Consider the following 288,358-nt stretch of genomic DNA (forward strand, 5'->3'; position numbering starts at 1 on the left):
TAGAATATTTAGCCAAGTTTTGAAACAAAAATTATAACAAAAGATATAATTTGCCAATTCTTTGAAACTTTTAAAAATAATTTATGAAAAATTTTGCTAGTATATTATAATACTATGTTTCTATACCTTCGATAAAAACATCCCTGGTCTCTATCACTGTAGACAATGACAAACACCATAACACCGCCCTTGGAGAAGGATTTGCCATCACACGACGTGCGAGATCATGAAGATTTGTGAAAGAAATTCCATTTGAGTGGTTTTCTGCAAAAGTATTAAGTCAAAATTCCCTCCTTTTTAAAAATAAATATAAACAGAGAGAGGCAAAAGCAAAATCGGAAGACACTTGAACCAAGAGGGTGATTGGGACCACAAATCACCGAGCAATTGGAGATCGTCGAGCACATAAATGACTACAAGCGACATCATTGGTCACATATCTCCCACTCTAGTCCTTTCTACCTCTGATCAAAGAGCGACATAAGTGATTTCTTTTGCTTTATATTTCATACACTTAGTATCTTCCACCATCCATTTCTTACCATATGCACTTTTTCATCCGTTTAATTCTCATACACTTAGTATCTTTATTTTTCTCCGCTCTGCTTTATTTGTATTTATCGCATTATCATGGCACATCAGCCATAACCACCCATGCTCCAAGAGCAGTTAGATGGACTTCAGGCACAGTTGGCCGATGAGCATGAGCATAGGGAGAGATTGGAAAAGAAAATCAATGGTAAGAAAAGGAAGAGACATTCATCTGATGATGATTTCGATAATGATACTATTATCAGGACTGTTAAAGCCACAGTGAGAGCACAAAATTTAAGGAAGAAGAGTAAGATAATTAGTAAAGCTTTCTTGTTTCAAAATTTTGATGGAAAGAAAGAAGCATGCACTGTAAGAAAATAATACAACGTTTGTGCTCAACAGATAATAGGATCTCGTACACAAGAGAGAAAACAAGATAGTATGGAGAATCAAAAATTTGATTACTGTAGAACTGATACAATAGATGGCACTGCCTCCCAACCGTGCGCTCCTATGAAAGAAGCTTCGATGGCATGCTGGAAACAATAGAAGACAGAGGCTGGATGCTAAGGAATCAGGGTTGCTATAGCCAGTGATGAAATGGGCTTCATGAACTTGCTCTTATATACACCAGTCGTAGTCGGTTAGGCTCAATTAGGTGACCGACCCAGTCTGCCTAAAATGGTCGACTAGGGGTCCGGCCAATGACCATATGATAGAATCGGTGCGCAAAACAAAGCAACTAACCTACGGTCACCATTTTGCCCAGAGCCATCTGGGATCATTTGAGGCTCCAAACGGGCCTCCCAACCCGAGAGTGGGCTGCCTCAAGAAATGCTCCATCTACCCTCAGTGCGGTCAGTCAAGGGATGCCTTCCCACACTTGCATGTAGCCTACTTGGTAGTGTGCCAACTCTATCTGAAGCCGTCCAGCCATCAGGCCACACATGGCTCCATCTGGTGTCCAAACCAAGACTTATCGGATAACTGAGCTACTCAAATGCCTTCTGCTCATATGGGGGGCTTACAAGTAGAGTTAGCTGGTTCCCGTGTAGTTACATGAGAGTGGAGCATTGATATCTAGCACCCCCCCTCAATGTCCACCCACAAGTGAACTTACTTTTTCCGCCCAATGCGAAGTCGATGAAGATGCCTCTCCAGCAAGTCTCTTCCAAGAGCCTTCGTGAAGATGTGTGCAGCATTCTCTGTAGTCGGACAGTATAGCAAGTCGACCTCTCCATCCATGATGAGCTCACATACAAAGTGATATTGAATCTCAATGTGTTTTGTGCAAGCGTGGAAGATCGGGTTCTTTGCAATCGCCATGCAACTCTGATTGTCACATGATAACTGCATAGGCTTGTTCTGCACTACACCCATGTCCCCCAAAATCCTCCTCAACCACACTACCTCGCAAGAAGCAAAGCATGTAGATTTGTACTCGGCCTCGGTAGAAGAAAGAGAAACTGTGGGTTGCTTCTTGCTGACCCATGACACAACTCCATATCCAAGTGAGAAACAGTACCCTGTCACTGATCTCCTGCTATCCACGTCTCCTACCCAATCCGAGTCACAGAATCCAATCAAGATGTTGCCCTTGGTATAGGTGATGCCATAATCAAGTGTGCCTTTGATGTATTTCAGCATCTGCATCCCTACCCTCCAATGGTTCTCCCAGGGCTTATTGGAAAACCTACTTAGTACACCAGTCACAAAACTGATGTCCGACTGTGTGTTGCACAGGTAAATCGAGCTGCCCATAAGCCTTCTGTACTTTGCTTCGTCCACTAGTGGTGATGAATCCTCGTTTGAGAGCTTCACGTCAACCTCCATAGGGGTACCAACTGTCTTACACTTAGCCATGCCAAAGGCCTTCAGTATCTCTCTAGCATACTTCAGCTGTGAAATGAAGATCTATTTCCGCTCCTGCCAAACTTCAATCCCCCAAAAGAAATGCATCAGTTCGAGGTCTGTCATTTCAAACTCTCTTCCTAGCAAATGCTTCGTTTGCGAGATCTTCTCTTCATGGTTCCCTATTATGACAAGTTCGTCCACATAAAGGACCACGATCATACACTTGCCTCCTTCTCTGAAGATATACAAATTTGCATCAGATGGGCTCCTCCTGAACCCGTTTTATAGAAAGTAGGCATCAATTCAATGGTACCATGCTCATGGGGCCTGTTTTAGCTCATAAAGTGCCTTCTTCAGTTTGCAGACTTTACCTTCTGTACCATGGATCTCAAAACTTGGTGGTTGTTCCACGTATACCTCCTCCTTGAGATCTCCATTCAAAAAGGTGGATTTCACATCCATCTAAAACACGAGCCAACTTCCCTGGGCAGCTAAAGCCAAAACATTGTGAATTGTGATTAGTCGAGCTGTGGGAGCAAAAGTATCTTGATAATCAAAACCATGTACCTATGCAAATCCTTTTGCCATGAGCCGAGCCTTGTACTTATCCAACGTGCTATTGGAATTGTACTTGGTCTTGTACACCCACTTGGTTCCAATTACCTTGCATTTTGGTGGTCAGTCCACAAGGTCCCAAGTGTTGTTCTTCATTATGGAGCCATACTCCGGCTGCATAGCCTCCATCCACCTATCATCACCCTGTGCCTCTTCAAGGCACTTGGGTTCATCAGCACAGATCACTTTTGTCATCAAAGCATAGTTGACCAAGTGTTCCTGTACCCTTCTTTGTTCCTCTAATCTCTTGGACTGGCGGTGTTCGGATGGTTCCTCCTCAATGGCTGGAGGTTCTCTACCATCCAAAATCTGCTTTACCCACTTCAGGAATGGCCGTTGCCATTGTGGTTCTACAGGCTCTTCTTCATCTTCTTTGTCTTGAATCCTCCCAAGCACCGTTGGGGGAGTTCGGTCTACTACTGAAGGCGGTACTGGATGGATATCCTGGTCCTGGTTGGTGGGGAAGGAAGCATCCTCCTCCAATTGATGCGGCTGTTTTGAGAAGACCACATCGTGACTTACAATTACCTTCTTGGTAATAGGGTTATAGAGACGGTAACCCTTCGTCTCTTCACTATAGCCCAAGAAAACACACTTTCGGTTCTTCAGTTCCCATTTGGTCCTGGTAGCATCAAGGACATGCACAAAACAGTCACATCCAAAAACTCTAAAATGTGCAGCTAAAGGTTTCTTACTAGAAAAGGCTTGTAGTGGAGTCATCCCATTCACAGTCTTCGTGTAGATGTTGTTGCACTGTGTACCTTTACCAATGACCTTCCCTTGAAGATCTAGATTCTGTGCACCATTCTTATCGAATTGAACTTTGAGGTCCCGATCCATGATCACAAAAATGGACAACAAGTTCCTCTTGATATCTGGCACATAAAGAACATCGGACAACTGTTTTACAACTCCATCTGACTTGAGAGCAATCATACCTTTTCCTTTGCCTGGACATTTTGCATCATTGTCGACTGCTACCAGGATGTCATTCCCTACCAGCTATAGAGAGGTATACCAATCCTTCCGACTGGTCATGTGGCATGATGCACCACTGTCAATGATCCATGGTTCATCTGCAGGTACATGAATTGCCTCCGTGCAAATCTCCTTAATTGCGATGAACAGCTCTATTGGTACTGCCTGCGTGCTATTGCTGGACTCTTTCTTTACTCCGTTCTTCTCATCTGCAATCTTCTTTTGGCACTCATTCTACTTGTGCCCTGCCTTGTTGCAATAGAAGCACTTGATCTTCTTCTTTCTATTTTTATCATCAGAAGAAGATGGGTTACCAGAGTCCTTACCCTTACCTTTCTTTGATCCAGTCCAAAAAGCCGAATCTTCTCTAGTCCTCATCTTTTGATGCATCTCCTCCTCCAGAAGCATCGCATTGAAATCCTCAAAGTTGAGGGGCGGATTTCTATTCTGCGTATTCAGCACCGTAACAAGACCATCGTACTTTGGTGGGAGAATCCGTATGCACCTTCATGCTAGATTCTCGCTGGTGATGGTGATGCCAATCGCAGTCATCTCATCGTGCAGATTCTTCACCCTGGTGATGAACTTCTCTGCCACTTCAGACTCAGAAAACTTCTCGTTCGCGAGTTGAGTCTCCAGATTTTGAACCCGCATCTGATTCGTGACCTCGTACTGATTTTTCAAGACCGTCCATGCCTCCTCTGCTGTGGTGACATGTTGAATTAATGCCATGATGGAATCACTAACACTGCAGAAAATAGAACACAACGCATCTGCATTTCTTCTTGTCCATGCGAGAATCTCATTTGCAGTTGGTACTATTTGTTAACCTGCATTGGCTGGATCCGATCTCGCAACCGGCCTCACGTCCACCCTAGTAGCAGTGTCCCAAAGCTCATATGCACTTAGGATGGTCTTCATCTTGAACTTCCAGAGTGGATAGTTAGAGCTGTCCAACTTTTCGCTTTTGCCGAATGGTGGGATTCACAGAATTGCGGGCTGGGCCATCTCTCACAATCTGCTCACAAACAGAAAACTCACTACCAAATCTTCTTGCTAGAGTCCAGGCTCTGATACCATGTAAGAAAATAATACAACGTCTGTGCTTAACAGATAACAGGATCTCGTATGCAAGAGAGAAAACAAGATAGTATGGAGAATCAAAAATTTGATTACTATAGAACTGATACAATAGATGGCGCTGCCTCCCAACCATGTGCTTCTGTGAAAGAAGCTTTGATGGCGTGCTGGAACTAGTAGAAGACGGAGGCCGGATGCTAAGGAATTAGGGTTGCTATAGCCAGTGATGAAATGGGCTTCAGGGGCTTGCTCTTATGTAGCCACCAGTCATAGTCAATTAGGCTCAATTAGGTGATCGACCTAGTCCGCCCAAAACGGTCGACTGGGGTCAGTCTCAAAATAGGCCATCGACCATACGATAGAACCGGTGCGCAAAACAGCTGACCTATGGTCACCGTTCAGCCCAGAGCCATCCAGGATCATCTGAGGCTCCAAACAGGCCCTGCAACTCGAGAGTGGGCTGTCCCGAGAAATGCTCCATCTACCCTCAGTGCGGTTAATCAAGGGACGCCTTCCCGCACTTGCATGTAGCCTAGTTGGCGGTGTGCCAACTCTATCTAAGCCGATTAGCCATCAGGCCACACATGGCCCCCATCTGGTGTCCAAACCTGGACCTACCAGATAACTGAGCTACTCAAATGCCTTCTCCTCATATGGGGGCCTTACAAGTAGACTTAGCTAGTTCCCACGTAGTTACATGAGAGTGGAGCATTGATATCTAACATGCACTGTCTTGTCTTGGATCAATCAGCTAGATGATTATTTTTTAGGGGAGAAATTCTTTGAAAAAGATAAGATTAAATGTGCTAGACATCCAATAGCATATGAGAGCCGAAAATTAAAACCAACAGAATGAAATTATAGCACATATGATAAAGAATTAATCGTTGTTGTGCATGCCTTACAAATGTGGAAACATTATTTGATGGGATCTGACTTTCTTATCAAAACCGATCAGCAAAGTATCAAGCATTTGTTGACTCGCCACTTATATCTGATAGGCACATCAAGTGGGCATCATTTATACAGAGTTTTCAGCCCATGATTCAGTATCAACCTAGAAAGGAGAATGTAGTTGCTGATGCTCTTAGTAGAAAGCCAAGTATTAATCACATCACTACTGTAGAGACCCAACCTTTTGAAGGTATGAAGAATTCTTATCAAGGGGATCCAGACTTCTCCGATATATAGAACAAATTAAAAAATAATAGTTGGAATCCTATGTTGGACTATTCATGCACTGATGGATACCTCTTTTATAAAAAGAAATTATGCATCACTTGACCCTTTAGACAAATTGTACTGGAGGAAATGCACCAACCACCATATATGGGACATAGGGGAGTGACTGCCACTTTACAAGTGATAGCAAGAGAATTTCATTGGCCTACTATGAGAAAAGATGTGGCTAAGTTTGTAGCCAAATGCATCACTTGTCAGAAAATCAAAAGTTACAAAGGCAAGACCCCAGGATTGCTAATGCCTTTGCCTATTCCTATGCAACCTTGGGAACAAATATCTATGGATTTCATAACAGGTTTTCCCACTACAACGAATCAAAATGATATGATTTGGATGATAGTAGATCGCTTTAGTAAGCAAGCTTATTTCATCCCATGCAGGTAGACTTTAACAGCTCAGCAAGCTGCACATTTATTCATCAAGCATATCTTTGTTCATCATGGCTTGCCAAAGATTATAGTGTCTGATCGAGATTCAAAGTTTTGCAGTAATTTCTAGACTGCATTATTTCATAATCTAGGCACTAAGTTAGATTTCTCATCATCTTTTCATCTAGAATCAAATGGTCAAAATGAAGTTACAAACAGTACTATTTTGGATATGATAAGAGCTTATGCAGGAAATCAACCAAAGACTTGGGACAAATACATTCATCTCTTACAGTTTGCTTATAATAATACTCCTCATTCTGCAACTAGAAGAGCACCCTTTGAGATTATCTATGGGAAGGTTTTACCTATTCCTATCACACGATTGACCTATAGAGTGGAAGCAACAGATGCATTTACCCATGATTATCAAAATATTCTCAAAGAAGTTCGAGAAGCGATTGCAATAGGTCATTAGAAGTACACAAAACAAGCTAATAAGAAATGGAAAAACATGCTTTTTAAAGAAGGCGTTTATGTACTTCTTCGGATTGAGAAAAGAAGATTGAAGAGTGTTGAGAAATGGCCAGTAATCAAGATGTCACCACGTTTTTATGGACCATTCAAGGTGATTCAGAAAATCAATGATCTAGCTTATAGGCTTGAATTACCTGATAATTGAAAAATACATAATTCTTTCCATATCAGCCTTTTAAAGCCCTTTAAAGGACCTTTACCTATTCATCCTATCTATGAAGAGGCCCCATTGATTGTTGATGAAGAAGAAATTCTAGAACCCGAATGCATTGTTGATCATCAATAGACCTCGACCCAAAAAGGAAATGTCTATACTAAATACTTGCCCAAATTTAAGAACCATCCCAGAGACGATGCTCAGTGGATGCCTGAGCAGTTCTTTCGAACTTTCTAGACCTCCTTAGTTCCTATAATCAAACACGCAACTAAGGTCAATTGCAATCCAAGCAAGAGGGATGTTGCGGAAATTATATTTATGATATATCTTGCTTTGGACATTATTATTTTTAGTCGAGTGTGACTATGGCAAAGTACTCCATAGGAGCACACCGGACGTGGCAGGGGTCCTAGTGGATACTTTGTGTGGTTAGTTGGGGATGCCTGAGTAGCTTGTGTTTTGCCATGCTAGATGATCAGTATTGTGGGTGATTCCATGTTAATACTGATGTCGCTAGTATCATTGGTGTTGTGCTTGATTATTGTCCTTTGAGCACAGTTATGTTGGGATCGGTTGATTTAGTGATTCGTTCAATCGATTGTTAATAACTAATGTAATTGGCAGCTTGAGTATAGGTGATGGGACTCATAGCGAGGATTGGAGTTAGTGCAAGGGTACCGATCGAGGTGTCACACAGCGCATTATATATGGCCATGGGCCAATTTTGTATTTGTTTTATTATTGCAAGTTTGAGCAATATATTTTGTTGAGGACATAATTCATTTTGGGATTTAAGATGGCTATGTAAAGCAAATCCCCATTTTTAAATGAGAGGGTTAATTGTTTCGAGTCTAAGGATTGCAGTAGAGGACATGCTTCTTTCGTAGGACTCTATGGTGTTTTGGTTGGATGTTCTAGATCAGTTGGATGATATGTGGCTGGAGAGCTATTATATCACCTTGGAGATTCAAGCACGGTGCAAGCGAAGGGTGGATTTGGCCTCAAAGAAAAAATCCTTTGAGCGTGGGCAACTGGTTCTTCTATTAAACACTTGCCTTGGAAGGATGCCAGGGAAGTTGAAATTGCAATGGTTTGGTCCATTCTGGATTTTTCATGATTGCTCATTTTATCTTGTGGATTTGCAAGGGCACATACTTCCACATCAAGTTAATGGTTTTTAGTTTCGTCCATACTATCATGACTGCAGTCTTCAGTGCCCAATTCCAATCTCTAATGAGGCATAGATTTCTTGGGTTGAGGTGGAAGTGGTAGATCTATCGCATGAGGACATGTGGCAGAAGGATTCATGGCATGATGACAACAATCTTTTGTGAGGTCCTATCCCAGCCGCCATGCAACTACCTGTCGTAAGGGCTAGGTATTAGCAATCTAGATTGCAGTTCTTGAGCATTTGTTTGCATGTACCAATTGCTCGCTTGTTTTTTCTCATTGCACTTACAGTTCCCTTGAGCTCTTTCGCCTTCCAGCTTTCCTTTGCATTCAGTGTGCTTTCCTTCTACTTTGCATAGCTATGGGGATGGCTCATGCACAATTTCTTTCTATTTCCATTGGTTTACATTGATTCCCAATCAATTGATGCTCATCTTTAACTATTACGCATTCGAAGTTTTAGCAGCATTGATTGGAAAAGGGTGCCTATTCATCCAGTAACATCAGTGCTTTGCTAGCAATTGGCGATGGGTTCTGCTATGGAATTATTGGAGGAGCATTGGGAGCTTATAGTTTAATTGATTTATCAACGACTATTCTTACCCATGGATGGAGGAGTGATCATGCAGCCAATGAGTTCAATGGAGGTGATGGCGGCTGAGAGTTTAGGGCTCATGCTAGAGGAGAATACAAGTTGAGTGGGTGCCAGGATGCGCAGATGCGGGATCTATATCGGTGGATACTTGAGTCTGTGTTTTTGCAGGCCAAAACATATACAATCATTCCTCAGACTCAAGGGATGATCACGATTGCTAAGCAACGGGTTGTGCCATGGGCTCGAATTCTGAAGGATCATATTCATGCAGAAGCTCAAAGGGTGGCGAGAGCAGTGGAGAAGAAGCATCTAGTGAATTCAAAGATTGGGCAAATTTTGGAGGTACTGTTTCCCTTGCATCTGGAGTCTATGGTGCCTTGAAGGGCTATGACTTTGGTGCTAACTCTTGAGACTGAGGGACCTACACAGGGAGAGGCTGAGGGGTCTGCTAGAAGAGTGGCCAAGAAGCAGAGAAGACAAGGGCCTCGTCTCAATCAGGGGGTGGTCTCTACCCTTGTACCCATGACTCCTTCTCATGTAGGTGGAACAGGGAGTGTATTCACTAGTGGGGAGGCATCCACACAGATCAATGTCTTACCTCCACTAGCACGATCGATCATGGCAAAGAGGGTGACAGTGATGGTGATGGTGACGGTGATTCTAGCAAACACTATGACGGGGATTTTCAGAGGTAATCCACTGGTAGGAGGATCACTTACTCAAAGGTGGCTAGAGCAGCTTCAGCATTCAGCAATGACTACTACGGTGACTCCTCCAATAGTGGTGGCAATGTCCAAGGTAGTGTGGGTGTCTGCATCGGAGGCATTGATAGTGATCTCCAAGTCTGTGGTTGCTTCTACGGTGTCCTCAGTCGGGTTTTCTTTTTAGACACAACCTCTTAATGTTCAACTACAGTTTTGTTCCCAGTTGCTCACTCGGCTTGCCACACAATATGGTGTGGGGGGTGATTCGACGAGGGTGACCAATCTGGAAGCAGAAGTCACTTAGTTGTTGTGGATGGAGAATGAGTCCTTGCAGAGTCACCACGCAAGGGTTCAACAACTAGAGGACAAGGTGGCTATTCTCGAAGCACAAGTGCAAGTGGCAGAAGCTCACTCGGAGGCCACTCAGCAGTTGCATTCGGAGTATGTTTTGGGCATTTAAGAGGAATTATTATGCCGATGTACTACCGATGCACTGGTCGAGTACTTTGAAAAGTGCATACTCACTAGGCTTGAGCCTCAACCTTGCTAAATGTGTATCTTTTATCAAAAGAGGAGTCCTTTTAGGACATATCATATCTGAACAAGGAATGTAGATTGATCCCAAGAAGGTATCAGTGATACAAAAGGCAAACCCTCCAAAGACTGTTAAACAATTACAACCATTCATTGGTCAAATCAAATGGCATTGTAGATTTTTACGATACTTATCTGAAATATCCTATCCACTAACCAAGTTAAGAGAATCAGAACCATACGTATGGGGGAACATCAAGAAGCCTTTGATATCTTAAAGAAGATGTTAGTCATAGCACCCATACTCCAGCCACCTGATTGGACATTACCCTTTTATGTTTTTGTGGATGCATCAGATGTGGCTGTTGGTGCAGTCTTAATGCAACAAAAGAGAGAAAAGTGGCTCATGTCAGTATACTATGCCAATAGAATTTTGACAAAGTATGAGAAGAATTATGCAGTCACTGAGAGAGAAGCACTTGGAATGTTATATGCATTGCACAAGTTTAGGCACTACCTACTTGGGAACAAGGTCATTTTTCATGTAGATCATCAAGCACTCATCTACTTGCTGAATAAACCCCAATTGACTAGCAGACTTGCAAGATGGATGCTTTTGCTATAGGAATTTGATTATTCAATTATACATAGGCCTGGCAAACATCGTGCTATTGTAGATTACTTGAGCAGGTTGACATCATGAGAAGATCCAATAGGAATACCAAATGAGCTGCCTGATGAAGAAACATTCATGCTCCGAATAGATAATCTTCTAGATTGGTGTGATAAAATGTTATTCTTTCTTACTGATGGTCTAATCCCTAACTCTTTAACCAGAGATCAAAGGGAATATCTTGTCTTGTAAAGCAAGCCTTATTTGGTCATTGCAAGAGTTCTCTATAGGAGAGGATTAGATCAGGTCATAAGGAGATGTGTACAAAGTCATGAGCAAAAGGTTGTCTTGGCAGAAGCTCATGGAGGATCAACTTCTCAAGGGAAATCACAGGTAGAAAAATCATGCAAGTAGGTTTCTCGTAGGTTTATGGTGGCCAAAAGTACTTAAAGATGCTCTTAATTATGCAAAATCTTGTTTACCATTCCAAAGAGATGACATACCACTTGATCATGATAGAATGCCACATCAGCCCATCCTTGCATTGGGCCCATTTTAAAAATGGGGTCTAGATTTTGTAGGTCCCATCAAACCAGCAGTAGCAAAATACACAAGAAACCAATACATCCTAGGTGCAACAAATTATTGCACAAAGTGGGTGGAGGTTGTATCCCTCAAAGACAACAAAGAAAAATATGTTGCACGGTTTCTATACCACAATATCATCACAAGATTTGATGTCCCTATTGAGATTGTATCAGATAGGGGACACACTTCATTAACAAGACAATCAAAAAAGCTACAAAACTACATATGGTCCTTCACAAGAAATCAGCACCTTATTACCCACAAGAGGGAATGGTCAGGCTAAAAGACAAACAAAAGCATGAAGAAAATCTCCAGGAGGAGAGTGGCTAACAACCCTACAAATTGGGATCAAAAGTTAGATTTAGTCTTATGGGCAACTAAGAACAGCCTACAAGGTGGCTACACATCTAACACCATTCCGACTCATATATGGATGTAAAACTATAGCTCCAATGGAATTTGTGGCAGGAAGCCTAAGAGTGGTTGTGGAACACAAACTTTCTCCAGAAGCATCACTCCATTTCAAGCTTCAACAGCTATTACAATTGGATGAGGATAGGCTTCAGAGTTTATGCATTGCTGACATTCTTCAAAAAAAAAGAGCTACCTAGATCAACAGAAACATAAAGTTCAAACTATTCAGGAGAGGTGATCTTGTATTGATGTTCAACTCAAATTTTGGAAAGAGGCCAGGGAAATTCAAAACTCTGGTATGATGGCCCATACGGAGTAATAAAGGTGTTGGAACAAGGCACTTTCCAGTTAGCTGACCTTCATGGCAACGTCTTTGACAAACTAGTAAATGGCTTTCATCTCAAGCCCTATATTAGTCCTGATCCTTCACCACCCAAGGTGCATCTAGTGAGTACAACCACTTCTAATGACATTCCTCAACATGAAATTTCCATTTATGTCATAAAGGTACTAGCAAGAAGGGATCTCTAAATCTGATCATTGGCCTACTTTGCCGAACAACTGATCTTCCAACACCCAAGGTGATCTGCGAGGAGTCTGTTGGTGGCAGAGTACACTAACAGGTTTAGGGAATGTGTCATGAAAATAACAGACCCTCTCCCTATGTCGGTTCAGTTAAAAGACTATATCTATGGACTGAACGACAAGATCAAAATGGAAGTTTGGGCTAAATATGTGACTACATTAGATGAATCTATTATAGTAGCTCTGAACTATGAGGATGCCAAAGGTAGATCTAGTGGATTTGTGCAGGCAGGGACTCAGTATGAGTACCCGAGAAAAGGGGGATTTCAGAGGAAATGGACTTCAAAGACAAGTGTCTCACAGCCAAGTGGCCAAACCAAGCAGGTGAAGCCGGTTGAGGGACCAACAAAAACAACTACCACCATGGGGTGAAAAGGAAAATAACTCCAATGGTAGCCCAGGCTTGGCCAAAGTCCTCGTTGACCCCTGAACAAAAAGAGAAAGCTAGAAAAGAAGGATTGTGCTTCGGCTGCCTTCAGCGACATCAGTGGAAAGATTGTTCATTGAATAAAGACCGTCGCATGGCCAATATGATATTATCTGTATGCGACGCAGAAATGCAGGAGAGTCCCAATGCGGAACATATGCAGATGCAATTGGCGGGACCTTCTCAGAGGTTAGTACCTGTGTTGTTAAGTGTGTCTGTTACTAAGTTAGTAAGCGGTGCACCTGATAACATCCTTTCCAAGCCCGCAACAATGGGGTATACGGTTTTCGATGAGCTCGAGTTGATTAAAATGAAAGGGCAAGTAGCCAGTCATGATGTGATTATGTTGTTTGACTCAGCGTCAACACACAATGTAATCAACTCAAAGCTTATTAAAAGGCTCAAGTTGAAAACTAGTCCATCTGACTATGCTTATACAGTCAGGATGGCGGACGGAAGTTCAACTGAAGTATGGGACCAAAGGGTTACCCAGTTGGAACTTCGAATTCAAGACTATGTTGAGAAGCTAGACTTTGAATTGACCAGACTTGCTCATGTAGATATAGCCCTAGGCATGGCTTGGCATTTTTGGAAAAATCCAGCCATTGATTGGAAGAAGCATATTTACTAGTTCAAGATGAACGGGGTAGAATATGTTTTGCGAGGTGAGAAGGATTTACCTCGAGGACCACTGATTTCAGCCATGGAAATTCGGAGGACTCCGAAAGAGTTTTTGTTTCTATCTATAGCATCAGTAGAGTCGATTGATAATGCATCAACCAGCACTGAGGCTACCCAAGATGGGAAGATGGCCGAGTTGGCTAAAGAGATATCAGAGAAGTTCTTTGAATGTTTTAGGATGAACTACCTTATGGGTTACCTCCAGAGCGAAAAGTTCAGCATAAGATTGAACTGATCCCAAGGGCAGAACCTATAAATAGACCTTCCTATAGAATGATCTTTACTGAAGAGGCGGAGGTGCGTAGACAGCTGGAAGAATACCTCAAGTTGGGGTGGATTCAACCAAGTTTCTCACCTTTTGCTTCGCCAGTGATATTAAAGAAGAAAAAGGATGATACGTTTTGCCTCTATATAGATTATAGAGCATTGAATAATATCACTGTTAAGCACAGGTATCCGATGGCTCGGATTGATGATTTGCTAGATGCATTACATGGAGCCGTGATTTTCAGCAAGATAGATCTTAAGTGTGGCTACCAACAGATTCGGATTAGAGACAAGGATGTGCATAAAACCGCTTTCAAAAGCCGGTTTGGACATTATGAGTTTTTGGTAATGCCCTTTGGACTTACCAATGCTCCAGCGACATTCGTCATGCTTATGAACGATTTGCTACATCCGTATATCGAAAAGTTCATAGTACATTTTATTAACGATATCCTGATATTCACTAAAAGTATTACTGAGCATCGTGAACACTTAAGAGTAGTGTTCAATACTTTGAGGAAAGCCAGCCTTTATGTAAATAGAAAGAAAACTATACTGTATATGGTTAGGCTTAAATATTTAGGGTTCATAATTACTCCACAGGGGTTAGAAATGGATCTGAAGAAAGTGGCTGCGATACTAACTTGGCCAATCCCTCAGAGTCTGACCACGTTGCGATCATTCTTGGGATTTGTCCAGTTTTATAGAAGGCATATCAAAGGATATTCCGGAATAGTATCGCCATTGACTGATCTGACCTCAGATAAAGTACCTTTTATTTGGGGACAGAATCAACAAGAAAGTTTTAACACCATAAAACAAGCTGTGGTCTCAGGACTGGTGTTAAAAATAGTTGATCCCTAGAAACCGTTGTTCCTAGAAACTGATGCAAGTGGCATTGCGGTAGGAGCAGTTCTCCTTCAAGAGGGAAGGCCAGTAGCCTTTGAAAGCAAGAAGCTTTCTCCCTCTCAAAGGAATTGGCCAACTCATGAATTGGAGTTGTATGATGTTATCCATGCTTTGAAAACATGAAGGCATTATTTGTATGGTTCAAAGTTTTATGTGGATGTGGATCATAATACTCTGAAACATTTTTGTAAACAGCTTGACTTGAGGGGCCGCCAAGCTAGGTGGGCAGAGCTCATGCAGGAGTTTAATTTGATGATTTGGTACCGAAGAGGGAAAGATAATAAGGTGGCTAATGCGTTGTCTTGCATTATGCACAACCTGAGTTTCACGGTATTAGAGAGTGCTCTAATGACTAAGATCAGAGAAACTCAAAAGGTGGACGAGTTTGCCTAGAGCTTATGGCCTAAGGCTCATGTGTTTAAACCTGGGGAAAATGAAAAGGATGACCTGGCATCCAGAAAAGGCCAAACTTATGCAAGATATACCATAAGGGATGGTATGCTAGTAAGAAATGGCAAGGTTGTAGTACCTAGTCAGAATGATCTCAGGCAGACAGTCATTCGACAGTGCCATGATAGCCCGTGTGCGGGACATCCAGGAGTCGAGAAGACATATGATCTCGTGAAGCGAGATTTCTTTTGGCCAAAGATGAAAAAGCATATTCATGAATATGAGACACGGTGTTTCTCGTGTCAGGTAAGTAAGGCTGAGGGGGTGAAGCCACCCAGACTTTTACAGCCCTTGGAAGTACCACTAAGTAAGTGGGCGAGCATTTCCATGGATTTTATTGTAGGGCTGCCTATGACACAAGGAGGGTATGATTCTATCCTTGTGGTGGTTGATCGTCTAACCAAAATGGCTCACTTCATTCCGACTAGGGAGTCTGTTAGTGCCCCGCTAGTGGCGGATTTGTTTATTAGACATATATTTCGTCTGCATGGATTGCCTAGATCCATAGTGTCAGACAGAGATGTCAAATTTACCGGTCATTTTTGGACAGCGGTATTTGAGACACTAAGGACTGAGTTGGGAATGAGTAGTGGGGATCATCCTGAGACGGATGTTCAGACAAAGAGAGTCAACCAGACTTTAGAGGATATGCTGAGGGCATATGTGTCATTGAGGCAACATACATGCGACAAGTGGTTGCCATTGTTGGAGTTTGCCTACAATGATAGGAAACATTCCTCTACAGGGTTCAGTCCATTTGAGCTGAACTATGGTTATAGACCAGCAAATCCAACTATAGTTGGAGTACCTCAGAAAGTGCCTAGTGCCGCAAACTTTGTAGTTCAGATGTGGGAGATGCTAGCACTTGCAAGAGCTAATATCCGCCAAGCTATGGATAGAGCCAAGGTGTATGTGGATGAAAATCGGTCGATAAGAGTATTTAAGAAAGGAGAAAAAGTTTTTCTCAAAGTTCCTTCGCACTCGAAGTCGTTGACTTCAGGAGAGTGTGCTAAGTTATCACCTCGATACTATGGGCTGTGGTTAATTCTAAAAAGAATAGGCAAGGTAGCCTATAAATTAGGGTTGCCACCAGGGTGTAAGGTGCACCTAGTGTTTCATGTTTATCGTTTAAAGAAATTTTTGCATATTGGTGACTGACTAATCGAAGGTGTGGTTTTGTTTCAGGAGGTAGAGGATAATGCAAGACGCAAACCAACAAGAATCCTGGACCGAGGAACAATGTAAATACGAAATCGAAAGATACCCACGGTGTTGGTTGCATGGCATGGTCAGCCTCTATCAAAAGCTACCTGGGAATCCATATACCAGTTACGGAGAGTGTTCCCAGATTTCATCATCGAGGATGCTGATGCTTGAAGAGGGAAGGAATGTTATGCTCTAGCCGAGATAGCATGACCTCAGAAAGATCGGTGGGCATTTTCTCTTAGATGACCGACTTCTGTAATATTTAATGTGCGTAATTAAAATGGTCAAGAGAAGTAACTGCCAAGGTCCTAGGTGAGGGTGAAATGGCATTGACTAGGTGGTTCTGAGTGCTAAGGCCTAGGTGCACCTAAATGTGTAATAATGCCAAGGGGCAAAAGGTTTAAATGTGCCCTAAGAGAGGGGTAAATGGTGCACCAAGTGATATAGGCTAAAATGATGACATGTGGCAAGGGGGAACCATCTAGGGAGATGTGGGTCTTGTGGATATGCATGAGGAAAACTAAAAAGACGTATCTACTGAAAAATGTGATCCATGAGAGTATGGTGGGGTGGAACAATTGAGATGCCATTGCCCGTGATCTGAGTGAGAGTTAGAATATAGATTGTGTCAACAACACATTGCAAGGCATGAGAGAAAGCAATGGCATAAAATGTAGCCAGACAATCAACTTCGAATATAATAATGAATATTTTCAGTAAGGGTTCATGTCCTCAGATTTTTGGAAATCCTCTCCATCGGGAGTGCCAGGTGTTGAGGGGTGTTTTACCACCCAGTTACCACCCTGATAAGTCATCATACCTAATACATTATCTATTGGGTGAAAAGGTAGTTATAATAGTTTTGGCAAGACCACTACATTGGGATTTGTCTCTGCAATGATGTCATCAATCTAACAGTTACCGGATTGTGGGTGGACCATTGTAATGGCTATTGCAAGCCTCAAGATAGATCTTGTTGTTGTTTCCAAGATAGAAATGAAATAGAAAGTTTTGCATGCAGCAGTGATTGCAATTTTTGCCTCTGAAAATCTATGTACAGTGATCTTTCATAGTCTCTTTCTATTCTGACTCAAATCCTACCTATATAGGTAATTCTGAAGTTTTAACAATGTTCTATGCATGAAAGTATAGAAGTGTTCTATGTTGTGTTCACCAACAACAAAGACCCTTTGCATGAAGGGGTGCACAATGACAATTAGAAATGATGAAGTAGCATGAGTTCTCAAGCTATGATGACATGCCAGACTCTTCAGGTAGTAGCTATGATGCATGGCTTCAAGGGTAGGGCTACATGAATTGGTGAAATATATGAACACAAATACATTCCTTTTATTTTTATGGGAACGAAGTCAATTTGAAGACACTTGACAAATTTGTATTGTGGATGCTAGTACAGGAAGTCTTGATGGCAAAAAGAGACATGCAAGTGAATTTGGCAAAGCTTATAGCTTTGTAGAGACAAAATGGTGAAGGCCAGTGAGTAATGGGTCATGGCCATCCACCATAAGGTTGATGACACAAAGAGAGAGTGTGTGTGCTACATGAGGAGGTCAAGAAGATGGAGCATCAAAACATGTGCAAATAGATGCAAGCGAAGGATGCCTGGACGCATAGTGATTGGGTGGATGAAATAAACATTGAGCTGAAAACCCAAGTCAACATCTTGGAGATGCAATGCAAGAAGGCCGAGGAGCATGTCCTTGTATAAAAAGAAAAAATGGTGGAGGTCCAAGTGGAAAAGTTCCTTGTATCAAAAGCAAAAATGGTGGAGGTCTAATCTAGACTTACAAAGGCTAGCAAAAATGGTGGAGGTCCAAGATAGACTTATGTAGGAGGACTCAGATGTGTATGAGGGGATTTGATGGCATTAGGATGAGCTGCACCACCAAGTCAAGGAGATCCTACAACTACTTACCCAATCAGAGGACCCAAAAATCCAAAACCAAAGAAATACAATGAGAATGAAGGTAAGGGAAGTGTAGGAGCAAAAAGCATGTCAGCCTCCAAGGACCTAGAAACCTTTATGGAAGCCCCAAAGGAAAAATGCCAAATGTAAAAGAGAAGGAAAGGGGGGCAAAGGGGGGGTTGGGGGTTTTGAGACAAAAAGAGGCCAAATTTTACAGAAACCAAGTAGCAAAGGAGGAGAAACGAAGGACTAAAGAGAGCTGAGCTATCAAGGAATAGAATAACCGATGAGCAGTCAAGGAAATCAAGAAGCAAGCAACCAATGAAGAGACAAATTGAGCAACCGGAGGAGGCAAAGAAGCAAGCAGCCAATGTGCTAAGAACCCAAAGGACAAGAAAGTGGAGGAGAAAGTTGCCCACAAAGTAGAAAATGGTAGTAGAAGTAGCAAGAAAGCAAGCCAAAGAAGAGCCCAAGCATAGGCAACCAAAGAGGAAAAGGAACAAGCAGCAAAGGAGTCATAACAAGAGGCCTAGGAAGCTATATATATATATATATATATATACATATATACATATATATATATATACACATACACACACACACACACACACACACACACACACACACACACACACACACACATACACACACACACACACACACACACACACACATATATATATATACATACATATATATATATATATATATATATACACACACATATATATATCTACATATATGTATATGTATATGTATATGTGTGTGTGTGTGTGTGTGTGTATATATATATGTATACACACACACACACACACATATATATGTATACATATACATATACATATACCTATACATATACATATTCATATACGTACGTATATGCATAAGCATAAGCATATGCATATGCATATATATATACATATACATATACATATACATATACATATATATATATATATATATAAACTTCAAGAAATATGTGAGGCTAAGAAAAATCAAATTATAGAGTTCTAAGAGCAAGAAAGGGCATGAGTATCCCCCAAGGAGGAGCCGGTTGAGCTGGATTTTGATGGTTGACTAACATCGATGACCCCACCAAGGGCCCACGACCTACCGCGGTCCCACAAATCGATAAAGTGCAAAGCACATCAGGCAAGTGTGGAGCACAAACACTCAAAGTCATCTCCTTGTCAATCCCATTAACAGAGAGCAAGCATAGAGGTGCACTATCAAGCTAAGGCTTGATAAGGAAAAGAAGATTCAAGAGGGGGTGGAAAATCATAGGACTTCATTGCTAGAGACCTTGGCCACCCTAGAATCACTCCATGACCCAAAGAGCAAGAATGATTTGATCGTGGGCCTATTATGGGAAAAAACATCTACTATCAGATGATAGTCATTTTGGTGCAGGAGCCCACATGGATCTACAAACTACTTTGTGAATGTTGGACCCTACAAATTCCCCCATGGCTAAGCAGCACACTAGTCCCACATGCACTACCAAGAAATCCAAGCCTTAAGGGCTTCTCTTGAAGTAGATTTGGGATCAACCTTGAACCTCAAGTTTGATGTTTTAGGGATTCAACTGTGACCGAATGGTGAGCAATCTAGCTGGAGGGCAAAGCGAAGGTCTTGGTCAAAGACTTGGAAAAATAAGGAGCAACTCATGCCCACCTATTACTGTCATCCCCCCAACACTACACTTTTTCTTCATGATGTTTTATGTTCACTTAGTGAGGGTAACGCCCGCTAGTCATCTAGAAAAGGTAATTTCCCGCCGACACACCTAGATGAGTGGACATGAGGGATGAGTTGAGGAACTACCATGCACCGCCATGTTTTGGCATTAGCAATATTGTGGAGGCAATCATGCCACTCAATAGCATGTTCTTGAACAAGACCTTTAAAATTGGCTTGACAACAGACCTTGATCCCATTTAAGGATTCTTGAGTTTCATTGTGCTTTGCTGCTTTCATTGCCTAAATCATCCCATTTAACTTTTACATGATGCAAAATCTATTATTGTAAGGAGATTTTCATAAGGTAAGGAGATTAGCCTCACAATTTTTCATAAGTGTATAGGGTTTAGGGTTTTAGGGGCCCTATTTGAGATAAGGCACATATATAAACAAATTTTCATACTATATATTATGTACACATTGAAATGCACATTGGTACATGAGTAGCATATATCATAGTGATTTAACCCATGGTGGGGCATAGATACTTGGTCATGTTTGACCGTGCATTATGCATGTGCCAATAAATTATGAATTGGTATGCTTATACCATATGCATATGTGTTATATGGTCAAGGAACCTTAAATGAGCTTTTTTATAGTAAGGCCTATATACTCAAAAAGGATTGGACATCTTGTGTATGGTGTGGCATGTACATTTTCTCATTTTAACCATGCATGGTGCACTAGTGTTAAGAAATTTGGCATCGATATGCTTATATGTTTAGGGTTTAGGGCATGGCCTCCAAAGGTCTTCTCCAAAGGAACAATTCACACACAATTTAAGTGTGAATTATAAAGTCCTCCAATGAATCCCAATGCCCATGTAAGAGAATGCATGAACTCAAACACATGAAACCAAGAAGGTTTACATAGAATGAAGTTGTGTATGGTGGGACATGTACATTTTCTCATTTTAAACCATGCATGGTGCACTAGTGTCAATAAATTCCTTGCTGGTAGCCCTTCTTTGGTATAGGCCCTTCTTCATGCATAAAAATCCCCTTGAATAGAGCTATGAGCTATGAGAATTGCACCCTCAAAGTTTAGGTCTCTGTTTTGGACAGTTTTGACAATGTTGTGAGTTTGATGCTACATTAGATGCTACTTTAGCATTTCTGATGTTTTAAAGTATTGAATAGCTTTAGTACAACTATGGCTATAGGTCTTTTTTAAGTTGCTACACCTGGATTTGCTTGGAATGCTTTCATTTAGCCACCTCTATGAAGCATGCAAGTGAAAGCATCATTTCCATTATGTTTTGTAGTATGGAATTTGGTTACAAGTCTTTGCTACTCTAAATGCTTGTATTTTTAAGCTCTTCAACTCTTCCTAGCCTTGTAAGAGAGTAGACACTGCCCATTTTGGGTTAAACCCTCTCATGGCTACCATCTTGAATATGGATAAGTTCAATGGTAAAGGCTTTCACACATGGTAGATGAAGATTAGGTTTGGATTGATGAGGGAAAACCTCTGGGGGCTTGTCAAACCTACTTCAACTACTTCTTCAACAGCCTCTAATGCTGGAGAATCCTCAGCTCCGACACGTCCGCAAGAGATCCTGCTAGAGAGGAGAAAGCCTATGGCATCATTGCCCTTGGCTTAGGAGATGACTATATTCATCACATTTCTGATTTAGAGTCTCCTTCTGAAGCTTGGCAGAAGCTTGACATTATTTTTGGTGCTAGCTCTCACTGAGAGTGCTCTCAACGGAAGCAAGAACGGAAGAAGGAGAGAGAGAGACAGAGAGCCACACAAGTTTTGGTGGGTGCAGAACCACCCTAATCTTCTTTTTCATTTATTTATATATGTGTTTGAGTATTGTACATAACTGGGGTGAAGGCACAGTGACCTTTAACCCCACAACCTCCCACTTAAAGGACAATGTGCCTTTAAGGGAGAACAACCAGTGAGCATACTATCCAATGCCCATCAATACATGACAATACTCAAACCGCTGACTAGGTAGACTCTTCGTCAGCATATCTGCAAGGTTATCATCTGTATGAACCTTGACAAGCTCTATGCGCTTGTCCTCAAGTACCTCCCTGATGAAATGGTACCTGACCTCAATGTGTTTGGTCTTTGCATGAAAGACCGGATTCCATGCTAGCTGAATAGCACTCATGGAATCACTATGCAATGTCGGTACACCTATATGAATCCCCGAATCTCCCACTAGCCGATCAAGCCATATAGCCTCCTTGCAACCCTCTGTGGCAGCAACATACTTAGCCTCTGTGGTAGACAAAGCCACGCACTTCTATGCACGAGACATCCACGACACTGCACCACCTGCAAAGGTGAACACATAACCAGAAGTGGATCTCCTACTATCCACATGCCCTGCATAGTCTGAATCTGTGTACCCAAGTACACGCATGTCTCCTTTACCAAAGCAGATGCACATCTCCTTGGTACCCTTCATGTACCTCATGATGCACTTAACTGCCTCCCAATGCCTCTTTCCTGGATTAGCCATATACTGGCTAACAACTCCCACTGCAAATGCAATGTCTGGTCTAGTAGCTATCATAGCATACATAAGACTCCCAACTGCTGATGCATAAGGAACCTTGGCCATCATGGCCCTTTCCTCATCTGATTGGGACTATCTGTATGACTCAGTTTCACATATGGAGGCAATGGAGTACTCACTGCCTTCCCCCCCTCCATATTGAAACGCTGTAATACTTTTGTAACATACTCTTTTTGTGAAAGCCAAAGGAGTTTCCTACTCCGATCACGTGTGATGTGCATACAAAGAATATGACCTGCAAGTCCCAAATCCTTCATATCAAAGGCCTCATGCAACTTGGCCTTTAATGCATCTAGCTCATAAGTATTCTTGCTAGCCAATAGCATATCATCCACATATAGTGCCAAGATTATCAGGCTATTATCCTTAGCCCTTTTAGTGTAGAGGCAGTGATCAATTTCACTCCTTCTAAAACCCTGGGACCGAATGAAAGCATTAAACTTCTGATACCATTCTCTAGGCGCTTGCTTAAGACCATAGAGACTCTTCTTCAGCTTGCAAACTAAATGCTCTTTTCCCTTTTCTTCAAAGCCTTCCGGCTGCACCATGTAAATTTCCTCATGCAAATCCCCATGCAAGAAAGCTGTCTTGACATCCATCTGCATAAGCTCCATATCCTCTGATGCCACTAGTCCAAGCATGCATCTAAGTGTGGTCATCTTCACAACCGGAGAGAATATCTCATCAAAGTCCACACCCTTCTCTTGCTTGAACCCTTTAGCAACCAAACGAGCCTTGTACCTAGGCACATCATCACCTGTGACCTTCATTTTGTAGACCCATTTACATGGCAATGCTTTCTTTCCATGTGGTAAAGAAACCAAGTCCCAAGTCTTATTCTTCATAAGTGAACTCATCTCTGATTGCATAGCATACTCCCACTTGCATTGATCCTCACGCATCATAGCCTCTCTATAGCAAGAAGGCTCCCCGCAATCAGTAAGCATCACATAGTCTACGCCTGGAACAAACCTATCAGGCGGTCTAGACACTCTAGATGATCTTCTCAAGGGCATTTCAGCTTGCTGTCCCACTTGCATATCAGCCACATTTGGCTCATCATTTCCACCAATAAATGATCTATCATCTACCCTTGATTGTATACCTGTGGGAGTACTTGGTGGTACCATTTCTTGCACATTTGGTGCATGGACAGCTTGCTATCTATCAACATAGGCAGGTGGATTCACATCCTGGAAAGTGATTCTCCTCATTTCCACATCCCTCATGGGTGCCTTATGCATCTTCTTCTCATTGAAGACCACATCATGGCTGCGTATGATCTTGTTTGCTTCTGGATCCCAGAGACGATAGCCCATCTCTCCACTTTCACCATAACCCAGAAAGATGCATTTCCTAGACTTAGGATCTAGCTTCTTTCGAAGCTCTTTTGGCACATGTGCATATGCCTCACACCCAAATATACGCAAATGAGAGTAAGAGGGCTTCTTGCCACTCCATGCCTCTTCAGGAATACCACCATCCAAACTCTTACTAGGTGATCTATTGATCACATGCACTGCAGTCTTCATTGCCTCAGCCCAAAAACCACCAGAAAGACTTGCATTGGAAAGCATGCATTGCAACCTTTCTTGAATGGTACGGTTCATCTTTTCTGCAACTGGATTTTGCTCTGGAGTACGAGGGGATGTGAGCTCCCTCTTAATCCCACGTGTATCACAGAAATGCTAAAAGTCATGAGAGAGATACTCTCCACCATTGTCAGTCCGTAGGCATTTAAGCATTCTACCTGACTGATTCTCAACCAAGGCCAGCCATTTCTGAAATACCTGGAGCACATCACTCTTTTGAGCTATAGCATAAGCCCACACTTTCCTAGTTGCATCATCAATGAATGTCACATAGTAATCAGCCCCACCTAATGACCGTGTAGGCATGGGACCGCATACATCTGAATGCACTAAATCAAGCTTTTCAAACTCTTTCTTTCCCCTTCTTTTATGGGCTGATTTAGTCTGCTTCCCATAGAGACAATGCTCACAAAATTCAAAATTAGAGAAACTCAAATGCGGTACATAACCCAAACGGCATAAGAGTTTCATTCCATTCTGGCTCATGTGCCCCAACCTGCAATGCCACAAAGAAGTGCTTGGCTGCTCGGTTATCGCAACAACATGATCAAATACCCCTGATACATGTAAGGGATACAAAGTCCCACACTTGGCACCCCTAGCCAAAAGCATAGAGCCCTTCTGAATTTTCCAACTTTGAAAGCCAAAAGTGGTGTGAAAACCAGCATCATCTAGCTGACCCACTGAAATAAGACTCTTGGTCAGCTTAGGCACATGTCTCACATGTTTCAAAACAAATGTAGACCCATTTGCAAAAGAAAACTTTATGTCACCTGCTCCCACTATGTCACATGCATAGTCATTTCCAAGATGCACACAACCTTCTTTCCACTATCATAAGTGGAGAACCATTCCCTATGGGGAGTAACATGGAATGAAGCACCAGAATCCAAAATCCAATCCTGGGAATATGCATCATCTGAAGTGGTAAGCAACTCTGCAGATAAAGTAGACATGAAGAGAACATCATTGTCACTATCATGTGTGACTGCATTGATCTCCTCGATCTTCACTTTTCCTTTGTCCTCCCTTGGACTCTCTTCCTTTTGATTTGCACCCCAATTTGCATTCTTTTTCTTATCCTTTTGCTCTCTTTTCAGCTTGTAGCAATCCTTTTTCATATGGCCCTTCTTGCCACAGTGGTAACACTCAATGTTCCGTGCCCTGGATTTGCTACGAGACTTCCCTCTTTCTTGGGACTTCCCCCTGAACTGTGATCTGCCCCTTTGCACATTTAAGGCTGCATCCTGCTTGTTGCCATCCATAGACTTCCTTCTAATCTCCTAGGCCAACAAGCTACCCACAACATCATCAAATTTCAGTACTCCACCAGGTGCAGAGTTACTGACAGCTGTACGGAAGGCATCCCATGAGGATGGCAATGAACATAAGAGAAATATTGCCTTAGTCTCTGCATCAAAATTCATTTTCTGAGCCTGAAGCTGGTTGAAAATAAAATTGAATTCATTCAAATGAGAAGCAATGGAGACCCCTTCCTTCATCTACAGCTCAAACAACCTCTTCATGAGGTAAACTTTATTAGAGGCAGTTTCCTTCTCATAAGTGGCACATAGTTTCTTCCACAAATCTTTCGTAGTCTGCTCATTTACTACTGTGAAATAAACTGACTCTGCAAGATGAAGTCTAATAGTAGACTTTGCTAATGCATCCAACTCATTCCAATCATCCTCAGACATATTTGCAAGCTTAGCTTCAATCCCTGCCAAGGGTTTAATCTGCTTCTTTTGAATAAGCACATCCCTTATTTGTTCTTTCCACAAAGAAAAGTTTGTCCCATCAAACTTTTTAATGCTGAAAAACTCCTTTTCAGACATGGAAGAGGATGCCATGATACAAATGAAACAAAATCCCAAATGCTAGTGCCTGCAAGAGAGAATCACACCAAATACCAGGTGCACCCAAATGTGTATGTCACAATAGAGTGAAATATCACCAAAACTCAAAGCTCAAAGCATCAAAAGATGCATCTGACTCATGTGCATATACTATGCATCCATATGAGCAAATCTGGCCCAAAAGGAAATGCCAATAAGTGCCAAATGACTCAAGCATAAACACCGTCCACTGGCATATGCATCAATAATATCTCATCCAAGAGAGCATAGCACTATCAGTGCATCACTTGCAATGTGTCAAAGCTGTCCCTTAGCATAAAATAGCATCCATGTGCAAAGCGTCCATAAAAATAGCATCCCACAAGGCAATTTGGGCCTATCAGCGCATCCAATAAGGACCGCAATGCATCCAAATGGCCTATAAATCATCCACTGCAACCAAATGCACACCACGAATGAGAGCACACTACTCAAACTGCAACCAGAGTGATCTGCATAAGGTATGCTCAGGAAATCATGGTCCCACGGTAATGACCACTACTGAAAATAGAACCTGAGATGCCTCAAAACATGGGCGCCATTGCATAATCGGACTCGGCAAGAAAATCTGCAAATATCTCTCTTCTGCCAGAACTCCAAAATCCTAACCGATGAGTGAGAAATGGGAGTCAACACTTATCCAGTGCCATGTGGCATAAATCTAAGGTTTCAAAACCTTAGAATGAAAAATGCATAACAGAGAGACGAAATCGAATACACAGAGATCTATAACTCTGAAAATCCTCCACCGAATCGCGCAAGAACTGACAGGTAGGGGTTTTTGGGCATCCGGAACGCAATGGGACAGACGGTTTTGGAAACCGTGGTCTCAATCACTGGGTCCAACACACGAACTGAAAAACGTTTTTGGAAACAGAGCTATCTGTAAACTCCACCGGAGTGCGAATGATGAGCAACATAGAAGTTTTAGGACCTCCTGAGTCCACCGGAACTGACAAATCTGTAAATGGTTGCTCCAAACTTGAGTTCCAACACCCGGGCAAAAAACGCAGGAACTGACACAGTGACTCATCCAATGAAATGATCCCAGATTCAGGAATGAAGGTGTTTCCAGGCTCCTAAAGTAATGTGGATACCAAAAGCAAGCAATAGTTGCCTCTACAAGTCAATACGGAGTCTCTGTCATTGAACAGAACAGGGAAAAGCTCAAAAAACGACTTTTTCTTTGAAAGCTCTTAACAGGCTCTCAAAACCACTTCGCAAAGCCAAAGTGACTTTTCCAAATGTTCCTCCAAGGTCTCTGCACACTCGGATGCAAGTAAAGTCGCCCACAAAGCTTCTCCTTCCTCTCACAGAGCTGCTGAGCTTCCAAGCATTCACGCATGCTCAACTAAATCACCCGGGCTTTGATACCAGTTGAGAGTGCTCTCAACGGAAGCAAGAACAGAAGAAGGAGAGAGAGAGACAGAGAGCCACACAAGTTTTGGTGGGTGCAGAACCACCCTAATCTTCTTTTTCATTCATTTATATATGTGTTTGAGTATTGTACATAACTGGGGTGAAGGCACAGTGACCTTTAACCCCCACACTCACATCTCAAAATTGTCACTTAAGATTGCTTTCTTTGAATTGAAGATGGCTAGTGGGACTCCTTTGGCTGCCCATGTCAATTATATGCGGAGTCTCATGACTCAACTTGCTTCTATCAACTCTCCAATCACTACAGATGGTGCAATGGCAATATTGCTTAAAAGTATGCCTGAAGATTATGATCATGTTGTTACCACTTTGAAAAATCTTCCTAATCCTAATCTTGAAGGTCTTATTTCTGCTCTTCAAGAAGAAGAAAGGCACATGGAACTCCAGAGAGGCAATGACACAGCATACCAGAGAGGCAATGACACAGCCTATGCCATAAATTTTCAAAAGGGCAAGTTTTCACCTTGCAAACATTGTGGGAAGACTAATCACCTCTCAAAAGATTGCTTCAAGATCAATCCATGCAAACATTGTGGCAAAAACAATCACCATGAAAAGTATTGTAAAGCCAAAAAGGAAGAAACTACAAAGTCAAAAACTGCCAATCTACTTTCACTTGATGAGTCTCCACATGATGAAGACTATGCTTTTTAGGCACTTTGTTTTTTTGTTTATCGTCACTTGGTCAAATTTTGAGGTTCTCTGCCTGGAGTAGTACTCCAAAAAGAATATGTAAATCACCTCTGGTCACCATGTGATATGTGTTTTGACTATCCCATTTCTATAAACCTCACACCCTTGGGAACCCTTGCTAGCATGAGATCCTAGACATAGATTAATCCTTGACCACCATGAGATGGCATGAGAAACTATGAGGCTAGATGTATCCTTGACACTGCAAGAGGCAATCCCTTGAGGGGGGTTTTTTGGGATAAGTATGATCAAGGGCTTGCTCTATGGTGCATGTGTGCATCTAGGGGAGTCACATGTGTGTTTGTGTGTGTTGTAAAGGCACATCAAGTGCTATGATGTGTCTAGTGTGTGACCTAAGTGATGATGTAAGACAAAGGCAATCCCACTGATGTAGGGATTGATTTCCACTGATGCAAGGGCTGATTGCCACTATGTAGGGAAGGTATTACCTTCTCCCCTTTTCTATAAGAAAGAGTCCTCTCTCTCACAATCAAATAGAGATCTACCATCATTCTTTCATTGTGCTCTCACACCTCTTGCAAGATGCATCTATTCTATCCTACGGGATCCTACATGCTCTTCATCTTGCTGGTCTCCTTTCTTATGGGTTCCATTTTTTCTTGTACGTGCATGCAAGGGGTTGTCAAGTGGATGCATTCGACAGCATGCAGGAACACGCAAGTGCCTTGGACCAACAAAGAACGAAGATGGCACTTGCATCTTCAACAAAACAAGAGAGCATCCATTAGGACGAGAGGTAAAGACATCGGCAGGAAGGGTGAAGTAGAAAATAGGAGTGAGAAATGAATCGAAAGTTTCTTTTAGCTCCCCAATCGAGATGCACTATGAGCCCCTTATGGGTTTATATACTATTTGGATTACACCTCCCTCACTGGGAATACTTAAGGCCCACAAACAAGATGGCCACTTACAAAAATATCGTGTTTCCCTACTATCCATTTGCAACCCACCTTATCATCTGGTTCCATGCCACCGCATTCATCCTTGTACAAATGTCTTTAGTAGTTGTCATCATCCTTCTTATTCTTCTATCTTTGTACAAATATCTTTATGTTGGAGAGTAGCCTGCATAAGGGAATGCCAACGTAGCAAGTGACCATAGGCTGAGCTTATGTTGCCAAACCATTTGTTGTGGTTACCTTCAATCATGGCATAATCATAGAGAAGTTAAGGTGGTTCCTACCTTGGTGCACGTAGAGTTTATTAAATCGATAGAGAAGTAAGCCGGTTCCTATCAGATTTAGGTAGTTTTTATTAAATCGACACCATGTGTGGGGTTCTCTCAAAAGAAGGCTACACTTTTGTAATGGTTAATTGTGCCTTTTGGAGACCCTCTTCTTCTCATGTTGATTGATTTCCTTCTAAAGAGTAGTATGTGTCTGAGAATAGAGATGACAACTTCTCTTATGACAACTTTTCTCTGAGTCTTGATGGTGGTAGCTTTTGTTTCTAGTAGAAGATTCTTTATTATGAGCGTAGAATTGATATTCCATGTAGCTTAGTTTTGCCATTTTGTATGTCGCTCTTGTTTTGGAAGTTGCACGTATATGATTCTAGTTGATAGACGATTCTCTCTCGATATTTGAATGTAACAAAGAAACAAGCCCTATAGGGATGAGCTCTTGCTATCTCAATTGAATCATATGTTTTGGCTTTGGCTCTACTTCATCTAGAGGTCGATTTTGGTGCATATCTTTCGAGCTATCATTTTACAGCTTTTGGTATAAGTCGATTGTAATCTTCAACCAATTTCCAACATTAAGGAGTAAAAATTAATGGTATTACCACATGTAAAGTGTACATAGATTTGGGACTTCATTGGAAGCATGGCGATATATAGTGTATTGCACCCAACAATGCCTCAAAGAGATGCACCAGTTTTGGGCGCACAAAATAATGCACCATGTAAACCAACAATCAAACGTGATGCATGAGGGTACATATATGAAACAAATCATTCTCAAGGAACTTATTTGCAAAAGAATATCAATGTTGCTGACCAAGGTCACATGTTCGACCAACCCATCGGTAGGTACTCTCAATCTCCTCAAGTTACTATCCCTCCCAAGGCCAAGTCCCCAACACCTCAAGAGGTTAACCCTATTAGCAACATCATAGCATAGGATTCTCTGATAAGCAAGTTTCTTATGTACCACAGTACATCTTCATCCATCCTCACGTACCAATGTCCCGAGATCAAGTATTGGTAGCGGTAGTGTTAAGCATCCATGCAAAGATCCATTTAGTGCTCTCTTTGGACTTCTCACAACCTTTCTTGTCATTTGTTTCTTAGCAACCATACATTTCAAAGGCAATTAGATTCATGCTATCATCAGACTATAATTAGACCGATGAAAAGAATCATCATCAGCATTACCCATTTACTAATCCTCCTTTGAAAGAAACAATAATCTCGGAGTCCTATAATGCAAACATTCTAACCATAAAGCCATAAATGAAAAGAAAAAATGTCACAATAACTATTTATCTGATCTTCCCCATTATGTTTAGACATGTCACCATTTGTTGTTTTGGAACTAGGTATGTTACATCCCCACAACAACACTTTCTGTTTTTAAAACATGAAAGCGTTTAGCATCCCAGACAAGAACAGTTCACTGCTCTACTTTGTATATACGTGCTGTAGCCAAATGGCAGTCTTTACAAACCTGAAGAATTTTTTACAAAATGTATGGGTACCCCCTTGGGTATATTAATCAAAGCACTACAGGATTGCCGACTTCTTGCTATGCATCTTTAGATCATCAGATATGTCCTGGGACAGCCAAAGCAAATCCAGTTCATATCCTTCTTCCCTCATTTTGAAAGAGAGATCTTCTAGCTTTGCATATATGAAATTGCTTTGGTGATGTCCCGTATCCACTACCAAAAAATGAATGCACAATTCCACCACCATCATTCCACCAACTATGTCCTGGCTTCTTCCATGCTTGTTCTTGTAGTCTCATTACCTCAACCTGCTTAGCATCCTGCTGCATGTGAGCATCTGCGTAGATGTTAGACATCAAGATATAAGCTGAAGCATCCTTTTTATCCAAATCCACTGCATGTTCAAAGGCCCACCTTCCAAGCTCCACATTCGCCCACTTTCGACAGCCACTCAATACAGTAAGCCACAACACAAGATCAGGATTGAACGGCATACTCTTTATCATCACTACTGCCTTGTCTAATTGTCCTGCACGGCCAAGGAGATCAACCATACAAGTGTAGTGCTCAATAGTTGGAGTGATACCATAGTCTTTGCTCATGGCCTCAAAATATGTATGGCCCTTCTCCACCAGACCTGCGTGACAGCATACACTAAGAATGCTGACGAATGTGAGCCCATCTGGTTTTATGTCTTCTGCTCTCATTCTGTCAAGCATAAGAAAAACGCTTTCGCTCTCTCCTAGATACACATACCCTGCAATTAGAGCATTCCAGGAGACAACAACTCGAATTGGAAGTTTGTCAAACACTTCCTGAGCTTTCGAAAGCAAGCCACACTTGGCATAAAGATCAACCAAGGTGCTTCCAACGAGAGGATCTCTTTCCAACAACCCTTTTCTCGCAATCTGCGCATGTAATTCTCGGCCCTTGTCTATGGCTCCTATGCTGCCACAAGCTTTCAAGGTGCAAACAAATGTGACAGCATCTGGAGAGATGCCCTCCAATTGCATCTGCTCAAAACAGTTCAGTGCATCCTGACCATGGCCATGTTCAACATACCCTCCAATTAGTGCATTCCAGGACACTGCATCTCGAACTGGAAGTTTGTCAAACACTTCCTGTGCTTTTGCAAGCAAGCCACACTTGGCATACCTTGCAATTAATGCATTACAGGTCACTGCATTTCGAACTGGAAGTATGTCAAACACTTCCTGTGCTTTTGCAAGCAAGCCACATTTGGCATACATATCAACCAAGGCGCTGCCAATGAAAGAATTTCTTTCCAACAAACCCTTTGTGGCAATCTGGGCATGTATTTCTCGGCCCTTGTCTATGGCTCCTATGCTGCCACAAGCTTTTAAGCTACAAACAAATGTGAGCGCGTCTGGAGAAACGCCTTCCAATTGCATCTGTTCAAAACAGTTCAGTGCTTCCTGAGCAGGGCCAGCTTCAGCATACCCTGCAATGAGTGCAGTCCACGAGACTGCATCTCGAACTGGAAGTTTGTCGAACACTTCCTGGGCTTTTGCAAGCGAGCCACACTTGGCATACATATCAACCAAGGTGTTACCAACAAAACGATCTCTTTCCAACAACCCCTTTCTCGCAATCTCAGCATGTAATTCTCGGCCTTTTTCTGTATCGTTCAGCATAGCACAAGCCTTCAGTAGGGCCACAAAGGTAAACCCACTAGGATGTACGGAATCCTCCTGCATTTTCTGGTACAGTATGAAGGCTTGCTCTACCTGCCCACATTCAATATAACCTGTGATGAGAGAAGTACAGGAATACTCATTCCGATCAACCAACCTATCAAAAACCTGTTGGGCATCACATATACTTCCAACATCCACCAACATTGGGACGAGGTAGTTACCGAGTGACTTCTGAGCTTCCAGCCCACTTTTGCGGAGGTAGGAATGTAAGCGCAGGGCATACGCTGGATTTTTGTATTTTCTGCACTTGTGCAAGATACATGTTAAGTTTTCAACCGAAGGCGGATGGGGCATGCGTTCCAAAGAAGTGAGTGCCTCCTCTAAGCTAAGCTCTCGCAGTTGTTGTTCTACGGGGCTGTGCATGCCCTTATTTGCAGTCTCCATTTTCTGGAGCGTGTCTTTAAGCCAACTTGGATTGTACAAGCCGTCTATCCATAGCGACTCCTTGGTGAGTTTATGCTTGAAATCTGGGACTCTTGGTTGTGTCTATTACAATTGACAACAAACTCGTTAGAATTCAATCTAGGGCTAAAAAATGATTGAGTTAAGCTCGTCGTACACGTACTTTGCTGTTTCGGTTGTCAAACCACTGGGACGGATCGGCGAAGTACTCCTTCCATAAGCGCTCGGTACTCGAGGTTCCTGCTGTGGCAGAAGTTTGTCGCTTGTGTCGGACAGCCTCACGCTCGAAAGCGGAGGATTGGGCAGCGGGGCTTGGCTCCCATTGAAATGCGCGTGTCTGCATGCTTGCTTACTTCATATGGGCATTGTGATTATTCATCTCAAGGCACTTTCTCCTCCATCGAGCAAGCAAGCGCGCTGAGGGTTTGTGATTATCTTCAATGTGCCATGCTGCTACCCACACACTATCCATGATCACACATGCTCCCACCCTCCAAAATCCTGAACCCTTGCCACTCTCAAAACGGAAAATTCTTGCCACCGGGTAGTAACTTCCGGCTCTGCTCGCTTCACATTTCATTGACGCGTCCTGACTTTCGAGCCATTGGGACCCTGATCGAGCTGGCAGTGGCGGTTATTGGCACGGGCACCTGTGCAATTCATTTCTGTTTGGAGATAGCTCTCTGTCTTTTCCCAAAGTTCGACTTTGCACTGGAGGATGCTGCTGCCACTCGGCGTGAAATTTATGCGAGAGGAAGCATAGATGGGGCTACGCTAATGAGGCTGAAGGATGAGTAACGAAGGCCAAGACCTTGCAAGCTTTAAACTATTAACCACGGACACGAGGAGAAAAATAAAAGCGAGAGGACACGAGGAGAAAAATAAAAGCGAGAGGACACTCGCACCTTAGAGGAGAGCCTGCCAGGTGTCACAAAGATGGAGGTGGAAAGACGAGAGGCAGGCTTTGAGTGGGGAGGAGGTGGAAAGACAAGAGGCAGCTTTAGGGGGCAAAAGGTCAATGGAATGGAGGAGATGGAAGTTCAACTTTGGGAGTAAGGAGGAGATGGAAGGTTAATGGAATGAAAGGAGGAGATAGAAGGTCTACAAGACATGGGTTAAGACTTAGCCAAAATTTCAAAGCCAATCCAAGTATGCAAGGTGAATTGATTAGCAATTCAAGAATCGATCATTCACTCTCATATTGAGTACCTTGGGTACTTATGGGTCACCCTACTTCAAAAATTCATAGCGAGCTATCTGCTAGGGATTCTCCACCCGAATCAAGTCCAAAGAATTCCTAATTTTGTGTAGAAAATTCCCAACCAGTTGAGAGGAGTGGGTTGAGCAAGGGAGAGAGGGGGAGGATCGGGTGAGCCTAAGAGGCTGCCTATTGCGTGCAATCGTGAGCAATCACCATGCTCCGCCTCATCCACCACCATATCCTCCTCTAAGCCCCGCCCCCTTCCTCCATCTCCCTTCATGCCCCCTCCCTTCGTTCACTCCCCCTCTCCCTCCTCTGCATGTTCTCTCTCCCCTCAGTCTCTATCTCACTCGCTAGCCTGCGAACAAGCAAAGGACTCGAGTCTCAAGAATTTCTCGAAGGTAGAACCTTCGAGAATTCTAAGGGCGCCGCCTTAATTCGAAGCTTATCATTCGCAAATGGCCGTGAGACCTTACCTTAATTTTTTTCAATGCGCGCTACATCTAATACTAATGAGGAATAAACAGCATCGTGGGGGCCTACTCAGTAATCGTCGCAAGCCTGCATTCGCAGGTCCCAATCCAAGCCTATGATCGAAGGCCACGTCTCCTACTTCCCTCTCGCCATCTCGCCATCTCTCTCCTCCTTCCATCTCACTCCATCTCTCTCTATCCCCCTTGCCTCTCGCTCTTCTCTCCCTTCCCTCTCCATCCACCTCCCCTCGCAGCCCCTGGGGATTTATACTTTGCGCAAGGCGACGACGAAGAATCTAGAACGTGCTAGAATCAACTTTCATGCCATCAAGACATGTGGCAAAATATTTTGGCTTCCTTTATACCACTCCCCCCCCCCCCCCCCCCCTTGCGACTAATTAATGGAATATATTTTCAGGTATTTCATTAGGGGCCCCTATTAGTTGAAAAGGGTGTGGAATCAAGTTGTGAATGTCCTAGGCACCAATGGAGCTAGTGATAAAATGTCGGAAGGCCTGATCCACAAGGACGGTCTAGATCAGAAACTTCAAGGTGGGTGGGTGAAATGGTGATCAGAAGCTTTTATGGACGGTAGCGTTAGAGGCAACAGAAGGAGCTTGTATGTAGACAAGGCTCGTCTCATTCTTAGCATTTTGTATGATTCCAAAACCAGATGTCAAAACACGCTAGCTGGAGCAAGGAGCTCCAGAGAAAGTCATAGTTTAGTTAGTTTAGAGTTAGCTTAGGTTAGTCTAGTTGCTTTAGTTAACATTAGTTTCTTTAAATTAGTTTATTAAGCTAAGTGCACTTAGCCTAACATAAATTAATGTGGATTGGTGCAAATGTGGAAGTTGTAGATTGAATTAAGTTTGTGGCATATGAATTTTCTACATAAAAAATAAAAAATCTTGGTGTTTGAATCACGTTGAAAGCATTAGTAAAACTAAAGTTATGAATTTTAAAAGTATGTAGAGGGTTAAGAGGAGAAATAGTGAGCTAGTATGTAGAGCGGGTATGTAGAGGGTTAAGAGGAGAAATAGCGAGCTAGTGTATAGAGGGTCAAGAGGAGAAATAGTGAGCTCATGTTGCTCCTCATATCGTAGGTGAACCCCTGCCACCTTCAATCTTTCACATGGGCCTCATCATGGACAAAATTCAAACACATGGCCATCCTCCAAAAGGTGGTGTGAAGGGTCGTTGTCCTAGTTGGCTCAATAGCAAAGAAAGGCCCGGACATTAACACAAAATATTTGTGTCTGGCCTATGAACGCTAGCCACTCCATGGCCAACTCCTCCAACTGCTACATGATCGGCCCATTCCATCTCCTCCAACTACTGCACCAATCACACATTGGTGACATCAATTAACAACCTGATGACCACCGGGTGGTATGAACCACCACACCCGATAGCCATCTTCCAATTCTATTTCCTGCTCCATGGGCAAGTGGGTGGTGTGAACCCACCCATAGATATGGCACTCATGGCCACTCCATGCCTCATCATGGGCTCCAAAGCATGGGCTCGACTTGTTTCAACCCACGTGGCTCTTCATGACCCATCATGCCACAACTTGGAGAAAGAGAGGCAGTCGATAGAGCGAGCGAGGAAAAGCGAGCGGCCCCAAAAAAGCGAGCGAGCTTTTCCACAATTTCCTTATCGAGGTATTCAACATAGCTTTGTGGAAACCACTATTTGGGAAAATTGTCGAAAATAAAACTTATGTCACTATGTGTAACTATACCAATATTGCGAATTATAGTCTACCTTAACTTCCAATTGGAGCCATACTCACATTATGCAACAATAGTATGTGGTTTGAAAGAAACCGAATTTCCACTCCAAAGCGGATTCCATTACTAATACAACAATTCTTTTGCATTTGAAATGGGTCTTATCATCAAACTCCTTCAATAATCAAAACAAATGCGTTGCTTGATATGTTGAACTTAGTAACATAAACATCACTTCACCCATATGTGGGGAAAAAAAACTTTCTGTAGACTTCATAGCATGGGATTGCATCAACACTTATGACATTCAAAATGGTTCTTCTTATTAAAAGTGTTATCAACCATGAAAGAAAATGTTTAAAAATAGTTCACCCATATGTTGAAAAACCCAAGTGTCATTTATGACATTCAAAATTGTTCTTGCAACCATCCTGTAGTTCCTAGAGATTTTGCCATACTTCCAACCCCTTCCCTTCAACCACTAAGAGGTATCTAATAGTTTTATAGAACACTTGAGATATCATCACCTCCTAATACAAAACCATTATTACTATTTGTAGAACACTTGAGATATCATCACCTCTTAATACAAGACCATTCTTACTATTTGTAGAACACTTGAGATATCATCACCTTTTAATACAAAACCATTCTTACGGTTTGTATAACACTTGAGATATCATCACCTCTTAATATAAGACCATTCTTAGTATTTGTAGATCACTTTAGATATCATCGTCTCTTAATACAAGACCATTCTTACTATTTGAGAGATTAATGGATTAAAGGTTTGAAGCTCATAGGAGACGAAGGAAGAGAAAGTCAGTTTCGACATGAGGACAATAAAACTAATTGGAATATTTTGACTTATGTATTATACCTTTTTGAAGACTATGAATTTAAGTCAGTTTCAACATTAGGATGATAAAACTAATTAGAATATTTTGACTTATGTATTATATATTTTTGAAGACTATGAATTTTAATGAGGAGAGGCATGCACACTACTTAGTAAATACACTAGTACTACTACTAGTCTACAACTATTAAGCCTAGTAGCACCAGTGTGATTTTGAGCCTTGTATCAGCCTTTTGATAATTTTCTTTCATCTTTAGTGCAATAGAAATTATTCCTTCTATCAGAAGAATCTTGCCAAATTTATTCAAAGTGATGATTTTGTAGTCTACATCCACTATCCTCTGACTCTCAAAAATATATTAATGTGAGCACCCATTTATCTTGTTTGATCAACCCTAGACTATGTTGCGATAGGACATTACTAGAACAAAAAAAAAAAGAATTGATATGGCGATGTTCGGTGTGAAATAACCAAATTAAGGATTTAATAAGAAAGAAAACAATCAGAATCAATAGGCTATTCAATGGCTCAAATCTACACAGAAATTATAATGTGCCTCCCAACTCTTATGCATTCCAGCTCCTCATGTTTGACAAGAATGCAAACAATAATGAAATCACATTATCTTTAGTTTCAAAGTAAGCAAAGCACCAAAAATAAATGCAAACGTACTGGATGACGAATAAATAGGTATAGATATAGATAGACCTATATATATGCATTCATAGATATAATGATGATTAAAGTTGGACGGTATAATAATATTATGTGTACTATCATTGGGATTAGGACTACTATTGGTAATATTGTATGTAGTAGTAGGAGAACTACCATTAAGGAACACTCAAATAAAATTACTAATGGTGGTGATAAAACTACCACTAGTAGTTTGGTAATTACCCCTAACATCTACAACAAATATTTGATGGGTAGCTAGTATTAGGTCAAAAGGCCCCAATTGTGCTATAATAATGGACCAAAAAAGGGAGTGCTATAGCATCACCTAAGGGTCACTTTTTATCCATGAAAGAAACAAGTCGGTGCAACCTAGGTCATACAGATCTAGGTCATGTGGAGTGGTTCGCGTCTCTTTCCTTGACAAAAAAGTTACACTACCTTTGATAGTAACTACAAAGATTGCTGCCATAGTGCCGTAGAGTAGCCCCTAGGTTGCACCATCATCCCTTTTTGCTTTTGAGCCATTAAGTTTGATCCACTGATTTTATGTAGAATTATTCTACTATATGTTCACATGTCCTTAATAGGATCTTGATATAATCCCTTCCATTGTAAGTACTTTTACTTCAAGTTTCACATATCCTTAACAAACCACTAGGCTTCAACACAAATTCATTCTTATGTTTCAAGCCTTAAACTCAAACACTCTTGTAAAAGGGATAATGTATTAAAGCTACATTCAATCCATCAAATCTTTTGAATAACAGTTCTATTGAAAATTCATGTATCATCAATAGGATTTCATCCATTATATGTTCATTTGTCTTTAATAGTATGTCTAAAAATTCATGTATATTCAATATTATTTATCTCATGTGTTCCAATATCTTCAAAAGGATACCTTTATTTAATAATGTCCAAACTTGAGCATTGATTTGTATTTATCAAACACAATTTCACTCCACCTATTCTTTAGAATGAAATTTTTTTGCCAAAAGTGGGCCAAATGTAAGGTCTTTCCACATATTCTTAAGAATGAAAATTTTGGCCTTACGTTGGCAAGTCTATGGAATGAGGGTAAGGCCAAAGTCTCTGGTACGGTGCATTAGGTCTTGATTAATTCTTCTTTAGGCTTGAATATTTAATGCATTAACTTCACAACTATTATTTATGCTTGAACTTGTAATGTATTAATTTCATGACTTAGGATTTTTATGAAGTTATATCTAACATGTCCCAAATTTAATGGAAATTAATATCCTACATAACACAACAAAGTATCATCATATCCCTTCCCAAAATCACTGCTACCTAGCAACTCTCCTGGCATTTTCACTGCCTTGCATTTGAGTTAGCTATGATGAAGAATGTTGCCTGCCTTTGGAACCTCTTAGAGTTACCGTTAGCATGATCTAATTTCATGTACCCCAAAACTTGAGACTTGGAGATTCCCACATCACACCAGTGGTAGCTATCTTTTCCACTCTCAATGTTAGTAAGAGCTAGGCCCCATAGACCGGTAAAAGAAGTCTTTTTGGAGGTTCAATTTTTTCCCTCCGTCTTCTGTGATGAAATAGGATATATTCATCACCCTACATTTAATGCAATAATTGACACAACTTTTTTGTACCTGACTATGTAGTTTACATCCCAAAATTGGTGCTAAAATTGCAGATTGGGAGATTCCCATATCACACCAATGGTAGCTGTCTTGTCCACTCTCAACACTAGTAAGAGCCGCGGTCCCCATAGACTGGTAAAAGAAGTCTTTTTGGAGGTTCAATTTTTTGCCTCCGTCTTCTCCGGCCCCATGACGGAATAGCATATATTCACCACCCTACATTTAATGCAAGAATTTACAACTTTTTTTGGACATGATTATGCACCTTACATCCCAAAATTGGTGCTAAAATTTCATACCCGGCATCTCCATTTGCCGGGAGGTGTCCCCAGCGACCCCTTGGACTTGCTCTATTTGTCTAGTTGTGTCTCTCCACAAAAATCAGAGTAGGGCCTATTTTCCCCATCTAGTAAAACTATATGCATCAATATGTATGTATGTATGTATGTATGTATGTATGCCTGCATGCATGCATCCATGTATGTATGTACACACACACATATGTATGTATGTATGTATGTATGTGTACTAAAACTACTAAAACTATATGCATCAAATAATGTTGTTGATCAATTTTTGGCATACCCCACCAAAATCAAGACCCCCATTGCAAAGAAAGGTAAGGAACACAAGTGCTTGTTCTTATGCTCATGAGACAACAAAATGCATGACATAGGCAACCAATGGGGTCTTACTTTTGATGTTTGTATGTATATATGTATGTATGTATGTATAAATGTATGTATGTATGTATGTATGTGTGTGTGTGTGTATATGTATGTATGTATGTATGTATGTATGTATGTATGTATATATATATATATATATATATATATATATGTATATGTATATGTTGATGCATATATGTATATATTGATGTATATATTGATGCATACAATTTTGATATATGGAGAAAATGGACATGAAAACCATCTAAATTGGTTCTTGTCGTTCGATTTGATATATGACATGATCCTATTTGGATTTGTAAGTCCAAAGATATGGGGTCCTACTTTTAGGGCATGAATGCCTAAAATAGGTAGCGCGTTAACGCGCTACCTATTTCATGCATTTAGGCCTCAAAAGTAGGACCCCATTGGCAACACAATGGGGTCCTAGTTTTAAGGCCTAAATGCATGAAATAGACAGTGCATTAATGCGCTGCCTATTTTAGCCATTCAGGCCCTAAAAGTAGTACCCCGTATCTTTGGACTTGCATATCCAAATGGGGTCATGTCATAAATCAAATCGAACGGAAAGATCCACTTTAGATGGTTTTCATGTCCATTTTCTCCATCAACTAAAACTATATACATCAAATAATGTTGTTGATCAATTTTTGGCATACCCCCCCAAAATCAAGAACCCCATTGCAAAGAAAGGTAAAGAACACAAGTGCTTGTTCTTATGCTCATGAGACAACAAAATGCATGACATGGGAAACCAATGGGGTCTTACTTTTGATGTTTGTATGTATGTATGTATGTATATATATGCATGTACATACATACATATATACATATACATATATATATATATATATATATATGTATTTATGTATATGTTGATGCATATATGTATATATTTATGTATATATTGATGCATACAATTTTGATATATGGAGAAAATGGACATGAAAATCATCTGAATTGGCTTTTGCCGTTTGATTTGATATATGACATGACCCCATTTGGATTTGTAAGTCCAAAGATACGGGGTCCTACTTTTAGGGCCTAAATGCCTGAAATAGGCAGCGCGTTAACACGTTGCCTATTTCATGCATTTAGGCCTCAAAAGTAGGACCCCATTGGCAACACAATGGGGTCCTACTTTTGAGGCCTAAATGCATGAAATAGGCAGCGTGTTAATGCGCTACCTATTTTAGGCATTCAGACCCTAAAAGTAGCACCCCGTATCTTTGGACTTGCATATCCAAATGGGGTCATGTCATATATCAAATCGAACGGCAAGATCCAATTTAGATGGTTTTCATCTCCATTTTCTCCATCAACTAAAACTATATTCATCAAATAATGTTGTTGATCAATTTTTAGCATACCCCCCCAAAATCAAGACCCCCATTGCAAAGAAAGGTAAAGAACACAAGTGCTTGTTCTTATGCTCATGAGACAACAAAATGCATGACATGGGAAACCAATGGGGTTTTACTTTTAATGTTTGCATGTATGTATGTATGTATATATATGCATGTATACATACATACATACATACATACGTACATACATACATACATGTATATATATATATATATATATATATATATATATATATATATATATATATGTATGTATGTATATGTTGATGCATATATGTATATATTGATGTATATGTTGATGCATACAATTTTGATATATGGAGAAAATGGACATGAAAATCATCTAAATTGGCTCTTGCCGTTTGATTTGATATATGACATGACCCCATTTGGATTTGTAAGTCCAAAGATACGGGGTCCTACTTTTAGGGCCTGAATGCCTAAAATAGGGAGCACGTCAACGCGCTGCCTATTTCATGCATTTAGGCCTCAAAAGTAGGACCCCATTGGCAACACAATGGGGTCCTACATTTGAGGCCTAAATGCATGAAATAAATAGGCAGCGCGTCAAGCCCTGAAAGTAGCACCCCGTATCTTTGGACTTGCATATCCGAATGGGGTCATGTCATATATCAAATCGAATGGCAAGATCCAATTTAGATGGCTTTCATGTCCATTTTCTCCATCAACTAAAACTATATTCATCAAATAATGTTGTTGATCAATTTTTGGCATACCCCCCCAAAATCAAGACCCCCATTGCAAAGAAAGGTAAAGAACACAAGTGCTTGTTGTTATGCTCAAGAGACAACAAAATGCATGACATGGGAAACCAATGGGGTCTTACTTTTAATGTTTGTATGTATGTATGTATGTAATATATACATACATACATACATATATATATATTACATATATATATGTATGTATGTATGTATATATTACATACATACATACATACAAACATTAAAAGTAAGACCCCATTGGTTTCCCATGTCATGCATTTTGTTGTCTCTTGAGCATAACAACAAGCACTTGTGTTCTTTACCTTTCTTTGCAATGGGGGTCTTGATTTTGGGGGGGTATGCTATGTATGTATGTATGTATATGTTGATGCATATATGTATATATTGATGTATATGTTGATGCATACAATTTTGATATATGGAGAAAATGGACATGAAAATCATCTAAATTGGCTCTTGCCGTTTGATTTGATATATGACATGACCCCATTTGGATTTGTAAGTCCAAAGATACGGGGTCCTACTTTTAGGGCCTGAATGCCTAAAATAGGGAGCGCGTCAACGCGCTGCCTATTTCATGCATTTAGGCCTCAAAAGTAGGACCCCATTGGGTTGCCAATGGGGTCCTACTTTTGAGGCCTAAATGCATGAAATAGGCAGCGCGTTGACGCGCTCCCTATTTTAGGCATTCAGGCCCTAAAAGTAGCACCCCGTATCTTTGGACTTGCATATCCGAATGGGGTCATGTCATATATCAAATCGAATGGCAAGATCCAATTTAGATGGTTTTCATGTCCATTTTCTCCATCAACTAAAACTATATTCATCAAATAATGTTGTTTATCAATTTTTGGCATACCCCCCCCAAAATCAAGACCCCCATTGCAAAGAAAGGTAAGGAACACAAGTGCTTGTTCTTATGCTCATGAGACAACAAAATGCATGAAATAGGTAACCAACGGGGTCCTAATTTTGCTGTATGTATGTAAGTATGTATATATGTATGTATGTACATACATATATATCTATATGTGTATATATGTGTGTGTGTGTGTGTGTGTGTGTATGTATATATATATATATATATATATATATATATATATGTATGTATATGTATATGTTGATGCATATATGTATATATTGATGCATACAATTTTGATATATGGAGAAAATGGACATGAAAATCATCTGAATTGGCTCTTGGCGTTTGATTTGATATATGACATGACCCCATTTGGATTTGTAAGTCCAAAGATATGGGGTCCTACTTTTAGGGCCTGAATGCCTAAAATAGGGAGCGCGTCAACGCGCTGCCTATTTCATGCATTTAGGCCTCAAAAGTAGGACCCCATTGGCAACCCAATGGGGTCCTACTTTTGAGGCCTAAATGCATGAAATAGGCAGCGCGTTGACGCGCTCCCTATTTTAGGCATTCAGGCCCTAAAAGTAGCACCCCATATCTTTGGACTTGCATATCCGAATGGGGTCATGTCATATATCAAATCGAATGGCAAGATCCACTTTAGATGGTTTTCATGTCCATTTTCTCCATCAACTAAAACTATATACATCAAATAATGTTGTTGATCAATTTTTGGCATACCCCCCCAAAATCAAGAACCCCATTGCAAAGAAAGGTAAAGAACACAAGTGCTTGTTCTTATGCTCATGAGACAACAAAATGCATGACATGGGAAACCAATGGGGTCTTACTTTTGATGTTTGTATGTATGTATGTATGTATATATATGCATGTACATACATACATATATACATATACATATATATATATATATATATATATATGTATTTATGTATATGTTGATGCATATATGTATATATTTATGTATATATTGATGCATACAATTTTGATATATGGAGAAAATGGACATGAAAATCATCTGAATTGGCTTTTGCCGTTTGATTTGATATATGACATGACCCCATTTGGATTTGTAAGTCCAAAGATACGGGGTCCTACTTTTAGGGCCTAAATGCCTGAAATAGGCAGCGCGTTCACACGTTGCCTATTTCATGCATTTAGGCCTCAAAAGTAGGACCCCATTGGCAACACAATGGGGTCCTACTTTTGAGGCCTAAATGCATGAAATAGGCAGCGTGTTAATGCGCTGCCTATTTTAGGCATTCAGACCCTAAAAGTAGCACCCCGTATCTTTGGACTTGCATATCCAAATGGGGTCATGTCATATATCAAATCGAACGGCAAGATCCAATTTAGATGGTTTTCATCTCCATTTTCTCCATCAACTAAAACTATATTCATCAAATAATGTTGTTGATCAATTTTTAGCATACCCCCCCAAAATCAAGACCCCCATTGCAAAGAAAGGTAAAGAACACAAGTGCTTGTTCTTATGCTCATGAGACAACAAAATGCATGACATGGGAAACCAATGGGGTTTTACTTTTAATGTTTGCATGTATGTATGTATGTATATATATGCATGTATACATACATACATACATACGTACATACATACATACATGTATATATATATATATATATATATATATATATATGTATGTATGTATATGTTGATGCATATATGTATATATTGATGTATATGTTGATGCATACAATTTTGATATATGGAGAAAATGGACATGAAAATCATCTAAATTGGCTCTTGCCGTTTGATTTGATATATGACATGACCCCATTTGGATTTGTAAGTCCAAAGATACGGGGTCCTACTTTTAGGGCCTGAATGCCTAAAATAGGGAGCACGTCAACGCGCTGCCTATTTCATGCATTTAGGCCTCAAAAGTAGGACCCCATTGGCAACACAATGGGGTCCTACATTTGAGGCCTAAATGCATGAAATAAATAGGCAGCGCGTCAAGCCCTGAAAGTAGCACCCCGTATCTTTGGACTTGCATATCCGAATGGGGTCATGTCATATATCAAATCGAATGGCAAGATCCAATTTAGATGGCTTTCATGTCCATTTTCTCCATCAACTAAAACTATATTCATCAAATAATGTTGTTGATCAATTTTACCCCCCCAAAATCAAGACCCCCATTGCAAAGAAAGGTAAAGAACACAAGTGCTTGTTGTTATGCTCAAGAGACAACAAAATGCATGACATGGGAAACCAATGGGGTCTTACTTTTAATGTTTGTATGTAATATATATATATATACATATATATATATATATATATATATGTATATATATATATATTACATACAAACATTAAAAGTAAGACCCCATTGGTTTCCCATGTCATGCATTTTGTTGTCTCTTGAGCATAACAACAAGCACTTGTGTTCTTTACCTTTCTTTGCAATGGGGGTCTTGATTTTGGGGGGGTATGCTATGTATGTATGTATGTATATGTTGATGCATATATGTATATATTGATGTATATGTTGATGCATACAATTTTGATATATGGAGAAAATGGACATGAAAATCATCTAAATTGGCTCTTGCCGTTTGATTTGATATATGACATGACCCCATTTGGATTTGTAAGTCCAAAGATACGGGGTCCTACTTTTAGGGCCTGAATGCCTAAAATAGGGAGCGCGTCAACGCGCTGCCTATTTCATGCATTTAGGCCTCAAAAGTAGGACCCCATTGGGTTGCCAATGGGGTCCTACTTTTGAGGCCTAAATGCATGAAATAGGCAGCGCGTTGACGCGCTCCCTATTTTAGGCATTCAGGCCCTAAAAGTAGCACCCCGTATCTTTGGACTTGCATATCCGAATGGGGTCATGTCATATATCAAATCGAATGGCAAGATCCAATTTAGATGGTTTTCATGTCCATTTTCTCCATCAACTAAAACTATATTCATCAAATAATGTTGTTTATCAATTTTTGGCATACCCCCCCCAAAATCAAGACCCCCATTGCAAAGAAAGGTAAGGAACACAAGTGCTTGTTCTTATGCTCATGAGACAACAAAATGCATGAAATAGGTAACCAACGGGGTCCTAATTTTGCTGTATGTATGTAAGTATGTATATATGTATGTATGTACATACATATATATCTATATGTGTATATATGTGTGTGTGTGTGTGTGTGTGTGTATGTATATATATATATATATATATATATGTATGTATATGTATATGTTGATGCATATATGTATATATTGATGCATACAATTTTGATATATGGAGAAAATGGACATGAAAATCATCTAAATTGGCTCTTGGCGTTTGATTTGATATATGACATGACCCCATTTGGATTTGTAAGTCCAAAGATATGGGGTCCTACTTTTAGGGCCTGAATGCCTAAAATAGGGAGCGCGTCAACGCGCTGCCTATTTCATGCATTTAGGCCTCAAAAGTAGGACCCCATTGGGTTGAGGCATTCAGGCCCTAAAAGTAGCACCCCATATCTTTGGACTTGCATATCCGAATGGGGTCATGTCATATATCAAATCGAATGGCAAGATCCAATTTAGATGGTTTTCATGTCCATTTTCTCCATCAACTAAAACTATATTCATCAAATAATGTTGTTTATCAATTTTTGGCATACCCCCCCCAAAATGAAGACCCCCATTGCAAAGAAAGGTAAGGAACACAAGTGCTTGTTCTGATGCTCATGAGACAACAAAATGCATGAAATAGGTAACCAACGGGGTCCTAATTTTGCTGTATGTATGTAAGTATGTATATATGTATGTATGTACATACATATATATCTATATGTGTATATATGTGTGTGTGTGTGTGTGTGTGTATGTATATATATATATATATATATATATATATATGTATGTATATGTATATGTTGATGCATATATGTATATATTGATGCATACAATTTTGATATATGGAGAAAATGGACATGAAAATCATCTAAATTGGCTCTTGCCGTTTGATTTGATATATGACATGACCCCATTTGGATTTGTAAGTCCAAAGATATGGGGTCCTACTTTTAGGGCCTCAATGCCTAAAATAGGGAGCGCGTCAACGCGTTGCCTATTTCATGCATTTAGGCCTCAAAAGTAGGACCCCATTGGGTTGCCACTGGGGTCCTACTTTTGAGGCCTAAATGCATGAAATAGGCAGCGCGTTGACGCGCTCCCTATTTTAGGCATTCAGGCCCTAAAAGTAGGACCCCGTATCTTTGGACTTGCATATCCGAATGGGGTCATGTCATATATCAAATCGAATGGCAAGATCCAATTTAGATGGTTTTCATGTCCATTTTCTCCATCAACTAAAACTATATTCATCAAATAATGTTGTTTATCAATTTTTGGCATACCCCCCCCAAAATGAAGACCCCCATTGCAAAGAAAGGTAAGGAACACAAGTGCTTGTTCTTATGCTCATGAGACAACAAAATGCATGAAATAGGTAACCAACGGGGTCCTAATTTTGCTGTATGTATGTAAGTATGTATATATGTATGTATGTACATACATATATCTATATGTGTATATATGTGTGTTTGTGTGTGTGTGTGTGTGTGTGTGTATGTATATATATATATATATATATATATATATATATATATATATATATATATATATATATATATATATATATATATATATATATATATATATATATATATATGTATGTATATGTATATGTTGATGCATATATGTATATATTGATGCATACAATTTTGATATATGGAGAAAATGGACATGAAAACCATTTAAATTGGATCTTGCCGTTCGATTTGATATATGACATGACCCCATTCGGATATGCAAGTCCAAAGATACGGGGTCCTACTTTTAGGGCCTGAATGCCTAAAATAGGGAGCGCGTCAACGCGCTGCCTATTTCATGCATTTAGGCCTCAAAAGTAGGACCCCATTGGCAACCCAATGGGGTCCTACTTTTGAGGCCTAAATGCATGAAATAGGCAGCGCGTTGACGCGCTCCCTATTTTAGGCATTCAGGCCCTAAAAGTAGCACCCCGTATCTTTGGACTTGCATATCCGAATGGGGTCATGTCATATATCAAATCGAACAGCAAGATCCAATTTAGATGGTTTTCATGTCCATTTTCTCCATCAACTAAAACTATATTCATCAAATAATGTTGTTTATCAATTTTTGGCATACCCCCCCCAAAATCAAGACCCCCATTGCAAAGAAAGGTAAGGAACACAAGTGCTTGTTCTTATGCTCATGAGACAACAAAATGCATGAAATAGGTAACCAACGGGGTCCTAATTTTGCTGTATGTATGTAAGTATGTATATATGTATGTATGTACATACATATATATCTATATGTGTATATGTGTGTGTGTGTGTGTGTGTGTGTGTGTGTGTGTGTGTGTGTGTGTGTATGTATATATATATATATATATGTATGTATGTATATGTATATGTTGATGCATACAATTTTGATATATGGAGAAAATGGACATGAAAACAATCTAAATTGGTTCTTGTCATTCAATTTGATATATAACATGATCCCATTTGGTTTGTAAGTCCAAAGATACGGGGTCCTACTTTTAGGGCCTGGATGCCTAAAATAGGTAGCGTGTTAACGCACTGCCTATTTTAGGCATCCAGGCCCTAAAAGTAGCACCCCGTATCTTTGGACTTGCATATCCAAATGGGGTCATGTCATATATCAAATCAAATGGCAAGATCCAATTTAGATGGTTTTCATGTCCATTTTCTCCATCAACTAAAACTATATTCATCAAATAATGTTGTTGATCAATTTTTGGCATACCCCCCCAAAATCAAGACCCCCATTGCAAAGAAAGGTAAAGAACACAAGTGCTTGTTGTTATGCTCAAGAGACAACAAAATGCATGACATGGGAAACCAATGGGGTCTTACTTTTGATGTTTGTATGTATGTATGTATGTATATATATGCATGTACATACATACATACATACATACATATATATATATATATATATGTATGTATGTATGTATATGTTGATGCATATTTGTATATATTGATGTATATATTGATGCATTCAATTTTGATATATGGAGAAAATGGACATGAAAATCATCTAAATTGGCTCTTGCCATTTGATTTGATATATGACATGACCCCATTTTGATTTGTAAGTCCAAAGATATGGGGTCCTACTTTTAAGGCCTGAATGCCTGAAATAGGCAGCGCGTTAACGCGCTGCCTATTGCATGCATTTAGGCCTCAAAAGTAGGACCCCATTGGCAACAAACGCGCTGCCTATTTCATGCATTTAGGCCTCAAAAGTAGGACCCCATTGTATTGCCAATGGGGTCCTACTTTTGAGGCCTAAATGCATGAAATAGGCAGCGCGTTAACGCGTTGCCTATTTTAGGCATTCAGACGCTAAAAGTAGCACCCCATATCTTTGGACTTGCATATCCGAATGGGTTCATGTCATATATCAAATTGAATGGCAAGATCCAATTTAGATGGTTTTCATGTCCATTTTCTCCATCAACTAAAACTATATTCATCAAATAATGTTGTTTATCAATTTTTGGCATACCCCCCCCAAAATCAAGACCCCCATTTTGCTGTATGTATGTAAATATGTATATATGTATGTATATACATACATATATATCTATATGTGTATATATATGTGTGTGTGTGTGTGTGTGTGTGTGTGTACACACACACATGTATGTATGTATGTATGTATCTATATATATATATATATATATATATATATACATACATACATATGTATATATTGATGCATATATTGATGCATATCTTGATGTATATATTTATGCATACAGTTTTGATTGATGGAGAAATCAGGCATGAAAACCATCTAAATTGACTCTTGCCGTTCGATTTGATATAGGACATGATCCCATTGGGATTTGTAAGTCCAAAGATACGGGGTCTTACTTTTAGGACCTAAATTTCTGAAATAGGTAGCTTGTCAATGTGCTGCCTATTTCATGCATTTAGGCCTCAAAAGTAGGACCTCATTTGGTCCTACATGGGGTCCTACTTTTGAGGCCTAAATGTATGAAATAGGCAGTGCATTGGCACACTGCCTATTTTAGGCATTCAAGCCCTAAAAGTAAGACCCCATATCTTTGGAATTACAAATCCAAATGGGGTCATGTCATACATCAAATCAAATGGCAAGAGCCAATTTAGATGTTTTCATGCCCATTTTATCAATTTAATAAAACTATATGCATCAAATAATGTTGTTTATCAATTTTTGGCATACATCCCCAAAATCAAAACCCCCATTGGAAAGAAAGGTAAGGAACACAAGTGCTTGTTCTTATGTTCAGGAAACATTAAAAAAGAGGCCTAGTAGCCCAAAAATGGCAGCGCATCAATGCACTATCATTTTTGGGTTGCCAGGTCTCTTTTTTGTTGTCTCACAAGCATACATATGGAGGTTACAATATAACTAAGAAGTAGTATTGAAGTAGTTCTACAATTTGGATGCATTAAGAGCATTCATATAGCAAGGAAGAATATAATAATTGAATAGATTTTTTTTTCAATACATATTGCTAGTGAGACTACCAAAAAGAGGCTCTACCCCTCATGATGTCTGTGGATACAGAATATGAGATTGCTTGAGGCTTGGATTGCAGCTGGAAACATTGCATGGGCAAAGCCACTATATGCCTCAAGTGTTGGAAATTGATATATGGCTCAAGTGCTAGAATGTGCAAATCATGGCCAAAATCAAGACCCCTTAGAGATTCCATGAGGGCTATCCTTTTACTACTACACACGTCACCTTTAGTCGAGGGTAGAACCATTCGTCGTCATAGGCAGCAGGTTCATGGGACCCCATCCCATGATCCAAGGCATTATTCAAAGACAAAGTATTTCTGACCATTCCCAAATTGAGTTTGCCAATTTCTAATCTGATTGATTTCATTTACTGGACTTGCAATGCTTGCAAAGCCCTTGCTTAAGCTTGAATGAGCCTCTTGATTTTGGGGGTATAATGGTCAAAAATGGCTTAACATGCCCAAAATCAAGAGGCTCATTCAAGCTTAAGCAAGGGCTTTGCAGGTCTTGTTTTTGGGTGGCAAAAGCACGAAAAATGACAGCGCATTAAGGTGTTGCCATTCTTATGCTTCCCCCCTCCAAAAACAAGACCCCCAAGCTATTCATTAGAGACACCAAAATGAGGAGAAGGATGACGTGAGGAGTAGAGGAGCTGGCCAATGAGGGGAGGGACAGCCTTGGAATTGCTAGCAACAAGCATGATGCAAGGAGGTGAGAAGGCAAAGAAGCAAGGAGGTGAGGAGGTGAGGAAGCAAGGAGGCGAGGAGGCAAGAGGCAGTCTTGAAGGGCAACAAGAGGGTGGAGGTGGCTGAAAGAGTAAGCAAGAAAGGGAGGGATGGAGATTGCTTGTAGGAAATGCTTGGATTAATGCTACAAATGCCATTTTTTTTTGTGTATTTTGCAGCATGAAATGTTTATGGCATTTTTCTTTTAAAAAATACAAAATTGTTGTGATTAATTGCGCTACAAACAACTCAAGCCGTAAAGCACCATGGATTAGTACAACAATATGCATCACAAATGGATGCATACACTCATATACATCACCGATGGATGCATACACTTATACTCACATCAATTTCCAATATTGTATTAGATGGACCCTTAGCATATATGTGTGCATAGAAGACCATTTCCTACATTGATCCCTGATTTCATAGTTAAATTATTCCCTTTCTCACATTCTAACATGTGAAGATTTAATGTACATGCATTATGGGCACATTATATTGCAGTTTATGACTAACTTTTTTTATGAATGCATGATACTTGTATATGGTCAAGGAAGGTATATTATCATTTTTGAATGATAACATTACTCTATGCTCCATTTTATCCTATATTAGAAACTATGATCACTAGATATTACATAAATGTATTGCTCCATTATATCCTATACTAAAAACTATTTTGACCCAAATACATAATGCCAATTGAGGTTAGTACTGATGACAAGTGATGAAAACAATCTAATGGTATGAATGAGATCTTGTAAATTTTGGATATATAATATGGGTACTATGTTGATTGAGCTATTTTTCTAAGGGAATATTTTCAACTTAATTACTAAATACATACTTACAATGGTGACCTGATTCCCATCTATATGTATAATCAAGTTTTACTTTGTGTTTAAAAAAAAGCTTTTGCATAAGGTTAAAATTTGAATAGTATTTATATTTGTTTAAGACTACCCATTGAGCTGGCTCCTATCCTTATATTGAACATGATAATGTTCATAAAGATTTTATGAATACAAATAGATAGCATTGGCTCTCTTTTTAGTGGTTGGGAATGAACCCTAAAAGTACCCTAAAATGACTATGTATTCCCTTATTTGTAGCATGGAAGTGATCATGGTAGAGTGGCATAATCCCTATTTTGCATTTTTCATAGGTTCTTTTGCTACTCATGGTTGGCGGATACACCACGGCATAGATCCGAATAGATATTTGGTTTTTTGCTTCAACTTGCTTGACTAGACTTTCCTTTATGATTGTTTGATTGTGCATGATGAGTAGTCACTGGCTTAACTGATGCATTAAGTGAAATGTTTTCCTTAAAGTTTTTCATACTACAAGATACGAGTTTGCTTATACGGGTGGAAATAAAAGCTTGTTAATGCCTGGTGCATATTTTTCGTTAGATGCAGTAGGATACTAGTTACCGAGTGTCTTTGCCAATTATTTCACTTGAATCATGCTCCTCTTATGCTTGAGTTTGTGGTCACGTATTGACTTTAACATAATAGTCTATAGGATACTGGATGAGCACTCAACATAGTGGTTAGATGCATTCATTTCTAGTTCCGATAGAACTATCATTCAGACATTGGTCATAATAGAAATATGGAGGGCTAAAATCCTTTTTTGGCTCCCTAAGTTTTTTAAAGCATGGTATTGTCCAGATTACATAGGTATTTTCACTAAGCAAAATTAATCCTTATGATGAAAATGTGTTTTTTTTCTTTTGACATAGTTAGTTCTGTTTCCATGTTTTTAGATCGAATGTATGGATGATCTTCTGCAAGCATAGAGCAAGCATAAAAGACATGATATGTATATGTAGCACATGATCATGTTTACATATTTTCAGTAATATATTCTACATTGTGATCTATCATTATCTTGCTGTGTGGATGTTCAATCTGAGTAGTGTTTGCTTTTTTTATCGCAAATTTTATGTATTGTTGTGTCTCTACCTCTCCACAACGACTCAAATTGATAGTATGGGGATGAAAGAGAAGTTAATTGTGAGTTTCAGGCATGCCTTCATTGTTGAAATATGTTTAATTTGCTTATGATCACATCAATTGTTCCAATGATATTGAGAGGAATAAGATGCTGGATGAGGTTCTCGCTCGCTTGAAACCTATTTAATCTTGCTCGCTTATTTGGGGCTGCTCGCTTTTCTTCGCTCGCTTTTTGGTAATCCTCGGAGAAACAAGATCATCAAAATACATTCTTTTTAGGCCAACACTAGGGTATGGCTTTATTTCCAAAAGAATGTCCATTGGAACACATTGAAAGTGATACAAATCAACAATCCATGGGGACACTTGACTAATCAAAGGAAAGGAAACAAATGGCCATTATGTAGCTTGCTTCTCATGATCCTAGCTCTTTGCCTCGGATGTCCTGAAAATTGGTGCCAGCAATCATGGTTATCGACTAGTCCAAACAACTAGTAGATTCCTCGATCCATGTGTGTGTAGAAAATGTCTACATGCCAACGTCCTTGCCTCTTCATGGTCTTCCTAGACCCTTACTAACCTTGATCCATAGGGTGTCGATCATGTCGTGCCATATGCCAAGGAGAGTGGTTGCATAGCAGCAAGCTAGATCTATTGTCCTACCATCAACTAGGTTGCACCGAGCAATAAAATTTTTTCGGGTTGTGATGTGAGTGACCGTTTCCCACACCTTGTCCTCTAGAGAGAACTCCCACTATCAGGAGGAAGAAGTCACATCTTGGACATTGATGTGTACCTCATCTATCTTTTGGTTGAAATACCATCTCTATGCTATAAACGTTGCTCCCTCCATCAGCCAGGCTACCATGCCTCACCTGAAATCTCAACACATGTAATGCAACCTAGCCACCATCCATATTGATTGAACCCTGCCAAATCCTATTAGTGATTCAATATCTCCATAAGAAATAGATTATCATAGTACCCTCCTCGAGTAGAGAGACAAGCCAGAATCTACTGAAACCAGTGTCTCTCCCATGAAGGGAACCAAGCCATCAATGCCGAGTGTAAGGGTGGCTCTATGCAAGTGATGTAGGTAAAGAGAGGTACATCCATCACTTCCTCAAAATGTTCTACCCTCATTGGCTAAAACCACTCCCCTTGATCTCACTACACCTCTCGGGGCAACCCTACCATAGCAAAAGATGCTACCTAGATGTTCCTCTCCATCCTTGAATGGTGTGGGGTGACCATGTCTACTCCTATCTACTAACCACGTGGATTCTATGCCACTCCACAAAACCTAGTGTCCCATCAATGTCCGGACCCTATCCTCTTTGTCTGACTCTAAACTAAGAGCACATCCAAATTTGGCACTGTAGAAGATCAAATAGGGCATGTCATATCTGAACTATTAGATGAACATGACTCTGAAGGGAACTCTAGTTCTAAAGAACTGCCCAAACCATGGAGGGCTCTTGATGTTTCTCTAAGCTCTCATGTGGCCAAACACACCCAACCTCTCTGCTGCTTACTTTCGCAAATGCACCTAAGCCTCCAAGGAGCTCCCCGGGCCAATATCACACTAAGGCCAACTACGTGAGTGTAATAAGCTAGCATGCAACCCTCCTGAGGTCCCAAATCAAGGGCTACCTCTCAAACTTCTCCATGCTGTACATGGCCCTAATGAGGTGCCGCCAAACTTACATGAGGCTCCCCATAATTGGTGACCCCTTCCTTGTAAGGGGGGACTTAGTGAAGATACACCATTGAGACTAATGCCCTCCATTGACAACTTTAGGGCATGCTCCTTAGGAGCCGCCCCTACTTAGCAAGAACTTCTAAGGCTCATAGCCTGGCGGCAAGCCCTTGATGATAAGCTTCCCAAGCTTGCTCAAGTGTTCCATGTGTCATGGGACCGCTCCAATTGAAGCTTACCAAAAACTCCCCATGCAAATTGGCTATTTTTTGAGATGCCAAGGTGAGCCCCTCTTGGAGAAACCAAGTGACTTATCCAAATTGATTTTAACACTTGCAACCAAGTTATACATCACTAGTGAAAGCCAAACCCTCTAGAGGCTCCTCTCATATGAGCCCTCCATGAATAGGGTTGTGCCATTTGTGTCTAGTAGCTCCTCGTGTTGCTAGATCAATAGCGGCATACCTACAAAGCCATCCCTACCAAGACTGTCTTTTGTGACCCAAGGAACTGCATTGGCAACAAAGAGAAAAAGAAATGGGGCCAAGTGGTAGCACTACCAAACTAAGCATGAAAAAAGAAAAGGCCTCACCTGTATACCCCCCCAATGTGCCATGTTGCTACCCACACAATAGCAATGCACCTGCCCAATCAATAACTTCTTGCTCTCACATCATCACATGCTCCCACAATCTCTTAGCACCCTCCAAAATATTGAACCCTTGCCTCTCTCAAAACAGCGATTCTTGCCACCAAATAGTGTCATATCATAGGTGAATATCTACCACCTTAAATCTTTTGCATGTGCCTCATCATGGACAGGATTCAACACACATTTTTAGGCTCAGTTCACACAACCCATTGGCCAAAGGTGGTGTGAAGGGTTGTTGTCCTAGTTGGCCCAATAAGAGGGAAAGGCCTATACACTAACACAAAAAGGTTTGTGTCTGGCCTATGAAGACCAATCACATCTTGGTGGCCATCCTCCAATTCTATTTCCTCCTCCATGGTTGAATGGGTGTTGTGAACCCACCCTTAGATATGGAGCTCATAGCCACTCCATGCCTCATCATTGGTTCCAAATCATGGGCTCAACTTGTTTCAATCCTCTGGCTCTTCATGACCCATCATGTCACAACTTGGAGAAACAGATTATCAAAATACATTCTTTTTAGGCCAATGCTAGGGTAGAGCTTTTTTTCCAAAGAAACTAACATCTATTGGAACACATTGAAAGTGATACAAATCAAAAATCCATGGGGACACGTGATCTAATCCAAGGAAATAAAACAATTGGCCCTCACGATCCCAACTCTTTGCCTAGGGTGTCCTGAAACTTGGTGCCAGCAACCATGGTGATGGACTAGTCCAGTAACTAGTAGGTTCATTGATCCCCGTGTGTGTAAAAAATGGCTACAAGTCATCCTTACAAAAACGTCCTTGCCTCTTCATGTTCTTTCTAGATCCCTCCTAACCTTGATCCCAATTGGCTCATAGGATGTAGATCTTGTTGTGCTATATGCCAAGGAGAAAGAAAGAAAAAGAGTCTCTTAATGATCACGGGAGACCAATAGGTCTCCTGGACAACATAAAACCCATCTAGTACATCTACTTAGGGAGGGCCCATAGCAACTCCCATCTACTTAGGGAGGGCCATAGCAACTCCCAAGGAGTATGAAACTCCATTAGAGTACCTACATAATATCTGAAAACATAGTCGGTCATACATCAGTTTAAGACTGAGAGTCTTTTGGTTTTATTTAAACTAATTGGCTGAGTGCTATACCTTCGCAGTATACGGCCCATTTTCCTTCTTTACTAGTAGCCTTGACCTTCGCTAATTCTATGCCTTATTCTTCAATTGGGATCACGTGAGTTTCTTAACTATCCATACCTTGGTCCTTTCAGTGTTGCAAATTGTCAAAGAAGTTTGATCCATAAAAACTATGAGCTAAGAGTAATAATACCATGTCCTTTAAAGTGTCAGATACAAGTTGCTCCATCATCACGTTGGGATCACCCTCATCATCAACCTTCCATTCAATGTTGGGCATGGCTACATTGACATGTGCTGAAGTCTCACTGAATGAATCCTCTTCTTTGTACGAGTCTTTAGGGAGCCCATCTATTCTAATCTTCAATGCATTCTCACATCTGTCTTCATGTTTCTTGATCTCTTCTATGAATACCAAGTTTACTTACCTTTGTATCAACCTCCATGGTCACTTTGTTTGTACTTCAGTGTGAACTAGGTCACTTCCTTCTCAATTGTTTGTACTTTAGTATGAACTAGGTCTTTAACTATATTGTCTCATCAATTATTGTCTCTTTAACGGTAGGGGGAGAGGCCTTACAAGATTGCACTACCTCATCAATTATTGCCTGCTTCCTAGTGAGAGTGCTCTCAACAGAAGCAAGAACGGAAGAGGGAGAGAGAGCGAGAGAGAGAGACAGAGAGCCACACAAGTTTTGGTGGGTGCAGAACCACCCTAATCTTCTTTTTCATTCATTTATATATGTGTTTGAGTATTGTACATAACTGGGGTTAAGGCACAGTGACCTTTAACCCCCACAACCTCCCACTTAAAGGACAATGTGCCTTTAAGGGAGAACAACCCGTGAGCATACTATCCAATGCCCATCAATACACGACAATACTCAAACCGCTGACTAGGTAGACTCTTCGTCAGCATATCTGCAGGGTTATCATCTGTATGAACCTTGACAAGCTCTATGCGCTTGTCCTCAAGTACCTCCCTGATGAAATGGTACCTGACCTCAATGTGTTTGGTCTTTGCATGAAAGACCGGATTCCGTGCTAGCTGAATAGCACTCATGGAATCACTATGCAATGTCGGTACACCTATATGAATCCCCAAATCTCCCACTAGCCGATCAAGCCATATAGCCTCCTTGCAACCCTCTGTGGCTGCAACATACTCAGCCTCTGTGGTAGACAAAGCCACGCACTTCTGTGCACGAGACATCCATGACACTGCACCACCTACAAAGGTGAACACATAACCAGAAGTGGATCTCCTACTATCCACATGCCCTGCATAGTCTGAATCTGTGTACCCAAGTACACGCATGTCTCCTTTACCAAAGCAAATGCACATCTCCTTGGTACCCTTCATGTACCTCATGATGCACTTAACTGCCTCCCAATGCCTCTTTCCTGGATTAGCCATATACCGGCTAACAACTCCCACTGCAAATGCAATGTCTGGTCTAGTAGCTATCATAGCATACATAAGACTCCCAACTGCTGATGCATAAGGAACCTTGGCCATCATGGCCCTTTCCTCATCTGATTTGGGACTATCTGTATGACTCAATTTCACATATGGAGGCAATGGAGTACTCACTGCCTTCCCCCCCTCCATATTGAAACGCTGTAATACTTTTGTAACATACTCTTTTTGTGAAAGCCAAAGGAGTTTCCTACTCCGATCACGCATGATGCGCATACCAAGAATATGACCTGCAAGTCCCAAATCCTTCATATCAAAGGCCTCATGCAACTTGGCCTTTAAAGCATCTAGCTCATAAGTATTCTTGCTAGCCAATAGCATATCATCCACATATAGTGCCAAGATTATCAGGCTATTATCCTTAGCCCTTTTAGTGTAGAGGCAGTGATCAATTTCACTCCTTCTAAAACCCTGGGACCGAATGAAAGCATCAAACTTCTGATACCATTCTCTAGGTGCTTGCTTAAGACCATAGAGACTCTTTTTCAGCTTGCAAACTAAATGCTCTTTGCCCTTTTCTTCAAAGCCTTCCGGCTGCACCATGTAAATTTCCTCATGCAAATCCCCATGCAAGAAAGCTGTCTTGACATCCATTTGCATAAGCTCCATATCCTCTCATGCCACTAGTCCAAGCATCCATCTAAGTGTGGTCATCTTCACAACCGGAGAGAATATCTCATCAAAGTCCACACCCTTCTCTTGCTTGAACCCTTTAGCAACCAAACGGGCCTTGTACCTAGGCACATCATCACCTGTGACGTTCATTTTGTAGACCCATTTACATGGCAATGCTTTCTTTCCATGTGGCAAAGAAACCAAGTCCCAAGTCTTATTCTTCATAAGTGAACTCATCTCTGATTGCATAGCATACTCCCACTTGCATTGATCCTCACGCATCATAGCCTCTCTGTAGCAAGAAGGCTCCCCGCAATCAGTAAGCATCACATAGTCTACCCCTGGAACAAACCTATCAGGCGGTCTAGACACTCTAGATGATCTTCTCAAGGGCATTTCAGCTTGCTGTCCCACTTGCATATCAGCCACATTTGGCTCATCATTTCCACCAATAGATGATCCATCATCTACCCTTGATTGTATACCTGTGGGAGTACTTGGTGGTACCATTTCTTGCACATTTGGTGCATGGACAGCTTGCTGTCTATCAACATATGCAGGTGGATTCACATCCTGGAAAGTGATTCTCCTCATTTCCACATCCCTCATGGGTGCCTTATGCATCTTCTTCTCATTGAAGACCACATCATGGCTGCGTATGATCTTCTTTGCTTCTGGATCCCAGAGACGATAGCCCATCTCTCCACTTTCACCATAACCTAGAAAGATGCATTTCCTAGACTTAGGATCTAGCTTCTTTCGAAGCTCTTTTGGCACATGTGCATATGCCTCACACCCAAATATACGCAAATGAGAGTAAGAGGGCTTCTTGCCACTCCATGCCTCTTCAGGAATACCACCATCCAAACTCTTACTAGGTGATCTATTGATCACATGCACTGCAGTCTTCATTGTCTCAGCCCAAAAACCACCAGAAAGACTTGCATTGGAAAGCATGCATTGCAACCTTTCTTGAATGGTACGATTCATCTTTTCTGCAACTGGATTTTGCTCTGGAGTACGAGGGGATGTGAGCTCCCTCTTAATCCCACGTGTATCACAGAAATGCTGAAAGTCATGAGAGAGATACTCTCCACCATTGTCAGTCCGTAGGCATTTAAGCATTCTACCTGACTGATTCTCAACCAAGGCCAGCCATTTCTGAAATACCTGGAATACATCACTCTTCCGAGCTATAGCATAAGCCCACACTTTCCTAGTTGCATCATCAATGAATGTCACATAGTATTCGGCCCCGCCTAATGACCGTGTAGGCATGGGACCACATACGTCTGAATGCACCAAATCAAGCATTTCAAACTCTTTCTTTCCCCTTCTTTTATGGGCTGATTTAGTCTGCTTCCCATAGAGACAATGCTCACAAAATTCAAAATCAGAGAAACTCAAATGCGGTACATAACCCAAACGGCATAAGAGTTTCATTCCATTCTGGCTCATGTGCCCCAACCTGTAATGCCACAAAGAAGTGCTTGGCTGCTCGGTTATTGCAACAACATGATCAAATACCCCTGATACATGTAAGGGATACAAAGTCCCACACTTGGCACCCCTAGCCAAAAGCATAGAGCCCTTCTGAATTTTCCAACTCTGAAAGCCAAAAGTGGAGTGAAAACCAGCATCATCTAGTTGACCCACTGAAATAAGACTCTTGGTCAGCTTAGGCACATGTCTCACATGTTTCAAAACAAATGCAGACCCATTTGCAAAAGAAAACTTTATGTCACCTGCTCCCACTATGTCACATGCATAGTCATTTCCAAGATGCACACAACCTGTCTTTCCACTGTCATAAGTGGAGAACCATTCCCTATGGGGAGTAACATGGAATGAAGCACCAGAATCCAAAATCCAATCCTGGGAATATGCATCATCTGAAGTGGCAAGCAACTCTGCAGATAAACTAGACATGAAGAGAACGTCATTGTCACTATCATGTGTGACTGCATTGATCTCCTCGATCTTCACTTTTCCTTTGTCCTCCCTTGGACTCTCTTCCTTTTGATTTGCACCCCAATTTGCATTCTTTTTCTTATCCTTTTGCTCTCTTTTCAGCTTGTAGCAATCCTTTTTCATATGGCCCTTCTTGCCACAGTGGTAACACTCAATGTTCCGTGCCCTGGATTTGCTACGTGACTTCCCTCTTTCTTGGGACTTCCCCCTAAACTGTGATCTGCCCCTTTGCACATTTAAGGCTGCATCCTGCTTGTTGCCATCCATAGACTTCCGTCTAATCTCTTCGGCCAACAAGCTACCCACAACATCATCAAATTTTAGTACTCCACCAGGTGCAGAGTTACTGACAGCTGTACGGAAGGTATCCCATGAGGATGGCAATGAACATAAGAGAAATATTGCCTTAGCCTCTGCATCAAATTTCATTTTCTGAGCGTGAAGCTGGCTGAAAATAATATTGAATTCATTCAAGTGAGAAGCAATGGAGACCCCTTCCTTCATCTGCAACTCAAACAACCTCTTCATGAGGTAAACTTTATTAGAGGCAGTTTCCTTCTCATAAGTGGCACACAGTTTCTTCCACAAATCTTCAGTAGTCTGCTCATTTACTACTGTGAAATAAACTGACTCTGCAAGATGAAGTCTAATAGTAGACTTTGCTAATGCATCCAACTCATTCCAATCATCCTCAGACATATTTGCAGGCTTAGCTTCAATCCCTGCCAAGGGTTTAATCTGCTTCTTTTGAATAAGCACATCCCTTATCTGTTCTTTCCACAAAGAAAAGTTTGTCCCATCAAACTTTTTAATGCTGAAAAACTCCTTTTCAGGCATGGAAGAGGATGCCATGATGCAAATAAAGCAAAATCCCAAATGCTAGTGCTTGCAAGAGAGAATCACACCAAATACCAGGTGCACCCAAATGTGTATGCCACAATAGAGTGAAATATCACCAAAATTCAAAGCTCAAAGCATCGAAAGATGCATCTGACTCATGTGCATATACTATGCATCCATATGAGCAAATCTGGCCCAAAAGAAAATGCCAATAAGTGCCAAATGACTCAAGCATAAACACTGTCCACTGGCATATGCATCAATAATGTCTCATCCAAGAGAGCATAGCACTATCAGTGCATCACCTGCAATGTGTCAAAGCTGTCCCTCAGCTTAAAATAGCATCCATGTGCAAAGCGTCCATAGAAAATAGCATCCCACAAGGCCATTTGGGCCTATCAGCGCATCCAACAAGGACCGCAATGCATCCAAATGGCCTATAAATCATCCATTGCAACCCAATGCATACCACGAATGAGCGCACACTGCTAAAAACTGCAACCAGAGTGATCTGCATAAGGTATGCTCAAGAAATCATAGTCCCACGGTAATGAGCGCTACTGAAAATAGAACTTGAGATGCTTCAAAACATGGGCGCCATTGCATAATCGGACTCAGCAAGAAAATTTGCAAATATCTCCTTCTGCCAGAACTCCAAAATCCCAACCGATGAGTGAGAAATGGGAGTCAACACTTATCCACTGCCATGTGGCATAAATCTAAGGTTTCAAAACCTTAGTATGAAAAAATGCATAACAGAGAGACGAAATCGAATACACAGAGATTTATAACTCTGAAAATCCTTCACCGAATCGCACAAGAACTGATAGGTAGGGGTTTTTGGGCGTCCGGAACGCAATGGGACAGATGGTTTTGGAAACCGTGGTCTCAATCACTGGGTCCAACACACGGACTGAAAAACGTTTTTGGAAAATGAGCTATCTGTAAACTCTATCAGAGTGCAAATGATGAGCAACATAGAAGTTTTAGGACCTCCTGAGTCCACCGGAATTGACAGATCTGCAAATGGTTGCTCCAAACTTGAGTTCCAACACCCGGGCAAAAAACGCAGGAACTGATACAGTGAGTCAGAAATCCACTGAAATGATCCCAGATTCAAGAATGAAGGTATTTCCAGGCTCCTGAAGTAATGTGGACACTAAAAGCAAGCAATAGTTGCCTCTACAAGTCAATAGGGAGTCTCTGTCATCGAACGGAAATCGAACGGAACAGGGAAAAGCTCAAAAAACGACTTTTTCTTTGAAAGCTCTTAACAGGCTCTCAAAACCACTTCGCAAAGCCAAAGTGACTTTTCCAAAGGTTCCTCCAAGGTCTCTGCACACTCGGATGCAAGTAAAGTCACCCACAAAGCTTCCCACAAAGCTTCTCCTTCCTCCCACAGAGCTGCTGAGCTTCAAGCATTCACGCACGCTCAGCTAGATCACCCGGGCTCTGATACCAGTTGAGAGTGCTCTCAACGGAAGCAAGAACGGAAGAGGGAGAGAGAGCGAGAGAGAGAGACAGAGAGCCACACAAGTTTTGGTGGGTGCAGAACCACCCTAATCTTCTTTTTCATTCATTTATATATGTGTTTGAGTATTGTACATAACTGGGGTTAAGGCACAGTGACCTTTAACCCCCACACCTAGGTCCTTCAAGGACATGAAATCTAGCTATCACATCTACTAGTTGAATCATCAACTCTCTTAACCATTGCTGTAGATTAAAAATTTGCTCATGATACCTAGTAATGGGTCCAATCAAAGCCCCATAATGGCTCGAATATGCATAGGGAGAGGCATCATGGCTACCACTATAGCATATTGAGTCTTCCTGGTTGGGGTTGCTAGGGTTGAGGGGGATTCCATGATGGCCATATCTACAATTACCCCCGACTCAAAATAACCCCTAGCTAGATTAGAGGTTTAGCCTAGCTACTAGGGTTTAGGGAAGGGAAAATACCCCCCCTCTCGGGTTGTTGCAACCTTAGATCTCTTATGTCGAGTGAAAGGGCAGCAGAAACTTTGTGCTTTGAGGACCAGAGATGGGTTGTAAGGTGCGGCTGAGGCGAGAGATGGAGCTCGGCGGGTGGTGGAGCTAGGTGACTGATGACAAACGGGTTGGAGCTAGGTGACAAAAAGGGGGGGGGAGAGAGAGAGAGAGAGAGAGAGAGAGGAGAGAGAGAGAGAGAGGGGGGGGGGGGGGGGGAGGGGGAGGGAGAGGGAGGGAGAGAGAGAGAGAGAGTGTTGACTCTGTGCCAACATGAACTTATGAAGAAAGAGAAGGTGATACAACTTTGTGTTACAACTTCTAGACACAACTTTATGTTACGACTTTGTGTAACAACTTTGTGTTACGAGTTTGTCTACATGAAGAGAGAGAATGTGTTACGACTTTGCGACACAACTTTGTGTTACAACTTTGTGATACGACTTTGTGTTACAACTTTGTGATACGACTTTGTGTTACAACTTTGTGATACGACTTTGTGTTACATGCAGAGAGAGAAGCTCTCCAACTTGTATAAATACCCCATAATGGAATGAAGCCCACACTCTTGGGGCATTGTGTTGAGTCTACATTGGTATTCCAAGCATTTGTCTCAAGTGTCCATGCTTCCTTGTACTGCACGTCCAAAAGCATGTCCTAACCTTGCAACCCTTCTCCCCTCTCCTCCAACCCTGCAACCCATCCTCTCCCTCTCCTCCTCCCTTCTCCCTCCTCCTCCTCCTCCTCCTCCTCCTCCTCCTCCTCCTCCTCCTCCCCTCCTCCTCCCTCCTCCTCCTCCTCTCCTCCCTCTCCCTCCTCCTCTTCCCTCCTCCTCCTTCCTCCTCTCTCTCTTCCTTCACCCATGGTCTTACACCTTCTTCCTCTCCCACTCCTATGCTTTCCTAAACCCTTAAACTCTATGATCTACGAGGGAGACGAGTTCTCCACCATGTACTCTACTCTGAACCTTGGACCCTCCTTCTAACCCTGGACTCCTTCTAAACCTTGGAACCTCCTTCTAAACCCTGGAACTCTTTCTAACCCTGAACTCTTTCTAAACCCTGGATCCTCCTTCTGAACCCTTGAACTCTTCCTAAACCCTACAACCCCCAATGAAGGCGAAAGCCTTCATTACCCCAACAACAATGGTTTACGTGCCTTTTACACATGCTTGCATTTTGTTTACTCACCACACTTAAGCCTACGTCTCTCACCGGAACACGACTCGAGGTTCTAAGCTACACATATACTACAACGACATACCCAATATATCTGTAGGTGACAAAAAGCCTCGAAACCCTGCAACATAGAATACCCAGCTCTTCCTACGAAAGCAGTAAGAAAGAGACAACATTTGGCACCGTTGCCGGGGAGACTAGCGTCTCAAGTAGCGAGTAAACATGCGTAGGTAGGTGTAAAACAAGTCACTACTTCAAACTTTCACGCACATACCACTCAAGGGCAAGGAGAGTAAAAATTTTTCCAAATCTAGCCAAACATATCCACCCCAAACATCCACTTTGGGTTACTACCTTAAGAGATTTTCTTAATTTCTTAAATAAAAGCCACATGATGTACAATTAGGCTAGGTAGTGGACACAGTTGCGTAGAGCTTTCAATTACGATCATTTTACCTTTTTACAGAAAGGCAAACCGAGCTCTCCATAAAGAGTTATGGCTCGGGAAGAGTTTAGGGTTAAACCCTAAACCTAAACCCTAAACCTAAAATCCAAACCTATAAAAACCTACTCCACCCCCCCTCATTCTTCATCTTTCACTTTTTGCCTCCATTCTCTTCCTCCTTCCGAGCCCCACGCAAGACACTCCTCCCTCTCCATCGACCGCCCCCTTACTCCTATCCTCGCCATCATGTAAGTGACATCGAGCCCTTCTCGCAGCGATGACCTAGCCTTCCACCCACCGTCCATTGTTCCGCGACAATCCCGTTACATCGAGAAAGACTTGGAGAGCGTCAGGTAACCACTTCTCCTTGCTTTTCAATTTTCGTCTTTCAGTTTTTTTTGTTGCTCTTTTACCCCTCCCCCTCCACCACCATCTCCCCCTCTCCCCCTCCCCCTCCACTACCACCTCCCCTCTCCCCCTCCCCCTTCATCTCCACCTCCCCCTCTCCCCCTCCCCCTCCACTACCACCTCCCCTCTCCCCCTCCCCCTTCATATCCACCTCCCCCTCTCCCCCTCCCCCTCCACCACCACCTCCCCCCTCCCCCTTCATCTCCCCCTCCCCCTCCACTACCACCTCCCCCCTCCCCCTCTTCCCCCCCCCCCTCCACCACCACCTCCCCCCTCCCCCTTCATCTCCCCCTCCCCCTCCACCTCCTCCCCCCTCCCCCTCTTCCCCCCCCCTCCACCACCACCTCCCCCCTCCCCCTTCATCTCCCCCTCCCCCTCCACCTCCTCCCCCCTCCCCCTCTTCCCCCCCCCTCCACCACCACCTCCCCCCTCCCCCTTCATCTCCCCCTCCCCCTCCCCCATCCCCCTCTCTCACCTTTCTCTCTCCCACCCCCTCTCTCTCTCACTCTCTCCTCTCTCCCCCTCATTCCCGCCCCCACCCCTTCTCTCTCTCTCCCCCTTACCCCCCTCGTCCCCCCATCCCCCTCTCTCCCCCTTACCCCCCTCGCCCCCCCCTCCCCCTCTCGTTCCCCCATCCCCCTCTCTCGTCTTTACCCCCCTCGCCCCCCATCCCCCTCTCTCCCCCTTACCCCCCTCGCCCCCCCTCCCCCTCTCGTTCGCCCATCCCCCTCTCTCCTCCTTACCCCCCTCGCCCCCTTACCCCGCTCAAACCCCCCACCCCACCCCACCCCACCCCACCCCCTCCCGCGGCGGCGCTCCGCAGCGCCGCCGCTGCCGTCGCCCGCCACCCCTCTCTAACCCTCTCTCTAACCCTCCCCCGCCCCGCCCGCCGCCACGGCGGCGCACACAGCGCTGCCCCCCGACTACCCACCCCGCCAGCGGCGGTGCCCCCTCACCCGCCCGTCCCGAACCCCCTCCCCCGCGCGCCCCGCCCGCGACCCCCCACCCCCCGCTCACCGCCCCGCCCGCAGCCCACCGCCCCCCGCCCCCGCGGTGGTGCACACAGCGCCGCCCCCCCCGCGCCCCGCACTCACCCCGCCCCCTCTCACCTCTCACCCCCCGCCCCCCGCCCCCGCGGCGGCGCACACAGCGCCGCCCCCCCCCCGCCCCGCCCCGCGCCCCGCACTCACCCCGCCCCCTCTCACCTCTCACCCCCCGCTCCCCGCCCCCCGGCGGCGCACACAGCGCCGCCCCCCTTCCTCCTCCCCTGCGCACCCCCCCTTGCGAAAACCCCCCCCCCCCCCGGGCGCCGCCGTCGGCAAAGCCCCCCACCCCGGAAAAAAAAAAAAAAAAAAAAAAAAACAACAACAACGAAAAACAAAACCTAACCTAAAACTAACCTCAGGTTAGTTACTAACTACGGTTAGGTTAGTCGATTAACCCTAGGTTAGTTAGTCCTAACTACAGTTAGGTTAGGTTAGTTAGGTTAGTTAACCCTAGGTTAGTTAGTTAACCTCGGTTAGATTAGCTACATAGGTTTGGTTAGTAGTAACTGCGGTTAGGTTAGTTTAGTTAGCCCTCGGTTAGGTTAGACTAACTCTTCAGTTAGTATCTACCTACACTTAGTTAAACCTCCCAGTTACAGTAACTGGGAGGATCTAGGTTAGTTAGTCTAACTAGAGTCACTTGGTTTCAACACCGTTGGACTTAAAGTCCATTCATACCACCATTAGGACCCCCCAAACGCCAAATTTACCCCTCCTTTAACCCCTCGAAACTCATCCGTTTGGGACCCAAATTGAACCCCGTTTGAACCCAGATTTCACACACGAAAACACCACGTTACGGGGTATTTTTCCAGCCCATTGCACACCATTTCGGCATCCCTAGCACACGTTCATTCGCGCCCCCTTGTGGGTCTCATTTTGCATTAATTCACTCGTATTTTCACGCCGCGACCTCCGATTAACGATCCGTCTGCACCGGCACATTTCCCTACACACGTAGGACAATCCTAGGCACATTATTAACACGACAGTCCCTACACACACTAACATCACTCTAACTCTCCTAACGACATAACCTCCACACCCGCCCTTGGGGTAGCGATACCCTTGGCAAATCACGCACCATCTGCATGCAGTTACGTTCCGGCCAACGACTTCGACTCCAACACTCGCCCAATCCGCAACTCACTCCACTGCAACAACCTCCCCCGCCAATCCTCTACCCCGAATCCCCCCCTGAGGTTCAACAACTTCCTTTAACTCCTCCACGCCCCAACACGGCTGGACGTCGTCCTGAGCATGATGGGGACATCGAGCTCGAGGCTGACAACTTCTTCAATCGACGAAATCACAACAATCACGGCCGACGCCCCATGGGAAAACTGGAACTTCCCAAATATAATGGTAGGGGAGACCCTACTCGCTTCCTCCAACATTTTGATTTTGATGCCGCATGTCGAGCAGGTGGTGATCAATCCCATGAAACTAAGGTGGCTTGGTTTCCAATGGCCTTAACTGATGAGGCGTCAGAATGGTACCTCGACCTTCTTGTGGAAGAACGTGCTACATGGGACCTACTTCAAACCGAATTCAAACGTCGCTTTCAAACGGAGAGGCTACAAGATGATCCCGCTCTCCAACTCAGCAAGATCGAAGGCCGGAGGGAAGATGTACGCACATACCTGGGAAAGATGAAGAGATTGATCGCCAAATGTGACCCACGCCTAGATGCAAGCCCAGATGCAAAGTACCTCACGGCATGGTTCATAGCAGGTCTACGAAAGAAAATCCGCAAGGATATGAAAAAGATAAGTAGCTATGAAACATTCAGTGCTGCTCATGCGGCAGCCATTGACATCGAAGATGGCATGACAGATTCAGACACTAGCAGTGATGATGCCAGATCAAATACACGAGATAAGCGTTCGAAAAAAGGTAAATCAAAGGACACTGCCGAAACATCCAATGAAGACCGCCTCGAGGCCATGACCTTGAAGCTGAAAGAAGATATGATGCAGGCCATGGATCAAAAACTTCACTTGTCTCAGCCGCCAACTCAAACATATCCACGGCGAGAAAATGTCTGGTGCCCACACTGCTTGGCAAATCATACAGCAAATGAATGCCCAGTCCTAAGAGCAAGAATCACTGCACAAGCAAATCCACCGCCACGGTTGTGGTGCCATATCTATGTCGTCGGCGGCCATGATGAGACCAGTTGCATCTTCAACATGTGCAACAATCTGCCTCAACCACCACAATACCAAGCGGCCCCCATGCCAGTATACAGGCAACCGGCACTTGCACAAGCGCCCCCAGCTCCGAGACTAAATCCTGTTCCCGTTCGGACACAAGTCCCACAACTACTCAGGAATCCGAATCCACGACCGTATCCAAGAGCACCAAATCCAGCTCCTCAGGCAGTCCCCATACATCAATTACAAGCCGAAGAAGTAGACTCACTATTTGAGTATGAAGCAGAGTACCCAGTGTACTATGTAGAAGGTGCAGAGGGTCTAATACCAGTCTATGCAAATCAAGTGTGACCCAACACATTTCGCGCACCAATCAAGTGTTACGGTTGTGGAGAAAATCATAGAATCGCAGAGTGCCCTCATCGCGGTAGCCCAGCCACTTTCCAACCACTCTGCAGAGATTGTGGCATAGGACATGCCTGTATGGATTATCCCATGAAAAATAAGGTCCCAGAACAAACAGAGGTTAAGCCTGACGTTCCCATTGGCATCATTGGGGTGGACCATCAAAGTCTGGGTCCGGCAAGTCTAAGGTCACAACCTATCAATGTAATTACACGCCAACAGAAAGCGGCTACGAAGGACCCTATCATTCCGATCCAATCGAAGCGACTTCTGAGAAAGAAAGCACAAGTGCCTCCACCTCCGCCAAGCAATGAGCAGCCGAGTTCATCTACATCAACTCCCGAGCCTCGAATAAAAGAAGCTCCACCATTCCCGAATGCAGAGGTGGAGAAGGCTCGTTTTCAGGCACTTCAGCAATGGGTCCAAAATGAACAAGCTCAATTTGAGACTCAGAAACAAGCTCAAGACCCACTCCATGACTTGGCCCCACAAAGTATTGATACTATACTCGAGCCTTTGTTCCAACAACAGACTCCACAACAGAATGTACCGCCACGTCAACTTGAAGAAGCTGCACTCTCTAGCATCCTGAGTTGCCCTGTGTCCATTCCCATCGGAATCCTCTTACGAAATTGTCCCAATCTCTGGGAGAGTTTCAAAGGATGGATTGAACTCGCAACTCCCCCTCCACCTATGAATGACATTGATGATATCCCTGTGCGGATGGGTGAGAAAGATGACATACGCAACATCACTGTGCCTTTGATCCACAAGGCATATAATGAAATCCAAGCCATAGTGGATGGTGGAGCAGGTGTCAATGTACTATCAAAGGAGCTTTACGAAGAATGGGGTCTCCCACCAATGCAAAAGGGGCTAATTTCAACATACTCCTTGCCGATGATTCACGGGCTAAACCCTTGGGAATAGTGAATGGCGTGTCCACAAAGATCGCAGGAGTCCGCTTTTCCCTTCAATTCACAATCTTGGATCTCCCCAAAAAATCCTATCAAATCTTACTGGGACGTCCTTGGTTACGAGAAGCATCAGTCCTCCATGACTGGGGAATGGATAGATTGACAATCCAGAATCGAGACACTGCAGTCAGGGTGAATGTGGGGACAGGAGCTATTAAACCCATTGTTCCTAGAGCATTGGATGACACATCTTCCACGACAATCTCGAGCAAATCAGATCCCTTGCAACAGCATGCCATAGCAGGTGACTCACAAAGCAATGTCAATAACTGGATACAAACATTGGCAACCATCGACAACTGCCATTCATTAGACCCCATCTTCTCACAGATAGATGTTAACGCACTACAGGTCGATCCTCCACCGACGCATGAAGAAACAATCGATCTAGAGATGCCTTTCTTTATGGCAGATCTCGAATGGGATAATGAACCTGAAGAAGGTACCCATACCAATGATGACTCAGATTTTCCTTGGGACCTTGAAACAGAGGCTGTGAATGCTGAAATTGAAGATCAAATCTTTGATAATGACCTAGCCATTCTGCATGCCCTAATGGCAGTTGAGCTCCCAAAAATTGAACCTCCACAGTTGCATAACAGCAGACGATCCCGCAAGAAAGCTGCAGGAGGAAATCGCAGAAGAGCCAAGGCCGAGCACTTCAATGAATTCGAACGAGTCCAAACAAGGATTGTCGAATTGTACCTTGCAAAGGCAGTTCCCACAAAGTCAAAACCACCACCTCTTGAATGGTCCCCTGAAGGACTGGAAGGAGTATGTGCAGCACATGAACCCTTACTTGGAAACACCTTACCAATGGAAAAGTTACCCCATAGTTCCCAACGTAAGAAGTTTCGGAAATATAAGCCACATGTGCGGATGAAGCTCGATCAAGAGACTTCAGAAAAAGAAAGGAAAGAAGAGCCTAACAAATTACTAAATGCAACTATGCCACCCAGTACTCATGACACATCTCAGGCTAGTTCAACCCCATCAGAGGCCGATCTTCGAGCAGTGCCGAAATACTTTAAGAATTATACAAGTGGCAGTGCACCAATAGCAATGCCAAGACCAATCAGAGAATCTGAAGTTCAAGAAACCGATAGCATTGGAGAACCTCCAATCTATGAGGGATCGGCAAAAACACGCACAATAAACCTCGCCCTTGAAGGGGAGGAAGAAAAGTTGGTGTTCATTGGGAAACAGCTCCGTCAAGAAGATGAAATCAAACTCAAAGACCTCCTAATGGAATACCGTGACTGCCTAGCATGGTCATACAAAGAGATGAAAGGAATTTCACCAGAAGTGGCAGTTCACACGATCCCTATAAGGGAAGGTGCTCGCCCTAAGGTATGTGGACCTTATCGCACAAATCTTAAATATGGCACCATGGTTTATGACGAGCTGGAAAAACTCCTAGATGCCGGATTCATCTACGAGATAGAGCACACTGATTGGGTTTCACCCATTGTCATTGTGCCTAAACGCAACAAGAAGCTCAGAATATGCGAATGCCGCCACAATTAGGGATCACTACCCCCTACCCTTAACAGAAACAGTGTTGGAAAAGGTGGCAGGATCCGAAATTTATAGCTTCTTGGATGGCTTCAGTGGCTATAACCAAGTACAAATTGCTCCTCAAGACCAATCAAAAACAGCATTTGCTACAGAATGGGGTATTTTTGCATATAGAGTCATGCCATTCGGCCTTTGTAATGCCCCAGCCACATTCCAGCGAGTCATGTTCACAGCTTTCAAGTCATTCTTGAATAAGTTTTTACAGGTGTTCTTGGATGATTTGTGCATCCATTCAACCAAACGGGACCACGTCAAATGTCTGGAAGAAGTATTAATCAAATGCAGGGAGTATGGCATCTCCCTAAATCCAACAAAATGCCAGTTCATGGTCACCCACGGAGTTGTTTTGGGACACATCGTCTCTCAACATGGGATTGCAACTGACATGGACAAAATCAAGATCATCATGGAATTGCCTCCTCCTACAAATTCCCAAGGTGTACAGGTCTTTATGGGACATGCCGGCTATTATAGAAGATTTATATTGCGGTATGCCATGATAGCTAGACCACTTTACAAATTATTAGTGGAGTTCTTATGGACCAACGAGTGCAACCAAGCCTTTGAGCTTTTAAAGTGGCGCCTAATCACAGCACCCATCCTTCTATCTCCCAATTGGGATATTGATTTTCATGTTCATACTGATGGATCCAAGTATGCGATTGGGAGTGTGCTTTGTCAACCGGGTGAACATAAGAAAGACTACCCCATCTACTTTGCCAGTCGACAACTCAATGATGCAGAGATCAACTATACAACCACAGAAAGGGAAGCCCTAGCAATGGTGTACAGTGTAAAGAAATTTCGACACTATCTACTCGCAAATGATTTTGTCTTCTACACCGATCATCAAGCATTGCTATATCTTGTGAACCGTCCGTGTACCACAGGAAGAATAACCAGATGGCTCCTCTTGTTGCAAGAATTCAACTTCAAAATTGTGGTCCGCAAAGGTGCCCAACACTACATTGCCGATCACATGTCTCGAGTCAAGACAGGAGAAGAAGCCACTGGAGTAGAAGATGACTTACCAGATGCCACACTATTTCAAATAGATGCTGTTCCAGAATGGTGTGGAGATATCATTGGGTACTTGATGGCAGGAAGACCACCCCCTGACATGAAAGCAGTAGATGCCAGAAAATTGATTCTAAAGGCTGCACCATATCAACTCATTACAGGACAACTATACAAGATGGGCAAGGACCAGATATTAAGAAGATGTGTAATGCCTCATGAGATCCTGCCAATCCTGAGTGAAGTCCATGAAGGCATTGCAGGAGGACACTTCCAAGGGGAAGCCACAGCAAGAAAAGTTCTCCTCGCAGGCTACTGGTGGCCAACACTATGGGCAGATGCCTATGAATATGTAAAAGGCTGTGATGTTTGCCAACGAACTATTAAACCACAACACAAAGACTTCAATCCCCTAACAACAGTTGTTGCACAACAGCCATTTGAAAAATGGGGGATTGATTATGTGGGTCCCATACATCCAGTAGCAAAAGGAACACAGGCACGCTACATCATTGTGGCCACTGATTACTTTACAAAATGGGCTGAAGCTAAAGCAGTCAGAAAGGCAGATGCCAAAAGCACAGCAAGATTCTTGTACGAACATGTGATCACCCGATTCGGATGCCCCATTGAAATTGTGTCAGATAGAGGCACACATTTTGTCAATGAGGTAATCCAAGAACTCTTGTCTGGCTTCATGATCATTCATAGAAAAAGCACACCCTACTACCCCCAAGGGAATGGACTAGTAGAATCCACAAATAAAATCATATGCAATATCCTCACCAAGGTAGTAGAACCACAGCGTTCTGATTGGGCAGAGAAACTGAATGCAGCCTTATGGGCATACAGAACCACATTCAAGGTCAGTACAGGGAACACACCTTTTCAATTGGTGTACAGCCTTGAAGCCGTGGTTCCACTCGAATTTGTAATACCAAGTCTACGCATCGCAATTCAGGAATGTATGGGTGATCATGAGTCCTTGAAAGAAAGGCTCTGTCAGTTGGAAAAGCATACAGAGACAAGACTAGTCGCTTATCATGCCATGACAACAGAAAAACGTCGAAGAAAGGCATGGTTTGACAGGAATCTGAAAGCTAAAGACATCAAGGAAGGCGACTTAGTCCTGTTATACAATGCCAAAGTACACAAGGGAAAACTGAAGTATCTAGGTCAAGGACCCTACCGAGTACGAAAGATGAATCCCATTGGAGCTGTGCTACTTGAAACACTAGATGGAGTCCAATTCAACACAACAGTAAACGGGAGCCGACTGAAGCACTACTACGTCAACACGCGAGCCATCCCCGACAAAAACGAAGATTTGGGAAACCAAGTCTTCCTTAGTTAGGATTAGATTGTATCACAAGCACTCACTCGCATATGCATGTTTTTGCACATATAGTTTGCACTAGATTGTTACACGCACACTCACTGCATACGCACGTTTTTTGCACATTAGGGATGTTTGAGTCTTAGTTTCCCTATCAAATCCCACAAATAAGCATATAGTTAGACACATCACATGCACTCACATGATTTTGCATAGGCACATAATAGATTGCATAAAAAATAGTATCACACACTTTCATTCCATATTCTCAAAGCATGCAATGAATTCACACGCAGTACACAAAGCTATGCCAAAACTCAAGATGAATTGGCAACAGAGTCTGCAGCCTCCGCAACGAGACCCCTGCCAAACATCACAGCCGTCTCCTATATGCAAAAATATCAAACTTGCATACTAATTATCTACAAGCTCAATGCTACGGGTGCAATCGCATCCAACATGTATGCAAGATAGCAAGAAATGATAGCCTCAACAACGAGACCCCCGCCAAACCTCTTCCCAAGACAATTCGATGGCAGCGTCCGCAACCTCAGCAACGAGATCCCCTCTGACATTCATAGTCATCTACCCCTCCTGAAGTGGAGATAAGCTTCTTGACCAACATCCTTTTATACCAATCCTCCACAACGAGACCCCCGCTAAACCTCTTCCCAAGAAGATTCAATGGCAGCGTCCGCAACCTCAGCAACGAGATCCCCTCTGACATTCATAGTCATCTACCCCTCCTTAAGAGGAGATAAGTTTCTTGACTATTGACTACAAATTGTGTGGTGCAAAAGAATTACAGCAGGAACGACTCGCATACCACAAGCTAAATAGCCACTGAATTACGCACATGGCATCCCAACTCTGAAATCAAAATAAGCCATAACCCGAGGACGGGTAATAAAATGGATCCGGGAGTATGTTGACTCTGTGCCAACATGAACTTATGAAGAAAGAGAAGGTGATACAACTTTGTGATACAACTTTGTGTTACAACTTCTAGACACAACTTTATGTTACGACTTTGTGTAACAACTTTGTGTTACAAGTTTGTCTACATGAAGAGAGAGAATGTGTTATGACTTTGCGACACAACTTTGTGTTACAACTTTGTGATACGACTTTGTGTTACAACTTTGTGATACGACTTTGTGTTACAACTTTGTGATACGACTTTGTGTTACATGCAGAGAGAGAAGCTCTCCAACTTGTATAAATACCCCATAATGGAATGAAGCCCACACTCTTGGGGCATTGTGTTGAGTCTACATTGGTATTCCAAGCATTTGTCTCAAGTGTCCATGCTTCCTTGCACTGCACGTCCAAAAGCATGTCCTAACCTTGTAACCCTTCTCCCCTCTCCTCCAACCCTGCAACCCATCCTCTCCCTCTCCTCCTCCCTTCTCCCTCCTCCTCCTCCTCCTCCTCCTCCCTCCTCCTCCTCCTCCTCCTCCCTCCTCCTCCCTCCTCCTCCTCCTCCTCCTCCTCCTCTCTCCTCCCTCTCCCTCCTCCTCTTCCCTCCTCCTCCTTCCTCCTCTCTCTCTTCCTTCACCCATGCTCTTACACCTTCTTCCTCTCCCACTCCTATGCTTTCCTAAACCCTTAATCTCCATGATCTACGAGGGAGACGAGTTCTCCACCATGTACTCTACTCTGAACCTTGGACCCTCCTTCTAACCCTGGACTCCTTCTAAACCTTGGAACCTCCTTCTAAACCCTGGAACTCTTTCTAACCCTGAACTCTTTCTAAACCCTGGATCCTCCTTCTGAACCCTTGAACTCTTCCTAAACCCTACAACCCCCAATGAAGGCGAAAGCCTTCATTACCCCAACAACAATGGTTTACGTGCCTTTTACACATGCTTGCATTTTGTTTACTCACCACACTTAAGCCTACATCTCTCACCGGAACACGACTCGAGGTCCTAAGCTACACATATACTACAACGACATACCCAATATATCTGTAGGTGACAAAAAGCCTCGGAACCCTGCAACATAGAATACCCAGCTCTTCCTACGAAAGCAGTAAGAAAGAGACAACAGAGAGGGAGGGAGAGGGAGAGAGAGAGAGAGAGAGAGAGGGAAAGAGAGGCAACAAAGATGCTACTATTGAGGCAATGAGCAGCAAGGTGGAGCTAGGCAATGACCAGAGATAGGGGGGCTAGGCGACGAGCACATAGAGAGAGAGAGAGAGAGAGAGAGGTTGCGGCAACAAGCCATATCTATTATCCTACCATCACTAGGCAACGAGAGAGAGAGAGAGAGCGAGAGAGAGAGAGAGAGAGAGAGAGGCAACAAAGATGCTACTATTGAGGCAATGAGAGCAAGGTGGAGCTAGGAAATGACTAGAGAGGGGGGAGCTAGGCGACAAGCACATAGAGAGAGAGAGAGAGAGAGGTTGCGGCAGCAAGCCATATCTATTATCCTGACCATTTTCCACACCTTGTACTCTAGAGAGAACTCCCACTATCGAGAGGAAGGAGTCACATCTTCTACATTGACGTGATCCTCACTTATCTTTAGGTCAGAGAGACCATCTCTATGCTATAAGCGTGACTCCCTCCATCAACCAGGCTGCCATGCCCAAAGTGAAATCTCGACACATGTAATGCAACTTGGCTACCATCCATCCTGAGTGAACCTTTGACCATCTCTAATCCTATATATTAAACCATGTAACTCCTCTACCACTCCACTAAACCTAGTGTCCCATCAACATCTAGACATTATCCTCTTTGTGTGGCTCTAAACTAAGAGCACCTCCAAAACTAACACTATAGAAGAAAAGATAGGGCATGCCATATCAGAACTATTGGATGAGCATTACTCTGAGGAGAACCCTAGTCCTAGAGAACTTCCCAAACTATCATGGAGGGTTGACCAGCTCTTGATGTTTCTCTAAGCTCTCAGGTGGCCAAGCACACCTAGACTCTCCACTACGTACTTTGGTAGATGCACCTAAGCCTCTAAGGATCTCTCCATGCCAATATTGTACTAGACCAACCTAGTTGAGTGCAATAGGCAACACTCCTAATCTCAAAAACTTGGTCCCAAATAAAGGGCTGCTTTTGAATCTCCTCCATGTATGGGTTGGCCCTAATGAGGTTGCCTAAGAGGTGTTTCAAAACTTGCATCAGGCTCCTCATAATTGGTGAACCCTCATTAGGATCCACCAATGCGACTAATGCCCATTATCCATAAGTGTGGGCCATTCTCCTTAGGAGCCCCTACTTAGCAAGAGCTTCCAAGGCTGAAACCTTAGCGTGAGGTCCCTAATGATGAGCTTTTCAAGCATTGATCTACATCTATGATACCAATGCCACCTTGGATCAAGTGTTCCATGTGCCATGGGACCCCACCCAAATAAAATTTTGGACTAAGCATCTCAGTTATCCCATGCATCCCTTATCAAGGCACCAAGGTCCAACATGAGGCAAGGTACTAGGTTGCTTCTAGAAGGACTACTTTACCACCAATAGTCTCCCAACTACTACAAAGAGATTGGTTAAGAAGCTTGCCAAAAACACTATGAAAATATGCTATTTTTTGAGATCCAAGGCCCATTTGGCATCCTCTTAAATAAACCAAGTGACTTGTCCCAATTGATTTTGGGACCTGTAGCCAAGTAATACAACACTATTGAAATCTAAACCCTCTTGACACTTTCATATGAGCCCTCCATGAATAAGGGTGTGTCATCTGTGAACTTTGAGTCTAGTATCTCCTCGTTTTGATGGATCAATAGGCGCATTCCTACCAAGCTTGCCATTTGTGACCAAAGGAATTGCATTGGCAACAAAGAGAAAAAGAAAGGGGGCCAAGAAGTAGCACTATCAAACTAAGCATGAAAGAGAGATGGCCTAAACTGTATGCCCCCCAATGAGGACATGACTGGAGTTTCCTAGATATAGGATAGAGATCCCCTAAACCCATTGGTTTGAGAAGCTCAACTAGTGCAAGGTGCCCTCAAAAAAATTTAGTCCGCCCTGCCACAGGATTTCTCAAAATCTAGAAGGATGGAAAGAGGCTAGGACGGGGGGAGATGGAAGATGGAAATGGAGATGGAGATGGAGATGGTGGCAACTCCCTTTACCTAAGACACTCGCACTTTTTTCTCCCCACCCCCCCCTCAGGCTTGATTACACTACCATCAACAAGTCAGAGATGGAGATAGATATGGCTAGAACTCATGTTTTAGCTAACCCTAAGAATGGCGACAGAGCTGATAGAAATGTACTACCAAGAGATAGATTTGTTAATGGGACTTCTAGTCTTGCCAGAGCATTTCATGATTACAAGGTGGACTCTAGTCTTGCTAGAGCATTGCATGATTACAAGGTGGACTCTAGACATCTATCAAAAGCTACCGATGTATCCAAAGACACAAGCTCTGCCACTTACCATGCATCCCTGACAACACTGAAAAGTGGAGACGGAGAAAATGACATATCCGTCAGTGAAAGAGCATCTCATATCGGAATGCCTAGAAAGGTTCCTCCCCCGAAAATTATGTTTAATATGCTGACAAAATTTTCCAAATATATATATTTATTGTATAAAACTTTGGCAAAATTTTATGGAATTTATTTATAATTTTATAATCTTAAAGGCTAAACCTAGCTCTCTTTTTAATTTTAGTTTCAAATTGTGGCAAATATACTGAGCTTTTATTTTTATAAAAGCATATAAACTTTCACAAGGCATATAAAACTTTTGCTTGTTAACGAAACTAACGCGAAAAAATCATCCTTGTTAAGTATTCTGCAAATACTTCATGGATGTACTTCTGGAATGTTGCTGGTGCATTCTTGAGTCCAAATGTTATTACATTAGATGCAAAGACTGCCCACTCAATTACAAATGTTGTTTAATCCTTGTCTTTTAAGGCCAATCTGATCTGATTATAGCCACTGAGTCCATCTAAAAAACTGTAGATTTCATGACCTACAATTGCATCTAAGCCTGAGTCACAAAATGGGAGTGGGAATGGATCGATAATTGTTGCAGCATTCAACTTTCTATAGTCCACACATATTCTCAGTTTGCCATTCTTTTTTGGAACAATGACAGTTGGTGACAACCATGTGACATGATCCAATGTATGGCATAATTGGGGTTCATTCTGTACCTTTTCTTGACCACTAGAATTGCATCTTTTTTCAAGTTGATCCTATGTTGGCAGAATGTAGGATCTACCCCTTTCATATCAATATAGTTCCATGCAAACACATCTTTGAATTCCATTAGCAAATGTCTAAGTTGTTCTTTGAATGGCTTCTAAAGCCTAGTGCTTACAAGCATTGTTTGTGGTTGATGACATCTCCAAGGTTTATCTCCTCTAAGTCAGACTCTTTTACTCTTGTAGTTCTATTCATATGTTATTCAAATTGTTGCTCTGCCTCAATATTGGCTTGCATACATGTTTTGGGATTGTCCTACAAGGTATCATCCTCAGTGTTTGACTGATCTGCATCATCATCCTTTGATTTGATAGAGTTTGCATCCGACTTCTATCCAATTTTATGTGATCTGCATCATCATCCTTTGATTTGATAGAGTTTGCATCCGACTTCTATCCAATTTTATGTGCTTGTGTGGTTGGGACAGGTGGATCAGAATGCTATGGTTTGTAGTTTGGAATGATGTATTGCCCCACAATGCTCAACATATCTACCTTAAATAGAGGTACAACTAACGGATTCCTGTGGAGAAACATTTCCTATTCATCTTCCTCTAATTTAGCTACCATGTTGACACCTTCTGCTTGCAATGGCTGCATATGGCGAGGGAGAGTCTCTTTGTTATCAGAGAGATCTTAAGCTTTTTCTTACCTTTTCTGATCGTCGTAATTGTCTCCACTCTTCAATCTTGTGAAGAGACAAAAGGTCAAAGGCCCTCTTACAAGGGGGTACTTCAAAGCTTCAAAGGAGGACTTCACTCCCCCATTATTGTGGCATCCTCCTCGCAGTCCTAGTGCAAAAGAGGCCAACTTCTAGGATTCTCCCCTAGGATCAGGTGGAAGATGACACACAACTGATCTACTTCAGCAAGGACAATTCTATGGGATCACCCCCTCCCAAGGAAAGCTTGACAACTTAAGAGGCATGGTAACCATGGCCTGGCCTTTTGGGAAGAACCTTGAAAGGCAGGAGGAAGAGAAAGACATGCCAACCTGACCCCTCCCAACCATTCTAGAGGAAGAGGAACCCTGACAAGAAGCAAACAGCCCCCTCGAGACCCTCACGGCAACCACCCAAGAGACTCAAGTGCCAATGGAAATTCAATAAGTGGATGAAAAAGCAAGTGTGTCCCTGAGTCATGTGCTAGCCAACAACCAGAAGTGTCATGACAAGCTGATAAAGAGGGCTCAAAACATCAAGTGGAAAAAGAATCACCTCATAAAGGTAAGGTCATCGATTTTCTCAACGAAGATCTTCACATGGAATCCATTGACTAGCTCTCATCACATGCACTCATAGGTTTTCTCCTTGGACTCCAACCCCCTACTGTTTTCTTGGAAAATTGGCTTAGGAATAGCTGGGGTAGAAGAGGGATGGTGGTCACAAGTGTCAGATTCCTATGAAGGGACTTTTTGCTTCTTCCTCTTTAAACAAGAGGAGATGACATGTGACGCTCTCCATCAAGCTCTCTAGACTATCATGAACCAACTGCTTTACCTGGAACACTGGTCCAAATACTTCAATTTTGATAGGCCTAGGTCCACTAGTATCCTAGTCTAGGTAAAACTCCCTAATCTCCCATTCTCTCTTGTCCCTCAAGCTACAAGGCTGTGCAGTAGCCTAGGTGAAGTGATAGGAGTTAAAAAGGAGTAGTTCATGGGAGTACTAGTATTATAGAAACAAAGGACACCTAAAGACAGACTGTTGGTTGAGAAATAAAAAGGAAGGAGATGGACAACAAGAGAATACACAGGAAGCAAATATAGCAGGTACTGTGTTGCAAGATCCCTTGATTATTTCATTGGAAAATATTATTGATGCATGGGTAGTAGACTTAGGGGCTTCATTTCATGCTACATCTCATAGGAAATATTTCCAAGACTATGTTAAAGGTGATTTTGGAGAAGTTCATTGAAGTGGTGGTGATGCATGTAACATTGTTAGAAAGGGAAAAGTGATTATAAAATTATAGAATAGAAACCAATGGTTGCAAAGGAGGTAAGGCATGTTCCTGATTTAAGAAGAAACTTAATTCCAATAGGACAATTGGATGATAAAGGTTGCACAACCACATTTATCGGAAATTTGTGGAAGGTCACAAGTTATAGCAAAAGTAGTCAAGGTAGGTACATTGCATTTATGTTATCGCATTAGCTTCTACAAGAGTAGATATAGCTTTGTGGCATCAAAGGCTTGGACACATGAGTGAGAAGGGGATGTAGATTCTTTATTCAAGAAGTTAGTGCCAGGTTTCAAGCAGGTTGATCTGGATTTTTGTGAGAACTATTGTTATGAAAAACACGAGATTTCTCAAAGTTGGAAAACAAAAGAAGTGACAAAATTTAGAGCTTGTGCATAAAGATGTATGGGATGTATGGGTTTTGCTAATGTATCATCTCTTAGTGGTTCTCACTATTATGTTACTTTTAGTGAGGATGCTACTAGAAAAAGGATGTCTTTGAAACTTTTAAGAAATGGCAAGCTTTGGTTAAGAATGAGACATGAAAGAAGTTGAAGGGTCTCATATCAAATATTGGAGGTGAATATTTTAGCAAAGAATTAGATAATTACTCTTCATAAAATGGAATTCATATAAAGAAGATAACTCCAAGAATACCACAAGAAAATCATGTGTCAAAGAGGATGAATAGAACAATCAAGGAGCATGCAAGGAGCATTATGCAGTTCACCAGAATCAGTCAATAGAATATAGAGGTCTATGAGGGTAAGTAGATGACCTAAGCAATTTTCTCCTTCTTTTAATTATGTTCTATTGACTGATTCTGGTGAGCTATGGATAGAATCCAAAAAGGAGTGGGAGGCATGGAAGAGGAAATGGCCTCTTTGCTACAAATTAGACTTGGGATTTGGTTCGCTTACTTGTGGGAAATGGGAAAATAGCATTGCAGAATAAATGGGTTTACAAGGTGAAGAAAGAAGATGGAGGAAAAACAAGGTACAAGGCAAGGCTTGTTGTAAAGAAGTTTGCATAGAAGACAAGTATAGACATTGACAAATTATTCTCTCTTGTTGTTAAAATGACTTCAATTAGAACTATTTTGAGTCTTGTGGCTATAGAAGACTTGCATGAAGACTTGCATCTTAAACAATTAGATGCCATAGGATGCGAGGTCAAACGAAAGTGGGAATTGATATGCAGGTTGAAGAAAAGTCTGTATGGATTAAATTAAACTCCAAGGTAGTGGTATTTGAAGTTTGACAAGTTTGTGGTAGAACAAGGTTACAATAGATGTCATTCAGACCATTGTATTTATTCTTAGAAACTAGATAATGGCAGATATGTGATCTTGTTATTGTATGTTGATGACATGCTTACTGTAGAGTCTAACATCTAGGATATAAATGTGCTCAAGAGAAAGTTGGGAAAAACATTTGCAATGAAGGATTTAGGTGCAACAAAGCAAATCCTTGGCATCAGAATAACAAGGGACATGAAAAATCGCAAACTGACATTGTCTCAAAGTGAGTACATTGAAAAGGTATTTGAAATGCAGAATGCAAAACCTGTTTCTACACCTTTGGCTAATCATTTCAAATTATGCAAGGATATGTGTCCCAAGACATAGGAGGAAATTGATTACATGTCAAGGGTTCCACATGCATCAACAATTGGTAGCTTAATATATGCAATGATGTGCACAAGGCCAGATACTGTACATGCAATGGGACTTGTGAGCAAATTTATGAACAATCTAGGTAAAGAATATTGGATGGTTGTAAACTGGATTCTTAAATATTTGAGAGGTACGATTACTTATCCATTATGTTTAAAAGGTGCAAAATTGTATTTCAAGGATATGTGTATTCAACTATGGCAGGTCATAAAGATAGAAGAAGGAGTACCACCAGGTATGTTTTCACTGTAGGTGGAATAGTAGTAAGTGGGTTTCAGACTTGCAAAAGGTTGTTGCACTTTCTACAATAGAGGCAAAATATGTTACAGTTACACAGGCTAGTAAAGAGATGATTTGGCTACAGAGGTTTATGGAGGAACTTGGGAAGAAGCAAGAAAATTACAGCTTGTATAGTGATAGCCAAAGTGCTATTCATCTTGCAAAGATTTTATCCTTCCATTTAAGAACCAAACATATACAATTCAAACATCATTTCATTTGAGCTATTCTGGAGGGTGGATAGTTAAAGCTAGAAAAGATACACACTAGCTAGAATCTTGCACAGACATGTTGACTAAGTCATAATTAGGTAGAAGTTGAGCTCTTGCTCAATTTCAATTGGTCTTTAAGGACGAGTAAAAATGTGAGATATATCTAGATCCAATTATTTTTAGTGAGTGTAGTAATGGTGGAGTTACTAGGATGAGTCTCCAAGTGAGAGATTGTTGTATATGGAACCTGATCCTCTTTTTTTCAAAAGTTTTTTTAGCCATGATGTGAACCTAGGCATGTTTATACCCACTCTATGAAAAGGGGGTGTACAGGGGCAACACCTCCCCTACCACTATCACCAAGGGATTCTAAGGGGCGCATGGGTTGTGCATGCAACAGCCTCAAAGCCAAAAAAACATGAAAATTGGTGCATGAGTTATGTGATCAAAAAATTATGTGTGGCTCACACAGCTTGAGAGAAATGGATATACTATTTGTATCTTGTATTGTCTTGTTGGCTAGATAAGAAAGAGATAGAACTGGTTGTTTCTCCGTGGACTTAGCCCACACTGGATGAACCACATATATCAATGTCTCTCTTTCTCTTTGATTCTGTGAGCTTTCTATATTCTATATTTTATGCATTCCACTTCTTGCATTGTTTCTTTATTATCGTGTTACTCTTAACACAAAGGTGGATAGGACATGCGGGCAAACCTCACACATGCAAGGCAATGAAAAGATGGGGTGTGTGTTAAAAGAAGAGACGAAGACCCCATAGCAGCATATGTTCTCTGTAAGACCACATATGGCTTAAACAAATTGTGACCGAGGTCTACTATCATGCTTCCTTTGCTATTGAAGTGCTACAATAATTTAATATGTGCTACATCCTTTGACTTATGCTCAAGTGCAAAATGAGGCTGCTAACTTTGGTGCATGGTATACAGACAGCGGATCTAGTGTCCTATGTGAATGATACGATGTGCCTTTCAACATAGTCCCAAGTGTTAACAGTAGTGAGGGGTGTTTCTACCAATATTTACCTAGACGATGCGGCTTATGGCAAGTTCTTGTATGAAAATTTTGATGTCTCTCCCAGAATACCTTTAGGTAAAAAGGATAGATTCAACAGGTCTGGTGAGAAAAGTGCCAGCAAGGGTGGTAAAGGTGGACGAATATCAAAGAACAAGCATTTCAAGGGGACATGGTGCCTAAAGAAAAAGAACACTATAGAATTAGCTGGTTTGTTTGGACACAAGGGAAGATCCAATGGGAATAGAGAGAGGTAGAATGTTAAGTGGGTTTTTGGCTGGTGGTTAATTTGATTCAATAGCACTCAAACTTTGGTTCTTTACTAATGCAATCCTCTTCAGTAGTGAAAAAACTCTTTGGACTTGTAGTTCTCTGCCTCCTAATGCTGATTAAGTGGATTCTAGATGGCAATTGATTTGTTCCAGTTTGACTTCAAGGAACTTTTGTTGGACATTTAGAATAGTTTAAGTAATTGTATAAAAATCATGGATCTATTCAGTATGCAGGTTAAGAATTCACACAATATTCCTTCTCCACAAGATAGCAAACTTGTGACAATGATAGAGATGGGGTCGGTGCATGTAAGTTGATCTTGCTTTTTTGGTTGCTACTCAGTTATCCCAAGAAAAACACCGTATCAATAACAGTTCTGAAGGAAGAATTTTGATTTGTTGGGATGCAAAGGCTGGGGCAAGCTTTCTTGTTACTGCAATAATCCATTTAGTAGCTATGGCTTGGCATCTACATGAATTACTCATTTGGATTCTCTTGATATAGCATATGCTCAAGCATCAACAAACACAAGAAGGTAGTATACAATGTGAGAAATGCCTCAAAATCACTAGCTACTATTGGTTCACTGATGAAGGTACCTTTCTTTTTCTATTTATTTTTGTCCCGTATGCCACACACATGATACTTCCAATTGCACCCATGACAATCCCATATAGACTTCCTCTTTTGGCATCGTTATGCATATGTTGCTCTCAAGTGTGCAACAATACATTCAAGTGATGGTAGCAAGATCATCTCAAAGAATAAATGTTGTATTCATGCCCAGGGCGGGTAGGAGAAAGGGCAAAGAGAGAAAAAGGTTCTTACAAATAATAAATGTTGTATCCATGCCCAAGGCAAGATCATATCAAAGAATAAATGTTGTATCCTTGCCCAATGCAGGTAGGAGAAAGGGCAAAGAGAGAAAAAGGTTCTTGTTATAGAGCTAAAGAATGTCAATCATACTGGTAAGTGGATGCTAAGTTGCAATGGGCCATTAGCGGGATCAACATCTCAAAGAATTAATGTTGTATTTGGGCAAGAGAAAGGATACAAATAAAAAAACATTGTTGCTATGGAGGCCAGGATGTAAGGGGGGTGAAGGAGGAAAGGAGGAGGAGCTGGCATTCAGGTAATATGTCAGCCCCTTACACATTAATGAGACTTAATCACGATGCTACTTGGCGGGCTAATATTCTCGATGCTGTTGGCACTAGTATTCTCAATGCATGGTGAAGGGCCCATTCCCTTATATCATAACTTTTTGGGAAATGAAGCGCACCACCTCCCCACCCACACATTGTGTGGTTATAATAATTATATTATATATTATCATATTTTAACTGCTTTCCTTCCCCTAGATATACTTGCTTCATATGAATTCTTATGTAACATTCCTCTCTTTTGATGCATGTTATCGATGCAAGGGAGGATTCGTGAATCAACAATGAAAATCGAGCCTTGCCAACAAATCCACTTCCTACATGCACATCAACCTCTACATCGATGCATCTGACCCAGCACATAAAGAGAACCAAAGAAAAGAAATTATTTGCTGTTCTTTCATCGATTGACGGTTGGTATAGATCTAGATCATAGTAGACTAGATCACCATAGAGGAGACACTTTGAATTTCTCCAAGTTGCCAATCTAAGCCATGCCAAAAATTCCCGACTAGTTCCTACTCAGAGTCAGTCCCTATGCTCACATACGGTTTCACATCATCACATTACCTGAAACCTGATGTTCATCAATTCAATGAGCAGACTTTAGAGTGTTCAAAGGTATTGGCACATTGTTCAGTGGTAGATAGCACATGATTTGATTTCACACACACATGCCATCATTGTAAAGCCTATTTGGCTATTTCATGGCATTGTGCACATCATTTGAGCCTTGTAAAGCCTCTTGGCTATTCCTAACATCATTTGCCACAAACCTTGTAATTCAGATTGGATTATGTATATTACAGTTCTACCTTCACCGCTAGTTCAGATTTCACTTGCCACAGCCAGTGTTTTGCAGTTGATTCAGATAGTGATTTTCATGACACTTTAAGTACATTTCTTGCACCATGTCTATGACTAGCAACCTCAACCTCGAGGCATCTACTAAGCTAGACAACTCCAATTATAGCACATGGAAATACCAAATGGAGACCATCTTGTACTTCAGAATAAATGGGAGTATGTAGATGGACCATTGGATGGTCTAGCCAGCAGTAGCTCTACTCCACCTATTGTCACATCACCAACAGTGGGATCTATAGTGGGATCTCCAGCTACACAAATAGTTTCTGTACCTATAGCAGGTCCTGCCATTGCCCGGACACAGGCAAAATGGGATAAGAAAGATAAGTATGCATATCATCTGATCAAGCAGAATGTGCAAGATGTCACAATCAACTCACAACAGCAGCAAGAGAGACCATGAATCCAGCAGAAATGGTTCAAATCATCCTAAATGGACTAAGGGAGGGATACGAGAATCCAGTCTAGAGTATTGCCATTCAACGAAAAATTTTGACACTGGAAGAACTTCAGTCAGTGCTACTTGATGAAGAACTCAAGATGCAAGCCATTCATGCACACAAAGGTCATTCTAATGATCAGGCATTCACAGCTTCAGACAAAAGCAAAGGCAGAGGCAGAGGTAGATCATTCTAGTGAAGTGGTTATCATTAGCAACAAAATCAACATCAAAGTCAGAATCAGCATCAGCATCATCCTCAACTACATCTGAATCATCAAAGAGGAAATCATTCCAATCGAGAGGAAGATTCCAAGGATGAGGGAATGCATCCACCAACATGTCAAACATTCAGTGCAACTACTGTCATAAGCTTGGACACTATGAAAGAGATTACCGCAAGAAGCAGTACGACCAAAGCGATCAATCCAACAGTAATCGAGGGAATTTTTGAGGAAGAGGAAGTCATCATGGTAGACATTCTTATCACCGTCATTTTGCAAATGAACATGGGAATATGTTTTTTGGAAACGAGGAAATGCAAAAGATTGATACAGTGTACCTAGACACTGATTGCAATCTAAAAAAGGATTTCAGCTTATCAAGTTGACCAAGCAGATCAGGATCCTTGGTACATCGATAGTAGTGCATCATCTCATATGACAAATCAACACGAATGGTTCACAAAGATGAAACCATTAGAAGGTCAAAAAATGGCATCTACGTAGCAAATATATAATACACCGAATCTAGTTCAAGGGACCAGCATTATCCCTATGAACAATTTCACTGGTATGAAAGGATTAGTGAAAGATTTATTCTATGTTCCAAAGCTTAGCAAGAACCTCTTGTTAGTAGGTCAAATGACGGAACACGACTATCAAGTCATCTTCAATGGAGATGAATGCACTATCAGAGACAAATCCAAAAGATTTCAGCTAGTAGGAAAAGGAGTCAAGGAAGGATGCTTATACAGAATGCTAGCTATAGTACTAGATTGCATGCCATGTTAGCCCAACCGCAACAACAGATGCCACTATCCACAAAATGGCACAAGAGATATGGTCATGTCAATTTCAAGAGCTTGCTAGATCTCAAGAATCAGAATATGGCAATTGGGATTCCTAAGCTATAGTTTCTTGGAAAAGTTTGTGAAGCATGGTGCTTTGGCAAACAAAAGCAAACCAACTTTGGCAGAAGCACCTCTTGAGCAAGAGGTATTCTTGATTTGATACATACAAATGTATGGGGCTATGCCCAGACCCACAACATCACTGGTTCACTTTACTACTTAACTTTCATCGATGACTACAAAAGATATTGTTGGGTCTGATTTTTGAAAGAGAAATCTAAAGTCTTTTCCAGATTTCAAGAATTCAAAGCCATGGTAGAAAACCAAACAGGCAGAAAGATCAAAGTCATGAGATCGGATAGAGGAGGTGAATACATGTCTTCAACATTCATGAACTTTTGCAGAAGCCATAGCATTCAAAGACAATTCACTTGTGTAGATGGCAAACTGCTATGAATGAAGAAATGGATGCTTTGTATAAGAATAATACTTGGGAATTATGCGATCTTCCACCAGGAAATAAGGCCATAGCAAACAAATGGGTATACAAATAGAAGTACAATCCAGACAGAAGTATTCAAAGATACAAAGCCAGAATAGTTGCAAAAGTATTTGCACAGCAATATGGTCAAGATTATGATGAGACTTATGCTCCAGTAGCAAAGATGGATTCCATATGGTTGCATATGTTAGTTTAGAAGTGGGAGAGGATTGGACCCTGTGATTCATATGACAAGAAGTGGGAGAGGATTGGACCCTATGATTCATATGACAAGAAGTGGATATGGTGATAGTACCCCCCCGCAAGTCTATCAGTTCAAACTTAACAATTGTAGGGTTAGTTTGAAAAAAATGTACTTTTGTTGTATGGCATTTTGATAAAGCAACTAGCATGTACTGTTCTATGTGTAAGTTAAATAGAGAGAGGAGATAATGATATCTTTGTGAGAATTGTACACCCCTACAGATAGCAGAGGCTTGTTAAAAGAAACACGTCTTTATTGAGAGAAAATGGAGTTTTACATTTGCAACCCATTGTTGTAGATTGCATTAAGACAATTGTGGAGGCATTGAGAGATCCCTCAGAATAATTATATCTATTCTTCATTATCAAAGGATATATTATTATGAGTCACAAATATTATTTTATCAATTATCAATTCACATGTTATGCAATGATGGTATTTAATGAGCCTAGAACATATATTCTAGCTTTGACTTGTATATTTGAGCAAAAAAGGGACATGATAGTAGTAGCAATCATTATGTGGGATTGTGGTAGTGTTTGTAGTAGTAGCAATAGTATTCGTGCTAATGGAAGGGGAGAGATGGAGCTTGAGGTGCTATTGTGAGGGGAGACTCTCCCCCTTTTTCCTTGGTGCAACCTCCTCCCCCCTTCTCCTTGACACTCTTCTCCCACCCACCCTTCTCATCAACTACATTCTCAAGTTCTTTTACTTGCCCACATTTTGTCACTCCTTGATTGCCCCTTGGTTACTAGAATTAACTAGTGTTCTAGGTCTTGGGACCTCATCTTGTCTAGCACAATAAGAACCAACTATTATTCCAAAAACAAGTTTCCAGACCCATGATAATCTCTTGTTGGAGCATCAGGCCATGCATACCTATTTTAGAGGTTTCTTTTCAAGATCACCAAAGTAGGCCTAAAATTTGAAGGGTAGTCTAGAATTTCATGTTAAAGGGTAATTTAGAAATAATCCTTCTAGTTAACATGTTTTTTTATCATTTTTGAAGGGGACTACAATAAAATTTTTCCCAATGTGGTACTTCTTTTTGAAGACATTGTCTCTTTCCCTTTTTGGGAAGGGCAAAAACCCCTTTGAAGAGCATGGCAGTCTTAACATTTAGGACTACACCAACGGGCCCTTCTTCATGAATGGTTTTTTTTAATTGCATGCATCTTTTATTTAGTGCATCAAAGGAATATCAAGAAAAAATATTTGCTGCTTCAATGGGACTTTAAGAAGTTTTAATAAGTGTAGAATAAGCCAAAACATCAAATTCTTTCTTCTTGCTTGCAAGAGACAACCCAATGTTAGTTTTATAATAGGGCAAAAAGGTTGGGAAAGAAAAGAAGACAAAATTGAGTAAGTTTATAGTAGTAGTGGTTGATGACCAAACTTTATGTCATTTTGTTCATTGGCTTGAAACACCTATTGTGATTGGTACCGTACATGGTCCTCACCCATTTGTTACTTTTTTAGATGACTGGGTTAGGATCAATTGATTGAAGAATGGTGGGCTTACAGTAACGATCGTAGGATATCTTTGAAAGGGATATCGTGTGTTTTTATTCACTACTTATCCCAATAATAACAAATCTAGATGTGTCTCTCAAAACCATAGTAAACTTATCACTGTGAAATCCGAAAAACTAGTGGAATAAGCATCCATATATTAGTTGGCATTTGAATTGTAAAGCTGTCCCAAAATTATAAGTTTTTTCTCCCATATTCAAAACTTCCAAGCAACCAGTTCTTGGGTTACACAATTCGGTCAAAGGATAAACATGTCTTCTAAATAATCTGTCCAAATTGAGGTGCAGTTATGTCAAAATTGATATGGATCTAGGATACCGCTATACAATGTTGTTTGATAACTAATATCTTAGTGCTATACCCAACAGTCTAATCAAAAAAGGAAACTACTAAATATCTAGTGGAATTCTGAAGTGGTCCTCCAATCCTCCTGTATAAGCTAGTGTGCCAGTGTGTTAATCTGAATCATTCATCTGCAAATCTAGTTGAGAAGCGCATCAGCTCACCTGCATCCATCCATAAAGAGGGCAAGTTAGAACTAGGACCTTTTGATGTGGGACTGCAAGCCTCCATGTTGACATGCAGTTGTTATCCATGTCCACAACTCAACTTGCATTATTTCTCATCATGGCACATAAATTCAAAAAGTACTAAGTAAATGTTACAACAAATACATATTGCATGTTAATAGCTATACTCTATAAATGACCATGCTAATCTTCATTAAGTGGTAATACCAAATCTTGGTGAGATTAGGATTAGAAACAATCATGATTTTTGTGTAACCATATAGTGACATTTGAACACTTAGATGTAATCAATCAGTATCCTTAAGTGGGTGTAAATATGCTTATTCTATCAGTCTATAGACTCATTCTACTCCAAGTTTACTCCATACTATTCTTTCAATGTGCTGACTGCTATTGACTATCCATCAATCTTACTTAACATATTTATCTGTTTTTTTGGACCACTCTATATGGCCGTAGGTAAGAATGACGGGTTCCCTTCTGGGGTATCTGATAGTATGACCTCCTCCCTTGTAACTTCGCCTTCTCTTCCTTCTTTCTTAATCGATGTTTTGTGTAGGATCTCTGTGTCTTAAACGATTGAAAAAAATAAACTTTTATAAATGAAATGGCAGGGGTCGCGGTATTTGATTCATTCAGAATAGTTTTGTTAGCTATAGGAGGAGTAATCATATCGATCTTGTAACGTAAGTCAGGCTCTAAGCTCCCCAATAGTGTTTCAGTGTAAATATATGCTTCTGCTCCAAGTCCTCCTCGGGCCAGTGTCGCCCTCAAGTTTTGTCACAAACTATAACACTACAGCCTATAGAATGCGCTGCATGCATAGTGTCTGCTATGGTATTATAGATTTACTATTGAGAAACCTTCTTATGCATGTAGTGTTTCCCCGAGAGTGGTAATCATCTAGCTAGCTTGGTTGATACAATTGTGCCCACTAACGATCACTATTCACATGCTACAACAGTCTCCATTCTCATGGGGTGCACAGTGGTCTATCTTCTATGGCCTTCGTGGTCGTGGGAGGAGCTCACCACACATAGTGTAGTATATCCTTGCTCATTCACATATAAGCAATTTGTGACAATGTATCATAGCCAACGTAACTGTGAACCATTGTAGTTCTCTATCTTGTAAGCCTTCCATGCAGACCGGGCTACAAATAGTGTATTTTGCATTATGCGACAAGCAAACTGTCTCAACTGTCAACTACTATAAATCCTCATAAGATTTTTTCCATACATGGAGTCTCCTATCTCGATTCGATAATCCGTCTCTTCTACAACTCCTATGTTTTCAAGAGCGTCACAATAATCATGATACAAAGATCATTCGCTCAAGGCTTCTTCGTCTCCTAGAGTTCTTGGTCCTGCGGGAGGCTTCGTCGCTCCGCCTCAGTGATAACACTGCAATGCACTCTACTCTTCTCTAATCTATTGAGTCTGAGGAGGGCACTACCACTTCTTCTCTGTCTGCTTATAAGGTCTCCCCCTACACATGTGGGGACCAAAGTGCGAGTTTCCCTCGTCTACTCGTATCCATCGAGGTGAAATCTTACCTGTGGGAGGTCCATGGTACCTCTCCTACTGGGGATACTCGCATGCACCTCTCGTCTCATTGTGCGATCCTGTTGCCTCAGGTGGACTTACTGCGTGTCTGTAGAGTCTGTGTGCTCCTTACTCGTGCTTCCTTCTCCCTCTCAATATCTTGGGAATAGTGTCTCAGTATTTTGTTTCTCTACCTGAAGGGACTCTCTTGGATGCTCTGATTGCGGGTTTCGAGGAGGTTCAATTCCTCTCCCATGTACATGTCAATACCTATCTATAGTTCCACTAAGCCGTTGTTCGATCACTGCCCTCTCTAGTCCAGTGATTCGGGTGATCTCCCCTTCGTGGTGATTTTGCAACCCACGCCGTTGATCAGTACTACACTTGGACTCGTGTGTGCTGCTCTCGGTTAATGGACTCCCCTCTCACAGTTACTTGATATAACCCATGCATATCTCCCTACCTCAATGGGTATCCGCTGGGCATTATAGGTGCATTCTATTTCTCTTTAAATATATCTATAGTATTGCATGCCCCTAATTCGTGGGTTTTTTATTAATTATCTCTATTCTCTTTTTGGCCATATCGAATCCCAGTTCTATTAATCCGTAATACTTCTTGTGATTTTTTAGGGTATACCCCAAAATGGGGTTATTCCTCTATCTATTCCATATTAACTCCATTTCATATATCTCTCCCATTCATTCTGATCTAGAGTATCTTTAATTCCCAATTCTAATATTCCTTGGCACAATCGATTAATTTCGACTATTGTACATCTGCCATTAAAAAGTCTATTGACCCTTGTAATAAAAAACTCCATAAAATATCATGTCATTAAAGGCAAGGTCCTATAGCCTCTTTATTGGTATCCTTGTCAAAGGATGGGAAAGAGTGTGTGTGTGTGTGTGTGAGAGAGAGAGAGAGAGAGAGAGAGAGAGAGAGAGAGAGAGAGAGACTGAGACAGAGACAGAGAGAGAGAGAGAGAGAGAGACAGAGACAGAGAGAGAGAGAGAGAGAGAGAGAGAGAGAGAGAGACAGAGAGAGAGAGAGAGAGACAGAGACAGAGACAGAGACAGAGACAGAGACAGAGAGAGAGAGAGAGAGAGAGAGAGAGAGAGAGAGAGAGAGAGACAGAGACAGAGACATAGAGAGAGAGAGAGAGAGAGAGAGAGAGAGTATACCTCCTCTTCCTCTCTTGAATGGTGGGTTCTAAAAACACCTATCAAATCCAGTTTGAAAGGATCGAGGACAAGAAAGCAAGAAGGACTGCTTTTATAGGTGATCTCGAGCTAGATATAGTTTTGCAGGAGAAAGGACCTGCAAGGATAACAATGAAGAGAACACAAGGAGGAGGGGCTATGATGATGAAAGATCTCAAACCAAAGATTATAGCTTTGAATGGTAAAGTGTTTTCACAAGATGAGTGTAATGCTCACATTCCTCTTCTCAACAACTTTAGTGTACTTCAACCATTAGAGGAGGAAGAACTAGTTTTAACAAAAGGTGACTCTGAGCACATGCAAATGAGGACATGGATAGCTTAGGGTCCTTGAGGTTTGAGGTAGACTTTGCTGCTCTTGATAAAGTTTTGCTAGGAAGTTTGGATTGTGATCAATATGTGCTCAGATGAAGGGGTAAAGTCAATTTAGTTTAATACAAAGGATGGGGGTTTGCTGAAAGAACACATAATAGCCACCATCAATCTATTTAAGAAATGGGTTAGTAACAACAACAATAGGCTTTCAAAGATCCTTGTGAAACAAATTAATGGTGCATTCATCCCACAAGGATGTGTCAATTGAAGAAAAATAGAAAAAAGGACAATAAGTTTTATTTTTTTGGTACCTCGAGGAATGGAACACCTCACAAAGCTATTGCATTTTTTGTGATGACATAAACGAAACCTACATAAAGTGTTCGTGAGCTCCCTATTTTAAGAGTTTTAAAAAGAGACCTTGAGAACCCATTGAGCTATTTCAACGCTATTTCATGAGTTGGGATAGGTTGTTAAATGAGCTACACAAGTATGCTTGGTAGTAATTGGATCACTCTAGCTATGGCATCTAATTCACTTCTTGTCCATTGCTTGAGTTTCGTCAAAGGAAAGATTATAAAAACTATGACCTACAAGAGAATGCTCGGAGTGGTGTCTATTGAGAGTGTCAAGAGATAAGAGCATTGAAGCGTTGCAAGAGAGAAGAACAATATCAATGTCCTTTTGGCATTTGGCATGTTCTCTTGTTATTTTCAGAGTGGATCAAATTAAACATATTCTCTTTTTCATTTCAAAAGTGTGATAAGATTGCATACAAACTTTTCTTTTATTGTCTCTATAACCCAATACAATAGCATTTTCAATATTGTAAATTAGTGTTTCATATTCTTATAAATTGCAAGGAATCCTATGCATGGGACAATATGTGACATGGAGCACCACTAATAGGTTTGGAAAGGTAGGACCTTTTTCTTTGGGGTTCATTAACGTACTATTTTCTTTATGGAAGAGCATTTTATTTTCATCATATTCCTCTTTACTATTATTTTATTATGTGGAATTTTCGTACTAATTTTGTTTCAAGAATTTCTTTTTTTTTAAATCTAATTTCTTTATGTCAAACTAAGCTCATTGGGGATCCTCCTTCTAGGCTAAATAAACCTTCTATTTTCATTTTGGAAAAATCCTTATTTTCTCATTTAATTCCTTCGAGGCCAATTAGTTTGTTTAATGTCCTTGGATAACCATCTAGTCCCACAAATAACGGAAAGTATGAAGATGGGCCCTTTTGTAAGGAATCCTATGCTTGGAAGATGACCTATATTATGAAAGGAATATAGCACATGTCAAGTTTGTAATGTTATATTATAAATAGGGAATCCATACACACAATCTACATCTTTGCGAATTGCTTCTCCTAGCCTCCAATCCAAGCCATGTTGTGCTATCTCTCATCCAAGGCAAGCACTTATATTTCAATTGATTGCTCGTTCATTTTCACCCTGTTGTGTCTCCTTGCACCTCCTCTTTCTACATACCATTTGCACTTTCTCAATTGCTTTTAAGTGTTCATTAACAAATATTTGTACTTTTTTTGGGATCTCGCACTTTCTCAATTGCTTTTACGTGCTCATTGACAAATATTTGTAACATTTCTGGGATCTCATCTCACTCTCACCTTCTATCTCAAACAATTATCCTTGAGTTGTGCCTCCTCGCACCTCCTCTCTTTAGAAACCATTCATACAACCTTTGGCCCTTAACAAGTCCTTTAAAATCTTTAACATTACATTTACATCTCTTGTGCAATTGCAAATACACTGTCATTCTTGATCTCTTGAATGGGCTTTTAAATGTTTTTAATAAATTATTTCCATTGATGTTGTTCCTTAAGTGGTAACCGCATTTTACAAATATGCATCTTAATGGGTACCTTGGATTTAGTTGTGCAATCATTTACATTTTTTGTAATTTAGTTGGATCAATAAAAAAATTATTTATAAATCCAATGGAGGGCTTAATATGTCTAAGCATAGCACCTTGGTGTACTTGCAAATTATAGGGGGAGCGATAGTGAAGGTTTCAATATGTCTCTGAGGTTGCACTAAAGACAAAATAAAAAGCCAATGGTGTAGTGATTACTGTGATAGTCATTGAGACAACAAGCTCATCTGAGCTAATAGCACGTGGATCATGTAATACTTCACTATTCAATTAGCCCACTATGCTTAGCTTATGAAAATATCATTGCTTAAGGTGTAAATACTTAGTCTATTTATATGGTGAAGATACCAAGAGAGAAAAGGGATTCCAATGGTGATAAGATCTTGCACCTACATTCATTCTAACATGGCATAGAATCCTACTAAGACATGGACCATTTGGACTGCTTTAGCCCACTTAAATGCTTACTCATGTGGAAAACTTTTCACTTAGGATGCAAATCCTAGATGAGACCATAAATTAGTGATGCTAAGGATTAAACATTTTCTAATGGTGATGATGCCTGTCACACATATCAATTATATTATGGTAGAAGGCTCTATAGAACAAGCCATGGCTGATGTGGACCTTTTTTGCCAACTCTACATTTTTAGCATATAAAAATTGCCAGCACAACAGGCAAACCATACATAAGACCATACGAAACTGACTTTAACAAGGCGAAAGAATTCCATTGGTGATGCAGGAACGATATCTCATGTTGGCACTCATAGTGTCAAGCAAGCATAAGGTGAAGAAGATGTACATATATCCACCATTGAGTGAATGAGCTTCGAACTTCGACCACCCAGAAGAAGTAAGTTAGGTACAATTGCCTCTCGTCACAAGGAGAGATGGCCCTATTGAGGTCTTGAGTGCACATGATATTGATGCTAATGCTAGCGAGATGGGATGTATCACTAATTTGCCAAGGTCAAGAGTGAAGCCATCGCTCTCGAAGTAGCCAATGGTCATGATGATATTAGTGACACATCATGTTTTTGGTGTTTTTGGCTCATGGATCGGGGGAATTTTGATACTCATTGGAATTATAATTATACAAAAATTCGCTTGTCGGGTGACAAAATTTTTGCTCTTCTGGGCTATTATCTCAGCATGCAATCATCTAGAGTACATTCGATGCGAAAAGCTATCCGGCAGAAATCCGCTTAAACCCAACTTCTTCATCTTCATTTTCAATAGAAATACCTCAGAAAACATGCTGGAGTTGGCGTGCATCGATCTGGGGAATACGGATTTGGCTGCCTCAGCTGCACTCGTTCGTCGGGTAAGTCACTTCTATAAACTCGCCAATTTAAGCTTTACATCGATGTCTTTGTTGTTCTTTCCTTGGTCAGGCTACTTACGATTTTGCGTGCTTCGACAGGCATGTCTGGACTGTGGCTTCTTTTACGTTGTGAATCATGGAATTAGTCCACTTCTCATGCGACAAGTTTTTGAGCAGAGCAGGAAGTTTTTTGCGCTACAGACAAAGGAAAAGATGAAATATTTGCGCAACGAAAAACACAGAGGATATACGCCATTTCTAGATGAGACTTTAGATCCCTCTAAACAAACAAAAGGTCTCGGCCCTAGCTTTTGATTTCTCGTGGTTGCTAAGGTGGAATTTACATAATTCAACAATTTCAAGCTCAATTATATGATTGTCTTTCTCACGATCTTGCATGCATATTAATGTCTATGATGGATATTAGCCTTGCAGGCCCTTTCAGAAATTGGATCGCCCCCAGTCCCAGCAAACCCCTTCATTTTCCATTCTTCCCCAATAACATACCAGTCAAGGAGTCTGAAAGAGCAATGTGAGGCACACATCAACTCTATCATGTCTCACCCTGCTCTTGGATGTTTTGGTGCGTGCTTTTTGTTACTGGAAGCCCACTATAAAAGAAGGATATTCTAGAATATCGAATCAGGATAGAGACTAGACATGATATGAATGGAGGAAATTCCCTCGTTAGACACTCGCCTTCAGTTTGCAACCTCAGCTCAATGGGCTGTGCTAGATGTCGATTTTAGAGTCCCCTATAGGATCTAATTCTAAACACACCCCAAAGCAGGAATAACAAAACAAAGAGATAATTAGCAGGCAACTCACCTCCTAGCCACCCCGAGCACACGGACTAGAGATCACACTCCCACAAGACCATGCCCTTTAGCTCTAGCTTCCTTTCTTGCTTTGCAGCTTTTTGAGGTGCATGCGTGTTGTGTGCAGTCCTTTCAGGACTCCAACAGGTTCTAAGAAGCACCCAAAGGCAAGGGTGATCCTATGGAAGGCCTAAGGACAGTGTGGATGCAAATGATAGCCTTGAGGCTGCCTTGAGCTCAGTTTGCCAGTGGTTTGGATGCCTGAATGCCTCTAAGTTATGTCAGATCAGAAGTGAATGCCTGAGTATGCCTTGCCAGTGGGAATTCTAGTGGTGCACTGGGATTAGATGCCTTGAAGACAAGTAGAGGATTTGCAGAGAGGAACAGTGCAAGGTTGAACCCTTGTTGTATGTACCAATTTCATTCCTAAAGAAATAAATAAATACCGGAAGGGGCGCCAAGTATTTGGGGCCAATGTGGTGTCTTGTACTTGGTTTCATTGAACAGGGGCACTCTAGCCTCCATCCAGTCATTTCTCCAGTTGGTTCTAAGTGGTATTGTTTAACGTTAAGTGGTTGGAAATGATGCAATGTGGCTGTGAGTAATGAAAATGCAATGCAAGTTCTAGTCTACTGCCCTTTAGGAAATTGAAGGCTGGTTTCAGTTACGGCAGTAGAGGAGACACCAACAAAGGCTCCTCCTGAGTACCTCAACCAACCTTATTTCCAGCCTTACCTCGATATTTTTCCACAGGAATTGCCAAAGCAGTTACCACCTCGACGACCAGTGGATCACCCAATCGAACTTATTCCCGGCAGTAATCTACCTTCGAAACCTCCTTATCAAGTTTCTTACACTCAAAATGAAGAAATCCAAAGACAGGTGACCGAACTACTTGACAAAGGATACATTCGGCCAAGTCGCAGCCCTTTCGGATCTCCTGTACTACTTGTGGGAAAAAAGAATAACTCAATGCGCCTCTGCATCAACTACCGAGCCCTCAACAAGCTCACTATCAAAAACAAGTATCCATTGCCTCGCATTGATAACCTCTTCGATCAGCTTCTACATGCAACACAAGTCTCAAAGATTGATCTTCGTTCAGGTTATCATCAAATTCGAATACGAGAAGGCGATGAGTACAAGACAGCTTTTCGAACAAAGTATGGACGCTATGAATGTTTGGTCATGCCTTTTGGGTTAAACAATGCCCTGGCCACATTCATGACACTAATGAACGACATCTTCAGGCCTTTTCTCGATAAGTTTGTCATGCTTACCTCGATGACATCCTCGTTTTTAGCAGATCCCTACATGAGCACAAACAACATCTTCACCAAGTTTTTGAAGTTCTCGGCTCGAATTCTTTCTACATCAATGTCGAGAAAAGTGAGTTCTTCAAGACTCAACTCGAATATTTGGGACATGTTATTTCAGCTCAAGGCATCTCTGTGGATCCCAAGAAGGTCGAGGTCATCCGAAACTGGCTTACTCCTAAGAATGTTCATGATGTCCGCTCTTTTCTCGGATTGGCAAACTTCTACCATACAAAGGTCTATCAGTTTTCCGAGATCGCAACTCCTATGTCCGAATTATTAAAAAGCACAGCCGTTTTTCAGTGGCTTCCTGAAACAGAGTATAGTTTCCAACAACTCAAGCAAGCACTCACTACCACACCTGTTATGGCTATTGCTGACCCAAACCTTCCGTTTGAGGTCATGACCGACGCTTCCGACATTGCTACAGGAGCAGTCTTGATGCAAGAAGGCAGAGTTATTGCTTTTGATAGCCATAAACATTCCGATATCCAAACCCAATACCTGGTTTATGATAAGGAGTTTCTTGCCATTGTACATGCTTATCACTCTTGGAAACATTATCTCATGGGAGCCGACTCGGTGGTAAAAACAGACCATCACTCTCTAAAGTATATCTTTACTCAGCCAGTCATGAACGCTCGATAAGCACGTTGGGTTGAGTTTCTGGCCAACTTTCACATGACCATTGAGTACATTCCAAGACTACGCAATGTAGTTGCAGATGCTCTCAGGAGGTTAACTCTAGAATCAGCTATGGTAATCTCTACATTATCTGTGGATGTACCGAATTCATTCAAAGGGAAGTACCTTAATGATAAAGACTTCGGCACAGCAGTACAAGTTCTTTCGAAAGATCAACTTTCGACTTCCGAACAGAAGATTTTCTCATCTTATTTTTATACAGACGACCTTTTGTATTATCAAGATCACGTCTGTGTACCACATGACAAGGATGTTCAACATCTTTTGTTAAAAGAGCATCATGTAGTTCCTTATGCTGTCCATCCAGGCATCAACAAGACTTACAGGTTACTGAGTGCAACATACTATTGGCCTCAGATGAAAAGCGACGTCATAAAAATGGTCATCTTGCTTATCTTGTCAACAAATGAAAGCAAGCCGACGGCTTCCAACATGACTTTTTCAGCCTCTTCCAGTTCCAACTGAAAGGTGGGAAAGTATTTCCATGGATTTCATTACAACACTACCACGATCCTCCAGAGATAACATTCAGATTGTGGTAATTGTTGATCGATTGTCCAAAATGGCACACTTTGTTGCTCGCAAAAGAAGTGCCCAGGCTCCGGACATCGCCAAACTCTTCATACAACACATCTTCCGACACCATGGATTGCCCAAGAATATTGTATCCGACAGAGATCCTAAGTTTACCAGTCACGGAATTCCTTGTTCTTTGGCGAGATCTGGACGACTTCGACGCTACTTGGCAATCTTATGAAGACTTACAGCAATACCCTGACATTTTACAGCAGTATTTTCAGAATTTACCGTGATATTTTCTACATCAGTTCATTATCTCCACCAGGGCCTTATTTTGAGTGGGAGGGGATGTCACGATCTGTGACATATTCCTTTCTCTATACCTTAGACTTATGGATGGTTTGATGAATGAACACTTGTGGAAGGGTATGCCCTTTCGACGGGACACTTTCTATGAGGCACAACCCTTCACAAGAGACATTCTATTGAAGAGACACTACCATTGTAATGTACCCTCTCATCAAGGGTCACACCCTTCACAAGGGGTACACACCTCTTCGTGCACATACACTTTGGAGCACACCTTTTCATGTGTGACTCTTCACTCTCTATATAAGAGAGGCCCAACTGTATGGATGACACACTATAGACACTCAAGCAATATAAATATTCCTTGTTCTCTGCTATTTCAATCTCCTTTCTGTTCCTTAGCACATTTCTAAATATAGTAAATCTAGGATTTCTTACATGGTCAAGGACCTTGATTGCCAAATTGTTGTTTGGTTTGTTGGCACCGTGAGAACGAGAAGTGTTGGCTGAGGTGGAGTTCTGTTGTTTGTGTAAAATCATGTTTGGATGGCCTTGAAAGTTCGTGATGCGTTATGCATAAGCGATTGCATCTTATGTAGTGAAGAGATTGGTCTTGAGGACATCGACACACAACATTGGATTATGACGTGAGATGAAGGGATGTTACTTGTCCTCCTTTGTTAAGCCATTAATCTCGAGTACCGATGTGGTAAACTGGGAGATGTGGATAGACAAGGAGCCAGCTTGACGCATTGGCAGGCTCTAACTAACAGAGCACGTGCTTAACACGATCCCAAGTAGTTATGCCTTTGCCACCAAAGAAAGGCATTGTCTTTTAAAAGTGAGGTAGCCAAAGGCTATCTTCTTGTTGTTGGATAGATCTGTCGTGTCACAATGCACGTGCATTTTGGGGAGCCACTGGTCGATAATTCTACGGTTTTTCTGACCAGCTTTCGAGAGTTTTATCTCAATTCTTTTTAGTTTAGATGCTTGCAGGAGATAACAAAGAACACAAAGCTCTTCGTTTTCTACCTCAGGTGCTGGTGTGGTCACAAGCGTCTGAGGGATGGCAAAAAACTAGAGCACAATCTTCAAGTGTCTATGCTTGAGGACCTTTAGTTATGTCCTCATCAGTCCAGGATGTCCAACTTCTCCGCCAAAACTCCCCCTGATCCTTCCTTGCACACACAGCACACAAACACGCCCACACACCCTCGGCCAACAGTCTCAACTTTGTTAACACCAACCTTGGGTTACAATATTCCTCACCTTGGATCTATCTTGATATTGGATATATTGGACTTTAACCAGAATCCTTCAACCGTGATTAACTCTTAGTTAGTTCTATTAAGGACATAACAAGACGAACGTGGTAGGGAGCGAATGGGGAAGAAGAAGAAAGAAAGATTTATTAACATTTGCGGAAGGCAAGAGACCAAAGAAAACTAGAATCAACATGAGACTACCAAACTAGAACCAACATGAGAGTGCTCCCAATGTGGGGAGAACTAGAATCAACGTGAGAGTACACCCCATGTGCGGGGGAACTAGAGGCTTCTATCACACTTCTAAGAAAACTACCACAATGGAGATGAGGGCCAACATGAAAGAAGATGAACTCCATGGTACTTCGTTTGATGGTGATAACTAGTCTGAGCTTCGCCTGGGCCTAGGTTCAAGATCTGCTGTTGGTATCTTCGACTCGTTTCTATAACGTGTACTCATGGGCCACAATGGAGATGAGGACCAACATGAAAGAAGATGAACTCCATGGTACTCCTATCATGTCTTATTCCTTCGTTTGATGGTGATAACTAGTCTGAGGCCTAGGTTCAAGATCTACTGTTGGTATCTTCGACTCCTTTCTATAGGGTGTACTCATGGGCAACTTGATGCAGCTTGCCTCCAAGATACCCAATGATGGTATTCAAGGTGCTCATGGGCTCTGGGTCCAGTCTTATACTGACCGAGTGTGCATGAAAGTGGCCTTGACATTCTTCTGTAGTAAAGTAAGTTCCTGATCAGTGTGTCCTTGATTGATCTTAGAGTGCCAGTGTTGCCTAAGCACCTCTTTGCACTCGTCCTGAACGGAATTCGAAGCATTACAGAATACTAGTGTTGGATTGGCAAATGATTATCAATTGGCTTCATGGTGGAGTAATAATAATAATATAAGGGAAGGGCGTGTTCCTAATCCGCCTGGTGGAAAATCGAATCAAAACTTATAGGGCATTGGATTGGAGGATTTGATATATGTGATGTGGCAACGTCTTAGTCAGTGAAGCGAGCAAGGTCACACACAAGACATATCAACTATGTTGATGTACAGACACTTAGGGTGGCTTTCTTGTGTTTTTTGATTGTGTATGGGTGTGCTGTGTTGATGTGGATGAAGTTAGTGAAGAGAAAATGTTTGGCGTCTAGGTTTGGTTGGTCATCTATTTGCTCTAAGAAAGTGGCAAGATGACTGTGGTCTACTGAATGATCAAATTCATCCTGGTAGTATGTGGAGCAAGCGTTGCTCTTGGTATAAGGGTGTGCTCTGCACGATAAGATCAGAAATTTGTGGTGTGAAGGTAGGAACCTAGGGGTCCCACAAGGTAGCGCACCACAATGTGACCTCCTCCATGCAGGGGTTGGTGTCCTCGTCTCCTTGGAGATTCCACCAAATCTTTTAGGTGGCCCAATTACCATACCAGTCTTCCCTCATCCTGGTCTTTACATTCTGGGCCTAGTCTCCGCACTAGCTCACCCTGCAACCTCTACTCTGTCTCCGGCTCCTCATCTCTTGAGACCTTGCCCTTGTCGGACATCATTCCCCGCTGCCTCTCGCATTTTCCCCACCCTAATGCGCTCCTCCCTTCCAACCTTCCCCTAATTTGCCTCCCCTCCCCTTGGGTTTGTGGATGCCCTGCCACCACCTCCTAGTTTTTCACTAAGCTAGACCAGCTAGCATGCCTTTGAGACCAAATGGAATCTTGCAGGCATCTGCAGATGGCATTTTAAATCCTAGATATACATATTGGTCACGAATAAGTCTTTCTTAATTGAGCAGAGGTGTCAAGAGTAAGTATTTCCAAGAGCATTTGGGATGACAATTGAGAATTTAGATGACATTCCTAAGAAGGCACATGAGGGTGACTACTCCTTGCTGCATCCTACCGTTAGAAAGGGGGATCTGACTACTAGAAATATCAGTCTTGGAATGAATATTCTAGTATATCATAAAGATGAAGCTCACGCTCTCTTCTAGGCTAGCAAGACTTGCATGCAAGAGGGGCTCCAAACCACAAACTGTCAAGAGCAAGCCACTATTGATAGGATGGGTTGTTGACATACGAGCTTGGTTCGGAGGATGGTTACGAGCATCCTCAGCCCGTGGCATGTGAAATGCCACGTGGACTACCACATCAGCAGACAACCATGTCAGCAGTCCACGCAGGCTGCCATGCGTGCAGTCACATCAAAAGGCTGCATCAACAGCCAGGTCAGCAGATGCAGGTCCACACAGGCTGCCACGCAGACAGCCACATCAGCAGGCTTCCATGCAGGCAGCCACATCATCAGAGCAGAGCAGGGCCGGCATCAGCAGCAACAGGCACCACGCCATCCTGCAGGTGCCACATCAGCAGCGCCACGTGGCAGTCGGGGGTTTAGCAGCCTCAACTCCAGTTGGGTCGTCGGTGCACGGCAGGGGGCTGGTCGCTTAGAATACCAGCCCTGGTCAGCCGGTTTTAGGGCCCAAGAGGACTATAAAAGGGCAGCCCCTTGGCCCTCATTCATCAGCTTAACCACCTCAGCCAGCAGCAGGGGATCAGCCAGGATCAGGGGAGGACAGGAGCAGCAGATCAGCTTCCTTCCTGCCATCATCTTTAGGTCATCTACAGGACCCGGTTCAGTCGGGACAGCAGCAGTTAGGGTTCTGCATCAGAGCAGTCCCTTTCCTCCTTCAGCACTCAGTTCAGCAGTGAAGTTTGGTCCCTTCATCCAATATTTTTATTCCTCGTTTGTTGTGAGGGTTCATCCTCCCATATAGTACTCAGTCCTTTCAGTTATTGCAGTTGTATTCAGCCCTTTTGGGCAAGACCTTATTTCAGTTATTCTTTCCTCTTCGGAGGCCCTTTATATTTCTCCCTCAAACTCTCACACTCACTTCACAGTTCCACGTGTGTTTTGAGTGCATTATTTTATCAGTTCAGGTAGTAGAGAGCAGGAGAGAGAGTGAATTAGGCTTTCTCCGTGTTACATGTATATGATTATTGCATCTCCCCACCTGAGATCATAAAGTTGGAAGTCATAGAATTTATCTGAGGGGATAGTTTTGCAGTGGAAAATGGCTCCCAAACGAGTTAAGTTTGAATGCTTGCACACAGTCCAAGTATTGGGAGAGGCATACGAGAGCTTCAGAGCAAGCACAATTATATCCCCTGACAGTCCAAACATCAAATCACCCCGATTTGCACTAGGTCCAACAGGCTTGGAGACTACAGCTTGGGGAGGTCAGCATGGGGCCCAACTTTGCACCAATGTAACATGCAGGAAGTAGAAGCTCAGCTGCTTCTGCTCAGTCTATAGACACATCAGGAAAATATTTAAGCATGTTTTAAAGGGCTTTCTCAGCTTAACTGATATGCTTGACAACCAGCGGTACTTAGCAGCCATGGCAATTATTTTGCGGGAGTGTGTGATGACCAAGATCAAATGGCAGAAGCCGATACAATGGGGACAGATTTACCCTTGAGTTTTACATCCAAAATATGAGTCTTCTCCTTGTGAGTCAAGGTCAACTTCTTATTGAAGGTATCCATGACAGCCCACACCCTGTAACATGAGGGTCTACCCAGCGAAACATCACATCTAGATAAGGGCATAATGTAGAACTCCTCTGTATCCACATAGCTCTAAATGTGTAGCTTCAACTTTCCAATGATCGGAGCAACAGGAGAGCTGAACTCGGGGTTGGCCATATCAGCTTCACAAAGTGGCCCCATCTCCTCGGGACGGCTTCCCAACTTACCTGCTAGTTTTGCCGATATAAAATTGGCTCGGGCTCCAATGTCAAAGAAGATTAAACAAGTTTGGTCACGTACTTTGCCCCAAGCTCTGCATAACTCTGACTTATCATCATTCTGCCCCTCATTCAGCCTCTTATAGTTCTAATGGGAGGAGACCGCCGACCAGAGGTGTTACTATTGATATGGCCCTCTGGATATAGAGAGCTCAAAGACCATGCCCTCCACCACAATGTTACTTACAATGCATGTATAGGACAACATTAGATAGTAATCGTGAGTATGAAGGACCATGCTTCTACATGATTCTTTAGCTTTGGACGACATGAAAGAAAGAAAGAAAGTTTTTTGACGTCTATGAAAGAACAAAAGAGTCTATAAGACTTGAAAATTCCAAATACAATGAAACCCTGGGGGGGGGGCACTAAGAGATATGTAAGATAGCATGTGCGATCAACGGAAGGAGTTTTATATTTTTATAGAGTTATAGAAAATATACATTTGTAAGGAATTTTTTAATTCAAAAAGTAAAACTTTTAATACAAAAGAGATATTTGTTGGTTTCTTAACGAAGTGTTAGATATAAGAATAAAATACGGGACTGGAGTCACTCCACCGGATGGGAGGAAGAAGCCATTGTTGATGCACCATCCTTTGCTTCATTATAAATAACTTTAATCATCTCGAAATTTGCAAAAGGGGTGCATACATGTTATAAAAATGTGTAGGTAGGGGTTTTTTTAAATACCCCTTGATCACACATGCTATAAGGGGTTTTTACATAGTTGCCCCCCCCGGAATGAATCCTCAGGGGTGGGGCCACTAAAATGGGCGTCCCCACCAAGGGTGACAAGTAAAAAAAATATATCTTGATAACGTTGCAAGAAATCCCAAAAGAAGGAAGTGAGCACCAAGGAGAATCCCCTGGCTCTCCATCAACCATCCATCTGAGTGGCTGGACCTATGAATGCTGATTGTGGAACCAACTCCACCGGGTGGCTGAGGAGAGATAAGAGTCGGATTGTGTGACAGTGACTTGGGATCAGGTTATAGAGGGAGCAACTGGTGGCACATATTGTGTATGTATACTATAGCCTCTCCAACAGCATGGTCATCTATTGAAGTGTATTAGGAACAAGCTTACTGTATGGAAAAAAAAATAGTGATAGTATGTTGCTGTCGCCCAGTCAGTTCGAATGAATTGTCCCTCCGCTATAGTCTTTGTGATGTGGCCCAGTATATGACAAGTGCTATTGTCACTCTATTGATCTGTCTCCTCATGTTGAAGAGAGAGGATATGTCTGCAGTCTTTATGGAAGTGTCTACCCAAGGTGGGTCTGTCGAATTGTGTCCTCTGACTCTTGTGTCAGCTCCTATTGTCCTTGGCTTTGGTTACCAGAAATAAATCATGATTATGCTTTGAATGGGATCGATCGGCCCCTTATATGCTCTCTTCTATGCTCGTACGTGATCTCTGTGTCTCGAGGCCTCAAGAAGGAAAATAGCAACAAGTCGCTGATCTAGATATGCCAAGAACTTCTGAGTGGGCCAAAAATAGTGTTGAAAAGACAGTGCTGAGTCCACAAATAATGAAAACGGGGAGCTCATTCTAGTCATAGAGCATGGCACAACCTCGGCACAACGCACGTGGTGATTGAGGATAGTGATGGTTGGTATGTTGATAGCGGTGCTTCAAGACACATTGACACAGATACAAGACATCTTTGCAGCTCACAGGAGGGCCACCATGGCACTTGGATATGTCTTCTGACTCCTTATTTAAGACCGAGTCTAGCTATTAGTCACTAGTTTTAGACTTGGAGCTTACATGTTTTGTATCTCTGATTCTAGTCTAGCATAGTACTCAACAAAGGGCCCTTTGCCTCAACCCCTTGTGGCTTGTATGAGCATGTGTCAATTTTAGTTTTGTTGTTTGTCTCATAGGCCCGCGAGGCCTTTTGAAGACGTTAATACATCTCTCTCTCTCTCTCTCTCTCTCTCTCTCTCTCTCTCTCGTGCGCACGCGCATGTGCGTGCATGTCCCCCCCATGGGATCCCCAACTGGTTCCCATAGGTAGGGTCCCCTCCCTCAAGCATGCCTTTCTTCATCCCAACTTTGGGTTGCGCCTGTTAGATATCAATGCTCCACTCTCGTGTAACTACGCGGGAACCAGCTAACTCTACTTGTGAGCCCCCCATATGAGGAGAAGGCATTTGAGTAGCTCGGTTATCCGGTAGGTCCTGGTTTGGACATCAGATGGGGGCCATGTGTGGCCTGATGGCTGGACGGCTTCAGATAGAGTTGGCACACTGCCAACTAGGCTACATGCAAGTGCGGGAAGGCATCCCTTGACTGACCGCACTGAGGGTAGACGGAGCATTTCTCGGGGCAGCCCACTCTCGGGTTGCGAGGCCCGTTTGGAGCCTCAGATGATCCCGGATGGCTCTGGGCCAAACGGAGACCGTAGGCTAGTTGCTCTGTTTTGCGCACCGGTTCTATCGTATGGTCGGTGGCCTATTTCGGGACCGACCCCCCAGTCGACCGTTTTGGGCGGACTGGGTCGGTCACCCAATTGAGCCTAACCGACTACGACTGGTGGCTATATAAGAGCAAGCCCGTGAAGCCCATTTCATCACTGGCTATAGTAACCTTGATTCCTTAGCATTCAGCCTTCGTCTTCTACTGTTTCCAGCACGCCATCGGAGCTTCTTTCACAGGAGTGCACGGTTGGGAAGCAGCGCCATCTATTGTATCAGTTCTACAATAATCAAAATTTTGATTCTCCATACTATCTTGTTTTCTCTCTTATGTACGAGATCCTGTTATCTGTTGCGGATTCTGTGACTCGGATTGGGCAAGAGACGTGGACAGCAGGAGATCAGTGACAGGGTACTGTTTCTTACTTGGATCTGGAGTTGTGTCATGGGTCAGCAAGAAGCAACCCACAGTTGCTCTTTCTTCTACCGAGGCCGAGTACAAATCTGCATGCTTTGCTTCTTGCGAGGCAGTGTGGTTGAGGAGGATTTTGGGGGACATGGGTGCAATGCAGAACAAGCCTATACAGTTATCATGTGACAATCAGAGTTGCATGGCAATTGCAAAGAACCTAGTGTTCCACGCTCGCACAAAACACATTGAGATTCAATATCAGTTTGTACGCGAGCTCATCATGGATGGAGAGGTCGACTTGGTTTTACTATCCGACTATAGAGAATGCTGCGGACATCTTTACGAAGGCTCTTGGAAGAGACTTGCTGGAGAGGCATCTTCATCGACTTGGCATTGGGCCGAAAAAGTAAGTTCACTTGCGGGTGGACATTGAGGGGGGGTGTTAGATATCAATGCTCCACTCTCGTGTAACGCGGGAACCAGCTAACTCTACTTGTAAGCCCCCCATATGAGAAGAAGGCATTTGAGTAGCTCGGTTATCCGGTAGGTCCTGGTTTGGACACCAGAGGGGGGCCATGAGTGGCCTGATGGCTGGACGGCTTCAGATAGAGTTGGCACACTGCCAACTAGGCTACATGCAAGTGCGGGAAGGCATCCCTTGACTGACCGCACTGAGGGTAGACGGAGCATTTCCCGGGGCAGCCCACTCTCGGGTTGCGAGGCTTTTTGGAGCCTCAGATGAACCCGGATGGCTCTGGGCGGAACGGAGACCGTAGGCTAGTTGCTCTGTTTTGCGCACCGGTTCTATCTGCAAGAGTTCAATTCAGTGCTCACCCTCTCCAATTCCTTCATCTATAGGTGAATCAGCTCTATGTATCTCGAGAGGCCTCTCAATGCTAGACCAAATCCTAATATGGGGGTTATTTGATGCATATGCTACACACATAGCGTTGACCTCTATTGCTTGTTGAGATGTCTTCACCTGTGTGATCATTTTTCTTTTGTTTGAGGGAGCCCTAGCCAACCAAGTTGCCACAAACAGGGTGGAAGAACTTCCAGTTGAGCCAAGCCACCACCCACCATAGGAGACCTAAGAAGAAAGCCCCTTACTCTCTCCCCTACTTTAACCCCCCCCCCCCCTTTCTTTCCCCCTTTCAAAATCCCCCCTAAAAATATAAATAAATAATAAAATAATAAAATAATAAATAACTTAATATATAAATAAAAATTAAAAAATAAAAAATCATTACTTAGGATTATGAGCACCCAAAAATAGCGACATACCTTGTTTTATTGGTTTGTCTTTTGCACACATGGGGGCTATACAAATTTTGGTTTGTAGGATGACAATAAATGCTAAAGAGGGAGGGATCATGAGGGCATTGTTAGAGACTTTTAAGAAGCTTCCTCCCTCCGCAAAAGAGTTGTGGGATTTGAGCACCAAGGTAAAAGAGGTCTCCCTAGGAGCAAAGGGTCTAAGAAAGGGGGAATAGTTGTGGGGTGCCTTTGATATGTGACACAGGCGACCAAACATAGTTCTTACCTACCTCGCTCAGTCTACCTTTCGTCCTTTAGGGAAAGTGAGATGCAATAGGTAAAGGGATTCATGGATGCTGCCTTGGGAGCTCCTCTAGCCAAAACCAGAGGGGCACCTCACAAACCATGAATCCGCCATGACATTCACTACTAGCTCAAGGAGAAACTAAAGCAAAAGTGAGAAGATTGGGAAAGAGAGAAGGGTAGAATAGAAGATAGAATGAGAAAGTGAAAGGGCTTGAATGGCTTGAAAACTAGAGGGGCACCTCACAAACCATGAATCCGCCATGACATTCGCTACTAGCTCAAGGAGAAACTAAAGCAAAAGCGAGAAGATTGGGAAAGAGAGAAGGGTAGAATAGAAGATAGAATGAGAAAGTGAAAGGGCTTGAATGGCTTGAAAAGGCAAGAGAGAGGAAGGGGCTGGTGGGAAAAGAATGGAAAAAGAGGAAGAATGGCTGAGAAGAGAGTTGCCAAAGTAGTGAGGCTGCCTATATAGGCAGAAAGGGACTATGAAGGACTCGAAACAAGGGAGAGGAACCAAGGATGGCTTTGGAATGGCTGTGAGCAAGCTTGGGCAGAAAAGAGCCCATTTCCTTTGCAAACTGCCAGCTCCTAGATTGAAGAGGCAGAATGGGGGCTCAGCCTTTGGCACATCCTCAGCTGAAGTCACCATGTGTGGATGGAAATATGATAGCATCCTCCTGGAAATCTAGGATATGTGCCTACCTATCCCTAGTTTTGGCATTGAACCTCCCTGTGAGTAGGACCTCCCGCAGCTGTAGGTATCTCTCGATGTCTTCAAAAAGTGCGAAAAAGGAGAAACATGTCTTCTCTTAGAGGCAATCTTGGCATTATCTGAGATCTGTGGTGGAAAGTAGCATGGCGTAATGTATGCATTTGTGAATGTGGGCCTCGATAATAGTCGCCCTCTCTAGGATTTTGTGGATCGTGGTGTATAATATGAGATCTTTCCCCTGGAAAGTCTCAATAAAGCTGCTTAGTTAGGGCCATGGGGTCCCATTGCTTTCTCAAAAAGCGAAGTCCAATGCACTAGTGGTCCCATAGGCTGTGTACCTGAAGGGACCCCATTCGTTATTAATGAAGAACTCACACCGATCAAATAAAGCAACAGAAAGAAGGCATCAAGACAAATGGAGGCAAGGGAAAAGGGAAAATGGGCCATATATAGGATCAGGGACCGTAGAGTCATTATCTAAGAATGGCGACACCCACCCCATCCCAAATAGGGCCTTGAAGTAGAAATCAAAAGTAGCTGGGGTTTGTGATCTCCATGTTATGTTAGATTGAGATTTGGTTGTCCACTGTGTCTATGAATGAATGAATACATCTCATGCCTACCATATCCAGTGTATCCATGAATGGATGCAATGATCTAGGTGTACCCACTGTATCCATCCATGAATGACCACATCTGATGCTGAACCACTGTTTTTTTGATTTCCACCGCCCATACCCCCTCGCTTCTCCACCTCCTTTCCTCCGTACCCTTGCTTCTTCCCCTCACCCCCGCCCCTGCTAAGCTTGTTGTGTAGGTAGCAGTCCATTCATGATTCAACAGGCTATTCCCCTCATTCTTCTATGCAAGACCGAGTAAGGCTTGGCTTGATGCCTTCCATTGATATCAAAGTCAGATGTGATACATGTTTTGAGTGGAAGAGAGTTTATTTGATGATGAGGTTTGGCTCTGAGAATTTTGTTGATGTGCTGAATGAGGCCCAATGCTAAGATCATGGGTGAAGTGGCTAACTCTATCAGCTTAACCATCATGGAGTTAATTGGTGAGAACTTTCATCCTTCGAAGTTAAACATTCAGATGCATATGATGGAGGCGTCCATTAAGACAATTGTCATTGGAGAGAAGATAGTAGAGAAGATGGAGTTTCTGACATTTGTGGCATTACTCTTCAATGCAAGCCGTTCTCCATATTTTGCAGAGGGGTGATCAGAGAGATTAAGGCTTTATCGCATCGCTCCTGCGAGCTTCCCCTCCCCCCCTCGCCGTTAGCCCCTACCTCCCCTTCGCTCCCCCCCCCCCTCGCCGCGTCCACCTCCACCCCTCCCGCCCGCCCTCGACCCCCGTCCCCTCTCCTCCCCCCCCGCCGGCACCCCGCTACCCCTCGCCTCACCTCCGCCCCTCGCTCCATCCCGCCCCTCGCCTCACCTCCGCCCCTCGCCTCACCTCCGCCCCTCGCTCCATCCCGCCCCCTCGCTCCATCCCCGTCCCCTACCTCCGCTCCATCCCGCCCCCTCGCTCCAACCGCCCCTCGCCCCCGCTCCAACCCCCCCCCCCTCGCCGCCGCTCCAGCCGCCCCCTCCGCTCCATCTCGCCTCGCCCGCCTCCGCTCTAGCCCGCCTCGCCTCGCCTCGCCCGCCTCCGCTCCATCCCGCCTCGCCTCGCCCCCTCCGCTCCATCCCGCCTCGCCTCGCCTCGCCCGCCTCCGCTCCATCCCGCCTCGCCTCGCCCGCCTCCGCTCCATCCTCGCCTCGCCGCCGCTCCAGCCGCCCCCTCCGCTCCAGCCGCCCCCTCCGCTCCATCCCGCCTCGCCGCCTCACCCCCAGGCTCCACCGCCGCTTCATCTCTTCTTGGGTGGCAGCCTGTTTTTCTTCATCGGAAGCTTGCAGTTAGTCTTGGCGGTATGGCGGCCCCCAGCCCGGATCCGGAGGCCCAGTCGGACCCTCCCTCTCCAGATGCCTACCGCGTTATCCTGACAGAGCAACAATCATCTCGTGTTCAGGAGGTAGCCAGTGACTTTGCTCGTACCTCTGTTTACGGTAGAGTCATTGGACACTCCCCCTCCAGGTCTACCATCAGGGACTGGCTCCAGTCCACTCTCTTGCTAGAGGATGGCCATATCGAGGAGGTGGCCCTTATGGGAAGGGGCATCTTCTGGCTCAAACTCTCCAGTGAGAAAGCTGCGAGCAGTCTGATTGCCGGTTCCCCCACATCGGTGGATGGGAAGATCATCATGATAGTCCCGTGGTACCGTGGTTTCAGCGCAGCGGATTTCGACACTCGGTTCCGTATACCTCGCCACCCAGTGACACTCGTTTTTCCAGGGCTTGCTACTGAGCTGCGGCCGATTGTCAGGGACTTGGGCTCCCATTTTGGCTGGGTTATGCACGACACCTTTGCCGACGCTGTGACCACGGCAGGAGCTCCCCGAGTCCGTGTGGCTGTGGCGGATCCTGCGACTCTCCCTACAGTGATCGAGATCGTTACAGGTGCCGGCAGTATCACCCAGAGCATGATAGTCACCGGTCAGCCAGGTCAGTGCCTGCGGTGCCATGGCTTTGGGCACTTGGCGGCTGCTTGTCCACGCTTTGCCAGCTCGTCTCGACCCTTCCCGCCCCCGCCCCCTCCTCCCCCACCTCCCCCCCCCGGACAGCCACGTCAGGAGGAGCCGAGGCAGTCGGAGCCTGGGCCAGAGGTAGTGGGCGGTTGGACCGAGATTCGAAGGAAAAGAGGAAAGAATAAGAAGATTTCGGATAAAGGCAAGGAGGCAGAGGTCACCATTCCTGCAGCAGCACTCCACAGGCCTGACAGGCAGATGCCCCAGGGACCTGGGAGAGCCTCTTCTTCGACGGCAGCCCGCCCTCCACAGCCTCAGATCCTCCTCTCTCCCACCCCCCCGCCTTCTCCCCGGTTTCCCCAGTTTCCCCCCCCTTCGCCCGCCCCGCAGTTTCAGCCCCCGCCTCCTTTTCCTCAGTCCCCTCCCCCTCCCCCTCCCTCTCAGCCCCAGTTCCAGATGCATCCCCATCCCCCTCCTCCCCCTGCTCCCCTCGCCCCTCCTACAGAGTTAGTTGCACCGTCACCTTCCCAGCCGAGTGCAGCCTCCGCTCCACCTCCTCCACCTTCCCCGCCAGTCGCCTCCGTGGAGCCCGAGTCGCCTATCCCGCAGCCTCCTCCCCCTCCTCCCCCGCTTGCAGGACACCCGGTGTCTGTACCACCAGTGGAGCAGGTTTCCCTTCCCGCCAGCCCCTCAGTGGCAGACTCAGCTGGGTCTCAGCTCCAGGAGAGAGAGCTCCCTCGAGACTTTTACAGATCTGGCCCCTGGGACTACCTGGATGTGGCCGACCTTGGGACCTTCCCGGCTTGTCTCGACATTAGTATCTTCATGCTCCGCAAAGGGGCGGATGGGAGGATTGGTGCCTTGGCTCCCAGGGATGGCCCTAGCTTCGCCTTCACGTTCCTCAGCGATGGCACCGAGACCTGGACAGACGACTCGGTGTGGGAGGCTCTCAGAGAGCAGACACACGCCCAGATTTGCTCCTGGATAGGCCCGTCCGGTGGGCAGCTCCTCGAGACTCAGTGGTCCGAGGGCGATGTGCGCTTGCGGTGGCGTTGCGCTGCCAAACGTTTCCGATTGATCGTGATCCTCAGACCCCCCCTGGCATGGCCTCTTCCCCAGGATGTCAGAGCTTGGTCCCAACAGAAACTCCGAACCTTCTACGGGATGACTGCTTCAGAGATCTCGAGCTGGCTCGAGAAAGCATTTGTTCATGGCACTAGAGGCCTCTCGCCTTTGCTGAAGGTGTTGAAGAACGGGCAGGACGACCCCGTCTCCCCCTCCAAACCTTCTCACAAGCGGCAGCGCCTCCACTCCGATCTGTCTGATTCTTCTTCGACTTCTTCTGCGAGCAGACAGCTGTTCGCAGCCCCCCATCCCTCTCCATGAGCCTACACCTCGTATCCTGGAATGTGAACGGGTTTCACTCTTCGAGTACCCGTGGTCCCAGGAAGCTCATTTTGCGTCAGGAACTTCAGCCTGCAGTGATTGGTCGATTGGATGTACTGCTGCTCCAGGAGCACAAGCTTTCTGCGGCTCATGCCCGTAGCTGCGGGAAGGTTCTCCCTGGACGCTCCTACACTTATTGGGAGCCTTCGATCGGCGCACAGGGGAGGAGCGGGGGGGTCTGTACCTCCGTGTGCGAGCAGTTAGCTCAGTCAGTTTTCGGTCACGGCACGTTGATCCCAGGCCGAGCCCTTTGGGTAGGCCTGAATTTGGAGGGATCCAAGATAGGAATCCTCAACATTTATGCTCCCACAGACCTCAGATGCAGAGCCACCTTCTGGAGGACACTTACAGGGATTCTTCCAGACATGGATTCCTGGATTGTTGGAGGAGACTTCAACAACCTGGAGACCTTGGAGGACCAGCAGGGTAGAGATCCGGAGTTCACAGGTATGGCTCAGGCAGAGCAGTCAGCTTGGGACTCTTTCATCTTCGCGACAGGAGGGAGGGACAGTTGGAGAGACCCGTCCTTCCGGCGTTGGCACGGGAGCCTGGACTTCTCTTGGGGCTTCTGCAGGGAAGGAGGCAGACTCCTGGAGCGGCTTGATAGGTTTTATGTCAGCGATTGGGCCATCAGCAGAGGTGGCCAGGCGGGCATTGTTCCAGGGACGACACTATCCGACCATGCGCCTGTGCTCCTCATTAGATTCGGCAGCCCAGACTCTCCCCCCCCGATCATGCAGGATTCCCGATTCCATCTTCTCGAGGGCGGACGTCCGTAGCAGCATTTGCAGTCTTTGGGACAGGGACTGGGGGGAGGGCATGGATCTGGTAGACTCGGTCGCGCAGGCTCTGCAGGAGTCCAGCCAGATCTGCCAGCTCGCAGCCCTACAGGTTCGACAGGATTGGTGGGGCAGAGAGAGAGCTCTTCGGAGGGACCTCGCCTCCATTCAGCGACTTCAGCAGTCTTCCCCGGGCTCGGAGGAGCTTCGGATCCAGGCCCTTCGAGCCAGAGCCCTCTTGGAGGAGACCCTCCAGCGTCGCTCCGAGTTCTCCTTTCACGCCTCTCTCTCCTTCTGGGCCCGGAAGGGTGACCGGATGTGCAGGGAGTTCTTCAGGACACACGGCCAGAGAGCTGCAGGTGATCAGCTACGGAGTCTCAGGACAGCGGATGGTCATATTGTTACGGACCCGGGGGAGGTCCTGGGGTTGGCCACTGACTTCTACAGGACCCTCTTCCAGCAGGAGCCACTTGCCCCTCGTGCTAGTCGTGACCGTGAGGAGGTGTGTAGGCACATTCCATCCCTGGTCCAGCCCAGCATGCAGGCGACGTTGTTGGCGCCGTTCACCGCGGATGAGATGTTGGAGGCCTTGATGGCTATTGATGGGCAGAAATGCCCAGGTGAGGATGGGCTATCCCGAGCTTTCTTCACCTCCTTCTGGGACCAGATCCATCAGCCCCTCCTTGCAGCTCTGCAAGGGATTTTCAGCAGCGGTCAGATGCCAGAGAGCCTTTCCTCGGGACTGATTTGCCTCATCCCGAAGGGAGGAGATAGACAGGAGATCCGCCAGTGGCGTCCGATCACTCTCCTTACCACTGCCTACAAAATCCTCGCCAAGATGATCAGTGCCAGAGTTCGACCTCTACTCCCAGACCTCGTCCATGACACTCAGACAGGCTTTGTCCAGGATCGCAGTATCCTGGATAATGTCTTCACCTTTTCAGAGGCGGCGGAGTGGGCTCAGTACAGCGGTTCACACCTTGCCATTTTACTTCTCGACTTCGAGAAGGCCTACGATCGCGTGGATTGGTCCTTTTTGGAGGGGACTCTGGAGCGACTAGGTTTCCCGGCAGGCTGGATTCAGGGTATCTCAGCTTTGTACAGGACAGCGTCTAGCAGAGTCATCATTGGAGGCAGGATGGGTGAGCGTTTCAGCTTGGAGAGATCGGTACGTCAGGGCTGTCCCCTGGCTCCTTATCTGTTTCTCTTCTTCGCCGAGGCCATGACTTACTACCTTCGGGCGAGGTCCACAGGGCTCAGGGGTGTTCGCCTTCCACTCCGGGAGGACACGGAGCTTCTGGACTCAGAGTACGCAGATGATACAGCCCTTTATGTCCAGGACGATGAGAGGATGCTAGAGAGGGTGCGGATGGCCCTGGAGGTTTTCTGCTCGGCCGCTGGTGCGAAAATCAACTGGAACAAATCAGTTGGTTTTCTCACAGACCCGGGGGCGTGTTCTCAGTGGGGGCGATTCCTGGGCTTCAGATGGATTCCACGTGGACAGACAGCTAGATACCTTGGCTTCCAGGTTGGCCTAGACATTACGCCAGCTCAGCAGTTTCTCCCGGTGCTAGATTCCATCCGACGGAAGCTGGCTTTCTGGAGCACTGCTAAGCTGTCCCTTGCAGGTCGTGCTTTAGTAGTTAACCAGGTCCTTCTAGCCACGGCTTGGTATGTGGCTTCCTGTTGGTGCTTCTCGAGATCCAGCGTGGCACAGCTCAGGAGGCTGGTTCGGAACTTTCTTTGGTCTGGGGAGGATGGGCAGAGAGATACCAGAGCCAGGGTTGCTTGGCAGACAGTCATTCTTCCGCAGGCGGAGGGGGGTCTGGGGGTCATTGATCCGGAGCTTCAGAGTCAGGCCTTGTTAGGCAAGCTTATCATCCGCGGTTTGACCCCAGGGGGGCAGACGTGGAAGATGCTACTTCAGCAGGGAGTCGGCTCTTGTGTCCCGCGCCGAGGTGGAGAGTGGCTACCGTCCTTCAGGTGGATCTTCACTTCCGCCCCGCTCACTCAGCCCCGCTCCCCACTCGTTCGTAGCCTCCTCATGGTTTGGAGGCGGCTCCGTCTCAGCCTCATTCAGTCCCAGCCCAGCTGTCAGGAGGAGATCGATCGCCAGCCGCTCGTCTGGAATGGGCAGGTCAGAGACGCCGAGGGCCTTCAGCTGGGGGAGAGATCACATATCAGGTGGGACGGCTGGATGAGGGGGCCAGCCCGGTCCCTTCGAGTTTGGAGGGACACGTACAGACATCTGGAGATGGCCGATCTGGCAGACGCAGCGGGAGGTGCACGCGGAGTCCAGGCGAGACGCACGGAGATCGACGGCGCGATCCCAGCCGCTTGGTTGGCTCCACCTGAGCCTCAGGTCCTCATGCCTGGAGACACCCACTGGCTGGGACAGTTCACCCCCCGTGGCATCCCACTGGTGGTCGCAGGACGTTTGGATGACTCCTCTATCGCCTTCTTCGCGGTTTCAGGGGACGGACGACTCAGGAGAGAGGATGCGCTCATTGACCCCCTACTCCCGTGGCAGAGGGTTAGGGTCGTAGGCCTTCTGGGGAAGGTCTGGCATACCGACCCTAGTATTGAGCAGGACCAGTTGCAGCTTTGGCGTCTTTGGCTCTGGGAGGGGCGGGCCTTGTCAGAGCTTGAGTGGGACCCAGGAGAGTGGTGGTGGCCAGAGATTGTGACAGGACAGGGGCAGACTTCCTTCTTCGCTTACAGCACGACTCTGGGCAGGCGAGTTCTCGGGAGGATGCAGAGCCGCCCCCCCACCCAGCGTCCTAGCTGGTACGCACAGGGTATTTCCAGGTTCTTTTTGCAGGCTTTCTGGAAGGCCTTGTGGGAGAGCTGGCGGCCGCGGAAGATCTCATACTTCCTGTGGCTTCTTACCCACAAAGGCCTTCCAGTGGGGAGCTGGTTGAGGCAGATAGGCCAGGACGGCTGCTGTCAGATTTGCCATGCGGATGAGGAGTCACCAAAACACTGCCTGTGGAGCTGCATGCGCGCCCAGGAAGTGTGGAGGTGGACTTTCGGGCTTCTTACTCGTGCAGCACCAGAGCTAGGAGTGATCACTTGGGGCGCGTTCTGTTGGTGCAGCACCGCACCTGGTCTTCATCACTTGTTCGAGGCATGCCAGCAGGACCCCACTTTCCTTATCACACAGGGGACGTGGGGGCCGCTCGAGGGTATCCCACAGCACCTAGCAGAGGCTGTTACAGGAGTTTGGGAGAGGCAGCCAGTCTGGGAGATTATCAGTAGCATTACAGGATGGCACATCTGGACCTCGCGCTGCGCGCAGATCCTCGGTGGCACCTCCTTATCGACTGCCCAGATCATGGCGGAGATTTGGAGTGAGATTATTCATACCCTCAGAGGCCAGTGGGACCAGATTCAGGGAGACTCCCGGGCTGGGCAGGAGAAGCGGAGACGCTTCCTCCAGGCTTGGGATTCACAGAGCCTCTTCTTCGAGCAGACTACGCAGGGCCTTCGGTGGCACTACTCACCACCCCGATGGCTGTTCATTCACACTCAGCATATTCCTCCGTGAGAGTATGATTTATTATGCTACCTTTTGGGCTGCGTCCGGTTTGTGAACGCAGCCCGTCAGCTATAAGCTGACCTCTTGTATCTTGTTCTCGAAGTAATATAATTAGAACTGTTTTCTCGGAAAAAAAAAAGTAGAGAAGATGGAGATGCGGGACAAGAGAAATGAACGGGCTCTTGGGTTCATTAAACCAGCCTCGCAGGATATGTTCACTGTGTGGATTTCTTGAAAACAGCAGCAGAGGTATGGAACAACGTAGATGTCCTAATTGGCAGCAAAGCAAAAAATAATTCAAAGGCTAGATCGAAACAAGAGTTGTAGAGCTATGCATGAAGGCAGTTCATCTTTTCATTTTAATAAAATTAAATACAACTTGAAGCAACTCCAAGAAGTAAAAGTTCAAATTGATAATGAGGAAGCAAAAGAAACATTGTTCTTAAGCTTGCCAAAAAACAATGCAAGGAAGGCAAATTCCTATGAAATGCTCAAAATGAAGAAGTAACTTTCAATGAAATTATTGCAGCGATTCTAGCATAATAATTGACATTGTTGCATGTGAGAAAGCTTATGCAATTAGCAAATTTAAGAAAATGAATGTCTAGAGCAAAATCATGTGTTCTTTTTGTAGTCGAGTTGGTTACACAAGTGAAAGATGCTAGAGAAAAAGTATAGTGAAGACATAGAAAAAAGAGAATCAAGTCAAAGGTAAGGCAAATGTTGTAATGAGTGACCTTGACAAAGAGATTGCCTTTTAAATTTCACGCTTGTGGAAAATGATGCATCGATTCGTTAAATGTCTTGCTTTGGAGTTTCTTGGCGTAGTCTTGGTGAAGAAAAACCATTTGCTGTTGATGAAGACGAGGGAGAAAATCTTGCATACGATTGATGAAGCTTGTCAAGACTTGGATATTTGTAAAATCTCTACTTTATTTGATGCCACTTTTAAGATATCTCGGATCTGCAGATGTCGTCCAGAGGGGTTCTTCCATCACGGGGGCTTGTTGACACATTGGGTGGTAGAGGCGCGCTCCTGTTTGATACCTCTTGTACATCCTGGTGGGGCCGGTCTTACTGGTGTTGGTGCATCTATAGGGTCGTCCTTGCCATCCACTAGCTCTGACGAAGCTGTGATAGTGGTCTAATATAGGGGGGTGGTATATGAGGTATCTCTATGGAGAATCTCTCTATGTCAACATATCTCAAGTAAGAACATTCTAAGGCATCTTTGGTCCGGGAAGTCCATGAACTTCGATAGTGGACCAAATTTCTCCCTGAAGAGATAGTGGAACCTCCCTTGAGTCTCATAGTATACCGTGCATCAGCATATGTAGTATTCCTCTATCTCCACCTTAGTGAGGCAGAGCTTGCAAGACTGATTTATGCCCTTGAGTCTGTCAATCACAATGTGATGATACATGTATCTGTCCGATGGCAATTCTCATGGCATGTGACATGTGGACCTCCATGTATCTAGGTCAATGAAGGAGGCCATCCTCTGTGAGCCCGAGAAGATGTTCCCTATAGAAGTCTGTCTTGATACCCAAGTCATCTACCACATCACCCAAGTATCCTGTATTTGCTATCTACTGCAGAGATCTAACTAGATGAGCCAGTATCTCTCCATGAGTGATATGAAGGAAGGGAGAGGCAAGATCATACTACAGTGGTAGGAGGTGGTCCATCCGAGGCCATGTCCATGAAGAGACTCTGGCCGACCAAGAGATGTGACCCTATTTTGCTAATCGTTGTCAAAGACTTCATTGCTGGACCGAGATATCTCTAAGCATTTGTCTCCTGTACCCATCAGATACTGGTTATTCTCTAGAAGAGCGCATGTATCACCATCAGTGGTGCGGCACAATTTGCATGGATGATTACGTGTGGTACTGATGATTTACCTTGGATCATGCACGAGAACATCATGACCTAGGGCCTCCACCCTATGCCACATTCTTTCCAGTAGGTTAGGCCCCCAAAATAGTGGGCTATACGTCAAGGCAGGTGTGTCCAAGGTATCGAAGAGCCAACCCTTTGTCATGGGCTCCTAAAAGTGTGTTTGGAAACAATGTCGCTCAAGGAGAGCTCATGCCACGTACCCCTATGTCAGCCAGGTATCCGCTGCCAAGAGCATCATGAACACAGTGAAGACCACACTTAGATATGTGTATGAACTGACAATCTCAACAGAGTCACCTCTGTATGTAAAAGTGTGGGGTTGGCAGGGAGGTATGAAAGATCAATGCAAAGCATCTAGGTTCCTCTATAAACTATCGGCTGAGTTTGAGGTAAGCACTATCTCGTTTGCAACAACAAGAGAGGGATCAAGGTGTCAGCTAGGCTCCCCCCTGAACCACCAAACCTGGTATATAGGCCAAACATGTGTGTGTGTGTGTGTGTGTGTGTGAGAGAGAGAGAGAGAGAGAGAGAGAGAGAGAGAGATGATGTGATATGATTGTATTAAAGTATGCGTGAGACCCTTCAGGATCTAGGGGACTGGCGATCACTATCAACTAATAGTGATCACTTACATATAGTGTGAGAAAATATTACAGACTTGTTTGAGTACTTGTTGGGCTAACTTGTGTGCTAGTCGGTATCGTATTGCGGTGTTCCAAAATCTCTTTCAAGTAGCTTCCTAGATTTTTGGCTGGCTGCTCCCCCATATTTTTCAGATTATCTCTACTGCCCGGTATAACCTTCTTTGATGTGTGCCCAAAGACCAAGGATGCAGATTTCTTTTGTGGGGACATTGTTTGATTAAGTACTTCATCTCTTTGGGTAGATACCATGAGATTGTTATTGCATGTGTGCTAAGGCATTTTTGCTGTATGATTGACTAGGAGACTGCAAGGAGGGGTATTACTTAGGTGTTGAAGTAAAAGAAGATGATCCAAGGGCGTCAAGGTGTTTCTATGGACCTAATGTATGGCCATCTATTGGTATGATTATATTTGACCTTTTATCATCTAGAGCAATTGTGTAAGGTCTGAATGACTTTGTTTTTTTAAATTTGATGTCACTTCTCTTCGCAAAACACATATCTACTTGCTTGGTCATTCATTTATTGAATTATCTTTATTTTTTACCTTTCAAGTTCTTTAAATTAGGATGTTTGCCAAAAGAATGCATATGTTTTCTCTACGGTTCAAGTTGGCTAGGGTCTAGCATTTAAAGATGGACTTCCCTTGAAGGGGTTACGGGCATTAGTATCCCACAAGTTGAGACGTATTGCTGTATGAGAAATGTAAAGACTACATCCCACCCGAGTACCCAAACATGGGACCAATCAAATGCATAGAATGCCTACGGATCAACAACTTTAAAAGAGAATGTTTGCATCAGCCTTGGGTGTGGGCCTATGGGGACGAGCATTTTCCAAGCGAAATCTTCCGAGCATCCAAGCGAAGGAAAAAAAAAGCTACCAACTATGTAAAAGTATGACAAAAATGGATCGGAAGTTAACATTGTTTCAGTTAGAAATATGCAAAGAATTATAGGAATGCCTATTTCATACACAAATCTTTACATGAATCTTTGGGGATGGTGAATAACATAATGGGATGGCTTTTGAAGAAACCCACATGTAGAGTAGATTTTCTCTATGAAAATTTCCTTATGATCCTTCTTACAACTTTTACTTAATAGGGGGTGACATTGAAAACCCTCTCTCAACCTATATTTATGAAAGGGTTTCTCCAAAGAAACCTCATTGAAGAAATCCATCCAATGTAGTTTCGCCAGCGAAACCTCTTTAAAGTAGGTCTCCCAAGGTAGTTTCATTGGCGAAACTACCTTAGACAACACTTTAAAAGTGACATAACTTTCATTTCAATGTCCAAATATAGTCATTCAGTCACTCAAATTGATTAAAAAATGCAATTTGAGCACATATAGGGAGTTATATTTTACAAAATCTTGCATATACTATCTTAAATCTTGCATATATTATATGCGAGTAGATACATAAGCCCAACAGTTAATACTTATTTATAGTAATTTTAACTTCTTTAGAACATATCCATAAATGTCTTGTTATTATGCTATAAAAACACTAGAAAGCTCTTGTCATATTGACATAAATGTGTTTAATAAGTAATTACATATGTATAATATTATTACATTGAGAGAATTTGTGAGAGATGTTTCTTAAAGAAATTATTTTTCAACACTCTTTTTAGGTAATAAAATGGGTACAAAGGATGTCTATTAACAAGAAAATTTATGCTATGTGAAAGTGGAGTGACTATTCTGTATATATCTATGATAAAGCGATCTAGTTCCTTTTGAAAATAAAAGTGTAAAAACCATGTTTCCTAAAGAAATACATTTTTTTAAATCTCTTGAAAAACACGCTCGGATAAAATTGCTCATAGGTTTCTGCTCGCACAAATGACGCACCCCTTCTGTAGCAGCAACTCCTACAGCAGCCCTCCTGCAAGCTGTTTTCCCACAGTCCTGCAGCAAAACACTTCCTATGTACTCCTACTCTCTCCCAACAGCTATACTCATACTTCGAGGCATACCTTTTAAAGTTGCATCAAGGAACTACAAGCACACAATTATATTAAATCAGAACTACTTTTCAAAGCACCGGCTAAGTGTTATTGTTGTGTAGAAGCAGTGGTACTGTGCAGGCATTTCCTCAGATCCACACTTTTGGGTATCATTTCAGTGGAGCAGAGAGATCCACACTCCAGGTTTCTCTCTCGATTCGGATCCGACACATGGATAGCTGGGATTTGTTTATCGCAGTTTGCTACTTCCCCCCCGAGACCTCCGCTTTGCCAGAGATATTCGAGGGGAGGATGAGACATCCCCATTTGCTGCTCTTTATCAGTCCATCGCTGACTTCTTCAGCCGCGGGAAAGTCCTCCTAGTTGGGGACTTCAACGTGAGAACAGGCACTCGTCAGATACGACTCCTCGACTTCAGGGATGATTCCACTCTATTGCCAGACATTGACCTTGAGGAGGTAGGTATGCTACGAGTTTCGGTTGACAGACGAGGACCGTTCACATCTTATGGGTAGGCCCTGTTAGACCTCGGCAGGATGCATGATCTCATTATCTATAATGGTCTTGACAGATGGCCCGCGCTAGGTGGCATCACTTGCTTTCCACATGGGGGAGGCTTCAGTGTTGTGGACTACATCATGGGATCCCCTGCCTTCACATCTCGCATCACTGACTTTACCATAGCACCTCTCCCTCCAAGGGCCATACCTATTTTTTCTTTAGCATTTCTACCCCCCGCCGCACAGCACTTTCTACCCGGTTGAGCTCTTACTTCACTTACCATGATATACGCTTTGATCGCGATCACTCACCTACTTACTCTGGTCGTTTGTACATTCTTCTCGCATACATTGACTTTATACCCTTACTAGAAGACCGTGCTGCCCTAGTCACTCGCTCACTATACGAGGTTGCTCTTCACGCCTTCCCCCACACCACCCGCTCCACTCGTCCATCACTTCCTGGGACCGTACCTTGTAATAGCTGGTACGATGATGAGTGTAAGGCTTTATGCCATCAGCTCAGATTCAAAACAAAAAACAACCTTTTGAGCGAATCAACGACACTATGCGAGTACCACCGTGTGGTACGCAGGAAGAAACTTGACTTCGTGCATCGGAATGAGGAGGAGCTATTGAACATTTTGTTCAGTAACAACCCTAAGGACTTCTGGCGGAGATTTCTAGAGGGACGGTCCCCCCCACCACTCACTAACACTCAGGTGTGGTCTGATTATGCACGCATGCTCTACGATATCCCAAATCAGCCAGCCCCTAACCTATCACATATGCCACGCCCCACATCCGGCACCCTCTTCACTAGGGGGGGGTAAAGGATGCCGTAATGAAACTTGATAATGGCCGGGCGAAGGATCATGAGGGACTATGCACTGAGTTCATTGCATGTGGGATTAACCTCCTAGCCCCGATCTTAGCCAAGCTATTTAATGAAGCCGTTTGCTTGGGGTTTCCACACACCCATGTGAGTCTTCTAAAGAAATTCCAGGGGCTAGAGCCTACAGAGCCAATATCAAAGGATCCACCAGAAGTGGATGAGTTGGAGGAGGTCCTTCAACCAGAGTAGATTGTGTACCATACTGTACGCAAAGGCCCATAGGGCAAGGAGTTTTACATATATCTTGTAAAATTCAAGAATTATACGGCATTGGATGCCAAGTGGATGGATGAAGACATGTTGTTCGATCATCCACAGCTTTTGGATGTTTAAAAGGAAGCTTTTCAGTTGAGGTCAACTGAATAGAAGCCGAGGGGATGTCACCACAAATGTAAATATCCTAAGTCAAAGTACAGTTGACCATTTATCTGATCATAATTAAAGAGTTTGCATTTGTGTTAATTATGGTCAAAGAGTTCTTTTAATGGTCAAAGAATTGACTATAGTCAAAGATACTTGACTCTTGTTAAGTAAGCCTGATTTTGATCGGGGAGACTTGGTTTATTACCAAGAGGGTTAACCAGAGAACCACGGAACTGATTACGGTCAGAGAGTGTTGACTTCGATGAACGAGACTTGGCATGCGCCAAGAGGGTTAACTACAGTTGCGGTTAACCAGAGAACCACAGAATTGATTACGGTCAGAGAGTGTTGACTTCAATGAACGAGACTTGGCATGCGCCAAGAGGGTTAACTACAGTTAACCAAGTTGTGCCAACTTTGGTTGGAGAGATGTGCCAGCTTCGGTTGGAGAGACTTGGCCATAATTAAGGCGCCATGACCATTGGTCAAAGCCCCTTAATTACGACCAAGAGGGTTGACTTCGGTCGACCAAGAATTGTGATCTATGTTTTGTTCACATGTTTGTTCAGTGGGGACGCCTACCTGTGACTAGGATTAGTCCACAGTTTATTATTTGCACGCAAAGCGCTAACAATTAATGGGTGCCATGGTGGTGCGCTTTGATTAATTGTTGCAGGTACTACGAGGGGCTAAAGACCCAAGCAATTTGGAGCATAGCAAGTATTTCGGAGGCCACCTGCGTGACCAAGTGCTATGAAGATCCCAGAAATTGCCCTTAGAGGCATGTAATAGGACTTAGTCTAGATTTTAGACAAGTGGCATGTTGCCATTTTGGAATGAGCTTGAAGCTCTTGTAAAAAAATTGATTAACGTTTGAATTTGTATCAAAGAGCTCTACGCTGAACTATGTATTCCTTCTTCTCTCAAGTAATAAAATCCTTTGGGGGGCTCCAGCCTGACTATTGTCCTGGGCCCTAGTACTGTGTAGAGTGAAAGAGAGAGCTAGAGAGAGAGAGAGAGAGAGAATAAAGGAAGGCAGGAAAAGAGCAGGGAGTTTGCATCATGGAGATTTTAGGTTGACTCACAGATCACACTTGGGGACATCCCCTCCTTGTTTAGGGTCGGAGCCCGACTGACGGGGGTCACAGTGGCCTTGGTTAGACGTAGAGCTACGACCAGGAGACGTACCAAGACTGCACCTTTGAGGGGGTGACAACGCTCATTGTTGACCTCGTGCCTCCGCTTCCACATTGGCTTTCTACCCGGTAGAGGCCAACAGTTTCGTGATTGGGTGTACACCAGCATGGCCTTATTGGGTGTCTCAGTTATGGTTTTCCGATTGCTTGGCAGAGGGTACTTTTCTTTTGGCCTTCATTCTGCAGAGCAGGCTCAAACAGTACTTATGAGCTCACCGATTCAGTTTCAAAGCAGAGTCATCCATTTGTGGCCTTGGCGGAAGCACTTCAGTACTACTTCCCCGGGACCGCAACAGGTCTCTTTTTGGATGCTTTTCCCTGGACTTCCTGATGAGGTCACCTCTTGTCGCAGAGCTATGGAGCATATGGCTAGTGTCGCAGGTACAGTCATCCCATCAGGTGCTAGACTTTCCTATGCTCAGTCACTTGCTGGTACAGGTGTTACGAGGGTCAAATTCACTTCAGAGTTCCCCCCTCCTCGACCTTTGCCTACTTTGATTTCGTACTCCACGGGAGATGGGGTCCAAATTCAGCAGAGGGTTTTGTACGAGGGTCTTCCTGATCAGTGTCTTTTCTGTCGGAAGAGAGCTCACTTTATTAGGGATTGCCCCAGTCGTCGGCCTCGATCAGAGACTCCGGATCCATCTCATCCTACAAGTGACCCAGAGCCTACAGTTCAGCCTCCAGGGGTCTCTGAGCCTGCTTCGACTCATTCTGCAGAGCGAGAGGAGACTCCTCCGAGGGAGCCTCTAGTGGACTCAGAGAACTTGGAGGTGACTCCAGTGGAACAGCTTTCACGGAGAGCTTGGAGGAGACGGAGACAGAGGGAGAGCCGGCACAGGCAGGAGGTTTATCGGGTGGAGAACCTCCAGGAATTCAATCGACCTTATGGTCTTCCCGCCTTTTTGGTGGAAGCTGACTAGGCAACTCTTGTGAGAAACAATTTGAAAATTATTTGAGAAAGTTTAGCCTTTCTTAACTAATTAAACTTGTACAAATCCCTTCTGGAACCTCCTTTTCATCAACAACATAAATATGGAAAGAATGTATTCCTTGTCTAACAACTATTGAAAATTGTGAATGGCTTACCATAGGAATTGTATTTCTTGACCTCCATTGGAATGCTTACATCTCCACCCTTGTATTGAATGGTCAGGATGTTTTTAATGTAATCAATTCGAGGGTTAACTTGCTTATGCCAAAGCATGTACAGCATCGCACCTTGGATTGGGGCAATCATAAAAGATAGGTGATCAAGATACCCCTAATGGAAAATTTCAAGTCTCGAGCTCGGGGCAAAAAGATAGACTGAACTCTGCTGCTCCTTGAATGTGGAAGAAAAGCTGGCTGCCCTGCTGCCTCGCCCTGTCCGCCCCTTCTGCTCCCCCTCTGCACTCCCCCTTGCTCCCCGCCGCCCCTTCTGCTCCCGCCGCCCCTTCTGCGCCCGTTGCCTCGCCCCCATCCGCCTCTTTTGCTCCCGCCTCCCCTCCGCTTGCTATGCCCCTGCCAGCTCCCGTCACCCTGCCTCCCGTCACCTCCGCCATCTCCGCCTCCATCTCCTCCACCTACACCCCCCGCCACCTCCGCCTCCCGCATCCTTCTCCTCTCCCCCGCCGGCTCCCCTCTCCGCCCTCTTCCCTCTCCTTCCCTCCTCTCCCTCCTCGCCTTCTCGCCCTCCTTCCTCCGTGAGGGCTGGGCTGTGTGGGTGGCCGATGCGATTTAGAGGAGCAGTGAGGAGTTGCAGGCTCATGCTCTTAGGCGGAGGAGGACCCTTCAGGACCATGAGCGAGCTTTGAGGAGAGACTTCGCCTCCATCGAGAGGCTCAGAGAGCCCCAGTTTCTTAGTGGCTTAGTGACAGATTCGAGAGGGCTCGTCTCAAGCTTCAAGACACAGAGTTGCGGCAGGCTGAGTTCTCCTATCACTCCTCCCAAGCCCGATAGGTGCAACAGGGGGACACGATGACAAAGCAGTTCTTTTAGACCACTGGGCCTCGATCGGCAGGCACACAGCTACAACGTGGGTCAGAGGAGTTTCAGCGCTAGATGCAGGGAGCTCTAGTCAGAGGCTTATCGGAGGACACGCAAGCGATGTCTTTCCTCTCTCTCGCTCGGTCTGCCAGGGCTGCCCACTCGCTCCCTTCCTCTTCTTGTTTGTGGCGGAGGCTTTGGGCTACTATTTGAGATCACAAGTGGTGGGTCTCACACGGTTGAGGCTCCCAATCAGACAGGAGGAGAAGCTACTTGACTCGGAGTTTGCAGATGACACGGCCTTGTATGTTGAGGGCACCACAACGAGTTTGGAGAGAGTCAGAGGCGCCCTAGCTATTTACTGTGACGCCTCTGGGGCACGGATCAACTGGATGAAATCCATAGGCTTCTTCACAGGCTTTGAGGAGACACAGGAGATCCGTGAGTGGGGGAGTGACTTTGGCTTCAGAATACCGCGGGGCCAGACAGCGAGATACCTCGGATGCCAGGTGGGTATTGACATCACAGTAGAGTAGCAGATTGCCCTGGTCCTTGAAAGTGTTCGTCGGCGCAAGCTTCTCTATTGGAGCTCGGCCAAACTCTCCCTAGCAAGTCGCCCCTTAGTGGCAAACCAGGTCCTTCTTGCCACGGCCTGGTATATCGCCTGCTGCTGGTGCTTTCACAGAGGATGCATTGGGCAACTTCGACGGTTGGTACGAAAATTCCTTTGGGCAGGTTCAAACAGCACGAGAAACACTAGGGCCCGAGTAGTTTGGCAGATGGTGATCGTGCCGCAAGCACTGGGAGGCTTGGGTCACATTGATCCGGAGATGCAGAGCAGGGCCCTTCTGGGCAAGTTGGTGGTTCGTGGCCTCACCCCAGGTGCAGAGCCTTGGAAGCTCCTCTTACAGCGAGGGCTTTTGAGGAACACCCCACGCACTAAGGGATAGTGGCAACCTTCACATAGATGGATCTTCTCAGAGGCCCTCCTTACGGGGAAGGGCTCCCCCCTGTTGAGGAATCTTCACAAGGTATGGCAGAGACTGGCAGGGGGTCTCAACCATGCTCCGCCCAGATGCAGAGAGGAGTTTGAGCCCCTTATGTGGCACCCAGAGATCAAAGATCAGGAGGGACGTATGCTCGAACAGCGGACTCACATTGGTTGGGCACAGTGGAACAGTGGTCCAGCAGGGTCCTTTGGCCGTTGAAGCAGACTACCTATGGAGACAGAGGTGAGCCTTGACGCCCTAGCGCATCTGCAAGGGGCAAGGCAGCGGATGGGCGAGATTGACTTAGCCATTCTGAGTCCTGGTGGGAAGGACTTCACGTTTGGAGAGACAGTAGATGGTTGGGGCAGTTTTCCTGTACCGGTGTTCCCTTGAGGATGTTGATGCAACACGATGGATGGGAGTGTTGATGGGATACACTGGCAGATGATCAGAGTGGTAGGACATTTGAGGAAGGAGTGGCACATTGACCCTCCTGGTATTTCAGAGCAGGACGCCTCTAGATGGCGCCTTTGGCTGTGGGAGGGTAGACCCCTGAGGGAGGTCCAGTGGGATCCGGGAGAGTGGTTCTGGCCCCCCAGGGGCGGCCTAGCTGAGCCGGTGGATGAGGTGCCCTTCTTTTCCTACACCACACAGATTTGCATGAGGCTTCAGATGGACTCGTCGAGGTGGAACCCTCGAGGGAGAGACATTGGGTGACCCAGAGAGTGCCCCGGTCCAGGTTTTGGATGCGGTTGTGGTTCAACTTGCGGCCGAGGAAGATCTCTTACTTCTTCTAGCTGGCCGCCCACGGAGGCTTGCCCATCGGTCCATGGTTGGAGCAGATGCAAGTGGAGGGGCAATGCCATTGTTGCTCCGATGGTGTCCTGGAGACTATCCTACATTGCATGTGGAGCTGTCGTAGCGCAGCGAGGATCTGGATGGGAGCCCTCAGGATCATGACACGCATGCAGAGTCTTCATAGAGACTACACGTGGGGGATGGTGGCTTGGTTGACAGAGGGAGGACACGCGATGGGTGAGCACCCGGTTCCACCCTCGGTTACCCTAGTTGCCATCTGGCAGGATATCATTTACACTCTACGGTCCACCTCGGAGCGTGGGACTCCAGGCTTCAGGGTGACTATCGAGAGACGTGCTCGTTTCTGCAAGGCTTGGCCTGCAGGTGTTTTCTACATCTTCACTCCGTGAGGGATTCGTTGGCTGTATAGTCCCCCCACTTAGCTGTTAGCTCCAGTTCCAGAAAGAAAGAAAGAAAGAAAGTTTATTAAAGTCTTCAGAAGACCGATGGGTCTATGAGACTGCGAAAAAACCTGAATACAATAAGCTGTGGTAGTGGAGCTACTAAACGAGCGTCCACACCAATGCAGAATGCAATAAAATGCAAAATGGCAGTACTAAGTCCTAAGTATAGCATAGTCATATCCCGACTATATATATATATCAATCTCAGCATCATCATTCGCATCACCATCATCATCATCATCATCGTCAGTGACAGAACATCAGGAACCATGCTAGTCAAACCCAACAAGATGAGACCTTCAAACAACTACTTTTGAGAAAAGGCCTGGTCTAACCTAGTAGTTTCCCTTTTGCTCTCTTGTTTTGCTAGTCCTTAAGAAAGATGGATCTTTCAGGTTATTGAGTCTTGAATAAACATATTGTGAAAAACCATTTCCATATTTATTGAATAGATGACATTTTTGATTGCCTAGACCTTAAGAGTGGCTATCATCAGGTTCGAGTAATGCCTGAAAGTATTCATAAAACCCCATTTCGAACAGCTTTCTGGCTTTATGAGTATTGAGTAATGCCTTTTGGACTTCGTAATGTCCCAGCCACCTTCAACAGGTTGACGGAATGATTATTTAAAAACAACTGAGAATTCAGAGGAGCTTTCTTCGATGTTCATATCTTTAGTAAGAATGAGAAGGAACATAGAGAGCATCTGAAAAATGTGTTCAAACTCTTATAAAAGATGCCGTTTTGATTAACAGGAAGAAGGCTGAATTCTTACTGGCAGAAATCCAGTACCTAGGCTATATTATCTCTAGAGATGGTATCCGAATGGATCTAGCAAGATACAAACAATTGTGGAATGGCCTGATCTTAGCCCCCCTCAAGAGGTAAGATCATTTCTTGGACTAGGCTCATATCATAGGAGATTCATTTGGCCTTTTGTGGATATAGCTATGGGCCTATATGATCTCACAAAGAAGATGGTTAAGTTTCGATGGACTCTGAAAGAAAAAGAAACCTTTCAAAAGCTGAAACATGCTTTGATTACATGTCCCGTTCTCATCATTCCTGACTTATGAGACATGTAGCCAACGCTAGTGGTGAGCTGCTCTTAAGATGCTCATGTAGTAGCCTATGAAAGTAGAAGGCCGAAAGGTGTCTAACCTCATTATGTTGTTTATGAGAAGGAACTCTTGGCAGTGAAAATTTAGGAACAAGATTCTTGTTAAGGCTGATCATTAAAGTCTACAATATTTCTTAAAGCAACCTCTTTTGAGAGAGGTAGTGGTTCTTTCTTGTAGGCCAAGAATCCATTATCTCTCATGATGAGTTGACAACTCTTTAAGGATATGTATACAGAAGATGCTGATTTCTTGCAACTATGGACACTTTGATGACCAGAGGCGCTCACCATGCCTACTACATCAATGATGTGTACTTGTATATGTAATAAAAACTTTGTTCACAAAGGATCTCCAACCAAAGTTTTTAGAGGGGGACCACAATCCACCCTATGCTTGTCATAGAGGCATTGTGGCTACATTTATAGCCCTTGATAGACTCTTATATTGGCCAGACATAAAGAAGACACTATTGCTTACATTTCAGCATGTATATTATGTGAAAAGGAAAAGTATGATAGAGAAAAACCCAAACGAGTATTACATTCTTGGCCTATTCTAAAGGGCATGTGAGCATATCACCATGGACTTCTTTACTGGAATTCCTAGGACTAATCAAGGACATGACATGATTTGGACCATATTAGATGGGTTTAGTAAACAAGTCCATAGCGGAAACAGTTAAAGGCTCTTGATGCTACACATCTGCTCATTATGTATATCTTCAGACATCATGGGATACCCAGATCTGTAGTTTCCGGCAGATATACTAAATTCGCTAGCAATTTTTGGCAAGCATTGTTTGAAAAACTTGGAACCATTCTAAGTTTTCTTCAGCATTTCATTCTCAAACTAATGGCCAAACTGAAATTACAAATAGTACCCTATCGGATTTGCCCAAAATCTATGTACATGAACAATAACCATGTGGGAAAAGTATGTTCCCATAGTTGGATTTGCTTATAAATAATACCATATATTCTTCTACAAGAAAAACTCCTTTTCAAATTATCTATGGTAGATCCCTACCAACTCCATTAATGCAAACCAAGGATACGATCTTTACCATTGATCAATTTGTAGAGGATTACAATTCCAGTTATGCCACAATGCAACTTTAAATAAAAGATAGAGGGCCTTTGAAATCAAGGGAGGCAAGTGGGTTCTACTAAATTTTGAAAAAGCTAGATTGAAAACCAAGGTGGGGCAAACGAAGATCTATTTGAAACTTTCTATTATGGATCTTGTAGAGTATTGGATGCTATCAACCAGGTTTCAGTTCAGCCATCACATTGGAAGATACACGTCGTCTTTCATATTAGTTGGATCGAACCCTATGATGGTGATATCCTCATGATCCGGTCTATGAAGATCCACCAGATGGGGGGGGTAATGAAGTCATGGTTCCAGAACAAATAATTTTACTTGACTTCATTACGGGAAGATGAGGAAAAGTTATGAGAAAGCACTTCAGTTGGCGTCAACAGAATTAAATACCAGGGAAATGCCACTTCTCTTCATAAAACATATATCGACTTTCTTGGTAATTCTTTTTTTGCATATCTTTATTTTTTGAAATTTCAAGCTCCTTAAATTAGAATGTTCGCCAAAAGAATGCATATGTTTTCCTACTGCTCAATTCCTCATGCCTTCTTCATGTAAGAGTGACCTGACCGTTCCCCTCTCCTACCTTTTCTGCTATTTCTGCTATACAGTCCCTCAGATACCCCTAATATAGTCAATGTTAACAGCTGTTAGTAGAAGTTTTGTTTCAGTTGATTTTAGAGCTCTTTTTATAGGAATTTGTGATCAAATCTTTATCATTTCGTTCTGAAATTTGGAGCACCTATTCTTGAACCATGGGCCTACTTTCCTGCAAATATATGTCGTGGATAGGTGTCTTTATCCTCAGATTGACACGTGTTAGGCTCAGATCACCTCAAAGTTCCAAACTGCTCAGATTTGATTGATTCATATATCATTGTGTGCAAGCTGATCCGATGATCTAAAGCCCTAAAAAAATTCAGTGGAATTCCAAGTTTTGAGCCAGAATGCTCAAGAATTAGTGGCGCAGGCAGAATCTTAATTCTGAAGTGATATGGATATTGGCTGATCCAAATGATGTTTTGATTGCATACAAGGGGTCGCCCCAGCCGCACCTAGGCACTGTACAAGGTTTGACTCAGATTAGAGCTCATTTGCCCCTGTTTTTGTCTCGAGATCTATTCCAGGTGGCACAATTTGGCATTTTTCTCTGCCTACATACCATGGAAATTGGAGCTTTTCAGCTCTATATGATATCCTACTCTATTCTATCCTGCCTATACCTAAATTGCAACAAACATTGATAACTGAGCCCTCAGAAGTCAGAATTAGAGCAAATTGTGGATTGTGCACTGTGCATCTGTCACGTGGACAGTGAATCTGCTGTCCTGACAGTTGACATATTCTGTTCAGACACTGTCTCTTAAACAGTGATTCAGTCAGTGTTTCCAAAGCCCAAACACATAATGTTGTAAACAGGGCCTAAATAGTATTTTAAACAGTGAAATTTTGTTCAAATAGTGTTCTAAATTGTTCAAACAGTGTTCTAACAGTGTCCAAACAGTGTCCAAAAAGTGTTGTTCTAGCAGTGTCCAAACAGAAATGTAGTGTCCAAACAGTGTTCTAATAGTTGCAGAAGTGTTTGGGCTGCCAATCGATTTGAATTATAGAGCTGCCCTCAAGGAGGCCTAGAAATTGAGGAAATCTGTGTCTACATTTTGATGGCTCCAAGGAAATCTGGCACGAATTCCCTTGAGGATTGGATTTTACACTCTTCTTCCTCATCAGATCGTCCCTTGAAGCTCTCACATAAGGGTAAGCTACCAAGGCATCTCAGACCTGAAATAGAGTATGAGGAAGCTCAGTTAATGGGCCAGGCAAAGGCATTGGTACCTATAGAGGATGTTTAGGCTAGTGATCATGAGCATGAGGAGGAAAGTCCTTCTTTAAGATCCTCACCCTCTAAGTCCCCTCACGCTAGGACTAAGCTGCTTGATTTTGAAGGTTTTATGGCAATTATGTTGGAACAGCAACAACACATGGAGAAACAGAGTAAGTTGATGCAGCAACGTGTGGACTGTTATGCTCTAGCCGAGATAGCATGACCTCGGAAAGATCGGTGGGCATTTTCTCTTAGATGACCGCCTTCTGTAATATTTAATGTGCGTACAAGAGAAGTAACTGCCAAGGTCCTAGGTGAGGGTGTAATGGCATTGACTAGGTGGTTCTGGAGTGCTAAGGCCTAGGTGCACCTAAATGTGTAATAATGCCAAGGGGCAAATGGTGTAATTGTGCCCCAAGAGTGGGGTAAATGGTGTAAAAAGGGCTAAAATGACGACATGTGGCAGAGGGAACCATCTAGGGAGTTGTGGGTTTTGTGGATAGGCATGAGAGACAAAAAAATTATGTATTAGATGAAACATGCGATCCACGAAGTTGGCTGGGTGGAAATACGAGATGCCATCGCCCGTGATAGACGAAATAATACGAGATGCCATCGCCCGTGATAGACGAAATCGAAGAAGAGAATTAGCTAAAGTTCGTTTCAATTGGTATCAGAGCCTATGGTAGAGATCAAAGGCTGGACGAATGGGATGATGAAGTGCAGCATGATAATTGGCTGCTCGTGACGTGCGACGAATTGGAAGGGTTGTTGCCCGTGACGACGACCTTCGTGGTGGCTGAGTTCATTGTGCGGGAGACCTTCGTGGTGGCTGAGTCGGGTTGCGGGGGATTTCGATGAGGCTTCGATGAAAGGACAGCAGGCGTGGAGTGTAGGTGTGGCGACTCGACCATCCATGACCTGCGATGGATCGACGTGGTCTACGGAGGAACCAGTGATTGGCTGACGGTATTCTCCAAGGAAACGAGTTGCAGGCCTGGACCTCCCTGGCGGGCTGACGACGTAAGGCTTTGCTGAGCACCGACGTGCGCCCGCATGGAGTGAAGCGATAGGTGGAGCGGAGAGAGAAACTTGCGTAACATCAGAATTTTTTTTTTTGGATATTCCCGTTTTACACAGGCCGGAGGACCTCAAAGCTTCGAGACTTGTCCCTGAGGTCCAAAACCAGCGTAACAGGGTTCAACAGGAGGAGTGACAAGGGAATTTTGGGTCTCAGCGCCGTCTTTGACAAATTATTCCAGGGAGCAGTTCTTTTCCCTTTTATACAAATTTTGAGTTTGCAGTTGATTCGTTCTGTACAGCAGAGGCTGTCGTTTATTATTCCTGCATAACAAAAGGGGAATCTTTAAAATTAAAAAAAAAAAACTTATTTTTCCTTTTGAAACTATGGAGGCAGAAGGACAAGATTCCAGGGTGAATCCTAGTGAATCTAGAGCACGGTCTACACAACAAATGTCCCATCACACAACACCTACTCTGGTGGGTAGGATTTCAGTATTAGAAGATGCTTTACAGCAAATCATGAACTAACAGCTTCAAGTGAACGCTGGTCAGAATGAGATTAGGGAGATGGTGCAAGCCTTGTCGGCTAGGCCATCTAGAATTGATAAGGGCAAAGCTCTAGCAGAGCCAGAGCCCAGTATACATTCATCAGAGCGTGCGAAGGTCAAGGTGCCTATTATTGCCAACTATAGACTGGAGAAGTATGCTGGTCGGATGACCGAGCACAGTTCTGATGTGATCGAGGTTTGGTTACACAAGTGGGAAGAAGCCTTCGCCATTTGTGAAATCAGATCTGATCTAAAGAAAATCCGTGAGGCCACTCACCTGTTTATTGAGGCAGCGGATAGATGGTGGATAAAGCAACAGAAAGATCAAGTTGCCCCTACCACCTGGGAAGGGTTTAAAGCTGAATTTAAGAAACACTTTCTTCCACCTGACGAAGAGTCCCGAGCTTGGGATGCTTATAGAAACCTTCGTGAGAGGAATCTGTCGGTGGCAGAGTACACTGACAAGTTCAGGGAATGTGTTATAAAGATAACAGACCCTCTCCCTATGTCGGTTCAGTTGAAAGACTATATCGATGGACTGAACGACAAGATTAAAATGGAAGTTCGGGCTAAATATGTGACTACATTAGATGAATCTATTGCAGTAGCCCTGAACTATGAGGATGCCAGAGGCAAATCTAGTGGATTTGTGCAGGCAGGGGCTCAGTATGAGTACCCGAGAAAAGGGGGATTTCATAGGAAATGGACTTCAAAGGCAAGTGTCTCGCAGCCAAGTGGCCAAACCAAGCAGGTGAAGCCGGTTGAGGGACCACCAAAAACAAGTACCACCGTTGGGGTGAAAAGGAAAATAACTCCAATGGCAGCCCGGGCTTGGTCAAAGTTCTCGTTGACCCCTGAACAAAAAGAGAAAGCTAGAAAAGAAGGATTGTGCTTCGGCTGCCTTCAGCGACATCAGTGGAAAGATTGTCCACTAAATAAAGGCTGTCGCACGGCCAATATGATAATATCTGAATGCAGGAGAGTTCCAATGCGGAACATATGCAGATGCAATTGGCGGGACCTTCTCAGAGGTTAGTACCTGTGTTGTTAAGTGTGTCTGTTACTAAGTTAGTAAGCGGTGCACCTGATAACATCCTTTCAAAGCCCGCAGCAACGGGGTATACAGTTTTCGATGAGCCCAAGTTGACTAAATGAAAGGGCAAGTAGCCAGTCATGATGTGATTGTGTTGTTTGACTCATCGTCAACACACAATGTAATCAACTCGAAGCTTATTAAGAGGCTCAAGTTGAAACCGTCTGACTATGCTTATATGGTCAGGATGGCGGATGGAAGTTCAACTGAAGTATGGGACCAAAGGGTTACCCAGTTGGAACTTCGAATTCAGGACTATGTTGAGAAGTTGGACTTTGAACTGACCAGACTTGCTCACGCAGATATAGCCCTAGGCATGGCTTGGCATTTTTGGAAAAATCCAGCCATTGATTGGAAAAAGCATATTTACCAGTTCAAGATGAACGGGGTAGAATATGTTTTGCGAGGTGAAAAGGATTTACCTCGAGGACCATTGATTTCAGCCATGGAAATTCGGAAGAGTCCGAAAGAGTTTCTGTGTCTGTGTATAGCATCGGTAGAGTCGATTGATGATGCATCGACTAGCACTGAGGCTACCCAAGATGAGAAAATGACCGAGTTGGCTAAAGAAATATCAGAGAAGTTCTCTGAATGTTTTAGGGATGAACTACCTTATGGGTTACCTCCAGAGCGGAAAGTTCAGCATAAGATTGAACTGATCCCGGGGGCATAACCTGTAAATAGACCTCCCTATAGAATGAGTTTTACTGAAGAGGCCGAGATGCGTAGATAACTGGAAGAATACCTCAAGTTGGGGCAGATTCAACCAAGTTTCTCACCTTTTGCTTCGCCAGTGATATTAAAGAAGAAAAAGGATGATACGTTTCGCCTCTGTATAGATTACAGAGCATTGAATAATATCACTGTTAAGCACAGGTATCCGATGGCTCGGATTGATGATTTGCTAGATGCATTACATGGAGCCGTGATTTTCAGCAAGATAGATCTTAAGTGTGGCTACCATCAGATCCGGATTAGAGCCGAGGATGTGCATAAAACCGCTTTCAGAAGCAGGTTTGGTCATTATGAGTTTTTGGTAATGTCTTTTGGACTTACCAATGCTCCAGCGACCTTCGTCATGCTTATGAATGATTTACTACGTCCGTATATCGGAAAGTTTGTAGTACATTTTATTGACGATATTCTAGTGTTCAGTAAAAGTATTATTGAGCATCGTGAACACTTGAAAATAGTGTTCAATACTTTGAGGAAAGCTAGTCTTTATGTAAATAAAAAGAAAACTATACTGTGTATGGTTAACACTTTGAGGAAAGCCAGTCTTTATGTAAATAAAAAGAAAACTATACTGTGTATGGTTAGGCTTGAATATTTAGGGTTCATAATTACTCCACAGGGGGTAGAAATGGATCCGAAGAAAGTGGCTGCGATACTAACTTGGCCAATCCCTCAGAGTCTGACCGCGTTGCGATCATTCTTGGGATTTGTCCAGTTTTATAGAAGGCATATCAAAGGATATTCCGAAATAGTATCGCCATTGACTGATCTGACCTCAGATAAAGTACCTTTTATTTGAGGACAGAATCAACAAGAAAGTTTTAACACCATAAAACAAGCTGTGGTCTCAGGACCGGTGTTAAAAATAGTTGATCCCCAGAAACCGTTGTTCCTGGAAACCGATGCAAGTGGCATTGCGGTAGGAGCAGTTCTCCTTCAAGAGGGAAGGCCAGTAGCCTTTGAAAGCAAGAAGCTTTCTCTCTCTCAAAGGAATTGACCAACTCATGAATTAGAGTTGTATGCTGTTATCCATGCTTTGAAAACATGGAGGTATTATTTCTATAGTTCAGAGTTTTATGTGGATGTGGATCATGATACTCTGAAACATTTTTGTAAATAGCCTGACTTGAGGGGCCGCCAAGCTAGGTGGGCAGAGCTCATGCAGGAGTTTAATTTAATGATTCGGTACCGAAGAGGAAAAGATAATAAGGTTGCTGATGCGTTGTCTCGCATTATGCACAACCTGAGTTTCACGGTATTAGAGAGTGCTCTAATGACCGAGATCAGAGAAACTCAAAAGATGGACGAGTTTGTCCAGAGCTTATGGCCTAAGGCTCATGTGTTTAAACCCGGAGAAAACGAAAAGGATGACCTGGCATCCAGAAAAGGCGAAACTTATGCAAGATGTACCATAAGGGATGGTATGCTGAAAAGAAATGGCAGGTTGTAGTACCTAGTCAGAATGATCTCAGGCAGAGAGTCATTCGACAGTGCCATGATAGCCCATGTGCGGGACACCTAGGGGTCTAGAAGACATGATCTCGTGAAGCGAGATTTCTTTTGGCCAAAGATGAAAAAGCATATTCATGAATATGTGACACGGTGTTTTTCCTGTCAGGTAAGCAAGGCCGAGCGGGTGAAGCCACCCGGACTTTTACAGCCCTTGGAAGTACCACTAAGTAAGTGGGAGAGTATTTCCATGGACTTTATTGTAGGGCTGTCTACGATACAAGGAGAGTATGATTCTATCCTTGTGGTGGTTGATCGTCTAACCAAGATGGCTCACTTCATTCCGACTAGGGAGTCTGTTAGTGCCCCGCAAGTGGCGGATTTGTTTATTAGACATATATTTCGTCTGCATGGATTGCTGAGATCCATAGTGTTAGACAGAGATATCAGATTTACCAGTCATTTTTGGACAGCGGTATTTGAGACACTAAGGGCTGAGTTGGGAATGAGTAGTGGGGATCATCCTGAGACGGATGGTCAGACGGAGAGAGTCAACCAGACTTTAGAGGATATGCTGAGGGCATATGTGTCATTGAGGCAACATACGTGGGACAAGTGGTTGCCATTGTTAGAGTTTGCCTACAATGATAGAAAACATTCCTCTACTGGGTTCAGTCCGTTTGAGCTGAACTATGGTTATAGACCAGCAAATCCAACTATAGTTGGAGTACCTCAGAAAGTGCCTAGTGCCGCGAACTTTGTGGTTCAGATGCGGGAGATGCTAGCACTTGCGAGAGCTAATATCCGCCAGGCTATGGATAGAGCCAAGGTGTATGCGGATGAAAACCGGTCTATAAGAGTATTTAAGGAAGGAGGAAAAGTCTTTCTCAGAGTTCCTTCGCACTCGAAGTCGTTGACGTCAGGAGAGTGTGCTAAGTTATCACCTCGATACTGTAGGCCGTGGTTAATTGTAAAAAGAATAGGCAAGGTAGCCTATAAATTAGAATTACTACCGGGGTGTAAGGTGCACCCAGTGTTTCATGTTTCTTGTTTAAAGAAATTTTTGCATACTGGTGACTCACTAATCGAAGGTGTGGTTTTGTTTCAGGGGATAGAGGATAATGCAAGATGCAAACCAACAAGAATCCTGGACCGAGGAACAATGCAAGTGCGCAATCGGAAGATCCCCACGGTGTTGGTTGCATGGCATGGTCTACCTCTATCGGAAGCTACCTGGGAATCCGTATACCAGTTGCGGAGAGTGTTCCCAGATTTCATTATCGAGGACACTGATGCTTGAAGAGGGAAGGAATGTTATGCTCTAGCCGAGATAGCATGACCTCGGAAAGATCGGTGGGCATTTTCTCTTAGGTGACCGATTTTTGTAATATTTAATGTGCGTAAATAAAATGGTCAAGAGAAGTAACTGCCAGGGTCCTAGGTGAGGGTGTAATGGCATTGACTAGGTGGTTCTGAGTGCTAAGGCCTAGGTGCACCTAAATGTGTAATAATGCCAAGGGGCAAATGGTTTAATTGTGCCCCAAGAGTGGGATAAATGGTGTACCAAGTAAAAAGGGCTAAAATGATGACATGTGGCAGAGGGAACCATCTAGGGAGTTGTGGGTTTTGTGGATAGGCATGAGAGACAAAAAAATTACGTATTAGATGAAACATGCGATCCACGAAGTTGGCTGGGTGGAAATACGAGATGCCATCGCCCGTGATAGACGAAATAATACGAGATGCCATCGCCCGTGATAAACGGAATCGAAGAAGAGAATTAGCTAAGGTTCGTTTCATGGACCAACATCAGAACTTATGCGGCCAAGTTGGGCAACTTAATTTAGTGCTGGAGCAGAGGGTTACAAAACCAAGTGTGATAATGCCTTCACTCAGGTAAGAAGAGATGTGAACTCGGTAAGGAGTAGGATTGAGCCAAAAGGGAAAGAGATTGCTAGGGAAGAACAACCCAAGAAGCCTATGGATTTAGGTCAGAGTGGAATGTATTGAAGCAAGGGGGAGCTCATGGCTGAAACCAGAAGGGCATATCCACAACAGTCTCCCAAGCCTATACCTTCATGGAATACAACTCATTCTAGTGGTTCAGAATAGAGTCCAGCTCATGGAACAGGCCCTGATGTTGTGCCTAGCTCTTCCACAGTATATCAAGCTTCCCTCAAGAGAGGTGAGATCCTGTGTCAACGATTGTTGACCTACCACCAGTTAGAACTGGATGTGAGGGAAGCTAGACTCACACAATTTGTGACTACAATCATGTATTGCTTCATATGGGATGGCATCTAGACCTAAGTCACTGGATGAGGCTATGCAGCTAGCAGAATTTTATGAGCTCAAATACAGCTCCAAGGAGAAGTCTGTTGGAATTGGGACCTTCCAGGAGTCATCTACTGTGGATCATAATTGGAAAAGTTCATTGGTGAGTAGAAATTTCATTTGGGTTCTAAGCCTTCTCAACCAACTTATGGGGTACTAGATAAGCAATTCCAAAGTATCCCACTGTTCTAAATCTGATGATAGACATCAAGATAATGATAAGGAAAAGAAGGAGGTACATAAACAGTTATCTCAGTCCCTAACGGATGAGAGGAGAAAGAAAGGTCTTTGCTTTAGATGTGATGAGAAACGGAGTGGGGAGCACAATTAGGCACGGAAAGCCAACCAGTCCTAGGCAAACTAAGTATGATTATAGAGGTCTCAGACACTGAGGATGAATCTAAAGATGGGTAAGAGTTTCAAGACTGTGGATAGGAGGTTCTAAGGATGATGAGGTAGATAATGAGAACTATGTGCTCAACCTGGGAGGCCTCAAACATTGTTAGCTGAGAGCTATGCATGGCTCTAGGACCTAGAATCTTGAGAATACCTAGGACTGATGCAGGGAAGGTGAGGGTAATGGGGCTATGAGTGATGAAGAGATTTCATTGGATACCCCGCCAGATTTGTACACAACTTTGACCAATACTTTAAAGGGTGTAAGCAGTTCCACCACCTTTGAATCAGAGGGAAGGTAATGGGCAGAGGTGCTAATATTCTGGTGGATAGTGGCAGCACCCACAACTTTATAAATGCTAAGTCCATCCACTCATTGAAGCTTCCAATGGATGATCTTCAAAACACAGCTTGAAGGTTGATGTGGTCAATTGTACTTTCACGACCAGCCAACGAATCTGTACTGATGCTCTATTTAGTATTTTCTCAGAGTGTTCATGTACTATTGATCTATTTGCTTTGAATCTTGGTCCTATCGATATTATACTTGGCTATGACTGGCTCAAAACACTAGGTAAGTTCACTATGGATTTATAGGACTGACAATGACTTTTCAAGACATGGGCAAGGAAGTTTGCTGATTTGGTATCTAGTCTCAGAAATTACAGATGGTGACAGCCAAACAATATAGGTTAGTCAATTTGCTTTAAAGCTTGAGGTTGGAGGCACTCAGAAATCTGTTAAGGACTTCAAAGTAGAAGATATTGACATGCTTGGACTGTTAAGCAATACATGGACATATTCAGGGAACCCCCTCCTGGTCTAGTCCCTAAGAGAGAAGTGGATCATGACCCAAGAGTTGATGGACAAGGGTTTTATTACCCCTAGTCAATCCCATTTGCATCCCCCATTCTATTAGTGAAGAAGAAAGATGGTACTTTTAGATTATGTATTGATTATAGAGAGCTCAATAAAGTGACAATCAAAAATAGGTTTCCTATCCCTAGGGTGAATGACTCGCTGAAAGGGTCTAAATACTACTCCAAGATTGACCTTATGTCTGGGTTTCACCAGATAAGGATTAAGGAGGGTGATGAATACAAAAGTGCTTTATGACAGAGAGAGGACATTATGAGTGCAAAGTGATGCCTTTTGGGTTCACTAATGCCCCTGCTACCTTCCAATACTTGATGAACTTAATTCTAAGGCCTTACCTCTCCCAATTTTATATTGGTATTCTTTGATGACATCCTCATATACAACAAGAGTAAAGAGGAGCATCTGCAGGACGTTGTCAAAGTATTAGAGGTATTTAGAATGCACCAGCTTTATGCCAAGCCCTCCAAGTGTTCTTTTATGGTGCAAAGGGTGGAGTATCTAGGTAACATTATTACTCCCGATGGTATTTCAGTGGACCCTTCCAAGTACAAGTAATTAAATAGTGGCCAATCCCTTCTACACTCAGTTAAGAGGTTTCCTTGGCTTGACATGCTTTTACAGAAGATTCATCAAGCATTATGCCAAAAAAGCGGCTGCACTTATTGATTTGCTCAAGAAAGGAGCTTTTGTATGGGACCCTTCTGCTCAGTCAGCCTTCAATGACCTCAAGGAATCCCTCATGACAGCCCCAATCTTGACAGGTCCAAAATTTTCAAGACCATTTTTGATAGAGACAAATGCAAGTGGAAAAGGCATAGGAGCTGTCCTCAAACAAGGCCATGGAATCATTGCTTATGAGAGAAGGAAACTGAGTGATAAGGAGTGTATCTTCCATTCTATCAAGAAATGGCATCACTACTTGTATGGTAACCATTTTAAGGTAAGGACAGACCATAGGTCATTGAGGTATTTTTTATCTCAGAGCAACCTCACTCCTAGACAAAGGAGATGGTTGGAGTTTGTGCCAGGGTATGACTTTGATATTGAGTATAAAAGAGGGAAAGAGAATGTAGCTGATGCTATATCCAGACTTTGGTCATGTCAATGCCATGCAATCTCCACTATCTATAAGGATTGGATTCATGATATTCAGGAAGAGTATTTGGAGGATCCTAAATCTGCTGCTTTTTTTATGGCCCTTCAGGACCCACATTGCATGGACTATCCATAGTATGCCCTGAAGAATGGGAACCTATGGGATAGAGTTTATTTGGTCCCACATTCCTCCTTTAAGAATCAGATTTGGCTGAGATACATAATTCTGTTATGGCAGGGCACATTAGACTGGGAAAGACTTATGAGAAGGTGAAACAAAGCTTTTATTGGAAGGAGTTTTGGAAGGATGTAATGATTTATGTCAAGAGCTGTGAGCATTGCCAGCAAAACAGAATTGAGAACACTCATCCTGCAGGTCTTTCATCCCTCACCTATTCCTGAGGGTAAGTGGACACCATCAGCATGGATTTTATTATTGATCTGCCCACTACAGCAAAGGGATGGAGCAATATTTTTGTGCATGGTGTCCCATAGGAGATTGTGAGTGACAGGGATGCAAAGTTTACAAGTGGTTTTGGAAGGAGCTTTTCTCACAAATAGGAATAAAATTGGCACCTAGCAAAACATACCATCCCCTATGAGATCATCAGAAATGGTTAATAAGTGGGTGAAACAGTACTTGAGGCACTTTTGCTTTGAGACGCAAAAGTCCTGAGATAGATGGTTGTGCTTGGCAGAATTCCGTTATAACTCTACAAGGCGTACTTCTGTTGGTATGTTTCCATTTGAGGCTTTGTATGGACGTCAAGTTCGATTACGTTCTACAATTAGAGATCAAATCCTTCTTAATCAGCACGCGTAGGATGAAGTGGACAGAATGCGAGCCATTCTACAGTTGGCCAAAGATAATCTTCTCAAGGCACAATCTAGAATGAAGGAATATCCTGATTTGAAAAGGAGGCATGTTGAATTTCAGCAGGGAGAGTGGGTATATCTCAAGTATCGAGACAAAATCCTTTGAAATAAGGTTTTGCTGGAGTTCCCAGATGAGGACTCCACATGGCAGCCTGAGAAAAGAAAGAAAGAAATTTTATTAGAGTCTTCGGAAGACCGCCAATGGGTCTATGAGACTGAAAGAAAACCTGATACAAATCATAGTAAGGGTGGAGCTACTGAAACGAGCATCATCACCCGTGCTGAATCCTAAGTCTAATCATACATAATCAAATACATCTGGATGTAACAATGAAAAGAAAAGGACTGGAGCGGAGCGGAGTCCTCCGTATGTCATGTCCCCTTGGCTGGTGCATAGCCGGTGATGGGACGCTAGTGCCTGTCAAGGGGTGCCGTGCGTCTCGGTCTCCTGGATGAGGCTCGACGCAAGACCAGAGCCATCGTGACTCTCGTGGGACGTATCCTGGGTCTAAACAATGACGGGAGGTCCCCCAGAGTGATCTGTGTGTCCCCTCGATGTCTCGTGTGTCGTGCTACAATCGTCGGGTCGGGGTCTTTGTCACGTCGGCGGCTAGAGACTGGACGATCAATGTCACTCGATGGGAAGAACTCTGTGATCCTGCTCTGAGAGGTGTCTGATGATGTGGCCAAGCCCTGTTGCCTGAGTAAGTACTCTCTATGTCAGACTCCCTCGTGAATGAAGGCCGCGAGGCATCTCTGATCTGGGTAGGCGAGCCCGGGGCTGTCTCTGAAGAGGCAGTGGTAGCGACCTCGGATCTCGTAGTACACTGGGCACCTGAAAATAAAATGCTCCTCCGACTCAACCTCCTGACAGTCGCACAATATGCATACGTGATGCTCCCTAGGAATCCCCTCTGCTCTGCCGCTCTCTATGCGGAGGCGGTGTGATGATACCCGAAACTGTCTGATGGAGATCCGTAGTGAGTGAGGCATATGAAGCTCAGTGTACCCCGGTGGTGTGATGAATCCCTCCTCCGAAATGCGAAGACAATAATCTCTGTAGAAACTTAGCTTCACTGGAAGCTCCCTCGGCTCCAACCAGGTCCTAAAGGTGTGTAGCTACAGGAGATCCTCTCGAATGACCTGGTTGGTATGTGGCCCAATCGGGATGGTGGGTGGGAATACCAGAGGGGCATCTAAACTATTCTGAAAAGGAGGTATCCTATCGATGTGGAACCCTAGTCTCACAAACCATCTGTGAGTCCGTGCATACCAGCATCGCTCGTCTCCCTCTACTGCCAACCTCATGGAGGAATCGAGAGCTAACCATGGCAACCTCTGTCTCCCTGATGTGCAGTCCCCATATGGTCTAACCCGGTGTAGAGATATGATGGTCTGAAAGGCTGCATCTAGCCGGAGTGGAGAAGCACCAAACTCGGCCTGAATGATGTGATGTGGTACAGACGGTTTCCCCCGGATCATCCATGAGAGCATGAGGATCTGCAAGCGCTCCACCCGTATCCACTCTATCTTTGACATGTCAGGCCCCCAACAAGGGCTACTATACATACCGGCTGGTCGGACCAAGGAGTTGAAGAGAAGAGCCTTGGTCCGAGGGTCCTGGAAGTGGGAGTGAAAGCACTGTCTCTCTAGCCGAGCCAGTGAGGCGTATCCCCTGCTCAGTCTGGCCTGCATCGCATCGTGAAGATCGGGCCGGAGAAGATGACCCCCAAGTAAGTGTATGAGGATACGATCTCAACTGGTGACCCACCCAAAGTAAAAGTAAACTGCTTCCGTTGCATGCTTGCTCGAGAGGTGTTAAAGATCATGACCTTGGTCTTGCCAAGGTTGACCTCCAAATCATGGGATAAACAAAAAGCCTGCAGTGCATCCAGGTGTCGCTGGAGCCCCTCGGGTGTGGATGACAAGAGTGCCACGTCATCTGCATAAAGAAGAATCCTAATAATGATCCCAGCAAGTGAGCAACCGGTCCCTCCGAACGTCCCCATGAAAGTCTCAAGCTCATCGATGTAGAGGCCAAACAAGGTCGGTGATAAGGGACAACCCTATTTGACCCCTATGGTACTCAGGATCTCATCTGTCCAACCTGCACCTGTACGAACTCGGCTTGAGACTCTCTCATACAGTGCCATGACTGCCCAGATGATCTCCTGATCAAATCCCAGTGGGCTTGTGATAAGACGAGCTCGAGGTATCTGCATATCTACTGAGTTGAAGTCTGCATTTGCAGGAATCTGCATATCTACTGAGCTGAGTTGAAGTCTTTCCCGTTCATGACAGGCCAGAATACCCATACACTCTTCCTTTCAATCTTTCGTATTATTTGTATTCACTTTGAGGACATAATTTCTGCAAGTAGGAGGGGATTGTTACAGTAGTGAATTCTAGGTTAGCAGGCAGCTCTTTGTTAGCCAATAAGGAGTCCCACTAATTGTAGTCACTTTAAGTACTTTTCTTGTACATTTAGTAGTGTTTTCAGGATTGATTGTAGGCTTGCCATGTGGCAACCCTATTGTATTATCCTATAAGCAATGGCGTTGTGGACTCTCCCTTGAACTTGCAACTAAGCTTGGAATTTGTGCGGAGGAGATGGGACCCTTGTGTGAAGCCGGAATGGCTAACCCCGAACTCACTACATCAGTGACTCCAATTATTGGGAAGCTATGTTTGCATATACAGAGTCTTGTGGACAGCGAAGAGTTTTACATTATGCCTCTACATGATTGTGATATTGTGCTGGGCATACCATGGATGCTGTGATAGAAGCCCGTAACAGGAAAATTACAGCTAAACATCGAGGGAGGACTCATGTGATTGAGCCAAAATAAAGGGAGAGGTATCGGCTTCTACCATTTCTACAGTAATGAAAAATCATCTTTCTGCATACATGGGGTTTTGCTCAAGAATCTAATTCTATTGATGAAAAGTCCACCTTTTCTAAGTTGGATAAAGAGCGGGCAGGTTTCAATCAGCAGAGTGGGCAGGTTTTCTAAGTCATTTGCTGATTGCTTTTCTGATGCTTTGCCTGGTGAACTTCCATCCGAGAGGCCATAGGATCATGGTACAAATATAGTTACTAGGCACTATCCCGCCTAATAAGCCGCCATACGGGGTTAGTGTGGCGCAGCAGGAAGAAATCATGAGTGAGGTCAATGATCTTTTAGAGAAAGGGTTGATTGGTCCCTGTACATCTCCATACTACTCACCGGTACTACTTGTTCAGAAGAAAGATGGTTCTTGGCATATGTGTATTGATTACCACGTCTTGAACAAGATCACCATTAAGAATCGATTACCGATTCTCAGGAGTGACGATATTTTGGATAGGCTTGAGGGCTTGGCGGTATTCAGCCCCATAGATTTGAAAAGTGGTCATCATTAGAATTAGATACGCCTTGAGGATGTCTATAAGAGAGCATTTATAACTACTTTTGGCTTATATGAGTTTCTACTAATGCTCCGGCCACATTCAATTGTGTGATGGACAGGATTTTTCGGGAGCACAAGTCTTTTGTTGGTACGTTTTTTGATGATATGATTGTGTTCTCGAAGAATGAGGATGAGCATAGGAAGCATTTGGCAATTGTATTTGCCAAGCTCAAGAAATAGAAGTTGATTGTCAATCCGAAGAAAAGTGAATTCTTCATGCAGGAGATACACTTTTTGGGACATGTTGTTTCCGTACGGATGGACCTAGCTAAGGTCGAGCAATTAGGAGTTGGCCCCAACCTAGGAATTTGCATGAGTTATGGAGCTTTCTCGGGCTATGTTCATATTATTGTTGTTTTATTCGTCACTTTGTCGAGATTGCCGGTCCACTACATGCTTTGCAAAAGAAGGAAACACCGTTTATCTGGACTGAGAAGAAGAATGCCTCTTTTGAGACACTGAAGGAAAAGATCACTCCAGATCCGGTGCTGATTTTACCTGATTTACGGAAGGCTTTTCATGTTCAGGCAGATGCATGTGGCAAAAATGGTATCGTGGCTTTCCTGATGCAGGAAGGACGGGTTGTGGCTTATGAAAGTCACATTTTACAGCCTCTTGAAAAACATTTGCAGATTTATGAGAAAGAAATGTTGGCTGTAATTCATGCCCTTTCTACTTGGAAGCATTATTTATTGGGAGCTGATTTTACAGTACATATTGGTCATTAATCTTTGCGGTATTTTCTCATGCAGTCCAAGCTATTGGAAAAGCATATGCGATGGGCAAATTTATTGTCCATGTTCCATTTTTCAGATTATTCATGTGGAGGGCAAGAAGAATGTGGTTGCAGATGCTTTGTCCAGGAAGCCACAGGTATCTGCAATCTCTATTGCTTATCATGATGCATTGGAGCCGTGAAGGGCCAGCATGCTGAGGATGAGGATTTTGCTTCTATTTTTTATCAGTTATCGGATTCTTTTGTTGATCGAATTTGCAAAAGTGGCTTTTTCTGGACCTTTTTGCTTCTACCGCCTCCTGGGCCTCTCCTCTTGCAAAGCTACAGCTTTCTGTTGAATTTTGAGTGGTCCCACGCGCTGGTTGACTGGTTTTTCTCAATTTTGGAGGACTTTCCGGCGATGAAACTTCTCCAAAACCTTCTCAATGCATTCCTCTATGAAGCACGCTTCTTTTGAGCCCAAGAACTCCCATTTCTTCGTGACAAAAGTGCTTCTTTTCACATTTTTTAGTGGAATTCTTGCTGGTCGGCTCTTGTAAATGCTCTTTCTTCATGCCTTTGCACTCTTTTTTGGCTGAGAATGCAATTGGGCATTGGCTACTATGTCCTCTTGGCGATTGAGGACTTGTTTTCAGGACTTGGTGAGTTGTGATTTTGCTCCTGCAATTTCTTTTTGCCATAAGCTATTGGTTGGCCTCATGTGCCGCCTCTTTCTTGGCTCACAGGTGCCCAGGCAGTGCTACATGAGTCATTCTTTAGTTGGGTACTTTGCTTATTTTATTTTGGAGCTTTGAAAAGCTTTGTGAATGCCATCTGGAAACCACTCGAAGAGAATGTAGCTGGGGTGTAGTGTGATTGCATCTGGACAGCCAATGGAATTGCACTCGGAAAAGAGAATGCCTTTGGATTGAGCCTATGGGTTAAGTGTACTTATGTGATGGTGTTCTATGCTTGAAAGCCTTGTGAAGGCTCAGTGAATTGGGGCTGCGTGCTCAGTTGCAGGGAAGGTCTCCTAGATGCAACTTGTAATCATATTACTATGAAATATAAAGAAATACCGAAAGGGGCGCCACGGTGTTTGGGGCCAATCGGGTGCACTTGTCTATGTTTGTTGAGCAGGGGCATTCTAGCCTTCATCCCTTTTTCAGTGGTTTTGTTTGTGAACAAATGGATAAATGCCAAATGGTGATCATGCAATGGTTAATGGTTGTGATATATGCTTTGTGAGCTGTAAATGTAAATAAGTGCTGAAGTGATTAAAGGTTTAGTTCCACTGCCCTCTGAGTGATTAGAGGCCGGTTTCATTGGTTCCATTGTTGGGATACCACACACTCTTTCTCAAGAGGTGGGCCTTGGTAGTTTGGTGGAAGGATATCTTTGCTGCACTTTTTGACAGCTGAATATTACAACCATAAACATGGTGAGTACCCATGAGCAAGAGAGCTCCACAACTCCTCAAAGGAGAAGGCAGGAAAGCCTTAATGATCCAGCTAGTGTACGGCTGTAGGGAGCACAACAAATGCCTTTTGAGCAGGCCACACATGAAGCTACAACTAAGCTCAACGGTGATACTAGTTCTAGCAGTGAGTCAGATGATGCTACTATGTTGAATGCACAGCTTGCAAGTGCAGTGACTGCTTTGAGTCAGCTGGCTCAAAATTTGACTCAGATTGTGCAAACAAATGCCAAGAAGAAGAAGAAATCAAGAAAGCACAAGCACGGAAAGAGTGAGTACACACATGCATCAGCTTCTGATGGCGGACTGCACACTCATGCATCAGTTTCCCATGAGGGACAGCCATAAAAAATGACTCAGAAAGTGACTTCCAAGAGAGAGGAATCACCCAAAAGAGCACTTGAGAAAGAGGTACAAAAAGTACAGCCAGTGCAACAGTATGAGCAGCCAGCACAAGGCCTTGGTTTGGGTACTTCTACTCCTCAAAATAATAATGTGCAGTCCATAAATGTGGCTCAACCACCTCAGCCATATTTGAGGCAGCAACCTGAATATTTTGGTGATGCTATGTTGATTTTACCGCCAATTGGGCATAGAAAGCAAGCCATGTATGACAATGTGGGAATGCAGCCAGGCATGCAAGCCACAGCATATGCTCCCATGCCTAATGTTCAGCCAAGCATGGCTCTCCTTAGTGAAGGGAATGCCGCAAATATACAGCCATCTTTGGGACAGCCAATATCAAATGTATATAAAGAATTTAAGGATGGTGGTTCTCATGTCAAGTTTGATACATATAATGGAGTACAGGACAGGTACAAAGCCCTCACATTCCTTCAACAGTTTGATGCTGCATTTCTTGGGGGTTTGTTTACAGAAGCATCCAAGATGAGGAAGGTCGCCACATTTTGAAAGGCAATGCACTTAAGTGGTACACCAACCTTATGCTTCATGGAGATGAACTTGCTACTTGGCTGGAATTTAAGCAAGTGTTCTCTTCTACTTGGCTTACTCCAACTTTTGAAGTTGAAGTACTTTCACACTGGCATGACTTGTCATACAAACTTTGCAAGAATCTTGATGATTACACCAAGAGGTTTTGGGATGTTTTGCTACCATTGAGCTCTTACAGGCATGTTTCTTTGAAAGAGAAAATAGAGAGGTACTGTTGTGGATTGCCTAGTGAGCTATGTGATTATTGCATCAAAACCAAGGTGGGTTCTATGACTCAATTAATTGAGAATGCAAGGACAGCATATGCATGGATGCTGGAGAAGAATTTGGGCTTTATGGACAGCAAGAAAGAAGACGACAAATGAGCTGCCAAACACCAGGATAAGGACATCAAATCTGAAAATAAAAATCATGGCAAACGACCGTTTCAAAAGGGAGGAAAAGCCCAATTCAAAGCTGGTCAAAGGCGTGGACAGCCTAATAAACAGCCCCGCACCAAGTTATCTGATGAAGAGAAAAAGTCACTCATGGAGCAAAACAAATGTTTTATAGGCAAAGGAGAGGGACACCGCTCTTATGATTGCCCATTCAAGAAAAGAGACAGGTCAGATGATGATAAGAATGGTGATAAACAGGTTGATCGGAAGGCAAAAGGCCTAAACCTTCCACAGGACTTCTTCCAGATGTGATTGGGAGTTTGCCACATGCACATGATGAAGAGGAAATGAAAAAGACTGAGATGTGCAGAGCATGGGGAAAAATCAGAAATCATAATTGTTTGTTTTTCTTTGATTCTGGGGCAAAGGCGAATTTCATAACTCCTGATATGGCAGGAAGGCTTGGCATCAATGGGGCCATCCGGCATGTGTGATATGGCCAACCCTGAACTCAACACACCTGTCAGTCCTATCATTGGCAAGTTGAGGATGCATATCCAGGGATATCAGGATGCAGAGGACTTCTACATTATGCCTTTGCCAGAGTGTGATGCTTTGCTTGGGATGCCTTGGATGTACAGGGTGGGGGCTGATGTGCAGATGAGAAACAAGAAGATTTCTTTAACTCATAGAGGCAAAAATTATGTACTTGATGTAAAGTTGAAAGGGGAGTCCATCCCTATAGTTTCAGCTTCTTGTATTTCCAATGTAATAAAGCGTCATATTTCAGCATACTAAATTTTTGTCAAAGAGGACAGCCAACCAGTTCAGGAAGGCTCTACTCTTTCTGCTTTAGATAGAGAAAGGATTGCTTTTATTTCAGATTTTCAGGATTGTTTCTCAGATGCACTTCCTCAAGAATTGCCTCCCAAGAGGCCCGAGGATCATCAAATTGATATAATTCTAGGAAGCTCAATGCCTAATATACCTCCCTATCGTGTCAGTAAGGCACAACAGGAAGAGATAATGTCACAAGTGAAGGAACTCTTGGAAAAGGAATTAATACAGCCAAGTAATTCTCCTTACTGTTCCCCTGTGTTGCTTGTGCAAAAGAAGGATGGCAGTTGGAGAATGTGTATTGATTATAGGGCTTTGAATAAAGTCACAATTAAGAACCATTTTTCAATTCCACGCATTGATGATATATTGGATTGGTTGGAAGGTTCCTCAATGTTAAGTTGTATTGACCTTAAAAGTGGATACCATCAGATAAGGATACGGCCTGAAGATGTCTACAAGACTGCCTTCCGCACTTCATTTGGCTTATATGTCCTTGTGATGCCTTTTGGTTTGACTAATGCACCTGTCACTTTCAATAGAATGATGGACAGAATTTTTAGAGCACACAGAAAGTTTGTGGGCACTTTCTTTGATGACATCATTGTGTTCTCTAAAAATGAGCAGGAGCACAGGAAACATCTCAGGATTGTGTTTCAAGAGTTGAAAAGACACAAGCTATTAATAAACACCAAGAAAAGTGAGTTATTTATGCATGAGATTCATTTTCTCGGTCATATATTGTCAAAGGATGGAGTCAAGATGGATCCTGCAAAAGTTGAGGCCATAAGGAGTTGGCCAATCTGCATGAAGTCAGAAGCTTTCTTGGGTTGTGTTCATACTATCGGAGGTTTATAAAGTACTTTGCAGAAATTGCTTCTCCCTTGCATGTTTTACAAAAGAAAGCTGTACCGTTTCGGTGGGGACCAAAGGAAAATGCAGCTTTTGAAGAGCTGAAGCAAAAGTTGTGTTCTGAGCCCGTTATTATCTTGCCAGATCTTGCAAAACCCTCTGCTGTAACTTGTGATGCATGTGGGAACAGCATAGGAGGCACTTTGATGCAGGATGGCAGAGTGGTTGCATATGAGAGCAGAGTTCTCACAGATGTTGAATTGTACTTGCAAATATACGAGAAGGAAATGTTAGCAGTGATACATGCTTTGACCACATGGAAACATTACCTTCTTGGAGCTGATTTTTATGTGCAGACAGATCATCAGTCACTTAGATATTTTCTCACGCAGAGAAAATTATCTGAAAAGCACATGAGATGGGCTAACTTCCTCTCAATGTTTCATTTTCAAATTGTACATGTGTCGGGTTACAAAAATGTCGTGGCTGATGCACTTTCAAGGAAACCACAGCCTGAAGCAGTCTCCAAGAAACCCAGTGTTTCAGCAGTGATCATTGCTTACAACAATGTGTTAGATGTGATGAAAGATCAATATGTTAATGATGCTGATTTTTCAACTATTTATGATCAGCTTTCTGATGGTCAAAGGCATGATCACTATATGTTGAAAGAGGGTTTCATTTTGATGCATGGACAACTCTGTGTCACTGATCAGATGCGACAGAAAGTCATAATGGAAAGTCATGCTCCTCCATATGCAAGACCTAGGGGAATTACAGCAACAATTACAGCAGTGGAGCAATACTGTTATTGGCCATCTTTGAGGACAGATGTGGAAGAATATGTGAGAACATGCATGGTTTGCCAGAAAGTAAAGTTTGATAGGCAGAAGGCACCTGGGTTGTTACACCCTTTGCCAATTCCGGATAGACCATGGCAAAGCATAGCTATGGATTTTGTGTTTGATCTTCCACGTACTCCTACTGGACATGATGGATTGTGGACAATAATTTGCAGGTTTAGCAAACAAGCCCACTTTGTGCCAGTAAGAAAGAAAATTACAGCAGATCAAATGGCCAAATTGTTTCTGCAGCATGTCTTCAAGTATCATGGGATGCCTGAATCCATAATCAGTGATAGATATCCGAGGATGACCAGCCTCTTTTGGAGAGGGCTGTTTGAAAATATGGGCACTACGCTGAATTTTTCGTCATCTTTTCACCCTTAGTCTAATGGACAATCGGAGCAGGAAAGCTCTACCATCTTGGATATGTTTAAATGCTATGTCTCAGACCACAAAAGTAAATGGGAGCATTATTTGCCTTTGCTGGAATATGCTTACAATAATACGGTACACACATCCACAGGTAAAGCACCTTTTGAAATAGTGGAAGGTGCCAGGAAGATACCTCCCATTTTGCATACAAAAAAGAAAATCTTCGAAGCTGATTGTTTTGTGGAAAGCCTTGAAGAGGCTTACAAGAAGATCAAATATGCCTTGCAAAGAAGTCAGGACAAGTAGAAAAGAGCAGCAGATAAGCACCGCAGGGAATTTGTATCCACAGAAGGTATTGGGTTTTGCTGCGTTTACAGAAGGCAAGGCTGAAAAATAAGAAAGGCAAGGAAAGGTTGTACACAAAGCTGAACATGCGTTACTATGGTTCTTTCCAGGTTTCTAGAAAGATAAACGAGGTAGCTTACAGGCTGAAGTTGCCTCCGCATTGGAAGGTACATAATGCCTTTCATGTGAGCTTGTTAAAGCAATATCATGGAGATATTCCCGAGGATTTATCTGATGAGGTGCAGCCTGAAGTGGAAGGACAGGATGAACTTCTGGTCCTAGAGCAGATTCTGGCACACAGAGATAGAAAGCTCAAGGGTAAAGTTATCCGTCGCTACAGATTCACCTGGGATATTGCAGCTTTACCTTGATGCTTTTCAGTTAGAGCCGACTGCGGTCCGGGCTCCTACAGGTAGTTTAGCAGAGCGAGCATCTGGAGCATTACTTGGTGTTCGAGAGGGGGGTAGCACCTCCACTCCCTCAGTACAGACGGGCTCACCGTGATTTTATGAGGTCGCTTGATGACACTGTATGTTTCATCCGAGATACTGAGCTGACAGTATTTCTGCTGTGAGACTTCATGATATTGATGCATCTTGACTATTGATCGCCGAGGATCACATAGATTTTGAGCAGTATATATGGATGGATGCATGTCTCTCCTAGCCATATTTTCACTGTCTCTGTATACTATAGCTGCGGCTTTCTTGTATACTCTTTTATGCTATATTTCATGCTCACTCCTGTGTTTTGGGGCAGCAAACTGTGGTTTGCTGTTTCAAGAGAGGGGTATGTCACGGGGGCGTGAAATTCTATGTACTTTAATGTACTACAAGACCGTGACAACTTTGGTCTTCGTAGTGATATGCTTTTCCCTCTGTGCGTTTGGTAGAACGAGTAGAGCTGAGCACTTCTTTTGCTGGTCGAATTTGCAAAAGTGGCTTTTTCAGGACCATTTTGCTTCTACCGCCTCCTGGGTCTCTCCTCTTGAAAGCTACAGCTTTCTGTTGAATTTCGAGTGGTCCCACGCGCTGGTTGACTGGTTTTTCTTAGTTTTGGAGTACTTTCCGGCAATGAAACTTCTCCAAAACCTTCTCAATGCATCCCTCTCTGAAGCACGCTTCTTTTGAGCCGAAGAACTCCCATTTCTTCGCGACAGAAGTGCTTCTTTTCGCATTTTTCAGTGGAATTCTTGCTGGTCGGCTCTTGTAAATGCTCTTTCTTCATGCCTTTGCACTCCTCTTTGGCTGAGAATGCAATTGGGCATTGGCTACTATATCCTCTTGGCGATTGAGGACTTGGTTCGAGTTTTCAGGGCTTGGTGAGTTGTGATTTTGCTGCTGCAATTTCTTTTTGCCATAAGCTATTGGTTGGCCTCGTGTGCCGCCTCTTTCTTGGCTCACAGGTCCCCAGGCTTCTTTGGTTGGGTACTTTGCTGATTTTATTTTGGAGCTTTGAAAAGCTTTGTGAATGCCATTTGGAAACCACTCAAAGAGAGTGCAGCTGGGGTGCAGTGTGATTGCATCTGGACAGCCAATGGAATTGCATCCGGAAAAGAGAATGCCTTTGGATTGAGCCTATGGGTTAAGTGCACTTATGTGATGGTGTTCTATGCTTGAAAGCCTTGCGAAGGCTTAGTGAATTGGGGCTGTGTGCTCAATTGCAGGGAAGGTCTCCTAGATGCAACTTCTAATCATTTCACTGTGAAATATAAAGAAATACCGAAAGGGGCACCACGATGTTTGGGGCCAATCGGGTGCACTTGTCTATGTTTGTTGAGCAAGCCTCCATCCCTTTTTCAGTGGTTTTGTTTGTGAACAAATGGATAAATGCCAAATGGTGATCATGCAATGGTTAATGGTTGTGATATATGCTTTGTGAGCTGTAAATAAGTGCTGAAGTGATAAAAGGTTTAGTTCCACTGCCCTCTGTGATTAGAGGCCGGTTCCAGGAAGGGTTTTTAATGATGCATGGCCGCTTGTGTGTGACTAAGCAGTTGAGGCCCAAAGTGATCACAGAGATTCATGCACCACCATATGCAGGGCACAGGGGCATTCATTGGAGCATTACTTTTATTGGCCTAGTTTGCGTCGAGATATGGAAGAGTATGTGAGGACATGCTTGAAATGCCAAAGGTTAAGTATGATCGACATAAGGCGCTAGACTTGTTACAGCCACTACCGATTCCTAGCAGATCCTGGGAAAGCATTGCCATGGATTTCATCTTCAATCTTCCTCGTACGCCGACGGGACATGATGGAATCTAGACGATTACTGATCAATTAAGTAAGCAAGCTCTCATTTTATTCCCGTCAAAAAGAAAATTACAGCAGATCACATGGCACGGTTATTTATGCAGCATATCTTTAAGTACCATGGGATGCATACATCTATTGTCAGTGACATGGATCCTTGCATGACGAGTCTTTTCTAGAGGGGATTGTTTGACAATTTGGGTACTACATACGTTCTCATCCACCTTGTATCCACAAACAAATGAGCAATCGGAGCAAGCAAACTCAATGGTGTTGGATCTTTTGAAATGCTATGTTTTGGATCATAAGACCTAGTTGGAGCAATATTTACCTTTGGTTGAATTTGCATATAATAATAGGGTGCATACTGCCACATGAAAAGCTCTGTTTCAAATTGTTGAAGGAGGGCAGAAAGTTTCGCCTATATTGTATACCAAAGATAAAATCTTTGAGATAGATAAGTTTGTGGAGAATTGAGATGAAGCTTACAAGAAAGTCAAACTTGCTCTTCAGAAGAGTAAAGAGAAGCAGAAAAAGGCTGCGGATAAACGCCGCGGGAATTTGCAGTTCACAGAGTGATTATGTCTTGCTGCGTTTTGCTAAAGGCAGGTTGAAAAACAGTGGAGGGAAAGACAGGTTGTACCCTAAGCTGAGCCTACGATACTATGGGCCTTTCAAAGTCATTGAAAGATAAATGATGTGGCTTACATGTTAGAACTACTAGATGGTTGGAGAATTTCACAACGCTTTTCATGTGATTCTCTTGAAACCATTCCATGGTCCTCTTGCGGAGGATATGCTTGTTGAGGAGCTGCCAGAGGTTGAAGAAATGGGTGAGCTCCTGATTCTTGAGTAGATCCTGCAGCATAACGAAAGAAAAGTTCGAGGTAAAGTATCACGTTGCTACTTGGGGAAATTTAAGAATTATTCTTCACTGCATGTGAAGTGGTTGGAGGAGGGGAGTTGACAGATGTACCCCAGGTTTTGTAGCTTTATCTCGAAGCTTTTCAGCTTGAGCTGACCTTGGTTGAGGCTCCTTCAGGTCAGCAGGGCACAGGTCTAGAGTATTACTTGGTACACAAGAGGGGGGTAGAACCTTCGCTTCCTTGTCGCGGACATGCACAGATTTCTAGAAGTCGCTTGGTGACACTATATGTTTCACCCGAGGTACTGAGCTGACAATATATCTACCGTGGGATTTCTATGACTAGTGTACTAGTCACTTGGATGTATTTTGCATTGATGTATGATTTGTTATCCATGGCTGTATGGTTCATATATGCAATGTTGGTTTTGAAATGCATGTGAACATATGTGAATCTGATCAATTCTTTTGTTCATGTATCTCAGTGGATGGCAATTGAGCTCAATTGCCTTGTATCAAGAGGGGGGTATGTCACCAGGACGTGAATTCTAACGTAATTGAATTTATGCGTGAATACCTTGGACCTTGGTGGCACGAGAATTCCAGGAGTCCTGGTACGTGTATCAATCTCAGGGAATTAATTCCTAGTGATCCTAGGCAAATTGTGCACGTGTTGGTGTATTAATTGTGCCTTGGGATAGTTTTCTGGTGACCACAGAAGAGTAGTAAAAATCCGTTTGCTATTTTTAGCTTAAAATCTACCAATTGTGTCCAAGGCTGAAAGCAGCTCAATTCAAGTGCAATCAGGGGCCAATTGACGTCAGTTCATGTAGGAGGCGACAAGAAGGGAAATTCACCCACTCTGGTGTGTGCAGGGAGCTTCCAGGAGATTGTGATTGGATTTTCCTGCCTCCAGGCTGATTCTGGGTAGAGCGAGCTGATCTTGGAGGTTTGCAGGCTGCTCCGGAGAAGGTTCTGCCAGGGCGATTTCTCCTGGAGCTGGATTTTGCTGTTTTCCAGGCCACGGAGGCAGGGCAATTTCATCTGAGGGTGAATCCTGCTGATTCACATGCCAGGGTAGCAAGGCGATTTCACCAGGAGGGGATTCTTGCCGATCCAAGGGCCAGAAGGCAGGGCGATTTTCATTTGGGGGTGATTTCCGCTGATTTCCAGGTCTGGTAGCAGGGCAATTCGGCTCTGGAGATGTGCAGGTGCTTCCAGAGTGTGCCAGATCAGGGGCAATTCTGGGCTGTTCTAGGGCTTCTACAGTTTGGATAAGTTGCTTTTTTGGGCCTCCTGGGCTGTGTTTTTGTTGGCTGGCCTGTGTTTTGCTGATTTCTAATAGTGGGCTGTGGATGCTGTGATTGGTCTGTTTGCTGGGCTGTAGAAGGCTGGTTGTTGAGGTTTTGGGCTGATTCCAGCTTCACTATCTACTCTTGGATCCTCAACGATATTGTATTTTAGCGCTCAATGGTTTGAGTTCCCCTATTGTCTGAGCGAAATTTTTTGAGCGGCGAAGAAAATGAGCAAAACATGCCATCTCATTATTCATATCGTCAACAATTCTTCTCATTTTGCAAGCAAAGTAAGGTTCATGTCCTCATGTATTCTTCTCACATGTGTCCTCGTCTTAGAGGAGCATACACCAATGCAATATACTAAATCATTCTACAATGAATAAACATATTAGTGATGGGATAATTCATTCTTCCCACACATGTCCTTGTACAAAGGAACATCTGAGTAGTAGCCTAGCAACCTGTCTTTCTCTCTCCTCCTCTCTTTCTCTTTTATGTGAACACACACAATAATTTTGAAAAGTCTCCTTGTACCCCTTTCATTGTCTTTTTTTGAAATTCTATCACACCAAATAATAAGCATGAAAAATAAAGCAATCTTCTCCTTAAGTATAGAAAATGAATACAAGGGTCATCTTTGGAATCCTCATTGCCTCAAGAAAAAAGCACATGATACAGAGAGAAAAATCCATGTGATTGTGCGGTGAGATTACTCACAATTGGTCAGCTGTTGAGCCTTGCCGCGCATTGCAATCCACTGGTTGTTAGTCGAGGGGCACCGTAGCCAAGGGATGAGTGCTGGCCTTGCTTTCCAAGGGATTGATGCCGTAACATCTTGGCGGGGCTGAGATTGTTGGGCGATCTCCATTGTGAGAGCTGGATGATGGGATTGGATGACTGTGTTGTCATGATTGGCTGAGTTTGCTGGAAGCAGAGGTTATGCTGTTATCTGGATGCCTACAAGAAGGATTCAGAACTTGTAGTAATCCGTTTTCAGTGGAATAAATAATAAAGAAATACTGCAAGGGGCACCAACTGATTTGGGGCCAATCGGTGTACCTTGTTTTGAGCAGGAGCATTCTAGCTTCCTTGTGTTATTGTATCTGTTGCCAGTGGGATAATACTTGCTAAGTTGTGTGTTTACCACCCTTATTTTATCATAGGCCGGTTGCATGAGCAACTATTTAAGAGAATGTTTGCAATAGCCTTCGGTGTGGTCTTGTGAACATGGAAGAGTCAAAGAGATATAAGACAAGACGACAAAAAAATAAGTCTAATAGGTTATGCGAGAAAGCCAACCAAACTCAAGCTTACATTTGCCGTAGACTGGCCCTTTAAATGTAGCTAATTGCCAGGAATCTAAGGGTGAAAATAGAAGTAAAACTAGACTAGTATTGAGCACTCAAATTGTTTATTAGTTAGGCAAATAAAGAGTGGTTGAAATAATCTTAGTCCACAATTTGAGCATGTGACATGTGGCATGCTGACGTGGTAGACTGATGTGTCAGCCATGACATGTGGCATAGAAATATGGCAGCCCATGAGGTGGCATAGGACACGTGGTAGCCTGTGGGGACATGTGGAGGGCCCTGCATGAACAATGGCACTACTTGTCACTGCAGGAACTCGCAGTCCACCGATTTCCAAGGGAGCCATCCCTCTATACCAAATTGGGCACAATTTTCCATGTTTGAAGTGGCCCCTTCCCACATCTATAAAAGAAACACCCACCCCCCTCATTTGCACTCTCTCACTGCCCTTGCTGGTGCATACTCTCCTCCTCCTATAGCAGCTCCTCTATAGCAGTTGTCCTCTTCTGCACGCAACTGTAGCTCTGCAACAGCTCCTTCTACAGAAGCCCTTTTGTTGTAGCTCTGCAACTGCTTTTTCAGCAGCAGCCCTTCTGCAGCAGCGTCCGCCCTTTTGTAGCAGCTCCGCAACAGGCCCCTTCTGCAGCATCTCTGCAACTGCTCCTTCTGCAGCAGCCCCTTCTGTACTAGCAGCTCCTGCAGCGGCCATTCTGCAAGCTGTTTTCCCACACAGTCCTACAATGAAACACTTCCTATACACTCCTACTCTCTCCCAACATCTATACTCAAACTTGGAGGCAAATATGTAACAGATTCCCATTGTTTTCTATATAGCTTTTGAAGTTGCATTAGGGAACTAGAAGCAAACAGTTATGTTAAACCAGAATCTACTTTTCAAAGCATTGGTTAAGTGTTACCGATGTGTGGAGGTAGTTGTAATTGTGCAGGCATCTTCCTTCAGGATTGGAGAGCTAGGCTATCTATTAAGACACTGTTATGTATATGGACTTACTGCTCAGCCTTGAGCTTTATATGTATACGTATACGCATACATATAGGTATACATATATGTATATGTATATGCATACGTATATGTATATTTATATGTAGAGGTATTCGTATAGGCTTACATATATGTATATGTATATGTATATGTATATGTGTATGCATATGTATATGTATATGTGTATGTATATGTATATGTATATGCATATGTACATGTATATGTATATGTATATGTATATGTATATGTATATGTATATGTATATGTATATGCATATGCATATGCATTGATGACAAGTTTGGAAGGCTTTGATAAAGATTTACTTCAATGCCTTAATCTTGTATCTCATTGTAATAAAGAGCCTGGATAAGAGGGGAGGGGGGGGCTTTGCCCTTAGTCTTGTGTTCATCATTTCTCAAGCAATATTCTTCATTTTAGTTTCAATCTTTCAAATGTATGAAGTAAAGCAATATTTGCAATGTCATTGCAAGCCATCTTTCCCCTTCCCCTTTAAGAGAGCATGGAGATGTCTCATTTCATCCTTTTTGTTATCACTTAAAGGTCATCTTAGGGTAAAACCCCACAGGCTACACCTTTTGTGATGATATTTAAAATGTAATTTCTTGCATCTTTGATCTGTTTGGATGATGAGATTCTTCTCCCATATACCACATCCTAAGAGTGTACAGTGGCTATTCGAATCCTAGCTTAAATGCTGAATCTCTAGCTGATTTGCATGCAAACAAGGTATCATCACCATAGAAAATCTTCAAGGACATTCTGAATTATGCAGTCTACAAATTTTCTTTTCAAAAGCAGACGAAATTTCTCAAACATTTTTTAAAAGAAGTCAGTTTGTTATTTTGAAGACACGTTTTCCTTTTTAAAATGACTACAATCACACAAGCAATGCTTTGTAGTCCTTTTTCAGGATGTGTATAGGAAGATATTCTGGATTTTTTGTCGAACTTGCCTAGGCAGATATTCAAAGAAATTAGAGCAAACAGATCATGATAGAATTTTGTGCATACAGATTTGCTGCCAGATTGGAGGGAAACAATGGAGAGCTACCATGCTGAAGCCGTGTAAGTAGTACAATTAATAAGTGAAAGTACCACGCCAGCGCATTGTGCTCATTTTTTCTCAAAGAGATTATGCCTTTCACCTGATGGGAAAACCGTTTCATCTTCAAGGCCTTTCTAATGTTGTGCAATGTTCTTGACATGACACTTAAAATGATATGAAATTTTTGCATATGCCAAGTAGTATTCTGTTGGATAAGCCATCTTTTCTTTCTGAGTGCCCACTGCCTATTGAGTGGACCACTCTTGATCTGTAGGAAATTGTGGGATTTTTAGTTCTCAATTGTGTGCTTTGTCAGTGATTTAGGAGTGCTCTGTCCTTCTCAGTCGATCAAGAGAACTGCATGTCTTTCAATATAGCATCGTTGGACCCAACTTGACTAGAGTTACATCTTGGCTACTTCAAAATGCGGCAGAGTTTGTAACATGACAAGACCTAGAAGCTAGGAGTCAATATGGCATCGACAAGCCTTCTACCGAGTAACTGAGGTGTCCATACTACCTTACAACACATTTTGAGGTGCATTGGCTATAGTGCAACATGTTGGGCCATGGTTTAGTTTAGGGACCGCTTTAGGCTTCAACCCATATTCATAGCTCAACACAACCACATGGGTTAACTACATCAAAGCCCTCTAATAACCATTCCTAGGTCTGGCTATTTGATTGTTCTTGAGTTTTTAAATGGTGTGGGGTTACCTACTTGGACACAATTATATCTGTGATACCACTAGTGAAGGGAAACTTGCTTCATTGAGATTATCTGGGAATTTGTGGATTTTGCCTCAATTACAATGGCAAACAATGATCTTTTTAGAATGCTTGCTGTAGAAGACAAGTTAGATGGTACCAACGACCCTCTGTGGCCCTACATGATGCACCATGTGTTGGTAGCCAAGAACTTGTGGAATATTTATTGCAGGTCTTGAGGTTAGACCTCCATCACAGGTACCTTCCCCACAACATTTGTCACTATGGGTGGTGGCAATTGTATTGATTCTTCATTTTCCAGCACTACTACTCTTTTGCCTCCAACTCGGGAATAGTGCAGATGGGATGGCAAAGATGCACAAGCTCATGCTTTGGTTGCGTTGCTAGTTAAAATAGTTGTAATTCCTCACATCAGGTCCTGCAAAACAACAAAGGATGCTTGGGATAAATTGGCCTCTTTATATCATATCCGCAATGAAGAAAGAGTTGCTGAAAATTGGATAGGCCACCATTGACGAAGTTTTGCTAGATAGCTAGATTGTGTCCACTACACTTCGTGACTCCTATAAGAAAGCATGGATGCCGATTTGACTAAAGTCTAGGACTTTGAGGAACATTTGGCCAACATTGATGAAGTTGTTCTAGATAGTTAGATAGTGTCCATTGCACTGTTTTTGACTCCTATCAAGGGTTTGCAACCACTTTGAGGTTGCTGGCAATCGGCAATTGCAACCACCAATACCTTTGATTAGCTTGTCACTTTGTTGTTGCAAAAAGAGCAAAGCCGTGCAAAGCAGAATCGCTCTATCAATGATGATCAAGCATTTGCTACCCATCATAAGGGTTTGGAAAGACAACAAAGTTATGTGGAAAACCCAAGAATGATCCTGGTAGGACTTCTGATGCCAATAAAATGCAGACAAGAAAAAGAAAAGATGCAACTACTACAAAAAGCCAGGACATGACATTTTAGAATGCAGGAAGTGCATTGAATTAAAAAAGAAGCAACAACAGTCTAGCTTTGCAATTATTTATGCTTCATTTTCACGTGAGAAGGATCTATATTGCTTATCATGATTGGGCTTTTGTTGTCACATAGTAAATCTTTCAGTTCATGATTCATGCAAGGCTGTCACTAATGCATTTAGTACTTGGTACTTTGATAGTGGTGCTTCCAAGCACACAACTCAATGCAAAAAGTTATTTCTTTCTTTAAATGATTCACCTGAGGGGAGCACGGTCACTTGTGCCAATAAATGCTTCTTATGCCGTGAAAGGTATTGGCCGAGCTTACTTCAACACTTGGTGATCCAATCTCTCTTTAGGATGTTTTGTATTAGGAATTAAAAAGAATCTCATATCCATTTCCGTTATTGCTATATTTGGACATAGAGATATTTTTAATGGTTACCATTGTGCCGTTTATGATTTTAAAATGGCTACACTATGCGATCATCGGAACATGGACTAAAGGTCTTTACAGACTTGATGCCTATGAGAGAGAGATAGAAGTAGAAGCACTTGTAGTAGAGGATTCTGTTATTGCAGACATTCATTTGTGGCATGAACATTTTGGGCATCTAAACTATGGGCCATGGCAGTTTGTTCAGGCAACACTTTCACAAAATATGGTGTTGATCTCCCCAAAATGCATGCACTATCTAAACATGTTTGTGAGGGATGCTTACTTGGAAAAGTGCATTGGTTTTCCTTCCCTAAGGATGGAAGTGTTGGTGCAGCTCACAAGTTGCATTTAGTTCATAGTAATGTGTGTGGTCCAATACAAGACAGCATGTATTGGTGGATATCTATATTTTGTCTCTTTTGTGGATGACTTCACCCGTCATACTTGGTTTCATCCATTAAAATCCAAGTCAGAGGTCTTTGTATGCTTCAAACACTTTCACCGAGTATGAAAGTGGACACAAGCTGGTAACACTCTGGACTGACTGGAGAGGGGGGGGGGTGAATATATGTCCCGAGAGTTTGCTGATTCTTAGAATTCCTGGTATAATTGATCAATGTAATGTTACCATACATACCACACTACAACATGGTGTTGCAGAACGCAAAATAGAACTTTGATGGAGATGGCACAGTGCATGATGGAGGGAAAGTCTTTGCCCAACAAATTTTGGTTGGATGCCATTATGTGCACAAATTTTTACTTGAGCAGGTCAACAACCAGGGCATTGAAGATTACTCCTTGTGAGGCATGCACACGTCGTAGCCATTCATTTCACACTTGAGAGTGTTTGGATGCCTTGTTTATGAACATGTTCCATCTCAATTATGGCTCAAGCTTGAGGACAAGGCACTTAAGTGCATCTTCATTGGTTACAATTCAGAAAGCAAAGTCTTATACCAGCCAAGTATTGGGAAGCTTATTATCAACAGAGATATTGTCATTGCTGAAATTTTTGTTATGCCATTGTTGGACTGTCAAAAACAGCCAACCATTATTTCTTCTGATGTTTTTAATACATTGCTGCCCTTGTTCCAGTCTGCTGCAGACTTTGATGGGTCTGTGGAGGCTCCAACTCGGCCACTAGCCGGTGACTTACAACCACAAAAAGATTTTGATTTTCACCCTGAATTCCCCCATATTAATTAGGCTACCAAGTGACCAAAGAGAGGGCTGTTATAAGGCAACAAAAAATAGTCCCTAGATGGCTGTTAGATACATTGAAGGACAGCAAACAGGCTGAGCCTTTGTCTACCTGCAGCTTCTCGTCACATGCAAGGACAGTTAGTGGAGTTTGTATTTCTTGCTACAGCTTGCAATTAAGAGCCACTGTGTCACAAGGATGCCTTTGATAGCAAGGATTGGATGAATGCCTTGAAGTCTGAGTTAGGTTGAATTCATCACAATGATTTTCCTGATGCTAAGTGTGCTATACGCACAAGCCCGTTTTGTTGCAAAAGGTTATGCTCAGCAATAGGGCATTGATTTTAAGGAGGCATTCACACTCACTTCACGCATTTCTACTATCAGTTGTGTCATTGCTATTGCAGCCCATCATCATTGGCAAGTGCATCTAAATCACTTTCCTTCATGGAGATTTGTATGAGGAGGTGTATCTCACTCAGCTTCTTGATTTTTTTTTGCAAAAAAATACTTATATTAAGTATGAAAGAAAACCGCAAGAGCAAAGCTCAATGTGGATTACGCATGAGAAAAAACCAAAGCTCAAAAAGAGCTAGCAAATAACCAGGGTTGAAGCTGAAAATGCCATGTCAACCCTGAAGCAGACTCAGAGAAGAAATGCGATCCCCTCGATACTCTGGAAAAAATGTTCCTCCTAGCAGAGGTTCTCTCGATGACCCCTGCATACTCTAGATGGTCTTCAAGGTATGTATAGTATCAGTCCATAATGGCCAATGTCTGAGACGGGTGAACCTGGGATCCATCCAATATGTCTTTAGGTCTGGCTCTCCAAATATGCATGCTGCAATACTAGCCAAAATCTCCCATGAAGTATCTACATACCTGCTCAGCTCCTCTCTCCTACCCGTGATCATCCTGCTCTCTTTCTCTCTCTGATTCCAGCCGGTCTTATGATCAATAAATTATGATCATCCCACTCGTTAATTATGATCAATAAATGGTCAACTTATGCTTTGACTTTGGAATATTTACAGCTTGGTGACATCCTCTTGGCTTCTATTCAGTTGACCTCAACTGAAAAGCTTCCTTGTAAACATCCAAAAGCTGTGGATGATCAGACAACATGTCCTCATCCATCCACTTGGCATCCAATGCCGAATAATTCTTGAATTTTACAAGATACTTGTAAAATTCCTTGCCCAGAGGGCCCTTGCGTACAGTATGGCACACAATCTGCTCTGGCTGAAGGAAACCATGAGAGCTTAGTGTGGTTACAAGTTTGGGACATTAATGGATAGTCCCACATTTAGTAGAGTAGTATCATAGGTAAAAGGGCTATGGCCTATGGTTAGGCCTACGCCTAGGCAATAGTTTAAGGGGTGCATTGGTAAGGCTCCAAGTGGGCATAAAGTAATGGATAATAGTTGGACACGTGGCACCCATAAGAGACCCGAATGGCAATCATTCGGCTTAGGGGTGGGTTCTAGAGAGAGCTTCATCTCTCTCAAGAGGTTTCAAGAGACGAAACCATGAGAGAGTGTGACGGTGGAGCAAGAGAACCCGAGGCTGGGTGTACATGAGAAGAAAGCCCTCTATGCTGAATTGATGGTTTTTACATTGGGAGACATTAATAGATGCTTATCCTTATCTTTTTACGTTTTTCATGTCATTAGATTGAACAAATAGCCTTCAAGACTATTATATTCTTTTCTACTGAAGCGCCTTCTGCCGTGTCAACGCTTAAATATTTAAGGTATGCTCAAAATCTTCATTTAGGATTTTAGCAGCTGTTGTAAGTGTGTCTTCTCTCTTTGATGTGATGACATAAGATGCACAAGTGAACCTTCATGTGTCTTTTGGCAATATCAAGCAATGGACTCCAGCGTATTCCATGAATGATGGTTTTGACAGCTCAAATATTTGTGAGAAAAATTTTGAGCTCGTACATGATTTTGTTTGTGTTGTGGGTTTTTCATTTTTTCTGAAAAATATCCTTCTATTAATTAATAATTGAAAAAAGAAAATACAAGCAAATTCCTGCAAGGGTTCACAAATCTGAGCAGAACTTAAACTTTGATTCCACATTATTCATAAGATTGCAATATTTTGGCTAGGTGAATGATAAATCATCTTGATTCAGGTAGCTTGAGGTAGTAAATAATTATCTCATGTCCTTTCATCTCTGTTCACATTGGTGACTTTCCAGGCAGGCATTGATGCTATCTGTTCTTTGATTCTTATAGCTATGTGTTCCAGGCAGGCATTAATTCTTATAGCCATCTGTTCTTGACCCTTCATATTGAAAGATTTGACCTGGGGCTGTGAGTTATTCCATTCTCAGGAGACAATTAAGTGGTTTCTTTCTTGATTTAAAATGTAAAAAGTAGCATTCTGCATGACTTGGATGTTCTCATTATCAGTTCTGTAAGACAATCCATTGTTTTAATCTCTGATTTTGGGTAAGTAGCTGCATGTTTGGCTTACCAATCAATCTGGCCATATTTTCTCCTGCAGGTTTCTACCGTGTATATCTAACCTGGACATTCTGCTCATTGCTTACTTTTCTTCATTCTCAATAGGAAGGTGGCGAAGAAGCTAGGCAAACTGATTGCATTGGCTTTGGGTATGGGGGCAGACTTTTTTGAGAAGCCAGGAACGATGGATGATCCTATGGCCGTTTTACGCTTACTTCATTATTCAGGTTTCTCTTTAAGAATGTTTTTTCCTAATGTCTGAATCAAGCAACTTTGTAAATGAAATGTTTTCAACAAGAGTTCTTGTAACACATATGAGTGGAATTCAGTAGTAGGCAGATTCTTTTCCTTTGAGCTCACCAGGGCTACCTCTGTAGGAGAAGTATCGAATCCAGAAAATGGAATATATGGCGCTGGGGCTCACTCAGATTATGGCCTACTTACCCTTCTTGCAACTGATGGCACTCCTGGCCTTCAAGTAAATGCGAAGTCTGTCAATCTGGCATTTTCTTTTAACAGTTTATAATGATTACATCTGAGTGGGACGTGGGTCTCATGGATTGGCCATGTACTCTATTGCAATCCACAGATCTGCAAGGAGAAACATGCGGAGCCACAAGTTTGGGAGAGTGTGCAAACTTTGGAAGAGTAAGTATACATTTTTGCTACTTACATTGGCAGTTCTTTTTACAGAAATTGAGTTTCCTAACAGCTGAAACAGATGCATGAAATATGCAATGTTTCTCACCCCATAGAGCGCGATATACACAAGTTAGTCTCGGCTAATGGATAAAGTTTTTAAAAAACGGCCAGGAAAGTGGTTGGTGCCGTCATATAAGCTGAAAATCGTGATCTTATCTTTGTAAGAATGCTACACTTAGAAGTCGTGTGTTCTGTGGTTATATGAGTGGTATTTCCAAAGCTAATGGACTGACTGTGTGGATGATGGGAATACTTTGCCCTTGGAATGTGCCAATCTGTGATGTGACTGAACATCTCCAGGCCAAGTCTCTTGGGATGGCAATATTTACGTTGAGAGCAACTGTTGGTTATCTACAGTACTGCTGCTGCTCTCTGAGCTCATTGCCAAGTCCAGAACGTGACCCTCGAGACATGGTAGGGCAGCTCATTTCGAGGAAAGTTGAAGTTCCAAAAAATCTGACGATCTCCCCTATGCCCTGCATTCCAACTGCCCTATGCTCTGCATCCCAAGAAACCATGATTTTGTCTCTTAACGGCTCTTTTGCTATGAAAGTTCCACTTTGCTGCAGTTGCTGGTAACTGGTGTCCAGAAAGTTTTTGTGAGGCTATTGTTGGTCACTCTGTGCACAGTTAGATTAGCGTAAATTCCAAGTTGTTAGTGTGCCAGGTGAAGACTTGCAAGCCCATTACTTAACAATGTGATTATCAATGCAGTTATGTAAGAGTGTCATGAGCAAACTTTTGGGGCTTCAATTCTGGAGAACCCTGCTACAATCTCCAATAAAATCTGACCAGGGGCTGATCTTTAAAGCGAGGAGGGCACAACAAAGAGTGATTTTGAAATGAGTGAGGCATGGGAATCAGTCTAGAATGTACACAGATGCCCTAATCAATAATGTAGGAACTCAAAAAAGATGATGGCACATGAGAAACGGATTTATAGTATTAAAAATGTTCAGAAGATCAAAGCAAGACCGTTGGCAAAGGGCTGTAGCTAGGTTGACGGTGTAGGCTACCTTGGAACCGTTGCTCTTGTGGCAAACTCGTAGAATAGCAGGACAGGAGCTGGATGCAAAGTGTCTTGGGAAGATCATTGTGCAGAAGACAGGGCTCTTTAACTTATCTTGCATTCTTTTGTAGGCTTCTGATGCTTGTTTATAATGTGGAAAATATGGTGGTACCGGATTTTGTCATGTTGAGAGGGATATCAGCATATGTGGGGGTTATGGGGTTTTTTCTTAATCATAAGGAGAGAAGCACTGCACTCCCTGGCTGCTTCAGGCCTGCTCCACCTCCCTTATCCCCCCTCGACAGCCCTGCTCCACCCCCCTAGCCCCCCCCTTGACAGCCCTGCTCCACATCTGCCCCGTTCCACCTCCCCTTTCCGCTCCTCTCTGCCTGTCTTTCACCCACTCCATTCCCCGCCTTCCCTTCTCTGCATTTCTGCTCTCCCTGATGCCCCCTCTCTGTCCCTTTTTTGACACTTTTAGTCGCCTCCCCCCCCCCCCCCCCCCCGGGTCTACTGCAAACAGTCTAGGGGCCATCAGCCTCCATGCAAGGTCCCCACCTGGAACTGGTTCGAACAGCCCAGCAAGCCCGCCTCTTTTTATGAGGCCCTTGATGGATGAGTGGTTGGAGCACCAGGGTATGGATCATGCATGGAGACATGGCTACTTTCCAGCTACACTAGCCATTAAACTAGTGCAACCGCCGGTAGACCTTGTGAATTCAGTGGGCGCAAAAGGTAGGCATTGAGCCAATCATGCCTTTAGTGTGCCACAGCACGAACATAGATTAATCACCGTCCAAGCCCCCCAAAAATGCAAAAAGTCCACAATTATCACTCAGGCTTCCATGATAGGAGCCACCCCCCTTGCTCCTCATGAGTTGGACCATGCTTAGTTGGAACATGCATGGGCTTCATGATCGTGCATGGGAGCAGCCATAATTGGCGACAAGGGTTGCAGAGGGTTGTGTTGGGACGGGCAGTAGATATCTGCTTGATTCAAGAGCATATGTTTCTAGTAGCAGACATAAGATGATGGCACCATTTTCTCTTGGTGTGTGAGGCCTAGAGGTGTGGTCCCTTGCAGTGGGTAGGAGCAGAGGGGTTTGCATTTTAGTATCCCAAGTGCTGGCTTTGGATGTTTTCAATCAGGGTGAGCTTATGCCCTAGCTTGCAAAGAGCACCATCTGTCTTTCTTGAGGCAGCTTAGAGATAGTCTTCGAGATGTTGACTCTTGGGTTGTTGGATGTGACTTCAACAACCTAGAGTTCGAGGAGGGCGGAGCTGCTTTCTCAGCAATGCCCACGGCTGAGTGGAGCACTTGGGAGCAGTCATGTGGGGGAGGCCTTTATGCTTTCTCGATCAGGACGGTAGGATTGCCCGCTCACTCATTCTTCTTTCTCTTTTTGGTAGAGGCATCGGGCTATATTTGGGTTCTTAGGCAGCGGGCCTCGCTTTGTTGAGGCTCTCGATCCGCGAGGAGGGGGGGTTACTAGATCAGAGTTTGCATATGACACAACACTCTTTGTGGAGGGCATGGAAGGCAGCCTAGAGGGAGTTAGGGGAGCCCTAGAGAGATATTGCTTGGCCTCTATGTGGCGAGGATCAATTGTACCAAATCAGTTGGAGCAATTTCCTTTTGGGCAAGCTGGTGGTCTGAGGTCTTACTCTAGGCTCAAAGCCCGGAAGCTCTTGCTCTAGCGAGGACTTCTCAAGAACACACTTGCACATAGGAGGCCAATGGTAGCAATCCCTCAGGTGGATTTTTTCAGAGGCTCCCTTCATAGGAAAGGGTTCACTCCTTATGCGAATCCTTCACAGAATGTGGTAACGGTTGTCTGGTGGTTTCATTCCAGCCAATCCATGATTTCGGGAGGAGTTTGAGCAGTATCGCCTCATCTGGCATCCGGATGTACGTGACAGGGGGGTCTAAGACCATGCCGAAGGCTCCCCCAATGAGTGGAGAATGGACCTATACTCCTTGGGGAGCTCTGGGAATCTCAGTGTCACTGGAAAGGGAGGAATACAATGGGTCGACTCCATATCATCAACCATGAAACCATGGTAACAAATGATAAGGTAAACAAGGTGTGGGCCCAAAAGAAGGAGGCTGCCCTCCACCAGAGCCTGTGTAGTCTCAGGGGAACTCAGATGGAGAAGGAAAACCCCTTTGCCATAGATGGTAACCTCCTGTACGTGGCCCCAATACAATGCTAAGCTCGCCTGCAAGCAATCACGTACCTGGTTCCTGGTGGGCGTGAAGCCAACTATCTTGCCTACCAATGCCCGATCCTAAAGAGACTATACGGCTTCCTTCACTTGGTGTTTATCCTTTGGATAAAGAAGAACCTTGACAGCTTGGGGAGTCAAGGGTGCTGCCATGTGAGCCCCTCTGGGCAGACCAATGGTTGCCACCAGGATTTGTTCTTCAGAAAAAAGACACAATTGCTGCGCTATGAAAGGAGGAAGAAGGAAAAAACCAGCAAAGGAGTGAAGTACAACTCCTTTGAGAGCCTGTGCCAAAAACAAAGAGGACAGCGAGCCCAACGGAATAGATGATCAAGGAAACCACGGGGTGAAAGCTCCATGAAGGGCCTCTAACTGGAGCACGAACACCTCGAAAGGAAGGGGCAGGTCAAGGTTTGAAGGCAAGAGCCTCCACTCCCAAAGGCAGACATGGAGGAGGGGCTGCTTGCTGGAAGAAAAACCAACCTGCGGGCTGGCTACTCCTTATGTTTTTGAAAGAGAGGTCCCAGGGGCAACAATGTGCTGCGCCCTGCCTCACCACACCCAGGGGGAAGCCCCAAGTGCCAGGTGGCTGCTATGGAGCAGCTGTGCCGTGCTGTTTCCAGCCCACAAGCCAGCCCAAGGGGGGGTGGAGCATGCACCTGCGAGGACGGGCCACCAACGGATCGCGGACACCTACTGGTCTGCACGCAGCAGCAAACTCCGCATGCGGCACAGAAGGGGGAGGGGGTCCGAAGGAGGAGCACGAGAGGGCGCAGGGAGATGGAGGTGGGCACGCAGGGGGGGCTTGGCGATGGCGGGGAAGTGTAGCAATAGATGAGTTCTGTATGCCTTGGATATTCATTATTATTTATTGCATCGATTTTTCTAGAACGGACTTGTAATCTAGGGTTTTCTACAGGGCTTTTATTGTTAATTTGGGTGACATGCTGGAGCGCTGGAGTAATGGTCTTTTTCGGTAATCTAGTCTTAATGTTTTATACATTCAATTGTTAAGACTTAATGCTCCTACTTTTTCATCTTTTGAAAGAAGCTGACATTGTTTTGTGTTTGTATCATTTAGGTCAGCACTGGATAGAGTCTAAATGTTTTATGCATTCAATTGTTAAGACTCTATGCTCCTACTTTTTAATCTTTCAACAGAAGCTGACATTGTTTTGTGTTTGCATCATGTAGGTCAACACTGCATAGAGTCTTGACGTGTGGCAAAGAGCGCTATTCTGTAATTAATATACCTTCGCTCTTCATAAAGTTATTTTGGATACAGTGTTTTGCTTTCTTGAATTTCATATCAAAGCAGTGAAAGATTTATTGACTCTATGAATTATTGTTTACCATCTTTCAATTTATGCTAATGTTGAGTCTAGCCAAGAATGTGAGAATTTATTGAAAAGAATGATCCATTATGATCCAGAATCTTATTCCTTGAGGCAAGTAATTGGAGAAGAATTCATCATTGTAAGGAGTGTATGGACATACACATTGAGATGGAATAAAAGTGCATTATCATATTCTAATATTACCTTTGATGGAGAAGATCATCTAGCCCACATGCATGCATGAGACTGAGTCATTAGACAGAGTTGAGTGGAGGGAAGTGAATGGGAAACATGTGGAAAAACTGGGCTGAAAGGGGGGTGGAGGTGAAGGATTCCTGAACAGTGGAGGTGGAGGTCATAGGGATAGACAAGTGGGACGGAGGAACATGTAAAATGGCCTGGAGTGACATTGGCAGGAGTAGAGCTGATAAGTGCAAGGGTTGGGGCAATGGAGGCAGGAATAGGGATTGGAATGAAAATGGGAGGAGGAGGGATGAGAAGAAGAGTAGGGAGGTTGAAGGGAGAGGGATGGCTGAGGGACAAGTTGAACGGTGAGGGTAGCAAGAGGAGGGATGGGGGATGGAATGGTGGAAAGGAGGTGGCAATTCGGGGAAAAGAGGAGATTTCAATGTAGTAATGGTCTTGTTGGAGATCATAGATAAGGTAGGGTGTGATGGAAATTGGTGTTGGGCACACCTGAGCCCAAGAGTGGCAATGAAGGTGGTAAAAAAATAGATATGGATTTATAGTGTCATATGAGCTTATAGAGGAGGTAGGACAGTTGGATAAGGATTTGTTATTTCGCATCAGTGAGGACTCTACATGAGGCCTCACAAGAAGAAATTGGCATCATAGGTAGGGATGTGGGTGGAGGCATCGACGGTGGGGTTCAGAACGTGGTGAATATGATCTTAAGTGCATTGGTGAGGATAGAAGCAGTGGAAGAAGTGAGTATGGTGAGGCCACAGATGTTTGGGATGGTGGAGGCAGATGAGATAGATAGGTCCTTGAGAGAGTTTCCTCGTTTTGAAGTGTAGTTGTGAGGAAAGGAGAGAGCAAAAGGCAGGGAGGGTGTGGGAGGAAGCAAGGGGAGGTGGAGGTGTATGGCCATTGCCTCAAGGATGAGGGGAAACCGGTTGAAAGAAGTAAGATACCCACGTCCTATGGATGTATACCTGTAGCAGGTCACCCGGATGATGTGAGGAGTCTCTTGCTGTGTTAGTTCGAAGGAAGATGTTAGACATGCCCTACGATCGGAACCATCTGAAGACTCATGTGTACTAACATTGTTCCTCTGTCTTTATTTGCAAGCTGCATAGATGACGAGAGGACCCTTCATGGTAGTCTTCATCAACCTGCATCTTCCAGCTGACCCATTCAACTCAGTCCAGATTTGTAATGGTCTCGTTGCAAACTCTACTAGGATAATGACATGTAGAGTACCTCTCTTACCTTGGATCATGCGAGATATAGTGTCTCAAAAATCCTCCTTGAGGTCTATTTCCTAAAAAGCACATGCATATTATGCCACTGGTTGAATTACGAGTGAAAGAAAAGTGAGTTTGTGCTTACATGCTAGAACTGTGCTTGGACACACAGTCTCTCTAGTTTTGACGATGAAACATGCCCTCCAGTCAAGCGTGCCAATGCTTGGGGCTTATAAAACTGACATAGGATTTGAATATCCCAACTGTCTCCTTTTCAAGAGTGAAGTCTCATGCTGAAGCTGAGCATTATTAATGTCAGATCATAACCTTGGTTTTGCGCAGGTTGAACTTCATGTCTTGCCCTCACAAAAGGCGTGCAAAGCTGTCAAATGCCTCTGTAGTCCCTTTGCCGTGTGTGAGACCAACCTCACATCAGCATATGGAAATAGACTATGACAAGCTGAGCCAGATTCGATCAGAATCACGCTTGACCTCCTAGTGTGTCCATGAAAGAGGCCAGCTCATTAGCAGAAAGGCCAATTATGGTGGGGGAGAGGGAGCACCCCTACTTCACCCCAATGTTGCTGCTCACATCTTTTGATAGACCTTGTGTGTCATGTGAGATATCTAAGGCTCTGAGTCGTATGATGAGGCAAGCTTGTAGTACAGAATCGAAGGCCTTCCGAAAGTCACAAAGCAACAATATACCTCTATTTCCGGGTGTTGAGCCTTCTTTGTGAGGCCGCTAAGGGTGTATAGTGTGGATCGATTTCGTCTAAAATTTGCCTGCCCAGGTGCTTGCATTCTTGCGCTCTATACATGCTCACTGATGTGTATCTCAAGAGGTGACCCACAAACCTTGGAGTGGCCAACCATGATAGTCTAATAATTACGTGCGTCCATGGGATCCCCTGCCTTGTGAATGGGTATGATGGTATCTAAGGTCATCAAGTGGCCAACCATGATGGTCATCAAGTGGTTGGCCATCACGTGGCCAACCATGATAGTCTAATAATTACCTGCGTCCATGGGATCCCCTGCCTTGTGAATGGGTATGATGGTATCTAAGGTCGAGCAGGTCGGAAAGCCTTTGTGGAAGGCTTTTCTAGGATTGGAGTAAGGACTCCCATGGATAGAAGTTTTTCTTGCAAGCGGGATGGTTAAAGATGTCTACATAAGATTTCCAAAGGCTAGGGTCCTTGATATGACATTGTGATCTTCTTTCTCGAAGAGTCATTTAAAAGAAAACCTAAGAGCTCTAGTTTATGGTGGGTAAGAAATGGTTGGTTCTTATTGCTTTAAACGTTGATACTCTTTTCTACTCTGTTTGTGTGGCAGTGTTTCCTAAGAGCTTTGCACTTGTCATCAAACTATTTGAAATACAAACCCTTTTGGTGGCTTTCTTGGTATTTTGATTGTGTAGGGGGGGGGGGGGGTGTTGTTCTATGATATTGGATGGAATTGAGTGAGGAGAATAGCGTTGGCATCCATGTTTGGTTGCTCATCTATGTGCTCTAAGAGATTGGCGAGAGAGATGTTTAGGGAATGATCAAAGACATACTGGTAGACTGTGTAGGTGGTGATCCTTTTTGTGTCCTTATGGGTTGAGGGAGCGTCAGATCAAAGGATGGATGTGTGTGATGTGCTCGTGGCATAAGAGCGTGTACTGTGAGATCAGAAATCTGTGACATGAAGGTTGGAGAACCCATGTCGTAGTACACTCATGAGTGGTGCACATGTCTAGCAAATATCTCCCAAATTGCACGACTGTGGATTCAATATGTGTATGTTCTAGGGAATCGTTTTCCTTTTTAGAGAATCTATTGTATGAAGTCCGCTGAAGCATAGTTCCATGGCGCCAGTCTTTAAGCAAAGGAAACCCCTCATTGCTTGCTGTGGCATATGTGGTGGATGTACTTGCCTGCATAACCATTTCCTCTAGTGCTTTTGACGACCTGGAATACATGCTAAAGTGCCCACAATCTATTATGAGAGCACAAATGGTGGAAAAACTTTCTTTCTTTCTTTTTTTGATGGAGGAAGATTAGTGTCTATGGAAATGACAGTTCTGTTAAAAAATGGACAGAAAGTGATAATTCCATTAGCAGGTGACGAAATTCATGATTTAGCTCCATATCGAGGACTACTCTCTGCCTCTTTGGGAGATGTGTGTGGGTGAGAGATAAAATGAGATTAAATGCCATTCTCATTTTTTACATATTTCTTTTTGCAGTGAGCTCCAATGCTAACGTTTTTTTTGTTGTTTTGCAGAGTCATCTTGGAAGTTGTCTTGGGCCTGGTTTGTCCTGGGCACTATTGAGTCTTGTATGCTTCAGGTGACCCCTTGGCTCTGGGCTTGTGCATAGGTAGCAGGGAGGACCTTGGGGGAGGCACGATGCCCCTATGAGATGCGGGACTTCTGTGGAGGCCTTGGCTAGTTTGTCGGCATGCAGGAGAAGTGCTAGTTTTTTCACATTTGTGCAAGGCCAAAAAGGCCTAGTCTGAGTTACATCATTAGAAAACACCCCCTGTAGACTTGCCTAGTACACCTCTAAAGATCTAAATCTGAATATGAAACTAAGAGTGACAAACCACTCCGGATGTGTGTAAGGAATTGGGAGTGTCTTTGAACATGTCTGAGATATACTTCGTTCACCCCTTTTCTGCTCTGTTGGAAGGACCTCTGGGCATCACAAGGTAGCTCATCACTGTGATGCTGCAATGAAGGTGACACCAATTGGCATGCTGATCTGAAATTTTCAGATCCAAAATTTTAGTTACCAAGCTAATGCCATTGCCCTTCTACATCGCATTTGCCTTCCTTTTCCTGCAGTTGGAATGAAGGTCCATATTTGTTTGCATTTTCCCTTCCTGAAGTCCAACTTTCTTCTCTGTGAAATGATTTTTCTGAGATGCCTCGGAGGTTGACCTTTCTTGTTGTACCGCTAAACGTTTCCCTTGCCTTTGGCCGCAAATGTACCATTGAAATTTGAGACCCTTCGTTATTCCAGCAGCAGTCATCCGACCAACTCCTGGAAGGATATGGATGCACCCCTCAGTGAAACGCTTGATGAGGCACCAAATAAAGGGCTTAAAGCCAGCGGATCTGATGCTTCTGATTGCAGCCTCTAGTCACTCAAACAGGCAGGGCAACACTAGTGGTACCTCTTCAGTATGTACTCCTGTGTCTCCACCCCATGCATGAAGAGTGCATAGCCTTAGATCTCCGCGGTGTTGAGTGGATGCAATCTTGTGCTTGCTTCAATTTGGAATCATTGACATGAATTCAAAGCTGACCCCCATGGCTATTCGCACCATGTGTGATGTGTAGATTTTGTAGGTACCATGAAGCTTGGATGAGGGAGGGTGTATGATGGGGATATCTATGTGTACACTTTCCATAGGTCAAGTCTTTGATGACTTGATGAATCTCCTGTTGTCTCAGGCATAGGAGGGGGGTGCATAGGGAACACTGATATGGGGGCATACAATCAATGGATATGCCATGTGAGTCAAGCCATTTAGTGACTCTTGTGTATTAACATTGTTCGTCTTTGTCAGTCATGAAGTACATGTTAGTGTTGAAATCCTGTCAATCTGGCGTGCCTGAAAGTCAGGGTCTCGCTTGTGGTGTCTCCCAACTACTACTGCTTTGGTAAAAAAGTTTGTGATCCATGCTGTTTGGGGCCAGGAACAGTGGTAGGTCTTGTGGGTCTAGGCCTGAGTCACGTGATCTCGTGTATAAGACATCTTTGATCTTGGTAGTCAATGACTCTACTCATGTCATTGTATCCATGAATAGAGTCATTGATGCCTCCCTCAGATCTCATAGTATTTGGGGCATCCCAATAAGACATGCTCCTCCTCATTTGTCATAGAGAGTGAAAGTGCAAGATCTCCACAATGTCGTGTGGCTGCAATCTTGTGCTCTGGCTCGGTCTAGAATCTGTGAGATGAGGTTCTAAGCTGACCCATGGTGATCCTATAGCTTACAGAGGTTCCGTTGGTCAACGAAGTGCAGGCTTAGAGATCCTGGGTGATTGACGGTGTAACAAGGGAAACGGGCAACGTAGGGAGAGTGGACAGGAAGAGTCGTCATCGCCATTGTCTGCCATTTTTTAGTACCTAATTGACATTACAGGTCTAGAAGGTCGCAGGTGAACCGACGCGCATCAGAGGCACTTTGGTATCTTTAACGGTGGAGGGGAAAGATTGTGGTTAGCCAGGATGGTTAAAACCCGATCGTTGAACTCGGGATATATATAAAAAAAAAACGAACCAGAGATAAATACGACAAAGGGGACCAATCGAAATTTCGAGGAGAAATCAGGGAGCACCTTCTTTCGATACAGTTTTTATATATGGTCTTGTTATTTCTGCACCGTAAAAGGAACGTTCAGAGTATTTTATAATTGGGAGTTTAGGGCGCAGGAGAAAGAAAAACAGGAAACCAGAATAGAAAAGAAGTGTATATAAGAAAAGACTGAAAAAAAAAAAAAGAAAAAAAAAACCAGTTTCCATTGTGAAACTATGGAGGCAGAAGGACAGAATTCTAGGGTGAATCCTAGTGAGTCTAGAGCACAGTCTACACAACAAATGTCACATCACACAGCACCTACTTTGATCGGTAGGATTTCGATATTAGAAGATGCTTTACAACAGATTATGAACCAGCAGCTTCAAGTGAATGCTGGTCAGAATGAGATCAGGGAGATGGTGCAAGCCTTGTCGGCTAGACCGTCTAGAATTGATAAGGGCAAAGCTCCAGCAGAGCCAGAGCCCAGTGTACAGTCATTAGAGCGCGCAAGGGTCAAAGTGCCTAATATCGCTAATTATAGACCGGAGAAGTACGCTGGTCGGATGACTGAGCGCAGGTCTAATGTGATCGAGGTTTGGTTACACAAGTGGGAAGAAGCCTTCGCCATTTGTGAAATTAGATCTGATCTAAAGAAAATCCGTGAGGCCACACACTTGTTTATTGAGGCAGCGGATAGATGGTGGATAAAGCAACAGAAGGGTCAAGTTGCTCCAACCACCTGGGAAGAGTTTAAAGCTGAATTTAAGAAACACTTTCTCCCACTTGATGAAGAGTCTCGAGCTTGGGATGCTTATAGAAATCTTCGTCAGAGGAGTCTGTCGGTGGCAGAGTACACCGACAAATTCAGGGAATGTGTCATGAAAATAACAGACCCTCTCCCTATGTCGGTTCAGTTAAAAGACTATATCTATGGACTGAACGACAAGATCAAAATGGAAGTTCGGGCTAAGTATGTGACTACATTAGATGAATCTATTGCAGTAGCCCTGAACTATGAGGATGTCAGAGGCAGATCTGGTGGATTTGTGCAGGCAGGGACTCAGTATGAGTACCCGAAAAAAGGGGGATTTCAGAGGAAATGGATTTCAAAGACAAGTGTCTCACAGCCAAGTGGCCAAACCAAGCAGGTGAAGCCGGTTGAGGGACCAGTAAAAACAAGTACCACCGTTGGGGTGAAAAGGAAAATAACTCCAATGGCAGCCCGCGCTTGGTCAAAGTCCTCGTTGACCCCTGAACAAAAAGAGAAAGCTAGAAAAGAAGGATTGTGCTTCAGTTGCCTTCAACGACATCAGTGGAAGGATTGTCCACTGAATAAAGACCGTCGCACGGCTAATATGATAATATCTGAATGCAACGTGGAAATGCATGAGAGTCCCAGTGTGGAACATATGCAGATGCAATTGGCGGGACCTTCTCAGAGGTTAGTACCTTGTTTGTTATGTGTGTCTATTGCTAAGTTAGTGACGAGTGCACCTGATAACATCCTATCTAAGCCCGCAGCAACAGGGTATACAGCCTTTAATGATACAGAGTTAACTAAAATGAAAGGGCAAGTGGCCAATCATGATGTCATTGTGTTGTTTGACTCGGCGTCAACTCACAATGTGATTAACTCCAAGCTCGTGAAGAGGCTGAAATTAAAAACAAGCCCATCTGACTATGCGTATACAGTCAGAATGGCAGATGGAAGTTCAACTGAAGTATGGGACCAAAGGGTTACCCAGTTGGAGCTTCAGATTCAGGACTATGCTGAGAAGCTTGATTTTGAAATGACCAAGCTTGCTCGTGCAGATATAGCTCTGGGTATGGCGTAGCATTCTAGGACGAATCCAGCCATTGATTGGAAAAAGCACGTATATCAATTCAAGATGAATGATGTGCTTTATGTCTTGCGAGGTGAGAAAGATATACCTCAGGGACCGTTGGTTTCCGTGATGGAAATCTGAAAAGCTCAAGTAGAGTTTTTATTCCTTTGCACACCATCGGTAGAGCCGGTTGAATTTAGAAAAATAAACTACCTTATGGGTTAGCTCCAGAGCGGAAAGTTCAGCATAAGATTGAACTGATCCCGGGGGCAGAACCTGCAAATAGACCTCCCTATAGAATGAGTTTTACCGAAGAGGCGGAGGTGCGTAGACAACTGGAAGAATACCTCAAGTTGGGGCAGATTCAACCAAGTTTCTCACCTTTTGCTTCGCCAGTAATATTAAAGAAGAAAAAGGATGATACGTTTCGCCTCTGTATAGATTACAGAGCATTGAATAATATCACTGTTAAGCACAGGTATCCGATGGCTCGGATTGATGATTTGCTAGATGCATTACATGGAGCCGTGATTTTCAACAAGATAGATCTTAAGTGTGGCTACCATCAAATCCGGATTAGAGCCGAGGATGTGCATAAAACCGCTTTCAGAAGTAGGTTTGGTCATTATGAGTTTTTGGTAATGCCCTTCGGACTTACCAATGCTCCAGCGACCTTCGTCATGCTTATGAACGATTTACTACGTCCGTATATCGGAAAGTTCGTAGTACATTTTATTGACGATATCCTGATATTCAGTAAAAGTATTACTGAGCATCATGAACACTTAAGAATAGTGTTCAGTACTTTGAGGAAAGCCAGTCTTTATGTGAATAAAAAGAAAACTATACTGTGTATGGTTAGGCTTGAATATTTAGGGTTCATAATTACTCCACAGGGGGTAGAAATGGATCCGAAGAAAGTGGCTGCGATACTAACTTGGCCAATCCCTCAGAGTCTGACTGCGTTGCGATCATTCTTGGGATTTGTCCAGTTTTATAGAAGGCATATCAAAGGATATTCCGCAATAGTATCGCCATTGACAGATCTGACCTCAGATAAAGTACCTTTTATTTGGGGATAGAATCAACAAGAAAGTTTTAACACCATAAAACAAGCTGTGGTCACAGGACCGGTGTTAAAAATAGTTGATCCCCAGAAACCGTTGTTCCTAGAAACCGATGCAAGTGGCATTGCGGTAGGAGCAGTTCTCCTTCAAGAGGGAAGGCCAGTAGCCTTTGAAAGCAAGAAGCTTTCTCCCTCTCAAAGGAATTGGCCAACTCATGAATTGGAGTTGTATGCTGTTATCCATGCTTTGAAAACATGGAGGCATTATTTGTATGGTTCAGAGTTTTATGTGGATGTAGATCATGATACTCTGAAACATTTTTGTAAACAGCCAGACTTGAGGGGCCGCCAAGCTAGGTGGGCAGAGCTCATGCAGGAGTTTAATCTAACGATTCGGTACCGAAGAGGAAAAGACAATAAGGTTGCTGATGCGTTGTCTCGTATTATGCACAACCTGAGTTTCACGGTATTAGAGAGTGCTCTAATGACCGAGATAAGAGAAACTCAAAAAGTGGACGAGTTTGTCCAGAGCTTATGGCCTAAAGCTCATGTGTTAAAACCCGGGGAAAATGAAAAGGATGACCTGGCATCCAGAAAAGGCCAAACTTATGCAAGATATACCATAAGGGATGGTATGCTAGTTAGAAATGGCAAGGTTGTAGTACCTATTTATGGACTTTATTGTAGGGCTGCCTACGACCCAAGGAGGATATGATTCTATCCTTGTGGTGGTTGATCGTCTAACCAAGATGGCTCACTTCATTCCGACTAGAGAGTCTCTTAGTGCCCCGCAAGTGGCAGATTTGTTCATTAGACATATATTTCGCCTGCATGGATTGCCTAGATCCATAGTGTCAGACAGAGATGTCAGATTTACCGGTCATTTTTGGATAGCGGTATTTGAGACACTAAGGACTGAGTTGGGAATGAGTAGTGGGGATCATCCTGAGACGGATGGTCAGACGGAGAGAGTCAACCAGACTTTAGAGGATATGCTGAGGGCATATGTGTCATTGAGGCAACATACGTGGGACAAGTGGTTGCATTGTTGGAGTTTGTCTACAATGATAGAAAACATTCATCTACCGGGTTCAGTCCGTTTGAGCTGAACTATGGTTATAGACCAGTCAATCCAACTATTGTTGGAGTACCTCAGAAAGTGCCTAGTGCCGCGAACTTTGTGGTTCAGATGCGGGAGATGCTAGCACTTGCGAGAGCTAATATCCGCCAGGCTATGGATAGAGCCAAGGTGTATGCGGATGAAAACTGGTCTATAAGGGTATTTAAGGAAGGAGAAAAAGTTTTTCTCAGAGTTCCTTCGCACTCGAAGTCGTTGACTTCAGGAGAGTGTGCTAAGTTATCACCTCGATATTGTGGGCCGTGGTTAATTCTAAAGAGAATAGGCAGTGTAGCCTATAAATTAGAATTGCCACAGGATTGTAAGGTGCACCCGGTTTTTCATGTTTCGCGCTTAAAGAAATTTTTGCATACAGGTGACTCACTAATCGAAGGTGTGGTTTTGTTTCAGGAGATAGAGGATATTGCAAGGCGCAAGCCAACAAGAATCCTGGACCGAGAAACAATGCAAATACGAAATCGGAAGATACCCACGGTGTTGGTTGCATGGCATGGTCAGCCTCTATCAGAAGCTACCTGGGAATCCGTATACCAGTTACGGAGAGTGTTCCCGGATTTCATCATCGAGGACGCTGATGCTTGAAGAGGAAAGGAATGTTATGCTCTAGCCGAGATAGCATGACCTCGGAAAGATCGGTGGGCATTTTCTCTTAGATGATCAACTTTTGTAATAGTTAATGTGCGTAAAGGAAACGGTCAAGAGAAGTAACTGCCAAGGTCCTAGGTGAGGGTGAAATGCCATTGACTAGGTGGTTCTGAGTGCTAAGGCCTAGGTGCACCTAAATGTGCAATAATGCCAAGGGGCAAGTGGTTTTAAATGTGCCCCAAGAGAGGGGTAAATGGTGCACCAAGTGGAAAGGCTAAAATGATGACATTTGGCAAGGGGAACCATCTAGGGAAATGAGGGTCTCGTGGATATGCATGAGAAAAAAGAAAAGGACGAATAAATGAGAATACATGCGATCTACGAGAGTAGGCTGGGAGGAAAATACAGATGCCATCGCCCGTGATCTGTGTCAACAAGGGAATAGAGTTTCTGTCATCGACACTCTGCAAGTCTGCTAACCTTGGAGTCAAGTACTGATGCATAAATCTTGGACATGACATGTCCAATCATCTCTAGTGAAGAGGGTGCAGGATGTGGGACGAGGCATGTGTGAGAGGTTAGGGACTGGCTGATTTGGGATGTCATAAAGTGCGCGTGCATAATCAAACCATATCTAGGTGTCAGTGAGTGGCGGAGGGGACCGTGCTAGAAATCTCCCCCAGAAGTCCTTAGAGTTGTTACTAAACAAAATGTTCAGTAGTTCCTCCTCGTTCCGACGAACGAAGTCTAGTTTCTTCCTGCGTACCAGTCTACGGTATTCACGTAGCGTATCTGATGTGCCTGGAAGACTGTTTTTGGTTTCGAATCTGAGTTGAGGGCGTAAGGCCTTACACTCATCATCGTACCAACTATTACAGGGTACGGTTCCAGGGAGTGGTGGGTGGGCGGAGCGGGTGGTGTGGGGAAAAGCGTGAATGGCAGCCTCGTGTAGTGAGCGGGTGACAAGGGCAGCACGATCCTCTAAAAGGGGTATGAAGTCAATATAAGCGAGAAGTATGTATAGATGGCCAGAGTAAGAAGGTGAGTGATCCCGATCAAAGCGTATATCGTGGTAGGTGGAGTAAGCACTGAGTGGGGTGGAAGGTGCTGTGCGAAGAGAGGTGGAGAGAGAGAACAAAACACAGCACTCGAGCCTAGAAATAAGGGCTGGACCCCCCCGAAGGTCTTAATTGCAATAGAAAATGCTTTGTACAACTGGCTCTGGAAAGAGCATGAAGCTGAGTACAATTCTGAATACATTTGGGAAGCCTGGGGCCTTTCTTTTATAGACTTGGCCTAGCAAAAAGCTAGGGCCTGCTTTCTGAAAGCTACTTTTATATAAAAACCAAGCTTTTAGGCTTTTCTTCTTAAATTGGAGGTTTTAGGCGCCTTTTTAGTCTTGTGGGTCTTCTTTTTAAAGAGGTGCCCCCTTATCCTTGCTTTAGAGCCTTGTAGGACCTGCTTTTTGTGCTTTTCTTCCCAATCTTGGGTCCTTTTTGCACTCTCTTGGGTCCTACACATTGCACAAACAAATTCCACCCCTTTAACCGATTAGAGGTTAGTGAAATGCATGCATTCCTAGTTCTTGGACTAATCCTAGTTCCTTGTAGGCGTCCCCACAGTTCTCTTTTGCCAATGTAAAGCAAAAGTAAAACAATAAAACTTATTCTTAGCTAACCAAAGTCAACATTCTTTGACCGAAGTCAATTTCTAACAAAGATTATACTTTATTTCTTGAGAGAAGTACCAAATGGTGACACTTGGAGATTAAGACAAATTGTCAATGTAAAGAAAGAGGAGAGTGGGGGACAATGGACACCCTTGCTTCATGTTAGGAGCAATGCGATAACAGAGCAACAATGTGAGAAACGAAATGCGTAAAATATGCAATACAGAAAGCGCACGGAATGGAAGAGAAAGAGAGACATGACTATACATGGTTCACCCAATGTGGACTACGTCCATGAAGAAACAACCAGTCTTGCATTTATTTATCCAGCCAGCAAGAAGATACAAGATACAAGCAATATATCCAATGCTCTCGTGCTATGTGAACCACTCACCTTTTTTACAAAATTTGACCACACAACTCATGCCCCAATTTTCATGTATTTAGAATTTTTGCCGGCCCCCCTTGGAACCGCTTGGCGACAGTAGTAGGGGGTGCTTTGTCCCACCTACACGCCCCCCTTCATAAGGTGAAAAACAACCTCTGAAAAAAGGATCAAGCTCCACTTACAACATTTCACACCAATGGTGCTACTTGCCTCCTCAGACATGCCCTATGGAGTATAGACTCCCTTACTTTGTAGAAAACATCAGTTGCAGCCCCCAATGTGTAATGTCGTGAAATGAGACTGGCCCATGGGACTTAGTCGAATGCCTTGTGAAACCCCTCGGCTTTCAATGCCTGGCCTCCTCAATAATGGATTTGAGGGTGAAGGTGTGGTCCAAGGTGGAGTGATCTCGTGTGAACCCTACTTGGCCCTCCACACGTACACCTGTCCATTGTATCTGTTGTTGACCGATGTGCATCTCCAAGGGCCTTGGCCATTAGATAGCCTACCATGATGGTTTGATAGTTACCAATGTCCATTGGGTCTCCTGCTTAGTGTATTGGGAAAATGCGGTGAGGGCTCAAGCTCTTGGGGAAGCCCTTACAAAAAGCTTCATTGAATAGCTTGGCCAAGATCGGTGCAAGTGTTTCCCAATCATAAGCTACGAGTTCTCCTTGAAGGCTAGTGATCTTTGGGTTTGCCATTTCACAGCTTCTCGATTGCATCTTCTAGTTGAGATGTAGTGAAAAGAGTGAACTAGTAGGGCGAGGAATGTTAGAGACGTCTGGCTGGGGCTGGTGGGGACGTCATATAATGTAGACATTCCAAAGGGTTAGGTCTTGGATGTGGCTTGTGCTTGGCGAGAAACTTGTCGTTTCTTGCATTGCACTAAGCATTAATACTCGTCCTATTTGTTCATATGTGTGTGCCCTTGCTTGGTCTCAAAGTGGCAGGGTTGCCTAAATACTTTGCAGTCATCATCGTACCAGCCATTCTGAGGAATAGAGACCTCCTTCGGATTCCCCATGGACCTGACCATGAAGGGAAATGAGTGCTGAGCTGCCATGTGGGTAGAGTGAGTGAGGAGCTGGCCTTGGCATCGATGGTGGGCTGGCAGTCTATCTCCGGCTTTGGCATCGATGGTGGGTTGGCAGTCTTATCTCCTCTAAGTAGTAAGGTAGCTATCTTATATGTGGTCCAAGGGATTATCGAAGTCATATTGGTAATACGTGGAATAGGTGGCATGTGTGGGATGGAGTGGGGTAGGGATAGATGGGAAGGAGATGTGAGGGTGGTCAGCCCCTAGCATGAGTGGGTGGAACATGTGTGTGTGTGTGTGTGTGAGAGAGAGAGAGAGAGAGAGAGAGAGAGAGAGAGAGAGAGAGAGATGTATTAGTGTCTTGTTGTTCTCCTTTCTATTTTTAGACTTTTGTGATTTTTTTAAAGAGAAGTTACGTGCTAGATTTTGTGACTCCTTGTTCTGTTTATGCTCAAGAACAACCCCCACACAGGAGGACAGTGGCAGTGGTCTCGTAGGTGGATTTTTTCTGGAGGCTTCCCTTAAAGGGGAGGGCTCCCCCTTGATGCATAGCCTCGGTTTGGCAACGTTTGTGGGGCAGACTCTTATAGGCCAATCTTGCATGCTCGAAAGATTTTGAGAGACATCGACTCATGCGCACCCGAAGGTTTGGGATTAGAAGGGACTCATGCTCGGACAACGGACGAACATTAGCTGGGCTTAGTGGGAGGAGCCTAGCTAGGACTTTTGGGACTTGAAACTACCTTCTCATTAGCGGAGGCAGTCATGGGAGCAGGCACTCTCTCATTTGAGGAGGATAGGAATCCGAATGACAGAGATCAACGTGGCTATCCATCGAGGCATGATGGGAGGGATTGCGGCATGCTTCGGGCCCTCATCATTGGTACGGACAGTTCTCTAGGATCGAGGTGTCCCTTAGGATCCATTTCTGTAGCAATCCCTTGGTCTTTACCGGCAAAGGCTTTACAGAGTGTGGCATGGGGGTATCCTCCAGCCCGAGATTGCGAGGGACCTTGAGGCTGCGATGTTCTTGAGCAACTTGAGTGGTAGAGGGTCAGGATTATAGGCCATTTGTGCAAGGACTGGACCATTGACCGTTTGAGTAGGGGTAGAAGGAAGCAAGATGGCACCTATGTTTGTGGGAGGGATGTCTCCTTAGGGAGCTACAGTGGGCTATTTGGGGGAGCGGTTTTGGCCCGTTCGGGTAGGGAATTCAGATAGAGTGGAGGAGGTTCCCTCCTACACAACTCACATCGGTCTCCCTCGAGAGAGTGCCACTGGCTTGAGTAGGAGGTTCTCTTGGAGGTTATTTCCTATTTTTTGGCATGTCTAGACCAGCCACAGCCCCAGAAGATATCATATTTCTTCTGGATGGTGGTGCACAGAGGCTTGCTCATTGGCTCTTGGCTAGAGCAGATGCTGGTAGATGGTAGATGCTAGGGGATGGCTGCATGGTTGACAAAGGGGGCTCATGCCTTCTCCATCGATTCAGCTTTGCAAGCCTACAGGATTCTGCACCAACAAGTAGTTAGGATAGAGGCACATGATGTGACACCTCCTTCTCGCTTCCGCCCTTTGCCCTTCTAGGAGGATAGTGTTTGGGGAGACGGTATCCACCATCACTACCTGGAACATCTGGGTTGCCCATTGCAGTTTTGTGATGGGGGGCCATAGATTCCCTCGGCAGCTACCCTCGTCGCTATTTGGCAGGATATTGTCTACACCCTACATGCCATCTAGGAGCGTGGGACTTTAGGTTCTAGAGCGACTGCCAAAAGGTGGGCATGTTTTTGCAAGGCTTGCCTGTAGGTATCTTTTACATTTTTACCCGAGAGGTATTCGCTGGTTGTATAGAACTCCACCCTTGTTGTTAGTCCCTGTTCCAAAGATTCTCTAGACACTGAGCTGGGTTCTCTGGAAACAGGCTGCTTTCATTGACAGCCAGTTGTTTTCTCTTTTCCTGTGGTCAGCACCCAGCAGGATTGCTGATTTGTATGGTTTTTTCTCTAGCATCAATAGAAGCTCTTTTCTTTTGGGGAAAAAAAAGTGTAGCTCAATAGCTTTGATACCATGTAAGAGAATAGGGAGGTCTGCTAGACTGTAGTTTCCTCCACAAATTGACAAGCTAAATTGCCAAGCATACGCAAAATGAAATTGTATGTAATTAACACCAATCGGTGGCTACAAGATGAATATAGCAAGTAAAGGTTATCAACACAATGAACTCAATACATAGTTAACCTTAGCTATGGAGGTGAAGAGGTGTGAGGGAGAAGCCACTTAACACACAGGATTGAATGTCCTAGAATGTGTGAATGGTAAGTGCGTGCTTGTTTTGCTTGGTGAAAATCCTTGAATTTAAGCAAGATGTTGGGAGATGGTTGACTCAAAATTAATGATTAATATCTTTCTAGGTAACTGTCTTGGTAACGCAAGTAGTTGACTGATTCTTGAGAGTTAGCTGACAGTTTTATTCATAATGCAAAGGCTTGGATCCCACATGTTGAGCGACTAACTGATGGTTTTTTGCACTTACGTGCAAGGGTTGTGAGCATTTCCATTTTGTAATAGTACCACCTCGAGGTAGGGGGCAGGGGGGGGTATTGAAGTTTCTTTTAGTTAGTCTATAAACTGAGGCAGTTAGTAGTGTTATATGATTAGCGGTGAGCATGAAAGCTACGTTTAGCAGCTTAGTGAAGGCTGCATCTTATGGATTTTTGCACTTACGTGCAAGGGTTGTGAGCATTTCCATTTTGTAATAGTCCCACCTTGAGGTGGGGGGCAGGGGGGGGTATTGAAGTTTCTTTTAGTTAGTCTATAAACTGAGGCAGTTAGTAGTGTTAAATGATTAGCAGTGAGCATGAAAGCCACGTTTAGCAGCTTAGTGAAGGCTGCATTAAGCGGCTGAATAGGCTGCTGTGGAAGGTTTCCTAGTAAGATTCTAGAGAATCAAAGAAGTTGAGTCAGCAGATAATGGATCTAGAGGATTTCAAGGAGCTAAGGTGGTACCTTCAACAGCAGCAACTTCACGTATGTCTATGTAGTCAACTTTTCTTGCTTTTATTTCGGATGTTAACATGTTTCAGATGTTTGAGCAATAAGGCCTAGGGCTGAGGGCTTTGCAGGGGTCTTTATTAGTCTCAAAATCTCATATTCTTGGACATTTCTTTTTAATAGCAATGGTTAAGAGCAGTGTCCCCACATTTAACATTGATATCAAATTGATTTAATGGCTATTGAGATAGCCTTTTGACTATTATCTGCAGTTTGGGATCTGAAGGAAAGCTTTTAAACCGAATCGATGCCCTTATTTTCAACCTCCGTTTATGCAAAATAGGTTCTTTCTGGACCTCATGATGAAAGAGCTCCAAGTTGATAATTAAATGGAGATCCTAGATAGTAGTGTCCACAAGCTTAATGTTACGAAATGCTCTTATAGTTATCGACTAATGTGGTTCTCAATTTTGTATGTCATTGTTCTACCCTTAAAACATATAGTTTTTGTGTGTTTCTGCTTTGAGGTATACTAATCTACTTGAATTATGCAAGCTTAAATATTTCCATGATTGCTTTGAACCTTTGTCTTATGCATTCTATTATTTGCATCTATTATAATTTGCTTCAAAAAGATTCTCACAAAAGTGGTCTTGTAAATAGATTGCTTTTTTCATGGATCCCAACTATGAATGCTTGGTCGAGTGCTTGGAAACTTGTACATCAAAGGACAATCCGGCAAAGTAAGTTTTTCTCCCCTCAAATGAAAATACAGAGACTAAAGAGGAGAGATGATATGTGAAACTTTAAAGAGGAAGATTAAAATTTCCAAATTGTTACTTTACAAGACATGGGAAAACTTGGGCATACTTCACTAAACACTGCCAAAAGAGTGTGTAATAAAGTCTAAAACAATGTTGCCTTGCAGGTGCACACCAATTTGGCTTCCTTTTTGAGCCTATGAAATTCGATTTTGTTTTGTTAAGAATGGTTGCTATAGCTTGAAGGCTACCACCTTTTTGAGTTGCAATTAATTGTATTTGTAACCGTTGTTGCTTGTAGGTTTCCTCCAATTCTATCTGGTGAATACCTCTTTCAACGATATGCAGATACGCATGCAAGTTTACCATCTTCCTAGCCTTGGAAATCCCTTGAAGGTTAGTCCTTCTTGTATGAGTTTACATATAGTTGTTTTCCTAGTAAAATGATTGTTTATTTTTCATTTTGAGACATCCTCTAGGTTCATACTAAAGAATCCAAGCGATGGGCATTTCTTTGAACACAAAAGTGCAAACTCCGATATGGACTTCTTATATAACATCCACTATTGTTAGTTTCATAACTTTTCAGATTTTCCTTATATTGTTTGCTTATTTGCTACGTAGCATGTGATGATGATGGTCACCAATGTGCAAACAATAATTTATGTAGATTATTTGTTGCAATATCTTTATGTATTACATGGGTGTCGAAAGTGGTCATTGGGTGTGCATCATGAGTTCTAAAATCACGGCGGCTTTATAGCTACGGTAACTATATGACAAGGAATTTGTCCACATCTTGCACGCATATTGTATTGTGGTTTTATTTCCTTCTTGGTATTTTCCTATGTCAATTATACATTTGGCCAAGAGTTGTTGTAGTTGATGGAATGGTGTGGTGCACAACAGTACTCAAGCCTGTGACTCTTTTAAACAATTGATATCTAGATATATAAGTTTTAACTTATAATATCTTGTACCTGTGATATCTGGTGGTTTGCTTTATTTGTTTGAGCATCTCCTTTGATCATGTCGACGTCATTGGTGGGCTACTCCTTTTGAGTAGGTTGATGGAAAGGGGATGAAATAGGGGAGGTGTAAAGAACATTGCAGGAGGATAATATTGCGAATTTCTCTTTGCAACTATGATTTGTTCCTTATGGTAGTCATGCTTAGCTAAGACATTCTCATCGGATCAGGGAAAGCCTAAGAGGCTCTAATGTGAAGGTTAGTTTTTATCATTTGGAATTGAGGTTGGAGGATTGGTTAACATCTGTGTTATATTTATGGAGGCCAATCTTGGTTTACATACACATACTTGGATAATGGGCCTAACAATAGTTATGGAGAAAGCCTAATAAACTAGTTTGAAGCCTTCCTTGCTCAAAGTGATATGTGCAATATGCATGTACTGGGAAGGATATGCAATTGGTTTGTTTGTCACCTTTAGACATTAGATGGTGCCTTTTTTATTTAAGTGCTCAATAACAAATTCATAATCTAGCATTAGCTCAATTCTAAAAATCAAGGAGACAAGATGGTTTGATCATTTAGTTGGATTGGTTTGTATTTGGTATATGCATATTTCTTCTCCCCTACATAATTGATAGGCTCACCTAGGTAGTCATAAATCTTTTATTGAAAGTGTCACAATTTTTTGTCTCAAATTGGGAAGAAGAAAATTCTAATGTTGAAGATGATTGATTTGGTAATTCTAGGCCCACATGTATGTTCCTTCGACGTGTGAACCTCACTAATCAAGATTTTGAACAATGTAATGATAGGAGAGATCAAATTTGATTTGAGTAAAGAAGAGCTTCGATAAAAAATTACGCGTCTCACGGTTGATATAAAGTGAGTGCCTCATGAGTGCTTTGTCCTAGTTGATCCATTTAAATAGCCTTCAACTCAAGGTTACCTAAATCATGTGATGAAGAGCCTTTAAATAAAAAGAAATATCCTTTTTGTGAAAGAATTACAAAAACTTCCTAGGTTGTACAATGTTCCATTGAAAAGGCCACAAAGAAACACTAGGTGGATCAAGCTTCATTGTACATATTCATTATAGTTGATGCTTTCATTCTATATTATTTTGCATTCATAGTGTGTCAACTTTTGAGGTGCTACATGTATTTTAACCCTATGTTCACAAGAGAGGGCCACCATAACACTGGGTGGATTAAGCTTCATTGCACATATTCATTATAGTTAGTACTGTCATTCTAGATTATCCAAGATGGAAAACACTAAAAAGCTAGTGTGGAGGGAGCCAAAGAGTCAAGACTACAAATTCTTAACTCTTGTTCATTTGGGGGATCGTCTATCGTATTTGATTTGTATGCACTCATGTGGCATCTTGGGGCTTGAGTTGTGGTGTCCTGAGTAGAGTGTAGGGAGTATATGAGGTAGATATGGTGTTGCTTTTCGGATCACATACTTGAGAGGTGATTTGAAATGTGTAAATAAATGTGACTCAATGTATTTGTGTAGAAACATAAGGGACTCTTCCGTAGAATGCAATGCTTGAGTAGCTCTAGTTGTTGATAACCAAAGGGAAGAATCACGATTTTGTGTTGAGACTTGAATCTTCGTCTTGTTCAAAGAAAGAACTAAGAACTCAAGTTTCCCACAATTGAGAAAGATTAGACAAGGTCTCTTTGCTTAAGAAAGACTTAGAGGACCTCAAGCAAGTAAACTGGGAGCTTCCAAATCATGTTGTGCTTCCTGCAATTTGGTGGTACACCAACCTTTCTACAAACATCCTAGTTTTAACGATGATCTACATGATAAGCTCCTATTGTATATTGATTCATCATAATCTACCATAGCTTCTCATAGCGTCAAGTCTACTTTGAAAGTAGTCTATGATAGTAGTGAATCTTTGGCTTGGGAAAATTAACAAATGTTTTGATTATGTCGTTGCACTTGCTTTGTTTTGGCATGCATTATATGCATCCATGTATATGTCATACATACTAACACTAGTAAGAAATTCAGGATAGCATAAGTGATAAATTATGGAAAAGGTTAGATATAATTAAGTTAGACTTCCTATTGGCCATTGAGGCAATTTAGTTCATGCAACAATTACAATAAATGGTGCTATATTCACATATATGTGGCACTAGTTGGTTAGTAGGCATTTATTGGGGGAACTCAAGCTAGAATTCATTGGCTTGGAGGGTGTGGTAATTCTGCTCTCCTAGAGATGTAGTACCTGAATGGATGTCACAAATATTGCCTTCAAGCATGATCAAGCACGCATGGACCATAATAGGTTAGGTTCCTTGTAGCGATGTTCATCTAAACCTGAGCATGATCCTCATTCTTCCATATACTAACTAGGCCATTCTCAACCTTATTTGGACGATTGTTGTTCCCTTTGGCCTGCTTGATGAATCTTGGGCCATACTCAACATTGGGTGTGTTGTTGGCAAAGCCACGGTTTGCCACATGTCCATTGTTGGCCGACCTCCTTGCATTCTTTGTTACTAAGACCAACTACGATATTAAGTACCAAGGTAGTGTGTTGTAGAGACTCATTGAATCAATCACAACTAAACCAAAAGTCTTTCTAGAAGCTATTGAAGTGTGTTGTATGTGTCCTTGTGTGTTCTTGACATAGATCACACCTAAACCAAAAGCCTTGTTGGCAGTTATTGAAGTGTGGCTCTAAGTTCTCAAGGTCTCAACATCTGGTGCTTCAATTTCCACATTCATGTTCACAATGACCATCATAGCATGAAGGTGGTTGAATTTATCATACAATATCTAGAGACCCGATGAAGAAACCATCAAGCTACAACAATGCTTAAGTGAAGTTTGAACCTCATCTAGTTGAGTCGAGGATTGCTCCACAACCTAAGGGATTGGGTAATCCTTGAGCTTGCTTTGTTTTCTAGCAACTTTAGTAGTGTTTCCTATATGGCATGAAGAGCTATAAGAGCCTTTGACTTTTTGTCCTTGTGTATACCTTCAATTGTTGAGGCTCCTTTGTAATGCATCCTATTGACAATTGAATGTGTTAAAGAATTTATTACGATCAGTGTGCATGATTAAGCTCCTCCTTGGGTTGCCTAATGTACTTGCGATAGTGCTTCAATACTCCAAATGTATTTTGAAGATGTAAGAAATGTTTTGCATGTATATCCTATTGTGCATGCATCTTAGCTAGCTCATCTTGGATTTCTTGGTTAGGCCAACATATTTTCATTTTTCTCAAGTTAGGATAGTGCTACCTAAGTCCAAGTTTTAGTCAATTTCTATCTCCTCTTACATCAATTTAGGTGACCACTTGTCTTGGAACCTATTGCTCCAAATTGTAAAGTAGTATATGCTCTACCCATGTGGCTTTCAAGAAATCATCTCTCCAAAATTTAGATGTTTGACGTTAATTGCCACATCATCATGCACAAAAGTGAAACAATATTTGCAACCGCAGCAAGGATGACTTGGTTGTATTTGTTTGCAAACTACTTGATAATCAAATAGCAGGTTGCTTAGTGGTGCAAGCAATTGGTGGTTGTGTGCTTGTATTTCTTGGGTTGGTTGGTTGCAATTGATTAAGGTCATATTTGCTTCCAAGCCATTTGAAGGTGAGCTAAGCTATTGCTCGTCACACTATTGTTGTCATTTGCTTGAGACCTAGTCTTGTCAAGTCCTTGTTTGTCCCAGCTTCCCATAGGCCTACTATTAGAGCAAGCAAGGAAGGCCTTTGCATTGCTCTTTCTTTGGTGCTCTAGTTATTGACTTTTCTTTTACAAAAGAGGCAACTACAATGCCATTTTCTTGGCTTCAATAGTCGTGATGGCTATAATAGCTATACTTTTTATCACGACACATTAACTGGGTTGTCCCTACAAAGAAATGTGGAATAGACTACCCAAAACACAAAATCCTCCTTTAGTTCAAAACCAATATTTGTGGGCATGTTGCCAGAGCTATTTCTCAACACAATATATTGAATCGGAGAATGGAAATAAGGTTGACTATAGATTCTACTATATGACTAATATGATATTCTTGAGAGAGTAAAGATGCCTACTAAAATGAGATGATGGAAATCTTGTGTTGATGCAAGAGATGGAGCCTTGTCTTGTGAGATGAAAATAAGGTCGACTATATTTTCTACCATATGACTATACGATATTCTTGACAGTGAGTAAAGATGCCTACTAAAATGAGATGATGGAAATCTTGTGTTGATGGTAGAGATGCAACTTTGTCTTTTGAGTTGAAAACAAGGTTGACTATATTTTCTACCATATGACTAATACGATATTCTTGAGAGAGATATAAATGCCTACTAAAATGAAGGAAAACTTGTGTTGATACAGCTTTGTCTATTGTGGGATTTTGAAAAACATGCTAGAGTTCCATTATGCTAACATCTAGTCAACTAGCATGAGCATTATAAGAATATATGAACTACTTTGCAACTATTCCATCATTGCTCTTATGTTTTAGATTGACAAATACAATAGATTTCCAATGTCCACTTCAATGGATATGGTACTTGGATTGTTGTACTAACCTTGTTATGCCAGCCTCATCTTAGGTGGAAACCTTTAGAATGCAACATTGGGTGAACTAGGAAGATACCACATGCTAGTCGCTCCTCATTCCTTTCTCAAAGGTCAATTCTAGTCATGATTGTCCTCCCTCATTCCCTTCTTGAGCTTCATCAATACCTATATCTTGAAAGGTGTTCACAAGCATCCACATGTAGCACATATAGCTATCTCTCATTGCATGCCTCTTTGTGACCCTGATATGCTCTACATACTACTCCCACATTAAAAAATATCGAGTTTGCACTCCTCAGTATTATTGTGAGATTTATTTTGTATGTTCACATCTATAGAGGAGCTTAAACCTTTCCATCCATTGTGTTGTGGAGCATTTCATTGTCTCATCTTTCCTATTTTTTTGTGAGGGTCAAAATGGTGCATAAACATGCATTCCTATATGTAGAGGGTTCAAATAGTCATAGACACTAAAGTCCTGAATATCATTTGAACGTCACTATTATGTGGGATCCTTGATTATCAACCTGGATGCAAAACCACTCCAATTTGATGCATTATTGAAATTTGATGGCATAAATAGAGATCCAACTACTTGCTAGAAAAGTAGATCACACTTTAAATGTCATGGTTTATTAGGAATCGTGCCCATGTTGTGTGTAGGTCCCCTAGGTCTATGCCATGGATTTCAACCCATATGCCTCTCCTATTTGACTTGAGTAGTCAAAATATTTGCAAACCATAGATTTGTATCTTCATAGTTCATAAGCTCTATAAGGTTCATCTCATAGAGCGCTCTGTATAGATCATCAAGTTTTCCATTAAGGTGCCAAAACCTCTTGAAGTCTTGACAAATAGAAGTAATACATCTCTTCCAACCGTCTCCAAACACTCACAGTGGGGAGATATCTAATGGGTCCAAATGAGGGCCTCCTACCATTGAAAGTTTTTGCTAGTAGTTTAAAATGACCCCTCATATCCGACAAATGGGTTTTATTGATAGAGGGAGTGTATTCCTAGTACATGTTGATGCCGTTGGGGAAGAAGATAAGGTCAATAGTTGATGCTAGCTCTCATCTTCACTCGAAGGCTGCTCTCCTCTATAAGCTAGAGTGTCAATTTCCTTGCACATAGTGAGGTCATAGAACTAAGATTTGTTCTCTACAATAGCTTATAGAATGTCAAGATCTTCATAAAGGTGATCTTAATCAACTTCCTACTTCTTTAATTAGAAATTGAAAAAGTTGACCTTCCACACGTCTGTTAATTTGCTTGCATTCCAATCAAACCAACAAGGATGCATGTAGATTCATTTAATTCTTGAGGTTTTGACCCTACCCTTTTGATAGTATCGATTACAATGATTTACAACTGTGCTGATATTTGTCGAGTTGGTTGGTCTAGTCCTTGGCCAATCCCCAGCCATTCTACTCGTGTTGAGAGTTCACGCTCAACATCATGTGATCATGTGTGCATAGCACCATCATGTGATCATATGTGCATAGCACTAACCTTATAGAGTGCTATAAAGGAAAGGGTTAGATGCCCTAACCCTAACCCTAAATGGATTTGTATATATTCTACATTTTCAACTAAATCTAGTGTATAGTTAGTCATTTGTGGTGTGCTCTCTAGCTGTGCCCTCTCCTCATCTCCCCTCTCCTCTCCCCTCTTTATATTTTCTCATGGTATCAGAACATGGTTCTACCTTTCGCTGAGGCGCCATCCTTCTTGTGAGAGAGATTGAGTGATTGAGAGATTGAGAGATCGAGAGTTCTTTCACTTCCGACGAGTGATAGAATTTTCGTCCATTTGAAAAGTTTCCATCCATATTTTCGTTCATTGCTTGAGTGCTTATGATAGTTTCTTGTGAGGGAGAGAGAGACTTATGTTCATTACAATTCATTTCCGTTGAGATTTCCGTGAATCTCATCCATTTTCATTCAGTTCCGATTTAAAAGCTTCTTGTGTGAGAGAGAAGCGGTATACACTTAGTCTTCTTTTCCTTTGAGAGCATTCTATCTGTGAGAGAGAATAGAGAGAGTTCTAAGAGGGCACCTCTCCATATTCTGCTAAGGTCCAAGCACCTACAACCTTCGCTACAACGCGCAAGGCAGCTGCGACGACACTCCGTCTCAACGAAGACAACGACCCTAAAACAAGCACAAGCGATCTCCAAGGCGATCATTCCCGGGTCTACTATATCACTAGCTCTTCCAGCCGGCCCCAGCCCAGCGCTTCTGCTCCATAGCTCTAGGCTCTATCTATGAGAGCCGCAACTGCTCCACGGCTCACAAGCAACTGTCTCCAATGACCGGCCAGCAATCTACAGTGCCACCAGCGCTCCATCCATTACGGCCTGCTTCTCCACGGCAGAGATCTCCTTCTGCTCCAACGATCTCCTCGAGTAGCTCCATAGCTAGCTTCTACGCGGCTCTTCCCAAGACAGTAGTGGCCAGCCACTTCTAAGGTCCTTGACTGCAGTGAGTGGCCATAGCCACAGCGCCGCTCTCATCGACGACTGACTACGGGCTCCCATAGCCTCTACGCCAATGCCAGTCCAAACGCAACGACGGCTCTAGCGTCGCCAAGACAGCAGCAACCGACTAGCCCACGGGCTGCTCCAGCACCACCAACAGGCTACACGACTTCTATGACTCACATGTCATCCAATCTCTCTCTCGCGCAGCGCTCTAGCACACATAGAGCATCAGCAAAGGCTCCTACGCTCAGGGATCTCCAGCCATCCTTGTCCACGCTTCCCCAGCGGCCTAGCTGACCAAGAAACTCTAAGCCGAGATGCCCGCGACTGTGCCATCACCTCCGTCTCATGCCTAATCTCTCGACCATCACTGTTGCTCCATCACGCCCAACCACACCATCACTACTGCTCCAGTAGCAGGACGGGCTGCGCCCTCGGGTAATCGATACTTGCATAGAGTAGTCAGTCTCTACAATGACCAGATCTCTAAGTCTCCAGCGACGCATCCAACAGCGGACTCCTTCAGCGAACGACGCTGTCTCCTAAGGCCTTCTATCAACGACAAGCTGTTCTCCAACGGACGCCTTCTGCAGCGCACCATCGATGGACAGACGACTCTTTTGGAATGGAATCTGCTAAGATTTTGGCGAATCTCCTGAAGATTCCTCTCTCTCTCTCCTATTGACACGTGGCACCAATCCTATCCTCTAGGGTCACCACACCCTAGTGACACGTGGTACCCTATCTACCATGTGGCAGACCTTATCTACCACTTCATCACCTCAGCTGACTACCACGTCAGCAGTCCAATCATGTGCCACATCACCCAAGCCCACGTGAGCAAGCCACGTCATCTGACCACGTCAGCCTACCAACTCATCAACCACATCATCAGTGACATGTTAGCAGACACATCATCATTGCGAGCTTAGCCGCCACATCAGCACAGCCATGTCATCTGCTGACATCATCATCTATGCCACCTCAATAGTGCCACCTCAGCTATCTAGTAAGCATTGACCCCTGCTAGGCACACTTGCATGTGCACACAGTTGCCACCTCAGCACACTGCTTCACAGGCACACCTCTTGCTAGGCACAGTGCCTCATGATTACTGCATGTGACCCACAGTGACACGTCATCATTGAGCACCATTGCACTCCTTTTGCCCCTCCACCTAGATCAAGTCGTATCTCGATCCAGGAAGAATTTGAGGGCACTCCAAAAAGGAAAGTCACTCATTTTTTTGTGCTCTACGCACTCGTCACATCATGCGCACATTTCGGCACAAGTATAACTCACTTTTGAGCTTCGTCGACAAAACCATTTCCTACACACACACTCGCCTCTACATCGACGCGTCTGACCCAACACTTAAAAAGAACAAAAGAAAAGGAATTATTTGTTGTTCTTTCATCGATCGACGATTGATATAGATCTAGATTAGAGTAGACTAGATCACCATAGAGGGGACACTTTGAATCTCCCCAAGTTGCCAATCTAAGCCATGCCCGAAATTCTCGACTAGTACATACTTGGAGTCAGCCCATACGCTCACATATGGTTTCACATCATCACATTACCTGAAACCTGATGTTCATCAGTTCAATGAGTAGACTTCAGAGTGTTCAGAGGCATTGCCGATTGTTTAGTAGGCAGATAGCACAAGATTTGATTTCACACACACATGCCATCATTGTAAAGCTTATTCAGCTATTTCACGACATTGTGAACATTATTTCAGCCTTATAAAGCCTCTTGGCTATTCCCGACATCATTTGCCACAAGCCTTGTAACACAAATCCGATTTTATATATTGCAGTTCTATCTTTACCGACAGTTTAGATTTCACTTGGCACAGTTTTTTGCAGTTGATTCAAGCAGATATTTTTACGACACTTTGAGTATATTTCTTGCAACATGTCTACGACTAGGAACCTCAATCTGGAGGCATCTGCTAAGGCAGACAACTCCAATTACGGCACATGGAAATACCAAATGGAGATCATTCTTGTACTTCAGGATAAATGGGAGTATGTCGATAGATCTACACCTAGACCATTGGACGAGCCAGCCACGAGTAGCTCTACTTCACCTATGGTCATAGCACCAACAGCGGGATCTACAGCTACACAAACAGTTTCCGAACTTGTAGCAGATCTTGCCATTGCCCGAGCTCAGGCAGAATGGGATAAGAAAGACAAGTACGCATATCATCTGATCAAGTAGAATGTGCAAGATGTCATGCTAGGACAGCTTAACACAGTCAAGACATCGAAAGAAGCATGGGATATGTTTGCAGCTCTCTACGAGTCCAAGAGCACTTCTTAGATTCTCACACTGAGAAACCAAATCAACCAGAGTTTCCGCAACAGCAACAACGAAACCGGTCATGCTTATGTACTTCGGATAAAAGACTACAACAATCAACTTGTAGCAGCAGGAGAGACTATGAATGCCGCAAAAATGGTTCAAGTAATCCTGAATGGACTAGGAGAGGGATACGAGAATCTAGTCCAGAGTATTGCCATCCAATGGCAAATATCGACATTGGAAGAACTCCAGTCAGTCCTACTTAGTGAAGAACTCAGGACGCAAGCCATTCAAGCACGAAAAGTTCATTCTAATGATCAGGCATTTATAGCTTCAGATAGAAGAAGAGGCAGAGGCAGAGGTAGAGGTAGATCATTTTCGAAAAGTGGACATCATCAACAACAAAGTCATCAACAAAGTCATCAGCATCAGCATCATTCTCAACAACATCAGCATCAACAAAGAGGAAATCAGTCCAATCAAGGAAGATTCCAAGGACGAGGGAATGCATCCACCAACGTGTCAAACATCCAGTGCACCTACTGTCATAAGTTTGAACACTATGAAAGAGATTGCCACAAGAAGCAGTACAACCAAGGCAGTCAATCCAGCGAGGGAATTTTTGCGGCAGAGGAAATCATCATGGTGGACATTCTAGTCACAATCATTTTGCAAATGAACATGGAAATATGTTTCTTGCAAACAAGGAAATGCAACAAACTGATACAATGTACCTAGACACTGATTGCAATCCCAAAGAGGATTTCAGCTACTATCAAGTCAATCAAGCAGAACAGGATCCTTGGTATATCGACAGCGGTGCATCATCTCACATGACAAATCATCAGGAATGGTTCATAGAGATGAAACCATTAGAATGACAGAAAAATGTCATCTACACAACAGATAATACACCAAATCCAGTTCAAGGGACTGGTGTTATTCCTATGAACAATTTCACTGGTACGAAAGGATTGGTGAAAGATGTACTCTATGTTCCGAAACTCAACAAGAATCTCTTGTCAGTAGGTCAAATGACGAAACACAACTACCGAGTCATCTTCAACGGAGATGAATGCACTATTAGAGACAAATCCAGAAGATGTCAGGTAGTAGCAAAAGGTGTCACAAGGAAGGACACTTATATAGAATGCTAGCTACAGTACCAGATAAGCATATGCCATGTCAGCTCAACCGCAACAGATGCCACTATCTATAAAATGGCACAAGAGATATGGTCATGTTAATTTCAAGTACTTGTTAGATCTCAAGAATCAGAATATGGCAATTGGGATTCCGAAGCTGCAATTTCTTGGAAAAGTTTGCGACGCATGCTGTTCGGCAAACAAAAGCGAACCAACGTTAGCAAAAATACCTCTCGTGCACGAGGTATTCTCGATTTGATTCATACAAATGTATGGGGTTATGTCCAGACCCGCATCATCAATGGTTCACTTGACTACTTAACTTTCATCGACGACTATAGTAGATATTGTTGGGTCTACTTTCTGAAAGAAAAATATGAAGTCTTTTCTAGATTTCAAGAATTCAAAGCCATGGTAGAAAACCTGACAGGCAAAAAGATCAAAGTCACGAAATCAAATAGAGGAGGTGAATACATGTCTTCAGCATTCATGAACTTTTGTAGAAGTCACGACATTCGCGAAGACAATTCACATGTGCAGATACTCCTCGGTAGAATGCAAGAGCTGAAAGGAAGAATGGGACTTTAGCAGACAGTGCTAGAGCAATGCTTAATGAGAAGCATCTTCTGAATCAGTATTGGGCAGAAGCAATAGCCACTGTAAACTATTTGCTTAATTGGCTTCCTACTGAACTGATACAAGGTATGACTCCTTATGAAGCATTCCACTGGACACAAGCCACACATTGGGCATCTCTGCATATTTGGTTGCATAGCATATGCCCACATACATGATGATCATCGCAGGAAATTGGATGCGAAATCACGCAAATGCATCATGGTTGGCTACAATGAAGAAAGCAAAGCATACAAGTTGTATGATCCCATCAAGCCCGCAAGGTCATTATCTCCAGAGATGTCATTTTTTATGAGGAATCAGAATGGAAAACCTCAAACACACAGGAGATGGAAGAATCGACTTCACAGTCATCTACAGAACAGGTTGATGAAGAAGAGCAAGAATTGCCAAAAACACCCCAAGTAGAGCCACAGCAGCTCAGACGGTCTACTAGGGAAAGCAAACCTCCATCCAGATTAACATATGCTCAGAAAGGCAAAGAGTGTTCCAGCTAAGCCCAGGTGTGAGCTTGAAGCCCGAAGTCTGCTGGTGCAACTTTGTGGTGGGAGGAAGGTAAAGTTGGGTGATTTTACCTGCATCCTAGCATACAGAGACCTTGCAAAAGCCTTCGAAAAGTTCTCTGAGTGATTTTTTGCAAGCCCACAGGTGGTTTTGGAGGAAAAATACATTTTTTGATGATTCCCCTATTCCTTTCAATGAGATTGAGAGTCCGGAATGACCTGTAGAGGAAACCATTGCCTGTTTTTGGTGTCCATTGCAATTCAAGAGTTCAAAAAAACCTTCATTCTTGAATTTGGCATCATTTTGTTGGATTTTTGACTCATTGTCTTTACTTCAATGTTTTTCTGCCAGTGTGTTAGAACTCAAGTTTAAAGCAACCATTCGTAGATTTGTTAATTTCGGTGGACTTAGGAGGTCCTAAAACTTCTATGTTGCTCATCATTTACACTTCGGTGGTATTCACAAATAGGTCTGTTTGCAAAAATGTTTTTGGTCTGTGTGTTGGACTCAGTGATTGGGACCACGATTTTCAAAACCGTCTAATCCATTGCGTTTCAAAGGCCCAAAAACCATTACTTATCATCTCTTGCACGATTCCGTGGAGATTTGGAGAAGTTATGTCTCTTTGAGATGCAGAATCATCTATTTATTCGTAAAAAATCCATTCAAAGGTTCAAACCTTTGATTTTTTGATTACAGCTCAATTGCAAGGGTTGACTCCCCATTTCCCATTCATCGGTTGGGATTTTGGAGTTCAAACAAAAGAGAGATATTTACAAGTTGTCTTGCTGAGTCTGATTATGCACTGATGTCCATGTTTTGAGGCATTCAAATTTCTATTTTCACTAGCGGTCATTGCCGTGGGGTCGTGACTTTTTGGATATACCTTATGCAGATCACTTTGGTTGCAGTCTGAGCCTTATGCACTCATTTGTGGTTTGCATTGGGTTGCAGTGGATGCTTTACAGGCCATTTAGATGCATTGTGATTCTTGTTGAATGCGTTGATAGGCCCAGATTGTCTTGTGGGATGCTTTATTGATGGACGTTTAGCACACATATGATATTTTATGTAAGGGACAGCTTTGACATATTGCAGTGGATGCACAGGTTGTGCTATGATCTCTTGGATGAGATTTTATTGATGCATATGCTCATGGACAAAATTTATGCTTGAGGCATTTTGGCACTAATGGGCATTGGGATTGCCATTATTTTTCCATTGCAGTTGGCATTTTCTTTTGGGCCAGATTTACTCATATGGATGCATAGTATATGCACATGAGTTAGATAAATTTCGATGCTTTAATCGTTGAGTCTTTTTGCTGATATTACCCTCCATTGTGGTGGCAAACATATTTGGGTGCACCTGGTATTTGGTGTGATTCTTTCTTACAGGCACTAGCATTTGGGATTTTTCTTTATTTGCATCATGGCATCCTTTTCCATGTCTGAAAAGGAGTTTTTCACCATTAAAAATTTTGATGGGATAAATTTTTCTTTGTGGAAAGAATAGATGAGGGATGTGCTTATTCAAAAGAAGCAGATTAAACCCTTGGCAGGGATTGAAGCTAAGCTTGTAGATATGTCTGAGGATGATTGCAATGAGTTATATCCATTAGCAAAGTCTACTCTTAGACTTCATCTTGCAGGGTCAATTTATTTTCACAGTAGTAAATGAGCAGACTACGAAATATTTGTGGAAGAAATTATGTGCCACTTATGAGAAGGAAGCTACCTTTAATAAAGTTTATCTCATGAAGGGGTTGTTTGAGTTGCAAATGAAGAAAGGGGTATCCATTGCTTCTCACTTGAATAAATTCAATATTATTTTCAGCCATCTTCAAGCTCAGAATATGAATTTTGATGCAGAGACTAAGGCAAATTTCCTCTTATGTTCATTGCCATCCTCATGGGATACCTTCCATACAGTTGTCTCGATAACTCTACACTTAGTGTAGTACTAAAGTTTGATGATGTTGGTGGTAGCTTGTTGGCCGAGGAGATTAGATGGAAGTCTATGGATGGCAATAAGAAGGATGCAGCCTTAAATTTGCAAAGGAGTAGATCACAGTTTAGGGGGAGGTCCCTAGAAAGAGGGAAGTCTTGTAGAGCAAATCCAGGCCATGGAACATTGAGTGTTCCCATTGTGGCAAGAAGGGCCACATGAAAAACATGGCATGGACCATCGAGTGTTACCATTGTGGCAAGAAGGGCTACATGAAAAAGGATTGCTACAAGCTGAAAAGAGAGCAAAAGGATAAGAAAAAGAATGCAAATTGGGGTGCAAATAAGAAGGAAGAGAGTCCAAGGGAGGGCAAAGGAAAAATGAAGATTGAGGAGATCAATGCAGTCATCACCGATAATAGTGACAATGACATTCTCTTCATATCTAGTCTACCTGCAGACTTGCTTACCACTTCAGATGATGCATATTCTCAGGATTGGATTTTGGATTCTGGTGCTTCATTCCATGTTACTCCCCATAGGAAATGGTTCTCTAATTATGACAGTGGAAAGACGGTTGTGTGCATCTTGGAAATAACTATGCATGTGAGATAGTAGGAGTAAGTGACATAAAGTTTTCTTTTGCAAATGGGTCTGCATTTGTTTTGAAAAATGTGAGACATGTGCCTAAGATGACCAAGAGTCTTATTTCAACGGATCAGCTAGATGATGCTAGTTTTTAGACCTCTTTGGCTTTCAAATATGAAAAATTCAAAAGATGTCTATGGTTTTGGCAAGAGATGCCAAGTGTGGGACATTGTATCCCTTACATGTATTTGGGATGTTTGATCATGTTGTTGAAATAACCGAGCAACCAAGTGGGACACATGAGCCGGAATTGAATGAAACTCTTATGCCATTTGGGTTATGTACCGCATTTGAGTTTTTCTGACTTTGAATTTTACGAGCATTGTCTCTATGGGAAGCAGACTAAATCATCCCATAAAATAAGATGAAAGAAAGAGCTTAAAAGGCTTGATTTGGTGGATTCAGATGTATGTGGTCCCATCCCTACACGGTCATTAGGTGGGGTTGATTACTATGTGATATTCATTGATGATCCAACTAGGAAAGTATGGAGCACTTAAATGCCTATGGATTGATAATGGTGGAGAGTATCTCTCTCATGACTTTCAACATTTTTGTGATAGACGTGGGATCAAGAGGGAGCTCACATCCCCTCGTACTCCAGAGAAAAATCTAGTTGCAGAATAGATGAACCTTACCATTCACGAAAGTTTGCTATGTATGCTTTCAAATGCAAGTCTTTCTAGTGGTTTTTGGGTTGAGGCAATGAAGACTGCAGTGCACCTGATCAATACATCACCTAGTAAGAGTTTGGATGGTGATATTCTTAAAGAGGCATGGAGTGGCAAGAAGCCTTCTTACTCTCATTTGCGCATTTTTGGGTGTGATGCATATGCACATGTGCCAAAAGAGTTTCAGAAGAAGCTAGATCTTAATTCTAGGAAATGCATTTTTCTAGGTTATGGCGAAACTGGAGAGATGGGATATCATATGTGGGATCCAAAAGCAAAGAAGATTATACGCACATTTTTGTGATAGACGTGGGATCAAGAGGAAGCTCACATCCCCTCGTACTCCAGAGAAAAATCTAGTTGCAGAATAGATGAACCTTACCATTCACGAAAGTTTGCTATGTATGCTTTCAAATGCAAGTCTTTCTAGTGGTTTTTGGGTTGAGGCAATGAAGACTGCAGTGCACCTGATCAATACATCACCCAGTAAGAGTTTGGATGGTGATATTCTTAAAGAGGCATGGAGTGGCAAGAAGCCTTCTTACTCTCATTTGCGCATTTTTGGGTGTGATGCATATGCACATGTACCAAAAGAGTTTCAGAAGAAGCTAGATCTTAACTCTAGGAAATGCATTTTTCTAGGTTTATGGCGAAATTGGAGAGATGGGATATCATATGTGGGATCCAAAAGCAAAGAAGATTATACGCAGTCATGATGTGGTCTTCAATGAGAAGAAGATGCATAAGACACCCATCAGGGATGTGGAAATGAGGAGAAACACTTTCCAAGATGTGAATCCACCCGCATATGTTGATAGACAGCAAGTTGTTCATGCACCAAATGTGCAGGAAATGGTGCCCTCAAGTACTCCCATAGGTACATAATCCAGGGCTGATGATGGATCATTTTTTGGTGAAAATGATGAGCCAAATGTGGCTGATATGCAGGTGGGACAACGAGCTGAAATGCCCTTGACAAGATCAGCTAGAGTGTCTAGATTTCCTGAGAGATTTGTTCCCAGGGCAGACTATGTGATGCTTAGTGATTGCAGGGAGACTTCTTACTATAGAGAGGCTATGATGCACGAAGATCAATGCAAGTGGGAGTATGCTATGCAATCAAAGATGAATTCACTCATGAATAATAAGACTTGGGACTTGGTTTCTTTGCCACATGGAAAGAAAGCATTGCCATGTAAATGGTTCTACAATATGAAGGTCATAGATGATGATGTGCCTAAGTACAAGGCCCGTTTGGTTGCTAAAGGGATCAAGCAAGAGAAGGGTGTGGACTTTGATAAGATCTTCTCTCCGGTTGTGAAGATGACCACGTGTATCTTCTTTGGCAGAGGAGAGATGCGTGTACTTGGGTACATAGATTCAAACTATGCAGGACATGTGGATAGCAAGAAATCCATTATGTATTCACCTTTGCAGGTGGTGCAGTGTCGGGGATGTCTCGTGTACAAAAGTGTGTTGTTTTTTCTACCACACAGAGCCGAGTATGTTGAATACACAGAGGGTTGCAAGGAGGCTATATGGCTTGATCGGCTAGTGGGAGATTTGAGGATTTATACAGGTGTACTGACATTGCATGGTAATTCCGTGAGCACTATTCAGCTAGCATAGAATCGGGTCTTTCGTGCAAAGACCAAACACAATGAGGTCAGGTACCATTTCATCAGCAAGGTACTTGAGGACAAGTGCATAGAGCTTGTCAAGGTTCATACAGATGCTAACCTTGCAAATATGCTGACGAAGAGTCTACCTAGTCAGTGGTTTGAGTATTGTCATGTATTGATGGGCATTGGATAGTATGTCCACTAGTTGTTCTCCCTTAAAGGAACATTGGCCTTTAAGTGGGAGGTTGTGGGGGCTAAAGGCCACTGTACCTTAATCCCGGTTATGTACAATACTTAAACACACATATATATGGATGACATAGAAGATTAGGGTGCTCTGTACCCACTAAAAATTATGTGGCTCTCTCTTCTGGTTCTCCCCCTCTCTCACCTTCTTCCATTCGGCTTTTGTTATTGAGATATCTCAAGCCTTGTTTATTCCCTACATCACTGGTTGCGCCTTACGCGCATAAAAATATGGCGAATCATGCTTGCCACCAATAGCCATCACTTGATTAGTTACTCTTCCCCTGAATTCACAACATCCATCAATAATGCAAAATTTTCAAGCATAAGAAACCTTGGAATGAATCAAAAATATAATTTAATATTTTAACTTTTCAGTGATGAAAAATCAACAAATCATAGATGGATGGTGCACACATGCGACACATACCATTGCATGGTGCACACACTACTACACATGCATAAAATCATACAGATGGTGCACACACTGCTACACATACCGTCATCATGTAAATGGTGCACACACTGCTACACAATCATACAGCCATGACCATATATCCAGCCATGCGTACAGATGGTGCACACACTGCTACACATATCGTCGCTCGTCGCGTAAGTGGTGCACACACTGATACACACTCATCGCATAAGTGGTGCCCACACTGCTACAACCTCATACGAATAGCGAGCACACACTACATCAGCTGTGTGACAAAATGAGAGCTCACAACTAAATACATAAAGATTAAAAAAATAATGGGATAATCCCAATTCTCGTAATAGGAGGGTTTCCTATATATGGTGTATGTGAATTGTAGGGTTTGAGGACCTTGACGCACTGGGCATTCGAATCGTAACTTGGGGTTGGTTGGAACAAGAACTAGAGGTATTTTGAGAAGTGGCATGCTCACCCCAGGCATAGGCCTATAAGGGTTGGTTGTGGGGTATGGCATACCTCTTATGTTTCGTGACCAAGTAGGAAATGAAGGGACTTTAGATGCAGGGGGTTGTGGACCTTCTTGTCCACTTTGTTCTAGAATTTGAAACTCTTAGCAGAGCTTGGAAACAAATACACTCCTATATAACTGGATTTCATTAAAGAATAGCAATTCATTGCCAGTAGGTACAATGGCACTTGGTTGGGCTGACACTTGAGTTTCTACCGACACTATATTTTGCCTAGCAAATGGGTTCGGCATGTCTATTGGTTATGTTAATCCACCCATAACATCAGAAAAGATTCTTCTTAATCTAGCTATTGTAGAAGAGGTAGAAGACTGTGGATCATTAAAGCTGGTGCTTGGAGCCACTGAGGCTCTAACATGGGAGTTCTCCCATGTCTTCAGCCATGCTCATGGACTCGTCTGAGCTAGACCAGCCACCTTGTGGTGGTTCATGTAAGAAGCAAGAACCGACTTTTGTGCTTGTTAACCCTAAGGATGTAGAGCTAGGTGCATAGGTCGATAAGAGGGTATTCGAGGCACTATCCTCAATCTCAAGATCAGCTCTTAGGATCATCCTGATCTTAAGTGCATGTATTGGTAAGCACAGCTGAGACTCCAATTCTAATTTTATTATGCTTTGATGCGGGGTCAAGGGCCGGTAGTTCCTTGCCTTTATTTCAATGCAATCTGCATGTAAATTTCATCATTTTTGTCTAAATCTGCAACTGGCCAACTGCCAATTTTTGGTCATTGCTTTAATGCTAACACAACGACTCACTAACACAGTGGGTTAGATATAGTAGTGACTTGATAACGTAGCGACTTGCTAGTGTAATGACTCAATTAACACAGTGGATTGCTTAATGCAGTGACTTGTCAATGCAACTTGATTAACACAGCAACTTGCTAACGCAACAACTTCTTAACGCGGCGACTTGATTAATACAGCAAAACTACTTAAGGCAGTGACTCGATTCACGTAGTGATTGCTTAATGCAGCGACTCGATTAATGCAGCAACTACTGCTTAACGCAGCGACATGATTAACACAGTGAACTGCTTAATGCAGTGTAAATCGATTAACTCAGAGGACTACTACGTTATTATAGCAGGCAACTTAAGGACTCGCTGCATTAAGCTTAACGCAGCGACACACAAACACGTAATTTTTTTGATTGGTTTTTGGGTGTTTCCTTGATTTTTGGAGTTTCTATTCAAGATTTTTGGTGTGTGGAAGCTGCTATACTACCCAATCTACCTGCTTAATTAAAAAAACAACAAGCAAAAATAACCTTTGAAGAACAAATGGGGTGTTTTGCAAAAAGTGACAGTTTTTTTCTTTCAAACCACTTCGAAAATCACTCCTAGTATCATTTCTTAGTGTTTTTGTTGGGATTTTCTATCATACACACCTTAGCAAACACTTGATCTACCTTTCTACAAACTTTGAAAAAACACCAAAATCACTCTAAATGACTTTCAACACCTCTCTTTCACTCACACCTTCCTATACACAAAAATCACCAACTTTTCTCTAGAATACTTAGCGTAGGGCAATGGATGGGTAACCAGAGAAGTAAATGTAATGCATAAGCACACCTAGAATGCCTTGGAATCGATGCCAAAAATGTGTAGTCTCTAGCAGTGACTTATGTGTCGTGGAGATCTTGCAAGAACGCTGGATGGAGTACTCCTCCAATCTACTATGGGTGGAGAGGAATGCATACAAATGCCATCCACTAGTGTCACTCGAGCGACTCCTAGCTTGTTGCAATCGTGAATCCATAAGGAGAAGAAGAGGGAGAGGAGAGGGGAGTGGAGAAGAAGAAGAAGAAGAAGAAGAAGAAGAAGAAGAAGAAGGAAAGTGGATACGGCCTTCACGAAGGCACTATAAGGGAATAGGAGAGAACTCCAAAGAGGACAAGGAGAGCTTGTATTCCAATGTGTGAAACCAACAAGTGAAGACCAAAGTCAACCATTTGGCCTTTTATACATGCCACCTTTTGAAGGGAGTGCCAACCCTATTCTCTTTATACCACTCTCTTTTCTTATTCTTTACAATCAACTTGGGCCTATTTGGCTCCAAGGAACAATCCTAGCTCTACGAACTGGCCACTATCCATCAAATGGCAATACCAACTAATGTCGTTAACATTGTATAAATAAAATGAAATACATAATATTGAAATTTTTAATGAAAAATCTAAAATTTTGAGTTGTAGCATTGAAAAGCTAGATTTTTGAATTGAGACATTCCAACAAGAGAATGGCAGTACTACCATTCTCCCCTTGCAAAGCCAACATTTTGGACTTACGACATTGCAATGGGAGAATGGCACTAATACCATTCTCTCCTTGCAAATCTAAAATTCTAAATAGAAAACTGCATTAGGAGAATGGCACTCATGGCATTCTGGCATTGTGATGTTTTTGGAAATATAACATTACAATGAAAGAAATGGTACTAGTGCCATTTTCCCCTTGCAAGGTCATAATTCAAAATGTTGGATTTGTAAGGGGAGAATGGCAAGTTAGTACCATTCTCCAACATTGCAATTTTTTTCTTTGTAATGCGATAATGGCACTAGTGCGACTCTCTTCTTGCAATGTCATAATTCAAAGTACTGGCTTTGCAAGAGGAGAATGGCACTAGTGCCATTCTCCTCTTGCAACGTTTTTTAATCATGACATTGCAACGAGAGAATGGCAGTATTGCCATTCTCCCCTTGAAAATTTTAAAGTTTGGCTTTGCAATGGGAGAATGGCATGAGGGGAGAATGGCACTCATGCCGTTCTCCCATTGCAAAGCTGAATTTGATCATTCTTGGTTTGCAAAGGGGATTAGTTCTCTTAGTCTACTTAAGTGGCCCATCAAGCACATAACCAAACTAGATGGAAGCCCATTGCAATAATATGTGCCCATGGACCACTATGCTAGTACATATGAGATAGTCACCAATGGAATGTTGGAAAGGTATGCTACCCACTTCAAAAAAGACAAGATAAGATTTCATTAAAAAGATGCCTAAGAGAAAGAGAGCCTCCAAAACAATGTACAAAATGTCATTGGAATCGTTGCCAACAAGTTTCTTCCATTTATTGTTGTGATAGTAGGTATTGCCAACCAGTTGATTGAGAAATGCTAATGGCAATGAGAAAGAATTTTTGGGATAGCTCCTCAGATCTTTACAAACTTTGTATATGATATGTTGTCAATGGCTTGGCATCATGATATGGCTGGGAAGGTATGCTACGACTAGGGTGAATGGTCAAGTGGTGTGTTGTAGAGCATGGTACGAGAAGCATGGAATACCAAAGACATCATTTTATCGATAAAGGGAGCAATTTGAGAATGGTTCACGATGATATGTGCATGGGAATATATGAATTGTTAGGAGTATGGAGCACAAACGTATGGGCAGGGCTCTCGTGCAAGACTGTGGACAATAACTCAGAGCATATGCCTCACAAGAGTAGAATCATGTTGGATGGTTCTAGAGAGACATAGTTGGTGATACCATAACTATATAATAAGATAGACATCCTACATGAGGTCAACACTTCACTTAAGCAATGGGGTTATGAGAGCCTATCCACATCTACATTTGGTAGGATTTGGAACACAAAATTTAGGAATATAGCCCTCGCTAAGCCTAGTGGATTCCCTAAATGCAGTTTGTGTAGTGGGATCAAGGCTTAGTTGAAAATCACAAAAAGGCAAGAGGAGCACAACTTGTTGATGGAGGGAACAAGAAAGCATCAAAAAATTTGTAGGAACTTATACTATGCATGGCATAAATACTTCGAGATGAATCCAAATAAATACATGTGCATAATCCATGATAAGATAAACTAGAAGAAGATAACGATTCCGAGACTTTGGGTGAGGTCAAACAACATCAATTATGCATGGCAAGTATAAGTGTCACTTACTGGAATGATTACTTATGGGCATGGGCATGGTCATTATGGGCACTTCGCCCTCAATGGTTTGTGTCCATCAGACCCCAACTTTACAATTGGATCCCATTCATTTCTTTTACGCAACCTGGACAGGATGGAAACACGTGACCTTGGAGATCTTTCAATTGATGGGATTCCAAGAAGCAACGCTCGACTTCTAAATGCTTTGTGCATAAGAAAGGCATTCGATAGGCTAAGAAGCTTTCCAATATGGGTGGCTCATGTGAAGATAACACAATAAAAAATACAGATCTGGAGACATCAGCTGGTGGTCCAATGTTTAGCAAGGTTTTTTAAAGAAATTGTGAGTAGAGCAAACATTCACCTTTTCTCATTTGATGCATACATTCAAGAAATAGGTATCATCCTCTCTAGTACCATTTCCCCTCACTCGGATTCCAGACTTAAGGGTTATGTGGAAGGCTATCTACGTGATGGGCAAGATACGCTAGTTGGTCATGCAAAACCATTACAGCTTTGGTTTTTCATGCAAGGTGACACGTGTGTGACGCAATACAAAGTACATCCAAAATCACCGAATTGGGATGCCCATAGAAGGGGGAATCGAACTATGGAAGAAAGATAGTGAGGGACGGCCATTGTTGCCAATAGTCTATCCCAAAATACTTCCAATGGCTGAATTGTGAGAGACCACTTGCAAGTAATATCAGGGATAAAGAATTACATTAGGTTTGGGAGATGTGGGGAAGGGGAAAGATGCATTGCATGAATCCTATGTTAGGAGCAACACAATAACAAATCAACAATGTGAGAAGCGGAATGCGTAAAAAACTTCTTTGATTTCTCGAAAGGAGGATGATCTTTGATGTACAAAGGAACTCAAGGAAAGCTGAATACATAAAATCCTGAATCTCTGTATGAGACAAGGTGTTCACGTAAGCTCGTACCTTAGGTGGTAGCCCTGCCTTGTACTTTCGAATCTGTACTTCATCAGAGATTTCTGACAAACAAGAACCTTGCATATAGGGATCCCAAAATTTCATGTTGTAAACTTCGATAGGCTCTTCTTCATCCATGTGAAGATTGTCCCATTTCATGTGCACTTTCTCCATGAACTGTTTTGGGAGGAACTAGCTAGGAAGTTTATATGCCAATTCAAACTTACCATGTGAAACACCAAAGGCCACATCAAATTGGCATATAAAATTCCTAGCCTTTTCCGAATGTCCATAGGTTCCATCATAGGTGACAAAATGTATTGACGTAACTCCTTTGAATTCCTTTGCCTTGGATGATGAAGGCATTTTTGAATGCTTTCGACCTGAAAACTTGTGCTGGAACTGACAGTAGATGAATTTCTTGTGCGCTTCTTACTTTGAGACGTAGACGATCTCCTTCGCTTTCTGTTGGACATGGACTCCTTTCCGTAGAACAAGGGCGATATCGAGAAGTTACTAGACTAGGGTAACGATGCCGGCTTACTTTCTTATGATCACTCAACTGCTTAGACATGTGTGGGCCTTAGATAAGATGCTGAAATCGAGGATTCTTCTGCAAAAATTCCACCTCTTGGATTTTGTTCTTTACAAAGTCTTCATCAAGATCATCATTAGGTTTACAAGCCCCTTCTGATTGGGAAGCTGAACTGCCATGTTCTAAAACTATGATGTGGGAGATGAAAAATCAAACCCAAATTGAATCAAGCTTGGTTGAGCCTAAAACAACCAATTGCAAAATGCCAACTCCTTTCAGGTGGTGAAGACGGCAGCCAACTCGATGCGCGATGAAGTAAGGGTGGGAGTGGCTTTTGGTTGTATGATTCAAGAGTTCGGGGTTCGCAACCACCAATCCGGGGTTTGGGCCAAATAAATTAGAAAATATGGTGTGTGGCCACTAGTCCAAACTGAATTGCGATGAGCTTGGGGGCTCCCGCAGACTGACGTCGAAATCCATGTTGTGCTTGCTCAAATAAGCTGCTGGAGTCAATTTGCACTTATGAAACAAGCTTGAAATTGGCTGGAAACGTTAGTTGCAACAAGGACGATGAATCGCAGCACTCTGGGACGAATCACAGATGAGAGCAGACCTCGTCTGGAGGCTGGATAATCTAGACAGTGTGTTAGGAGCTTAATAATGAAGCTGATAGGTGAATCGCTATAGAGAGTAGATAGGAGAGGAAGTGCGAGAACAAGAACACAGCACTAGGGCCAGAAATAAGGACTGAAACCCCCCCCCCCCCCTGAAGGTCTTTACTGCAATAGAAATATCTTTGTACAAGGGGGCTTATGTGGGAGCAATAGAAATATCATTGTACAAGGGGGCTTATGTGGGAGCAGATTTTGCGTATAATTCTCAATACAATTGGAAGCCTTCAGGCCCTTATTTTATAGACTAGGCAAATCAATAAATTGATGGTAATAGCCATGATATTGCCAATAATAGCCATGACACCAGCAATAATAGCTATGAGCCAGCGAACTAGAAAGCATGTGCTTTCTAAAAGCTAGGCCTGCTTTTATTGCCTAGAGTAGGCGCTTTTCTCTAAAAAGTCGAGCTTTCTCCAAAATCTTGGACTTTCCCCAAAAGTAGCCGCTTTTCTCCATAGAGTGGGGCACCTTTAATGCTTTTAGCTCAAGTGGGCCCTTCATTAAATGGGGCACCACTTGTCTTGTGCTTTTCCCCTAAAAAGATGGGAGAATTTGGCACTTTCCAAAGTCCTACACCTTGCACAAACAATATCCGACACTTAACCCATTAGAGGTTAGCCAAATGCATGCATTCTAGTTCTTGGACAAATCCTAGTCCCTTGGGGGCATCCCCACAATGTTATTTAGCCAATGCAACACAAACTAGTTAACCGAAGTCAACTTTCTTTGACCAAAGTCAATGTTAACGATTTCTCTTTATTTCTTGGGAGAAGTTACAAACTTGTGACAGCAACCCATGGAGAAACTTACCCAGCTTCTGGTGTTCCTCTTACTGTGCAACTGTACGGACACCTGAGAACACCTATTGGCATAATGGTTCACCATCTCGGTGTTCCCTGTGGTGCATCTCGAAGAATTGACTCTGTCAATAGTCTAGGTACTAAGGTGACAAGAACCGTGTCCATATGTCCTTCCTGGATCTTGTCTGTACCATAAAACAGTGACCGTCCCTGAACTGACCCTGCCTATCTCAGGAAAGACTGATACCAATGTAGCAAGGAGAAAGCCTAACTCACTCTCTCTACTCACTACTAACTAAATTGAAAGAATAATGAATTCAAACACAGGTGGAACAGTGGACTGAGTGTGAGAATCTGAGGGAGAGGGAAAACTGAACTGAATAAATGACTGCCCAATAGGCTGAATACTACTGTAATAACACTATATGGAGGGACTAAACCCTCATTGCAAAAGGCTGAAGAAATATTGTATGGACAGAACTGAACCCTCGCTGTAGGAACTGCGAACTCATGAAGCAAAAGGGCTGCTCTGATGCAGACCCCTGCTGCTGCTATCGGAGCTGAACCAGCACCTGTAGATGATCTTGTAGATATCATGGATGAAGGACAGATCTGCTGCTGCCTGGCCCTCCTTATCTGCTGCTGATCCTGGACTGCTGGCTGAGGAACTTCTGCCCTGGAACAGCCCTGAATGGAGGATGGAATGAATGCCAGGGGGGCTGCCTTTTATAGGCCCCCCTTGGGCCTGAAGCTGACCGCAGGGCAGTCTGTGGACCCAGTCTGTGGACCGACCCCTGGACAGATCTGTCCTGACCAGCTGGTTGGGCCTGTCCAATCACTGACTGCCACGTGGCTGCTGATGTGGCTGGCTGTCTGCTGCGCTGGTGTGGCTGCAGGATGGCTGTGTGATGTGGCACCTGCTCCCACTGCTGACAATGGCAGTACAGTATGTCAATGCCCGTAACAGATATTTATGAAAATAACAAGGGCATTGAATATAGACAAATTGCAAACCGAAAAAGTTACAAAGTGTAGTTTGTAGATATCAAACTTTTTTGAGGTCTGCTGCTATGGAGAAAATGGAGAATCGATTTCTAGAAACTGCTTGAATTAAAGAACAGATTCACAACCTTGTAAAGGCTGCTCACTTAAACAGACATGATCCCAGATATATTTCATTCCTTTCATCCTCCTGAACCGTGGTTACACCATTACCAATGGTCCCCAGGAAAACTTTAAACATGAAAGGGGTCAGCATCTAAGAATAGTTCCCTGCCCTACTTGGATATAAGTGCTGTAGCTGAGAGTCTTTAGAAACCTGGAGATTTTTTACATCATGTATGGGTATCCCCTTGGGTGTATTAATCAGGGCACACACCATAGCCAACTTCTCACTGTACCCACATAACTCAGATTCCTTTAGATCATCAGACATGTGGGACAACCAATGAAAATCTGGTACATATACAAAATTGCTTTGGGAATGTCCTGTATCCCCTACGAAAAATGAATGCACAATTCCGCCAACATCACTGCACCAACTCTGTTCTGGCTTCTTCCATGCTTGTTCTTTTACCTCAACCTGCCTAGCATCCTCTTGCATGTGAGCATCTGCACAGATGTTAGATATCAAGACATAAGCTGCAGCATCCTTTTTGTCCAAATCCACTGCATGTTCAAAGGCCCACCTTCCAAGCTCCATATCCCCCCACTTCTGACACGCACCCAACAAAGTAAGCCACAACACAAGATCAGGATTGAACGGCATCTTCTTTATCATCACACTTGCATTGTCTAATTGGCCTGCACGGCCAAGGAGATCAACCATGCAAGTGTAGTGCTGAATAGTAGGAGTGATGCCATAGTCTTTACTCATGGCCTCAAAGTATGTATGGCCCTTCTCCACTAGACCTGTGTGACTGCATACAGTCAGAATGCTAAGGAATGTGAGCCCATCTGGTTTTATGTCTACTGCTCTCATTCTGTCAAGCATATGAAAAACGTTTTCACTCTCTCCTAGATAGGCATACCCTGCAATTAGAGCATTCCAGGAGACTGCAACTCGAACTGGAAGTTTATCAAACACTTCCTGTGCTTTTGCAAGCAAGCCACACTTGGCATACATATCAACCAACGTGCTGCCAAGGAAAGGATCTCTTTCCCAAAACCCTTTTCTTGCAATGTGAGCATGTAATTCTTGGCCCTTGTCCATGGCTCCTATGCTACCACAAGCTTTCAAGCTGCAAACAAATGTGACTGCATTTGGAGAGACGCCTTCCAATTGCATCTGTTCAAAACAGTTCAGTGCGTCCTGACCATAGCCATGTTCAGCATACCCTGCGATTAGAGCATTCCAGGACACTGCATCTTGAACTGGAAGTTTGTTAAACACTTCCTGTGCTTTTGCAAGCAAGCCACACTTGGCATACATATCAACCAAGGTGTTACCAACAAGATCTCTTTCCAACAACCCTTTGCTGGCAATCAGGGCATGTATTTCTCGGCCCTTGTTTATGGCTCCTATGCTGCCACAAGCTTTCAAGCTACAAACAAACGTGACCGCATCTGGAGTGACACCCTCTGATTGCATCTGTTCAAAACAGTTCAGTGCGTCCTGACCAAGGCCATGTTCAGCATACCCTGCAATAAGTGCACTCCACGAGACTGCATCTCGAACTGGAAGTTTGTCAAACACTTCCTGCGCTTTTGCAAGCGAGCCAAACTTGGCATACATATCAACCAAGGTGTTACCAACCAAAGGATCTCTTTCCAGCAACCCCTTTCTCGCAATCTCAGCATGTAATTCTTGGCCCTTGCCTATGGCTCCTATGCTGCCACAAGCTTTCAAGCTGCAAACAAATGTGACTGCATCTGGAGTTATGCCTTCCAATTGCATCTGTTTGAAACAGTTCAGTGTGTCCTGATCATGGCCATGTTCAGCATACCCTGTGATTAGAGCATTCCAGGACACTGCATCTCGAACTGGAAGTTTGTCAAAGACTTCCTGTGCTTTTGCAAGCACGCCACACTTGACATACATATCGACCAAGGTGTTACCAACAAGATCTCTTTCCAACAAACCTTTTGTGGCAATCTGGGCATGTATTTCTCGGCCCTTGTCTATGGCTCCTATGCTGCCACAAGCTTTCAAACTACAAACAAATGTGACCACATCTGGAGATATGCCCTGCAATTGCATCTGTTCCAAACAGTTCAGTGCATGCTGACCATGGCCATGTTCAGCATACCCTGCTATTAGAGCATTCCAGGACACTGCATCTCGAACTGGAAGTTTGTCAAATACTTCCTGTGCTTTTGCAAGCAAGCCACACTTGGCATACATATCAACCAAGGTGTTACCAACAAAAGGATCTCTTTCCAACAAGCCTTTTGTGGCAATCTGGGCATGTATTTCTTGGCCCTTGTCTATGGCTCCTACGCTGCCACATGCTTTCAAGCTGCAAACAAATGTGACTACATCTGGAGAGATGCCCTCCAATTGCATCTGTTCAAAGCAGTTCAATGCGTCCTGACCAAGGCCATGTTCAGCATACCCTGCAATAAGTGCAGTCCACGACACTGCATTTCGAAATGGAAGCTTGTCAAAAACCTCCTGCGCTTTTGCAAGCAAGCCACACTTGGCATACATATCAACCAAGGTGCTACCAACAAAAGGATCTCTTTCCAACAACCCCTTTCTCGCAATCTCTGCATGTAATTCTCGGCCTCTTTCTGTATCGTTCAGCATAGCACAAGCCCTCAATAGGGCCACGAAGGTATGCCCACTAGGATGTACAGAATCCCTCTGCATTTTCTGGTACAGCATGAAGGCATGCTGTAACTGCCCACATTCAATATCACCTGTGATCAGAGAAGTCCAGGAGTACTCATTCCGATCAACCAACCTATTGAAAACCTGCTGGGCATCACACATGCTTCCAACTTCCACCAACATTGGAACGAGGTAGTTACCAAGTGCATTATGAGCTTCTAACCCACATTTGCGCAGGTAGGCATGCAAGCGCAGGGCATATGCTGGATTTTTGTGTTTTCTGCACTTTCGCACGATGCATGTTAAGTTTTCAACCGAAGGCGGATGGGGCATGCGTTCCAAAGAAGCGAGTGCCTCCTCTAAGCTAAGCTCTCTCAGTTGTACTAAGGGGTTGTCCTTGTTTGCAGTCTCCATTTTCTGGAGCGTGTCTTTAACTCAAATTGGATTGTACCAGCCGTCTATCCATAGCGACTCATTGGTGAGCTTATACTTGAAATCTGGGGCTTTTGGTTGAGTCTAATCGACAACAGATTCATCAGAACTCCTACAGCTTAAAAATGATTGAGTTTCAGCTCATCGTACACGTACTTTGTTGCACGGGGAGGGGGAGGGATCGGAGAAGTACTCCTTCGCTCGGTACTTGAGCTTCCTTGGGTGACGCTCAAAGGCAGAGTCCATTGAGATGCGCCTCCATCGCGATCCTTTATCCAACTTCCATTTTTGGAAGACTCTCTTGCACTGTCCTCACCTTCCCATTAAGTTAGGGAGCTCTAGTCTTGACGGAGTGTCCACATTACCCATGAGCATTTTAGAATGTAGTTAAGTTAAATCTCCTAATCTCTTTAAAAATGTTTGTAAATTTAACCCCTTCAAAATAGATACTTTAAGAAGAGAAAGAAGTTGGCATGTGAAAATTTAATGGTTAAGTTAAGGGTGAGCAGCGGAAATGATACTTAAAGCAAGATTCTTGTTAATAAAATTTCATGGTCAAAATCAACTCAGAACTATACAACCTGAGTACTTGTTTGAAAGTCTTAAAAAGACCTTTCAAAGAAGAATTTGTTACCTTAACTTTAAAGAACTGACTTTGGATTGATGAGATAAACCATTTTGTATAAAAATAACCCGAAAGTTTTATTTAAGACCACTTAGTGCATAACGTAATGGGTTACCAATGGGAATGTAATTTACAGAACTAGTTATGTTAAGCTCACTAACATAACCTAACTGCTAGTGGGAAAAGGCCCTTACTAAGATAAGCCAAGAGCATTTAGACGAAGCCGTTAAAACATGTGGGTGTGTATGTGCCACCCCTCAATTCCAGGGGCACCTCAGGGCTTTATCTTGGTTACCCCGTATGGCAACGCTACTGGCACTTTCAATTTTAGTGCAACGGCAAAAAATGAAGAATTCATAAGCTAGTTTTGGTGGGAAATTGAAATTTTATGCTACTTTGGCATGTCCCAACTTTCTTTCCCTTTTTCCCCCACAAAACCAATGAGCTCTTGAGGTGAATGGTTTTGTGGGAAAAAAGACTTTGTGAAGCATTTTAAGGTGAATGGGTTTGTGGGAAAAATGACTTTGTGAAGCATTTTGAGGTTGTAAAGGACTTGAAATACACATTTTCACCAAACAATGTGGAAATTTTGTTTTTCCCATAAATAAGATGTCATTATAATCCACAAAACACAAACGTTAAGCTACTAAAACAACAAGCCCATCACAAGGCAATGCTATAGTGGTTCAGCAACGCCAACACAAAAGGATGGACATGGCGCAATGCATGAGGTACCTATTTTTAAAATTTGTGATTACACTGTTGTCTCTTGGACACACGATAAATGCAAAGTGAGATCATTGCTTTAGTATCCCTAAGGAATGTTACACAAATAAATACTATTATTTAATGGAAAAAAATGCTTAAAATGGATGTCTCTTTGCCACATGGCTAGCATTGCCATCAGAAGAAATCCCTATCTTTGGCATGAGTCCTATAGTGTATCACAATTTATAATTTGTCTTTTTTAGCATCACTTAGGGACTCCATAACACTACTCCTTGGATGCCCCCTTCTAACACTTGACATAGCAAAAGATGCAATGTGTTATCAAAGATAATCTATGGCACATGTATAATTAGTAGATATGGGTATCCTTGTCACAACCACGTATCATGGACATGGGCATTTTCTAAAGAGTATTTATTTTATTGACCAAGAATAGTGTCATTCAGACATAGGTCTATTTGCAAATCCACCAAGTTTCACGTACAATATAGAATGGACCATGTCCATATTGTTAAAATACATAGTGTAAGTGAGAAAAAAAAACACTTGCAAGTGTGTCAGAGAGGCAGCATGACTTAGGATGAAGAAGAATAGAGATCATAATATGAGCATGTTCATCTAAAAACATATATATTATTCCATTTCCAAGTACAAATTTTATAGCCTTATGCATCCGCATCATTGCTTAGTTCATCTAACAACGTATTAATAATTTTGAAAAAATCCCCATTCCCACTTTTTCTCGATCCCCTAATCTAGAAGGCATTTTGTTTCATTTGGAAGGTAATGAATTGAGGAATTCATATATATTGTCTAAGTTATTGATAGAAAGATACATTCAAGTTTAAGTTGGCTTAATATTGTAGATTCTATTGGCATATCAAGAATATTGCATGTTTCTTTTGACATCCTTTTCCTCTTGAGAAGCATAATATTAATCCCTTTCCTCTTCATCCTTGGTAATGTGTAAGCATATTATTTGTTTAATTGAAGTTTAGTATATTACAACATATTAATATTGTACAATCAAATTCATTTGTAAACTTTATGAGCCAAACACGTTCAAGTAGCAGAGCCGCAATGCTTGTTATAAATTTAGATTTATAACAAAAACATGAGACAAATTCATTCTAGAGGGAAAGTGGTGTTAAAAACCCCTTTGATAATTGAATTACTAAAGATCAAGAGAAAGGCAATGTTAAGAAACACCTTTGATATTCAACTTACCAATCTTTAAATCCAAAGATATTTGGGAATATGCTAACAACAACATGACAATTTGTTATAATTTGTTTTTTGTGATGTGTCTTTTATTATTTCCTTTAGTTTTTATTTTTGTTCAATTTCTTCAATTTGGGGAGTAGGTTATGGCTTGTTTATACATATATACATATAAGTAAAAAAAGTCTTATTGGTGTACAATGACCCAAAGTATGGTTATGATATTTGGATTACTCTTCACTCTTATTTTCCAATGTTGAGGACCTATGGCCTCCTCAAAGATCTAAATGTTACACCAAGTGAGGATAAGCAATAGATCATGGGAGATATGTTGTAGGGAAAATGTAGCTAGATACATTAATAGCTCTATTAATTGTAAGGATAGGACTAATGTTGTATATGTATATGTCCTTGATTTAATTAGAGACTTGATTATCTTCTCTATCTCTTTAATAAGATCCCACAACTTCTTAAGCTAGAAGATACTGACCATCTTGAATTTTCAATTGCCAAAGTTATTATCAACTTGTTCTTATCTAGAAAGATAATATCATCATATGATATTTCGTGATGCAATTTAATTGTGTGCTAAGGATCAAACCTATATAATATATTGGCAACAACATGCTAAAGATAGCCACAAGGGTTTACAAGCCTGATGTGAGTAAGTACATGAATCAATGCCAAAATAGTCAACTCGTAGCTCTACATTGGCAGCATTTGAGTGCAACTAGGTGTAGCTATCCTGAAATCAAGAATCAAACTACCAAGTGAGTCACAAATCTTTGATACTACCTACTACAAAGGTACTGATATGGAATCACTTGTGAATGTGAATATTTATTTAGATCTGAATTGTTTAGGCAAGGGCTTAATTGTTTTCTAACTCTGTTTAAAAACTAATTGTGTTGTTTAGGCAAGGTCTTAATTGGCTTGGTGGAGTTCATTTTTCTCTAGAAGATATGCTAGTCTAAAACTAGACTACACGTTGATATGAGAAATGTAGCAAAATACTTCTTTTCTTTTCTCCTTTTGTGTGCTACTTTAAAGATATTGCAAGATGAATAGGAGTGGTTGTATGATGAAGTCGTATAAATTTGCACTATGGACATGCCAAAAATAAAGGGGGTAGAAGGAGGGAATATAGGAAGGAGCGTAGAAGAAAATATGTATATAGAGCAGGGGGAAGGGATCATAAAGAAATGAAGAAATAGAGAAGGGGGAAGGAAGATGAATATATAGAGAAGAGGGAAGGAAAGAAAAAAGGTATACATATAGAGAAGGGGCAAAATATGTATGGAGAAGGGGGGAAAGGTTTATATATATATAGAAAAAGGAAAAAACACATATGAAGATATATAAACAGGGAAAGAAGGGGGGAATATCTATTTATAAAAATAGTTTTGGGGGGGGGAGAAATATAAAGGGAATTTATATAAATAAAGGAGGGGGTTTGAGAAAAGAAGAGTAGAATTAATGAATGAAGTGGAGGGAGTGGGGAGGCGGGGGGGGGGGGGGGGGGCGGGTAAACAGGGGGAATATATAAAAAGAGAGGGTTTGAATATAAGAAAAAAAGAGAGAAAGAGTAGATTTAATGAATGAAGTAGAAGGGGGGCGAGGGGGGGGGGGATATAAAGCCTGGTTAACAAGAAAATTAGAAGGTAGGGATAGTGAAATAATTTAGAAAGTAGGGATAAGGTAATAAAGACCCAACTATACAAACGAGGAGACATAATGAAAACCAAATTGACCTGTGTGTCCATGCTTGTGTGAGAGGATTGGACGAGGTGGCACGTGGTTAGGAGTTGGCTGCTGGGCATGGAAGTGCACGAGGGATAAGGTGTTCTAGCAACTTTAGTAGTAGCAGTGCGAAAATAGGCTAGCCACTGGCGTTTGGAGTAGCGTGCACGGGAAAGAGCAGTTCACATTTTACGAAGACCATAGAGGCAGTGACTCTTAAGTATTGCAATGTAGTAGGGGGCAGCATAGGCGGCTGTAGGGAGGGCTAGAGTAGAGGTAGGCTAGGGCAGACTGCACGGGGGGGTTCATAGAGGAATGGGGGGATTTGATTTTGAGGGAGCAGCAGTACATGTGAGTGGTGTGAAGACTGTGGTGTAGGAGGTGAGGATAGAGGAGTGAAAGGAGGGTTTAAATAGTGTGTGTAGTTGGGGAGGGTAAAAGTAGGCGGGAGTGGAAAAGTAATCGGAGTGGGAGCGTTTAAAGGTAATAGAAGTTGGAGGGGTGTGTGTTGGGGGGGGGGGTGTTGGTGGTGGCTAGGGATAACTAAATTGAATAATATAGGGATAAAATTTAGAATTAAAAAATAGGAGAAAGGAAGCAATAAGCTTTGGAAAACTATAAGAAAATAAATACAAAAAATATTAATTATATGAAAAGTGTGTGTGTGTGTGTGAGGGGGGGGGGGGTTGGCCCTCCCCCAACCCAGAGGGGAACACCATATGGTGGGGAATAAGCCCACCATGTGAAACTTAGTCCCCACCTACTAATAATAAGTGAATAAAAGTGGGTCTATATGATAAGTGTCAAAATGAAAAAATGATGCCAATCATAAATGCATCAACCACTTCTGCAAAATAGATACAAAAATTAGTAAAAATAAGGTGGATCACAAAATGACTAGGGATCATCCATGCTAAAGAATAATCCAATGGATGTGAATTAATTGTTTGGCACTAGCCCGACCAAAGGCTAGTTGAGAAATCAAAATATATGTTTAGATTAAAAAGTCCCATCAATAATTGAGCCATATTTTTAAATAATTCCTTTTATATGCATTTTATTCAATTTTGATTTCTCTTGGTCCACAAACTCAATCATCATCATCTCCTTCCCTTTTGTGATTGGTGGAACCCAACCATGAACAATGCTTCTCCACACCTTGCAAAGAAATCTCGGGTCTTGCCAAAGCTTCAGATTGTAATGATGTACAGTTATTAGCGGATAAGTTGCTCTAGCCCATTTTTCTCTGTCTAAGCTCATGTGCCTCTTCTTCTATGGATCTTATTAGTGCAATTTTGAATAATGTCTTCTATCTCTATTGCATTGAATGTTTGCAATTTGGTCTCTTTGCTTGCACTGTCCATATGCAACCACCATGGCACTTAATAGGTGTGATGGATTAAGCTTTTCATCAATTTGCAGGTGCATTAACCGAGGATTGTAGGTTTGATTCTCATGCAACATTGGTTTCCTACTAAAAGACTGTTTAGTTTAGTGAGTGAAGGCATCCATGTGAATCAAGAGCAGTTGATAGGATACATCTATTCTTTTCTTGCTGAAGGAACTTACTGTGGAGATTAGGATTTAGTCAAGTATGCTTTGGATCTCCTTTGTGTGCTTTTGACAGCAAGTTTGTCGTGACTTTTTACTTGAACATATGACAGAGGAACTTTGTATTTGTTGTTATGGATACTTGGTCCAAGAGTCAACAAGTATATTGTTAGTGGGAAGAATGAAGTTATTCATCGACAAGATATTCTCAAAGCTTGTTGCAATAGATGGAATCAAACATGCTACTATTTGGGCTTTCGAGGAGACTTGTGGCGTTTTTTTTTTGAAGCCAACTTGACTCTTATTGCAGACTATGATTCAATTGCAATTGCAAACAATCTTGTTCCAGAGCAAATGATGTTTTCTACTCCTGTGAGACAACGACGGTTAAAATCGTGAATGGACATTTGTTTTTGGTTTGAAGCCTTTCTTCAATTTTGAGTATGTTGAACAATTTTGTGAGCTTTGGAGGAGCTTATCTTTGTTAAGAGCTGCTGCGTTTGAAGACAACTAGGCATTTTTTAAAATTGAGCAATGTGTTTTGGGATTATAGTGGCTCTTTGTGGGTCTGCAATCATCTTGGTGTGACTTGGCTCTTTGTGGGCAATCCCTTTTTCTTTTTTGGGGCAGCTTTTAGCTCTAGCAAGTAAGCTGTTGTGTGTCTTCTTTAAGATATACACTTTGTTTTTTGAATAGTAAATGCTTGCAGGATATGCATGCATGCGTTGGAGTATCTCGCATTGTGTCGTTTTGGCATAGGTTCTAGTTTGTTTTGGCTTGATGTCTTCTTTGGTAGCATTTTGTTAGATCGTTTTGTAAGTTATCTAGATGATTTTTTAGTTGATCTACCCCCCATTCAGATTCAAGGGGGGAATGTTGGTTGAACCTTCATGGGTGGCCTTACCTTAGGTTGTGAAAGAGTGACTTACCCAACCTGCTTTATCGATTTTGTCTGTCCATGTCCCATTTGTTGGTTTATTTGTGTCACCGGGTAGAAGTAAGTACTTTTTCTTTTTTATTTTGAATGCTAGTGTATTTACTCCTTGCACGGTAATTACATTCTCCAATACTCCTTGCAGCCCATTTTCTCTAGTTAATGGGATCACCTCATAGTATTGTGTTATATCCATAGGTATGACACTATAAAAATGCTTGGGCTGATGTAGTGCAAATTCATACGTATCTATCATCTAGTAACTGTAGCATATTGATCCACTCCAAAGGAATATTTCCACTTGTAAGTCTTTACAAGCTTCTTGTAGTGGATTTAGGCATGTTTTTAGAAGTGAATTTATTAGGACAGTTGTTTGAGAGAAACAACAATTCTAGGCATTCGTTATCCACCTAAAGGATTTTTTGTGTGCTTTATATGAAGCAAGTATGTTTGGCAGGGATTTTGATACCACCTTGAAATGTTGATATCTTGATTCTTGTATCTCACATATATTGGTGGATATTTCCTCTATTCATTTTGTCCTACAACTAAAGTCTTCTCCTTCTAATCTTTCGATAATTCCTCCATGAGCCACGTCCAAAAGCCAATCACTTATCACCACCTTCGTAGGCCTCTTGATTGGCCCATGCAAAAGACCTTGATGAAGATCACATAGGTAACAATATACTTCCACGCCGTTCCTTGGTATTGCCGCTCTCCCTTGTAATTTGTGTGTCTCTTCCAATAGCTCTTCCTCTCCAAGGTGTGCTTTGGATACCTCTCTCGTGTTTTGCATTGCACAGTATCTGTGGACTCAAGTCTCGAGTACCTTGAGGGAGGAGGGTAGAAGGACATATTGTCTATCTTGGAGTAAGTGTGAGAGCATTCCACTCTCCTTGCTTTTGGCAGGGGCTCTCTGGTATTGAATGGGCACATCCTCCACCACCCTTCATGCAATACTCACTCGTGCAAGTTTCCTCCAATGGTGATCGTGGGGGGCTCGATGCTGGGGGTACTGAAGGTCCTCCTCCTACACATTTGAATACCCATAGAGGTTTTTTCAAAAGTATGTATACATTTACATATTTCTTTATTCTAAGGGGGTTACTCCTCCTTTTGGATTTCCTCTTCCTACATTTTCGTTTATATCTCCACATATGTGAATTATTTAGGGGACCCCTTGTTCATCATTTTCCTATTCGTCCAAATATTCCTTCTAATCAAGGGGGGCTTCCTCCTATTGTACATGCCCATTTCTAGGGGTTTATATCCAATTTGTCATAGGGGCCAGCTCCCATAATGGTGGGGCGTATTACCACATACTCTCATTCATTGTATTGCATGTTCTAGTTCATTTCGGGTTCCAGTCTAAGTGTTCCCCTCGGTTACTCCACTATTTCTACCTCAAGAGCAAGGGGAGGAGGGTGCGTGCATGCGTGCATGCACGTGCATGTGTGTGTGTGTGTGTGTGTGTGTGTGTGTGTGTTTGTGTGTGTGTGTGTGTTCCATAGCAAACAATCTACCCTACTTCACTACTAGACCAATTCCCATCTCAAATTAAACCAAATGCAACCATATGTTATTGTCTTGTACAAATCACAAGTGGGAGTAATCCATTACTATTCAGCCCTTCTAATAGAAAATCAAAGTGGGAGTCAACTTGAATACTCACATTTATATAAGTAAACTATAAACAATATAAAAAAAGTGAAGTCTAGTGTCGACCAAATAGTTCACTTCTATTTGTCAACAGGTGGAGATAATTTACCATATAGTAATACTTGAAGTAGCTAATGCCATATCTTCAGTCCACCCAATCATGCCAAAGATCTTACAATGCAAATCCAATGAAGAGGTATGCCGACTCAGAGGCATCCTTATTATCTTTCCCACCTATGTGTGCATGTCCTAGGAGCCAATTATTCAACTCAATGCATTTTTCCAAAGTAAGGTGAACTCCATATCCGTTAGTGCCACCGGAACCTTCCATCTTGTTGGTTGTAGAAAAACATTCTGTGGAAGTGGAAAAAACTTTGTAAAAGAAGTGTATTGGATACAATATTTGCATGTATAACAATCTACATATTAGTGCAATATGTGGTGTACAAAACAGTGCATGAAAAAAAAATGACAAAAACCATCTCCTCTTAGAGAGAGTCTAGGGACCTGATCCTTGAAGTGGTCACATCTAGCTCCCATGCCCTATGAGCACAAGGGCAAAGAACTACCCCATGGGCTAGGCCTTGAAATGGGTCTACAAATCGGAGAGGAGATTTAGCTCTCAAATCAAAAGCAATAAGAATTAAAGCGGCGAGGTGATTATATAGAGTGGCGATAATTCTACCATCGGTATTTAGATTAGTACCGATGGTAAAACGAGCATTATTGATGATAAATAGCTATGGTAAAAACCTAAGTACCAGCGGTTTTATGCATATTGCCAATGAGTAGATTTGTGCCAAATTTTTGTGCCAATATTATTCATACTACCATTGGTAATAGGATATTTTTTGCTCATTGCTAGCTATGACTTGTGTGAGTTTATTGGCGATATTTATTGTTTCACGAATGATATTTAGACTGGTAAGATTTTATCATTACGTGCGTGATTTCATGAAAGGTTAATCACAAATGCAAACCACACAAAAAGTTACATGATTACATGAGTATGCAATCCCTATTCAATTCTGGGTCAATTCCACCCCTTATACCTACATGAGTCAATTCCACCCCTTAGCTTGGAATGGCTTAGAGACAAGATTGTGCAACCAAGGTGGATGCTTTGTCATGTCCAATGTTATAGGGTCCTAGTATAAGTCCTTAATTAGGTCTAGGCTTGGTTATATCAATAGCTGGGTCATGGGTCTAACCATAATGAGCTTACTCAAGTTAGGTGGTCTATTTAGGTAGCTATCGATTCCTCTTTGGACCCACTTGGAATGGAGGCCTTGCCAAGTGACCATGATGATGATCTAGGTCACACTAGTGTAATGGTAGAGCATGGAGTTGATGGTTTGGTGGGTAAGAGCATTCTGTCAATTGAGCTCATTTTCTTGACATTGGAGACTTCCACCTCTCTAGGAGTCAATCCCCCTTGATTGTAGGGGGTCTCACTTGATTTGCAGTTTCTCAACATCTAAGTAGACATTGTTGAAAACATTAATCTCAAAGGTTTGCAAGCTAGATTTCTTTTTACTCTTCCAAGTCATTGTGCCCCTTACGCAATGGTACCCTCCAAGCATTTCTCTTGCACATTGGTTTGTGTCTCGCCGTGCACATCTCACAAACCAAGGTGTGGGTAGGGGCACTGTAGACTTCTTATACTTTCCCATAATAGAAGACTTGAAAATTTTGAAAATAGATGTGTGAGCTTCATGACTTACATCCTTTGCATCCACAATATCCTTGAAGTCCTTCATCACCTCCTCAACAACTTGCACACATAGGCATGTGTGTCGGGTCCCTTAGTATCCCAATGACATCGCTTGACTTCAATAAACTAGCTAGAGCATATTCAATATCATCCCCATCTGTTCTTCCCATCACATCTTCCATGAAGTTCCTAAAGAAGAACACAATAAAAACTTAGTCACAAACAGTGTAGCACAAAAGAGTGTAATCTCATTGGAACATTTGACAACCTTGTAGCCTGGACTCTCCTCTTTCTAGCACCACCAGTGGGTGCCAATGCATCCATGTTATGTAAGTACTTTGTTTTCCTCTCCTTCAATCCCAAAGGTGTTTCTTTCATCTTTTGCACTCGTTCTTCTGCCTTCTCTCGTTCCTTCTCTACAGCTCATCGTACTTGATTGTATATAGATCTTTCCAAGCCTTTTTTGGACTCAGCTAGCTTACACAGTGACTCTTCTAATTTATGTCGCTCCAAGTCCAACGCATTTCGCTCCAAGTCCAAGGTTTTGGCTTTATCATAAAGATCCTGGTTCTCCCTTTGAAGATCCTGCATAGAGTTATGCATTGCAACAATGGTGTTATTTCCTAAATGTGCTAGCATCTTTGCTTGGGCTCTGCACATCTCGCTTGCTTGCATAGCCATTGACTGATCATTGTTTAACCGATTGCAATAACCAAGCAACCCTGCATGCCCATTTCCAACAAACCAAAATAGCTCATGCATTGTATGGAAACGAGGGCACTTTTGGTTGGCAGGATCTAAAGGATACAAGGATCCTTCTACCCAAAGGTTGAGATGCTTCTTTCCTTGCAAACGAAGACTATGGATTTTAGAAGCTCCCCTCAATCCTAGACTATGTGTACTTGCATATTCAGCCTCCAACTCTAAGTGAACCTGGTACTTGTTGGAGATGTTCTCGAATGGTGCCATGACTAAAGGAGTGTAGAGAAGGAGAAGGTGTAGAGATGCAGGCCTGAAGGAGCAGCATGCAAGAAGAGGGAGGGCGAGGAGGAGGAGGGATGGGGGAGGGAGGACCAGTAGTTGAAGAGGAGGAAAGGGGGGCAAACCAGCAAGTGTGGAGGGTGAGGAGGAGTAGGCATGGAGGAGGAAGGAGGGAGGAGGGAGGAGCAAGAGCGAGGGGGGAGGAGGAACAGTAGCGAAGGAGGAGGGAGGGGGAGGGCAGGAGGAGCAGGTGTGGGGGAGGGAGGGAGGGGGAGGGCAGAAGGAGCAGGCGTGGAGGAGGGAGGGAGGGAGGGGGAGGAGAGGAAGGGGGAGGAGGGAGTGAGGAGGGGGAGGGGAGGAGAGGGGAGAGGGAGGAGGGAGGGAGGGAGGGGGAGGAGGAGGGAGGGGGAGGAGAGAGTGAGGAGGGGGAGGGAGGAGGGGGAGGGAGGGAGGGAGGAGAGAGAAGGAGGGAGGGAATTCAAAATTTGAATTTTTGAATTTTGAAAATTTTGGTTCCACCTAGGAGTAAGAGTTGTGTAAGAGGTGGGGTCACTTGTGGGCTTAACCCACCTAGTTGAGGGGAAGTTAGGAATTTTTGGGACCTACCTTGGCCCTTTCATTAGGACTAATCCATTCTTTATGAGGCCCTTTTGAGACCCCAATTCTCCCCTAATGTTGCATACCTTGTTCTCAAAATGGGGAGCCTCAAACCCTGGTGACTGAGCCACGTACACCTCCTCCTTGAGGTCACTATTCAAGAATGCTGATTTAACATCCATTTGATAAATTGGCTAGCTTTTATGAGCAGCCATCGATAGTACTATGCGAATTTCGGTTATTCTGGTAGTCGGAGCAAAAGATTCTTGAAAATCAAACCCTTCAACCTGCAAAAATCCTTGTGCAACCAATCTGGCTTTGTACTTTTCCAAAGTCCCATCAGCCTTGTACTTTACCTTCCAAACCCACTTGGTGCCAATAACCCTTCTCTTAGGTAGTCGATCAGCTCCCAAGTTTCATTCTTTATGATGTTGTCATATTCTACTTGCATAGCGTTTTTCCAATCACGGTCTGCAAGTGCTTTCTCTAAACTCGCAGGCTCCTTTCTTTTTGCAATGATCTCAGCCATCAAGGCCATATTTACTATGTGAGCAGAAGCCCTCCTTTGCTCCTCGATTCTCTAAGACTGCCTTGGTCCATCTGCATGTTGCTCAACAGACATAGGCATCTGGTTATCATGGTCATAGAGCTGCCTTACCCATTGCGACAATGGCTTTTCCAATGGTGTAACAATAGGTTGGTAACTTATACCTTCATCATCTGATATTTCCACCTCCTTTATAGCTCCTAGGATAGGTCCATAGTGAATTACCTCTTTGCTTGATGATAAAGTGGAAGAGCTCTTCTTTGCCTCCATTGCATGTGGCTGCTTCCTGAACACCACATCATAGCTCGCTATGATCTTCTTTGCCTCTCGGTCATACAACTTATATGCTTTCTTCTTATAACAATAGCCTAAGAAGATATATTTGGTGCTTTTTGGTTATAGCTTCGAGGTGGCTATTTCTCTTGCCAATCATCCGACCACCATTGACTTCTATCAACTTGAATCGCAAGGAGTTGATTGGCTTGAACATGTGGTCATAAAGAAAATCGTGGACAAACTTGAAGGGAAAATCAAAGAGAGATGCATGGCCCCTTCAAAGGCCTCTCCCTCCTAAGGTAAAAATCACACAATAAAAAGTATAATATTGAGTAGTCCAACAAATGAAGCCACAAAAAGAAGAAGTGCTGAATGAGTTAATCAACATGCAACTAAAGATTTGCACACAATAAAAGCTAAGGGACAACAAAGCCACAACGTGAAAGCCGATGACAAATCAAACTCATAAATCGCAATGAGAGCATGTGAGGAAGAAGTTGACAGCAGTCAAAAACCGAACTTGTGATTGACGGGGGCTGGTGAAATGTGCAATCATGAGTGCATGATGTGTAGAAGGGAGAGGGCAAAATAGAACCTCACTCATGACATGAAAGTGGCAAATATGTAATATGGGCATAATCCCATAAGCAAAATGTATACCCAAGTATCAAGGTATAAGAAGACTTGATGAAGAGGACCTCTAATACCTCAGATCCACCCTTTGTTCGGGCCCCTGTGCATACGGCTCCACCAAATTACCACATGTCAAAATACTGACATTAGGTACACTCTCACACCTTCCTTGAGAATCTAAGGGAAGCATTTCTAATCTACATAAAATTTCGCTCAACTTAATCTTCTCCATAGAATCTTTAGCTTGTGCTAACATTTCTTGCATAGATGTTAAGAAATGTTTAGCTATTTGCTCTTCATATACTCAAGGCCAAAGGTAAATAGTGATCTAGTCATAAGGGGGTCACTTTCATAAACCCATCTCATGTATTAACAAGTGAAAAAAGCTAAACATCATTCATGAGACTCGCCTAAACAACATTTTAATAGGGGGCTTATATGCCATTTTAATAGCATCTCTGTCCCTCTTAGGCATCAACCATTCTAATACAAAAGATTGGATTTGTCTATCCTCTTAGGCATCGGCCATTCTAATACAAAAGATCAGCTTCTCTGTCCGCCATTATTCTAATAGAAAAGATCAGATTTCTATCGCTCTTAGGCATTGACCATTCCAATACCTTTCAAACCTTGGCACCATCAATATGAACCCTATCACTAGAGATTATATGACCACATACTAGATCTCATGTATAACAAAATCACATTTTATCATTTATCCCACCTTAGAATATCAAGGACAGCAAAAGATAGAAATCTATTGTAGTCATTTGTTGAAAAGCGACATGAGACAAACGATAATTCTCGTAAACCCAACTTCCTTGTTCATAGATTCCAAAGATCAATTTTGGCAAAATATGTCGTATTTTCACGACATGATTCACTGAATAATAATGTTGAAAAGCTATCATGCATTGGGTGAACCTGGAATACAGCTTGGCCGATGCAGACTGTTGTTGCAACTGTAGTGAATAAATGCATAATGGCCTGAGATGCATCCAGCACGGTTGACTTGGCGACTAAAGGAGGAGGTAGTGCGAGCTTGATGATGATGATGCAATTTGTATCAGAAGCTATGGGAAGGAGGAGCGTTTTCGGTGATGCTGAAGGTATGGAGAGGATTGGCAACAAGACTGGTAGTGTGAGTGAAGGAGGTGGTGCTGCTGCGAGCAGCAGCAGCAGCAGAAGACATGCTGCGGAAGATGGCAGCATCTTTTTCATCTTGAGCTTCTTCTTGTTCCACAGCAGCAGCAGCAGAGAAGTCCCCAAACGACTTGGGTTTGGGAGGGATGTCGATTGGCAGCGTCCCTTCCAACATCTGAATCACCCTGCTCATGGAAGGTCGCAGCGATGGCTGCACTTGCATGCACCAGAAGGCAACCCTGAGTGCCCTGTCTACCTCCCTCATGTCCGCATCGCCTCTCACCCTCCCGTCCACCACTCCCTCCACCCTCCCCTGCTCGAAATACTCGCCAAATGCCCATTCCGAGAAGCTCTGCCTCGTCGACGAGGTTGTGGACGTGTCAGAATTCTTGCGCCCGCTGATCGTCTCCAGCACCACCATCCCGAAACTGAACACATCCGACTTCGCTGTAATCGGTAGATTGGATCTCCATTCTGGAGCCAGATACCCTCTCGTCCCTCGCACGGTGGTCAGACTGCGCGCTCGGTCTTTGGCAGTCGTGAGCTTCGCCAGGCCAAAATCCGACACTTTGGGACAGAAGTTTTCGTCCAGGAGGATGTTCTCTGGCTTGATGTCGCAGTGGATTATGCAATCTCTGCACTCTTGGTGCAAGTATGTGATGCCCCGAGCAGTTCCCATCAACACGTTGTAGCGCGTCTCCCATTCTAGATTCGGCAAGTTCGACGAGTCCTCGAACAAGTACCTGTCTAGGGATCTGTTCCTCAAGAACTCGTACACGAGCAGCCTGTGCTTGCCCTCAGCACAGAACCCACAAAGGCGAACCAGATTCATGTGATGCGTGCTTCCGATGATCGCAACCTCCATGCGAAACTGCTTCTCCCCTTGGTCCGCGCCTTCCAACCTTTTCACGGCTACTTCCATCTTGTTGGGAAGCGACCCCTTGTATACCGCGCCAAATCCACCTTCCCCGAGCTTCTCCTGGAAGCTGTGAGTAGCACTCTGCAGCTCCCTGTAGGTGAACTGGATTGGTGCTCCCGAAGCATATTCCAAGAGAGCATACTGCGCGGAGTAGCCTCCAAACCGCGGATTCTTGCGACAGCAGCAATACCACAGAGCGGCTTGTCCTACGATAAGAACCCCCAAGGTACCGAGAATCGATGCAACAATGGGAACGATCAGGGAGGGTCTGGAAGACTGGGAGGAGTTCGGGGGAGGAGGCAAGGCAGGAGCAGGACCGCACAGCTTGAAGAAGCTTAAGCTGGGCATGCTCAACTCTTGATAACCGCTGAAGGGATAGCTATTCTGGATGTAGCAGGTCCCAGATCCATCGTTGGAAAAGGAGGCAGCTATACAGAGTGAATTTTTGAGGCAGGTCGAGCTGCAATCGAGTGTTCCGGCGTTGTAAGCAGTGGTATTGACGATGTAGAGCAGAGTGTTGTTGGCGGTGACCATGGTGCAACTCTGATTTACTGATGCAGGGGGCGTGCATCCACTTCTGGGATTAGCTACATCGATGGCTACAAAGCCTGCTTCCTCCGCGCAGATGCACGTCGGGCCGCTGCTGTTGTATGTGCACAAGCCATTCTGTCCGCAGTAGCCATAAACCTTGCACTGGTCCTGCACAGCTTGCCATCCCACACTCCACTCCGACCTCGTGTTCGACCAGCTGTAGGTCCGAAGATTCCCGTCCCCGTCCATTGTTAGCCTCCTAAGAGACACAGAGCTATCAGTGTAATCGTTGCTCTGCCACTCCTTCAATGCGTTGCCCTCTTGATCGCATAAAAGCAGCGGCCCCGGCTGTGTGTTATTCAAAATTAAGTACGCCGGAAGCTCATGTAGAGAAGAAGTATTGCTTCCCCAGTACGTTGTGTTGCCCTCCCACACGAGCGACAGATTACCGGTCCGTTCCATCGCTGCCGTGTAGGAGCCGTCGGCCACTGCTCGAAGCGATTGCCCTGCCAAGAGTTTCTGCCCCGGAAGCAGAGTATCGGTGGGGCTGTCGAAGCTCTGCCACACGATACCCTCGCTTCCATTAACCAGGATGAGGTTGCCGTCGTCTTGCAGCCTCGCTCCCGTTACCCCCCGGTTGCTGGTGCTGCTGTTCCACAAGCTGGATGAGCCGGAATCGTTGGAAAGCACAAGATTACCGTCGGCAGTGAGCTGGAAAGAGGCGGCTTTGCCTACCTGCACGTTGCTCCCCGCAGTCCAGGCCACCGTCTGCAAGGAGATGGAGTGATAGATGATTCCAACGGAGTAGGAAACGCCGGGATCGACGGAATAGAAGGCGAACTGGAAGGTGCTGGAGCGGGAAACCCAGCCGGGGGATTGGGAGGGGCGGAGGGTGGAACCGAGGGGGATGGAGGAGGATTGAGCAAGGATATGGAGAGGGAGGGAGGAGAAGAAGAGGGCGAAGAGGCAGGGGAGGAGCATGGCGGGGAGGTATGAAGAATCAAAGAATCTGTATTGTGTTTGCAGGAAGCTAGGGAGCAAACGAAGAAGAAGAAGAGGAGGAGGAGGAGACGATGAGCAGCAAAGGAGGGAGGATAACGATGATGGAGAATGGCATTATTAGTGTCAACACAACACATGGCTTCTTCTCTGCTTAACCCTCTTGACTTCAAACTTCAAACTTCTTGGACCCTCTTGGTTCTTTTGATTAACTTCTGTGCTGCCACGTGTATACAATACACTAGGTGCCATCGAACACATCGGTCAACGAATTCAATTCAAACGCTTCATATATTGCACACGCATCCCGTTTTCCCTTCTCCCCTCCACACACGTCTCTCGTTGTGAGCCCCACCCTCCTTCCCTTTGCAAGTGCATTTGCGGTGTTCATGAAAAGAAGAGTGTTCACACAACAAGCGAGTGTTCACAGAAAACATTTTTCTCAACAAATCACAAAACTTGGGGTTTCAAGTTTTGAAGGTTTTTCGCAAGAATTTGTTGATTTTTTGGCTAAAATATAACTAAATTGCCTAAAATTTTACAGGTTTTACAAAATTGAGAAAATATTTTTTACGGGTGAAAATGAAAATGTTGCAGGTTCATTGTATATAATTTGCAGGTTTTCTATAAACACACCTTCCCACACATGCTAGTGGGGGCTCTCCCAATCCCAGTAGCAGGCAACTCTCACAGACCCATGCAATGCTAGGCTGGCTTTGCAGCTATAGCCCAACATCCTGATGTTGACTGAGCCCTGCAATGCCCAAAGCTCCTCATTGGCCCAAATAGTCTGAGGGCTATGGGATTGGTTGTAACGGCCTGCAAAAAGTGCAATAAGCTGCACTAAAGAAAGGCTCAAACCTCCATGAGGCTTCACGGGGCTGCATTTTTTGGAAATGCTGGCTGGGTAGGGCCTGCTAAGATTTCAGCACCCCCACCAACGCAGGGAGGTCATCTAACACACCTAGATAGAAAACTTGGTGGTGTCTAAGTGATGCAAGCTCCGTGCAAACTTCTGTCAAGTAGTCAAGCTCGAAATTCTTGACCTGGTTCTTTTCTTCACGAAAAAAGATCAGAGCTCACAGCAACCATCAGGATATTACCTAATGCGAATTAGGCTAATAGTCTAAGGTTGCAAGCTCTAATCTCCTTTCATTGTATATTCTTCTGAGAAAAAAATAGAGTATTCATAACACACTTCAAGTAAGAAAGAAGGAAAACAAGTTGAATACGTTTAAGAGGCCTGCCTAAGATGGTGCACGGAAAAGGGGTTGAATTGAAAGTACAGAGAGAGAGAAAAGAAGAAGAAGAAGAAGAGAGACAGAGAGAGAGAGGGGGGGGGGAGGGGGGGAGAAAAGATGGAGGATTTCAAGGAAGTGTGCAATTGCATGAGGACAAAATTGCAATGCACTTTAATCTATAAAAGGTAGGTTTTTCTCATTCACAAAGCACAACCGGTTGCAGCGGGTGCATTTAAAGGTGAGAGAGGGAGAGAGAGAGAGAGAGAGAGAGAGAGAGAGAGAGAGAGAGAAATGGAGGATTTCAAGGGATACATATAGCAAGATGGAGGATTTTGCATGAGGACAAAATTGCAACGCAATTTAATCTGTAAAAGGTAGATTTTTCTCTTTCACAAAACACAAACAATTACTAAGACCTACCCTACTAGGGCAAGCCAAAAATCCAACCCAAGGATTTGTTAACAAGATGAACTTTGTTCTTAACGCCTCTAGGGAGAAATATGGATGTTGTAATGCGCTCTCATTGTGAATTTTGTGTTGCAAAGTGTCGTGTACAAGAGGGAATGATCTGACCAATATATAAAGTCTGTTCTGCATATGTTGTTCTTGTTTGTTGTGTTAGTCCAAAGATGGTCAAGGGATTGTGGTGGGCATGTTAATGAGTTCTTGCATGTTATCATGACACATGAATCCATGCAATTATGACATGCTTGGGGTTGTCTCAGTAAAGTCAATGTTGAAGTCACCTAAAATGTAAGTTTGAGTGCTTGGTATTATTAGCACCTCATCTACGATAGGTTAGCAACCCACCTTTTTCAGGTCTCAAGACGAAAATCGGGATCCTAGGAATAAAATTTTAGGACATGACTAGGGATTATCCATGCTAAAGAATTATTCAATGGATGTGAATTAATTGCATGGCACTAGCTGACTAAAGGCTAGTTGGGAAATCAAAGTGTGTGTATAGATTAAAAAGTCTTATCAATAATTGAGCCATACAATTGATTCCATCAATTAAATAAAAAGTTAAAAAATAGAAACATATAAGGAAAAAATGTTTGAGACATCTAAGTTGAAAAATGCAACTAGAATTTGCAAAAATTTCGATCAAAATTAAGAATTTTTAATAATATTGAGATGGAAGCAGCTAAGAATGCGAGACTGCGTAGTCGGCAACTCTGGTTGGCAATTGGGAACTACCCAAATAAATTCTTTTCTCAATCTATGAAGAGGAAACAGGTGAGAGAATCCACTAACAAGGTGATGGACACCCAGGGTAATTTAATCTCACTGATTTACGGCATGTTGCTAATAATTTCCGTAGAGAATTAATTTTGATAGTGGGTGAATACTCAATATAGGATGTTGAATGGCAGACTTGCCTTGATGAATTGCCAGATGGTCTCCATCCACTAGTGTCACACTATCACGGAGGAATGCTGGGTAGACCCTTGCTCATAAAGGAACTAGGCGAGCCCTTAAACGCAATGGCCAATGACAGATCGCAAGGTCAAGATGGACTAACAGCCAAATTTTTAAAAGTATTATGGGATACCCTAAGGAAGGACGGAGATGGCCAATGCCACCATTACCTGAGGCTTCTTGCCAGCAGATGTTAATGCGGGCCTATTAAAACTCTTCCCCACAAAATGTGAGCAGGGTGGTGAAAGTTGTTAACTGGTGGCAGCGATCACCATGCTCAATACTTTGTACAAAATTTTAGCTAAAGCTTTAGCGATTCAAGCGCGATAAGTCTACATGTCTATGGTGGATGAAGAACAATGTGGCTTAGTGAAAGGGTGAGACATCTTTGACAACCTCTTGAATGTTTCCACAGTCTTGGACCATACTTGTAACATAGGCCAAAAGGTGATGCTCTTCGGATTTGATCTAGATAAGGTGTATGACAAAGTGCGGTTGGATTACCTACTCAAAGTTTTGAGGAGATTGGGTTTCAACGCTAGGATGGTAGCGACCCTATTGGCAATACCTTAGCGATTCTTTGCATTAATAGAGGCTGTGTGGGATGTTTTGACGTCTAAAGGTCTATTTCCCAAGGTTGTCTCTTGGCCCCCCATTTATTTATGATCTGGATGAGGCCGTTGATCCATAGGATCAAGTGTGTGATGGCAGATGGGTATCTCCAAGGAGTTTGTCTCGCATCCGGTAAACATTTTAGCATGCGATTGTTTGCCAATGATATGATCTCATTCTCAATGGAAGATAGGGAAAGTGCTAAGAACCTTTTCAAGATCTTAAAGATGTTCTACAAAGTTTCAAGCTCTCAATGTAGCTGGCCCAAAACTTTTGTCATCAAATTGGATGCTGGCCCTCTCCCTGACGGGTTAGAAAACAAACTGGTATAGATCATCAAAAGGGACGAAATTGTTAGGTATTTTGGTGCCCCATTGCCATTGGTCTAACTGTGCGTCAAAGATTTAATTGGTTCATGGATAAAATCAAATCTAGGCCCAAAGCCTAGTACGGGTTAAGTTTGGGTTGGAACACTAGGACTTTAATTCTCCAGCACATCCTTTCCTCTATGACCACCTATGCCACAACAGTCTAGAGGTTGATAGCCTCTTCTGCATAATCCTATGGGCAGAAGAAGGGGACAAGAGACGCATGCAGTACATTCCTTGGGAACCACTGAAGCTCCCAAAGGTCCAAGGTGGCTAAAGTCTACCAGACATCATATTGAGATTCGAGAAATGTTTCTCTTATAGGCAAATGGTTGCCGCAACTCTTCCACAGCCATTCCCCTTGGGTGGGGGTGTGACCAAAGCCTTATTGAAAAAGGGAAGTCCAAAGCGACAGGTTCTTGGCCAAGACTCCCTTGGTATGGCAGGTTGTGTTCTAGTTTCCCTCTAAAGGTAGTGGGCTCAGACCTGATCACAAGACTAGTTGCATCTTTGAAAGAATGTTTTCTCTTTGTGGTTTGGAAGGGCCGCTCTAGATTGAGGGGGTGATGGCAGCTTGGCAGAATCAATTTGATGGAGCTTGGCATTCATAAAGGAACTATTTGCCACACATGTCCTATCGAGAGCTTGAAGCTTGTTCAAAAAGGGAATTAGGACTTAGAATGATTTGTGGGATGCACATAAAGCAAATTGGATCCATGTAAAGCTTATTTGCGGCAGATTTACCCTCAACCAAGGGGAAGCGGATCTTTAATGCACTGTCATGAAGCGTATCTCAAAGCACTGGCCAATTACCTACATCAAGTCCATGGATGGATGTAATCAGCATTATTTAGGCAAGTCTCGATTAAGTAAGCTTTCAACAAAAATAGTATACAAGAGTAAGGGATCTGCATATATTTCAATGTTGAGAAGTATACTCTTATTGTTAGAAATATATGAGGGATGTACGTAGCTATTATAGCAAAGTGAGTGGTAGACTATCCTATCTATATTTAAGACTAAGTTCAAGATAAGAACGTGTAAATATGTATACAAAGAACCAAAATGGAAGGCTTTGCTAGCCCATAAATTGATGTGAATTTAATTTACACTAGGTATATATTAAACAATGGAATATTATTGAAAGGTAAAAAAGATACATACAGGTTGTTGTTGTTGCCACTATAGAACTTCCTTGTATACAACATTCATAGTATAGATCACTGGATCCCCGTATTATCTTGAACATAAAGCTTGATAGCATTCAATGATCACACATGCGAGAAAGCCACATACAATGGCCCATGACTAAACACCGATGCTACTAAGTATAAGCCTAGAACAGGCATTGTTTGACCTTGTGATTTGTTGATTTGTCATGCCAAATGTTAGTCAAATAGGATATTTCCTCCTTCCCATCTCAAATGGAAGCTGCAAATTACTTGGCATAAAGGTTATCCTTAGAATGAGCACTCTGTCTCTGATAGTAGTTCTGGTAATAATTTTAGCCTCTAACACCTCTGTGTGGAATTTCTTTACATACAATTGGATCCCATTGCACAATCTCTTCTGAGGATTCAAATTATACAACAAAATTATTATATACATGTACAAAATGATTTTTTTTTTGAAAAAATAAAACTTTGTCTCAACATAACAAAATTTTCATTTGAAAAAGATGAATTTTTTATTCATGAATGAATAAAATATGGGGCAAAATACTGTCATGTTAAAATTCCATTGATGAAAAATTTTCGTCAATGAAAAACTTTTCTCGTTGACAAAAATTTCAATTCATCGATGGAAATTTTGTCCATTGACAAAATTTTGGATTTTTTCCCGTGACACAAATTTGGGATTTTATTCCGTCGACACAGACTTTTCCCCATCGACAAAAGAATTTTTCCATCAATGAAAGTTGGGATTCCAAAATCCATAATCTTGTTGGATTCTAGAATCCCAAGTTTCATCGATGGAAAAAAATTCCATCGATGGATTGAAATTTTCATCAACGGAAAAAGAAAATCCATCAACAGAAATTTACTTTCTTTCAACAAGCTTCTTCTATGGCTATGGACTACATATACCTACTTATCTTAACACCAAATATATGCTCTAATCCAATGACTGGGATGAATTTCAATGATTAGGATGAAGTTTTCATTGAGGAAAAATCATAGTTTTGTAATTATAAGTAAATAATGTATTATACTTTACTTAGACATGTATGTATTTTTGTAAATAATTTATTATACTTTATACATGCATGAATTATTAATAGTTTCAAAGAATATTAGATCGTATCATTAATCTTTTTTTTCACATATTTTAATTTGATGTGAAAAGTAGAAACTTTTTCATCTTTTAATTAGCAATATGTACATTTATCAAAACAAGTTTGAAACTATGCTTATTTTGTAAAAGTTATAAAAATAGTTCTCATTAATGTCTCCAAAAGATTGTGAAATTGATCAATATTTAAGACTACTGAAAATTCATAATGGCCTATTGCAAGCGACAACTCATGACTCGTCTTTTTTCATGACTTGCTATTACATGCCAAAGCAATGTGTCCTTCCCCACATAACCGAGAAAGCAAAAAATTATAGAGGAAGCAATGTGTCCTTCCCCACATAACCGAGAAAGCAAAAAATTATAGAGAAAGGTCTTTCTAGATCCTCCTAGACTATCCAGAAAAAACACCTTACCAACATCTGCATAGACTATTGCCAAATTTTGATCAAAGGCAACGCAATGACAATGATGGAGAGTTGTTTCCATCTGATGGGCAATTCATGCCTATTTCCCAATACTCTTCTTGCAATAGACCTTTGGTAAGTAAGAAAGATGATCTATCCATAGTAGGAAACCCCATCAACCTTCACTCCTCCTGTTGTAGCATGTGCTCTAAATGCAATAGAGACTCCTTTATTTTCCACTACAGGGGATCAATTTAATTCTCAACACTTAATTCCAATACATGAAAGAAACCATTTGAGAGTGCCAAAGAGAATTTTTTTCCACAAAAGGTCTAGAGGTGCAGGCTCACAAAACACCAAAATTGTGACAAAAAGGTGTCTCAACTATGCACTATTTGATCACATGCAACCTTGTGCATACACATAAAGCATTCTTCATTGCTTTCTAATAGACCTCTAGCTGTGCATGCTGCCATAAATGAAGGATAGATTTACCTAAGCGGGTCATTAGAAGACTTACAACCCTTGCAAATGTTCATGAACATATGTTGAAATATTGCTCGCCAATAGATGGAGAAACATGGTACATTCGACAAATGCCATTGCCAAACTTTATTCTAGTCCACGTCTTACTTAATTATTCCAAACCCACAGCTTGGAAAGTCACCATAAAGTAGAGTGTTTGCATCATGATGCAATGCATTACATTTGAACCATTCTGTGAGACTAGTTTTTCTATTTTGGTCCCTATCCACTGCATTCTACAAATCATCATCATCTTGAAATGTTATATGATTCAACATGGGAAGATAAATTTGCAACCTTTGAACATCATATTTTTCATCGTGCATATCATACTCATAAATACACCAACATGCTTCTAATGTTGACATGGGCTTTTGGTGAAACATTGGACACATCTCCTGTTAAACATGTTCTCAGGGGGATCACTATGTATAAACCCTCTATATCACGTGCATTCAAGGCCTATATTTAAAATCCCTTACCTGTAAATTTTTTCATTAATAAAATGTACCCCTTTTCTATACAAATCTGTAAATTTTTTCCAAAACTATTTTAAATAGTCCCTTATGTATATTTATTTCTGTAAATTTTAGAAATAAAAAATATCCTTCTGTTGAACTCACGTGATAGGGTTACATATGATGAGTGACCCCCCCCGAGAACATGTTGAAGAATAGCTATGAACAAGCATAGTGTCGACTAATCGACTGATCCTCTATGAATCTCAAGGATATCTCTCCCATAAAGTAAATTGTCTAAACAGACAACCCCAACCATAAACTTGGCTATGATAGTGAATAATCCAAAGCATTAAATATGGGACTGCAGGCTTCAAAGCGCAGCTCCACTTGTTATCGATGTCACAACTTTAGATGTTATTATAATAGCAAATTTTAACAACATTGTTGCATCTCATCATTTGGTTCACATGCTTCAAGATGTTCCATGGTAAAACATAATCCACCCTATCTAAAAAAACTCACAATCACCCTTGTCATGGGGCAATTGAGTAGAAATTTGAATCATCTATGGTGAAATAAAAGCTATGAAAAGTATTTCATAATCCCCCTTCCTCACAGTAGCAATAAAGTCTTTTCTCTTTGCAAAAATAATCGTATGTGTTCTATACCCGTGTAGGACAACGTATGAAATATGTGTTTGAAAAAGATCCATAGAATCTACCATACAAGTGATAATGTTGTAATGCTTTCGAGGCAATAGCTCGGCAATAGGTAGTAATGAAAGCAAGAAACATGACCATCCATTATGCTTTTGTGTCTCCCATAGTATGTACAATGATCAACCATGTAGTATGTACAATGATCAACACTAGTATGCTTTCATGTCTCCCATAGTATGTACAATGATCAACCATGTAGCTGGCATGAAGACACTCAACCAAAATATCACATACACTCTCCATAATAGCATCAAGTCATGAGTTGGTCATCACAAAAGGTCATGATTTTAGAGTCCGTAACTTTTAGACTCATATAGTTAATCGTTTAGGGCTACATCACATAGTAGCTTATGAATATGAGTATAAAATATATATAAATAGCGATGCCATGTAGCATAATGTGCATCCAAGTACCTCCTAATCTCATTGATGCCACCATCAATTGGATTGTGCAATCCTCCTTGACCTTCTATAGGATTTGTCATTTGCACCTTGATCTTGTTGCTTTATCATCATGACCATTATAAATATATTTATACAAAAATTTAACCATTGTGATTATGAAATAAAATTCAATATTGATGTGTGCCTTATACTTCAAACAGAGGAAAGGATTAAAAGGCACAATCCAACAATTATCTAGCAAACCCTCTTTTACTTGGATCTTTCTCGTCGCATGTAAAGGGATAACTATCACTACCCACCATAGTAGCAGAGGCATTTAATGCACCACATGGACCATGAACATAGCATTGTCTAATGATTCCATGGAACTTAGGAAACAATTATGCATACCAATCAATCATAGTCACTCAACTAAGTACGTTTGTAGGCACCTTCCAAAATAAATAGTATATGTGAGTACAAAAAACCTCTCTTTTGAAACTCAATGACAAAAATGTATCCATACACTTTGCCAAATAAATTCTCCTTTATTTAATACATCATATCCTTGTGCTTTCGAGATTAAACACACAGTGTTGGCTCTTTCCTACTGCTTTCGTAGGAAGAGCTGGGTATTCTTAGTATGCAGGGTTCCGACACTTTTTGTCACCTACAGATATATCGGGGTTGTCGGTTGTAGTATATGTGTAGCTTTGGACCTCGAGTCGTGTTTCGGTGAGAGACGTAGGCTTAAGTTTGTTAAGCAAACAAAGTGCATGCATGTGTAAAAGGAACATGTATCCTCATGATTGAGGTAATGAAGGCTTTCGCCTTCATTGGGGGTTGCAAGGTTTAGGAGGAGTTCCAAGGTTTAGAAGGAGGTTCCAGGGTTAGAAGGAGTTCTAAGGTTTAGAAGAGGTTCCAGGGTTAGAAGGAGGTTCCAGGGTCTATAAGAGGTTCCAAGGTTAGAAGGAGGATCCAAGGTTCAGGGTAGAGTACATGGTGGAGAACTCGTCTTCCTCGTAGATCATGGAGTTTAAGGGTTGAGGAACAAAGGGTTTAGGGGGAGCATAGGAGTGGGAGAGGAAGAAGGTGTAAGAGCATGGGGAAAGAAGAGAGAGGAGGGAGGAGGAGAAGGAGGAGGAGGAGGGAGGAGGAGAGAGGAGGAGGAGGAGATGGGAGGAGAAGAGAGGAGGAGGAGGAGGAGGGAGGAGGAGGAGGAAGAGGGAGCGGATGGGTTGCAAGGTTGGAGGAGAGGGGAGGAGGAGTTGCAAGGTTAGGGCATGCTTTTGGACGTGGAGTGCAAGGAAGCATGGACACTTGAGACAATTGCTTGGAATACCAAAGTAGAACTCAACACAATGCCCCAAAGAGTCTAGGCTTCATTCCATTATGGGGTATTTATACAAGTTGGAGAGCTTCTCTCTCTGCATGTAGGAATTGTAACACATTCTCTTTCTACATGTAGAAGTCGTATGTAGAAGTTGTAACACATTCTCTTTCTACATGTAGAACTCGCATATAGAAGTTGTAACACATTCTCTTTCTACATGTAGAACTCGCATATAGAAGTTGTAACACATTCTCTTTCTACATGTAGAACTCGCATATAGAAGTTGCATGTAGAAGTCGTATGTAGAACTTGCATGTACAAGTCATATGTAGAACTTGCATGTAGAACTCGCATGTACAAGTTGTATGTAGAACTTGCATGTAGAACATGCAAATTGGATTTCTAAGAGGGATTATTTCTAGCCTTATGCAAGTACAAGCGGAGCTTTGCCGCTACTCTAAACACACATTTTGCTCTACCTAAGTCCATGTTGGCACAGAGTCAACACACAGGTTGTTAGATTTGGTTGGTCTTGTGCACTCTGGTCGAGCAAATGTCCTTCAATTATTTTAGGCCATTTTAAATCGCAAGTGGATGTAACAAAAAAAAATTGTTTATACTTTTTTCTTACAATTGCCATTACATCTTGATATAATTGGCACCTACATCATGTCCCTCCCATAAAAGAAGATAGAAACACAACCCTATGCCCTACAATAATGCCCAACACATCATGTGTTCCATTTACCATGTAGCCATATCGACCTGGATTCTTCCATGCTACTATATGCAGCAATAATGTATTGTTGTAGTAATCTCCCCCCACATAGAAGGCATGCATCTATATCAAGTCTCATCTATAAATGATATGCATAATACTATCTTTATGAAACACACTTGGCAAGGAACATCACCATATGGCATGTGTACATGCCAATTGTCCCCTCAAGGAAACAAAAGAACATATATGAGTGGCATGTATGATCGATGCAAATTAGATGTCCTTTTGACATGCCCATTGCGGCTTAAAATTTGATTCCCAATATTAAATTCGTCCCCTTGCCTTGCCCTGCATGATAGCAGCAACCTCGCTAGCCGTGGGATCCAAGTATTGTCTAGAGGTAGAACAATTCTCACAAATCACCATCTTTAGGTCTACATGCGGATTTCATTTCACAACTTCTCCCATAGCTACCAATGCAATGGCATATGGATTGCATGCATGCATCATTATCTTCTCAAAATGCTCAGATCCAAACTAGAGATCCCATCCAAATGATTTTGGATTTCATGTTCTGTGTCATAAAGATGTAGCTATGCAAACTATGGGACTTCTTGTTTGGGCTCATTAGGAAACGAATTCACAACATGATGATATACACTACCACTAACTCAAAAGTTGTGTATACCTCTATTCTAGAAAAACATTCACCAATTTGAGCATCCAATGAGACAAAAGCCATCAGTCTATTTAAGCCTTTATGTTATGCTTAAATAGTTTGCATTGCCATGAAATAAAACTTTCAAAACCTTGAGTGGTTTCTCTAATGGAAATAGTGATACACACCCAACTTTATAGCAGTGCTTTCCCACAACTTGATGCATATTTCCTCTTGTCTCTTGCTTTGGCAATTGAGCATTGCAAAAACTATAGAAGTGATTCATACCTAGGAACACAAAAAACCAATGGATATAAAGATGGACCTCATTTGCTAATGGAAATCGATGCAAAATAGAGAGGAACCCCTATGCATCAAAAACCGCAACCATGTTGCTGACAACTCATTGTCTTGTAGCTAAACATCTCGAAGCTATAGTTCTAACTAGTTGACTTGTTTTTTAAAGATTATTCTTTGTCTAACAAAATTAGGACGTGCCCTACCTGTTGAATGCAAAACATCTTTTCCCTATGAAAATGTATGTGAAACACGTTCCACCATCTCCTATAAACAAACACAACTCTCTCTCTCTCTCTCTCTCTCTCTCTCTCTCTCTCTCTCTAATAGTGAGGGTAAGATGCAACAAATGATGGATATCCTTAGCATGTTCTGTTCGGAAAGTGGGCTGGCTGTGAATGTTTCCAAAACTAAACTCATGATAGTCAAGACTATACAGCCAAGTAATCCCCCTTCAATCTCATATATGGGTCAACTTGTTGATACAGTGCACTCATTCAAATACTTAGGCATTGAAATTCCAGCCAATAACAAATGGAGCAGCTGTGTGCAACGGAGAATTGATGCAGGATGGGGAAAGTATTATCAATTTGAAAATGACTGCAGCAATACCAACACAAGAAGGTGGCAAGTACGAAACATGATTTTTGGGGCATATGTGGTACAAACAGTGCTCTATGGGGTAGAGGTGTGGGGGGGAGTATACCATCATCAAAATGGAATGATGTAGAAAAAATGCAGAAATCTTTCATTAGAAGACACCTTGGCATCAAGGCTACCACACCCTACTCTCTCCTACTCCTAGAGACAGGATGCATACCCATAGAGTTGCATGCCTTGAAGAGAGTACTCAGATACATCACAAAGGTTAAGCACATGAATAATGAAAGGCTGCCAAAGAGGTCATGGGTAGAAAGTCAAAAGTCCCAAAAGACGAATAAGGGTAAGATTTTGGCATCTGGATGGGCACTAGATTTAAAAAAATGGTTCAAAAAATGGGAGGTAGAGAGGCACTTGGACTACTCTCCAGAGGAGGTTGATGAGGATGCCTTTCATCATGACCTGCTGAATGCACTACATAGGAAATGGAAAACAGCTGAAAACAGAGATAAGTTTGAGTACTACCGTACATTTATTAACCCCGAATATTGGGCTACTTATACAGGAAGAGAAACAGCCACGCAGAAGTACATTTGCACACCTATGGCAATACATAAGTGAAGAGCTTTGGCCTCACTTCGCACCCTATCACACCAGCTGCAGATTGAAATAGGAGGATGGAAAGATATGCCAAAAGAGAGCAGAATATGCCAATTATGTGACCAGGGAATGGCAGAAACCGAAGAACACATGGTAATGATATGCCCTTACTATACTCACATCCGGAAAGCATTTAGCTCTCTTCTTGAGGGACATAATAGGCTGGCTGATATGCTACATAGTGGGTCACCCCCAGCTTTAGGAACGTTTGTCTATAAGCTTTTCAAGCACAGGAACTCACCTAAGACATAAAGGTAGTTTCTCTTAATACCCTCCCCTCCAAGGGAGGAGTCTTTGTGTATGAGGATTTTGTATTGCTCAGGTCCTATAGGCCGATTTTTTGGTCTTCAGAGGACGATAATATATTCTTCTTCTTCTTCTTCTTCTTCTTCTCTCTCTCTTTTTGTGTGTGTATGTGTGTGGGTTTATATTTATATTTATGTATTTATATATATTTATAAGCTGATTCTTTAGACATATGAGTGTGCATGTCTCTATGTATGTGTGAATGCAGTGTTGCTATATTTGCAAGTCAATGTTTACATGTGTCTAAGTCTATATGTACATGTGGCACCTTATATATAAATAAATATATATATATAAACATGTTTCTATGTTGATTCTTTGGATAGATGTGTCTCTACCTATGTGTGAATGCTATGTTGCTATATTTATGTGTCTATTTATTTATTTATTTATTTATGTCTTGATTCTTTAGACATACAAGTGAGTATGTCTCTTTCTTATGTGTTAATGCAGTGTTACTATATTTGCAAGTCAATGTTTACATGTGTGCACTCCTGTATCTACATGTGTGTGTATCTTTTATGGATATGCATATGCATATTTTGCATGCATTACTAACATGTGTGTGTCTTGGTCTCTTGCAATTATATGGAAGAACTTTGGCTTCCAATATGATATCGATACATGTGTATAAAACTTGATGTAATTAAAGGATGAGGCAATTATATGGAAGAACTTTGACTTGCAATACAAGATCAATACATATATATCAATTCAATTGCCACCATCAGTTTGCAACCTATTCCAGCTTACGACTCTTTCATGTTATTAGAGCTATTAACCTTAAACCAACTTTAAATGTTGACACCTCAGAGTGCAATAGCTTCAATTGTTCCTTTAAGGCCTCTAGGTCTATAGCCTACATCCATTATCACATACAACTGAACCTTCTCCACCTCCCCCAAAAGATTCTACATGTATTCCTTTGTTGCCTTCATGCCATTCTTAATGTCGGCAATCCTTGTAATTATAGTTTTAGTAGATGTCCCCATGTCCTTGTTGAGGAACCATCTCAACATCATATGTTCATTATGTACATGAGTTGTTATAGAGACTTTCAGTGAATGTATATTGGTGTTTTAAGGAGAATCTGGATGAGGATTCAATTCTAGAGGTGTTGGAGATTGTAGTGTAGTTGCATTAGTGCTGATTTACTAGATCTTGTTGCATGCTTGAGAATTTTTTGCATAGGCATGTCTGCAAAATGCAAATTAAAAAATTCAACAATCGGAGGTGTAAGATCAACTAGGAAATGGAATGTATCATGATGCAACTCCTTACTTATGTTATCTTAGTATCCATATGGGAGTCATTTGTGGTCTACAAGAGGTGGGAACATTAGTATGTAAATTGAGAATGTGGAGTGATAGAGAATTGTTGTAGTGGAGCTTTACTTGCACAGAATACATGGGAAACGGTGGTTCTACTTGGGGCATTCCATCCACCTTTCTTGCATAGTTGTGGACTCTCTATTTTAGTATATCTCCATAGTCTCTTATCTCCTCAATTTTGTCATACAAACATTGTATGCTACTTGAACTTGCAAATCTGTAGTTTGATCATACCTACAAAAGGCATCAACAATTTTGTGGCTAGTTAGTTGCATTCCCACCCCGGCAGGGACATTGCAAAGCATCATTTTGCTCATGCTATTGTCCAAAGACTTTTGTTGGAGAAGTTTAATCCTTTGATTCCGCTCATTGGAACTTGGCAGGATTCCAACATTTTTGTTTCAAACCTATTCTTCTTATACTAGATCTATGAAACAATGAGAATAAGTAATGTTTTGAAAAACCTTTGACTATTTGTAGCGGAAATTATTAGATTGAGCTTTACTAGATTAATGGATTCGAGATTGTTTAGAGAAAGAGTAATTTTAGATTCTCGTCTTCATCAAAAGTAGGCGAGAGTGTTTCTCATACTGGCAATACATAAATACTATGCCTTCTTCTAAGGTTTGGATGGGAGGATGCAAACCTTCACCCCCGAGAGAAAAAGTTGAAGAAAACCTCATAGGATGCAAGGTCCAAAAGCACTAACATCACATGTTTTATTTTAGGGAAGTAAGGGCACCAAAAAAGTGTGTATTTATTGTGAAAGGAGCAACTCACCATGCTCTAAAAAGCATCCAACCAAGAAGACTGCATACCCAAAGTTGGGGGTAATAACAAAGGTGGAAACAATGTTAATCACGCAGTCATGAGGGCCATCCTAGATGGAACCAAAGAAGCAAAAAAAAAACCAATTCCACTAAAAGGAAGAGAAGATGTTGGCAACAAAGTTTGTCCTTGTAGTGCTTCATGTCAACTTCATAAGTTTTTGAAAGTAATCAAATACAAAGGAAGGGTTTTTCTAAAGTGTTACTCTATAAAATTGTGATGGAACCCTTTTTGGTAAGGAAGTTAGATCTCTAAAGTTTATAGGTAAAGTTAGCTTAGACTGAGACCCTTTGGAAGGCAAGTAATCAACACCGGTAGCTGATGTAGTGCAATCCCAAATCATAGGGAAAAAGGTGAACTTAAGCCACCAAAGGAGAAGTCAATTAGTGGTAGCAGTTCAGTGAGTTCTAAGGTCTAAAATAGGAAGGTGGCACCCTCAACTACCTCAGTTTATAAGTATGTAGGAAGTGAGCCCGTGATGGGACACATGAGACTCATCCATGTTTTAGATCCTCTAATTTTGTCTTATTATGATCTAAATAGGCCAGCAAGAGTCTAGACTTGCTACTCTTATTGAGGGTTAAACCTTAACCTAGGTAGAGCAACATAGTGTCTGAGCATTGATTTTGTAGCCACCATAGCTGTTGTATTTGAGTGGTTCTTTACTGAATACAAGTACTATTTTTTCAATATTCTTACATACTTGTATATGTGACACACGCTTAATCACCCATCTCCATACGGTTTTGCCCATGCAGCACAAACCCCCTTTGTTATGTCTTCTTGATGTCTTATTTGACAACCCAAGCACTCTGAATATCCTACACAACAAGCATCAAACAGAGTGCAAGAGAGAGCATCTTCCTAGGAGTTCTATGCAGACCCGAATCTTTGCACTGGGTCAATGGTCAATGAGGGATGATAAAAATATCACCACTTTTGATGATCCTACTATGGAGGTCAGTGGATTGAGCCTAGCAGTCCTTATAACCAAGTGAAAAAACCTTGACCGTAGCAATTTATGTTGACTAAAAATAAACTATGGCAGTTGCTTAGCTTAGCACACTATTATAAAAGATTCATTCGAGTGTTGGAGGATGAGTTAAGGTGTTTGAAAACCTGTCTGACAACTAGTGTCTAGACAAAGGAGTGTACCCAGACAAGTAATAGGTTAATTCAGGCCTTGACAAATGTCTAACACATTGCTCAGAGAGACACCAAAGGGTACATGGCTTGAGCCGATGTAGAAGAGGCTAGCAAAACTCAATCATCAGAGATGGTGCTATGGAACCAGAACCAAGAAATAGCTATCATTGGGAATGATTCTATGTAGCAGGTGACTACCAATAGCGAAGAGCTTGAGGATGGAGGAATCTTGACCTTGCACCTAGAGAGTTGGTCATATAGACTACTACTCAGATACCCAAAGTGGACCTATGCCTAAGCTTCATCCAACCAAGACAACTTAAGGAGTCCTCAAGGAGCTTCATCCAACATGAGACTGGTGAGTCCTCAAGGTGGTGGCATCAATAAACCAATCATTCTTCCATAGAAAGTCAAGATTTTGAGGTGTCTAGTGAATCCAACCATGAGCCAAAGCCATGAGCATGGTGATCAACCTAGAAGGTGTGAATCAAGTCTAGAGGTCAGAGGAGCCTCAAATCCTAACTAAGAAGAAGATGACCTACCCATGAGACCAAGAAAGAGCAACTATGAGACGTATGCATCAATTGAGCCAATTGATGGAAGATAAACTTGTCTAAACATATATTAGAGTTAGATTAATTCACCATGCCAGTTCGGCTAAGAGGTGCTCCTCACATAGAATGTGAAAACAGAGATCATATCCACACTGGTAGTTGCCAATGTGGGGCATGTGGATACTTAGCTCCTCTAAGAGGTGGTTGAACCACTGGGACCTAGATGATGTCATCCTTGGACCATAATAGCATAGCTTCCATGGCCTAGGCCTTTTGTATCACTAGTTTAGACAAGAAGGCATGAATTCAAAGGCTCGGTTTGGTTACAAATAACTAGAACAAAGAGTGAAGCTAGAGTAAGAAGAGTCAAGATAATAAGTCTAGGTGGTGCAAGAATCACCAAAGTAAGAAGTCCTTCACCACCAATAAACCAAAGGACCAAATCCAGGAGTCCCTCACCAACTACAAGAAGGTAAAAAACAAGGAGTCTATCACTAACTACATGAAGGACTAAAGCATGAAGTCTGATGTTGAGTGAACATTTTGGTCACCACCCAAGATAGAGGCCACTTGATCCTATAGATCTTGATCCAATAGACATGATGCTTGAGCCAATAGATTTTAAAGCCAAGGCTGCTTAGCCTATCATAATCAATTTTTAGGAATTAAAGGGTGTTGAAGATGAAGACTTGTATACATATAGAAGGTGGCACGATGAAGGGGGAGTAAATGAACCACTTCCCTTGCACCTTGACAAAGATAATGTTAGTTTAACCAATTTCCAATTTGTTACATTGCAGCTTTGTAGCAAATATTAGAGGCCTTCCTCAAGTAGTTCAAGCAAGAAATCAATGAGGAAGATGTTTGCACAAAGCTCAATGATTTGAAGCATAAAGAAGATGAGTCCCATCCAAGACTTTGTTTTGAGAGTGTGAGCCATCATTCACCAATTGAGCACACCATTAGATGATAAGTCCTTGCATGATTGGCTGGGTATAGGGCTGATTTATTGACTACTTTTTTGTCGCGCAATTGAGGGCAATTGCGATTTCTAGCAAGAGGGATGTTACGAGAATTGGAATTATCCCATTAATTTAATCCTTCAGTATTTAGTTTAGTGAGATCCAATATTTTTATCGCATAGCTGATGCATGTGTGCTCGCTGTTCCATAGTGATGCATGTGTGTTCCTACATGATTGGATATACAGTTGTGGCTGTATGAGTGTGTAGCATTGTGTGCACCACTTATGCAATGATGGTATGTGTAGCATGTGTGCACCATCCATACAATTTTATTCATGTGTAGCATCAGGTGCACCATGAGATGGTATGTGCCACATGTGTGCACCATTCATCTGTGATTTCTTGATTTCGTGTTGCTATAATACTGAAAGGTTGATTGATTGTGGTGATTAATTCCAAGGTTATCTTATGCTTGAAATATTTCATTACTATTGATTGTGTGAATCCAAGGGAAGAGTAATTGATTGGGCGATGGCATCTGGCAAGCATGATCTGCCATATTTTGGGCGCGTAGGCGCAACTCCAGTGATGCGGGGATGAATAAGGCTTATGCCTAATTTTTGATATTACAAAAGCTTATGTACATTTTTGAATTTTGGAATATTAGTGGCTTGGCTAAGTGTATAAACTAAAGTTAGAAAAAGCTTTATTTTTAGAAAAAGCCAGCTATTCTAGAAGGTGGATGGGCTTTTTGTAAAGGGGTGCATGGAGGAAAGCACAGAGGCCTTTGTATGATTTTGCTCGGAAGCTTTTTGGGAAATATACATAAATACATAGGAGGTGGAAGGAGAGCACCACACCTATGGGGGGAGATTGTACCTAGCACGCTTGTTCTGTCTCTTCCATTTGTGAGTTTTGAGAGTTTGTGTGTATTTTCAAAGAGTGTTGCTGTGTTTTTCAAGAATTTGCAGGTTCCGCGAGTGTTTCTCGTCGCAGTTGTAGTGCGATTCTTGTTAATCCCATGGACTACTACTAGGGTTGAGGTCATCAATTTGTGGGGGGGAATCAAGGACAAATTGATGTAATGGGATCATACCTAGAGTCCTAAGGTCTAAGGTTGTGAGTGTGTGAACACATGGTGTGCTTAGATAGGTGTCAATAGGTGTGATTGAGTGAACCTGTTGTGACATCACATATGATGTACACTGGATACAACATGGTGCCTATATAATGGCCCTCTATTCATGAGTACAAGGCTCTTGACTTTGCTTCTATCTCATGTACTCTTTGCCTCTACCATGATCTCCATTATGTTCCTACACATACCATAAAAAATAGGTGAACATTACCCACAGATCTTCTCCCCTTGAATAACCAACAAGGGGAAAAGTGGGTTTGGTGAGGTAGCTGTTTGTTTCTTTTCCTTGTAACATATTCTAGGTTGCAGATCGAGGTGTTTGAGTATATACTATAGAGTGGGTTTGAGGTGTTTGTGTTGATAACATCCTTGCTTGCCCAAAACAAATCTAGTCTCCCCTAAACAATTAGCAAGAAACTTGGCATTTTGGGTGCTCATGCTTGGTGTTGGTGAGCACATGAAGAGGCTTGGGTTTGGTTGGTAAGTTTGGGAATTGGCTTGCCTTGGAGTAGCTTGAGGTATTACTCTCTATGATGATTCAAGTAGCTAGCTTGAGGTGTTACACTCTATGATGACTCAAGTAGACTCTTGACAAGCATGACTACGAATCAAATAATAAAAGAAAGATTTACCAATTGATTATTTGAGGGGGTGCATCATAGCACCAGGGGAATTTTGTAAGGGGAACTATAGCATGGAGTAATGACCAATGGCCTTGAGCCAAGAAACACCAAAAACACATAAAAAGGATGGCCAAGGGGAGACACAAGCGAAACTGGATGAAAAAGAAAGACCTTTGAGTATGAAGGACAATCGATATGTGTGGCATTTACCAGTTACTTTCCTTCCCTTCTAGCTTTAATCACTACCTTTGTTGTAGCTTGGAACAAGGCTTGAGGTTTCTCAGAAGTAGAAACTCAAAGATGAATGAAAATAGTACTCTTGTCGCACAGAGGCTGAATGAACTGAAGCGTGAACTGAAGCACGATCCGAACCGTGAGCTCTTGAACTGACGTCCAACTATTCTTCTTGTTCTTTGGGTTTCTCCTTCCTCGTGTCCCTTAACCATTCCACACTTCCCTACTCGCCATACTTGCTCCTTTGTTTGCTACTATCATTTGCACTTGCTGGTTTCTACTTCGAATCACTAGGGCTTGGATTAATTGTTGTAATCTCTTTGAGCACCTCGTACTCATGGTAGTCTTTCAAGTGTGCGGGCTAGCTCTCGCTCTCACATGCTTTGATTTACTCTCCAACTCATATAATGGTTGTACTTTACTAGTTGTTATTGTAAGAAAATAATACAACGTCTGTGCTCAATAGATAACAGGATCTTGTACGCAAGAGAGAAAACAAGATAGTATGGAGAATCAAAAATTTGATTACTGTAGAACTGATACAATAGATGGCGCTGCCTCCCAGCCGTGCGCTCCTATGAAAGAAGCTTTGATGGCGTGCTAGAAATAGTAGAAGACGGAGGCTGGATGCTAAGGAATCAGAGTTGTTGTAGCCAGTGATGAAATGGCCTTCACGGGCTTGCTCTTATATAGCCACCAGTCGTAGTCGGTTAGGCTCAATTGGGTGATCGACCTAGTCTGCCCAAAACGGTCAATTGGGGGTCGGTCCCGAAATAGGCCACCGACCATACGATAGAACCGGTGCGCAAAACAGAGCAATTGACCTACGGTTCTCCGTTCGGCCTAGAGCCATCCGGGATCATTTGAGGCTCCAAACGGGCCCCGCAACCCGAGAGTGGGCTGCCCTGGGAAATGCTCCGTCTACCCTGAGTGCGGTTAGTCAAGGGATGCCTTCCCGCACTTGCATGTAGCCTAGTTGGTGATGTGCCAACTCTATCTGAAGCCGTCCAGCCATCAGGCCACACATGGCCCCCATCTGGTGTCCAAAGCAGGACCTACCGGATAACCGAGCTACTCAAATTCCTTCTCCTCACATGGGGGGCTTACAAGTAGAGTTAGCTAGTTCCTGCCTAGTTACACGAGAGTGGAGCATTGATATCTAACACCCCCCCTCAATGTCCACCCGCAAGTGAACTTACTTTTTCGGCCCAATGCCAAGTCGATGAGGATGCCTCTCCAGCAAGTCTCTTCCAAGAGCCTTTGTGAAGATGTCCGCAGCATTCTCTGTAGTCGGACAGTACACCAAGTTGACCTCTCCATCCATGATGAGCTCGCGTACAAAGTGATATTGAATCTCAATGTGTTTTGTGTGAGCGTGGAACACCGGGTTCTTTGCAATCGCCATGCAACTCTGATTGTCACACGATAACTGCGTAGGCTTGTTCTGCATTGCACCCATGTCCCCCAAAATCCTCCTCAACCACACTGCCTCGCAAGAAGCAAAGCATGCAGATTTGTACTAGGCCTCGGTAGAAGAAACATCAACTGTGGATTGCTTCTTGCTAACCCATGACACAACTCCAGATCCAAGTGAGAAACAGTACCCTGTCACTAATCTCCTACTGTCCACGTCTCCTGCCCAATCCAAGTCACAGAATCCGGTCAAAATGTTGCCCTTGGTATAGGTGATGCCATAATCAAGTGTGCCTTTGATGTATTTCAACACCCGCATCCCTGCCCTCCAATGGTTCTCCCGAGGCTTATTGGAAAACCTGCTTAGTACACCAGTCGCAAAACTGATGTCCGATCGTGTGTTGCATAGGTAAATCAAGCTGCCCACAAGCCTTTTGTACTTCGCTTCGTCCACCAGTGGTGATGAATCCTCATTTGAGAGCTTTGCGTCAACCTCCATAGGGGTACCAACTATCTTGCACTCAGCCATGCCAAATGCCATCAGTATCTCTCCAGCATACTTCAGCTGTGAAATGAAGATCTGTTTCGGCTCCTGCCAAACTTCAATCCCCAAACAGAAATGCATCAGTCCGAGGTCTGTCATTTCAAACTCTCTTCCTAGAAAATGCTTCGTCTATGAGATCTTCTCTTCATGGTTCCCTGTTATGACAAGGTCATCCACATAAAGGACCACGATCAAACATCTGCCTCCTTCTTTGAAGATATACAAATTTGCATTAGATGGGCTCCTCCTGAACCCGTTTTGTAGAAAGTAGGCATCAATTCACTGGTACCACGCTCGTGGGGCCTGTTTTAGCCCGTAAAGTGCCTTCTTCAGTTTGCAGACTTTACCTTCTGAACCGGGGATCTCAAAACCTAGTGGTTGTTCCATGTATACCTCCTTGAGATCTCCATTCAGAAAGGTGGATTTCACATCCATCTGAAACACGGGCCAACTTCCCTGGGTACCTAAAGCCAAAACACTGCAAATTGTGGTTAGTTGAGCTGTGGGAGCAAAAGTATCTTGATAATCAAAACCATGTACTTGTGCAAATCCTTTTGCCATGAGCCGAGCCTTGTACTTATCCAACATGCCATCGGACTTGTACTTGGTCTTGTACACCCACTTGGTTCCGATTACCTTACGTTTTGGTGGTCGATCCACAAGGTTCCAAGTGTTGTTCTTCATTATGGAGCCATACTCCAACTGCATAGCCTCCATCCACCTATCATCACCCTATGCCTCTTCAAGACACTTGGGTTCATCAGCACGGATCACTTCTGTCATCAAAGCATAGTTGACCAAGTGTTCATGCGCCCTTCTTTGCTCCTCTAATCTTGGATCGGTGGTGTTCGGATGGTTCCTCCTCAATGGCTGGAGGTTCTCTGCCATCCAAAAGCTGCTTTACCCACTTCGGGAATGGCCGTTGCCGTTGTGGTTTTGGAGGTTCTTCTTCATCTTCTATGTCTTGAATCCTCCCAAGCACCGTTGGGGGAGTTCGGTTTGCTATTGGTGGCGGTACTGGATGGATATCCTGGTCTTGGTTGTCTGGGAAGGAAGCATCCTCCTCCAATTGATGTGGCTGTTCTGAGAAGACCACATCGCGACTTACAATTACCTTCTTGGTAATAGGGTTATAGAGATGGTAACCCTTCGCCTCTTCACTGTAGCCCAAGAAAATACACTTCCGGCTCTTCGATTCTCATTTGGTCCTGGTAGCATCAGGGACATGCACAAAACAGTCACATCCAAAAACTCTGAAATGTGCAGCTGAAGGTTTCTTACTAGAAAAGGCTTGCAGTGGAGTCATCCCATTCACAGCCTTCGTGTAGCTACGATTCAGGATGTAAAGTGTAGTGTTACATGCTTCAGCCCAGGAAGTCTTTGGCAAATCTTTCCATTTCATCATACTCTGGCCCATTTTGTAGATGACGCGCATCTTGCATTCTGCTACTCCATTTTGCTGTGATGTATGTGGCAGGGGTTTCTACCTCTTGATCCCGTGACTTTTGCAGTAACTTTCGAATTCAGTCGATGTGAACTCTCCACCTTTGTTTGATCTCAGCTTCTTCACCTTCCTTCCTGATTCTTTCTCGACCATTACATGCCATTCCTTGAACCTACTAAAAGCCTCGTCTTTAGTCTTCAGGAAGTATATCCATATCCTTCACTGTAGTCATCGATCAGCATCATGAAGTAGTAGGAACCACCCAAAGCTTCCATCTCCATCTTTCTGCAGAGGTCCATGTGAACGAGCTCTAGAGGAGCCTTTGCCCTGCTGGCCTCTTTAGGAAAGGGATGCCGATGCTGATTGCCCATCATGCAAGCTTCACATACATCGGGCAGATCTGAAATTTCTGATAGGTCTACAATCATTCCACTTTTATGCATCTCCTTCAAAGAACTAAGGTTTAGATGACCAAACCTCTCATGCCGCAGCTTAGTGTTCTTCACATCCGCTCGAGCACTGAAAGCTGAGAGTTCGTAAATGTTGTTGCGCTATGTACCTTTACCAATGACCTTCCCTTGAAGATCCAAAATCTGTGCACCATTCTTATCGAATTGAAGTTTGAGGTCCCGATCCGTGATCGCAGAAATGGACAACAAGTTCCTCTTGATATCTGGCACATAAAGAACATCGGACAACTGTTTTACAACTCCATCTGACTTGAGAGCAATCATACCTTTTCCTTTTGTTGGACATTTTGCATCATTGTCGACTGCTACTAGGATGTCATTCCCTACCGGCTGTAGAGAGGTATACCAATCCTTCCGACTGGTCATGTGGCACGATGCACCACTATCAATGATCCAAGGTTCATCCGTAGGTACATGAACTGCCTCCATGCAAATCTCCTCAATTGCGATGAACAGCTCTACTTGTACTACCTGCGCGCTGTTGCTGGACTCTTTCTTTACTCCGTTCTTCTCATCTGCAATCTTCTTTCGGCACTCATTCTGCCTGTGCCCTGCCTTGTTGCAATAGAAGCACTTGATCTTCTTCTTTCTCTTTTTATCATCAGAAGAAGATGGGTTACTAGAGTCCTTACCCTTACCTTTCTTTGATCCAGTCCAGAAAGCCGAATCTTCTCTAGTCCTCATCTTTTGATGCATCTCCTCCTCCAAAAGCATCGCGCTAAAATCCTCAAAGTTGAGGGGTGGATTTCTGTTCTGTGTATTCAGCGCCATAACAAGACCATCGTACTTTGGTGGGAGAATCCGTATGCACCTTCGTGCTAGATTCTCGTTGGTGATAGTGATGCCAATCGCAGTCATCTGATCGCGCAGATTCTTCACCCTAGTGATGAACTTCTCTACCGCTTCAGACTCAGACAACTCGTTCGCGAGTTGAGTCTCCAGATTCTGAATCTGCATCTGATTCGTGGTCTTGTACTGATTTTTCAAGACCGTCCATGCCTCCTCCACTGTGGTGACATGTTGAATTAACGCCATGAGGGAATCACTAACACTGTAGACAATAGAACACAGTGCATTTGCATTTCTTCTTGTCCACACGAGAATCTCATTCGCAGTTGGTACTATCTGTTGTCCTGCATTGGCTGGATCTGGTCTCGCAACCGGCCTCACGTCCACCCCAGTAGCAATGTCCCAAAGCTTGTATGCACTTAGGATGGTCTTCATCTTGAACTTCTAGAGTGGATAGTTAGAGCCGTCCAACTTTTCACTTTCACAGAATGGTGGGATTCACAGTCTTGTGGGCTGGGCCATCTCTCACAATCTGCTCGCAAACAAAAACACACTACCAAATCTTCTTGCTAGAGTCCAGGCTCTGATACCATGTAAGAAAATAATACAACGTCTGTTCTCAATAGATAACAGGATCTCATATGCAAGAGAGAAAACAAGATAGTATGGAGAATCAAAATTTTGATTACTGTAGAACTGATACAATAGATGGCGCTGCCTCCTAGCCGTGCGCTCTTGTGAAAGAAGCTTCGATGGCATGCTAGAAATAGTAGAAGATGGAGGCTGGATGCTAAGGAATCAGGGTTGCTGTAGCCAGTGATGAAATGGGCTTCATGGGCTTGCTCTTATATAGCCACCAGTCATAGTCGGATAGGCTCAATTGGGTGACCGACCCACTCCGCCCAAAACGGTTGGTCTCAAAATAGGCCACCGACCATACGATAGAACCGATGCACAAAACAAAGCAACTGACCTACGCTTCTCCGTTTGGCCTAGAGCCATCCGGGATCATCTGAGGCTCCAAACGAGCCCCGCAACCCGAGAGTGGGCTGCCTTGAGAAATGCTCCATCTACCCTCAGTGCAGTTAGTCAAGGGATGCCTTCCCGCACTTGCATGTAGCCTAGTTGGCGGTGTGTCAACTCTATCTGAAGCCGTCTAGCCATCAGGCCACACATGGCCCCCTTTTGGTGTCCAAACCAGGACCTACCGGCGGATAAGCGAGCTACTCAAATGCCTTCTCCTCATATGGGGGGCTTACAAGACTTAGAGTTAGCTGGTTCCTGCATAGTTACACGAGAGTGGAGCATTGATATCTAACAGTTATAGTCTATTTGGGGTCTTATCCTAATCTCCCAGCTTGTCTTGCATCTCATGTTATCTCTTTTGATGGCATAGTCTTGAGACTCAAGCTTTTGTGATGAATCTCTCTATCCACCCATTGGCAGAGACATACTATTATACATATGTAGCATGCTCTATTCACTCTCCTCTCAAAATTCATTAATTAGTTTGCCTCATGCTTCTACATGGAAGGCTTATTTTAGATTAAAGGCAGATTAAAGCCTTAATTCATAGGCCTTCGCAGACTGCCCTCGCCTAGCTCACCCTGTCTACCCTCTTCCTCTCAAGGCAGGCCTTGTAGGGCTTCTTCTCTGTCTTTGCCCCCCTTTTTCTCTCTACCTTGTTGCTTTGGGGGAGCTGCCCTTTATAGCTATCAAGGGTGGCACTTGGAATCTTCTGGAGAAGACATGCTCACGGGCGGTGCAGGAAGGCTCTGGACACTTCAATTTTGCACTCATGCCACCTTAATCGATTGTGCCACCCTCCCATTAATTGGGATTTTATTTTTGGGAATGTTAGGGGCCCCTATTCACAATGATGGTCGTTGGTAAGGGAGCTTGAAGTATGGGCTATGTGTGGGAATCACTATCCAAGCTCATCGACAAAGCTAGATCTATTGACTCTCTTTAGATTTAAACATAGTGACATGCCTAGAGGGTAGTTGGAGCTCCATGGTTTGGCTTTGCCAAATCAATGTCATTGTATGACAGCTAGGGAGAATCTAGTTCCTACGGAGTAACACCTCCTTAGTCACTCACACCTGTAGGCATGACAACAAGTCTATCTTCTAGGTATTATTACCAATCTAAAAGATAGTTGTAATCACCCTAGCCATGATGATGAAACACCATTGAATGTGATTGTCATGGGATCAAATGGAATGAGATGCCCTTGTCTCATAGAACATTCTATTGTGATTTATGCATGTGTAGATGAAACCAAATTTGGAATCATTCCCTGTGTACTAAGCATGTCTAGCCACGTGTGATGGCTCTACTTCCCATTCCTGTTCCTTGAGGTCATTGATCTTATCCATGTTGATGCTTATTCCCATGGTGAAGCTAGAAAAATCCAAAAAGATTATCAAGGATTATACACCATACCACCTTATCTATGGATGCATGTACAAGAAGGGACTAGATGGTGTTTGGCCAATTATATTGGCATGCTTAATCTTATGGACGTAAAGGTAGTAAGAAGTCATTTCTTTGGCAAGACAACTGTGAGAAAAGAGTAGTTGTACCCCAAAACAATGAGAGAATGCATTTGACATTTATGATGTCTTCACAACCTTTTGAGAATTGAGACATAGACTGCATTGGTCCTATCAGTCCCATTGCTAGATATAGTCACTATCAATACATCATCACACGTACAAATTATAGCACTAAATGGGCTAAAGTCAAGGACATGGTCAAGCCATATGCTAGATCCACGACCAAATTCTTTTATGAGAATGTGATCACATGATTTCTACATCCCATAGAGCTAATTAGCAATAGCATCACACACTTTATTAACAAAGTGAGAACATTTTTTCTCTCAAAATTTCTAGTGATTCATAAGAAATCCTCACCCAATTATCCACAAGGAAATGGGCAAGGCAAAAAGACTACTAAGCTTTTAGTTGCTATATTAACCAAAATAATCAGTGATTCTCATGCATGGATTGTTGGGAATAAAAACTTCTTGCAACTTTATGGACATATCATACGTCTTTCAAGATAGCCGCATACATCTTACAGGATAGCCATAGGAACTACACCATTTAATCAAGTCTATGGGACTAATGCTATTATGCCAATGCAATACATGGTCCCATCCCTTAGGATTGCACAACGAGGATTCCTTATAGTAGTCATGGACTTCAAGAGAGACTCATCAACCCCTGAAAAAGATGAAGAAAGCTTGATTATATGCTATCAAGGAAGGTGAAACTGTTCGCAATTCAAGATGATGAGCTAGGTACCCAAGTATTGCTGGAACTCAAAGTGGGGAAGGTGAAACTATTCGCAAGTCAAGATGATGATCTAGGTAGCCCAAGTATTGGTGGATCCAACACCGTATCGACCAAGTGGTTATGATGGATGTGTGAGTGAGTTTACACCAGTATTGAGTCTTGGGGGGTTCACCTCATAAAATTTTATTGTACCACATGCATTCAAAAGGAGGGGTATTTTAATTTAACTTTTTGGAAAATTTTCACAGGTTTACAATACTAGGAGGGGTTTTTAAATTCATTTTTAGAAAAAAACCAGCTAGTTCATAAGTAGAGAGGGGTTGTTTTATTGGGGGGGAAATTTGAGCTGAGGGGTTTTTTAAATACCCCTTGAATGCACATGATACATAGGGTTTCCAAGTAGTTTAAGCACCAAGGGGGGAAGCTTAGGACACTCACACTCAATTAACTAAGCTCATTACTTATTCAATTAACTCAATTTCTACCTTGCCTGCTCTGCCCTTGTTGCTCACCCTCTCCTCCTCCCTCACTCGGCACCCTGCTTCTCCCCTCGCTTTCGCCTCTCCTCTGCATTTCCTCTGCATCCCTTCTTTGTCTCCCCTTCCCTCTCTCCCTCCACTCTCCCTCCCACTCACCCTCTTCTCCCCTCCCTCTCTTTATAGCTGTGTGTTATCTCTGTGCCAACATGGACTTAGGTAGTACAGAATGTGTGTGTAGAGTAGTAGCAAAGCTCCGCTTGTACTTGCATAAGGCTAGGAATAATCTCTCTTAGGAATCCTCAACCTGCAAGTTCTACTTGCAACTCCTACTTGCAACTCCTCAATGCATGTTCTATATGCAAGTCCTACATGTTATTCCTACATGCAAGTTCTACATGTAACTCCTATATGCAACTCCTACATGCAAGTCCTACATGCGATTCGTACATGTGAGCATGCAAGGTCTACATGCAACTCCTACATGCAATTTGCAACTCCTACATGCAGCTTCTATATGCAAGCTCTACATGTAGAGAGAGAATATTTTACAATTCCTACATGCAGAGAGAGAAGCTTTGTAACTTATATAAATACCCCATAATGGAATGAAGCCCACACTCTTTGGGGCATTTTGTTGAGTTCTACTTTGGTATTCCAAGCAATTGTCTCAAGTGTCCATGCTTCCTTGCACTCCACATCCAAAAGCATGTCCCAACCTTGCAACTCCTCCTCCCCTCTCCTCCAACCTTGCAACCCATCCTCTCCCTCTCCTCCTCCTCCCCCTTCCTCCTCCTCCTCCTCCCCCTTCCTCATCCTCCTCCTCTCCATCCTCCTCCTCCCTCCTCCTCCTCCTCCCTCCTCCTCCCTCCTCTTCCTCCCTCTTCTCTCTCTCCTTTACCCCATGCTCTTGCATCTTCTTCCTCTCCCACTCCTATGCTCCCCCTAAACGCTTAGTTCCTCAACCCTTAACCTCCATGAACTACAAAGGAGATGAGTTCTCCACCATGTACTCTATCCTGAACTTTGGATCCTCCTTCTAAATGCTGAACCTCTTCTAAACCTTGGAACCTCCTTCTAAACCTTGGAACCTCCTTCTAAACCCTGAACCTCCCTCTAACCCTTAAACTTTTCCTAAACCCTGCAACCCCCAATGAAGGCAAAAGCCTTCATTACCTCAACCATGATGATGCACGTTCCTTTCATACATGCATGCACTATGTTTGCTTACCACACTTAAGCCTAAGTCTCTCACTGGAATACGACTCGAGGTCCTAAGGTACACGTATACTACAAATGACAACCCTGATATATCTGTACACGTATACTACAAACGACAACCCTACAAACCGAGAATACCTTTCTCTTCCTACAAAAGCCGTGAGAAAGAGCCAACATATGGTGCCGCTGCCGGGGAGACTAGCATCTCATGTAACGAGTAAACATATGCAAGTATGTGTAAAAAACAAACTACTACAAACTTTCATGAACATAACACTTAAGGGCAAGGAGAGTAAAAATTTTCCCAACTCCAGCCAAACATATCAATCCCAAGCATCAACCTTGGGTTACTACCTTAAGAAAATTTCTTTATTTCTTAAAAAGAAGCCACTTGATTAAAAAATCAAGGTAGGTAGTGGACACGAATGCGTAGAGCTTTCAATTTCAATCATTTCACCTTTTTATAGAAGAGCGATCTGAGCTAACCATGAAAAGTTATGGCTCGGGAAGAGGTTAGAGTTTAACCGTAAGCCTACACCCATTTCTTATAAAAACCCACTCCACCCCCTCATTCGTCTTCTTTCACATCTAGCCTTCATCCTCTTCTCCATTTCGAGCCCTACGCAAGACACTCCTCCCTCTCCATCGACCACCACCCTACTCCCATCCTCACATGGTGAGTTATTTCGAGCCCTTCTCATGACGATAACCTAGCCATCCACCCACCATCCATTCGTCCTCAACAATCCCGTTACATCAAGAAAGACTTGGAGAGCGTTCAGGTGACTATCTCTTCCTCCCTTTGGATTTCCATCAAAGTTTTTTGTTCGTAAAGTTTCCTCCCCCCCCCATCTCCTCTATCCCCTCCCCCCCACCCCCACCCCCTTCATCGCCTCCATTCCCCCCTCCACCTCCCTTCACCCCCTCCATCCCCCCCCCTCTCCTTCCCCCCCCCCCCCCACCCCCTCCCTTCAACCCCTCCATTCCCCCCCCCCCTTCACCCCCCCCCCCTTCACACCCCACCCCCCCTCCCCCTCCTTCACCCCCTCCACCCCCCCTTTCCTCCCCCCCCCCCCCCCTTTTTTCCCCCTCCCTCTCTCTCTCTCTCTCTCTCTCTCTCTCTCTCTCTCTAGTCACCCAATCCCCTCCCTACCCTATAGATCTAAGGGCTTAAGGCCTTAAGGCAAGGCTACAAGCCTGGCAGCGTATCCACAGCACCTGCTGATGGTGCACACAGTGCCAGCCAGTGGCATGTGCTAATTTGGGCAGCACAGCTCAGTTTAGTCGGCAGCGCCTGCCCCGCCTCCAACCTACCCGATGCTAGGTGCCCGCCTACTCCCGACCGCAGGCCTCCTCTCCACCCCACCTCGCAAGCCTCCCTCCCACCTCCTCATACTCCTCATGAGCTCCTACTCATCCTTCCATTCTCCATCTGATCCACTCCACACCTCCCTTTCCATTCCCCTCCAGCCACCACCCCCCTCCCTGCGACTGTCGTGCGACGCCCCCCCCCTTCAGTAAATGTTTTTTATTTTTTTTAAAGTAATTAATTTACATTTATATATATATTTTAAAAAACCTAACCTAACTGTCTAACTAACTCTAGTTAGGTTAGTGTTAACCTAGGTTAGTTTTAACTTAGGTTAGGTTAGATTTAACCTAGGTTAGTTAGGTTAACTCTAGGTTACTTAGTTATAGTTAGGTTAGTTTAACTACTAGTTAGTTAGACTAATTGGATAATTAGGTTAGTTTGATTCAACTAACTATGGTTAGTTTAGCTCACTATAGTCAGTTTGAACCATAGTTAGGTTAAGTTAGACTAACTGTTAGACATCTAACAAGATAGTTAGGTTAGTTAGACTAACTGGGCCAGTTAGGTCAACTAAGCTAGGTTAGCTACTACATCTCAGTTAGACTTAAAACCCATTCACACTAAACCTTAAGACCAAGCCCCCCCCCCTCCCAAAAAAAAGGCCAATTTTACGCCTACTTCAACACTTCGCATCTCGCCCGTTTGGGACCCAAATTGGACCCTGTTTGAACCATGATTTCACACATGAAAACACCATGCTACGGGGCATTTTCCAGCCCATTGCACACCATTTCGGCATCCCTAGCACTTGCTCATTCGTGCCCCCGTGTGGGCCTCGTTTCACACTAATTCGCTCATATCTTTACACCGTGACCTCTGATTAACGATCCGTCTGCACCAGCACATTTCCCTACACATGTGGGACAATGCTTGGCACATTATTAACATGATGGTCCCTACAACAATAATAGATTGCTAACCCTCCTAACACAAGTACATCAACACTCGCAGTTGTGGCAAGCAACTCTCGCCCAATCTGCACGTAGCTATGCCTCTGACTCCAACGCTCGCCAAATCCGCATACAACTCCACTGCAACCACCACCTTCGCCAATCCTCTACCCCGATTCCCCCCCTAAAATTCAAGAAATCCCTTTGACTCCTCCATGCCACAACATGGTTGGACGTCGTCGCCATGATGATGATGGAGATATTGACCTCGATGCGGAGGGTAACAATTTCTTTAATCACAGAAATGATAACAATCAAGGCAAGTGTCCCCTGGACAAACTCAAACTTCCCAAATATAATGGTACGAGAGATCCAACCCGATTCCTCTAGAATTTTGATGCCCCATGTCGAGTAGATGGAGATCAATCCAATGAAACCAAGGTGGCTTGGTTTCCCATGGCCTTAACCGATGAAGCATTAGAATGGTACCTAGACCTCCTAATGGAAGAGAGAGCCACGTGGGACCTACTTCAAACAAAGTTCAAGAGGCGCTTTCAAATGGAGAGACTACAAGATGATCCTAGCCTCCAACTCAGCAAGATCGAGCAAGGCCGTTGAGAAGATGTACGAATGTACTTGGGCAAGATGAAAGATTAATTGCCAAATGTGACCCACGCCCTGATGCAGAGTACCTCATGGCCTGGTTCATTATAGGACTAAGGAAGAAAATCTGTATGGACATGAAAATATGTTGTCTCTATGCCAACATGGACTTAGGTAGTACAAAATGTGTGTGTAGAGTAGTGGCAAAGCTCCGCTTGTACTTGCATAAGGCTAGGAATAATCTCTCTTAGGAATCCTCAACCTGTAAGTTCTACTTGCAACTCCTACTTGCAACTCCTACATGGATATTGTACATGCAAGTCCTACATTCGATTCCTAAAAGCGAGTTCTACATGCAATTCCTACATGTGAGTTCTACATGCAAGTTCTACATGCAACTTGCAAATCCTACATGCAGCTTCTATATGCAAGCTCTAAATGTAGAGAGAGAATATCTTACAATTCTTACATGCAGAGAGAGAAGCTCTCCAACTTGTATAAATGCCCCATAATGGAATGAAGCCCACACTCTTTGGGGCATTGTGTTGAGTTCTACTTTGGTATTCCAAGCAATTGTCTTAAGTGTCCATGCTTCCTTGCACTCCACGTCCAAAAGCATGTCCTAACCTTGCAACTCCTCCTCCCCTCTCCTCCAATTTTGCAACCCATCCTCTCCCTCTCCTCCTCCCCCCCCTCCTCCTCCTCCTCCTCCCTCCTCCTCCTCCCTCCTCCTCCTCCTCCTCCCTCTTCTCTCTCTCCTTTCCCCCATGCTCTTACATCTTCTTCCTCTCTCACTCCTATGCTCCCCCTAATCCCTTAGTTCCTCAACCCTTGACCTCCATGAACTATGAAGGAGACGAGTTCTCCACCATGTACTCTATCCTAAACCTTGGATCCTCCTTCTAAACCGTGAAGCTCTTCTAAACCTTGGAACCTCCTTCTAAACCCTGAACCTCTAACCCTTAAACTCCACCTAAACCCTGCAACCCCCAATGAAGGCGAAAGCCATCATTACCTCAACCATGATGATGCACGTTCCTTTCACACACTTAAGCCTACGTCTCTCATCGGAATATGACTCGAGGTACTAAGCTACACGTATACTACAAATGACAACCCTGATATATCTATAGGTGACAAAAAGCCTTGAAACCCTGCAAACTAAGAATACCCTTCTCTTCCTACGGAAGCCGTAGAAAAGAGCCAACACTGTGCATGGGCGGTCTCTAAAAGGTTCTCCACTAAGTGGTCTCTCAAAAGTTTTCCAATCAACTCTTGCCATATCAATGCGCATATATGCTTAACTTAATATTTCCCCCAGCATCTACTGCCCATGTATGCTTAGATTAATTTTTCCGCCCTCCCCCTTGACTAATACGAATGTAGGAATAAACCTCATCGTGGATGCCTACTCATTTGAGTCTTGGTCACCCCATATGGGGCGTTGTTGGCACTACTAAAAGGAACAAAAAAAAAGAAAATATTGGTGGAGAGATTGCACAAGAGGCACACATACATGCGATAAACACGCTCATGAGGTAGGAAAAAATGGGGAGTATGTCATTGAGGGTGAAGCCAACGCCTCATTGGGAGGGGGGCCCACCTCTATGATTAGAAGAGGGTTGTTTTTTAGAAGCACTTTTGTCGGGTATCTTGTCTATAAATGAGAGATATGGCATTGGGATGAGAGGGTGTTCCTTGGGTCCATCGTGGAAAATTCATTGCAAGAGAGCAACACGAGAGCACACATGGTAGAAAAGCGAAAATGTTTGCAGCAAAGAAAGGGGGTGGTAGGCATGGTAAGAAGAAGTGGGGGAGGGGGTGGGTTGTTACAACAACAAAAACTAGAAAGGTTGAGATAGAGAAACTCACAAACGAGGCTATGGTAGGTTTGAAACTTTGCTTGCTAAAAATGTTGGAAACAAGAGGAAACATACATAGATAAGGCACCCCTCAACTTGCTCATAGAGTACAACATAAAATTAATCTCTGGCATCATGAATGCTAAGATGTAACCTATATCCATATGTGTAACAACAGGTTTACATTGCTCAAGCCTGAATCTACGCAGCAATGTCTCAATATACATTGTTGTGGATGATGGCCCTAGGTCCGAATATTTAGCCAAGTGGCTAGCCCAAGACAAGGATTCCACCTATACAACAAAGGCACTAAGCCTGGCATATGTGAGAGTGTAAAAGTAGATACAAGTGATGGCCTAGAGTAGGAGGTAAATTTACACAAATCATCCTGTACGAGAGCAAGAGAACAATAATGAAGAGTTGTAGATGGCCAACAGAAGTATAATTAATTGGTGGAATATGAGGACACAAAGTATAGTGAGCTGAACCTGAAAAGAAGAAAAAATTTGGGCACTCAAAGTCAAGGTAAAATGCTCAACCCGAACCGTGGTTCTACATGGTGCAAAGCCCAAGATCACATAGAGCGGCCAACCTCACCCTTTCATGATCTTTCCACTTCACATGAGGAGGTTTCTAGGGAGGTACAATAGATGGAGAAAGACCTTCAATCTCCCTATACGTTGAAAGTGCAGGAGGGACTAAATCTTAAAGTTCTTAGAGCCAAGTATTCATCTTTTTTTAGCCCCATCACATATGAAAATCCAAAAGCATGGGTTGAATGAGAACATAGGTCAAGCTATGAATAGGGAAAAAGAGAAGCCTCATAATTGCTTGGTTTAAGCAAAAAGCTACCAAGGTCCCATACAACAAGGACATCTCAAACCACACTATTCTTCAATCCGAAAAAATGATGGAGGTGCCTTATCATCTTTTGTACAACTAGCTCACCACACCATGGATGACTTTTCCACTATACCTTTGCAATAGATAGATTTCATGGAAGTGAGGGTGGTGCAATCTACGTGATGTTCCTCACTTGAAGAAAGAGCAACCTATAGCAATGAGGAGACACCAATCAAGGGGTTAACTATATGTAAACCCTTTATGTCATGTGCATTTTTTTAATGAACAAAGCCCTTATCTATGATTGTTTAATGAATAAAGCACACCGTTTTTCTATTAAACCTATGAATATCCCCTTTACCCCCACCCCCTCACCCACGGGTATAGTAAGAGCATGAAATTATAGATGACATCTTGGGTATCCAACCTTCTTGGTAGTAAGATTGTCTTCGTTATCTCGACTCCTATGATGAATACAAGGCGACTCCACATCATATGCGCATCTTGGGGTGTTCACTTTTAAAAAATGGATCATTTCACTTCAGCTAATTAGAGGGGATATTCTAATTTTAAAAATGTATATTTAATGTATACATTTAGGGGTGGTGGATAGCTTCTTTATGACATCCACAATGAAAATATATCATGTATATAGGGATATTAATAATCTCTTGAATGCACATGATATATGGTCCTCTTGAAGAGTGATTATTTGCATGTCCACATGTCTTCGTGCAAGACTTGGCCATAGTAGCTACATGCCAACTTTTGCAATTGACTGCTCTCCTCACAAAGGCAGACATCCATGAGGATGCAACACAGATCATGCTCAACTACATCCTACAATTAGGACCCCAATAATGCCAAATTTATGCCTACTTCATACGAGAACAAGATCTTGCATCTCACTATGTGCAAAAGTTTGATACGTATGACCATGGCATAAGGCCTACAAATGGCAATCACCTAAGCCTTTTTAGTAGCACACCAAGTTCACTAAGACAATGTTTTTGGAGGCTCACCAACACCAGCCTTTGTTACGGTCTTTAGGGACCCTAAATGGTGCCAAAGGCGGGGATGCTATGGACCACTTACATGGACCCTTAGCCATAAGAAAACTCTTACTTTGGCTCTATCTCACAACAATTTTATATAGGTTGGCTACCTCTATATTATTTTATCCTTTTTGAGTAAGCAAGCCATGCTGTTTGTGGGGGATTGTGGTAGAAAAAACACACCTTATAGGTTGTAATCTTGGGAAAAACACACCTCATAGTCGATAAGCATCAATCATCTCATAGTTCGAATCTCAAAAGAAACACACCTCATAGTTAGAAAGCCATGCATTTTTTTGACCCATGGTGGATGAGATACTATCAAAGCAATGTCCATCTTATCGAAGAACTAGAGAGATGTTGCTAGCATGGCAAGCTCACTCACAGGGGTGGATGAGATTTGGGTTTCATAAGTTTTGTATGTTTTGGGCCATCTTTATCAATCCAATCAATCTAGAAACTTTATGTTGCTCATGTGCCTAGAAGCTCTTATAAGTCTTAAATAAAAGCAATGAAGAAGAGTCAATGTGACACCAAGAGAGACACGAACCCTCTCCCCACCTATATGAGAAAACATGTGTGCCACAAGATCTATGGAGCGCTCTAAGGTGGATGGAACCAGAAATATGATGAAGAGAGTGCTCATGACATGTAACTCGAGTCAGTTAGGTTCCAAGCAAGGTAAAAAATAAGGAGGGAACAAGATTATGACAGTGTAAGTCAATGGGTGAATCTTTCCCCATATAGAGTTAGAAATTTTAGCCTTGTAGCCACTATTAGGGCAAATTTATCAAATTTGAGGATCTAAAAATTATCCCACCTTTATTTTTTGCCTAATTTATCAAATTTAAAGCTCTAAATATTAGCCCAACCAATTTGGGAAAACTTCTAAATTAGCCCTTGGGCTAAAATTTGCCCCTAAGTTTTTCCCTGGTTCCAAGATAGATTAGCTTGGACTCATAAAGAGAAACTTCAGTGTATGTGTATATCAACAATACATGATAGGCTTATTATATAGAGAGAGCTTTTAGAATAGTCAACACTTGTGGGATCCTCTGATCCACATATTTCCTAGTGGATGTCCTTGCTCCACATCTTCACATCATGTAGTCCAGATCCTTAGGTGGTTACTTTAATAGATTCCTACATTATGTGCTCATGGCACCATATCTCAACACTATCAACATAGGATGCTAATCAAACTCCTAAATACCAAAGTTGTGCTGGAAAAACACTGAGCATTACCATGAAGATCTAATGCATTGTCTGATGTATGACAATAGTGACCACTAGCAAAAACTTGAAATTTGGATTTTACTTTCATATGAGAAACAAATTCCCAAATACCAAAGCTTTGGTGGTAAAATACTCAACAATACCATCTTGGTAAGAAGATCTAATTCAATGACAATTGTCCAATTGGATCTACCTTTGTATAACTAGAATATGTCCATTCATACAAATTTAGATTTTTTGTTGCTCTAAAGTCCAAAAATCTACACAAAAATAAAAGAGAAAACGAAAGAGAAGAAAAAAGAGGTAATAAAAACTTTTTGGAAAAACAAATGGAAGACATACTTAGCAAGCAAAGCAATACTTATGTCATCATCAATGCCCAAGCATAAGCAGCTATACTAGGTTTCTAAAGACCTATGGAGTCTCTTGGACAATAGTCCGATTGGAGACCACTAGCGAGAACTTGGAAAGAAGCCATCTCTGATGCACCGCTAAAGAGAACATTATGAATAGTGGTCATACATGGCAGTGGGAGAAATGTTCTTTGTGTTTTAAGTCCACTCCAAGGTGGCAAGCCTAGCCCTTGGCATCAACCGAGCCATATGCTTATCAAAGTTGTTGTTAGCTTTGAACTCTCTTGTGGAGATCCATTGCACATGATTCACAAATAATCTTTTTCTTTGGTGATTAGGGCACCAAAATCCAAGCACCATTTGTGTCATTGGAGAACTCTGCATACATGGCATGAGGGCAAGTCTCATGTAAGAGAGCCTCATGAAATGAAGGAAGCCCAACATGACTGTGAGTCTATTCATAATCACAGTCATTAGCAAATAATTGACAACCATGTCCATATGAATATGCAAAACGTGAAAATCACATAGTGCTCTAAAAAGTTTTTTAGAAATGTCAAAACATTTTGGTGTTTCATTGTTAAAACATAGTGGAATTTACTATTATATGCTCTTTTGAAACCTTTTGATAAGTGTGCACTCATCTAAGGGTGGAAAAATTTTGGTATGAAATGCTCCATTTTTGTCAGAATAAATGCACCTCACGTGTGTTTATTAGGGCCATTTATTGGATAGTTCACTTTAGAGCTAGGTTATTAACTTCCTTGATAAGTGTTTTGCTAGATCCTATAAATAGGACGTTATGTGAAACCAGCCTTTGGTAAAATCCAACAGATGGGTGATGGACAATTTCAACCCAACTCAAGCAATCACAAAGCTGAAAATAGTAGTTTAAGAGAAAGAGAGGGAGCTAGGATGCTTTTGCACAAGAGAATTATGGGCCCCAAAAACCCTTGTTGTTGTAAGGGTGGCGAGCAAAAGAGAGAACACACACATGCACCTCTAGAGAGAGAGAGAGAGAGAGAGAGAGAGAGAGAGAGAGAGAGAGAGAGAGAGAGAGAGAGAGAGAGAGAGAGAGAGTATGCATGGGGAGCAACCAAGAACATGCACCAACACAAAACATACAATGTGCACATAGGCCTACAGATGGTGTCATGCATTACCAAACCTACATGCAAGATAGCAATATTGATGGGAGGTAGGTTACTCCAAATGTTGTGGATATGTGTTGCTCTTCTAATATAGAAAGCTTGTGAAGTATGTAGAGCATAGGTGAATGCTAGGACAAAGTGTTTTCAACTCTTAGAAAATCAAAAAATTCATTAAGCACCTACCAAACCAACACACAATAACAGGAGGAAACTCCACTCAATAGCTTCATGTGCAACAGTTGTGCAAGGGGAGTTGGCATGGTTCTCTCCTATTTTTTATAATCATAGGGAAAAATGCCCTTTCCCTATCTACACATCAACACTAGAAAATTTTGGCTGTTATTGTTTGTCAATTTAAAAAGTGCATAACAAAATTCTATGGCTTGCTCAAAACTTGAAACCATTTTCACTGTTCCAAAATGTACCTATTCTTGCATGATACACATGCTTTGTGCATGAAGGAGCAACACATAAGTCACCAAGGAGTGGGTTTAGGTTCACAAGTAGGTGCCTAAAACTAATGTCTCAGTAATGCAACACTTGTATGATTGTTGAGGCTTGAAAGTCATTGCCGGGGGTAGTTTAGACCTCTTCCAAAACTCTTTGGCATTGTGGAGAGGCCCTGTCTAAACTAGGCTAGACATCTTGATTGAATCTAACATCTACGATTTGAAAAATTGCCAATATAGTTAGACATCATTGGCAGCTATAGAATAACATATTCAAGAAACCACACTTGCCTTCTCAAAGCAGGATAGGATGTTGATCCAAGTTTTTCCCAATCTAAATTTTAGAATCTCCACACTAGGCAATAGCATAGAAAGCTATAGTGCCTATGTATTCCAATTGAATGAGAAAATCCAAGAAAATCTAGCAAAAAGGTATACTACTCTCTAAGGAATCAAGTATAGTAAGCAATACATGATCTTATGAGGTCCAAAACACAAAAAACTGGTCCATCAGGAGCATAAATAGAGATGATAGAAAACTAGTCCATGAGGCTCATATTGCAAAGTGCAGCCTCCTTGACCACTACTCCCATAAGTTTCATTTGCATATGGCATGGGCCTCATAAAAGTTCCCTATTGAGCTAATGAACAAAAAAAATGATCCATGCTACATAACTTGAGTGAACTAGTTTCAAGTTATTGCTACTTTGCTAATAGATAGCATACATACACTTGAGAATTGAGGTCTCTTACTTTTAACACATGTGACCACCACAAGATCTCGAGCTTGAAGGTCGAGAAGCAATCACTTACCAGTTTTGCATGTAGGTCTTGCGAGCACTGGAGGGCAGACGCTGGAGTGTAGAAGTCAAAGGGCCATTGGAGCATTGAGGTCACTGAGGGCAAAGGCTAAAGCGCAAAAGTGGGAGGGTTGAGTAGCACCACATGTTTTTTACTTTTTACATCGACGCTTCACTGCAACCTTATAGAAGCCATGAGATAGTAGGAAAATTGGTCAAATGTGATGAAACCTTGACCACCGTCCACCACATGAACAAGAAGCTTTCTTTCTAGGACATGCAAAGGGAGGGATGTTTCAGTCCATTGGTTGAAGCTCAGTGTACATACAGTGGCAACACCAAGGCCAATCCTAACTCCAGGAGCAGACGTAGGAAGAAACTTTTGCTTGCTGTCCATGAAGGGCTCCCGCACAGGCAATTGCAGTAAGGATTGGAGCTTCAAAAACACAAATGGCCCTCCGGGTCTAACCAGCCATTTGTCCCTTGCAAAGAGGGAGGAATCGTCGACCATGTTTTCAAAAAGAAGAAAATATCATCCATTCCAAGATAATTACATCCACTTGTGTTGGAAGGTCTCTTCTGTTGGAGGTCAACATCTCTTGATGTCACCTAGAGAGAGAGGGCCTTGCTTGTGGGTGTGCCCACCCCGTGAGTGAGGGTAGCATAGAGAGAGAGGGCTTGTGTTTGTGGGTGTGCGTGTCCCTGTGAGTGTAGGTTTGTGTTGATTTCCATTGCCTCTTACGGGCCCATGAAGTGCCACGGTGGCCATGGAGGTTCCTAGGTGGGGTGTGGAGGAGTGTGGCCAGATTTGCCCTAAGGGGCTGCCATAGAAGTGCCCTTATAGGCACCCCAGGTGGGGGTTGGAGAACAGAGGGTGGAGGTCGGCCAACTTGGCTAGGTACAACCCCTATTTTGGGGGGGGGTGCCCTTCTTATAGGCCATGAGTAGCCCTAGTAGTGGATCATCCCACACATGCAGGTCGACCCAGGGGGTCGGTGGCCACCCTCTAGACCAACCGACCAAGCAGGGGACCACCCTGTAGACCACAACCGACCAGGAAAGGGGCCCCCCATTCTCATTGTTCATCATCATCTAGTAGAGCAGAACTTCCAACATCTCTTGGAAGGCTTGGCAGAGGAGCAGAGCCAACCCTACTCTACACCTGGGGGTAGGGTAGTCGAGCAGTTCATGCACTCCCTAGTGCTACCTTCACTTGGTTGTTGAGCTGTGTGTTCTGAGCTCTCGATCAACCCATTGTTTTCGAGGTTGTCCCCTAGTTGTAGTGGGGTTTTCTCCAATGATCACTTGTAGTTCTCTTGCACCTTTCTCTTCTTCTCAATGTGTGTGTGTGAGGCGTGCTCTCTCTCTCTCTCTCTCTCTTTCTCTCTCTCTCTCTCTCTATCTCTCCCGTTCATTTTCACTGCACTTCTCACATGGTATCAGAGCCATGGTTGGCTTGAGACCCGAGGAGCAGAGGGAGTGTTGAGCCAACATAGAGAGGAGGTTTAGGGTGTTGTTTGGAGGTGTCTTTGAAGAGGGGTGTGTACGAGGTGTGGACTATTCGGGTGACCAGCGAGGGAGACTTTGAAGGGTGTTTTCAAATCAAAGAGGAGGTGTTTCCAAGGGATGGAAAGTGAGGTGTGAAGGTACATTGGGCTATCAGCCCCTTCATCCTCATCTTCAACCTTCTCCTTTCTTCAACCCTCAGTTCCTTCCATCCCATCCACCTTCTCTTTCAGTTCATCGTCCTCTTGACTTTGAGTCTCAACATGGTGACTTTATTCAAGATGGCAGAGAACAAGACTAGAATTCCAGTGTTGCCAACATTCCCGGTTGACCGGTAGTTGGATGGGATCAATTATGGCATTTGGTGGGTGATGATGGAATCTACGTTACAATCATATGACATGGAAGATTTCGTATTGATAGGTGTTGCCCGACCAGATCCCCTAGGTGAGGACCTTGGCATCCTACCTCGGAAGGAGGTTGAGACTCTATCCCACCAATTGTGGGACTGTGTTAATGCTAGGGTAAGATCATTTATATTTATTAACTATACTCCTCAGTTGATTAATCACATGAAGCACATGATGGTGGCCAAGAGTATATGGGAGCATTTGGCATCCATGCATAACCAAACCTCTCCTATGAAGAGGGTTTCACTAGAGGTCTAGATGAGGTTGTTGGATCCTAAGAAGTCTTCATCGATGCAGGAACACATTAACAAGTTACAAGAACTTCAGTAAGAGATTCTCCAGGCGGGGAAGCATATTTCATCAGAGGACATGGCCATTACTCTACTCTCCTAGTTATCCTCTCAGTAGAAGGCCCTCTATTCATCCTTGATCACGAGTGGTAGGGTGAATGAGTTGAACTGGGATGAACTAGGAGGAATTGGTCCCCATGGTGCTTGACTCGGAGGAGTGCTTCGTTGATTGTACCTATGACAATTAGCTTGAGGCTTTGACACGTGATCAAAAAGGCAGAAAGCAATTGATAGCTGAGGAGCATGCCCATACAATGCCACGATGGCCATGGAGGTTCCCTGCCATGGATGTGCCCTTATAGGCACCCTAGGTGGGGGCTGGAGAGTAGAGGGTGGGCCGACCTTCACGTCGTCCACCTTGGCTGAATACATCCCTTGTTTTGGGGGGGGTGCCCTTCTTATAGTGCCATGAGCAGCCCTAGTAGTGGGTCAGCCCACACGGCAAGTCAGCCCTATAGTAGGGGGTCGGCCACCATAACCGACTAGGCAGGGGGTGCTGCCTATATATAGGCCCCCCATTCTCATTGTTCATCATCACCTGGTGGAGCAGCACTTCACTGTATACCAACATCTCTTGGAGGGCCTAGTAGAGGAGCAGATCCAACCCTATTGTGTACCTGAGGAGTAGGGTAGTGGAGCAGTTCATCCACTCCCTGGTGCTCCCTTCACTTGGTTGTTGAGCTGTGCATTTTGAGCTCTCGAACAGCCTATTGTTTCTGAGGTTTTCCCCCAATTGTAGTGGGGTTTTCTCCAGTGATCGCTTGCAGTTCTCTTGTGCCTTTCTATCCTTCTCAGTGTGTGTGTGTGAGGCATGTTATCTCTCTCTCTCTCTTCCGTTCATTTCTGCTACACTTCTCACATCTTTGACCTTACCTTTCAAAATAGTCATAACTACTAGACATTAAAGATATATTAGTAAACCAAAGAACATAAAAAAACTCATCTAAACCATATGACCTTTTTTACATAAACATAGAGCTTATGGCCACTGACCATTACTGTAGGCCATTAGCTTTTACAATTTCAATTGTTGTATCTGGTATTAGAGAGCATTCCACTTGGAAAACATCATAAGCCTCATCAGAAAACAATGAAATCCATGCTGCATTTACAAATCGATGACATACAACATACACATGTTTGTCTCCAATTTTGGCACATAAGAGGGAAAGTATTCATGTTCTAGCTATAACAACATTATGATAAATAGCATTTTGGTAGTTTTTTATTCACAGAGTCTCTTTTAACATCTCCTGCAAGACACACATATGCATACACTCACACGTGTGTGGTGGTGGCGAGCCTATTGTCTCAACATACACATGTTTGTCTCCAGTTTTGGCACAAAAGAGGGAAAGAATCCATGTTCCACCTAGAACAACTTTATCCCTGAACAAGACAACATTATGATAAATAGCACTTTGGTAATTTTCTATTCGCTTAACAGTTCCTACAAGACACATGTATGCATGCGCTCATGCGTGTGTGGGTGTGGGGAGCCTATTGAGGGGTTTTGAAAGTGAATGAGTGAGTGAGTGAGTGAGTGAGTGAGTGTGAGTGTGAGTGTGAGTGTGAGACTGAGACTGAGAATAAGATTGAGAGACTGAGACTTCAAAAGGCCAATGGGTCTATGAGATTGCAAAAAATCCTAATACATCAAGCTGTGCAGATGGAACTACTAAACGAGCATCCACTCCAATGCAGAATGGAAAACGATAAACGCTAATAGTCATGACAAAATGATGATCGTTTACACAATACTAACATCCTCATCATCAGAGCGTCAAGGGGGAAGATGTAGTGAGTTCATAAAGCTAGAGATAGAGTGCTAGCGGCTGCCCCCGGATGTGGTCTTATGTCGTCTCCTGGTCATAGCTCTACGTCTAATAAGGGCTACAACGACCCCTATCGGTGGAGCCCCAAGTCTGAATAGGGAAGGGATATCCCTAGGTGTAATATGTGTCTCAACCCTCTGTCTGAGTTGTCATGTCATTGGCTCTATGTCACAATCATGATGGGGCCTCATGGTGTTGGAATCCACATGGTTTGGCTAGAAGAAATCAGTGATCGAGCTCTGAGTAGAGTCTATCAAGGAGGTCTACTCCTGTCTCCATGATCGAAGTAGATGCTAGCATTGTCTGACTGCCTTGTGAATGAAGGCAGCTAAGCATCTCTAGTCTAGAAAGGAGAGAAAGTGGGACAATATCCTAGAATTGTCTTTGAAGAGGCAATAGAAGCGTCCTCGAATCTCATAGTATACTTAGCATCTGAAAATGAAGTTCTCCTCTATCTCAATCTCCTACGTGTAACATAATATGCACATGCACCTCTCCTGGGCAAAACGTCAACTCTGCCACTCTCTATGCGAAGTCTATGTGAAAAGACTCGAAACTGCCCACCAATAGAGAGCCTCAATGAGTGGGGTAGGTGGATTTGCATATATCCAAGTGGGTCAATAAAACCCTTCGTTGTGACATGTAAACAATGATCCCTGTAGAAGCTGAGCTTCACTGGAAGCTCGCTTGGTCCCAACCACGTCCTGAAAGTGTGTAGCTACAAAATATCCTCACGAATGACCTAGTTTACCTCATGAGATAGGAGGGGGGGAAAAGGTGGGTCAATGCTACACTGGAAGGGGGGGAGTTTGTCCATGTGGAGTCCCAATCACTCAAACCATCTCTCTGTGCATGCAAACCAGCATCTCTGGTCACCTGCTACTACTGATAGTGCCAGAGAGGAGGACAATGCTAGCCATGGTAGTCTGCTGCATCCAAAAGTGTAATCTCCATACCTCCTAACTCAATATTGTAGGTGATAACTTGATATGTTGCATCAAGCTCTATGACCCAAACTCAACATGAATGATGTGGTGAGGAGCTGACGGCTTATTGCGAATCATCCTTGATAGCATAAGAACTTGTAGGTGCTCCACTCGAGCCCACTCTATATCCAACAGATCCAGCCCCCAACTAGGACTGCCATACATCCCCGCTGGGTGGGCTAGGGAGTCAAAAAGTAAGCCCTTCATCTGCAGATCCTGGAAATGTGAGCAAAAGCATTGCCTCTCTAGTCTGGCCAATGAAGCATATCCTTTGCTCAATTGGCCTGCATCGCCGGTCTCATAGTAAAGATAGGTCCAGAGAAGAGAACCCCCAGGTATGTATATAACAAAACAATCTCAACTAGCGAGCCATCAAAGGTGAACTACTCCTGGTGTATAGTGGCTCTGAATGTGTTGAAGATCATGACCTTGGTTTTACCAAGGTGACCTTCAAATCATGGGAATCACAAAGGACTGTAATGCATCTAGGTGTCTCTAGAGGCCCCTCTGTTGAGGAAGATAAGAGTGCCACATCATCTGTGCATAACAACATCTGGATCAGAGTGCTATAGTGAGAGGGCATCCCTCCCCCCCAATGTCTGCATAATTGTCTCAAGCTTGTCAATGTAGAGGCCAAACTGGGTTCGTGATAAAGGACACCCTTGTTTGACCCCAATAGTACTTGTGATCTCATTTGTCCATCCATACCCTATCCAAACTCTGCGTGAGACCTGCTCGTAAAGTGCCATGATAGCCCAAATGATCTCCAGGTCATAACCCAAGTCCTACAGATGCCTGAGGAGGTGGGCTCTCGAAACCGTATCAAAGGCTGTGCGGAAATCCACAAAGCAATAATAAACCCTCTATTTTTGTGCCCTCACATCCTCAATGATAGACCTAAGTGTGAGGATGTGATCCATGGTCCCATGATCATGTTGGAATCTAGCCTATCCATCTGCTCTAAGTCCCTACATCTCTGCGAATCGATTGACCTTAGAATCAAGGACTAATGCATAAATCTTCGACATGACATGTCCGATCATAATGGTCCTGTAGTTCTGCAGGCTCATGGGATCCCCTGCCTCAAATCTCTCTCTAAACCCTTGAAATTAGGAAACACTAATTGGAGGCCCTTTTGAGACCCCATTTCTCCCCTGAGTTATGGATGGCTCCCGTATGGATAATTTCTTATGCTTGTGCCTTCCGTCCTTGTACTTGCAACCCTACATCAATTCTAGCAGGTGGAATGATTGGTTCTTCATCATTATCAAAATCCATGAGCTTGGCCATGTTGATCACTATGTTGGCCCTTTGTTATGCCTTGGCCTTGCCGGTATCGGCCTCTTGCCATGCTTTTTGTTTTGGAGCTTAAACTCCTTCTCTTCCTCTTTCTTATGGTGAAAAGCTCTAAGGCTTTGTTCAATGAGTGGTCTGTAATACCGCTTGAGTTTATTACTGTTGATATAGCCTACCATCTTGATAGAATCTGAGCTCTACTGCAAAGAAGCCGAGATCCATGGCAACGAAAGTTTGAAGAGGATCCCACAACCCCATGGCAAGTTGAAGATGACAACATCTCCTTTTCAACTTCAAGGAGCCCACACCCTTAGACATGGGGTATGCAAAAGGGCCCTATCCTTCCACCCCAAAAACCACTGAACCTACTAGATAGAGTGGACAAAGATAAGGAACCCCAGGAGGAAATTCCATAGTAAGAACTTGAGCTCCGTTACAAAGAAGATGAGATCCATGGTGGCAAATTTATTTATTTTTGGCATAAAAAGAAAGTGACTTTATTAATTTATAACATTTTGTAGATCATAAGGGTTCAACAATGCTAGCAGTGCTGATCACAAAAGCACTTACATCTTGGAATCATAGAAACAAAAACATAGAAAGTAATGTCTTAAAAAAATATTGAGAGGAGCTTCTCATAGGTGGAAGGAGAAGCTAGCATTAGAAAAAAAGGGAGCTCATTTTGGGGCCTTTTAAAAGAGAGAGAAAATAGGCTCTCAACCAATCAAGAGTGGGCCAACGTAACATTGAAAATTCAACAAAAGAAGATGAAAATTAAATAAGAAAAAGAAATAGTACTATATGTTTGTAGAAGCATGTCACATTAATGAGGTGATCTAATTTGAATCTTTAAAAAATTTATTTTATGTGCAGAATTCGGTGATTCTGACACCGCAAACGCGTCTGGAACGGCCCAAAACCATTTTGAAAGGTACCAAATCGCGTTTTTCTACAAGTCTCACTTTTCGGCCTTTTTTGGCCATTTTCGGGCCTCCGGATGTCCGATTCCAGCGTTTCTCAAGTAAGTTTTTTGTTTTGTAAACATGGTGAATTATGCTAATGGATCAACTACTGGAATACTTTTTCTCATTTATGGTCTTCACATGCAGGCTATTGTCTAAAATGCTTCCAAGGGAGAATAAATTATTGACCTTAAGAGATATGGCAAGGAAGTATGTGACATCTCTTGGAGGGTTGGATTACAAGTGCATCCATGCATGTGTCAATGATTACATTTTGTTTCGTGGAGCACATTAGGAGGCATCCTACTTGTAGTAAGACAGGATATAGAGCAGATCTAAAAACTTTGGATGTGCCTTGAAAGGTTTCGTGATATTTTCCCATAATCCCTTGCATCTGACATATGTTCAAGTGCAAATCCATTGCAGAGCTCATGTCATGGCATTCCAGTGTCGTTCTTGGGGTTTTGGGCCGTTCCGAACGCGTCTGCGGTGTCAGAATCACCAAATTCTGCACAGAAAAGTGTTGCTCTTATATGAACATTGAATGTAAAGCATGTGAAAGAATATATTTATTCCTTTTCACACTGACATTTCTCACGCAAGTATCCATATTTTCTTGCTTTTGTAGAGAGAGAAAAGAGAAAATAGTGAATTTCTTACAGGGCCCCAAAATGAGCTCCCTTTTTTCCTAATGAGGTTTCCTCTTTAGAAGCACTGTAAAGGGAGTCTAAAGCAACAGTAGTAGTAGTATCAATAGAATGACCAAGAGCAGCAGCAACACCCTGAGAAGGGTCAATGGACATAGCATCCAAATCCTACCTTGAAACAGGTAAAACCCCTGTAAAACCACAACAAGTCCCTCAATCTAATGAGAAAGGGAAGAGGGTAATTGAGTAGAGAAACCAACACAAGGAATTTGAGTGCAGGATCTAGGAGAAGCAAAAGGCAGCTGATCTAAAGTGACCACAACCATAGAGGGGGATATGTTGGATAGGATAACCACAGGAGGATAGCAAGAAGGGCCAGCAGCATCTAGGGGGCACTGAACATGGGCAACTTCACTAGAGGCTGATGTGGGGGTGAAGAAGCTCTGAGAACAAATATCAATAGTAGGAGGGCTCTATGCACCTCCAACAACAGCAATGGAAGGAACCTTGGCTGAATGGCCAACCAAATCAGAAGGAGCTTGGAGGGGGCCATCTAAATGTTGAAAGGATGATCCTGGAGAAGAAGAGGGTATCTGCAAGGGAGAACCAGCTGCTGATGCTTTCCTCTGTAAGAAGTTGGGTAGCTTTGCATGTTCATCTAAGATAAAACAATGACGTTTATGTCTGGAAATGTCTGCATTTAATCTTTGATGTTCAAGGTTGTATGCACTAATAAAAAAGTCAAGTCTTCTCTTTCCCTATCCCACCATGAAGTAAACAGAGCATCATTGCATATAAAGATAGATTGAAAATTATTTCTAGAGACCCATATGAACCATAGAGCATGGGCCCTTATTAGAAACCAAGGCTCATGCCTTACTTTGCATGCATCACCTAGTAAGATGGCTTTCCAATTTATAGGTTCACCACACTCAATCTAACTAAACTTCCATACTCTTCTAGCATGAGGGCAAGCAACAAATAAATGGAAAACATCCTCCACAGAGTCTAGGCATCTCATACATTCGCCATCTCCCTTACTAATACTAATCCTCTAAAGTTAAACCACAGTGCTTTGTGAAGAATAAGCCAAGAAAGACAAGACATTTTCTCAGGCACATTTCTAGCCCAAATTCTATGAAACCTAGTATACCATTTTGATCTATCATCATTCAGTTTCCATATCT

At 42.9% G+C, this 288,358-nt stretch overlaps 3 protein-coding genes and 1 pseudogene across 7 annotated transcripts; 1 reads left to right on the forward strand and 3 right to left on the reverse strand.

Annotated features, from left to right (window-relative positions):
* Positions 1–30,886: 30,886 nt before the first annotated feature.
* LOC147906363 (pentatricopeptide repeat-containing protein At2g13600-like) lies at positions 30,887–33,980 on the reverse strand. Of its 2 annotated transcripts, none has more exons than XM_087378259.1 (2): positions 33,309–33,980; positions 30,887–33,229 (listed from the first exon to the last, which is right to left on the reverse strand). In XM_087378259.1, exons 1-2 carry the CDS (start codon positions 33,486–33,488, stop codon positions 31,157–31,159), a joined length of 2,253 nt encoding a protein of 750 aa, XP_087234385.1. In that variant the 5' UTR covers positions 33,489–33,980; the 3' UTR covers positions 30,887–31,156. The 2 variants fall into 2 exon arrangements, with proteins under 2 accessions (XP_087234385.1, XP_087234393.1); XM_087378267.1 differs by lacking the exon at positions 33,309–33,980 and having other exon boundaries at positions 30,887–32,773; positions 32,905–33,062.
* Positions 33,981–97,673: 63,693 nt separating this feature from the next.
* Positions 97,674–228,039, forward strand: LOC147906364 (azadirone synthase LFS-like). Of its 3 annotated transcripts, none has more exons than XM_087378294.1 (12): positions 97,674–97,885; positions 97,985–98,180; positions 122,914–123,012; positions 164,221–164,272; positions 170,168–170,289; positions 170,440–170,540; positions 170,652–170,710; positions 174,919–174,975; positions 175,194–175,239; positions 192,429–192,508; positions 192,828–192,922; positions 228,021–228,039. In XM_087378294.1, the coding sequence occupies exons 1-11, from the start codon at positions 97,817–97,819 to the stop codon at positions 192,901–192,903; spliced, it is 957 nt and encodes a 318-aa protein (XP_087234420.1). In that variant the 5' UTR covers positions 97,674–97,816; the 3' UTR covers positions 192,904–192,922; positions 228,021–228,039. The 3 variants fall into 3 exon arrangements, with proteins under 3 accessions (XP_087234420.1, XP_087234411.1, XP_087234403.1); XM_087378285.1 differs by lacking the exon at positions 228,021–228,039 and adding an exon at positions 193,006–193,165; XM_087378277.1 differs by lacking the exon at positions 228,021–228,039 and having other exon boundaries at positions 192,828–193,166.
* Positions 218,945–222,566, reverse strand: LOC147906365 (pentatricopeptide repeat-containing protein At4g13650-like; annotated as a pseudogene). Its single transcript, XR_015541425.1, has 2 exons — positions 219,210–222,566; positions 218,945–219,008 (listed from the first exon to the last, which is right to left on the reverse strand). The product of XR_015541425.1 is annotated as a pentatricopeptide repeat-containing protein At4g13650-like (transcript).
* Positions 228,040–236,284: 8,245 nt separating the features above from the next.
* On the reverse strand, positions 236,285–239,222 carry LOC147906366 (lectin protein kinase family protein). Its single transcript, XM_087391446.1, has 2 exons — positions 238,819–239,222; positions 236,285–238,732 (listed from the first exon to the last, which is right to left on the reverse strand). The coding sequence occupies exons 1-2, from the start codon at positions 239,220–239,222 to the stop codon at positions 236,557–236,559; spliced, it is 2,580 nt and encodes an 859-aa protein (XP_087247572.1). The 3' UTR covers positions 236,285–236,556.
* Between the last annotated feature and the right edge of the window lie 49,136 nt (positions 239,223–288,358).

This window comes from Dipteris shenzhenensis, chromosome 1 (genome assembly GCF_047967505.1).
Source record: "Dipteris shenzhenensis isolate YYH24624 ecotype China chromosome 1, Dip_SZ_1.0, whole genome shotgun sequence".
Lineage (NCBI taxonomy): Eukaryota > Viridiplantae > Streptophyta > Polypodiopsida > Gleicheniales > Dipteridaceae > Dipteris > Dipteris shenzhenensis.

Coding starts and splice junctions, on each gene's coding strand:
- LOC147906363 (XM_087378259.1), bottom strand. CDS start 33,488: ATGCAGACACGCGCATTTCAATGGGAGCCAAGCCCCGCTGCCCAATCC. Junction 33,230..33,308: donor TTGACAACCGAAACAGCAAA/GTACGTGTACGA, acceptor CAATTGTAATAG/ACACAACCAAGAGTCCCAGA.
- LOC147906364 (XM_087378294.1), top strand. CDS start 97,817: ATGCTGGAGTTGGCGTGCATCGATCTGGGGAATACGGATTTGGCTGCC. Junction 98,181..122,913: donor TCCCTCTAAACAAACAAAAG/GTCTCGGCCCTA, acceptor ATGATTGACTAG/GAGACTGCAAGGAGGGGTAT. Junction 170,711..174,918: donor AGTGTGCAAACTTTGGAAGA/GTAAGTATACAT, acceptor GGTTTTCTACAG/GGCTTTTATTGTTAATTTGG.
- LOC147906366 (XM_087391446.1), bottom strand. CDS start 239,222: ATGTGTTGTGTTGACACTAATAATGCCATTCTCCATCATCGTTATCCT. Junction 238,733..238,818: donor CTGCGGGGAGCAACGTGCAG/GTAGGCAAAGCC, acceptor CTTGTGGAACAG/CAGCACCAGCAACCGGGGGG.